Here is a 288358-nt window from a genome sequence, read left to right on the forward strand (position 1 = left end):
TATGAGGTTCACGGGTGTGCAACAGTGCACACATTTTTTTTTGATGTACTGATTGCTTTCACAACAGAGGAACCTCAGAGATCCTGTAGGGTTCAAGTATGTAGTATTGGGTAAGATGCACACAGCCCTATACATGCTCACTGGAGCTATCCATGACTATCAATAGGCAGCTGTCAGTGACTTTGGATTTCCAAGCTGAGAAGCCCTAGGGAGGCAATGGCCAATGTGTGTAATAGAGTGGAACCAGCCAGACATGGTAACAGTTAGGCTGTGCTACTTGGTAATCACTGCTCCATCCAGAAATTGACCTGTTCACTGAATGGGTGTTACCTAACTCTGAGTACATGAAAAGGCCTTAGCCTGAAAGGACCAGGGTCCCCCATTGCATCCTGGGCCATCTCCAGTCATCCTGGCGAATATCAGGCCACTGGACCCAGATGGCTCTGGAGGAGAAAGTGAGGCTGGTGACCTCCCTCACTCAAATCAAAGTCAACTGCAAGTCATGTCATCATTTCCCTGAGGTCATGGTCCTCTTCAGAAACTAGGGCAAACACAAAGCATTGGGAAGGGCCCAATGTTGGTGATCTGACTGATGCCACAATCACTCCATCGAGGTGCTCCATCTGCTCTCTACGCTTTTGCCCTCCTGTCCTATATGAGGAGAATGTCCTTTCTCCTTGCCGCCATCTCATAGAATCCATTTAGTTGGTGTAGCGGATAGAATGCTAGACTTGGAATCAGGAAGGCTTGAGTTCAAGTCTGGCCTCAGACACCTTCCTGGTTTGTGACCCTACGCAAGCTGCCTCAGTTTCCTCAACTGTAAAATAGGGATAATTATAGCACCTACTTCCCAGGGTTGTTGTGAGGATCAAATTAGATAATTTTTGTAAAGTGGTTGGCACATTGTTGTTGTTCAGGTGTTCAACCCTGTCTGACTCTTTATGACGCTGTGGATCATAGCACACCAATTCTGTCCGTGGGGTTTTCTTTGCAAAGATATTGCAGTGGTTTGCCATTTCCTTCTCCAATGAAGGAGGCACATAGTAGTTAGGCACCTAATAAACGCTTATTTCCTTCCCCTTTCCCCTTGCCTCTTCCTTTAAGACACACTCAACCACCTCCTTCTGCATGAAATCTTTCCTGATCCCCTGAATGCTTAGTGGCCTCCCTCTTTTCCAACTACCTCTGTATAGCTATCCTGTATCTATCACTTGCTATTTATTCTGCATAGACTTACATGGCTACTTGCGTCTCCCATTAGAATGCAAGCTCATTGTGAGTAGGAATTGGGTAATTTTTTTCATTTGTGTCCCCAACACCTAGCACAAAGTCGGCTCCTAATAAATGCTTTTTGTTTAATTGGTTGCTGGATGGAAGGCCAGTACAAGGCCCAGCTCCACACATCTCAATCTTCATCTCACCTCATGTTGACTGTCCCCTTCCTTCACAGGGTCTCTTCCATATTCTCCCTGGCTCCACGTGATACCCTGAGCAAAGAGAGGGTACTAGCTGCTGGTGTGTAAGCCCACGTTTTATGTAAGCCTTCTTTCTCTCTTTTAGCAAGAGAATAGGGCCCAGTGATAGACTTTTCCTTCTACGAAACAATAATCATACTGTACTGTTATTTTAGCGTCATAGGCTTGCTCCAACTCTCCTTTGTCTTTTCACCATAAATCAATTGCCACTGAGCAGAGAGTGGGAACAACTGTTTGTGGTTAGAGGAAAAGCTTATATTTCTATAATGAAAGTGTTCTCTCCCTCTGCAAATTTGCTGAGAGCTCCTGGATCTTTCTTTGCCCGCATTCTTCCATATCTTATATTATACTTATATATGTCACATTCCCCTCTAACAATAGCTGACGAATAATAGTTCAAGGATTAAGAGATCCTTTGCATACTTTCTCTCATTTGATTCCCAAAACAACTTTGTCTCCAAGTCAAAAAGCATTTATTGTTTACTACATGCCAAGCACTGTGCTAGGCCAAACACAAGCAAAAAGGTAGACAAGCCCTGCTCTCAAGGACCTTCTATCCTAACTGGGGAAAGACAACACATAAAAGTGGTTCTTCTCTTTTCTTCATTCAGTTGTCTTGACTTTTGTCCTACCACTGGCCTTCAGCGGTGAACCACCGCAATATCTTTGCAAAGAAAACCCCATGGACAGAACTGATGTGCTATGATCCAGGGAGTCATGAAGAGTCAGACAGGATTGAACACCTGAACAACAACACCGTTGTTCATCCTTCCTTTTTGAAGAGGACCAATGACATCACGGGGGTTGTCCTGACTTGATGGTAAATTGGATTTAAGTGAGGCAGAGTGGCGGAAAGTCATCAGCTTCACTCTCTTCCTGAGTCACTGAAGCCCAGAGGCAGGACAAAAGTCAAGACAACTGGAGGTGGCCCAGGATGCGGTGAATGACCTTGGCTCTTCAATGACTGGCCAAGCTCTAAGTCCTCCCCGGGGGAAGATGGGGGAGGAGTGCGAGATAGGAAGAAAAGGTACCTGGTTAAGAGCACGATGGAGAAAGAATTTCAGAGAGTCAGGAGCAGAGCCCTAAGAGGAATAAAAGAGCGAATATGGCCAGCCCACGAACGTTCCTTAAAATGGAGGTTCCAGGGCAGAACTGACTGATACTCCAGCTATCCTGTGGTTCTTGCTATCCCTATTGTACAGATGATATAATTGAGGCTCAGAGAGGCTCTTTGTCTAAGGTTCCACAGCAAGTATGAGAAGGTGGATTCAAAACTTCTCACTCAGAGTTCAGTGCCTTTCTGAATAGGCCAAGCTTCACTCTACTACACCAGAAGCTTCCGGGTTGTGTTGTTTTTCATTTTTGTATCTTTTGTGTCCAACATGGTGCCCTAAATCTAGTGGGAGCCTAATAAACCTTGGTTGAATTGTATATAATGCTTTAAACATAGCGCTTTTAATTTTCGTTTATAAAAGTTATAGATTTTTACCCCTCCCTAACCCCCAAATTCATCCCCAATAGCAAAGTATAAAAAAGAGTGGAAAAAAAAGCTGTGGGATAGCATCTGGGAGTTTCAAAGATCTGGAACTATGATTCTCCCTTATTGCACGAACTGGAATCTTAGGACCAAAGCTCTAGAAATAGAAGGGATCTTTGGCACTCTTTTATCCAAAGTCTTCATTTTACAGATAATGACGATGAAGTCCAGAACACTTTGTAACCTCAATTGGTTAGGGAGATTAATATGGTGGTGACTTCCTGGTTTGGGAAGGGAAAGGGAAAGGATAAGGATTTACAAAGCACCTATTATGTGCCTGACACTAAGCTAAGCACTCTGTGGAATATTATTTCATTTGATTCTCACAACTCTTCTAGGTAGGTTCTGATATTGTCCCCATTTTATAGTTGAGAAAATTGAGGCAAACTGCATTTAGTGACTTGTCCAGGGTCACACAGGTAGTAAGTGTCTGAGACCTGATTTGAACTCAGGTCTTACTGACTCCAGTCCTGGTGCCCTATCCCCTCAGCCACCTATCTGCTTCCAAGAGAAGTTAAAACTTTCTTTGTGTTTTTGTTTTCTAAATTCATCAGTGACTTCTCTATCCTAGCCTTAGGTACAAAGACTTTCATTTTTTTTTTTTTTGGTTTACTGGATACAAGTAAATCTTTACTTGTGAAAATTTAAAAATTTTTCATTTCTTCTTAAATAATGACTCCATAGTAGATTTCACATAGTAGATGTTTAATACATGTTTATTGATTGACTGACATAGAGGGAAATGCCTTTTGAAGCAAAATGAAGGGAAAGGAAGAAATGGAAAAGAAGGAAAAAAAAGAATGCTTAGGGCCATAGCTAGAACCCTCAGACATGTAAAAGGAAGATTCTAATGTATTGATCTGTGAAATTTACTTTTATGTTAGAAATTCACGTCAGTAATTGAAACTGAGAACTCCTGCAAGCCTAAGCAAGCAGATGTGCCTTTAAATTAGATTTTCATGTTAGAAACCAATGGATGTCTCAAGTTCAATCCAATTCAATTGTTTCTTGGTTCTCTGTCCGTCTGTAGTAGTTTTGTGTAGAATATGTTATGAAATATGTATAATTAAGATTGATTTTTATGGGACTAAATATTTCATAACTTCTTATATTCGATTTATAGGTTTTAATTTTACTGATAAAATGGTTATTTGCGAAAGCAAATTAAATGAGATAGTTTCTATAGCCAGGTGAATTATTAAAGTATTTATAAATAATAGAAGAAAATCTAAGTACTACAGTGTGCATCACGGGAGGCAGTATAGGAGTCAACGAGGCCACAGATCCATTTGAGTATTTATAAATAATGGAAGGAAAGGAGGAAAGTACTTGGCAGACTAGAAAGTGCTATGTACATATGAGAGTTAGCATTTATACAGAGCTTGCAGATTTGCAAAGCACATTGCAGATATCATCTCGTTTGATCCTCAACAACCCTGGGAGATGTTCTGTTATCGTACCCACTTTCATTGCTGTTGTTTGGTAATTTTTCAGTTGTGTCTGATTCTTTGTGGCCCCATTTGGGGTTTTCCTTCTGCAGCTCATTTTACAGATGGAGAAACTGAGGCAAACAGGGCTAAGTGACTTACTCATAATTACATAGCTTCTAAGTGTCTGAGGCTGGGTTTGAATTCAATAAGCTGAGTCTTCCCTACTCCAGGTCCAGCACTCTATGCACTGTGGCGCCACCTAGCGCCATCCCCATTTTATGGATTAAGGAAACAGTCTGAGAGATTGTGACTTGCCTAGGATTACACAGATAGTTAATTTCTGAGTCATGATCTATATTCAGGTTTTCCTGACTACTCTAAGCCTGTATCACCTAACTGCTGCATAAGCTATTATTATTCCATACATACGTATATGCGTAGGTCCGTACATACATATATGTGTGTGTTCACATATACATATATGTATATATGTGCGTGCAGTGTTTAAATATACACACAAACATGTTTAAGTATCCATATATACGTTCTGAGAGGTAGTATCGGCATAAAGGGTCAGTTTTAGAATTAGGAAGAACTGAGTTCATATACTAGAAATCCACAGTTAAGGAGACAAGCGGAGAGACTAATAATCAAAACCAGCATTTCTTCTTTAAAAAAACCCAACTATTATCTATTGATATGACAATATCAATCCTTTTTTTAAAAAAACCCAACTATTACCTATTGATATGACAATATCAATCCTTTTTTTAAAAAAAACCCAACTATTACCTATTGATATGACAACATCAAGCCTTTTTTTTCAAAAAAAAAACAACTATTACCTATTGATATGACAATATCAATCCTTTTTTTTAAAAAAACCCAACTATTACCTATTGATATGACAATATCAATCCTTTTTTTTTAAAAAAAACCCAACTATTACCTATTGATATGACAATATCAATCCTTTTTTTAAAAACCCAACTATTACCTATTGATATGACAATATCAATCCTTTTTTTAAAAAAACCCAACTATTACCTATTGATATGATAATATCAATCCTTTTTTAAAAAAAAACCCAACTATTACCTATTGATATGACAATATCAATCCTTTTTTTTAAAAAAAAAACCCAACTATTACCTATTGATATGACAATATCAATCCTTTTTTTAAAAAAAACAACTATTACCTATTGATATGACAATATCAATCCTTTTTTTTAAAAAACCCAACTATTACCTATTGATATGACAATATCAATCCTTTTTTTAAAAAAAAACCCAACTATTATCTATTGATATCACAATATCAATCCTTTTCTTAAAAAAATAACCAACTATTACCTATTGATATGACAATATCAATCCTTTTTTTTTAAAAAACCAACTATTACCTATTGATATGACAATATCAATCCTTTTTTTTAAAAAACCCAACTATTACCTATTGATATGAAAATATCAATCCTTTTTTTTAAAAAAACCAACTATTACCTATTGATATGATAATATCAATCCTTTTTTTTAAAAAAAACCCAACTATTACCTATTGATATGACAATATCAATCCTTTTTTTTAAAAAAAACCAACTATTACCTATTGATATGACAATATCAATCCTTTTTTTTTAAAAAAAAACCAACTATTACCTATTGATATGACAATATCAATCCTTTTTTTTTAAAAAAAAACCAACTATTACCTATTGATATGACAATATCAATCCTTTTTTTTAAAAAAAAAACCCAACTATTACCTATTGATATGACAATATCAATCCTTTTTTTAAAAACCCAACTATTACCTATTGATATGACAATATCAATCCTTTTTTTAAAAAAACCCAACTATTACCTATTGATATGATAATATCAATCCTTTTTTAAAAAAAAACCCAACTATTACCTATTGATATGACAATATCAATCCTTTTTTTTTAAAAAAAAACCCAACTATTACCTATTGATATGACAACATCAAGCCTTTTTTTTCAAAAAAAAAAAACAACTATTACCTATTGATATGACAATATCAATCCTTTTTTTTTAAAAAAAAACCAACTATTACCTATTGATATGACAATATCAATCCTTTTTTTTAAAAAAAAAACCCAACTATTACCTATTGATATGACAATATCAATCCTTTTTTTAAAAACCCAACTATTACCTATTGATATGACAATATCAATCCTTTTTTTAAAAAAACCCAACTATTACCTATTGATATGATAATATCAATCCTTTTTTAAAAAAAAACCCAACTATTACCTATTGATATGACAATATCAATCCTTTTTTTTTAAAAAAAAACCCAACTATTACCTATTGATATGACAATATCAATCCTTTTTTTAAAAAAAACAACTATTACCTATTGATATGACAATATCAATCCTTTTTTTTAAAAAACCCAACTATTACCTATTGATATGACAATATCAATCCTTTTTTTAAAAAAAAAACCCAACTATTATCTATTGATATCACAATATCAATCCTTTTCTTAAAAAAATAACCAACTATTACCTATTGATATGACAATATCAATCCTTTTTTTTAAAAAACCAACTATTACCTATTGATATGACAATATCAATCCTTTTTTTTAAAAAACCCAACTATTACCTATTGATATGACAATATCAATCCTTTTTTTTAAAAAAAACCAACTATTACCTATTGATATGACAATATCAATCCTTTTTTTAAAAAAAGGAAATGCTGGTTTTAATTATTAGTCTCTCTGCTTGTCTCCTTAACTGTGGATTTCTAGTATATGAACTCAGTTCTTCCTAATTCTAAAACTGACCCTTTATGCTGATACTATCTCTCAGAATGTATATATGGATACTTATACATGTTTGTGTGTATATTTAAACACTGCACGCACATATATACATATATGTATCGCGTTAAGCATTTCAAAATTACATTTTAAAATTTTAAAATTTAATTTTTATTTTCAATTCCAAATTCTCTCCATCCCTTCAACCTCTCTCTCATACATTGAGAAGGCAAGAAATATGATACCCATATGATATCCATACATGTGAAGTCATACAAAATATATTTCTGCATTAACTATGTTAGAAATATGCTTGACAAAGCTATTGATTCTTCCTCATTCTGGCCAAGAATTGAGCAACTTGTCCAAAAGTGGGGAAGTAGGCACAGGCCTTGACTCTGTTTATGAAGCTTCTCTCATTAAATCCCTTTCAGGGCTGGAAGAAGCTGAAAAGATTCCCAGAGCCAAGGCCTTGGCATTGCTAAATTTATGTAATCTTTGGCTATCAATTCCTGGTGATGTAATCAATAAAAAAGGCTCATTTCTCAGTATGTTTGAATTCTATTCTTTCAGCATGGCCCTGGCACTGAAAAGTATACACCTGAAACAACAATAAAATTGTGGAAGTTAAAAAAAAAAAAAAAAGAAATATGCTTGACACCGAAATTCAGATATCAAGGGCAATTTATTATTACTGAGGAAGTCAAAGGAATTGGTAGACATTCCTGACCAGGAGTGGACTCCACTCTTCTTTAGGAAGAGGGAGTGGGGAGTACAGGAGTGAGACCAACTTTATCCTGTTAGACATAGATTGATGCACCATCAGCTCAGTACCTCCCCTCAGAGAACGGATTGGTCCGCTCCCTTCTAGGTCACAATCTTCCCTACACACCCCCAACATGCAACTCCTTGGCATGTTCCCTCCTCCTGAACATACGTCCCATGTTAAAAAATGGCAGAAAACTCCTCCCTGTGGGTGTATGTTTCCACAATCCGGCTAGCAGCTGTTGTGGGGGTGTAAGATCCACCTACAACCAGCACCCAGAAAGCTGCCGGCATGCTGTGAAAGCACAGGTTCTTTTGATCTGCTTAACTAAGGAAAGCAACGTTAAAGGGGTTGACAAGCTTACTTTAATTCAGCATAAAAATATCATTCACTTAGTTCAGGGGAAAAATCCAGCACCCTGAACTTCAGAACAAAATACAAACAAATTACAAACATCAACAGACAGACCAAATACAGATTCATAGTTACCAACATCTAGGTTCAGCCTGGGAGCTCGGAACAAGGGCTGGCCCAGAGTCAAGCTGCCACCACCACTGCAGGTAAAGCTCCAAAGAAGAGAAGGCCAACCCCTGGTTTTATATCTTTTTCAGGGTCAGGGGTGAGTCACACATGGGACTCACCCACGTGACTTAGAATCCTCACAAACAGGCGACTTAAACCCATGTGGTCTAAAAGCGTCTGCTGTCCCAGACATGTAAACTAGGCCCTCCCTGGAGTTAGCCCCACCTTGGGCCCCACCTTAGTTGCCAATCCATATCCACATAGGTTTTACACCTAATAGGGGTTTGGGCCCGGGGCTTAGCACTTAGTAAGACTCAATGAAATACACTGAATTATTCAAAGCAAACAAAAGCCAAACTCTTCAAGGGCACTTGGTTGAACTAAGTGCTAAGGAGCCTATTTAGCTTACCAACACAGTGCGTGACGTAATATTCAATTAGCCAATTAAGCATGCGTGGTAGCCATTTGACCCAATTTTCTCTTCAACCGTGACCGTTATCTGGACAGTTTGGACCAGTTTTGCCTATATCCTGAAACTGAGGTTTCTACAAAACCACAAACTCTATTCCCATTGGCTGAGGGCTCTCATCCTGGTTAATCTTTACTCCTTCTTTGTTCAAGCTAACACTTAATTATTCTGTGGAACTTAATTAACTCTTCTGTGGAAACCTAACTTTCCCTAACTTTTACCCATCTCTTACAACTATGTTTAAAAGAAAAATAAAGAAAAAACTATGCTTCAATCTGCACTCAGTCCATTTGTTGTCTGTCTGGAGATGGGTAGCATGTTTCATCAGGAGTCCTTTGAAATTGTGGTGGGCTTGAACAGGTGTGTTGAACAGAGTTACTGATACTTTCAAATTTCATTTTTACAACATTGCTGTTATTATGTAGACTGTTCTCCTGGTTCTGCTCACTTTGCTTTGCATCAGTTCCTATAAGACTTCCCAGGTTTTTCTAAAACCATTCCTTTCATCATTACTTAGAGCACAATAGCATTCTAGCACATTCATATACCATAATTTATTCCACCATTTCCCAAATGATGGGAATCTTCTCGGTTTCCAATTCTTCGCTACCACAAAAAGATCTGCTATAAATGTTTCTGTACATATGGGACCTTTTCCTTTGTCTTTGATCTAGTAGTGGTATTGCTGGGTTAAAGGGTACACACAGCAGAACTAGCATATCCTAATCAAGCAGCATTATTCAAATCTTAGAATGTCCCCAGCAGGCAGAAGGGTCAGAAGAGTCTCAGGGTGAAGAAAATCACCCAAACCTGGAGATGAAAATAGGGGCCATAGAACGTAGGAAACCTGTGCTCTAATTCTAGCTCCGTAACCAATTCATGCTGGACATGCAGGACAAATGATTTTCCTTCAATTCTCTCTAGATCTCATTTTCTTTATCCATAGATTAATGACTTCTTAGGTCCCCTCCAGCTTCTATAATCTGTGGATGCCTGACATGGTACATTTATGGAAATCAGCAGGGTAGGGAACCCTGTTTGGAGGGTATACATTAAGGAAGAACAGTAGGGAAGCACATGCTGTTGGTGTTCACCCTAGTCCACTGGTTCTGACAGTTTCCAATCTAAATGTAGGGGTGGACTTCCATCCCCACCCTGATCAATCAATCAATCAACAGAATAAGCTTAGTATTAAGGACTTTTTGCATAACTTTATCACAATGTGAGAACAAGCCCTCAAAAGACTTTTGGCCATTGGGTGAGAGGCAGATGATGCCACAAAGGGAGGATCCTGTGATTGGTTGAGAAGATCAAGTCGTGAGCTTGTACAAAAAAAAAAAGAACATTTAGTTCTGCAGTGAGCTTTGAAAAAGAGGTGGAACAATTTAGTGGTAAAGGACTCAGCTTTAGATGAAGTCTCTCTTAGATGGTAGAGGTGGGGTGGGGAAGAAGGAAGTTAGGATTGAATTCTTTCCATACTACTCATTAATACTTTGTTATTGGAAAGAATGAACCAGTAGGAGAGATGGCATCCAGATTGGGGGCAGAGACACCAACCAAAGGCAACTTCTTTAGAAAAGGAGAGACTATATCTCTCTCCTGTCTTCTGTCTTGCAGCTGATACGTGTTAGGGTAGAACTGAAGGGGGAATGGCAGATACTTTGTCTCCCACCTAGCCATGGAGGGTCTCAAGCACATGGCCACATTGTGTTTATTATTTCCTGATCATAAGCAACCTTACAACATCCAGACACAAAATTAACCAGCTTATGATCTTGGGAATTACAAAAGGTTGGAAGTTGTAGAGGTCTATCCACCTTGGTAACAGTATCCAAGGGAGCCACAGTAGCTGATGGCTTCATCTGAATCGGGAGTTAAGAGACATATTGGAGGCAAATTTGAGACACCAACGAAAAGTAGCTTCAGGGAGCGTGAGCAATTGGAGCAAAGAGAATGGGCATCTACGGGCTTTAACAATGTCATTCAGAACCCAGAAGAGAGCTGCAGCTAAGGGGAACTTCATGCAGACTTTACAAAAGTGGGAAAGAGCTTCCACTAACTGAGAGCTGGGAGGTAAGTCTGCCACTCACTACCACTGTATTTAGTTTGAACCTACTCTCCCTAGGGACTGGTCTGTGCCTGTTTGGGGGAAATTTTTTTTGTAACTACTGTCCTCACTACTGCTTCTTAGTGAGATACCTTTCATATAAGTTAATAAGTCTGACTGATTGTCAATGGGATGCATACCCGTGGAAATTCCTGAGCAATGGTACTAGAAGCCTGAATCCTTCAGAACCCTGAATGGAGAAGTTACACTCATCATCTGACACAGTGCTCTTTGAAGGGCTTCATCTGGGATAATTTGGGGTTCCTTTGGATTTGCAAAGACTCATTGGAGAAAAGATTCTTGTTCTTGGATACCCTAATTTGCAGGAATCTGCTAGAGAAAAATTAGCATTTTTTTACTCTTTTGTTTTGGACTATAATTAGTCTGTTTAGTGGTGTATTTCCTTATAAATCAGACCAGTTCCCTTGAGATAACTATGTACTAATATCCATTTCATTAGTATGCCTTTATGAAAAAGTTATGTTACACTTTATGAAAAGTTAATGTGAATATTGTGGATTGTGAATCCTTAAGATGATGGTGCCTAGTAGTTTGCTTGGGGTCACTATGATAGATCATAAAAGTTTTTTTTTCTTTTTCTTTTAAGCAAAGCTATACTGCTTTTCCTATTCGTGATAGAAATCCTGATCACTTGTCTGAAATTCACATGGAATACAGGTCCATAAGATAAAGTTTGCTGGCTGTCCTACATACATTAAGTCATTAAACCCAACTGCATAATACCCTTTGAGATGCCCAATAGCTTTTTGGGTCTTTTTTGAATTTGCTTTCCTCTTACCTTGAGAAGGAATTATAAACTCCATTTGAATTGCCCTAATGCGTTGACAGGGATCCTTTGGGAGATTGGAGGTGTCTTATGGTACAGGGACTCAGAGGAAATTTAAGTCTGGACCTGTCATGGGATAGCCTTATTTGTGAAATGGATGGTGGCATTTCGTATGCCCTACATGTGAATGGATCTAGGATCTCCATTTGGATTGCCCTATAGTAAAGCAAATCATGGAAGAGTCCAGTCAAACCTAAGTCTAATCCATGTGATGGGAGTCCCACAGGTTCCGGAAGCTCAGAGGGACTAGACTTTCCCTTTGATAGGGGAAGCCTCATTTCCTTTCCTTTTTCTTGTCTTTATTGCTTTTAGGTTGGGAAGGTGTTTGAAAACAAGACGGGGTGATCTATGAGAATTTCACAAAATTATATATCTTGTTAAGTTGTATAACTTTATACTTGGAAGTTTAGAAGAATGCTAATTTCAAGATTGTTTGTGAAGTGTGCCCCATAGACTTTTTCTGAGACCTTGGCAAAAGTACAAGGTATAGGAAGAGAACAATGCTTGAAACCTCCTTCCTAAATCACAAGAGACCTACAAATTGCAGCAGAAAACTACTTCCCAGTATTTCTAGATGCCACTGGCTTCAGGTGAATGATTGTTCCTTCAGGGTATGACTGATCCTTGAGCTAAAAATTTCACAAACAAGGTAGGGGTGGTGGAAAGAGTGTTTTCATTTTTTTCCCCTATTGTCAGAAATAGAATGGAAAACAGGGAAGCTGGAAGAGTATAGGGTAGATTATTAAAAAATAAGGCCACCTCAGCAAAAATTAGGGAAGTGGCCCAACCTAGGTGGTTGTGACCTCATGTCCATTTGTTAGTATATGGTAGAGCTACCATGAAGGGACAAAGGCATGGAAGGTCAGCTGCCTCTGACATATGCTGCCCAGATGACTATGGTTCAATCACTTAACTTCTCAGTGTCTCAGACGAAGTTACAGAGGAGTTGCTGAATTGCAACGGTGGATGCAGCTTTCATATTGGAAGTTTCCCATACCACACTAATACAACAACCACATGATAGAGCTATGGAAACCATTTTTGAAAGGTAAAAATCATTTAAAAAGATATTTACCTAGGTAGAAGAATCCTAGAATCAGAACTAAAAGGGAGTTCTGAGATCATCTCCTGGGGTGGGGAGTCTGAGGCCTTGAGGCCACGTGTTGTCCTCTAGGTCCTTTGACTGAATCCAAATTTCACAGAACAAATTCCCTTAATGAAAGGATTTGTTCTGCAAAACTTGGACTCAGTCAAGAGACCATACCCAAGGACCTAGAAGGCCACATGTGGCCTTGAGGCCTCAGATTCCCTACCCCTGATAGCCCCAGGGATTCTCTTAACCTGGAATCTACAAACCACTCCCTTTAACGGGGTCTTGGGATAAATTTCAGGGGTTTTATGAACTTGAATGAGGAAAAGAAATTAACTTCTCTATTTTCACTAACTCCTACCTGAAACCTAATATTTCCTCTATTATTTAAAAATATTATTCTGAGAAAGGGTCCATAGGCTTCACCAGCTTTCAGGGAGAGGGGTGGATGGGTTCATGACACAAAGTTAAGAAGCCCTAATCTAGTCTAACTCCTCCATTTTACAGATGAGGATATTGAGGCCCAGAGAGGTTAGGACCTTGTTCAAGGCCATACGGCTAGTAAGTGATGGAGCTGAAACTAGAACTCAGGTCTTCTGACTCCAAGTCCCACATTTGTTCTATCAGGCTACTCTTTGTCTCCTTCAGACCTGATTATATCCACAAAAAAAGGGCCATAGGTTCTGGAGAAGGGCTACAGTAATGACATCACAATACCAAACCAATCCGGATATACAGCTTTTTGCTTTGGGAAGAAAGGATGACTTTGATGAGAGGCCAGGTTTCTGGGTCATAACCTCATGCAGTGAGTGGGACACATGTAAACAGAATTTAGTAGCCGTTGTTTTCAGGCTTGGGAAAAATGCATCGGAATTTGAGTATTTGAGGGTTAGCAGAAAATGAAGAGGCCGCTAGGTGGCGTGGTGAATGAAGTATGAGCCTGGAGCCAGGAAGACTCATCTTCCTGAGTTCAAATCTGGCCTCAGACACTTACCAGCTGTGTGACCCTGGGCAGATCACTTAACCCTGTTTGTCTCAGTTTCCTCATCTGTAAAATAAGCTGGAAAAGGAAATGGCAAACCACTTCAGTATATTTGATAGAAAACCCCAAACTGGGGTCAGAAAGAGTCAGGCGTGACTGAAAATGACTTGAACAAAGAAAACAAATGTTATGTTTGCTTTTATGTGTGAAGTTTCATTTTTGTGGCTGTTTGTTATTCTCTGTTTATGTAACTTGTTTTAGGGTGTGTTATGATAAAAAAAAATTTCCCTTTGTCATTGTTTTTTCTTATACTACGTATCACATCACCACTGTCATGTATGTGTGTATATGTGTGTGTGTGTATACATATGCATGTATGAAGATGACACTGTAGGTTAGCAACTTCTCTGCAACTATAAACTCAGAGCATTGCCTAGGACAGTGAGAGGTTAAATAAGACTTTCCCAGGGTCACACAGCTAGGATAGGTCATTGGAAGGGACCATAGAGGTCGCCTAATTCAACCCTGTCATTTTATAAGTAAGACCAAGGGAGGTTAAGTGACTTGCCTAAGGTCAAAGAGGTATTAAGTATCAGAAGCAGGATTTGAATCCAGGTCCTCTGTCTTCAGAGCCAAGTATTAGTGTGTTCACGGTTGAACTGTCTCTGCCTCAGTGGTGATGGAATTATACAAATCTGTCCATACCCTTTTTTAGCCTGAGCTCTCTTACGATTAATGAAATGGAATTCTGGTGGGGCAGCTAGGTGGCACAGTAAGTAGAGCACTGGCCTTGGAGTCAGGAGGACCTGAGTTCAAATCTGGCCTCAGGCACTTGACACACTTACTATCGGTGTGACCTTGGACAAGTCACTTAACCCCAATTGCCCTGCCTTCTCCCCTCAAAAAAAATTAAAAAAAAAAGAGATGGAATTCTGACTGGCCAGTATTAGGATGCTGTGTAGAACAAGGTGAAGTTCACTGATCAGAAAATCAGGCCGTTGTTAATTACCTCTGATCACCTTTGGGTTGGGCCACTCCAGTGTAACTGGATAAAAAAAAAATCAACTAACAATTATTTACGCACTTACTATGTGCAAGGCACTGTGTTAAGCACTGAAAATACAAAGAAAAGCAAAAACATGGTCTCTTTTCTCTAGGAGCTCACACGTTAGGGAGAAGAACCAGCCAGGCCTCAAGGACTGGGGCTAGATCTAATAAATGGAGGTACAGAACCTTCCAACTCAAGATACTCTCTATGCATGGCAACTGAATAACTGAATAAAAAATATTGACTTTAAAACATACAATTTTGCCTACTGACTTCTTAAAGACACTTTGTTCAGTGATCTTAATATTCTTTGTTCACATAGCTCCCCTTAGTGGAAGACACATGCTTTTACAACTTTTGTTATGCTAACTCTAAGATTGAATTCAATTCAAAACATTTCCTACACTGTGCTAGAGGTTGGGTATACAAAGATTAAAAAAAATATAAAGTCTATGCTCTCAAGGAGATTATATTCTATTCATGTAATTATCTCCACAAAACACAAATCTTCTCCGACATACAAAATTGTGAAGTTACCCAATGAGGGCTAACTTTGGATTCTTGTGATCAGCCCTGGTTCATCAGTGTTAAGCAAGAAAGTTTCTCTGAGTCTGAGTGGTTCTTCTTAACAGTGGGGGCAGCCCCAAATTTGAAGAGTTGGTGATTTCTGAAACAGTTTGGTAAAATGTAGTCATGAGCAGTGGATATGCCAGTGCATGTTTGATTTGTATGTATATATGATCCGTCTTAAGGTACTCAGTGCCCTTCTGATGAATCCCAACCCCAACTTTATCCAAATCTGCCACCAAGAAAGATTCTGATACAAGTATTTTTACCACAGTGCGAATTTAGGTTAATATCTTCTCTCAGCTATGATGCCTTTTAAACTTTGTCACTAATTGTAGTATTGTTTGAGTCTCTCTGTTACACAAATTTCAGGCACTTCGAGATGATATATTTAGATCTCTGGGGCTAGCTAGTTCAACCATCTCACCTACTGAACAAGGAAATGAAGGCCCAGAGATTTGAGTAGGGTCACACAGGTACTAAGTGTCAAAGCTGGGATTTGACCTTGGGTCCTGTGACTCCAAATTCTGTACTTTTTCCGTTGTACTATGCTGCCTAGCTGGTTGCAATGTATTTGGGGCATGGCCCCTGTTAGAAGCATACTTACATGGTCTAGGAATAAACAAGACTCGCTGGGAAGCCAGGAACGTTTTAATTATAATTTACATTTATTCCCCCTGAATAAATGGGTACCTCCCCTGAACAGAGTACAGGAGAAAGTACAAAGGACTCAGATGCACACCAGTCCTTTAATAGACCCTCACCTTGAATTTCCCACCAGGCTCTTCATTGGCCAGATACAACCCCCTGACTGCCTATGTCATACCCTCCTCAATTGGCTCCTTTAAGCATGATTACAAGCCTCTGACCTTCACCTGACTGAGGCCTGGTCTCTGCTAAAGCTGGGGTGGGGGAGGGGAGATGGACGCCTTCAATTCTGTGGAAACAAAACCCCTTCCCCCGTTTCTTACAGCCCCTAAAATAACTTCATTTTGGCTGCTCCTTTATAAGGCTGGGCCTGGTTCTAAGCTTGAAATAAAAACAAACAAAAAAATCAACTTTTGTGTAGAAGTACAGCTATTTAGAGGTAGAAGTCAGGTGTTTTTTTTTTAATGTTCTTTTATCTCTTCTCCCAAAGAACTTGATTAAAAAAAAGGGGGGGGCGACTTTTAATATTGTGAAGAGTATGCCAGACCTATTTTTTCTTAGGTATCACTTGTATCACCATCTATCTGCCTAGGAAACCATGGCCGAAATTCTATGTTGGCATTTAAAGTTCTCTGTAACTCGGCTAAGCCTTCTTTATTCAGTTTTATTTATCTTCCCATTCTCACTGCTCCAAATCACATTTCTTTACAGTTTCTACTGCCTTTGCTGTCCCCCAAATAAACAATGCTCATTCATACCTCTGATCATGTTGTTCTTCTCATCTACAGTGGTCTTGACACCCAACTGAACATATCCTTTAAGAAAAATGAATTCAATCTTATTTTATTTTCATGTTGGAACACATCCTTTAAGGTCTCAGTTTAAGCTCTACGTGGTCCATAAGACCTTACCCAGAAATTCCACCCCAATCTGATATCTGCCCTTGCTGATTTCCCATAGTATTCAACAACTGCATCATGTATTTTGAACCTTGGTATTTCTGTGGTCTTCTAACTGGTTTTTGTACATATGTGTCATGTCTTTCCATTGATTGTAAGCTCAAGATCTGGGACAAAGTAATACAGTTTTGTTATCAATAACAGGAACAAGAACAAAACAAATGCTTAATAAATAATAATTGAATAGGACTATACTCTTTTGGTGGTCTCACAAAGGGCCTATGTGACCATGGGCAAGTCATTTAACCTTAGTGCTGTAAGTTAGAGATGAGTTACTGATCTGTACCAGTGGATGGAATTCTCACACCAGAGTTCCCCACATTGATGAAATCTCAGGCCCAGAACTGCCCTCTCCCCCTCCAAATAAAAGCCACAGGCAGATTTTGGAAAAATGGTCCATCACTCTAGTCACATTTGAGTCTGCCCTTCTCCAAAAGGACCCATATGTATAAAAATATTCATAGCAGCTCTTTTTGTAGGGGCCCCAAATTGGAAACTATAGGGATGCTCTTCAATAGACGAATAAATGAAAAAAAAACTGTGGTGTATTAAGTAAGGAATTATGGCATATTAATATAAGAAATGATAAAAGTGATGGCTGGAGAAAAACCTAGGAAGGCTTGGAAGAACTGATGCTGAGTGAAGTAAGCAGAGCCAGAAGAACAATTTATATTATAACAACAACACTAACAATGAAAGACTTAAGAAGTCTCATCAGTGCAATGACCAGCATGATTCCAGGGGCTGATGATGACGCATCCACCACTCCTGACTCTGTGAAGCCCCTTATTTGTCATAGCTTGAAAATAGACTTTGCAGATGGCATTGCTCTATCTCTGCATTCTGGGTGATTATTCTGTTTCACTATCTTCATTGTGGGTCACCGTTTTGAGATATCAATCACAGTGGATGCAAATATTTTTGCCTTGATGCCAGGGTCATGTTGGAGCTGGCTCAAGCCAGAGCCATTTGTTAAATTTTCAGTGTAAGATGTGTATCAGGGCTCGATTTATTGTTTTGTTGATTATGTAGTCTTAAGAAAGTGATGAGGGAAAATGGTAAACATTTACCAACAGACCCCAGCTTGATACACATTTGTATGTGTTTGTATGCTTATATTTAATTCAGGGAAGATGTTGCCAGCTTTAAAGTCAGGAAGACTTGAGGTCAAATCCTATCTTAGCCACTTACTAGTGGTGTGACCCTGGGCTGGTCTCTTGACCTCTTTCAGCCTCAGTTTCTTCATCTGTAAAGTGGGGATAATCGGAGGTGGAGCCAAGATGGCCACATGAAAACAGCGTTTTACCAGAGCTCTCTCACAAGGTCTGTCAGATTCCTATAAAAAAGGGAATTTGAGCAGATTTGGGAGAGTTAGAAACCGCGAGCAGTCTGAGTGGGGCAAATTTCCAAGCCAGGAGAGTCTGAAAGGCCGAAGGAACAAATCTGTAGGCTTGGAGAGCACTCGGCGTGGGGAGCTGCTCCAGACAGCACCAAAGCAGAAGCCACCAGCCGGGAAACCCACGTGGGAGACAGGCTGGGAGAAAGCTGGGTGCCTGAAACTGGCGGAGATCCCCAGGCCTCCCAACACAGGATGGCAGTCTGTGGAAGGGTGAGAGGCAGCGCAACACCACCGGCAGTGAGACATGAACTCCTGACGCTTGCAGACCAAAGGTATGAAATGCGGCTTCTTGAACTTCCAAGAGACATAATGGCCAGGTAAATGGCTCTAATCCCTGCCCCCTCCCCACCCAGTGAATTCCTTGGAAAAAAACACTGGAATAGAGGACACAGAAGTGGGGCTTCAGTGGCCGAGTACAGGGAGTTCCTGAGTCCCAGAGGGGCAGAGCCAGCAGGGGTCAACACCAGGAGCCCAGACATACTCTTGCTCCCCCAGGGGAAGTGCCAGACACCAGCTCAAACAACAAAGAGCCGAGACCATTGCTGAAGAGCAACAGTGCTGGAGAGCAACCATAGGGAAAGAGACATCAGGGAGCCAGACCCCTCCTCCACACCTCAGGAAACTGAAGGCTATAATTCACAAAGGCAACAACTAGACTCACAATCCCCAGAATAAGTAAGCTGGGTCAGAAAGCCCTGAGCCCCAAAAGCAGAAATTTATTGTAAAGCCAGGAAAAGGCTTACCGACATGAAGAAGAACACAAAAAAACTGAGGACCATCAATTCTTTTTATGGAGACAGGCATGATCAAAATACCAATTTGGAAGAGGATAGCAATGACACTATAGCCACATCTGATACCTCAAAAGGTAATGTGAACTGGTCTCCAACCCAAAAAGCATTACTGGAAGAGCTAAAGGAGGATTTAAAAAACCAAATTAGGGAGGTAAAAGAAAAAATGGAAAAAATGAAAAAAAAATCCACTGATGAAATCAAGTCCTTAAAAAATAAGATTGGCAAAATGGCTATAGAGATTCAGAATCTAAATGGAGAAAATGACACCCTGAGAGGTAAAATCAACCAATCGGAAAAGGAGACTCAAAAACAAAATGAAGACACTAACTCATTAAAAATTAGAGTTGAGCAAGTAGAAGCTAATGAATCTATGAGGCATCAAGAAGTAGTAAAACAAAATGTAAAGAATGAAAAAATAGAAAAAAAAATGTGAACTATCTGATTGGGAAAACCACTGACCTGGAAAACAGATCCAAGAGAGAAAATTTAAGAGTTATTGGTCTACCAGAAATCCACAATGAAAAAAAGAGCCTTGACAGTAAATTCGAAGAAATTATCAAAGACAACTGCCCAGAGGTCCTAGAACCAGAGGGCAAAATAGTCATTGAAAGAATTCACCGATCACCCCCTGAAAGAGATTCCAAACTGAAAACACCAAGAAATATTATAGCCAAATTTCAGAATTACAAAGTCAAGGAGAAAATACTGCAAGCAGCCAAAAAAGAAACAATTCAAATATCATGGAACTACAGTCAGGATCACGCAGGATCTCTCAGCTTCTACATTAAAAGACAGGAGAAATCGGAATATGATATTTCGAAGGGCAAAGGAGCTGGGACTACAACCAAGGATCAACTACCCAGCAAAACTAAGCATAATTTTTCAGGCAAGGAGATGGACATTCAATGAAATAAGGGAATTCCAGATCTTCCTGATGAAAAGGCCAGAACTCAATGGAAAATTTGATCTCCAAATACAAAACTTAAGAGAGACATAAAAAGGTAAATGGGGGAAAACCCCCCACAAACCTTATTAATCAATAAGGGCAAATTATTTGCATCTTTATATAGGATTATATCATCTTATGTATGTTTTATATGTATACATATATATGTCAATCTTGAGAATAGTACAGCTATTATGACAATTGAAAGGGATACACATGGATTGTGAATGCCTGTATAAAATAACTGATATAAGGATAAAAAACATAATTAAGAGATGTAGAGGGAGGGCTATGACAGAAGAGGTAAGGAGGTAGTAGAAAAGGGTAAATTACACCAAATGAAGAGGCACAAAAACACATTTCAGTAGAGGGAAAGAAGGGAGGGAGAAGAGCAATATTTGAGCTTTACTGTCATCTGATCTGGCTCAAGAAGGGAATAACATACCCTGATAAGTATAGAAATCTAACTTGTCCTACAGGAAGTAGGAGGGGAAAGGGGGAAAAAAGGGAGGGGCTGGTCAGAAGGGAGGGGAGAAGTAGCAAGTGGGAAAAGGTAAGATAAGGGAGCGGAATAAAGAGGGAGAGTAAACTGAGGAAGGCAGCGGTCAAAAGCAAAACTTTGTTGAGGAGGGGAAGGGGAAAGGGAGAAATAAAAGCATAAACAGGGGGAAATAGGATGGAGAAAAAGACACAGATAGAAATCATAACTCTGAACGTGAAGGGGATGAACTCTCTCATAAAACAGAAGCGGACAGCAGAATGGATTAAAAACCATAACCCTACAATATGCTGTTTACAAGAAACACATTTGAAACAGGGAAATACACACAGGGTAAAGGTAAAAGTCTGGAGTACAATATATTGCACCTCAGCTAAAGTAAAAAAAACAGGTGTAGCAATCATAATCTCAGACAAAGCAAAAGTAAAGATAGATTTAATTAAAAGAGATAAGGAAGGACATTATATCCTGCTAAAAGGCACCATAAACAATGAAGCAATATCATTGTTTGACACATATGCACCAAGTGGTATGGCATACAAATTCTTAGAGGAGAGGTTAAGGGAGTTACAGGAAGAAATAGACAGCAAAACTATAATATTGGGAGACCTCAACCTCGCACAGTCTGAACTTGATAAATCTAACCTCAAAATAAATAAGAAAGAAGTTAAGGAGGTAAATAGAATCTTAGAGAAGGCAGATATGATAGACCTCTGGAGAAAACTGAATGGGGATAAAAAGGAATATACTTTCGCCTCAGCAGTACATGGCACATACTCAAAAACTGACCATGTACTAGGGCATAAAAACCTCACAATCCAGTGCAGAAAGGCAGAAGTAGTCAAAGCATACTTTTCAGATCATGATGCAATAAGAATTATTTGTAACAAAGAACCATGGAAAAATAAGCTAAAAATTAATTGGAAACTAAATAATCTAATTCTAAAGAATGAGTGGGCCAAAGAACAAATCAGAGAAACAATTAATAACTTCATTCAAGAGAATGACAATAATGAGACAACATACAAAAAGTTATGGGATGCAGCAAAAGCAGTTCTTAGGGGAAGTTTTATATCTCTAAATGCTTACATGAATAAAATAGGGGAAAAGGAGATCAATGATGTGGGCACACAGCTGAAAAAGCTAGAAAAAGAGCAAATTGAAAATCCCCAATTAAATACCAAATTAGAAATACTGAAAATCAAAGGAGAGATTAATAAAATTGAAACCAAGAAAACTATTGAATTAATAAATAAAACAAAGAGCTGGTTTTATGAAAAACTCAATAAAATCGATAAACCTTTGGTCAATTTGATTAAAAAAAAAAGAAAGAAGAAAATCAAATTACCAGTATCAAAAATGAAAAGGGTGAATTCACCTCCAATGAAGAGGAAATCAAAACAATAATTAGGAATTATTTTGCCCAATTGTATGCCCACAAATTTGACAACCTTAGAGATATGGATGAATATCTACAAAAACATAAATTGCCCAGGTTAAGAGAAAAGGAAGTAAAATTTCTAAATAACCCCATCTCAGAAAAAGAAACTGAGCAAGCCATCTATGAACTCCCTAGGAAAAAATCTCCAGGGCCAAATGGCTTTACATGTGAATTCTATCAAACATTTAAAGAACAATTAATTCCTATACTTTATAGACTATTTGGGAAAATAGGTGAAGAAGGAGTCCTACCAAATTCTTTTTATGACACAAATATGGTACTAATGCCCAAATCAGGTAGAGTCAAAACAGAGAAAGAAAATTATAGACCAATTTCCCTATTGAATATTGATGCAAAAATTAAATAAAATATTAGCAAAAAGATTGCAGCAACTTATCACAAGAATAATACACTATGACCAGGTAGGATTTACTCCAGGAATGCAAGGCTGGTTCAATATTAGGAGAACTATTAGCATACTTGACCATATCAACAACAAAACTAGCAGAAACCATATGATCATCTCAATAGACGCAGAAAAAACCTTTGACAAAATGCAACACCCATTCCTATTAAAAACACTAGAAAGCATAGGAATAAATGGAGCCTTCCTTAAAATTATAAATAGCATCTACTTAAAACCATCAACAAGCATTATTTGTAATGGGGATAAGCTAGATGCATTCCCAGTAAGATCAGGGGTGAAACAAGGATGTCCCTTATCACCCCTACTATTTGATTTGGTACTAGAAACGTTAGCTGTAGCAATAAGAGAAGAAAAAGAAATTGAAGGAATTAGAATAGGCAAAGAAGAAGCTAAATTATCACTTTTTGCAGATGATATGATGATTTACTTAGAGAATCCTAGAGAATCAAGTAAAAAACTACTTGAAATAATAAACAACTTTAGCAAAGTTGCAGGATATAAAATAAACCCACATAAATCTTCAGCATTCCTATACATTACTAACAAAGCCCAACAGCAAGAGATAGAAAGAGAAATTCCATTCCAAGTTACCGTAGACACTATAAAATATTTAGGAGTCTATCTGCCAAGACAAACCCAGGGCCTATATGAACTTAATTATGAAACACTTTTCACGCGAATAAAGTCAGATCTAAATAAATGGAAAAATATCAGTTGCTCATGGTTAGGCCAAGCTAATATAATAAAAATGACAATTTTACCTAAATCAATCTATCTATTCAGTGCCGTACCAATTGAACTACCAAAAAATTATTTTACAGAGCTGGATAAAATAATAACAAAATTCACCTGGAAGAACAAGAGGTCTAGAATATCTAGGGTATTAATGACAAGAAATGCTAGAGAAGGTGGCCTAGCCATACCAGATATTAAACTGTACTATAGAGCAGCAGTCATCAAAACTACCTGGTACTGGCTAAGAAACAGAGTTGTGGATCAGTGGAGTAGGATGGGTACACATGATGGAGAAGTCAATGACTATAGCAACCTACTCTTTGATAAACCCAAAGCTTCTGGGCTAAGAATTCACTATTTCACAAAAACTGCTGGGAAAATTGGAAAATGGTGGGGCAGAAACTGGGCATAGACCAATATATCTTACACCATATACCAAAATAAAGTCAAAATGGGTTCATGATTTAGGAATAAAGGCTGATACTATAAGTAATTTGGGAGAGCAAGGAATAGTTTACCTATCAGATTTATGGAAAAGAAAAGAATTCATGACCCAACAAGAGATAGAGAGCATTACAAAATGCAAAATGGATAATCTTGATTATGTTAAATTGAAATGTTTTTGTACAAAAAAAGCCAATGCAACAAAAATTAGGAGGGAAGTAGAAAATTGGGAGAAAATCTTTACAACTAGTGTCACTGATAAAGGCCTCATTTCTAAAATATACAGGGAACTGAGCCAAATATATAGGAATACAAGTCATTGCCCAATTGAGAAATGGTCAAAGGATACGAACAGGCAGTTTTCAGAGGAAGAAATTAAAGATATCTATAGGCATATGAAAAAATGCTCGAAATCACTACTGATTAGAGAAATGCAAATCAAAACAACTCTTAGATACCACATCTCTCCTATCAGATTGGCTAAAATAACAAAACAGGAAAATGATAAATGCTGGAGAGGAGGTGGGAAAATTGGAACATTGTCACATTGCTGGTGGAGTTGTGAACCGATCCAGCCATTTTGGAGAGCAATTTGGAACTATGCCCAAAGGGCTATAAAAATGTTCATACCCTTTGACCCAGCAATACCACTTCTAGGGTTGTATCCCAAAGAGATCACGCAAGTAGGAAAAGGACCCATATGTACAAAAACATATCTTTTTGTGGTAGCTAAGAATTGGAAATCAAAGGGATGCCCATCAATTGGGGAATGGCTGAACAAGCTGTGGTATATGAAGGTAATGGAATACTATTGTGCTACAAGAAATGGGGAAGATATGGACTTCATAACAACCTGGAAAAACCTACTAGACATAATGCTGAGTGAGCAGAGCAGAGCCAGGAGAACATTATACACAACCACAGATATATGGATTCTGTGAGGACTAACCCTGACAGACTTTGCTTGTCTCAGCAACACAAGGTGCAAAGACAACTCCAAAGGACTCACGATGGAGAATCTATCTACATCCAGAGAAAGTACTATGAAGTATGAATGCAGATTGAGGTACACTTCATGCTAGCATTTTCCCCCAGCTTTTTTTTTCTTTTTCTCTCTTTTGTTTTTGTTTTTGGGTTGGGTTTTTTTTTTTTGGTCCTGTTTCTTCTTTCTCATGATTCATTCCATTGGTCATAATTCTTCTCCATAACTTGACTAGTATGTAAATTAATTCAGTGCGAAGTTATACGTGGAAGTCATATGGGATTCCATGCCGTCTTGGGGAGGGAGGGGGGAGGGAGGGAAGAAAATCTGGAACTCAAAATTATGTAGAACCGAGTGTTGTAAACTAAAAATAAAAAAAAATATTAAATTAAAAAAAAGAATGCATTGTTTAAAAAATCCCCAATAAAAGTGCTTTTAAATTAAAAAAAAAAGTGGGGATAATCATAGCATCTCCCTTCCTGGTTGTTGTGAGGATCAAGTGAAATAATCTATGTAAAGTTTTTTACAGCTAGGTGGAGAAGTTGATGGAGCACTGGGCTGGGAATCAGGAACATCATCTTCTTGAGTTCAATTCTGGCCTCAGCCACTTACTAGCTGTGTGACCCTGGGCAAATCATTTAACCCTGTTTGCTTGCTTCAGTTCCTCATTTGTAAAATGAGCTGGGGAAAGAAATGGCAAACCACTCCAGTGTCTTTGCCATGTAATTAGAAAATGTCTTCACCATAGATAGTTGGTCTCTTAGTCTATTGTCAAATTTCCTGGTCATCTAGTAGCCTATGTGCCTACTAATGGACTCCTTTCAATATTATTTTTTTCCCCTCAGATTGCAACCTCCTGCAGAATCGTCTGAAGTCTTTTCCCCAGTTGGACTGCATGAGACATATAAACGTGGCCTTCTACCATATCTTTCCTTGGTAAGGATAAGAACTTCCCAAATTCCTAAGAGCTTCTGTGCATGCCACTGTTAGCAACTGGTCAGGTTCCTGATGTTGTTAGCTTTTTATTAGCCCCTGATGGCATAAAACCTGAGTTTTCATTTGTAAGAGTTTCTCTTTCCGGAACTTCCTGTCTGAATTGCTTTTTCCCTCAGAATGTTCTCTGTCACTGTCAAGGTGCTATGTCTAGTTTAGATGATAAGATCATCCCACTAAAGTGGGAAGGGACCTTTTAAAGTCATCTAATCCAATCTCTCGTTTTATGGAATGTTCAAGGTCATATGGGTAGTAAGTGTCAGAAGGTTGATTAAAAAAAGATAGTTTTTTTTTTTCTTATAACAACTCTCTCCAAAAAAAAAGAAGAAATAAATCCATCCTTGAGTTGAAATGTCCATGCATGGCCACTAGAGATCTTCATCGTATGTAACAGGTTTATTCTCAAAAAAATTTAGTATAACATTAAAAGAAACCCAAAATTGCACTTTAAATGCACCAAGGGATCTTACTATTTAAAGGTATTCTAATAATAATCTCCTAATTTATCTGTTTCATAAATTTGGATTTTTATCTATCAGGTTTTCTTTAACTGAGGCATATCTGTATTACAGTCAGTAGTATTATGGCCATGTAATTGGGTAGATTAAGTCCACATGCTTGTGGATACATAAAAGACATAGTGTGATTTAATTCAGCTTTGCAAATAGTTTTCAAAAATTACAAAGCCCACAAAAATTCTATAGGTTCCAAAGTGTGCATTCATCTAAAGTACTGTTACTGTCTCATTGGATCTCTTTCCCTGTATACTGTAATCTATCTTGTCACAAGGATCTGAGTACAGTATATAAGCTGTTTCTATTGACTACATTGGTCTAAGTTATACTAGTTTTATATGTGAAATTAAAATTTCACTACTCTGTGTCTGCCTGATTCCCCTAAAATCCTAACACTTACTAAACAGCCTCCTCATTCTCATTTAACTCCTTCACTGGCTTTAAGAATTCACTAATTCAACCAGGATTTCAGAGATTCCACTGAGGTAGTGTGGTGACTAGGCCTAGGAGGCTGGGAGACCAGAATGCAGTCCCACCTCTGGCTATGTGACCTGGGGCAAGTCATTTAACTTCTCACTGCTCTAGGCAACTCTCTAAGAGTGAAATTCTATAAACTGCAGAGAAGCCTCCGACTCACCAGGAGATGAAACTTTCTTCACCTGGGAGTTCCTTGAAGTAATGAAATTATAGGTCTAATCTCTATCCTATGTGTTCAGCACTGCATAAGAGACACTCTCATCTTCAGTGGAGAGGCAATGGGAATTCCTCAGGACCTTCTGCCTATTTTTGTTTGTTTTTGGAGGGGGGAAGGCAAGACAATCGGGGTTAAGTGACTTGTCCAAGGTCACATAGGTAGTAAGTGTGTCAAATGTCTGAGGTGGGATTTGAACTTAGGTCCTCCTGACTCCAGGTCGGTGCTCTACTCACTGCGCCACCTAGCTGTCCCTCCCTATTTTTTTCAGTAGCATCATCTACCAAGTTTGCCATACTTCGAGTACCTTCCCCTTTTCACCTATTGAATTTTATCCTATTCTTTGAAGCCCAGCTCAGTCTCCTTGGTTGTCTCTCCACTTCATAGGTACTTTATCTTGTACCTTTCAAAGGCGAGGATCATGCATTATGTTATAGTTACCCAGTTTTGTATCTTTTCTTACAAAGACAGGAATCCTATCTTGTATCACCTTTTTAATTCCCTCCAGTGTCTTGTACAGCGTTCTATATACGGGAAGCACTTATTAAATCTTTATTGAATAGTTCATGTGGGGAACACCAATTCATATAGGGAAAAAAAGACCAAGATGTTATGGTAGATTATAAGCTCAATATGAGCCAGCAGTGTTAGAAGCTTTGCTTAAGTAAAGGGAGGGCTAGATTTGGAATTGGAGAACCTGGGTTCAAATCATGGCTATCACGTGCTGCACATAAGCAAATCTAAATTTAACCTCACGGAGCCTTGTTATCTCTTATGTAACTGGAAGACCTCGGAGGTCATCTGAGATCCTAATGAAATGACCTGGCATCATTCACTTTGTGTAGATGCCCCTCCAGTCTGGCTTTTACACTCCAACTTGCCCTTAACTTGGATATCTTGGATAGATCACTATTACAAAGTCACAATCAAACTCTCTCAAGGTCCTAGTTGATGAGGTTTAAGAAAAATGAAGATGGTAGGGAATCATAGGTTTCTAGGGGTGCTCGAGACCCCAAAATACTGACACGCCGGGTCCTGGTGAAAGAATTCAACTCAAGCCTTCTCAGTCAAGGAAAAAGACAAAGTTTATTGTTTGCCATAATGGGTTGTCTTAAGAAATCCCACCCTTTGTGACTCTTGTTTTCACAAGCAGGCCAGATTCAATCTACTGAGCTAGATTGAATCTGAGCGCCTTCATGGAGGCAAGATGAGACTTATATACACAAAGATTGTGGGAGGGAGGGTGGTCTGGGGTGACTAGAGGAGGGGTTTAGGGAGGGTCTTGAGGAGGAGTCTAAGGAAGAGCTTGATGGGACTGGGATGAGGTCAGACTCCAGGTTGGGAAACAGCTGAAGGCTACCTGGAGATGAAAGACAACAGAAGGCTAGGGTAACAGGGCCAGGGTATAGGTATTTTGTTCAGGATTAAGGGTGGGAAGTAGCTCGACAATAAAGGGCAAAGCTAGGTAGAGATTTGAGCCTAATGATAAGGTAAGGTTGTAGCCTCTGGCCAAGACCAGATCAAGTGGGAAGATTCAAGGAGAGTTCAAGGGGGCTCCCAGAGACTGTATCCCAGATTCAAGGGGGTTCCCAGAGACTGTACCCTCATCACTAGTGTTGAGGTCTAGCGGTGCTGGGAGGACCCTGAAATAGCAACATGTGGATCCTGCCCGAATGAATTCTACCCAAGCCTTCTTTCAGCCAAAGAAAAACAAGGCTTATTAAAAATCTGCCATATTGGCCAGATGCTTAAAGAATCTGAACATTTATATCTCTAATGTAATCAGGTCAGATTGAATCTGAGTCCTTTTATGGAAACGATAGATCTTATATACAGAAAGACTGTGGGAGGGAGAAGTTCATCAGCATTGTACTTCAATTTCACGATGGCATGCTTGTCCAGGTTCCAGATAATGGACAATGCTCTCCTGCCTTCCCAGTGTTGATCTGAGAGTTTGGTTAAAGGAGGGAAACAGAGCTAGGTGATAGAAAAATCCATATTGTTTATTCCCTCAAAGCTTGCAGAGCTAGCTTACGTGTACAGACAAGGAGCCAGAGCATAAGTTCTGACTGTCTGAACAAAGGAATGAGAAAGCTTATATACATTATTTTTAGCAGGCTCAGCAAGCCTGTGTTACTTCACTTTTATGATCCCCATGTATGTTTAACCATGATACAAGAAGAGGATTTTCCTTAATGGAATAGATTGTAAATACAATAAGTCAGTATAGTTAACAAAATGTCAATTGAAATTACAACCTAGGACCTCTGTGTTTAATTTACCATTAACATTCCATAACATAGTATATGCCCATAAAATATTAAGATAAGAAAAAGTCACATAATTCAAGATAGTGTCTGGGGTCAAGGTTCTCACCCTTAATGGCCATGGACAGAGGAAAGAATGCTCCATCTGGGGTTATTGACATAAGATAGAGGTATTCTGAGTTTACTCAGAGAACAAAGAGACTGTTAGGATCAGGCTTTTCTTCTGGTTAATCAGTTCAGACTCTGAGTCTTATTGAAATTACAAAAGTGATATAAAATGGTATAAAATGTTCCACACCAGTCACCAGTGGAGAGAAACAAGGCTGTGTGCTTGCTCCCATGATTTTTAGCATGCTGTTTTCAGCCATGTTGTCAAATGCTTTCAATGAGGATGAACACAGCATCAGGGTCAGCTACCGCACTGATGGTAAATTCTTCAACTTGAAAAGTCTACAAGCCAAGACCAAAGTGGAGGGAGTGTTGGTGTATGATTTTCTGTTTGCAGATGATTGTGCCCTCAATGCAGCCTCTGAAACTGGGATGCAACAAAGTCTGGCTCCATTGTCTGCTGCCTGTGTTAATTTTGGCCAGTAGGCTGGAGTGACTAGAGGTGGGAAGCCAGGAACCCCGAGAATAGGGTTTTGGTGAGATTAAGGGTAGGAAGCAGCCTAAGGGGATCCAGAGATAATAGACAAAGAAAGGCTAGGGTAGGTTAAGGGTAACAGAGAATTGAGAATTGAGCATAGTAATAGTGAAAGGCTTATAGTCTCAGGGGAATGCCTGATGTAGTGGGGAAATTGAAGGAGAATTCAAGGTGGGGTTTTCCAGAGCCCAAATTCTTCTTGGGTAAGGGGTTGGGTCCTTATGGTCATGAGGAATAATCCTGTTCAGGGGAAATACACTCCCCCTACTCTAGCTCTTGAGTTCTCACAGATACATTTCCCATTGACACAATCAACTGTTCATAATGTAAAGTAACACAACTAGCCACTTGAAATAATGACACTTTTACATCTTAAGAAATATAACAGTATAAGATAGTCATATACCAAAGTGAGTGCATAAGTAATGAAGGACATCAAAATTCATAGGTCAAACTTGGGTTACACTCTCCCACGAATAAACTCGGTATTTGTAGGAGAGTGAGCACACACAAGAACCTGACAAGGAAACCTATGAGGAAGGAAAACTCAAGCGCTTTGGGGGGCGGTGTAATTCACAATTCTAGTCTGCAGGCTTTGAAGTCATTGGTCTGTTCTGGAATGTCTGTAGCACTCGGTTTATAGCTTGTAGGTTAATCCTCACATTTTTCTTTTCTTTTTTTTTTTTAGAAGAATACCCCTTTTTATTGCACTTGCTTTATTTGTCTTTTTTTTTTTTTCAGATTGAGACAGAAATATGACTGTCATATGTTTGGAGGCCATTTATTTATATAACAAAATCCCTTAAACCTTCTGAGATTCAATTCCTCAACAAAACAGAAATTTTTTTTTTATTTTCTCTTTAATCTTTTTAATCATTATTTATTTGTTTAATATTTTGAGTTTTCTTTTTTTTTGTTTCATTGATTTTAATTAGTTTTTGCCAATTTGATGGGTACAAAGTGCTACCTCAAAGAAATTTTAGTTATAAATGACTTGAATGAAAGCTTTGATAAACTTTTCACAAGTTTGAATTACAAATTTTCTCCCCATTTCTACCTTCCACCCCACTCCAAGATGGCGTATATTCTGGTTGCCCTGTTCCCCAGTCAGCCCTCCCTTCTGTCACCCCACTCCCCTCCCATCCCCCTTTCCCTTCTTCTCTTGTAGGGCAAGATAAATTTCTATGCCCCATTGCCTGTGTATCTTATTTCCTAGTTGCATGCAAAAAGTTTTTTTTGGTGTTGTTTTTGAACATCTGTTTTTAAAACTTTGAGTTCCAAATTCTCTCCCCTCTTCCCTCCTCGCCCACCCTCCCTAAGAAGGCAAGCAATTCAACATAGGCCACATGTGTATCATTATGTAAAATCCTTCCACAATACTCATGTTGTGAAAGTTTAACTGTGTTTTGCTCCTTCCTAACCTATCCCCCTTTATTGAATTTTCTCCCTTGACCCTGTCCCTTTTTAAAAGTGTTTGTTTTTGATTACCTCCTCCCCCTGTTTGCCCTCCCTTCTATCGTCCCCTCTTTTTTATTTTCTTCCTCCTTCTTTCCTGTGGGGTAAGATACCCAATTGAGTGTGTATGGTATTCCCTCCTCAGGTCAAATCCAATGAGAGCAAGATTTACTCATTCTTTCTCACCTGCCCCCTCTTCCCTTCCTACAGAATTGCTTTATCTTGCAACTTTTATGTGAGATAATTTACCCCATTCTATCTCTCCCTTTCTCCCTCTCTCAATATATTCCTCTCTTATCCCTTAATTTGATTTTTTTTTTAGATATCATCCCTTCATATTCAACTCGCCCTGTGCCCTCTGTGTGTATATATATATATATACACACATACACATATGTATATATATATGTATACACACACACACACACACACACACACACATATATATATATATATATATATATATATGTATATGCATATTCCTTTCAGCTACCATGATATTGAGGTCTCATGAATCATACACATCATCTTTCCATGTAGGAATGTAAACAAAACAGTTCAACTTTAGTAAGTCCCTTATGATTTCTCTTTCTTGTTTACCTTTTCATGCTTCTTTTGATTCTTGTGTTTGAAAGTCAAATTTTCTATTCAGCTCTGGTCTTTTCACTGAGAAAGCTTGAAAGTCCTCTATTTTATTGATAATCCATATTTTGCCTTGGAGCATGATACTCAGTTTTGCTGGGTAGGTGATTCCTGGTTTTAATCCTAGCTCCACTGACCTCTGGAATATTGTATTCCAAGCCCTTCGGTCCCTTAATGTGGAAGCTGCCAGATGCTGTGTTATCCTGATTGTTTTTCCACAATACTCAAATTGTTTCTTTCTGGCTGCTTGCAGTATTTTCTCCTTGATCTGGGAGCTCTGGAATTTGGCAACAATGTTCCTAGGAGTTTTCTTTTTGGGATCTATTTGAGGAGGCAATCTGTGGATTCTTTCAATTTCTATTTTACCCTCTGGCTCTAGAATATCAGGGCAGTTCTCCTTGATAATTTCTTGAAAGATAATATCTAGGCTCTTTTTTTGATCATGGCTTTCAGGTAGTCCAATAATTTTCAAATTATCTCTCCTGGATCTATTTTCTAGGTCAGTGGTTTTTCCAATGAGATATTTCACATTGTCTTCCACTTTTTCAGTCCTTTGGTTCTGTTTTATAATATCTTGATTTCTCATAAAGTCACTAGCTTCCACTTGCTCCAGTCTCATTTTTAAGGTAGTATTTTCTTCAGTAGTCTTTTGGATCTCCTTTTCCATTTGGGTAATTCTGCCTTTCAAGGCATTCTTCTCCTCATTGGCTTTTTGGAGCTCTTTTGCCATTTGAGCTAGTCTATTTTTTAAAGTGTTGTTTTCTTCAGTGTATTTTTCAGCATTTTTTTTGGGTCTTCTTTAGCAAGTCATTGACTTGTTTTTCATGATTTTCTTGCATCCTTCTCATTTCTCATCCCAATTTTTCCTCTACTTCTCTAACTTGCTTTTCCAAATCCTTTTTGAGCTCTTCCATGGCCTGAGACCAGTTCATGTTTTTCTTGGAGGCTTTTGGTGTAGGCTCTGACTTTGTTGACTTCTTCTGGCTGTATGTTTTGGTCTTCTTTGTCACCAAAGAAAGATTCCAAAGTCTGAGACTGAATGTGAGTGTGTTTTCGCTGCCTGGCCATGTTCCCAGCCAACTTACTTGACCCTTGAGTTTTTCTTCGGGGTATGACTGCTTGTAGAGCAAAGAGTACTTTGTTCCAAGCTTGAGGGGATGCGCTGTTGATTTCAGAGCTATTTCCATACAGCCAGCTCTGCCACACCAGCACTCTTCCTTCCTCAAGAACCACCAACCAGGACCTGACGCAAATCTTAAGCAGGCTCTGTACTCCTGCTCTGATCCGCCACTTAATTCCTCCCACCAAGTGGGCCTGGGGCCGGAAGTAACTGCAGCTGTAGTTCTGTAGCTGCACCTCCCCCGCTGCCCCTGGGGCGGTGGCCGAACATGAACTCTGTTCCCCACAGCTTTTCCCACTAATCTTCTCTGTTGTCTTTGGTGTTTGTGGGTTGAGAAGTCTGGTAACTGCCACAGCTCACTGATTCAGGGTGCTAGGGCCTGTTCCACCTGGCTCCCTGTCTGGTTGGTCCTGCTGCTCCCACGCTGCGCTCTGCTCCCCTCCACTCCGTGTGCGACAGACCTCATCCAGCAACCATCCAGGCTGTCCTGGGCTGGATCCCTGATTCCCTCTGCTATTTTGTGGGTTCTGCAGTTCTAGAATTTGCTCAGAGCCATTTTTTATAGGTTTTTGGAGGGACGTGGTGGTGAGCTCACGCAAGTCCCTGCTTTCCAGACACCATCTTAATCCTCACATTTTTCAAGCAGGCAAATCCTCTTCTAGACTATACTATAACCTAGTATCTACAGGCTCTTTCAACTTACAATCACCCTTAAAAGGGCCTTTAGGAGGCCCAGCCAATTATTATTCACACTCCTCTCATCTGAACAGAACTCACATCAACATAGCTTAGGTTGATTTTTTAAGCCAGGCAAGCAAGCTTAAACAGGTCACCAGAATACAAAGCAGCTGAAAGACCTGTCCTTTGCTCTTCTTTTCCTTCTCTTAAAGGAGATGGCAGAAAGGAGCCATAGGCACTTTTGAAAAGCTTTACCTGTCTCCAGTCTAGATGGTGCCTGCCAAAGGGCAGTAGCAACTACTAAGGCTCTTGGCCAGTGAAATAAATTCTCTCTGACCAATCTCAAATCACTTAGCTGCAGCCTTCAGTCTCCTGTCAGCTCTGAATATAAATGACCCAGTCACAGAGGTTTTGCAACCACTGTTAACTCTAAAAATACCAAGGGGCTCACAGAGGTTATCACAACCACAGTTAACGCTGAAAAATACCAAAGAGCTCATACATGTTAACACAACCACAGTTAACTCTAAGAAATAAAATAAAAACAAAATAAAAAATAGTGAAGAGGTTTTAGGTTGAGGGGTGCTCGACACCCCGAAATATTGACGCACCGGGTCCTGCCGAAAGAATTCGACTCAAGCCTTCTCAGCCAAGGGAAAAGACAAAGTTTATTAGGGATTCACCATAATGGGCTGTCTTAAGAAATCCCCCCACCTTGTGACGCCTGTTTCCACAAGCGGGCCAGATTCAACCTACTGAATTAGATTGAATCTGAGCACCTTCATGGAGGCAAGATGGAGATTATATACACAAAGATTGTAGGAGGGATTGAGGGGTGGTCTGGGGTGACTAGAGGAGGGGTTTAGGGTGGGTCTTGAGGGGAAGTCTAAGGAAGATAAGGTGGGGTCAGAGTCCAGGAACCTAGAGAATGGAATTAAGGATGGGAAATAGCTGAAGGCATGGATACTGATATATCAAGGGTGGGGAAGTGGCTGCACAACAAAGGGCGAGGCTAGGTAGAGATTTGGGCCTAATGATAATGCGAGGCTTGTGGCCTTAGGGGAAGGCCAGATCCAGTTGGAAGATTCAAGGACAGTTCAAGGGGGCTCCCAGAGACTGTATTCCAGATTCAAGGGGGTTCCCAGAGACTGGGCCCTCATCATTCCCCCCTCAAACAAATAGGACCCAAATTCTTTTGGGGTCAGGGACGAAGATCTCAGCTTCTGAAACTGCTTCCTGCTGGCAAGGGACGTAGAGCTGACTTGATAGGTCCAGTTCAAGGGGTCTCGATGAGTCCAGTTCAAGGGGTACACAGTCATCTGGAAGTTGATGGCTTGGAGTCTGGAGGAGACAAACTTGGCAAAGAGGTTAAGCAAACAAGCAGCAAACAGACAGTACAGGAGTACAGAGAAAGGACAATATCCCTGGTGGGAATTAAAGATGACTATTTCATACCTAGCTCCCCTAATCACTTGTTCTGTGTACCACACTGCTTCGGGGTTCATGAGTGTGTAGCACATCCAAATTAGGTTGGGGGTATCTAAGAGCAAGGTTTGATATGTGGTGAGCCTGTGGTTAGCCAGCCACTGCTGGCCATCTGCTGCTAGGATGCTCTGAACTTGATGGGGAGTCAGAGCTCCTAAGGGCTGGTCTGCTAGAGGTTTAGAGGCTTCCTCAATTGGAGTGGCTGTAGCAGCCAGAGAATCTAATTGTTTTGAAAAACAGGCAGCTGGCTTGGGGTCAGAGGACTGGGTTAGGACTCCCAAAGCCTGTCCTCTCCTTTCATCAACATACCGAGTGAAAGGTTTTTCTAGATTAGGTAAAGCTAATGCTGGAGTGGTGGTCAGTTTAGTTTTCAAAGTCCCAGAAGCTTGTGCTGGGTAGGGGCCCCACTCTAGAGGGAGTGAGTCAGGGCCTTGAGTGCCAATTAATGGTTGCAGTCCCTCCCAAGCCTTGGGCTTAATTGGATATTGAAGGCTATGGAGGGGAACTATGGCTGGGGTGGCAGAAGTAGCTTGCCCAGGAATTCCCTGATCCCAAACAATTGGCTCAACCTTCTCCCATGCCTCTGGGGGAACATGGGGAGGTCTGGGAAACAGAGGGAAAAGGGAGTTATGAGGTTTAACTATAGAAAATTGGCTTCCCAATTTCACCATCAGGTCCCTTCCCAAGGGGGCAGGGCCAGAGGAGTGTTCAGACAACAGATCCTTGATGCCCATGACCTGATGGGTCGAGGGGCATGTGGGGACAGAGCAATTAGTTAAAACAAGAGAACATAGCCGTGATAAAGTGGGTAACCTTACCTTCTGCCTCGATTTTGCCCAGGGCTCCTCGAGAGAGGTGGAGAAAGTGGGAGCACAGCCAAGCCCCAGGCTTTCCCCTCCTTCCAAGTCTTGAGAAGACTGGAGGACAGGGTACTGGGAGGAGACTCTACCACTTTTCCAGCCTCGGGGACATGCTGGGCATGGTCCTGGAGGTGTGGATCCTAGAGGCTTCTTCCAGGGGGGCGCCCTAGAGGGGCACTCCTTAGACCAGTGACCCTCCTTGTGGCATCGAAAGCAGGTTTCCCCACTGCCCAAGCCAATGGGCTTCCAAGGGGGCTCCCTGGAGGGGCACTCCTTGGGTCTCTTCCTGGCCATGGCAGCAGCCAAGAATTGAGCGTGTTCTCTGTCTCTAGCTCTTTCCCTGCGTTTTCTTTCCTCTGCTGCAACCAGGTCTCTATCATTGAAGACTCCAAAGGCCGTCTCCAGCAACTGGACCTGAGGTGTTTGGGGTCCCATTACCAATTTCTGCAGTTTCCTCCTAATATCTGGGGCAGACTGATTAATGAAATACATGTTAAGTATTGCCGCCCCTTCAACAGAATCAGGATCCAAATTTGTATACTTCTTAATAGCTTCTACTAGCCGGGCCTGGAAAAGAGCAGGGTTTTCCTTTTCTCCCTGAGTAACTTCCCTGATTTTTTGAAAATTTATTTGCTTTTGAAATGCAGTTCTTAGGCCTTCTAACAGGCAAATTACCATATGGTCTCTCTTTTCTTTATCCTCACTCCTTTGATAATTCCATCCTGGGTCACTAGTTGGAACAGCAGCTGTTCCTGGGGGATATTTTATGGGGTTATTGCTAGCCAAACGATCCCCAAATTTTTGGGCATGTTCCCAGATTCTCCTCTTCTCCTCAGTGGTACAACAGGTAGAGAAGAGGATATGCAAATCACACCAAGAAAGTTCAAATTGCAGGGACAGATCCCTAAAACCCTCAGTAAACTTAGTGGGATCTTCTGAGTATCTCCCCAGTTTTTCTTTAATTTGGATGAGATCTGAAATGGAGAATGGAACATGCACTCTCTTTGTCCCAGCAGGGGAGGCAGGCATTTCCCTCAAGGGAAAAAGCCTTGAAGGGGCTGTGGGACCTGGAGCTAGGGGAGAGATATAAGAAGTCCCGCTTCTGGTGAGGGAGGGGCTGGGAGCTGCCGACTGAGGTAGATTAGACTGCAAGGCCAGGGCATCTGCCTGGCAAGGCAGATCAGCTAGTACCTGAGGAGGGGTAGGGGTCAGAGAGGGAGATACCAAAGAGACCTGAGTGGGAGCCACCTCAGAGAGAGGGGCCAGGGGAGGAGGTACTGCCTTGGGGGCAGGGCCCGAGACTGGAACCTGAGTAGGGGTTGCCTCAGGGGTAGGGCCCATGGTGGTAGATACTGCAGGGCCTGAAATAGGGGCAGGCCGTGAAGCCAGAACCTGAGTAGGGGTCCCTTCAGGGGAAGGGGCCACAGAGGGAGACACCTCAACAACACCCTTGGCTGGGACCTGAGCAGGGGTCACCAAGGCGGGAGGGGCCAAGGGAGGAGAGGCAGGGTAGGAGACTTGGACCGTGAAGGAGGCAGGATAAGAGGGTTGCGCTACAGGAAACCAAGGGAAAGAGGGGATGGCCACGGAAGGGGGAGCACAGGAAACATAGGTGCTCCGAGGAGGTTGGGGAACAGGAGGAGGGGCTGGGGCTGAAGCCCTGGGGGCCATAAGGAACGGGTTATCCAAAATGTCCTGTTGACACCCATTGCCCCTTTGTGGGGGTGCTCTAGCTATGAGCATCTTACAATCTTTTCTGAGAACGGGGTTCCGAGAGAGCTCCACGAAGGTCATTATGTAAGGAATTTCTGTCCATTTTCCTTCCCGCTGACAATATAAATTTAACTGTAAAAGAGTATTATATTGTAAAGTCCCAAAATAAGGCCACTCTTCATGGTCTTCTAGGCGATATTGTGGCCAAGCGGTATTGCAAAGGTATATTAGCTTTTTCTTTTTAAGTTTTTTTGAGAACTTAAACTTTTTCCAATTTTGTAAAAGACAGCCTAAGGGCGAATTTTTGGGAATCGAGGAAGTTTGACCCATTGTGAGCCCAGGGGGCTGGAAGTCCCTTCCTCTGCAAGGAGGATCTGGGAGTAAGCCTCAAAAAGGAACAAAGCAAGACAGAAAAAACAAACACAAAAAGGTACCTGAGATTTTCCCATTCCCTAGCGCTGAGAGAATTGGGAAAATTGGGGGCGCACGTCCGGATAGGGCGTCCATCCTTGTCCTCTATGCTTCAGAAGGTGTGCCCAGGTCCATGGCCTTGAACATAAACCACTGGACCGAGAACCTGAGAGTGTCGGGCTGAGTCCAAGACAGCGGGCAGCTGTCTGACCTACTGGGGACCTGGGGAGTCAGGCCCGAAAAGCACTTCCAAAATGCTTGGAGAGCGAGAAAGGGTTTGGGTTAGGGAGAGGCTTACCTTCCAGTCCTGCCTGGAGAAGAACTTGAGATTAGCAGTCGTTCCCGGCCAACGCACCATATAAATGAAGAGGTTTTAGGTTGAGGGGTGCTCGACACCCCGAAATATTGACGCACCGGGTCCTGCCGAAAGAATTCGACTCAAGCCTTCTCAGCCAAGGGAAAAGACAAAGTTTATTAGGGATTCACCATAATGGGCTGTCTTAAGAAATCCCCCCACCTTGTGACGCCTGTTTCCACAAGCGGGCCAGATTCAACCTACTGAATTAGATTGAATCTGAGCACCTTCATGGAGGCAAGATGGAGATTATATACACAAAGATTGTAGGAGGGATTGAGGGGTGGTCTGGGGTGACTAGAGGAGGGGTTTAGGGTGGGTCTTGAGGGGAAGTCTAAGGAAGATAAGGTGGGGTCAGAGTCCAGGAACCTAGAGAATGGAATTAAGGATGGGAAATAGCTGAAGGCATGGATACTGATATATCAAGGGTGGGGAAGTGGCTGCACAACAAAGGGCGAGGCTAGGTAGAGATTTGGGCCTAATGATAATGCGAGGCTTGTGGCCTTAGGGGAAGGCCAGATCCAGTTGGAAGATTCAAGGACAGTTCAAGGGGGCTCCCAGAGACTGTATTCCAGATTCAAGGGGGTTCCCAGAGACTGGGCCCTCATCAATAGGACCAACGGTAATGATAAGCAAAAGGCTTTCTTTATTCCATTGGAGGATTGAAACTAGACACACTTTCCCGGGTCTTCTCTAAGAGGAGATCCATGTTAGTGTGGGCAAATTTCAATGCATATAGCAGGGGTTATGCAGTGAGCTGTAGCCCTGACAATGAGGGGTAACAGCAACAGTGAGACAAGTTTGATTCATAGTAGGGCTTTATGACTGGAACATGGGTCCTGCAGGTGCTTTTCTGAACTCAGGGACTACCTTAGGTGTTGGTGTAAAACAATTCTGGGATTTTGCTGCAGCTGAGTTCACCAGACGGTGAGCACAAAGGCTTGTTGTTACGCCAAGCCCAGGGTACAGTTTGCTTGCTGGGCCTTAGCTTTAGAAAACAGGGTGTCTCCTAATAGTAAAAAGAGAGGGGTGGTCTTGGCATGGGGATCCTGACGTACCTAATTGTTTCTAGTTGCCACCACTCAAAACCACCACAGCACAGGTTTCCCACCCATCTGCTATATCTTTAATCTTTACCACAAATTCTTCATATCAGTAACCTGTTATATCACACTCCTTTGCCATATTCTTAAATATCCATTGGCTTAAATGGAGATTTTCCTGATATTCAATGACTCACCTTTCACTTTATAGCAAGCTATTCCACAAATTTCCCCCATTAAATTAATAGCCCTTTTAAAATCATACCTCAGTCTCTAAAGGTTAATATGATTCCCCTTTTTTAGTTACCCTATTTGTTGATAAGAAATATATGTAAATAACCCAAGACCATAATGCTTTCAATTCTAAAGTCACCAATGTGGTCTTTCAATCCATTTGGTGTCCTTGAATATAAATACTTATATTTCCTCAATTTTTTAAATAAATAAGAGTTCTTTATGTGTGCCTATACAGGATGTCATTCTACATTGTTCACAAGGTGATTTGAGTCTATATGGTACAGTTAATTTTCTATCTAAAGTTGCTTAAGTCCCATCTGAAAGCTATGTTTTTAATAATTTAGAATTTTAAAAATATATACTAAATTTCTCTTCCTACTACTTTCAGATATCAGAATGCTAATCTATAATTGCCTCATCTTACAGTCTTTAACAATTGATAGAGCTCTTTTTCTTTAGGTAAAATGTTTTCTGTCCCTTTCAGCATTAGCAAGCTCCATAGGAATGGAGCAGTATCTTAAAGGCACAGTACATTTTATACTTTGAACTTGACTGAAACTGCATTTTACCTGCCTGAAACGCTCTATGTCCTCTCGACTTTTATAAAACTCTTAGACATACTAGGAAAGATTTTTTTTCAGTCTTTAATTTAATAATAAGAAACAAGAAACGAATTAAGTATAGAAAAGAGATGTAAAAGGGGAAATTTGTTGTTGTTGTTCAGTTGTGTCGGACTTTTTGTGACCCCCTTTGGGGTTTTCTTGGCAAGGATCCCGGAGAGGTTTGCCATTTGGAAACTGAGGCAAGCAGGGTTTGCTCAGGGTCACATAGCTGATAAGTATCTGAGGCCAATTTTGAACTCAGGAAGATGAGTCTTCCTGACTCTAGGCCCAGCACTCTATACAAATGTGTCACCTCGCTGTCCCAAGGGGGAAATACAGCCTGTCTTTTACTTTCCTGCTTCCTTTACCAGCAGCAACCAGAACTCCTATTTCCCTTGCTTCCACTTCAGGTTTTCCATACCTTCCTTTTCAACATGGGGATGCTTCCAGTGCCTTAGACCTGTCCCTGCCCTAACTTTATTCACTATTTACGAACAGACTTTGTGAAGCACAAGGGAGGGAGGAGAGAAAATTTATCAGGATGTCTTAACAGCTCACTTACTCCCTATTCCTTTCCACAAACACCCTTAGCCACATTCTTCACTGACCCCTAGGATCTCATCTGCGCTTACTCCTGTATTCATCCCACAGGACTCCTATTAGTAAATTAGACCTGGATGAGTTTCCCCCGGTGCTGTAGCAGTGGACAATGGGTTCAATGCATGAATTCTAGTTTACAGAAACACTGTCCTAGATTAAGTTTTATTGTATAGTACTTTGAGGAAATTATGGTTTAAATAGCCTTTAAATAAGCCTGTCCTGGTGTAATGGTAACCACACTGGCATACCCAGGATGACTGCTGGTGCAGGTTCTTTTATCTGCTTTACTAGGACAGATAGCTGTTTCAGGGGTCAACAATCTTCTTTAATTAAACTGAAGAAATACAGAGAAGAGAAATAAAGACCAACAGACAGGGCTCTACTGCCTGAATCAAAACAATACTGCTATGTATACTTTACATTCACCACTGGATTGAGAGAGCCTTTAACTCTGAGTAGTAGGGGAGCTCTGAACATATGGCTATTCAGGGTCTCAACCAGGGAATCACAAAATCCTTCCTGTAAGCAGGCCCCCAAATCAAAAGCTCACCTCTCGGAATATATACTCTTTCAGCTAATAGGCTCAGAGCCAGGACCCTCCTGACTTAGTGTCTAATTAGAAATTATCAAAAGGTGTGTAAGCCTTCCTACAAGCAAGCAAGCTTCCCTTAATTGGCTCCACATGAGAAATATTGATGCACAGGGAAGATCTTATTCCCCATTGACCTTATACCTGGTAATGCCATTACCTTGAATAGCATTGTTTTTGTGGGAAAAGGTAGAGTTCAAGTAAGTTGGGTACTGCCTATACTGTTGAGAGGGAAAATTTTAGAAATAATGTGGAAAATATAATCCCAGGTTGGCATTCTACAAAACCTAGAAAAATGAACATGCTATAAAATTATAAGGGAGGACCAGAAGCAAGAAAGCAAGCTTGGGCCTTAAAAACAAAATCAAATAGAGTTCAAATGGTACACTTGATTAAATGACCCCTACAGTAAAGGTAATATGTTCAAGATGAAAACAATTACTATATTTGTTTGGAATGGACTACGACCCCCAAATAAAGACTAAAAAGGGAAAAAAAATGACAAAGTGATATGATAAGTGCTTCTGGAATGCATGAGGAGAATAAGGACAGATTTAAGGTGAGGGTGTAGAAGCTAGATGGCAGAGTGAGAGGAAGCATAAAAGCCTAGTGTTAAGGCAATCAGACTTTTCCCAGCTCTTCCCTTTTGGGATGCTAAGACTATCAAGTCTCCCTTTTGTTTGAAAGGGTGGGAAACCTTTTTGCTGTCTTTATCTTGGAAAATTTCTCAGCTATTTCAAAACAGGAGTTATAGACTTGTATATGATGTGATACTGGGGATGGGGAACCGCACCCAGCCTGGGTGAGGTGAGAGACCTCAGGGCTCTGAACAGGATAAAATTAAGGGGAGCTTGGCCTTTGACTTTTGGGACACACTCTTGGAAGGAGTGTTGAGACTCTTGGGCAAGCCCTAACTGCCCCCTGGCTTTGCTAACCCAGACTCATTGGTTCTTCTCTGGTAACGATGTATTGAGATTTGATCAGACAAGGTCTGTCTGTTGATGTTTGTAATTTCTGTTTGTATTTGCCTTGAAGTTCAGAGGGCTGATCTTTCACCCCTGAATGAAGTGATTGATACATGTATGTTTAATTAAACTGAGATTGTTAACCCCTTAACGTTGCTTTCCTTAGAAAAGCAGATCAAAGAACCTGTGTTGGCAGCTTTCTGTGAGCTGGTTGTTGGTGGGTCTTACACCCTTACAGCAGCTGCTAGCAGATTGTTGCTACACCTAGCTGTGCTCTGAACAAAGGTCTAGAGAATGTGTGAGACTGAGTTCTTACTGGAAAACCTGAGAAGTCATAGTCACTTTTCCAGCCCAGGGTGGCTTAGGGAGACAGATAAAGAGGTCAGTGGACTTTGGGGGAGGGAGTTTGGTCTGGAGTTCAGGGCTGCCATGGTGTGCAGCATTCCAGCACTGGGGGACTGAGAGAGGACTAAGACAGGCCACCATGAAAAGAAACCAGAGCATGCTTGAGCAAGTGCTGAGTGCAGAAACAGGTACCATCTGGCTACTCTGACACCCAGTACATGGTCACTGATTCAGGGCAAAGAGGAGCTGCTGAAGGGATTGGTACAAGCTTTAACTGAGCATGGAAAACATTCTAGGAAGCAAATGTGGCTCTGATCCCAACAGGGGAGCTGGCCGCTCAATATCTTTGAATGTATAGAGCCTCCAAGTGGGTCAATACAGACTAAATCAAGCAGAAGTTTGCTGAAACTCCCAACCAGAAACAAGAAACAAGCTGATAGACCCAACCTGGGCCAGGAACTTGCAGAACTCAGGCCAGTGAACAGAGCTCTCCCTAGATCTCCCCACTTTGGGAGCACCAAAATCTTGTAGGCCCATAGCCAGAGCTGTGACATAAGATATATAAGCTCAGGCCAGACATCACTCCATCCCCAGAAGTATTCAGAATCCAGTATAAAATGTAAACAAAATTCCAAAGTTAAGAAGTAGGCTGGAAAATGAGCAAACTAAAACAGAAGCCTTATATTAAAGAGCTATTATGTTGACAGGGACGCTCAAGACACAAACAGAGAAGATAATAATATAAAAACATCTACAAGCAAAGCCTCAAAGAAAAATGCAGCTTGGACACAAGTTCAACAAGAATAGTAAAAGAGCTAAAGAAAGAGATAAGAAAAAAGAGCAAAAAATGATTTTAAAAACCAAATGAGAGCAGTAAAGAATGGGATAAGAGGCAAAAGCTATGAAAAGAGAATTAAATGCTTAATATTCACTGGAGAAAACTCCTTGAAAATTAGAATTGGCAATTTTCAGAGGAAGAAACTCAAGCTATCATTAGCCACATGAAAAAATGCTCTAAATCATTAATACAGAAATGTAAATTAAAATAACCCTGAAGGACCCACCTGGTACCTAACAGATTGGCTAAGTTAACAAAAAAAGGAAAATAACAGACGCTGGAAGGGTTGTGGAAAAATAGGTACATTAATGCATTGGTTGTGGAGCTGTGAACTGGTCCAGCTATTCTGGAGAACAATTTGGAACTATTCCCAAAAGGCTATAAAAGTGTGCATATCCTTTGATCCAACAATGCTGCTACTAGGGCTATACCTCAGAGAGATCAAAGAAAGATGGTTAAAGACTCATATGTACAAAAATACTGGTGGTAGCTCTTTTTGTGGTTGCAAAGAATTGGAAACTTGAGGAGATGCCTATCATTTGGAGAATGGCTAAAGAAGTTATGGTATACAATTGTGATGGAAGAAATGATGAAGGGGATGGTTTTAGAAAAACCTGAGAAAGACTTATATGAACTTAGGCAAAGTTAAGTGAGAAGAATTAGAACATTTATACAATAAAGGCGATATTGATAATTAAATTTGAAAAACTTAATAAATTGGATCAACACAATGAAATACCCCAATTCCAAAAGACTCATGCTGAAACATGCTACCCACTTTCAGAGAGGGGGGGGGAGAGAGAGAGAGAGAGAGATATGATAGACTCAGATTTCAAACTGAAGTCTATTTTCTTTTTCCTTCCTTCCTTCCTTCCTTCCTTCCTTCCTTCCTTCCTTCCTTCCTTCCTTCCTTCCTTCCTTCCACATGACTAATGGTGGTATTTGTTTTGCAAGGTTATATATGTATATATATGTATACAGGCATACATATATGCATACACATATACGTGTGTACATACATATGTGTGTATATGGTTACCTATGTGTGTATATTTGCTTTTCTTTCCTTCTCAGTAGGTAGGGAAGGGGAAATGGGGAAGAATTTGGAATTGAAAATAAAATAAAATTGAATTAAAGAAATGCCTGGGGAAAAGCTAAATTCTTGGCAAGTGGATTGATTAGCCTAGCTAGTTCTTGTTTGTTTTGGGGAATAAGGTAGATCTGAATGTCTTGCCCTATGGAAAATAAACAATTATATCAAGGGATGACAGTAAAGATGAGATGATGTAAATATAGAAGGGTTTTTTGTTTTTTTTTTTTTTACCTAAGAGAGATCTTGATATTTTTGGAGGATAGAAGGCTTGGAGGAGGGGGAGGGTACCTGTACTGAACCTGGTGAATTAAAAAAAAAATTGCAGACTTCATAAAATCATAGACTTGAAGGTAGTCGAGATCTTTGAGGTCATTTAGTCCAACCTCCTCATCTTACAGTTGAGGACACTCAGGCAGACAGGTGAAGAGATATGCCCAAGGTAGAACCAAGTCATGTAGGTGGTAAGATAGATACAGCTTTGGAGTTGAAGACAGAAAGACTGGAGTTCAAATCCTATCTTAGGAACTTATTAGCAGTATAACTCTGGACAAGTTACATTCTCTGAGTCTCAGTCTCCCCTCCTGGAAAATGGGGATAATAATAGCCTCCATACTCCCAATCACCCAGGGGTCAGCACTTAGGTGTCATCAGAGACTCCACACTCTTCCCTCTCCCTCCATATCCAAAGCCTGTCCATTTCACCTTTGCAATAACCTCTCCAATGTATCCCCCACTCTCCACTGATAACTGCCATCTTGGTGCAGGGCCTCATCACTTCATGCCTGAAATATTTCAGAAGTTGGCTTGTTGGTCTCTCTACCACCCTCCACTCAGCCGCCATGCACTCTGTGATCCAGTGACATTGGCCTCCTCCATGTTTCTCCAACAAGAAGCTCCGTCTGTGGACTCAAGGCATTTTCACAGACTTCCCCAATCCTTCTTTGGCTTCCTTCAAATCCCACCTAAAATCTCACCTTCTAGAGGAAGCCTTTCCTGGGAAAGGAAAGAATTTCCCTTAATTCTGGCGCCTTTCCCTTTGAGATACCTCCATTGGTGTATATGTGTGTATACATATATACACACCCACACATATGTGTGCGCATGTATAGGTATGTATGTACACATATACATACACATTTATATACATATATGTATCTATACATACATATACATATATACATACCCCTACATATATGTGTATAAATACACGTGTACTGAAACTAGAGAATGAAAAATGGATATACATATATATATACATATGTACATACATATATATATACATATATATATACACATACATACATAGATATGTGTGTGTATATATATATATATACACACAGTTATTTGCATATTGTTTTCCTCTAAGACATTCAGCTCCTAGAGGCAGGGACCATCTCTTCCCTATATTCCCAGCTCCAAGCCTAGCACATAGTAGGCACTCAAATGTTTATTCATGACCCCTCCAAATTTTTTTTTTTAAAATCTACACTAGATAGCAGTAGGAGGGACAAGATTAACCTTAAAGATAAAAAAAAAAAAAAGACAAAATCGTGCCCGAGTAGGGCCACGATTAAAAAAAAGGTCCACATCAGATGGAGGGGGGAGGGGCTAGGCTAGGCTTAGAGTTAAAGCCACGCCCAAACGGGACCAGGATCTAGGGTGTCCCCGGGCAGCAACAACTCCCCAAATCCTGTGCATGCGCAGCCTCTCCAGCGCTCTCCTAGCTCCGAAGGAGCCTGAGGCTGCGGAAGGTGGGAGAGAGAGACTGAGGGAAGCGCTCCTACGTCACGACACAAGCTAGGATTCGGATCGCGTCCGGTCTCCAGCCTCCCCCCAAGATCCCGGTCTCCTCCGCGTGCTCGCCACTTCTCCTTTCCCCGCGCGCGCTCTGAAGGTCTGGACGCGCCTCTTCAGTCGCCCCGCCCCCTCCGGGCTCCGCCCTTTCCGCGGGCTCGCGCCGACTCAAGCTGTCTCTGCCACTGACTCTCTTTCCCCGCCCCCGCCCCCTCCACCCCTTTCCCCATTGGTTTCCTCCATCGGCGCACGCACGCGCCCTCGCTCCTCCCCACGCATCCTGCTCGCTCCAGGACGATCGTCTCCGCGGGCTCGCGCCGACGCGAGCCGTCTTCCCCTCCGTTTGGTTTCTGCGCACGCGCGCGCTTGCCCCTCCTACGCACCCCGCCTCCTCAGTGCCCTGCCCCTCCAGACCCCGCCCCCGCCCCCGTCCCCGCCCCGCACGCGCCTTCCTTACTTTCCACCCCCGGCCGGTGGCATCCTCCAGTCTGAGTGTGAGCCTTGGCGGCCATGGAGCTTCCCGGTAGCTTGTGCAAGAAAGTCAAGCTGAGCAACCAAGGGCAGAACTGGGTGAGCGCCCGAGGCCGGGCACGAGGAGGCGGGAACCTCCTCTTCCCCGCCGGCCGGGAGGGAGGAGGGCGGGCGGCCTGGGTCCCCTGGAACCAGTGCCGGGGGCGGGGCGGGGGGCTATGCTGATGTGGCAGGGTCGGCTCGTCCTCGGGTCTGGAGACCCGCGGGGTACCGCCCCCCGCCCGCTCTGCGAGACCAAGTCTCCTCCTTCCCCCGCCCCATAGCAGCTGGAGGAGCCTTCGCTTCTTCCCTGGACTTCCAGAGCTAGCGCCTCTGTAACGGAGACTTGCCAGCATCCGCAGCCTGGACTATTCAGGGTGTCCACTGAAAAGCAGCCTTTAAAAATGTTGCACCCCTCCCCCATCCTTCATGCCCCTCCTTTCTACTCCCACGGGGGGGAGCTTTGGAGAGCATCCCTGCGCTGGTGCCAGGTGGGCACCTTCCCTGGCCTTCCGCGGACTCCGCTTGGCTCAAACGTGTTGCAGCCTCGGGGTGCTGGGTTCCGTCTTCCCCCCTCCCCCCAAGTCTGTGGGTTGAACGGTATAAAAGCTTGCAACAATGTAGCCATTCACGGGCCCGGGGCAGACCCGAACTGAGCAGCTTTTGTGGCTGAGCGGTTAATTGGGGACACAGTGCAAACCCTTGTGGCTACCCCTGGAGGCTGGGTTTCTTGGAATGTGTGCGGGAAGATGTGGGGTTTCTACCGTTTGCATCTTCCCTGCCAGTTAAGTTCTGGTGGTGAAGCCACTTATGTCCTGAGGGTACCCTGTTCTTCCTCATTTGCTGTAAGACAAGTTTATAAGGGCATCGATGGGCCCCATGGAACAAGTTGAGGAATCCTTGTCACATCAACAAGCGCTTATTATTTGTGCCAAGTACTGGGGAGCCTATCAAATAGTCAGCCTGGGGAAATTAAAAAAAGACACCCACTTCAGGGAAGCTGTGTGTTTTGTTTATCGTATGACTAGTATTTCTTGGTTGCTCTGGAGTTGATAGATTGGCCAGGTGTCCTCTTACCTTCGCTCTCTTCACTGATCCCCATACAGTGCCAGCAGAAAAGAAAGGTGAAAGGTATCTTTCCACTAGTGGAAAGAGAGAGCCGACAGACCATCTGAAACTCTACCCAGAGCAGGTTAAGTAATCCTTCACAGAAGACAGCCTTATACTGGTGACTCAGAGGTGTGCTACAAATATGGACCACCCAAAAGATTAAGGAATCAGGTCCAAACACCCAGTCCTGCAAATTCTACTTCACTATTGTAAAAGCCAATGCAGAAGGATAGAGGTTTAACAACATTACTAGACCTGGGTTCAAGTAACAATATCTAGTAGCATTTTTACAGAGCTTTAAGGTTTGCAAAGCACTTCACAGATACTATCTTATTTGATCCCCACAAAAACCCTGAGATGTAGGTCTTATTTTTATATCTTTTACAGAGGAAACTGAGAAAGAATGAAGCTTAAGTGACTTGCCGAGGTCACATAGGTTGAACTCGGGTCTTCTTGGGCTCCAAGTCTTGTTGCTCTAACATAGTCCTGGTTACCATTTACTGTACGTAGATGATGTCACCTTAGGGAAATCATTTAACACTAAAAGGATCAGGTGTGTCAACTGAATCAAAATGTTTATTACTTTTATTTTGAAATAAAAGTTTTCATCCTATCTCTATTTTCTTTGCCATATTAAGGATAAAAATAGCACTTGCAACAATTGGCTGCATCTTGGGTCCTTTGAAGTAGTCTTAAATTGTTACTAGGTTAACTTCCTTGGGTTGCTATTTTCTCAGCTGTAGAAGGGCTGTGTTCCCCATATTATTACAGTAATTAAATGAGATAATGTATTTAAAAGTGCTTTTTCAAACTATACAATACCCATTTACTTAATCTCTAGGATTTTAGATCTGGAGTTGTAAAACAATCAGGCAGCAAATGTTGATTAAGGGTTTACTTTGCAGCAAGTGCTGGAGATACAAATAGAAGGAAAAAGACCAGTCCCTGTCCTGAAGGGGCTTACATTTTTTCCCCCAATATATTTTTATTTCATTAAATATTTCTCAATTACATGTAAACTAAAAATATTTTTTTTAAATTTTGAGTTCCAAATTCTCTCCCTCCATCCCAAAGAGGGAGCTAAGTTTTGGTGGTAAAGCCAACTTCTGCCTTGGGGACATCCTGTTCCTTTTTCACTTGCTGTAAGACTAAAGTTTATAATAGCCTCGATAGGCCTCAGGTGGAACAAGTTAATGGCTCCAGGTCAAACCAACAAGTGTTTTTATTAACCTTTTACTGTGTACCAAGCACTGAGGGAGCCTGTTGAATCGATGGTTGCCCTAGTTGGATTAAAAAAATTATATACACGAACACACAGACTCTCCCTTTTCCCCCTTTCTCTCCCCCTCCCCTCTCTCCCCCTTTCCTCCAGGCAAGCAGTACATGTTTGTTTAACTTATTTTATGACCAATATTTCTTGGTTGCTTAGGGATGATTGGTTAGCCAGGTGTCCTCTTAATTTTACTCGTTTTTGCTGCTCCCCATTCGGTATGAGTAGAGGAGAAAGGTGAAAGAGCACAGACCATCAAGGAGAAGGCGAAGTGGGAAAGAACTAGGTAACTAGGTTGACTCCCCTCCCCCTTCCTTGAGAAGGCAAGCAATTTGATATACATTATACATGTGAAGTACATTTCCATGTTAGCTATGTGGCAAATGAAAACACAGACCAAAAAGAAGGCCCAAGGAAAATAAAGTTAAAAAAGTATGCTTCTATCTGCACTCAAACTCCATCAGTTCTTTCTCTCCAGGTAGACAGGATTTTTCATCATAAGCCCTTTGGAATGGTCTTGCATCACTGTATTGATCATCTGAGTTCACAGTGGATCATCAGCCGATATTGCTGTTGTTGCGTACAGTGTTCAGGTTCTGCTTACTTCGTTTCATATGAATTTTCATGTAGGTCTTCCCAGGTTTTTCTCAAAACCATCCTGCCTGTCATCTCTTATAGCACAGTAGTATTCCATCACAGGCATTTACATTCTAATGGGGGAAGACAACTCATAAAAGGGAAGCTGAATTGAGGTTGGGGAGAAGAAAGTACCTGGGAAGGTCGGAAGCCTTGTGGGGAGGAGAAGGAAGCCTGGACAGATGAGGTTATCAGAGGATCAGCCACTAGCATTTATTCCGAAATTTGCTATGGTACCAGTACTCTGCTAGGTCCTGAGGATAGAGAATGAGACAAGGAGCTTACAATCTGAGGACACGCACAAACAGCAGCAATATAAAGCAGATAAATACAAATATATACGAAACAAATACAAGGTAGTTTGGGAAGGAGGATGGGCGTTAGCAATCGGAAGAATCAGGAAAGGCTTTGTGCAGAAGATGGTGTCTTAGCTGTTTCTTAGAGAGACTATGAGACTGTTAACTTTCACTACCTCTTGCGAAAGGTTTAGTGGGAAATAAGGTTTAAACTAAAGGCCTAATTAATTTTTGTGATTATCTTAGAAGGTTAGTTATCCAAGCCTCTGCTGTTCCTTCTGTAGATACGTTATGTAGATACGTTATCAAGAGCCTGTTGATATAAGTAACCCTGTGCTAGACTGTGAGGAGGTTACAGAAGAAATAGAAGAAAATTAAGTTGGCTTGGAAGAAAAATGAATAGATTACAGGCTTGGCACCTGGAACGCCTGAATTCAAATCTTGCCTCAAGCACTATGCATCCTGCACAAATCCCTTAATCTCTGACTCACTTTCCTCATCTGTAAAAGTAGTGACTTGGACTGCATGGCCTGAGGCCTCTTCCAGTTCTAAACCTCTGATCTTATTGGATTTTTTTTTTGTCTTGTCCTAGCTTTGTGACCCTGTTTAGGGTTTTCTTGGCAAAGATGTTGGAGTGGGTTACCATTTCCTTCTCTAGCTTATTTTTGCAGATGACGAACTAAGGCAAACGGGGATAAGTGACTTGCCCAGGGTTACGCAGCTAGGAAGTGTCTGAGGCTAGGAAGCGTCCAGATTTTCAATCCACTTTGCCACTTAGCTGAGTATAGACTGTAACTGGAGGAGATAGGGGGCCCAGTGGATGGAGTGCTGGACCTGGAGTCAGGAAATCCTGAGATCAAATACTGCCTCAGATACTTCCTAGCTGTGTGACCTGGGTAAATTGCTTAACCTCTGCCCATCTCAGTGTGAAATGGGGATTATGGTAGCACCTACCTCCCAGCCGTGTTGTGAGGATCAAATGAAGGTTGTGAAGCCATTAGCCCAGTGCCTGGTATGTAGCAGGTGCTGAATAAATGTGTGTTCCTTTTCTCTTCCCTCCTTCCTCTTCCTCTAATTAGCAGTTTAGCAAAGAGGAAATGTGGAGGGATCGCCTGTGGAAGAAGTAGGGCTTGGTCTTGACCTCTCCTTGTGGTAAGATCTGGATGTGGTGGAGAGGGGAAAAAGCATGATCAAAGAATTCAGAATGACCTTGACGATTACGGGGAACAGACATCTTCTACACCTCCTTAAAAATCCTTCCCTTAACCCCTTGCTCAAGTGTGACCTGGGCTAGAAATCCTTCTTTGCCTCTCAAAGTGGATCTTTTTCTACTCACATTTTTTGATACTGCTGTGCCTGAACCTTTCCTTTGAATGGCTCACCTTTTTTTTAGAATCATACTTAAGCATGTCGGTTAACCTGCTCCCTTTATCTTTTATCAGATTAGGCTCCTCTTGAGGACAAGCATTACTTTTAAAAATATTTTTATATCCCCAGTGCTTTACCTATAGCAAAAGTTCAATATATGTTTATGGTATTTCATTGAATAGTGAGGAAACCTCTGTAGGTGGAATTTAATTTAGTAATGGGAGATAGCTGGGGTGACAAGGGCCACAGGGTCTGATAGAAGACTTAGACGATGTGAAGCTATTGGAGATATCTGAGCAATGTGTGGTCTTATTAAATTTCTGCTCACCGAAGGTTCTCTGTGGTTGGTATGTGGGATCTAGCTGAGTGAAAGAAGACAGGTAGCAGAAAGGCTATTTAGAGAAGAGTATGGCTTGCATTAAGGTCATAGTCAAGGGTCTGCAGGCAGAGGAAGATGGAAAGATGGAAAGGTATCTGAGGGCCATGTCACAGGAAGAGTAGGTAGAGCTTGGTGGCTAACTGGATGGAGAGTCTGAAGCAGAGAAGGAGCAGTTAAAAGATACATTTGTGGTTTGGGGCCCAAATAACTGGGCATGTAGTGGTGTCAGGCATGAAAATAGGGAAGTTGGGGAGGAACAGGTGGTTTTTGGGGCAACGGAAGCTAAGTTCAGTTATAGATATGTTAAGTTCAGTTTATAAACGTTTACCAAATGCCTCCTGTGTGCGAGACACAATATTAGAATTTGGGGATACAAAGACAAAAATGGAAACTCCTTGGCCCTCAAGGGGCTTCTATTCTACGAGTCCTAATATTCGTGCCTCTTCTTGCCATCTTGAACCATTGGTGAACCAGTTCAATCCTACACTGTCCTCCTCTCATCAAGTGGATACTTCTGTACCAAGTCTCAGCCTTAGATCACTCCAGCCACTCACTCCCATTCACGTGCACGCAAGGTGGAGAAAATGGCACTGTTCGGACTGGGTCCGCTGCATATTTATGTTACGCACCCTCAGCTGGGCCCTCACTTTGGCAAAGCAGTTTTTCTACACTTCTTTTATCAACTCACTATCCCACTCTCCCCATTCCAAACTTTTTTAACCTTTCTCATACTTCCCGTAGATTCCCCTCCCTGTACCTCCTCAGCTAAGAACCTTGCCTTATATTTTACAGACGATATTGAGATGACAGTTCTCACTTTTAAGTGTGACTTTATATAAATAATTCTGAAAGCAATCTGCATTCTAAAAAAAAACCCATGTAAACTTTATTGTATAATACTGTGCTTTTTCTCTCTGCTTTCTGCCCTTGGTGCTCTGTGGCCCCCTTCCCCTCCAAAAAAGAAAAAAGCCCTAAAAGAACCCCTCCAAGTGAATGCAAAAGAACCGAGGCAAGAGAGACCACCACCACGGCCAGAATGGGGGCTTGGCTTGAGACCTTTGTACTGAGAAAGGAGACTGTTGCCACGCTCTATCTACCTGCCCTGGTTTCTGGTCCCCTCATCTGTCTTCTGTCTCTCCAACCTTGGGTATTGTATGTCTGTCCTCAGCCTCTGCATGTCACCTGTCCTCTCCTGTCTGTGTTTGTGTCGAGCCCCCACATGTCTGTCCCCTGCATGTTCTTCCTTTTAGTGCCTGCCAGGCCCCCACATGGCTGGCCCTGGCCCCTTGCATGTTCCTTCTCCTGCTCTTGTTTCTTTGTGCCTGGCACCCATGTGTCCTTGAACCATGTGCTGGCCCCCCTCCCTTCCCCACATCTTTGGGCAAATTTGCATTATGTAAAAATTGCTTTGTGTAGAGGTCTGTGGTAGGTATATCCATTTACACAGAGTAAGAGCTGTCTGTATTAACTGTGAGCCTCCTCTTTTCTGCTGTTCCTCATCTCATCCCTCAGATAACTTCTGGTACCTTCTCCTTCACCCCTGTCTCATGTGGTGAAGGGAGTCTCAACTCCTTAACAAAGCTAACCTTCTGCCTGCACAAGTGGTCCCGTTCCATTGAATTTGAACAGATCACCCTCCCTGTCATCCCTATTCTATGGCTTACCTTCAACCTCTCATTCCCTATTGTCTGCTAACATGCCTGTATCTCTCCCATCCTTAAAACACTCTCTCGGTCACTTCATCTTTTTGAACTATCGTCCTAGATCTCTTCTCCCCTTTGTGACCAAACTCCTCGTTAAAGGCCATCTACACCAAATGCTTCCACTGTCTCTCCTCTCACTCTTACTTCATTAACCCCCTGAAACTGCTCCCTCAGAAGTTACCAGTAATCTTTTATTGTTATTTGTCCTTCATTCTCCAAGAGGACCATGACATCAGGGAGGTGATGCCATGACTTGCAAGTGAATTGGATTTAAGGGAGGGAGGGCTGTGCAAAGGCATCAGCCTCTCTTTCTCCTCTGGAGTCATCTGGGTCCAGGGGTAAGATATAGATCAGGATGACTGGCCAGTGATCTTTTCATTGCCAAATCCAGTGGCCTTTTCTCCATCTTCACTCTTCTTGCCCTCTATGCAGCCTTTGACCTTGTTGGTCATCCTCTTCTTCCTGCTTCTCCTACCAGTCAAACTGCTCCTTCTCAGTATCCTTTGCTGAATCCTCATCCAGGACACTATCTGTTAGGTGTCCAATAGAGCTCTGTCCTGGACCCTCATGTCCCTCTATACTATTTCACTTGATGCCTTTGATTATCATCTTTGCCCTAACCTCTCTGCTGAACCCCAAACTTTCATCTTCCCTTGCCTTTCTGACATCTCAAACTGGATGTCTAATAGATATCTTGAACTTAATGTGTCCAAAATTGAACTTATTATCTTTCCCGCTAAATCTTCCCCCTCGCCACCCCAATTTCCTGAGTACTAGCATCCTGCCAGTCCTTCAGACTCACAACCTAGGAGTCATCCTTAATTCCTCACTATCTCTTGCCTCCCACCCCCTTTTTTTGTGTGTTTGGGGTTTTTTTGTAATAATATTTTTTTTCAAGAGAAAGTTTTCAACATTAATTTTTTATAGGATTTTGAGTTCCAATTTTTTTCCTTCCCATCGCCCCCCCCCCAAGACAGCCAGCTATCCAATATAGGTTGTACAAGTGCAGTCATGTAAACATATTTCCACTTTAGTCATGTGAAAGAAGAAACAGAACAAAAAGGAAAAGCCACAGAAAACAACAAAAAAGTGAAAATTGCTGTTACTATTTAAAATGTTCTCCTGATTCTGATCACTTCACTCAGCATCAGTTCGTATAAGTCTTTCCAGGTTTTTCTGAAATCTTCCTGCTCATTATTTCTTACAGTACAATATTATTCCATTACATTCACATACCACAACTTGTTCAGCCATTCTCCAGTTGATGAGCATTTCCTGCATTTCCAATTCTTTGCCCCCACAAAAAGAGCTGCTATAAATGTTTTTGTCCGTGTAGGTCCTTTCTCCTTTTTTATGATCTCCTTGGGATACAGTTTGATTGCCCTATGGGCATGGTCTAAATCTCTCTTCAGAATGGTTGGGTCGGTTCACAACTCCACCAATAATGTATTAGTATCCCAATTTTCCCACATCTCCAACATTTATCATTTCTCTTTTCTGTCAGACTTGCTAAGTCTGATAGGTGTGAGGTGGTACCTCAAAGTTGTTTTAGTTGGCATTTCTCTAATCAATAGTGATTTAGAGCAGTTTTTCCATATGATTATCGTTTTAATTTCTTCTGAAAACTACCTGTTCACACCCTTTGACCATTTATCAATTGGGGAATAACTTGTGTTCTTCTAAGTTTGACTTAGTTCTCTGTATATTTTAGAAATAAGATCTTTATCAGAGATGCTGGCTGTTAAAGTTAAAATTGTTTCCCACCTTTCTGCTCTCCTTCTAACCTTGGTTGCATTGGCTTTGTGCAAAACCTTTTTAATTTGGTGTAATCAGAATTATCCCTTTCGCATTTCATAATGTTCTCTGTCTTCCATTTGGTCATAAATTCTTTTCTTCTCCGTAGATCTGAAGGTAAACTATTCCTTTCTCTCCTGATTTGCTTATGGTATTACCCTTTATGTCTAAATCATGTATCCATTTTGATCTTATCTTGCTATGTGTGCCCCCCCCCCCTTCTTTTTCCAAGCTGTTGCCAAGACCTGTTGATTTCACCTTTTACACATCTCTTGAATATTCTCCCTTCTCTCCTCTGACACTGCCAATATTCTAGTACAGGTTCCCATCACCTCATACCTTGATGACTGAAACAGCCTGCTGGTGGGTCTGCCTGCCTCAAGGCTCTCCCCATTCCAGTCCATTCACCAATCAGCCACTAAGGTGGTTTTCCTAATGTACACATCACCCCGTTACTCAATAAACTCCACTGGCTCCCTGTCGTCTCCAGGAGCAGATATAAAACACTCTGGCATTCAAAGCCTTTCATAACCTAGCCACCTCCTATCTTCCCAGTCTTCTTATACCTTACTCCTGACATATGCTCTTCCATCCAATGACACCCACCTCCTGGCTGTTCCATGCACAAGACACTCCATCTCTCCACTCTGGTCATTTTTTTCTGGCTGTCCCCCCATACCTGGAATGTTCTTCCTCCTCTGCTCTGACTGCTAACTTTTCTGGCTATAAGTCCCATCTAAAATCCCACCTTCTACAGGAAGCCTTCCCTTACTTCCTCTTCTTCATATACTTGAACCAAAACAACATATTTGCTACATATTGAATACAGAAGTAGATAAGAGAATCTGTCTGGTTGTCTTCTATTAAGCCAGTCATTAAAGAGATTTTAAAAAATATATAAAACACTGGTTCTCTTCTCACTAATTTTTTTTTGATTATTGAATAAAATGTCATTTATGTTGCTATGGAATGGGCTTATTTTAAATAAATTAATATGTAAACATTAAAAAAATTTACCATTTTAATTTTATACATGGTAAGTATTAAATAAAATCCACATAAATGAAGACTCTTAGGGGTTCTTAATTTTTAAGAGGGTAAAGGGGTCCTGAGACCAAAAATTTGGAGAAGTGCTATGTGAGATCATTTGTTGACTGAAGAATGGCTCTTATTCTTATAAGATTGTATTTTTCCTTATTTAGTTTGGAATTGAGACCTTTATTAGAAAAACTTTCTGTAAAAATTTGCCCCCAGTTGCTTCCCTTTTAATCTTAACTTTATTGGATTTGTATAAAAGCTTTTCATTTTTATCTAAGAAAAATTATTCATTTTATCTTCTGTGATCCTTTCTGTCCTTTGGTCATGAACTTCTCTCTCCATAGATTTGGATAATTCTTTTGGTCTTTTTCTAATTTATCTATGATATAATATTTTATATCTAGGTCACATATACCTTTGGAACTTATCTTGGCATGAGGTCTAAATTAATTTCTTTTGTACTGCTGTCTAGTATTCCTGGAGGGTTTTTTTTTTTTTAATCAAATGGTGAATCCTTATTCCAGTAGCTGAGCTCTCTCTGTATACCAAACACTAAGTGACAAGGTTTTTTGTGTGCCTATACTGTTCTAATGACCGATCTATTTTTTGGCCAGTACCAAACCTATATCTATAGCCATATGTAAAAATGCTTTAAATCGCTAAAAAGAAAAATGCAAATTAAAGCATTTCTAAAGTTCTGCCTCACACCCGTCAGATTGACAGAGATGACAAAAAAAGAGATAGGTATTAGAGGGTCTCTGGAAAAATGTTCAGTCAGTCAGTAAACATTTATTAATCACCTACTATATACCAGACACTATGCTAAGCACTGGGGATACAAGAAGAAAGTCCCTGCCCTCATGGAACTCATAGTCTAACAAGAGAAGGCAACACATAAAAAGAAGCTGAAAGGGGTGAGGGGAAGGGAAGAGAAGAATACCTGGGCATGGGACATGATGAAGATCTGCATCATGGGGTGCAGGCACTGGGAGGTGCCAGCTCTTGGGTCCTCTCAAATGGAAGATCTCTCTGCTGTCTGCCCTCTTCAAATAGAGGAAGGGAAGAGTCCTGGAGCCAGCTAGTCCTGAGGAGGAGTGAGTTTCAGAGTTGATTTAATCTTGTTGGAAGGCTAGTTACTGGAGAGAGTGGTGAGGTCCAGGAGATAAGTCAGGCGGGAGATGAAACAGGCACATTGATGCCTGTTGTTTGTCCTTTTGAAGAGAACCAATAACATCACAAGTGGATTGTATAGAAGTGAGGCATGGTTGTACAAAGTCTTCAGCCTCACTCTTCCTGAGCCATCATCACAGAGGCAGGACAAAAGTCAAGACAACTGGTGATGGCCCAGGGTTGGCATCTTCAATGCCTGACTAAACTCTCAGCGCCCCGTGGCACCCACTTGAGCCACCTTCTGTTGGAAAAAAATTGTTCTTGTGCATCCATTCCACCACAGAAAGTCTTCTCATGATTGAGGTTGACATGCCCTTTGTGAATATGTAAAGTTGTTTTGGAAAGTGTTTTGGAATTATGTACAGAAAGTTATTAAATGGTGTGTGCCCTTTGACCCACCCATAACACTGTTAGGTCTATACCCAAAAAAAATAAAGGAAAAAAGCCCTATATGTACAATTGTCATGGCAGCTCTTTTTTTGGTGTCAAAAACAAACAAAAAAACTCTCCAAAAATCCAGAAAACTAGGGGATGCCCATCATTTTGGGAATGGCTGGACAAATGGCTGGTATATGAATGTAGTACCATAAGAAATAAGGAAATAGGTGATTTCAAATGGGCATAGAAAGATGTCTTTGAGTGAATTAGAGTGAAGTGAGCAGAACCAGAGGAAGAATTTATACTCTAAAACTTAGATTGTAAAAATGATCAATTTTGGGGACTTTTATAAAATGATGAAAATGCAATGGACAGAACAAAAAGTGCAATTTTATAAAATAACAACACTTTAAAGGCAAACAACTTTGAAAGCTCTAAGAACTTTGATCAATAGGATTATCATCTACTATTCCAAAGGACTTATGAAACATATTATTTACCTGACTTACCACCTCCTGACCGAAAGGCGGTAGATTTAGGGTGCAGAATGAGACATAAATTTTATTAACTTGGCCAGTAAGGGAATTTGTTTGCTTGATTATGCCTATTTGTTACAATAAATTTGTTGTTTTTAAAATTTTTTTTCAATGAGGTATGGGTTGCAAGGGAGAGACAGTACGTTTCCTGTTAATTAAAAAAGACAAATTAAGGTATCCTACCTTCTGTTGTAGTTTCACAGTTTGAAACATGAAAGCTGTCTGAAAATCCACTTGGCCTAACATTAAATTTATTTATTACCAATTTGCCAGTCATGAACAAATATGAACATTTTCACATACAAAGGACTGCCGAAGAGTTTTGCATATGACACAGTGAATCTATACATATAATTTTTGTTCCGAAGTATACATCAGCTTTAACATAGACCTAATATTACCTTTCTTGGCTATGTTCCTTTCTGGATAAACTGTTTTCTTTTGTGTGTTATTAAAATCTTTAATTGACGATACTTTTTTTTTTTAACCACTTCTTTATCCCCACAGCAGTCTACTCCCCATTAAAGCTCCTCCTTTCAACGCATAAGTATAATTAAGCAAACAAATGTGTTTTGTATAATGGTTGTATCTGAAAAATGTATATCTCATTTTATACTTAAAAGTTTTAACCTCTTGACCTCTGCCAAGAAGTGAGAAACATACTTCATCATCAATCTTTTCAAGTAATGATTGATTGTTCATTGTATTGATTAAATTCTTAAATCTTGAAAAATTGTTGACTTTTACAGTGTTGTAAGCAGTGTAAAAATTGTTTTTCTGGTTCAGCTCACTTTGGTCTGCATTAATTTGTACAAGCCTGTTTTTTTCCTAATCCAACCCCAATTTGTCGTTTCTTATGGTATGGTTAATTTTCCATTATAGTCATATGTCAATATTTCTTTTTTTTCTTTTTTTCTTTTTTCTTTTTTTTTATTTAGTTTTCAGCATTGATTTTCACAACAGTTTGAATTACAAATTTTCTCCCCATTTCTACCTTCCCCCCCCCATCCCCTTTTCCCTTCCTTTCTTGTAGGGCAACATAAATTTCTACACCCCATTGCCTGTGTATCTTATTTTCTAGCTGCATGCAAAAACTTTTTTTTGTTGTTTTTGAACATCTGTTTTTAAAACTGAGTTCCAAATTCTCTCCCGTCTTCCCTTCCCACCCACTCTCCCTAAGAAGTCAAGCACTTCAACATAGGCCACATGCGTATCATTATGTATAACTCTTCCACAATACTTGTGTTGTGAAAGACTCACTATATTTTCCTCCTTCCTAACCTGTCCCCCTTTATTGAATTTTCTCCCTTGGCCCTGTTCCATTTCGAAAGTGTTTGTTTTTGATTACCTCCACCCCCACCTGCCCTCCCTTCTATCATCCCCTCTCTCTCTTTTTTTTTTATCTTCCTCCTTTTTTCCTGTGGGGTAAGATACCCAATTGAGTATGTATGGTATTCCCTCCTCAGGTAAAATCTGATAGAGCAAGATTCACTCATTCCCCCTCACCTGACTTCTCTTCCCTTCCTACAGAATTGCTTTTTCTTGCCACTTTTATGCGAGATAATTTACCCCATTCTATCTCTCCCTATCTCCCTCTCTCAATTTATTCCTCTCTCATCCCTTAATTTGATTTTATTTCTTTTAGGTATCTTCCCTTCATCTTCAACTCACCCTGTGCCCTCTCTCTCTCTCTTCCTCTCTCCATACATATATACATACATACACACTCACATATATATACACATACATATATACATACATACACACTCACATATACATATATATACATAAAGATATATATGTATGTATGTGTATATATATATATATATGTGTGTGTGTGTGTGTGTGTATATGCATATTCCCTTCAGCTACCCTAATACTGAGGTCTCATGAATCATACACATCATCTTTCCATGTAGGAATGTAAACAAAACAGTTCAACTTTAGTAAGTCCCTTGCAATTTCTTTTTCTTGTTCTTTTTCTTGATTACCTTTTCATGCTTCTCTTGATTCTTGTGTCTAAAAGTCAAATTTTCTATTCAGTTCTGGTCTTTTCACTGAGAAAGCTTGAAAATCCTCTATTTTATTGAAAGTCCAAATTTTGCCTTGGAGCATGATACTTAGTTTTGCTGGGTAGGTGATTCTTGGTTTTAATCCTTCGATCTCTTAATGTGGAAGCTGCTAGATCTTAGGTTATTCTGATTGTGTTTCCACAATACTCAAATTGTTTCTTTCTGGCTGCTTGCAGTATTTTCTCCTTGATCTGGGAGCTCCGAAATTTGGCGACAATATTCCTAGGAGATTTCTTTTTGGGATCTATTTGAGGAGGCGATCGGTAGATTCTTTCAATTTCTATTTTACCCTCTGGCTCTAGAATATCAGGGCAGTTCTCCTTGATAATTTCTTGAAAGATGATATCTAGGCTCTTTTTTTGATCATGGCTTTCAGGTGGTCCAATAATTTTTAAATTATCTCTCCTGGATCTATTTTCCAGGTTAGTGGTTTTTCCAGTGAGATATTTCACATTGTCTTTCATTTTTTCATTCCTTTGGTTCTGTTTTATAATATCTTGATTTCTCATCAAGTCACTAGCTTCTACTTGCTCCAGTCTAATTTTTAAGGTAGTATTTTCTTCAGTGGTCTTTTGGACCTCTTTTTCCATTTGGTTAATTCTGCCTTTCAAGGCATTCTTCTCCTCATTGGCTTTTTGGAGCTCTTTTGCCATTTGAGTTAGTCTATTTTTTAAAGTGTTGTTTTCTTCAGTGTATTTTTCAGTGTTTTTTGGGATCTTCTTTAGCAAGTCATTGACTTGTTTTTCATGGTTTTCTCTCATCCTTCTCATTTCTCTTCCCAATTTTTCCTCTACTTCTCTAACTTGCTTTTCCAAATCCTTTTTGAGCTCTTCCATGGCCTGAGACCAGTTCATGTTTTTCTTGGAGGCTTTTGTTGTAGGCTCTTTGACTTTGTTGACTTCTTCAGGCTGTATGTTTTGGTCTTCTTTGTCACCAAAGAAAGATTCCAGAGTCTGAGACTGAATCTGGGTGCGTTTTTGCTGCCTGGCTATATTCCCAGCCAACTAACTTGACCCTTGAGTTTTTCAGCGGGATATGACTGCTTGTAGAGTTAAGAAAACTATGTTCCAAGCCTGGGGGGATGCTCCAGCTCTGCCACCCCAGCACTCCTCCTTCCCCAAGAACCCCCAACCTGCACTGACTTAGATCTTCAGCAAGCTCTTCACTCCTGCTCTGAACCGCCTCTTAATTCCTCCCATCAGGTGGGCCTGGGGCCGGAAGCAACTGCAGCTGTAGTTCTGTAGCTGCCCCACCTCCTCTGACCTCGGGGCGGTGGCCGAACCCCGAACTCCTTTATAACTCTGTCCCCAGCAGCTTTTCCCACTAACCTTCTCTGTTGTCTTTGGTGTTTGTGGGTTGAGAAGTCTGGTAACTGCTGCAGCTCTCTGATTCAGGGCGCTAGGGCATGCTCCACCGGGCTCCTGGTCTGGTTAGTCCGCGCTACCCACGCTGGGCTCTGCTCCGCTCCCAGCTCCCTCTGGGATAGACCTCACCCAGAGACTATCCAGGCTGTCCTGGGCTGGAGTCATGCTTCCTTTTGCTGTTTTGTGGGTTCTGCATTTCTAGAATTGGTTCAGAGCCATTTTTCATAGGTTTTTGGAGGGACTTGGCGGGGAGCTCACACTAGTCCCTGCTTTCCAGCTGCCATCTTGGCTCTGCCCCCTATTTCCATATGTCATTATTTCTTCAGCCATTCTCCAATTGATGGCCACTCTCTTTATATCAAGTTCTTTGCTATAACAAAAGTGCTGCTCTAAAGTATTTTTTGTTCACATTGTCCTTTCCCTCTTTTTTTGGTATCTTTGGGTCATAGGACTAGGAGTGGGTATTACTGGGTCAAAGGGTATATGCATAGTTAGTAACTTTTGGGATATAATTCCAAGTTACTGTACAGAATGGTTGGACTGGTCTTTCACCTTTTTAATGAACATTGGGTAAGAAGGGAGGAGACAGTGGTTTAGGTATGCTAGTTTGGATGAGTGCATCCTGTGGTATGGCTACAGAGAATCCATATTCTCTTCGTTATAAAATAGCCTGGTTTGGGATTTCTTCCCTTCTCCTCTAAATTATTTAAATAACCTCCTAGTTGGTCTTCTTGCCTCTAGTCTATCACGATCTCATCCATCTCATCCATGTTACTTCCCAAGAAATCTTGCTAATGTCCCACTAATGTTACTTCCATGTAATTGCAATAAAAACATTAGAACAACACAAGGGAAGGTTGATGAAAGAATATTAGACTTTAAAGAAAGAGGATGCTGGTCTAAAATTGGCCATTGATAAATGCCATTTTTGTAGAGCCTCTGTTAAGTATGTCGGTCACATAGGATCTTAGCAAAGGAGTGACCACTGATCCAGAAAATGTAGAAGCATTCCTCAGCTGGCCATGATCAAAGAGTCTATGTGAACTAATGTCTTTTCTAGGATTCAGTGGCTACTATCATAAATGTGTGAAGAATTATGTTGCTAATGTCAAACCTTGTTATTCAAGGATATATGTGTGTGTGTGTGTGTGTATATATGTCTACATGTGTATATATATATATCTATATGTGTATATATGTATATGATTGCAAAGAATAAAAAGCATAACAAATCAAATTAGCTTAAACCATGAGATGTCTTTTGGAGACCATTGGGATGAAGAATGTGAACAAACTTAAAGATTTGGTCAAATGCCTCACAAATGCACCAGTTTTAACCCATGCTGACTCAAACAAACCCTTTGTAATGCCTCGTATTGTAGTGGAAGGCTATTTGCTTTTTAAATTTTGTGTAGATATCAGTTTTTTTTTGTTAACTTTGAGCTTTCAACTTGGTGTGTCTGTTACCTTATTTTTTTAATTATGGTTTTGAATTATGGAATTTATTTATTTCCTGTTCCACTGTTGTTCTTTCATTTAGCTATAGAAATCCCCCCTCTGCCTCATATGTAAATTACCTTATCTTTTAAATGAATTCCAAAACCTTATTTTTGACATCCTGAAATAAGGAAATCTGTATTTTTTTTTTGTTAACAATTTAATATTTTTTAGTATACTAGATTGTGTATAGAAGTTTGATGTTAGGTTAGATTGTGGAAGAAAATAGTCTACACTCAGTATATTTCAGGAGAAATTCCTTTAGCTAAATAAATGCAGCTTAATTGTAGAAGTAGCAGATTGTTGAATCTTCAGAAATGAGAACATTAAAATTTGTTTATAAACATGATTCCTGCCTGAGGTCCATGTGGATTATGATCCAGTTTACAAGTGGGAAAAGGTTGAATTTCTCTCTGTTTTTGTTTTCCATCTTGCTACCTGATCATCTTATGTGCTTTTAGTATATATGCAGACATCATCAAATGTATGTTGGAAACATTTGAAGCCTTTTCTCAGTTTAAAATTAAGCTTTTATTTTGAGCTAAAGTAAAAGTATGTATTTCAGTTCTCAAATGTTTTTTTCCCCTGTCCATTTTCGTTATCCACTTATGTTAATTTTTAAAAAATGTGTTTGTTGGATGTGTTTTTGGAGATTGGTAGGAAATCAAAGACCACTTTGTCTTACGAAATCAAGTTAGTAATTTTAATAAAATTAAATGAGTGACACCAATACCTTATATTTTATTTTAAATAGGAACAAGTTGGGCTACTTTATCTTTCTGTTCTAAGAGCTGTTTGGTCATAGGACAGAAAGTGTTCATGAATTTCTTTCTTCTCCATGCTGAGCAGAGATTACATTTCCTACCAAATGAGGACCTTTTATCTCATGTATCCATACTCTTGAACTTCTGAACATTAGTGACACTTATGGCTTATAAAATTTTGTTAAGCATTAATTTATCAACACTTTATTGGGTGCCTACTGTGTGAATAAGGGACTTTGCTTGACATAATATAGCTTATAGTTGCACAGGGGAGGTGAGACATAAATATAGAAAATAATAACTTTGTTGTCTTTGTGCCTAGCAAAGTTCTGGGCACATAGTTCTTTGTTCTTTGTTTTTCTTTTGTTCTTGAAGAAACCCATGACATCAGGAAGGTGATGCCATGACTTGCAAGTGAATTGGATTTAAGTGAGGTAGGAGTGTGTAAAGTCACCAGCCTTGCTTTCTCCTCCAGAGCCATCTGGATCCAATGGAGAGATATAGATCAGGATGACTGGAGATGGCTCAGGACGCAGTGGGAGACCTTGGTTGGCCTTTTTAAACTAAGGCCTGTCATTTTGACTTAGATGTAATGCTCATTCAGTGATGAAGGCTAGGTAAGAAATGAGGCAAAGAAACTATGCTTTTACCTAGTTAAAAAGCAACAAAAATAACAAAAAATTGGGGTACATAGTAGGTGCTTATTAAATGATGATTGGTTGCTTGATTGGTTTCAGTATACAATTATCTAATGAGTTTTAACTATTTAAACAGACTATTATTTCTGTACTAGTTCTTTTTTGTTGTGATGATTTGTGTTTATATTGGTAGAGAGCCAGACTGAGTTAGGGGAAGATTTAGGTTTCAGTCCTGTCTCTGACACATGTTGGCTGTGTTACCTTGGGCAAATCATTTAACATCTTTGTGCTCCAAGCACCTAACATCTTAAGTTGGAGAACAGTTGGGCCTGCATTGGTAGAGGGAGTTTCCTCATGGGTAGTTCCCTACAGTGAAATCACAGGTCTGGACCAAAACGAAGTCTTAATGTGTTCCCAAAAAAGTGCCAGCAGTTTGGTTCAGCTTCAAAAATTACTAATACCAGAGCAGAGGTAGAAGAAAGGCTCTCCTCACCTCTCTATTAGATGGTCCCAACAGCCTCCTTGGTCTCCTTTCCAACAGTTTTTCCCTCCGCCATCCAGTTCAGCCTGCACACTGCTGCCAAAGGGATTTTCCTCAGTCATAGGGCTCACCAAATGATTCCTATAGTCTGTAAACTCTTAATTTATTGCCTCTTAGACAGGAGGACTTAACTTTTTTTTGAGCGGCCCCCTTTGGCAGTTTGGTGAAGCCTATGGACCCTTTCTCAGAAAAATGTTTTTAAATACATAAAATAAAAAAGAGGATTACAAAGGAAGCCTATTGTATTGAAATACAGTTATCAAAATACAGATTAAAAAAAAACCAAACAAGTTTTTGGCCCCTTGGTTAAGAATCTTTTGTTATGAGTGTAAGAGGAAACCTTTGTTTAGCTTTTGAAAACTCTTCACAATCTGATTCTAGTTTTTCATTCTAGTGTTAGTGGCTATTACATTGCACACTCTGACCTAGCACAGGTGGCCTGCTCTCTACTCCTCACATACACACGAGATCGCCCTTCTCTGAGGTTTTGCCTGGACTGTACTCTATAACCCCCGCCTTGCTGACTCTCTTTTCCTTTAAGATGTAGGTCAGCCATCATCTTTTGCCTGAAGCCTTTCCTCATCTTCTCAACTGCTACTGCCCTCCCTCCCAAACTACCTTGTATATAACTATTATCTTGCATATGTTTGCATTCACTTTATCTTTATGCTGCGCATTATCTATGCACTTGCTTTCTCCCCCATTTGGGAAAAGCTTCCTATTTATTTTCACCTTATATTGTATCTTGTTCTTTTTTTCTTCCCCCTCTGGACCAAAAATCACACAGATGCCTCATTGCTATTTTTTTCCTTCTAAATTTCTAAAACGAGAAAATAATTTAGCTTTATAAAACATGATCTTTACATCATTACTTTTGGTAAGTTTCGTCTCTCCCTGTGTCAGTATTTAAGACGTTGCCTCTGATTCCTTCCTTCTCTTTCTTGATTCCTGTTTAACCTTTTTCAAGGTCTAGTTACACATTCAACAGAACCTGCCTGGCTTGTTTTTTGTTTTGAGAAAAAAAATATCCATTGAAAATTCAACCTAGTTAGCTTTGGACAAGAAGGGACTTGAATTCTGAAAGTGCTGTGTGTTTTTTTTAAACCAGTGAAATGACTTTTTTTTAAATTTAATACGCTATAAATTTGATTGTGGGGAAAGTAGCAGATAGAAATTTGTTACAACAAAGGTTTGCTTTAGTGTTTTGCTGGCCATTGGCTTTTGAAAAAAGTTTCTGGTTTCCTTGAAAAGACCTTAAAATTGGAGGGGGTGGGGGTATTTGAGCTGTTTGACTCATTCAGTGTCAACCAACATTTATCAGGTGTTTACTAAGTGCCAGATGTTATGCAAAGGACAAGGGATGCCAAGAAAGGCAAAAACCACCTCTGTAAGTTTACAGTCTAATAGTAGCCCATTCCATATTTGGGCTGCTCTAATTAAAAGAAAGATACTTCTTTTATTGAGCTGAAATTTACCTCCATTAATTAATAGCCTCTCTATCTCTGGCTTACTCTTCCCCTCGGGAATCATAAAGTGCAAATCTAATGCTCCTTCCAGGTATTTGAAGCTTGGTGATTGTGTCTCTTCCTTCTTCTTTACCCTCAAGTGTTTTCTTTTCCAGCCTAAATATCCTTAGTTCCTTCCGTTCTTCCAGGTATGATACATGGTATCGAGTCTTCTCACCGTCTTGGTTCCTGTTGTAGTCCTGAGATGTGATGTGAGACATGTCTCTAGTGTAGTCCAGGGTAGTGGTTCTCAAACTTTTTTGGTCTCAGTCCCCCCGTTTCACTCTTAAAAATGATTGAGAACTAACCGCCTCCTCCTTAAGAGCTTTTGTTTTTGTGAATTACGACTATCAACATTTACTGTATTAGAAGTGAAAACATCTTAGTATTATTGTGAAAATAATTTTGATCTGTCCTCTTTCTGTTTTTTTATAGGGGATGCAGAGGGCCACCAATGTCACTTACCAAGCACATCATGTCAGCAGGAATAAACGAGGTCAAGTGGTGGGGACCAGAGGTGGATTTCGTGGTTGTACAGTTTGGTTAACAGGTACAGTCAACCAAAGCAAATTAATTTTTATACCAAGCACAGACGCTGTAAGTAGTCTGCTCCACAGACCTCTATGTAAAGCAATTTTTATGTAATGTGAATTTGCCTGTGGAGGGAGGGGGCAGCATATGGTTCAAGGGTGTGTGGGGGCCTGGGACAGAGTAGCGAGTGCAGGAGGAGGAAGACGTGATGGCTAGTCATAGTAGGGGTGAGGGGGGGCAGAGATGTGAGGGCTGGATGCTGATTCAGACATGAGAGGATGGATGACAGGGGGGCCGGGGAGAGACATGCAGTCCTCAAGTGAAGACTGGCAGAAATCAGATGTGGGGAGAAAAGGTCTGTCTGTCTCTCTTGGCACTGGAGGTCTTGAGCCAATCCCAGATCTAGCAGTGGTGGCCATCTCTCCTCATACCTTCTTCTGCTTTCACTTGGAGGGTTTTTTTGGTGGTGCTGATGGGGTGGGTGGCAGGAGGTTTTGAAGCAAGGGGCAAGAGCGGAGAGAGAGAGAAAGAGAGTACAGTACTGTGTGGTAAAGTTAACATGGGGTTTTTTTTTTTTTTTGGTATATGGATTTCTTTCGGAATTCTTTATAGAAAGTGCAATTTATGTAATTTGAATTTCTATAAAATGAGAACTGTCTATAGGATAATCTAGAGAAATGATTCTCTTAAGTGTGGTCTTCAGACCCCCTTCTCAAGGGGTCTACAAGGCTCAGACTATTTAAACATATTTACATTTAAAACAATTTAAACATATAAACTATTTAATATACTAGGATATTATTTGTCTATTAAAATCTCTCTTTTCCAACTGCATATTTGTGGGGACAATTTTCTTCATATATCAACCAAAAAAGCATATCAGACAGATTTACTGTGAAAGCAGATATGAGACTCCCGCTACTGTCTATTAAATTAGACTTTACGGATATTTGCAAAAATATGTACCTGCCACTCACTAATTTTGTTTTTTGCTTTGGAAAATAGTTACTTTTCTTAAAAATATGTTAACATGTAATGGAAGGGGTTTACTATTCTTATTTTTAAAGGAATAAATATTTTAAAAAATTATCAGTTTTAATTTCTAAAATGGTGAATGTTGATAGCTATGAAATACATAAATAAAAGCTTTTTTAAGAGTATAAAGAGGTCCTGAGGTCAAAAAGTCAAGAGAACCACTGCTTTAGAGAACATAGAATTATTCTAGAAACTCAGGTTTGGAATTTAGTTCGTGGTTTCTGCCTTTGGGTCTCTGTGAGACTTTACACAAATTACATAAAAGTTTAATACCTAAAAGTTGCATGTGGGCAGCAGGGTGGTGCAGTGGATACAGTGCTGAGCCAAGAGTAAGGAAGACCTGAGTTCAGATCTGGCGTTGGACACTTGCTAGATGTGTGACCCTGGGCAAGCCACTTAACCCCATTTGCCTCAGTTTCCTTAATGTAAAATGCACTTGCCTCCTAGGGTGGTTGTAAGAAACAAATGAGTTAATATTTGTAAAGCACTTAACATGGTACCTGGCCCATGTGCTCTGTAAATGTGATCATTATCATGACTACTTGTTGAGTCATTTCAGTCATGTCTGACTCATCATGATGTCATTTGGTGGTAAGCATAGTTGTATCTTTCCTTCTCTAGGATACTGTGAGAATAAAGGTCATCTGTGAAGTAGGAAGGGGAAAGGAGTAAGCCCATCCACCCCAGAATTTTTTCTGAGGAGATCTCCTAAATGAAGCTTAGGTGTGAGTTGTGGTTAGGTTTTGGCAAATGTGGGTAGTAGGGTCCCCAACTCCCACACGGATGGGAGTCAGTTTATAATATTGGTATCAGTTAAGGGACAGACTTAATTTCACCCACCACAGAAAATATATATAATGGGAAGGATTCACAGGAGCCTATGGATATATACATAAGCATAAAATACTTAAATAATAGCCCATGGTGCTTACTAGGAGGGCATGGGTGGATTCCATGATATAAAAATAAGTTAGGGACAGTATCTTAAAAAATCCCCAGCTACTGGAAACTATTAGAATGTGTCTGTCTCCACCTCTTCCCATTCCTCTCTCAGACTGTGAGTAAGCTTCACTATGATTTAGGGTGAATTTAAAGAGCATGTGGAAAAGGGAATGAAGGTTAGCTGGGTAATAAATTGGGTGACCACATCACTTCAGTGGAAGCAAAACCTTCCTGCTAATAGTTTATGGACATTGTGGGAACTGGTCTTTGGTTCACTTTTGTCACTCTCTTTCCCATCCTAGAGTAATACGATTTAAAAGAACATACATTTTTCTTTTCGAATGATGAAACTTCAGTAAGATACAACAGAGTCCAAAGGGAATGTTTGAAATTTAACTAAGTACCACCCAGATGTGAAAATTAGTTAAGTTCTCTTGTAGATTTTCAGTGACTTCCAGATTATGTTCAATTACATATACCAGGGTTATTGCAGATACACGTTTTCATCATTTCAGAATTACATATGCTCTCCTTTTAGAGATGGCTGTTGAGGTAATAAAATCTCTCCTTTGTTAGATTTTGTTTTTGGTGGTGTTGTCAGTAAACAGTGGAAGTAAATGGTGTCATATTCCTTCTTAGACATTTTGGTGCTGCAGCTCATAGAGTGCTGGATTTGGAGGAAAGAAGATCTGAGTTTAAATCCTGCCTCAAATATTTACTAGCTGTGTGACTCTGGACAAGTCACTTAATTGCTTATCAGCCTCAGTTTACTCACCTATAAGATGGGGATATTAACATCTTGAGGTGGTTGTGTGAGGATCAAATGAGATAAGATGTGTAAAGTGCTTTGCAAATACTAAGTATTATATATAAATTCTAGTTACTGTCATGTGAAGATATTATGACCCTTCTTCTTTGGTAGTAGTTCTCACAAACCCATATTACAGAGAGTCTTGACCTTTCTTGTGTCCTGGCCTACTTTGGCTACCATCTAGTGAAGCCTGTGTAACATAAAATGTGTAAGACTCCAAAGGAAACAAATTATCGAAGTAGCAAAATATTTGAAAACAAAAAAATCAAGTTCAGAGATCCCAGGTGAGGAATCCCTGGTTCTAAACTGCCCTTGGTGATTTTCAACTCCCAGGTTTATCCGGAGCAGGGAAGACCACAGTGAGCATGGCCTTGGAGGAATACTTGGTCTGCCACGGTATTCCGTGCTATACTCTCGATGGTGACAACATACGTCAAGGTCTCAATAAAAATCTGGGCTTCACGCCAGAAGACAGGGAAGAAAACGTCCGTCGCATTGCAGAGGTTGCGAAGCTCTTTGCAGATGCTGGCCTGGTGTGTATCACCAGTTTTATATCTCCTTATACCCAGGTAGGTGTCTTGGCTTGTATGGTCTGTGTGTGTGTGTGTGTGTGTGTGTGTGTGTGTGTGTGTGTGAGTGAGAGAGAGAGAGAGGAAGAGAGAGAGGTAGAGATACTTTTGAACTCTAAAGGAAGCAAAGAAAAAAGGCAAATTATAAAGGAAGCAACAGATTTATACTTTGATGCACTTTGAAAATTAAAAATTAAAAGGCTTACTGTAGTGATGGTGAGCAGCTAGGTGGCCTAGTGGATGGAGCACTGGTCTTAAAATAGGGAAGATTTATCTTCATGAGCTAAATGTGGCCTCAGCTACTTGCTAGCTGTGTGACCCTGAGCAAGTCACTTACCCCTGTTTGCCTCAGTTTCCTCATCTGTAAAATCATCTGGAGAAGGAAATGGCAAACCACTCCAGCATTTCTGCCAAAGAAAACCCACAAAGACCGAACTGACCAAACAACAGTGGTAATGACTGGTTCAGTGTATGACCTCAATTCCAGTTCAGTAAATCTTGTGTTGCAACATTCCAAGTTTAAGTATTCTTAGGTAGGATAGAATTTGGGAGTCATATGACCAAAGAATTCATTAAAGACACTGTTTCAAAGATTGCTTTTGATGAAAGCCTCTTGCCTTGGGAAAGTGATGAATCGGGCTCTTCCAGATAGTTTTATAATTATTGGTGCAATGGGCTCATTCTCCCTATGGCTCCTGGCTGTTTAGTCTTTGGTTCATCATTGTGCCTCTCCTTTGTCATCCCAGACATAAATCTAATTTAAAAGAACCCAAGCTGCTGTTTTTAAATACTGGACATAATTTGAGGTTGAATACATTTCACATATTGCTTGGAATTGATGTATTTGTTTACATGACTGACGTGATCTTCATAAATGGGCTCCTCAGTCTTTGTGTGTGGAGGACTCAACCTTTCTTGCCTTCGGTTCCCCCATCACCTTTAGATTTCTTTGGACAAGATGAGGGTTATTGCAGGCGAGTTGACTTTGGTATGGTGTACTTTTCCCAGACCATTACCTTTCCTCTAGCTATGCTCTCTTTCCTTCCCAGGTTCAACTCTGCACTGAGCTCTCTTCTCAAATCCATTGCCTTCTTGTCCTGTCCCCTTTCATGACTTGATAAACCCCAAGTTGGATTATTCCCATCATCTACCTAAGCTGTTCTTTTTTTTTTTTTTTTTTTGAGAGGGAAAGGCAAGAAGGCATTTGAGGTTAAGTGACTTGCCCAGCTAGTAAGTGTAAAGTGTCTGAAGCTGGATTTGAACTCAAGTCCTCCTGACTCCAGGGCCAGTGCTCTATTCACTACGCCACCTAGCTACGCCCCTAATCTGTTCTTACAGAAGTTTAGTCAGAGGAAGGTATTGTAGAATTTAGTCAGATACAGATTTGTGTTATCTAATATCGACCGAGCCCTCATGGCACCAAGGCAGTCCTTTTGCTCCTCTCTTCCAGTTCTCTTCTCCACACTCCTGCAGCATCCCCTGCTTTACGTTCTCTTGCCTCTTGCTTTTTTAGAGAAAATCAAGACCATTTGCTCTAAGCCTGTTTTTCTCTTCTTATCTTGCAGTCCCTTGACTTCATCTCTTAGAATCTTATAGCTGATGTGTAGTTAGCATTCATATAGCAGTGGCTGTCTGCCAGGTATTGTGTTAATTGCTTTACAGTTATTATCTCATTTGATCCACATAGCAGCCTTGGCAGGTTCCCACTTTACAGTCGGAAACTGAAATAGAAAGGTTGTGATTTGCCCAGGATCACAGAGCTAGTGAATTGTCTGAGGCCAGATTCAAACTCGGGGCTTCTTGACTCCAGGCCTGGTGCTCTAGCTACGACTCCACCCCACTGCCCCTTCACTCCTTGTTCATTCCAATCTATAATGAAGAGGTAGTCCTTCTTACCAAAGCCACTGTGTACATGAACCTTTGATCCTGCCTCACCTCCCATTCTCCCACAGATCGCCCCCATCATGCCTATGTCATCTTCAAGCTCTCTCTGTCTGCTGGTGCACTGCCTGCAAACGTGCTCCAGTCTCTTCCATCCTTAAAAAACAGAACAACGCACTAGAACACTCTCAACTAGATCCTACTGACCTTGACCTAGGACCTGTCTTGTCATTCTAAGCCAAATTTGTTGAAAAAGCTGTCTGTGATTATCCTACTTCCTCTCTGCCCAGTCTTCTCTAAAACCCTTGAAATCTGATTTATCAATCAACTGAAACCTTTCTCTTCACAATTACTGCTCTCCTCTTAATGGCCCAATCTGAGGGCCTTTTCTTATTTCTCATCCTTCTTGACTCTGCAGCATTTAATATCATTGACCATCCTCTCTGTGGGTGTACTTTCTCCTCACTTGGTTTGTTTTTAAATTTGATTTTAATTTCTTTTTTTTCTTTTCTTTCAATTTCTTTTTTTAATTGTACTTTCTTCTTTCCCCAGTTACATGTAAAGATAGTCAACATTTATTTTTTACAAGATTTTGAGTTCCAAATTTTTTTCTCTTTCCTCCCACCTCTCCCAAGACAGCAAGCAATCTGATAGAGGTTATACATGTGCTCACTGGGTTTTCCTGACACTGCTCTGCTTGCCTCCTTCTCAGTGTCTGTTGCTGGATCATATCCATGTCGTGCCCCGTAAGCGTAGGTGGTCCTCCAGGGCTCTGTCTGGCGCTCTCTTCCTTTTATCCCCTACTCTCTCTGACTTGGTGAGACCTCCTTTTGGTCCTGCTGTTTCTGTGCAGATGACTCTGGCCTTGTGGCTGTTCACTCCATCTCTCAGCTCCAGGTATTTTCTCAGGCTGTCCCCCGTTCCTGTGATGCACTCCCTCCTCCATTGATCTCCCTGGTGTCCTTTAAATCCAGACCAAAACCTCACCTTTTACAGGAAGCCTTCTATAACTCCTCTCTATTCCAGTGCCTTCCCACTCTTAATTGCTTTCTGTTTATTTGTACATATAGCTTGCTTTGCATATGTTTGTTTGCATGTTGTCTCCCCATTAAGATGGTAGGGCCTGCCTTTTGCCTCTGTTTTTATCCCTGTTGCTTAGCACAATGCCTGGCACATAGTAGGCTCTTGATAAGTGTTTGATTAGCTGCTATGTCCAGCCCTAGTCTCTCGATCTACAGTCCTGTGTCATGAACTGCCCATTTCAGCTGAATGTTCTACAGTAGCTCAGATGTGTCCACAACAGGATTCTTTTTCTTTCTCCCCAACCCACACTTCTTCCAGACGTCCCTGTTTTTTTATATGTACCACTCTCCCAGCCTTCCAGTCATTTAGGTTTGCAACCTCAGGGTCACATCCTTGACTCTTCACTCTCAGTTACCTGACGTCTAGGTACACTCAGTTTCCAAATCTTGTTTTTTCCATCTCCACCACATGTCTCATCTAATCTCCTCCTCTCCACATAGCCAGCACCCTAGTCATTATTATAGCAGCCTTTGAATTGGCCTCCGTGCCTCACATTTCTCCCTGTTGCAGTCTGGTCTCCACACAGCCACCGACATGATTTTCTTAAAGGACATATCTAATTAAGTCACACCTCTGCTCAGTAAACTCCAGGGGCTGTTACTTCCACAATTAAATATGAGCCCTTCTGTTTGGTAAGGCCTTTGTAAAGCCTTTTACAACTAGGCCCTTTTCCATCTTTTCCACCCTCCCCACTCCCCCCATGCACTCCAGGCATGCTGCCTTCTTGAACTGGCTGTTCCCCATGCTGGGGATGTACTCTCGTCTTAGAATCCCTGGGTTGCTTTCAAGAACACAGTTCAAGTGCCATCTTGCTTATGAAGCCTTCCCTGATCTCATAGCTGCCAGTGTTTGCCCCTGCTTTGTGTGGGTTTAGTATATGCCTGTATGTTCCCATGTCATCTCTTCTGCCTGAATGCCAACTCCTTGAGCACAGGTGCTGGTGCCTGACACACAGCATTTGCTTCATGATTCTCATTTTTTGAGCCATTCCCTTTAAAGAAGATGCAATTCAGTTTTTGGTCATTCAGACCTTACTTGGTCTTTTTGTCTGTGTAACATGCCAGTGATGCCACGTAAGTACATAAATGTACTTGAAGAAACCTACCGAGATGGGTTCCATAAATCTGAATTACATTTCCTGTTTGTTCAGAAATGTTTAATATTCCATCGGAAACCACCCTTCTTTATTTAAGATTAGTGAATAGCTAATCATGATATTTTATGGTTTTCACATACGTCATCTCACTTGCTCTTTACAATAAACTGTTGTGGGAGTGGAAGTGAAATTCTGGGTTTGGAAAAGATGGAAGCCCTGGCTTCCAGAGGCACAGTACTGTGTCTTCTGTGCTTGCTCTAAGGCCTTGGAATGCAAATGCTTCTTTACAGGTTTGTTTTTGACCTTATCTTTGTTGTCTTTTAGATTTTTAGCTCCAAGGCCTGAGTTTTGCTTTGGGGAACATCTAGTCCCAGCCCATGTTGAGATAAGGCATTTATATGTCTCCTAAAAATTCCACCCCTTGGGTGAAGGGAAGTTCTGAGGTTTGTGACCTTGGGCAAATCCCTTAGGCACTTCTTTCTTAGGAAAACTAGATAAAGAAGCCAACAAGCTTACTTCCTTGAGGTAACTAATAATGGAGACTAAGTAGCATTTATGGAGTGCTTTAAGCCTTACAAATATAATCCGATCCTCACAACAACCTTGGGAAGGGGAGAGGCTGTTATTATCTCCATTTTAGGGATAAGAAAACGGAGGCTGACTTTGAATGACTTTTGCCCAATGACTTGCCTTTATTTACCCAGTTGTTCCCTCTGACCTTAGCTCAACCTTTGGGATTCCAACTGGGCTTGTTAATGGCTCATCCATAATATTAATTGCTAGCATTCATATAGTGCTTTGTAGAATGCTTTACAATCAATATCTTATTTGACCCTCATAGCAATCCTGAGAGGTAGGTGCCTGGCCCATCTTACAGTTGGAGAAACAGAGGTATACAGAGAGGTAGACAGAAGTGGAGTAAATTGCCCAGGGTCATGTAGCTACTAAATATCTGAGGCAGGATTAGAACTCAGGCCCCGAACTCAGTGTCCTCTATTTCAGTGCACCAAATGCATGAAGATAACACATACCCATTGACTGCTCCTGTTCTGTGGGCTTGTCACTGACGAGTGCTGAGGTTAGCCGGAAGGTGTTTTCTACTATCTGCAGGCTCACCAGCGACAGAGGGGCCCTGAGGGCTTCATATATTCATCTGTTATGGTGACAACCACCTTCTTTGGTTAATTCAGATAGGTTTCTTTATGCAAAGATACTTTTCTGCCTGTATTCGTCTTTACGTCTTCATTGCTGTGAATGCTTTCTGGCTGCTCACTTCCAAACCACTAAGCCCAGTGCCCAAGGCTTTGGAGGCCACTCTCACTGCATACACTTGGTCTCTAACCCGCTCCCTCCCTCCCTCCCCCTTCCTTCATCTACCTCCCTGTCTCTTTCTCATTTTCCCTTCCCCTCTGCCCCCTCTTTTATTCCCTTCTGTTCCCTCCCTCCTGTTCTTTTGTCCTCTCTCTTTCCTGTATGTCTTTCACTTTTTTTTCTCTCCCCCCTCTCTCTCTCTCTCTCTCTCTCTCTCTCTCTCTCTCTCTCTCTCTCTCTCCCCCTCTCTTTCTCTCTCTCTCTCCCCCTCTCCCTCTCCCTCTCCCTCCCTCTCTCTCTCTCTCTTTCCAGCTCTCCCTCTCTGTTTCTGTCTTTCTTTCTTGCTCTGTCAGTCTGTCTCTATGTTTCTGTCTTTGTCTCTTTTCTGTCTTTGCCTGTCACACTCTCTTGCTTTTTTTCTTTCTGTCTCTTTCTGTATCACTTTTTCTGCCTCATTCTCACTCCTTTTTTCAGCCTGTATCATAGTTGTCTGAATTATCTCCACCATTCTACTGTAGGCAGGAGCTGTATCGTGTGTGTGTGTGTGTGTCTCTGTGTCTCTGTGTCTCTGTGTGCATGTGTGTGTGTGTGTGTCTGTGTGTCTTTGTGTCCTTTCTCAGTACCCTGCACAAAGGTTTCCTCATAATAAATGCCCAAATAAATGTTTTTTGAATTGACTTTTATTTTCCTTCCATGAAAGTTTTTCCATGGAAGAGATACCGCCCCCTTCCCCGCCCAAGTATTTGGGTAAACAAATCTGTTCCTGAACTTTTAGTGTCAAAGCCTTGATGGATTTTACGGTTTGGATGATTCTGCTAATAGACACAGTGGCTTGGTTTCTGTAGAGCCAAGCAAGGACCATCTTCGGTGATAGTGCCCTTCAATGTCAGAGACTGGTCGGTCATAGGCATCTTGAAAAGACTATAAGGGATCTTGGCCAAGCCAATAGCAGAAGAATGTGCTTGTTAGTTTTTTTTTTTTAATTTTAAACTCCTAAAATGTTGTTTTTCCCCCTAAGGATCGTAATAATGCAAGGCAGATTCATGAAGGAGCAAGTTTACCCTTTTTTGAAGTATTTGTCGATGCTCCTCTACATGTATGTGAAGAAAGAGATGTCAAAGGACTCTACAAAAAGGCCCGAGCTGGAGAAATTAAAGGTAAACAAGGATGGTATTTCCTTTTCCGTGTTATCATTAGGGATCTATCTTATGAACCACAGCTGAAGTTGGCATTTAGGGAAATGGGCAGGACTCACGTCACTCCCCAGCTCAATAAACCCCAGTGACTCCCTGTTGTCTCTAGAAGCAAATAGCTGGGGCCATCTCCAGCCATCTTTTTAAAAATTTATTTATTTATTTTTAGTTTAGAACATTCAGTTCCGCAAGCTTTTGAGTTTTAAATTTTCTACCTTTCCCTCCCTGCCCCCCTCCCCAGGATGGTGTGCAATCTGATATGGGCTCTACATATACATTCACATTAAACATATTTTCATATTAGTCACGTCACAAAAAAGAATCACCAATGGGATGAAACTCGCATCTCTAGTCATCTTGAGCTGTATCTGTCCATTGGACCCAGATGGCTCTGGAGGAGAGAGTGAAGGCTGCTGCCTCACCTAAATCCAATTCACTCCTAAGTCATGGTATCACCTCCCTTATGATCCTCTTTGAAAATGAAGGATAGACAAAAAGGAGCAAATACAAATGCCCTTTGGGGATTTTTCAGGCTCTGCACAACTCTGCCTCAGCCTTCCTTCCCTCTGTACCTCTGCCTCTTAGAATCTCCAATTTCCCTTTGAGACTCAGCTCAGGCCCCACTTACCATGTATGAGACCTTTCCTGAACCTCTCTTTGACCCCCACCCGTTCCCTGCCTCTAGTGCTCCTCCCTGCTCATTTTCCGCTGGATTTGTATGTGTTGTAGCTCTGTGAGACTGCAAGCTTCTTGAGGAAAGGCTGGTTCCATTTTTGTCTTTTGTCTCCGGTGTCTGGCATAGTGTTTGGTGCATAGCTGGGGTTTAATAAATACTTGTTGAGTAACCAGATGGTGGGAGATATACTCGCCTGAAATCAGGACACTAGAGGGGTGGAATTGGTAGAGATAGGGACAGCCCACCTGATGGTCTTAGAGGCTCGGGATGGAGATAAAGTGGCAAGCCGGTGTTACTTTCTGTTCCAGGGAAGGGAGTTGGAGCTCACGTAATATTGAGGAAAATTCCCAATTTTGAAATCTGAAAATTCTTTGGGGTTGGATCTGGACCGTGTTTGTCTTTGTACGTAGATTCGTGTATAAAATTTGTGTACAAAATTCACAGATCACTGGACGGAATCTCAAAGGCCAGTTATTTAAACCCATACTTCTCCTCTCCAGCATTTCTGACAAGTGGGTCATTCGGTCTTTTCTTGAAAATCTCTGCTGATGAGGTGACTCCTTCACCATCCCAGAAAGCTCTCTGCTTTGGGGGAGCTGTACTCTTTAGGAAGTTTTTCATCATATCTAACCAAAATTTTCCCCTCTGCAACTTCACATTATGTGTAGTTCTGCCTTCTGGAGTTAACGGGATAAGAAAGGATTATCTTCAGATATTTGACAGCAGCTATTGTGTTTCACCCTGGCCTTTCAGTTCCCCTTCTCCCCCCTCCCCCCAACTAGCTTTTTAATTATCTCTGGCTCCTTCTTTCCTTGTGGTTAATCTTCGATCCCCTAGCCTTCCTGGTGTTGCCTTTCCCTAGATGTGTTCCAGCTTGTCATTGTATCAGGGGCAGAGACTGGGAGCATTTTAAGAATTATGAGCTCTCGCCCAGGGTACACTTGGCCTACTTTTTTTTAGAGCCTGTTTCCCTCTGCCAGGACGGATTTCTGTTGCCTTGCCCAAGGACGCCTGGAAACTCTTTTCCTTGTGCTATAGTGAATTCCCGTCAGAGAACTTGGGTTAATATCTGACATTTACTACCTGTGTAATAGTGACCTGCGATGAGTCACTTAATGCCTCCGGGACACATGAGGGTAGGGCACTAGATAACGTCTCACGACCTTCCCAGTTCTAGATCCATGATCCTACGAACCTAAAATTCCTTGGGCCAACAGTTACTGAGAATCCCTGTCCAGCGAACCCCTATTCCTCCTTAAACTGGTATTTACAAATATCCTTCTGCCTGAACCTCCTGGCCTGAGGAAATAAATGGTAATACCAGGAGGAAAGCAGCTAAAATCCCTAGTCAGCACAAATGCTTTTGAATAATAATAATAATAACCGTAATAATAATAATAATGAGACATAGTTTTTTAAGGTTATCTCTTTTGATCCACGACAACTCTGTGAAATAGATATTCCAGGTAGTACTCCAGTTTTACAGGTGAAGAACAGGTTCAGCAGAGTGAAATTGCCCATCGGGTCGAGTGGAATTTGAACCTGTCTCCTTGACTCTGGGTTTAGCACTCTCTCCATGTAGGCACTGCTTCCTCTTTGACGCCTGCTCGAAGTTTATTTTTGTTAATATCGAGCTATCTCGTCTCTCCTTGATTTCTAAGTGGTTTAGTGTCTACGGAATTAGAGGAAGACCCGAAGGGAAGCGGCTGCTCTTGACTCAGAATTGGCTGGTGATGCGGGAGGGACAAGGACATGAGGAGAGAATGACTAACTCCGCTTAAGAAGCGCTGATTCAGTGCTCCCTGGGGGCCAGGGGGAGTGGATAGAGAGCTGGTCCTAAAAGTCAGGAAACCCCTTGCCAGGTGCAGGATGGATGTGGCGGCACATTGGCTGCTCAGTGGCACCCAGGCAACTCTGTTTATGATTACAAGTTGCCGGACATTTGTTTGCTGATCTGCATGGGCAGAGGGAGTTACTTACTTGGGGATTTCCTGTGCCGATGAAAAAGCTTAACTGAACCAGAAGTGTGCAGTGGGGACGGAAGGACAAAGGGGAAAATGGGGCCTACTCTCAAGGTTGAGAAGTGACTAGAATGTTTGGCCTGGAGTCAGGAAGATCTGAATTCAAATCCAGACCTTGGGTAAGTCGCTAAATTTCTGTCTGCCTCAGTTTCTTCAAGTGAAAAATGGTGATCATAATCACACCTCCCCCTCAGGGTTGTTGTGAGGATCAAATGAGATGATATTTGTAAAGCACTGAGCATAATGTCTTGAATTTAAGGCTCTGTACCTGCTCTTGCCTTCCTTTTCAGCTTTAATTTCTCTTATTTTTGCCACTTTTTAAACGTTCTAGCTAAGCTGGACTATTTGCCGTTTCTTAGATTTGACCTGTTGTCCCATGCCTTCATGCACTTGTACAGGCTGCTCCCTCTTCCTGGACGTCCCTACCTCTTATCTCTGCCCATTGGTGTCCTTTTGTCCCTTCAAGGCTTAGTTTAAGTGTTTTCCCCTCCACGAATGCATTCTCCTTTCTTCTGTCTTGTCCTGGTCGCAGTCCATCTTCTGTTATAATTCTTTGAAATACAGTTTGTATTCCCCCTCTAGTAGATTTTAAAGACTTTGGGGAAAGGAATTTACTTACGTCTTTGCATCCTGAGAATCTAGCGTCGTATCTCCTACAAAATTAGTCTTAATAAATATTATGTAGAGCTACTATGACCCTAATTAGTACGTGTTGAGAAATCGGGAGAGCGAAAGGTGCCGGGAGATCTGAGATGTGCCCGTGTAGCCTGGCATTTAACAAAAGGCGAAGGAAGTGGATTCTAGAGGCTGATGACCAGCACCTGAGTGTAAACTCCTGGCAGAATTCTAGAACGCATCATCCTATATAGCGGCCAGTGAATGTTTAGAAAAGAAAGTGATAATTAGCCGCGTCCTTTTCAAGAGTTCGTGTTCTTCTTTGGTAAGGTTACTCAGCTGACATTTATATAACTCTAAGGTTTGCAAACCACTCTACAACGATCATTTTATCCTCACAATAACCCTGAGAGGTAGGTGCTTTTATAATGCTGTTTTACAGGAGAGGAAAAGAGGCAGGCAGGTTAGAGCCTGAACTGCCCACGGTGCTGGATTGGAGCTCTCAGCTCCCTGACTCCCAAGTCCAGTGCGCCACCTAGTGCCTCCAGCTGACCAGTCCCTTAGACTTCAGTCTGAAGTATGGCCAAGTTTTGCAGAGCTCCTTAAGTAGAGCATCTCATTCGTTCCTGGCAGCAACTCTCTGATACATCTGCTAGAGGCGTCATCGCCGTTCTTCTGATGAGGAAACTCAGAGTGAAGAAATTAGTGACTAGTAGGTGATTATACAGTGTCTCAGTCAGGATTCAAACTCGGGCTTCTTAGCTCTGACTTTAGCACGCTGTGTACTCTTTACTCAGTGCTTCTCATTCTGTGATCTTAGTATCCTAGGTTTAGAACTGGATGTGAAAAGTGGTAATTTTGTTAAAAAATTTGACTGGACCCCTTAATATTTTTGTTGCTACGATGGTAAAATCATAGAATCATAGTATTTCTTGGGCAGATTTTGCAGCTGGTTGAGCTACCTTACCCAAAGAGCGCTGATTGCGATGCCCTTTTGTTCACCTCTGAGGAGGTTTCTAGTGGAGGTCCATCGGGCACTGCCCTTGGCTCTGTTTACTGTTTTTTTTACAAATGACTTGAATGACGTTAGGAATAACTGATACGATGACAGAATCAAGATTTAGAGTGAATATCACAGGCTTGAATTCCAGACCAAAAATCACAAGTTAACTACATTATTTAAAAAAAATCCCTTGTATGAGTACAGTTTTGGGGGGAGATCGACTGTCTTGGCTGCAGTTTTTATGAGAAAGATCCATAGGGCAGAGCAATGTGTTTGGTGAGGGGCAAGGTTAATACTAATGAAATTTACCTGTATAAAGTTCGTACTCATTTAATCTAGCAGGCATGAGACGAAGGCGTTATTATTATCCTTATTTTACAAATGAGATTTGTAACAGGCTAGGTGCCACAGAGAGCTTAGGTAACTTGCCTGAGGCCGCACAGCTAGTCAGTGTCTGAGGCCGGATTTTAACTCGGGTCTGCTGATTCCAAGACCAGCACTCTATTCGCTGTGCCGTGTTGGTGCCTGTCTGGCTTGATAGCAAACTTAGTATACGTTGCTTGAAGAGCTAAGTGGTAGACTTCATTAGCAAGCTACTAATTAAAGTCTCCCGATGATGAGAATTTATAGCCATCCTACAGTGTACTAAACTGGTCAAGGCCACATCTGGAGTTTTGAATTCTGAGTGCCACATCTTAAGTGGCACTTAACAAGCCAGAGCATATCCAGAGGGTGTCAGCTAATAGGAGGAAGGATCTGCACACCACCTCAGACGATGCTTAGTTGAAGGAATTGAGGATGCTTAACTGGTGGCTCGGGACCGAGAACTTTCTTAGGCTATTTAAGGGCAGACCATGTTGAAGAGAATGTAGACTTAGTCTGTTTTGATCCTAGGACTTTAGGACAGTGACGGCTGGAGGTTATAGGAAGGTCACTTTTATCCTTCTCAAAATATTCTTTTGAAACCTCATCATAGCTTGGAGGTGAACTTCAGTTGTTGAAGGACTATGCCAGAGGATTACTGACTTGCATGTCTTATAAAGCTGGAAGGATGGAAAGTCCAGCCCCATAGACCGATTGTGTGTGGGTTATCTGTAGACTAGTCTAAGTCAAGAAGAGTTCATCACCAGGCTTGCCACTGTGAGATGAATTTTTTTACTACCAGGAACTTCTGGACTGAAGTCAGGAAGATCTGAATTCAGACACTTAATAGCCATGCGACCTCAGGCAAGTCACTTGAAGTCAAGGCAAGTCACTTGTCCTCAGATTCTGTTCTGTAAAATGAGATGGTTGCATTCAGTAATTTCTGTGGTTCAGCTCTAATTCTGTGATCCTCTGGTCTACTGTCACTGAGTAGTTATGATCTGTGCCTACAGTAGCAAAATCAGAGATCCTTGAAGTTTTCTTTAGAATTTAGTTTAATTTTTTGGATTAACAAAATCTGTTCTCCCCACCCCCCAATCTCCTTGTGGGGGGAAACCCTTGTAACAGTTGTTCATGGTCGAGCAAAAATGTTTGTGAAATAACGAGCTAGATCAGTCCAATAATGTGGTCAAAGTGGTGCACCTGCTGTCCCTGGAGATTTTCAAGCAGGGGGACAGGTAACCATGGGTCATAGGTGTTATAAGAGGGGACCATCGCAATGACAGTTTGTACTGCGTGAGTGCAGTGTTCCTTCCAGGCCTGTCTCTGTTACAGACTCTTGACCAAAGCTTCTCCCATAGTGCTTGTCATTAGCATTTGGGAGATGAATGTTATCACCCCTTATAGAGTTACTGACTGTATTTAAATATGGGTTGAGTCAGTGTGATTCTCTTGTTCTTGCAGAGGAGCCCGAGACACAGTCACTTTATTGAGGTCACTTAAGGAGTATATTAATTGCGGAAAGTCCTCCTAACTTTTTGTTGAATAAATGTTATAACCACAGTCAGTTTCTCCCCTCATTCTCTCTATTGTATTCATCACCAGAAGTCTGACCATGCAGTGATACATTTCTTTTGACCCTTGCATCTTTTGAAACCATTTTAGGCAGGGTGTCTTAACCTCCTGTGTCACAGACCCTTCTGGCAGTCTGGTGAAGTCTGTGGACCCCTTCTCAGAATTATGCTTTTAAATGCATAAAGTAAAATTTTTTAAAATAGAGATTTATAAAAGAAACCTGTTATATTGATATGTAGTTACCAAAATCCCACTCCAAAACATCCCCCTGCAAAAAAAGCTTTTTCCTAGACCCTGGGTTAAGAACCCTTGATCTAAGGCATTGAATTGTGACCTTTTTGGGGCAGGTCTTGTTATGTCCATACTAATGATATCATGGATCTTTTGAAACAGGTTTATGTCACGATCTGAAAATAAATCCATATGGAGAGGATTGTAAGCCCTCCTTCCAGCAGTTTTTCTTTGGTATTTGAGCTTGTTTTGAGCATAGGCTGAAATTAAATTATAAGCTTTTGAGGGATAGAACCTTGTTTTATTTATCTTTGTCTCTCCTTCACTCCCTAGTGTATTGTGTCCCACAAAATGGGTACTCTAATTGTGCATATCATAAAGACTTGTTTGACTGGAGAATTTTAATGAATACTTTCAGCTATGCTTTGCCTTAATGACAGTGAATTTAAATAGCTTACTTACAATCGCTTAGAATTCCTGCTATCTGCATCCCAAAGTGGCTAGGTATGGAGATGCTACCCTGGTGTTTGTGGCCCAACTTAGCATTCTGCTGAGTTGCCTGGGGCATGAAGAGATTGAGTTACTTTGCCGTGATCCTGTAGCTAGTGCGTAAGGCATCTTGTAAGTTAGCAGAAAGAGGTCAGCTGCTTCCCTTCTTGGAAACAGAGTTCATTCTCACTTATTTCTGCTATTGATCATTATCACTATGTGTCTAGTAATCATAAATAACATTCAGATATGCTAACGGTCTCTGATATTTAGCAGTGTGGAGGATTTCCTGGTGTGAGAACTGACTTCTTGCAGATTCCAACCTGGCTGTGATTTACTTGATAAGGAATTACTGGAGATACAGAGTTTAAGTGATTTGCTTGGAGTCATATAGCTAGCTCCTTTCAGAGTCGGGATTTGATCCTGTTTTTCCTTATTCTAATCCAAGGACTCTACTATGGCATGCTGCCTCTTTAACCATAGATATTACTAGTAGTTAACAAATCATTTATATTTGACTACAGTATGTTTTATGAGAGCAGATGGCAAATTTACCTTATGTTTAATTTATGTTTTTGATTTCTGCTTCTTTAACATGTACTAATTGGTTAGAAAGAGATGTAGAAATTAGTGTGCTGGCTGGCAGAAGGGAGCTAGGATAGACTTAAAATGGTCTGTGGATAATCTACATGCAGATTTAATAGAGAGTTGATACTGTTGTATTAGCTTCCACTTAAAATCCTTGGCTTTCTTTGGGCTCAGAAAAGAAAGGTTAAATTCTGTGCTTTCCTTGGCCCTGTCTAAGGATCTGGCCAGACTGGTGTTTCCTCTCTTCCTCTCCCACACACACAACATTGTCTGCTATCTCTGCCTTTGTACTAGCTATTCCCCATGCCTGCAACACACCCCCTCTATATTTCTGCTTCATGGAGCCTTTCTTCAAGATGCAGCTGATGTGCAATCTTCTGCATGAAGTCTTTCCTAATGGCTGTAACTTTGAGTGCTGTCCTTTTCAAATTGCCTTGTACCTAACTGCTTGGCACTTATTTGTATTTTTACTTTTATATTTATTCTGTATGTTTATATACATTCTTCTTGTTTCTCTTGTTGGAGTGTAAGTAGGGATTGTATCATTGACTGCATCCCCGGTGCCTAGCACAGTGCCTGGCATGTAGTCAATGATTCTTATAAACAAACTCACCTCACCAATTATATTGAACCCACCACCCATTCCCTCTCAGACTGTCAAGGAAGTTACATAAAATTGTATTTTGATGCATATGTTTAATACAGAAATAAAGCAAAACAGCCCCCCTCTACTCAAAAAACCCACCCAGAGGAAAAACCAACCAACCCCTGCCCTACTTCATCAGAAATGCTATGTAAGGGAACCAGGGCTTCATTTTATTGTGTACTTAGTTACGGCCATGTCAATACTGGATCAGTTAGCAGTGATTCTGAGCTGGAGAACCTGTGTGTGTGTATTTAAACCCCTTTCTCTCCACTTTTATTAATAGGCTTCACTGGGATTGATTCTGAATATGAAAAGCCAGAGGCCCCTGAATTGGTGCTGAAAACCGATTCTTGTGATGTGAATGATTGTATCCAGCAAGTTGTAGAACTGCTACAAGAACGGGTAAGGAGAGGTCAAGGAGGGGAACGCCAGGGGTCAGATGTGCCTATTCTGTACCCACTCTGTCTCCTCCTCCCATTTAAGTGAAAGTGAACAGTCAGAGTCTGAGTGAAAACAAGGTCCTATGTACAAGGTCATGAATTGTTATTTTTAAAAATTGGGTGAAATGATACTGAAGGTGGGTTATAAGGACAAAACTTAAGTCCAAGAGGGATTCTTTTAAAAAAATTTTTTGTCTATTTTATTTTTTGATTTTTTTTCCAATGAAACAGTCAAAAGGTGTCTATTTGTCAAAATTCTCTTTTGATTTTAATGATGGAGTTGATGTTTTAGGATTTTTGATCCAAGGTAAATATTATTTTTTAATGTTTATTTTTAAATTCGTTTTTAAAATTTTGAGTTCAAAATTCTTTCCCTCTAGCCCCTCCTACATTGATAAAGGCAAGCAATATGATGCCCATAATACATGTGAAGTCATGTAAAACATATTTCCATAGTAGCCATGTTGTTAAAAAAAAACCAAGAAAAACAAAGGGAAAAATGTGTTTCATTCTGCACTCAGTTCATCAGTTCTCTCTCGAGGTGGATCGCATTTTTCATCGTGAGTCCTTTGGATTACATGCATTCTGGATATATACAGTATAAATGGGAGATAGTCTAAGGTCATTGACTCTTAACCTTTTTGTGTGTGTCCTGGACCCTTTTGACAGTCTGGTAAAGCCTACAGACCCCTTCTCAGAATAATGTTTTAAAAGCATAAAATAAAACACGTAAGATTTCAAAGGAAGCCAATTCTATCAGTTAACCAGTAAACATTTATTAAGTGCCCACTATGTTCCAGGCATTGAGCTAAGTTGAAATACAGTTGTCAAAATATTAAAAAATAATTCACTGTCTCTGGTTGAAGGATCCTTATTTTAAGGGAGGAGACTAGGAGCAGAGGGGATGGGGGAGGGGGGGGAGGGGTGCCATGGTGGGGGTGGCTCACCCTCCTGCAGCAATTCTTTGCCAGACCTGTACTTGGACTCGATGTAGGATGCCCTACCACTGTGCTTTGTTGCCCCAGGGTCACTGCTGGGCCATGATGAAGTGCTAAAGTAGGACTACATAGGAAGCTCCTTAAGAAGAGAGATTTTTTTTTTCATTCTTTACCTTTGCACTCCCCATGTCTGACTCATAGCCTGGTACACAGCACTTAATGAGTGCTTATTGATTGAAATAGTCCTATTCTGCCTGGAGGAAATTAACTTCTCTAATAGTTGTATGGGATCCTGAGATACTATGGGTGAATCTGCATGGACGGTATATCTAATAAGAACCATAACACATTATTAATAAAAGAAAACCCCTGTTGGAAGACACTTGTATGTGTCTACATCTGTGCCACCTCCTACCCAGAGAAATTGCACACTAGATGTTTTAGAAGGGAAACTTTGAGAGAAACCCTGTTGCTTCTCATCATTAGGAATCACATATTCCTGCCTAAAAAAGCTTTGGGAGCTCCCTAATACCCCCTCATTAAAATCTGTAGCCTGACATTTAAAGTCCACCATAATATGGCTTCAGGCTACCTTCTCAGACTTGTTTCTTATCATTCTCCTTCAGGGACTTTACAATCCAGCTAAAATGGCCTGTGGGCTATTCCCTAAACTGGGGAAGAGCTGCCCTCTTCTGGCCTGGATTCACTCCATCCTTCCCTTTACTTCTTAGGATCATTTGTTATTTAGTCATTTCAGTCATGTCTGACTCTTCATGACCCCATTTGGAATTTTCTTGGCAGGTACTGGAGTATTTTGCTATTTCTTTCTCCATCTTATTTTACAGATGAGGAAACTGAGGCACACTGGGTTGTGACTTTCCCAGAGTCGCACAGTTAGTAAGTGTCTGAGGCCAGATTTGAATTCAGGAAGATGAATCTTCCCAGCTCCAAGCCCAGTACTCTGTCCATTGTGCCACCTAGCTGCCCCGCTTAGTATCCTTAGCAGCCTAGTAATTCACAGCTCAACTCAGGCTGTACTGTCTACACAGACCCTTTGCTGATCTTCCCATTTATTGGTGCTTTTACTTTCAATTCATTTGTATCTACTTATCCATGTATGTGTTGTATCTTCCTAGAGAGCGTAAACTCCTTGAAGACAAGGACCGCTTAGTTTTTGTCTTTGAATCTCCAGTGCCTGATGCAGTACTTTGTGTATAGTAGGGAGTAATAAACGCTTGTTGAATTGGTTTCTTTGACTAACACTATTTCTACTTTAGAAATTTCACAGTTTTAAACATTATAAACAGTCTCTTAATATTTCCTCCTTTGCACAGAATGTATGGTATTCTTGGCAAAGTAATTTCTAAAACTTGTGAGGCTGATTCTGTTAAGCTCTTGAAGTCTGTGAGAGATCATATAACAGCCCTCATAGCTAATTTTAAGTGTATGTATTCTCTAGACATGGTTACAGCTAAAATGATTAATGGCAAAGACATTCAGAATTCCTTTCTCCTTTATAGGCTCTGTATCTTTTTCTATACACACTTCTCTCTGTCTCTCCCTCTCCCTCTCTCACCCCCTCCCTCCCTCCCTCCCTCCCTCTCCCCCTCTCTCTGTCCCCCTGTGTCTCTCCTCCCCCTCCCTTCTCTCCCCTTTCCTCTCTCCCTCAAAGTTCAAATCCTATCTTTTAATCATACTAGCTCTGTGACCCTGTTCATTGCACATTGGAAGTTCCTCATACTAGTGAAATTACATATCTGGTAACTATCTATTTACAGTCTTTTAAAATCTTGGGGGAAAAAAAACCACCTACAATTTCACAATGCTTAATATATGGATTGACACCAGCACCCTTGCTTAGTCTGTATGTCAGATGTGATGTATTTAAGGTGTTCTGAGGGAAGAGGGTTGACAGAGGTGCCCTCGTTCTTTATTTCCCTGTCGCTGTAATATGACCCGTTATTTACCAGTGCCCAGTTAAGTATATTTTTAGGTTAGATTATCTAGTTTTAACTAACCCTCAAAAATTGACAAGCAGCTTAAAAAGATTCTTTCCCAGAAACTCATTGTTGAAGATAATACTAATAACGTGGATAAGAAGAACATGGCAGAGCTCACCCTTCTATTCTGAGTAGTACATCTTTATTAGCTTAAGAGGTAAAAACTAATTGTGTAGTCAAATAGGACAAGAAGTCAGAAAATAACCATGAAAATCTTTTGTACCACACAGAACCTCATTGGCTATCTGGGGCCAAAGTCTGGCATTGTCCTACTTATTTATAGTTTAGTGAAGCCTACTGTTTCTGTAATGGTAAGTGGGTCCATCAGAAGTATGTGGCCTAGTAGATGGTTTGGAAAAAAAAAACACATAATCAGTTCCTTTAAGGTAAAAGTAACCATTTAACAATGGGAAAGTAACTGCCTTTTGAAATGAATGAAAAAGATTCAGGCTGAGGAGAGAGCATTTTGAAAAGAGCTGTTTGAAAATAATAAATAATAATAGCATTTCTATAAGCGCTTTAAAGTTTTATGAGCACTTCATATGTTACCTCAGATCATCCTTATTTGAAATGTGTCAGTCCTTATATAATTTAGTTGCCAAACAATGTAAGTTTGTTACCTATAAAAATTCTCTTATCTGCATACTTGGAAACAGAATTTGAAATGTTTCCATTTTATGAGATTTTGTTGCCAAATGATCTAAGTGTGTTGTTAACCTATAAAAACCTGTATCCGCATATTTTAAAAACTTGGCAACAGAATTTCCTAACCTATGGTTTAAAAAATCTTCCAAATGAAGAATTTCAGTCAGTTTTGAACTGACATGTTAAAAATATGATAATGCAATTCTGTTAAATTAGTGTTCAAGAACAACTGATTGACATCTGTGAGGATGGAAATTTAGGCACTGAATTTCAGCAAAAACCTTTGCAGAATTGGTGACTGGACCTGAAAGGTGAATATTGTGATTTATTTAATTGTGTGTAACCAAAGTTGTACTTATTCCATGTAGATTTATAGTCTTTGCGAGGTGTCTGTTCTAGCCATGACCAAGTTTTGAAATAAGGTCATCTTAGAACCAGACCTTTGAGTCACTGCATCAAAAGAATTAAAACAAATAATGAAGCAAACTCCATCGCATTGCTATTAATACCAAGAATTATTAAAAAGGAAGAGATCTAAAGGAAATAAACTTACTGTGTTGTTTTTCAACAATACAGAAAACCTTTTTGTTCTCTATATTCTTTTTTACTTTTTTACATTTTGTGATGCAAAATAGCATAATAATACGTGCATATAATTTCTAAATAAATATACAAAATGGGAATACATGCTTAAAAAATTTTTTACTGTTGGAGTATGTAATAAAAAAAAAAGGTTTGGTGAACATTTTTAGAACAATTAGAGGAAGATTCGACTTTATATTTTAAGTTGGGGATTCCTAGCATGTGGAGAAATACACCAGGCCCTGGATATTATTCGAGACAGTGAAATAGTCAATTACAAAGCATATTGTGCCAGTCACTGTGTGAGGCACTGAGGATACAGGTAAAAAGAATGAAGTATTCTTTGCTGTAAAGTTTTACCTCTTAATGGGGGTGAGAGGAAAACAATAAGGACATACTTAATCAGAATATTAATTAGTATCAATGATTTATTATAATTAATTATAATTGATGTTATAACATAATATTAATACAGAATTAATATAAGGAGGAAAAATATAAAGTTAAATTCAAGTTAGGGAAGGAGGGCATTGACATTTTGGGGATCAGAAAAGATTTCAAGTTCAAGGTGGAGCTTCAGGTGGGTCTTGAAGGACGAGAGGAATTCTGCGGGGCAGAGGTGAGGCTAGCATGCGTTCTCGGCCACGGCAGAGACCCTGGGGTGAGAGATGGAATACCATGTGAATGACGTTTTGACTGGGCCCCAGAGTTTGGGAGGATGAGTAATAGACAGTGAAGTTGGAAAAAAATAGGTTGTGGCAGGTTGTGAAGGATTTTGAAAGCCAAGTGGAGGAATTTTTAAGTTTAACTTCGAAGCAATAGAGTGTTTAAAATGGGGAGAGACAAGGCAAGGAGACAAGTTGTTATTAAGTCATTTTTCAGTCGTGCCTGACTTTTCATGACCCCATTTGGGGTTTTTCTCAGCAAAGATACCAGAGTGGTTTGCCATTTCTTTCTCCAGCTCATTTTACAGCTGAGGAAACTGAGGCAAACAAGATTAAGCGACTCTCCCAGGTCACATGGCTCTTAAGTATTTGAGGCCAGAGATGTCACCTAGTTGTTCCTAGGGAGACCAATTAAGAGGGTGTTTTTAATAATCTAGGCAAAAGAGGATAAGGAAATGAGCCGAATTTGTTAGTGTCTGATAAAGCGGAGAGGATAAAACTGGATATGATTGCCCAGGAAAAATTTTGCAGTGCTTCCTTGAAAACCCAATTTTTCGACTAACAATAACCTTTCCCCTGTATTTTGCCTTCTCTGTACTCAGCAAAAAATTAAACCTTTTGTTTTTGTTTGTTTTGTTTGGGGAGGAAATGATGATAGATGGGCAAACCATTAGGTCCCCAGAGACCTTCAGTAAACAAACCTTTTACTATCAAGCACCAACTACATGCAAAGGGACAGTGGATATTGTTGCTCATGAGAGCAAATCCCAAATATGAAATAGTTTTAGAAAGAAATTTATTAGGTCATTTGGTAGAGGAGAGTGAGCTCGAAAGGAGGTCTGGCTCCCTTGGTCCAGGCTCTGGAAGGTTTACATTATATAATATTTAGACAAAAGAATGTGAACCACCTGTATGCAATTAAGTAATTTTGCCAAGAGGGAAGCTTGAGAGTAAGGTAAATTGAGATGAATATTAGTAAATGTAAACAAGAAAAGTAAAGTTTGGTCCAAAGCAGAAACAAGCTTGGATGGGCCCAAAATAAGACCTGGGTGTGGGGACCCAGAATGAGACTATTTTGGGTGGATCTGGGCCCTGGAGGAATCCAAATTCCTTGTAACCATCTCTAGCATTCCTGGGGAGTTACTGAGGTCAGGGCAGCATCCTGGGTTCAGTCTCTAATCACATTAAAGTTGGATTTAAACAGTATAATAATTAATAAGGTATCCTGAACAATATAATAAATGATAAAGAAACCCACATTTTGGTGTAGCGAATAGCAGACAGGCTTTGGAATCAGAAAGACCTGAGTTCAAGACTTTCTTTTAACACATACTCGTCCTGTGACTCTGGGCAGGTCCACTTCCATCACCCAGGGAAACCTCAGAGACCGTCTTACAGAAAAGTTGCTAATCTGCGGACACCCACAGGGTCAGAGACACTGAGAGAAATGGAAAAGGAGACTTTCGGTGGGAAACAAAGGGAAAGTGAAGGAGAGAAGGGGTAGAGTGCCATGAGCTAGGTGCGAGGAACACAGAAAAACTGAGTCAGACCTTGCCTGCCCCATAGAAGCTTATGTTCCAATAGAAAGAGATTTGATCACCATTTTTGTAACATATACCCCAGGTAATGGGAATGCCAGCTTTTCCTTCTGGATACTTTAGTACTCCGAATAGACTACATTTTGGAGGGATTTCTGTGCAGAATACCCCTTTTAGTGCAGTTCCATTAGAGAAGGTTTGTTTTGTTTTGTCTGAGGAGATGCAGGTATGTATTCCTCACACAACCATCAATAGTGAACCAGCCTCAGGATGTCGCTATCAGCAGGTAGCTTCTTAGTGACATGGGTCCCTCACCTGCTCACAGTCTCAGACTCTGCAGCACCTGCTGTCCTTGATCCCTGTGTGTGTGTGAGAGAGATTCTCTGAGTCACGATTAAGTGGTTATATAGTGAATATGAGGATCTGGGATTTGGGACAAAAGTTCTTTCTAACCTTGAAACGGTCACTAGATGGCCTGCTAGCATTGCCTTTTAACCAGCCTTCTTGTGGTTGAAGGAAGTAAGACTTTCTGCTGCTGTTTTTAATCTGAAGTGATGTTTTAAATGCTGTTTTTAAATCTAGATTTTACTGGTGCTATAAATTGTTTAAAGGTTTGTCTTTCTACAAAATGGTGGTTTAATGCCCTAAAATGTCTTTTACTCTGCACATAAAAACCAGCCTTCGCAGTTTGGTTCTCAAGTGTTGCCAGAATGTTCTGTGTTGGTCTGCATGCTTGGGATGGGTGCTGTTCAGATAATAATTTAATAGGTACATTAAAAATAGGAACGTCTTAATGTTCAAAGGCGTACTTGGCTTGAGAAAAAAGTGCAGAAAACTAAGGGGGAAGCTTTTAAAATGTGGGATCAATGTGCTCATTAACTCGTTAGTGGCTTATTTATGGAGAATGAAATGAAAAGCCAAAGGCTACTATTTCTAGGGGGCGTCTGTTGTATGACCTGCACACCTTCTCCCTAAGAAAAACAATGGCGAGTGATCATTGCATGATAAAGCTATAGAGCCAGCGTGTATCCTTTATTTAATCACTTCTGTGGTAAATGCGTATGAAATGGCTTCTGTGTACAAGTCTCATTGAGCTTATTTAAGGTGTTTCTAGTAGAAGGTTTTTAGTTTTAGAAGCTTTAGTTATTGGGGTTCATAAACATACTCGAAGGGCAGGATGGTGTAGTGGATGATAGAGACCTGACCTCAGAGTCAGGGAGACCTGAATTCATGTTCAGCTCTGTGTGGACAAATACCCTAGCCTTTCAGCATTACCATGTAACTGCACAACACGTGTTGATTTGCCTAGGAAAGGGAGTTTCCTGAATGAGAATTACCTCCGTCAGCATTATCATCCGAAACAGGCCCCTAAAACCGCACTGATTCAGTTTTGGTTTTTGTAAAGTTTTTTATTTTAAACTTAAATACAAAATGAGAAGAAAAAAACATTGCCATGTACACAGCAGACCATAAGAGAGGATTCGATGTCAAACAATAAATTTCCATTTCAAGAAAACCTATGTAATACTTCACATTGTTTTCAAAGCTGCCCAGCTTTTCTTTGCTTCCTTGTTGGTTTGTTTTTCTCCCTCCCTCCCTCACCACTCCAGAGAAGGCATGGATATATATACGTATACCAAGATATCTGTAATGCACATATGCACTCATACACATATGTAAGACCATACTATGCTTATTTCTTCCTATCATCCATTTCTCTGAAGGTAGATGGTATCTTCCTTTATAAATCCAAGTCTTTCCATGTTTTTATAAATCGACCAACTCATCATTTATTACACCACAGCAATATTCTAACCCAATCACATCCTACCAGAGATTGTCTATGAAAGTCCCCACCCCAATTTTATGCATTCCTTCTATTTTTGGCTACATAGGTTTTATTCATATAAGAAAATGTTAATTTAAAGTAATCAAATTATCCTTTTTATACTTCAACAATGCTCTCACCTTATGATGTAGTTTGAGGGCTAATACTGCTGAATCTATTTCCTTTACATCTTTTTCCCCTGGCTTCTTCGAAGTTCCTGACCTTTTGTTCTTCCAAATGGACTTTATTATTTTTTTCTAATTCAGTAAAATAGGGTTTTTTTTTTAGTAATTTAATTGGGATGATATTGAATAAATAGGTTAGGTAAAATTGTCATTTAAAAAATCATATTGGCTCTACCTACTCATGGACAATAAATATTACTTCATTATTTAGATCTGAGTTTATTTGTACAAAAAGTGTTTTATGCTTATGTTCATATAGTTCCTGTGTCTGTTTTGCTCAGATATTTTATACTGTCTAGGTATTTTAAATAGTCTAAAATAATATTGAATAATATTGATGACAAAGTTTCTGTTTTTCACTTTTGATTAAATCTATTTTAACTTTAACTTTGAGATCATGATTACTATCCCTGCTTTTTTTTTTTGCATACTAAATTCTATTCCTACCCTTTATCTTTGTGTGTATCTGTCATTTTTGTGATATTTCTTGAATGCAACATATTGTTGAATTCCAATTTTTAATCTGTTATCTGTTTCCATTTTATGGGTAAATTTGTCCCATTCACATTCTAAGCTACAGTTATTTGTGTGTTTTCCTCCCTATTTTTCCTCACTATTCTTCTCATCCTGTTTACTCTATCCCTCCTCACTCCTCTGCTTTATTTCTACCCGCTACCTTGCCCTCCTGTTCCATAACCTACCTACCCTCCTAGGTGTCCCTTCCTTACTCTCTCCCCCCACCCTATCCCCTTGCCCTCTTGTTTCTTTCTGGATTTAGAAGACTTTTCTACATACATTTATGTATGTATATATATGTGTGTGTGTGTGTGTGTGTGTGTGTGTGTCTATGTACACATATATACAGACATATAATATATATGTATATATGTGTATATATATATACACATATACATGTATATGAGAGTGAGAGTATGTTCCCTTTTTACCCCATTCTCATTAGAGCAAGGTTGCAGCAGTATCCTCCCCACCCCCCATTAACTTCTATATCAGTTTTCCCTTTTATTCCTCATTTGTATGAGATAATCACTCCTTTTTATCTTTTCCTACAGTTTTATTTTTTTAGAATCATCCCATCATACTCAGCTCAGCCCAGGTCTTTCTTTTAAACTACCCAAATAATGCTCACACTCATAAGAGCACTGCTAATATTTTCACATATACGAAGTAAACAATATGACTTTATTGAATCCCTTGTAATTGGTCTTTAATGTTTACCTTATATTTCTCCAGGATATGTTATATGTCAAATTTTCCTTTAAGTTCTGTGGGTTTTGTCACAAATACCTGAAAGTGTTTGAGTTCATTAAATGTGCACTTTGTTTTTCATTCAGGATTATACTTCACTTTGCTGAGTAAGTTACCCATGGTTTTAATCCCAGCTCTTTTGTTCTGCAGAACATTCTGCAGAATATAGTATTCTAAGACCTATGGTTGGTCCTCCAGCATAGTAGCTTCTAGATCTTGTGTAATCTTTATTATAGCTCCGTGATATAAATTTTTTTTTCTTGTTGCTTCCAGTATTTTCTCCTTAACCTGAGAGCTTTGTAATGGCAAACAAAGTGGGACTTTTTGCTGTTTTTTCTTTTGGAGTGCTTCTCGGCACTAAGGCAATAAAGTGCCTTTGATTGAGTCTTGGCTTTTATTGAATTAAGAGTCTTTGATGACCTGCTTAAGTCACAAGAAAGCCTAGGTCACATGAGTTTGAGTCACATGGTTGTGGTGCCCTCTGACCCTGAAGGAGAGAGAGAGAGAGAGAGAGAGAGAGAGAGAGAGAGAGAGAGTGTGTGTGTGTGTGTGTGACTCAATGGAAGAGTGTTTGTGTGATTTGGCCAGATGAGATTCTGGGTAGCTGTTAAGTTGCCCCTTCACTTTGAAAACCCAGATGTTGGTACTTCTCTCTCCCTGATAACTATGTATGTATTGCTATGGACAGACAGAAGCCCTATGTGCTGATTTGTGTTATTTGCTCTGTTTATATAATTTCTGCTTGTAATTTCTGTTTGTGTTTTCTCTGAAGCTGTTTTCCCCTGAACTAAATGAATGATAGATATATGTTTAATTAAAGTGACATTGTAAACTCCTTTAAGTTGCTTTCCTTCAGAAAAGCAGATCAAAGAACTTGTGCTAGCAGCCCTCCTGTGTGTTGGTCTTAACACCTCCATAGCAGCTGCTAGTAACATTGGTGTTACAAGTTTTTAAACTTAGCTATGATATTCCTGTAAGTTTTCCTCCTGGGATCTCCAATGAAGATCAGTGGATTTTTTTCTATTTTGAATTTGCTTTCTTGTTCTAGAACTTCAGGGCAATTTTCCTTGATAATCTCTTGTGATATTGTATCAAGATTCTTTTTTTATCATAATTTTTAGGTAGTCTGACTATTCTTGTATTATTTCTCCTTGATCTGTTCTCCAAATTAGTTGTTTTTCTGATGAGATTTTCACTTTCTCTTCTATTTTTTCACTTTTTAAATTTTGTTTTATAATTTCTTGGTGTCTTACAACATCATTAGCTTCTCCTTGCCTGACTCTGGTTTTCAAGGAATTATTTTCTTCCTTAAGTTTTTGATTCTCTATTTACAGTAGGTTGACTTTCTTTTCACGATTTTCTTGGATTGCTCTTTCTTTAATGATTTTTCCTCAATCTCTCTTATTTGATTTTTAAAGCCCTTTTTAAGTTCTTCCCAAGAACTCTTTTTGTGCTTAAGACCATTTGACATTTCTCATTTAAAAGGGAGTGACTTTTTTGGCTCTGTTGTCTTCCTCTCAATGTGAACCCTGATCTTGTCTATCCCCATAGTAACTATCTATATTTGGGATTTTTCTCCTTTGCTTACTCACTTTTATTTATTTATTTATTTTTAAAATGTTATTTTTAGCAGCTGTGTAATCAAGTTGTAGTCCTGAGGTATGGGGAACAATATCCCAAGCCTCAGGTCCTCCTTACAGTTATTTTCTGAAGTCTGTCTTAGGGCCCAAAGTTGGGCTCTCCACTCCTAAGCCACAGGTAAGGCCCCCAGCCACACCGTCCTGCAAATGATCTTGCTCCCTGCAGTCCCTCCAGTGGCTGCAAACTCCAAGTGTCCTCTCTACCTTGGAACTGAAACCAGGGTCTCTGCTGTCCTGCAGGTGCCTACAGCCAGCAGAGTCCCTGTCCCTCATTACTACACTCAGCACAGTTGTGCTTGGCATCTCTCTGCAATGACAGATCCTTCAGTCTTCTCCTACTTAGTCGTCAGACCCTCTCTGCCTCTCAACTCCAGCCTGCCCCCAGACCTTATTGTTTGTTGGTTCTGCAGAGTTGGCCTGGAGGTGTTTGCACTTCACCTTTGCCCCTGGAGATGGGGTTTTTCCTGGGGTCAAATTATCTTAGTAACACAACTGTTTTACCCCATGTTTATTTCTGCTGCTCTGAGTCCATGTTCGGTCTTTTTTCCGGAGGAGATTTGGAGAGCTGAAAGTTTTCTGATCTTCTCTACCATCTTCCCAGAGTCCCCTTGAGTCAGTCTTCATCTGGGTCTCTAACTTTTTAAATATCCCTACTGACAGATAGCAACTGGACTATAAATGCTCATCTGAGGAAGACCTCTAGAAATTCCCCTTGTTGCTTTCTTACTAAGTACCCACTGTTCTGCTGTTGGGGTTAGGGGGGAGGCATTTAGGCCTATAATTCATTGCTACTTGGTTGGCCTGTGATCTGTTATTTTTGTTTTAAGGGAAATTGCCTGAAATAAATTATTTTATGTGCAAGTTGCAAGGAACACACACTGCTTCCAAAAGCAGATTGGGTGTCTGATGAGCCTAAGGAATCTCAAGTCAAATGGACAGCTTGTGTGTGTCAGGAAAGTCATTTCAGTTTCTGTTGTCCAGATACTCTGGCATTCTCTTTGAGGTGGTTTTATCCCTCTTAGAGGTTGGTTAGTGGTTTTGTGACAACTCATGACTTGTCACTAGAATGTGCTAGAAATGGTTTGAAGCTAGAATTTTTTGTCCTCCTTTGCCCTTCTTTGAATTCCTGCTTGACTGATTGTCTCTGTCCTTGTCTCTGCCTCTAATGTGGCAGCAATGAAGTACAGCTTGGAGGTTCTCTCCTCGCCCTGCCCCCCCCCATTCCTCTTATGCTGTGTCTTTGAGTGTTAATTCCAGAAGTATAATTTAGATGCCTTTTTGAAAAAGAAAAAAAAACCACGATTTTGATCGCTTAGCTTTAATTTTGATGTTTAGGCAACAAAAGCGTTTGGTGCCTGAATTCTGAGACTATAAATTAATGTGAAAATATAGTTGAGTAGGGTAGGGTTTAAAAAAATATATGCTGTAGTATTTTTTAATCAAGAATTTTGTATAAAATACATGTGACCAAGGACTTATCCCAGGAACAGACTAAGAAACACTTAAAGAAAAAGAGAAGGAAGCCTTTTTACCTCTTACTTGACTGCTTTTAGTGTTCATATTCCTGGAAGAATGATTTTCTCTTAAGCATGTTTTCTTAATTAGTAGGATCTTAGCTCTAGAGCTACAAGGGACCTCAGAAACTGTCTAGTATGACTTCCATGTTTTACAGATGAAGAAACTGACACGTAGGAAAGTTTGAGTGACTGATGCAAGTAAGTGACTGATTCGTAGTAAGTGTCAGGCAAGATTTGAATCCAGCTCCTCAAAGTCCTTTCCATTGCCCTACTGCCTCCCCAGAAAGGACTTATCATAACGTCACAGTTTGAGATGACCATTAAGCACTATTCTCTCTCTTCGTCCAAAGTAATATTCTTGGAAAACAGCGAATTGCAAATTCACGAAGTTAATGTGCTTATTTTCTACAGCAGAGCATGTCTGAAATGAAAACATTGGCTTCAACCTGCTTAGCAAGTGTTGTTGGTGCTTAAATTTTATTTTTAAACACAACTCTTCTTTGCAAAGGCAGATGCAATTAGGTGTATTTTGAGACTTTTAATATTAGAATACAGCCAGGCAAAAGTTTTAAAAAGTCATCCCTAGTAGTATTGGAGCATGTGTAGCACTCTGGAATTGAAGCATTATTTATTTTTTAAAATTTAGTTTTTCAGTTAACAAGCATTCATTTTCTTTCTCTTATCTCTACCTCCTGTCCTGAATTGAAAAGAGGAAAAAACCAAAACAAAAGAAAAAAACCCAGCCTTGTAATAAATAAGCATAGTCAAGCAAAACAAATTCCCACATTGTCTGTTTAAAATATGTATTTCTTTCTGCTTCTGAGACCTCAGGTTTTTATCAGGAGGTTGTCTGCATAGTTCATCACTGGTCCTTTGGCATCATGAGTGATCCTTGCATTGATCAGAATCAAGTCTTTCAAAGTTGTTTGTTTTCACATTGTCGTTATAAAATACTCTGTATCAATTCATACAAGTCCTCCCTGGCATCCCTTACTGTGTATTCAACAGAAAGAAATTAACCTCTTATATGTTAGTACGCTTAGATGGAGAAATAATAGCATAGGAATGAAACATTTTCTGATTTTCTATTAGTCATTTATGATGTTTCTCATGTCATTCGTTGAAATAACAAAAACTTGGCAGGAGTAAGATCCTACTTACTTCTCCAGCCCTTATGAGTTTTTGGTCAATCTTTTCAAGGCCTCCTCATCCTCTGGACTCCAAACCTTAATAGGCAGCTTGGGAGGGTAGCTCTCTTCATGGCTCTCTTTTACATAGGCTTTTCCAGATTGGATTTGTATTCTTGCCCTTGTACTCCCCTCCCCCCCCCCCCCCCGCCCACCCCCCACATAGCCTAGCTATCCATTATGCCCCATGAGTGAGTGGGGCAAAATAAGGCTCATCTAGAGAGTTTAACAACTTGTGCTAAGAGAACCTACCCTGGAATTGGCTGTTGGCTGTCATGTGAAACGTAAAAAACCCCAAACCAACCAATGAAGAAAAAAAGCCCCCAACCGTTTGGGCGTTATTACATAGTGAACCTCGGAATGTTTAATCCAGATGAGATATATGTATTATTCAGTAGCAGTGAGAATGCCTTTTAGATAAATCTTAACCATCTGAAAAAATATTTTAGCATTGCTGTTGTTTTTTCTTTATATAGGATATTGTGCCTGTAGATGCTTCTTATGAAGTAAAGGAGTTGTATGTTCCAGAAAATAAGCTTCAGCTGGCAAAGACAGATGCAGAAACTTTACCAGCATTGAAAATAAACAAGGTAAGGGTCAGAGGACATTTATTTGCTGTGGCTAGCCATACTATTGAAATTAAATAAGTTTATAGTACTGAGGTATCCAGAGTTACTAAACTAATATTTTTTTAAACAGTAATGATAGCTGACATCGATATAGTATATTAAGATTGGCAATTTAACAAAATAATAATCATAGCTAACTGGTATATTGTGTTAAGATTTGCAAAACATTTTACATTTGTTATTTGATGTATGTAAAAGTCCTTTTTCCAAATGAGACAACTGAGGCTTTGAGAGGTTGACTTGTGGGGCAGTTAGGTGGCGCAGCGAGTAGAGCTCTGGCCTTGGAGTCAGGAGGACCTGAGTTCAAATGTGGCCGTAGACGCTTGACACGCTTACCAGCTGTGTGACCTTGGGCAAGTCACTTAACCCCAATTGCCCTGCCTTCCCCCCTCCAAAAAAAGAAAAAAAGAGATTGCCTTGTCCAGGATTGCCTAGCTAGTTATAAGTGTCTGAGGCAGGATTCAAACCCAGGACTTCCTAACCCTCAAATCCAGTGCTCTCTCAGTTATACCCTATCAGCCATACTGAAAAGTATGTTTAAAAAACAACACCTACATACACACACACACACCCCTTAGCTTCCCTTTTCTTTCAAATTTTTTTAAAGGTTTTCATTAATCCATTACTTCTGACCTTAACAACAGGCATATTTCTCATTGAATACTGTTATTTACTGCCACTTCCTAATCGATGGACCTGACTTGGTGATTGCTGGTGTAATTTCTTGTTTTGATGTGGACAGTTTTACTGAAATGAATCTGTGATTTTATGTACATGTTCCATACCGTGATGAAGATTAGTAACCCGTGTCTAGCCTGTGCATCTATTGTCCATGTCCTCCCGTAAATTTGCTTCAGTAGGTCTATCCAACATGTCTGGGAACCTTACATGACTTATTTTGAAATCTTGAGGTTGCCACTGGAACATTGGGGTGTCCATCAGCCTTTTCTCACTCTTGCTATGTGACTAGCCTGTCCTCCTCTCTTGAGCCTACATTTCTTTTGGGGCATCTTTTTCTCTGGTGCTCCTTTGTAGCTTCCTGGTCATTATGCGATAGTTTGCTTACCCTCACCACGTGCCTCTTTATTGCCTTCTCTGTGTGAGACTCATTTTTAATTCTTTGGAGATTAGAGTTCCATGACTAGAGAAAGCTAGGGTGCTAGACTTAGAGTTAGGAAGACCTGAATTCCAGGCCTGCCTCAGACACTTACTCATTGTGAGATAATGGGCAAGTCATTTAACCTCTGTGTAATAATATTAGCACCTATTTCACGGTATCGTTGTGAGATCCAAATGAGATGCCATTACAGTCTTAAAGCACTGTATGAATGCTAGCTTTTATGAGCCAAGAATTTATTCAGCACCTACTATGTGCTAGGACCTGGCTAGGTACTGTAGTAAACACTTTTGGCAAACACATCTTCTGGTTCTATGCCTCTTTTGATATGACTGTCACAGGGTCACTAAACATGCACATTTCAGTTGTTACTTCCCTCAAGGAACTTTTCATAATTTTTATTTATTCATGGCAGATAGCTTGTTGGAGGAGAGCATTAAAGGTAGTGCCTTACTCTGCCAAATCAAATTTTTTTATAGTCAGTGAAGAATATCACGGTGAGATCTTGTATTCTTTCTCATCCTTTGGTCATTTATGTTATGGTAAAGATGTGGCCTCCTGTAGAATAACCCTTGCCTATTCTCTTCTAATCCCGAAAGCAATGTCAGATAAAAATATCTCTACTAAACTATACTCATTTTAGACACTGGTCTTCCTGAATGTTTTATTTAGTATTCCAAGCCATGGTAGCCAAATTCTTCCAGCCATGATGGGAATGAAGCATTGCTGACATGAGGCCATCATCTCCAAGTGGAGATGCCAACGGGAGGCTCAAGGGGGCTAGTGTGGTGGAAGGATACAGCAGGGTGAGAAGGCCCAGGTGCTGAAGGAAGTCCTGTCGGATGTGAACTCATGTCTCCTCGACTCCCAAACCACTCCTCCATTTATCCACTGTGCTAGCTAGCTGTGTAAGCAGAAACTCTTCTCCAGCAGTCCTACTCTCACCCTTGCTTTCTGAATGATGACTTCTTCTAACATGTCTGTTGCTGCTTGGGATCTAGCTTCTTGTTGTTGTCCTTCCTGCCACTTGTGCTATTTTAGAAATATTAGGAAATGGCACCCGCTATTTCCTCTCCTCTGACTTCCTCCTCTCTCTACTTTTCTTTGTTCTTCTGTATTCTTTCCACTACAACTTTCTTTCCTCCTCTTCCTCCTTTTTTCAATGTTGCAAAGTACAAATATTATTGTATTTGATTCCCCCAACAACCCTTTGAGATAAATGCTGTTACTATCCCTGTTTGACATTTGAGGAGACTAAGGCAGACAAGTGACTCACCCGGGATCACATGGCTAGTAAGCATCTGAGGCTGGATTTGAACTCAGGTCTCCCTGACTCCCACATGTAGCACTCTGCACCATGCTGCCTACCTTCCTATTGCACCATACTTCTCAAAGAAGCCTGCTCTGCAGTCTGTGGCTAATTTAGCCAACTATAATTTAGTAGCTCCCTAGTCTCTAATTGGAGATTTTTGTTCTTAGTGGGGCTTGTTAGATTATGGAAAAATTTGTGTTCTTCCTTGAAAACTTGGTCTCTACTTATTTCAAAATAAAGTTTTTAAAGTTCATCGGTTTGCTTAAAACTGTGCTCAGCACAGTGTCTGGCACATAGTAGGTACTTAATAAATGTTGGTCTATGGATGGATGGATTTGATGCTCTTTTGTAACACAGCATTTGGTTATTTTTTGGCAAATAATGGATATGTGTGACTTTGCTTTTCTTTGTCATCTCTTAGTTGGACATGCAGTGGGTGCAGGTTTTGGCAGAAGGCTGGGCGACTCCACTAAATGGTTTTATGAGAGAGAGGGAATACCTGCAGTGCCTTCATTTTGATTGTCTGCTGGATGGTGAGACATTTTACATTAAATATTGCATTGATTTAGAGAAATTATGCTGTCTGGGATCACTATAGTTTTCTTAATGTTTTCTGTCTCCAAGTTTTTCCTAAGAGTATACAGATATTTCAATACTGAAAATTCCTATGAGGCCATATCTTTTTATTTTTTAATTGATTTTCCATTTTTCTTAATTTAGATTTTTCTCAAAAAAAATTTTTTTTAGAAAAAATAAATGGGGTGGAAGAAGTTAAACATGGACCCAAGAAACAGAATCCTTTTCTTTTGCCTGCCTGTTCTTTGATGAATGAATGTTACGAATTTTCAACTCAAACGGTTGTATCTTTCTATTAATAAACAGAATGACCCAGTGCAGAAAGATCCACATGTATAAAACTTTCCTTATGAAAAGATTTGTAGGCTTTAGACTCAGAAGGGACTTAAAACTCATATGTTCTACCCTTTCATTTTACAGATGAGTAAATTGAATTTTCAGGGCAACTTTGAACTGGAATGGGGAAAAAAAAATACATCTTTATTTATACTAATCTTTGGCTTCCTTTGTAATCCTTTGTATTTTAGTTTATGCATTTTAAAAAATGGTCCTCAGAGGGATTCCCAGGTTTTACCAGACTGCTTCAGTGACATTCCTGATAGAGCTGGGATATGAACTGGGGTGGGTCCTATGAGTGTAGGACTAGTTGGTGCGGGTCCAAAATAGTTACCCTTGTTTTTCAATTCAAAAGTGATGAAAAATAGTTTATCCTTCTTCTAATTATCTTTATTTCACCAAACTAAAACAAAAAGGATGGGTAATGGAAAGTTTAAAATTCTTTTCAAGAGCTGTTTTGATATTGTGATGGAAATACCTATGCAGAAATTCTTTCAACCTTTTCTAAACATTATTTTCTAAGAATTTAAAGACTCATTTTTGATGGGATCATGATTTTGATTTACTGACAAATATACAGAATCATGAAAGTTACTAAGGATCATGGTAGTCATTCTTAGTTCATAACAGTTAAAACCCAGACTTAACCTTTAACTTTGCAAACTAATTTTTGTTGAAAAGTATAACTTCCTGCGTTGAGTAGACTATTATTTACTATGGTGGTAGCCTATTAAACTACTGCTAATCTCAGTCTGAGTGCTGGGGAGTAAAACAGATTTACAAGGCAGTTTTTCTGAGATTTGCTTTTGGACCTTGGTATTTTAGCCATTCTTTCCTAGAGATCATATTGCAAACATGTAGATGAAATATCACCTTTTGGGTCTCTCCCTCAGCACTCAATAGAAAGAGCCAGTTGTCATTTCTTCTGTAGCAGGGTCTTAACCTGAGTTCCATGGGCCTATATTTTTCAGGGCGTCTGTGAACTTGAATGGGGAAAAAAATCCACCTTTATTTTTTTACTAATCTTTCGTTTCCTTTGTAATCCTTTGTATATTACTTTATGCATTTTAAAAAATGATTCTCACAGGGATACCCAGGTTTCACCAGACTGCTAAAGGGGAGGGGGTCCTTGACACACTGAAAAGGTTAAGAATTCCTATTCTATAGGAATGACTGTCTATATATGATGCAAATGGACCCTTTTATCCTTTGCTTTATCTAAAAGGAATGTTAGTAATTTTAAGGCAGTAAAACAAACCTTTTTTTAATTTTGTTCTTGCCTCTTTTGTCTAAAGAGGTTTCTGCTGATACTTTGATTTCTGAAACAAGTGTAGTATATGTCATTTCAGCCTGGGTGACTTCACTTAAATAAATCCACATGGATTTGTTGGACATTCATCCAAGAAAATCTTGTATTTTCTTACCGTGTGAGCAAGAAGCAAACACAGACCAATGGGTCAGGTTGGAACCTGACCAGAGTGGGGAGAGGGGAAGGGTCCTCATATTGAGCCAGCCAGCCTATTAATCCTCCTGATACTTTTTGTCCAGTGATAGTAGGTTAGTTAGGATCTGGCTAGGTTATAAGGCATTTCTGCCTTCCTACTCTGTGTAAGAACTGGACTTTCTGCCACAGTGCACGGCTTATGTCTGTCTGCTGTCTCCAGCAGGGAGATTCTCTTATCTTTGGATGGAGGGTTTGTAGTGCATTCCTCTCATGCTCAGGGGGTTGGGGGCACTGCTTCTCTTGGGATATGTAGTACCTAACACGTGGGCTAGGTGGTGCAGTGAGTAGAGCCCTGGGCCTGAAGATCTGAGTTCAAATGTGGCCTTGGACACTTACTAGTTGTGTGACCCTGAGCAAGGCACTTAACCCTCTTTGCCTCAGTTTCCTCATCTGTAAAATGAGCTGGAGAAGGAAATGACAAGCCACTCCAGTGTCTTTGCCAAGAAAATCCCAAATGGACTCACAAAGGGTTGGACATGACTGAATGGACTGAACACCACCACTACTATGTAGAGCATACCAGTTAGAAAGCTGCAGAGTCAGGAAAGGGCCAGGTATGTTTGAGGAATAATCCATTTAATATAGAACATAGGGGTTGTATAGAACCAGGGTTCTTAATCTGGGGTTTGTGGATAGATTTTTGAGAGTCTGGGGACTTAGATGGGGAAAAATATTACAAACTTATCTTCATCAACCTCAAATGGAAATTTAGCATTTCTCCAAATACTAAGAAACATGATTTCAAAAAGGGGACTGTAGGCCTTTTCAGACTGCCAGAGGAGGCCAGACCCCCAGTGTAGAGGCCTAATCGGATATGAAGTGTGCAGTGACTATTCAATGAAGATGACCATGGCAAGCCAGGCATTGCAAACTGCTTTCTCAGCACACTCTCCCCTCAATGCTTTGGTTATGTTTTCTCACACTTCTGTGGTCCACAGCATGAGCCAGTGTGGTTCATGGGTTGATACAGAATCATTGTCTCAATTACATTTCATTTGCCCTTTTTTCTAAAAGAGAGGTGCTGGTTTGTGGTAGGTCTGTCTTCCTTGAATGGGTGCCACTTGTCCATCTGTACCTATTTTCCATATACCAGTGGAGCAGGGTTATAGGCTTGAACCCTAAATGTCTTAGCACTAAGAATACCCCATAAACTTTCAAGTGAGCATCTGATATCCTGGACCTTACGTTTGTGTGCTTTTTTTCCTTGTCCCATAGGAGGAGTAATTAACTTGTCAGTGCCTATAGTACTGTCAGCTACCCAAGAGGACAGAGAGAGACTGGATGGCTGTACAGCATTTGCCCTGATGTATGAGGGTCGTCGAGTAGCCATTCTGCGAAATCCAGAATTCTTTGAACACAGAAAAGAGGAACGCTGTGCTAGACAATGGGGTACAACCTGCAAGGAGCACCCGTACATTAAGGTTCTATTAACCCCCTCCCCCTAAGTATTTGCATTTATACTGATCTGTGTTAGCTTATGTTTTATCATGACCATTGTAATCTCCCTATTGGCTGCTTGATTGAGATAGTGAATGTTTTGTACATTTAAGATAACTCTTGCCCAGGTGGAGATTGAAACCCTTTGTTCCTGACCTTGTCTCTTGGTGAGCATCAGGTGAGATGAGCGGTTACAGGATACATCATGGGTTCATCAGGAAAAATTCATATTAGAATACCCTGATCCCTTTATTTTTTCACAATTGCTGGGCTAGGGAAATAATATACTTGGATTTCAGTAAGAAATTTGGCAAAGACTCACAATATCATTGTGAATTGGATGGGGAGATGTGGAGTAGATACTTTACAAGCTAGGTATATTCATAATTGATTTAGGGCAGATGTTCTTAATCTTTTTTTTTTTTGTGAATCATGAACCCCTTTGTCAGTCTAGTGAAGCCTCTTAACCCATTCCCAGAAAAATGATTATAAATGCATAAAATAAAATACATAGGGTTACAAAGGAAAACAGTCTTGAAAGACTTAGTATATTTTCAAAGTACTTTTAAAAAATATCAAATAAATCACCTCACCATGGTAATATTTTTAGATGTTTCAGTTCCAAAACTCAAGGATATTCATAGATTGGAGAGACTTGATAGAGACCTTGGGGCCATTTAGTCCAGCTCCCTGACCCATGGAAGAATTCCTCCTCCAACCTCAGTGGCTGCACTTCCAGGGCCAGGGAGCTCCCCATTTCATTTGTAAGCCACTTTAAAATACATTAAGACTTTGGGGACCCCCCATATTGAAATATAGTTATAAAAATGATTTTTGAAAGAAGTCATGGTTTTGGGTCTAAGAACTCCTGATTTTATGATCCATGTGAAAACTAGAAGGAGAAGGGATGCTGCAGTATTCTAACCTCAACCGTATTATGTCCAGACATTTCCTTAGCACAGATAAAGCTGTAGTTGGCACCAGCATCAAAATTGCAGGTGGCTTGCGGCTAGTAGAAATAGAATACATTGTGTAGAGGTCCTACGTGCAGATTCAGAAAATCAGCTGAGCTAATGCAAGATAGAAAAGACATGGCTAGATAACAGTTTGTGTGGAAAAGACCTGAGGGTTTTAGTTGCCTGTTGTTTTTGGTGATCCTTCGTTTTCAAAGAGGACCAGGTGATGTCTTGACTGGAACTCGATTTAAGTGAGGAAGATAAACAAACGTTGTCAATCACACTCTCTCTTCCTGAGTCATTGAAGTCCAGCGGCAGAACAAAAGAAAAGATGACCGGAGATGGCCTGGGATGCAGTGGATGATCTTGGTATCTTTGATATCTGACCAGACTCTAAGTTAAGGCCCCACAGCACCTGCTTTAGCTGTGTTCATGGCCGTTGGAACAGTCTCATCCATCCATTCCTTCAGGGGAAGTCTTCACAAGCTTAATGTTGACATCCCCCAACTCACCAGAAGGTTTGAAGCCTGTTAGTTACCCTTAACCTGGTTTATCCCGTCTGCTGAAATGCTTTTACTAGAATGTGGCCTCTGCATGTGCTACAGCCTGTTGGAGCCACAGGTGAGAGTTGGGTGACAGGTGGATGAGCAGCTCTGAAAAAATGGCTTGGCAGGCTCTCACACCAGAGCTAGTAGTCCTCCCTGAATACCCCACACACTCCTAGTTGCCTATAAGCACAAAACAAGTCAGGTTTGCTGTGGCTTCCAAAAAATCTAACTCAGGGTCAGACTGCTTTCATAGAAGCATCATGTATAGAAAGAGAAGGAAGATAGTATGATGTGCTCCATGCTGGTCAGACCACTTTGTGAGTATTGTGTTCAAATGTGACACCATATTTGAAGATGGGCATTGTCGAACAATTAGAGGGTGTCTGAAGGAAGGTGACCAAGGAGATGAAGGAACTGGAGAGCATGCAATTTGAAGATCCTTTTAAGGAAATGGAGGTCTTTAGCCTGGGGAAGAAAAGGTGTGGAGGTATATGATAGCTGACTTGAAATATTTGAAGACCTCTCTGTTGTGTGAAAGAAGAATTAAACTTAGTCTGCTTGGCTTTGGAAAAAAGACCTAGAACCAGTTGGGCTCTTTTGGGCACCTTACATGTCACATAATTTACCCCAGGATGCCTCTCCCTTTCTCCTTCTCCAAGTGCATTCCTCTTTCTCACCCCTTAGTTTTATCTTTTTAGGTAATTATCCCATCATATTCAGCTCACACCTATGCCATCTGTTTATGTTTATTTCTTCTAACTGCCTTAATAATGAGAAAGTTTTTAGGAGTTACAAGTATCATTGCTCCAGAGGCTGTGCTCTGGTCTGTGAGATACCACAAATACTGTTTTCTGCCCTGGAACTGTGAGGAGGGTCCCTGCTCCACTGTGGCTGCAAGCTCTAGTGTGCTAATGCAGACAGTTTAACCTTATTGAATCCCTTATGATTTCTTTTTCTCATTTACCTTTTTATGCTTCTCTCGAGTCTTGTATTTGAAAGTCAGAATTTCTATTCAGCTCTGACCTTTTCATCAAGAATGCTTGGAAGTTCTCTATTTCATTGAATGTGATTTTCCCACTGAAGGGTTATACTCAGTTTTGCTGGGTAGGTGATTCTTGGTTGTTACCCTCCAGAAAGTTATATTCCAAGCCCTCCTATCCTTTAATGTAGAAGCTGCTAAATCTTGTGTTACCCCACCTATGGCAAAGGTTTCTCCTTCTGACCCCCTTATCATGTGTTGGCTGCGAGGTCCAGGAACTGCCACTTCTGCTGCTGCCACTGAGTCAGTCACCCCCAAGGCCTACTGTGGTTTGCTGGGGTGTGGCCTGTGCTGGATTGTATTCCACTCTCACCCTGGTATAACAGACCTTTGCTGCCAAACTTCTAAGTTGTCTTGGGCTGGAAAATTGTTTCATTCTGTTCTTTTGTGGGTTCTGCGGCTCCAGAATTTGTTTTGAGGCATTATTTAAAGTTATTTGGAGGGGTTTCGTGGAGACCTCAGAAGAGCCCCTACCTTTTCTTTCCCATCTTGTCCCTGCCTCCCTCTTTAATGTTATTGAAATGACTTTTATTTGGTTAATTAGATAAATTTTTTTTTTTGCCATCTTTTACTACAACTTAAACTACTAGTTTTTACTATTTTTTTTTAGGTAAACTTCATTTGAACACTCTCTGAATTATCACAAATTATTTGGAGTCCAAATTAATGAAGTCTTTTTTTTTCTTTTTGGAAAGCTTGCTGGATTTATTTTTTTTTTCCTTTTTTTTTCCACATTAACACATACTTACGGAATAAAAAAAAATTTTTCATAATATAGTACAATTAAACAGATGATTGGACATGAAACTGCGAATCTGCCAAGCACAGCCTGCTATTCCTTTCAAACATACAACAAAATTTATCTTGTAAATTTTTTTTTCTACCCTCTCCCCACCCTGCCCTAGAGATGGCTACCATTAGACATAAATAAGCATATATATTTTGTGTGCGTGTGTATGTGTAAAATTACTTCATACATACTTATCAGTTCTTTCTCTGGATGCAGATAGTGTCTTTCTTCATATGTCCTTTACAGTTCATTTGGATTTTTATAACACTCAAAATAACTTATTCACTCAAAGTTGTTCTTGAAACAGTATTGCTGTTACGGTGTACAGTGTTCTCTTGGTTCTGCTCATTTTGCTCTTCATTATTTCATACAAGTCTTTCCATTTTTTTCTAAGATCATTGTGCTCATCGTTAATGAGGATATTAATGTTAATGAAATCTTAAAATTATATTGGATCAGAGGACTGTCATGGAATCAAATAACAGTCATAATAGCTAACACATAGTGCTTTGAAGTTTACAAAGTGCCTTATAAATACTATCTCATTTTATCATCACAACAGCCCTGGGAGGCGGGGGCTATTATTATCCTTACTTTATAGATGAAGAAACTGAGGCAGGCAGTAGTGAAATGACATAGGGTCACATAGCTAGTAAGTGTTTGGGGCTAGATGTGAACTCAGGTCTTCCAGACCCCAGGTCCAACACTTCCTCCTCTATGCTACCCAGCTGCCTCTGGGAGAGTATTGTAATTACATAATTATTGGAAATGACTGGTAGTTAATTGAAAGTGTCATTCAGGTCACTAAACTATAAGCGTGTAAGGGTTAGTCACCGAATGAGATTAGGATGCACATTTCAGTTGCCCCATTAAAATAAAGGATTTAAAAAGATGGAATTGAAATGTTTCCTGAATCCTTCCTTCTCTGGAAATTGAATCCTGCTTTACTAGCTTAAGGCCTTCTACCATTTCCTTTTCGGAAGCTTTGTCTGCCGAGATGGCACCATCCTGCTGTCCACTTTGGCTTGTCTACAGTCTGCTGTAAATTTGGATGGAAAATTTAATTGTTTGTTTCCTGGCTTCACAGGAACACCCTATTTTCCTACTCCTGTCACAGCAGATTAAGCAGTCTTTGTAATTGTTCTTCAGGGCAGTGAAGCCATTGCTAGAGGTTACAGGGGGCACGTTTCATTCCATACACTGGACACACATCACTTTTTAATTGTTCATCTTCTGAGAACAACACATCATTGTATCCAGGACTAGCTAAATCATATTAGACGTAGTTCAGTGTAAGCTCTGATTTCTGTTTGTTCTGACTTTACCAGGTTCTCATTAGCAAGCATCAAAGCAGTGTTGTACTCTTTTCTGCAATAAAAGCTTGTTGATTTTGGCTAGATTTCTGTGGGTGTGAGGCACTTAGACCTTTCGTATTTGCTGCTCCTAGCCATAGGTATTTGAAAATGATCATTCTGACTTTTCAGTCCTTCTCCTTCGATCCTTAACTGTTGTGAATATTCTTGCCTTAGAAGTGCCCTGTCATACACATATGGTGGCTCACAATGATATTGACCTCTCCAAGTTGGACTTTCCTGGCTGTTCTCCAGCTCTGGCAATTAAGAAAGCTGGGTTGTTTCAGCTGGTCAGAAACTGCTTTATAATCGTCTCCCCTGTTGGCCGTTATTGATGAGGGAGCCTATCCTTCATGACATTTATATGATGTGTTATATACTAACATGCTTCTAGGCATCTTAGGTATTTGTGTGTTATGGATTTTATTTGAGAAGGAAAGAACAGTTTAGGTGTGATAGATGTGAATGTTAAATGTAATACGATTTTCAAAGAAGCCCATATAATGTCCCAAAGTTTGCCAAAATTAAGTCACATCTTTGCTTTGTTGGCAGATGTTTGCTTATATACACAGAATCCTCTCAGTAATGCAGTGCTGTGGAACACACTTTTCACATGTAAAAGTCTGTTTCTTGTCATATTTTGGGATGATGATCGTAGCTGGAGCTTACCCTGCTTTCAGAAAACCCTGTACTCGGGCCAATTCTGTGGCCCAAGTAGGATTTATACACTTGACATTTATGCTTTGGGTTAGGTGATCAAACACTGGGCATTTTTTTCATGTATTTTGAGGCTGTATTATTGTAAGCAGGATAGCTAGTTTTTAAATCTTAAATTTATAATAACCTATATTTTGATTTAGAGGATGATGGCTTTCAAATTTGGTCATTTATTTTATTATCCATATATTATTCAGCAGTCAAAACTTGTGATTGTTTTCTACGAGATTGAATAAGGTAGAAAATATGACTAAAAAGCAAGTGATTTTGTTAAACAAGAAAGTGGGGAATTGCTCCAAGGTTTTTTGTTTTTGTTTTTGTTTACGTATGTTACTGTGTGGTGAAGTAGAAAGTATATTGGACTGGAAGTCAAGCGATCTGGATTCTAGTCCTGTTTTTTTGTTACTGACTTTCTATGAGCAAATCACTTTAATTCTCTGTGACTTGGTTTTCTCTTCTGTAAATAGTTTGAACTGTATGATTTTTAAGTTCTCTTCTAGCTCTAAAGTTCTCTTGGTCTGTCTATCTAGCAAATATTTATTGAGCATTCTATGGACAGAACTTTGTAAGGTGTGATAGGGGATACAAAGGTGTACCACATAGGCAGCTCCATGGTATAGTAGATAGAGTGCTGGCCCTGGAGTCAGGATGACCTGAATTCACATCCGGCCTCAGACACTACTAGGTGGCTCTGAGCAAGTCGCTTCACTATACCACTGTACCCCTGGCACATAGTAGGTGCTTAAAAAAATACTGATTTCCTTCTCCCTCCCTATAATTTTTTATTTCAATTTGACACCACTGCTGTAGAGGAGGCAGGAGTGGGGTGGTTTCAGCACAGCTGGAAGGCTTAGCCTTAAGGACAAGGGACATCTCAGTCCCTGAGGGAAGAAGGGAGAGATGGGTAAAGAAAGATACAGAGAATTCTCAAGATAGAGAAGACGAAAGTTGCAGTAGTTCCACCTGTATGACTTGGAGCTCTGACCTTATCTGAGAGATAAGGAGGCATGGGCCAAAATTGGGGGCCTCAGGGCCATGGGGGAAGGATTCCCCCAACAGCTGCTGTGGCTAAATCAGGGTCATTAAAGGAATTTTGAAAGGTCGTTTTTAAGAAGAGGAAGATTACTAAACAGCAGTAAGAGCCCAGTTGATGCTAAAAGCACTGATCTCTGATGAAGCTCTCCCTCCATCCCTTTTTATGGCTGTCTGATTTCCCTGTGCAGCCCAGGAAAGGGGCTGAAGAAAGAAGGCGGCTTGGGGGAGGGTCACCCAGAGCCTGTTGCCATGTATTTCTTAACAAGAGCACCTTCTACATACAGTATCTGTAGAATCAAAGGAGTTTAGTCCTGGAAGGGACCCAGCACCCAGCTGGTCTGCCACCCTGTCTCATGGGTGGATCAGTTACATCATCAGTTACACCACTCACATTTAGGGTTCTTTCAGTCTCTGCTTGAATGTGCCAGGGACATACCTTGAGTTCACAGCTGATGAGGCAAGCACTTCCATTTCAGACAGCTCTGAGAGCCCAAACCCGCCTCCCTTTAACTCCTACCTGTTGTTCCTAGTTTAATAATGATGATGATGATGATAACTAGTATTTATATAGCGCTTTACAGTTTGCAAGTTGCTCTACATATGTTATCTCATCTGATCTTTACAACAACCCTGCGAAAGAGGTGCTGTTCTTGTCACTGTTTTACAGACGAGGGAACTAGGGATCAAATAAATTAAATGATTTGCCCATTGTCACAACTAGCAAGGGTCTGAAGTGGCATTTGAACCCAGGACTTCCTGACTCTTAAGTCCAGCACTCTACCTCACTCAGAGTGAGAACCTGAAAAGACTTTAGCATAAAAGGGCCAGGGTCACCCAGTGCATCCTGGGCCATCTGCAGTCTTCCTGGTGAATATCAGGCCACTGGACCCAGTTGGCTCTGGAGGAGAAAGTGAGGCTGGTGACTTTGCACAGCCCTCCCTCACTCAAATCAAATCAACTGCAAGTCATGTCATCATTTCCCTGATGTCATGGTCCTCCTCGAGAATAAAGGACAAACACAACAATCTGCTGTATTACCTAGCTGACCTCTAGGACAACACAGTAAATATAATCTCTCTTCCACATGAAAATTCTTTAACTGTGTGAATATTTGTGATCACATCCCTCCCTAAGTTACTTCCACTCCTCTGGGATGAATGGCCTCCATTTTATTCCATTTCTGAAATTATTTTCTACTCACTTTCTCACTTTTATTTCTAAGAGCACATTTGTTTAATTAATTTAAATTATTTTTTCTTCTTTAAAAATTTTTATTCATTTATTTTTAATTTTTAACATTCACTTATGTAAGATTTTGAATTCTAAATTTTCTTCCCCTCCCCAAGATGGTATGCAATCTGATATAGGCTATACATGTACAATCATATTAAACATATTTCCACATTAGTCATGTTGTAAAGAAGAATCAAACCAAAATTAAATTATAAATTGTTGTTATGTGTAGGGCATTGTATTTGTATCTTTCGCCCCTAGCTGTGCCTGGTACGTTGTAGGAGGTTAATAAATACTTGTTTGATTAAAGAAGTTATCACGTCTTTACATTATACAACTTAAAGCATTCAAGGCTAATGTAAATGGGAAGCCTTTGTATCAGCTTTTCATACCTTGTAAGAGGCAGCTAAGTGGCCCAGTGGGAAGACCAGTGGGCTTGGCATCAGGAAGACCTGAGTTCAAACTTGGCCTTGGACATTTATTTCCGTGTGACCGTGGACAAGTCATTTTACCTTTGCTTCTGTTTTCTGCACTGTGAAGTGGGGGTAATAACAGCATTCTTCTGGAAGAATTGTTGTGAGGAGCAAATGAGATAATATTTGTAAAGCGTTTAGCTCGGCGCCTCTCACATAAAAGGTGTGTCACTATCCCAGCAAATTATATTTGCTTAGTGGACTTTGTACTTCTGCTTTTTTAAAATTTTTTAAAAAATTTTTTTTTTCATTTCTAGTTTACAGCATTCAGTTCCATATTTCTGCTTTTAAAGGGAATGCTTCCTCATTTTTTTTTTCAATTTTTCCCTTTTCCTTTCTGACAGATGGTGATGGAGCAGGGGGATTGGCTGGTTGGGGGTGACCTTCAAGTCCTGGACCGAATTTATTGGAGTGACGGCCTTGACCAGTACCGCCTCACCCCTGCTGAGCTGAAACAGAAATTTAAAGAGATGAACGCCGGTGAGTCATTCACCTTCATTTCTAATCTGGTATTGTTATCCCCTCACTTGGATGCTTCCGTATTACCGGCTCATGATGGGACTCGTTGGAATTCTTGCTTGGGAAGAAGTGATGACTGCTAAAGTTCAGATTAGACCTGGCCAAAAAAACCCCCAAAAACCCAAAAACCAAAAAATGGCGCAGTGGGTCCCTATTAAAAGCCTCTAGAATAAAATGTAACCTCCCCTCTTTGGCTCTTACTGTCCCATCATGATCGGACTCGCATAAGTTTTCCAAGCTTTTTACACCCTCTACTTCTGGGCCAGACTAACTCTCCTGCTGATCCCAGTGTGTGACTCTGCCTTTTGCAAAGGCTGGATCCTCCCCTCTTCTACCCTTCCCAACTGCCTGAAAGGTCCTCCCATTTCCACTCTCTCGCTTCCTTCAAGGCTCACCTCCTGACTCTTATAAACTGATTATTTAGAACAGCTTCTGTGCTGGAAATGGCTTTTCTGGCCTCATGATTGGATATTGGATGAGAGCTGCTTGAGGATCACCCTTAAAAGCAACCTGAATATCATCAGTAGTTCAAAATTTACTGAAATGCTCTTTGAGCTTTGTAATATTGACTTCTTATTTGGTGTTTGTATATTGGTTCTTTCTGGTGAATCCTTGTTTAGTAGGGTTGTTCTTCCCTTGCTTTCTCGGATTCTAGTGCCCTCCATTCTAGAAATTATTTTGTATATCTTTTTTATTTTTTTACATTTATGCATTTGCTTTTCCGCTGATAGAATGTCAACTCCTTGAGGTCAGAGGCAGCTTCATCTAACTATCTGTTTATCTATCTATCTATCTATTTATTTATTTTGTGTCACCAGTTCACAGCACAGTGCCTGAAACATAGTAGACACTTAATAAATTCTTGCTAGTTTACTTTTTTTCTTACTTCCATCTAAAAAGGACAGTTTAAATAAGAATGGAGGGAGAGATGACTATAGGAAAGGGATTTATACTGGGAAGAAAGGTAGTGCACAACAGAGGCATTTTCATATCTTCGTATTTTGTTTTAGAATATGGTTTGGTGTACTGTGTGTGAAAGAAATATTCTGAAAGCTGATCAACAAGTTGTACATTACCAAATTTGCACGTGAAAAGTAGCAGTTTTAAGGCAAAATGAAAATTTTTATTTTTAAATAGTCTGTGTACAAAATAGGCAGCTGGTGGCTCAGTGGATAGAGCACTGGACCTAGAGTCAAGAGGACCTGAGTTTTAATCCTGCCTTAAACATTTACTAACTGTTTGACTCTGAGCAAGTCCATTATCCTGTTTGCCTCAGTTTCCTCATCTGTAAAATGAGGTGGAGAAGGAAATGACAAACCACTCCTGTATCTTTGCCAAGAAAACCCCAAATGGGGTAACAGAGTAGGATATGACTGAAAAATGTGTTTAACAACTAATTTTACATCTGAGGGTCTTCTCGCTAATGGGTCGAGTAGTAAAAGCTTAGACTGAGTTCATAGAAAGCACAGCTGAGGGCACTTTTATTTACAGATGAAGAAACAGAAGCCTACAGAAATTAAATCCCTCATTTGATGTCATGTCTGGTGGCAGATGCAAGCAGAGCTGGAATTTGAACCCAGGTCCTTTGACTCCAAATCTAGGCTCTTTGTTATTCTACCTCCTTTGCCTTATAAAGAATAAAACAGGATTTTAGCTTTTCTTCTTTACCTGCCCTGAGTGCTGTGCATGGAAACTTTGCAAATTTATTACTTGTTGAAATGTATTTTCTAATGAGCAGAACATAGTCTGCTGGAGGCCTTGTTGAAGTTCTTATACATTAAAAAAAAATCACGAATATCTTTTTAGAAAATATCACCAGAAATCCGCCCTCTTCTCCATCTCTCCCTCTTGGCCCTCACAGAAAGCCAACCTATATGACAAATTTTTTTAAAGAAAAAAGAAAAAGTAATCAGCAAAAACAAATCAATACATTGAGAAAATCTGGAAATATATGCAGTGATTCAATGCCGATGAACCAGCTGTCTCTGAAAAGGAGTGGAAGGCTTGACTTAAGTTTTGAAATTTGTATTTGAATTCCTATTAGGATTGTGTGTGATAATTGTTGGTAACCGAGAGCCTTAAACTTTGATTGTTTATACATAAATACACACACATGTACATACACATGTGGAGGTACACACAACATGCATATTATATGTTAAAAGAAAAGTAACTGTTACAGAGAAGCAAGTATCATTTTAATAGAGAGGTACTTTGCTTAAAGTAATTAGAGCCTAATGTCATTAGCCTGACAGAGAACAAAGAGCCACAGTGTGTTGTTTTATTTGTTTTTATATTTCAGACCCTCTTTGCTATTAGACAAATAAGTAACAGACCCAAGGGTTATGCTCTGGCATGGGCATCACGGTTTGTTTGTTTGCTCTGCTGGTAGGGCTGCAACAAACCACTGCAGAAATCCAAGATGTACTACAGAGGGGAAGAGAGCAGTGGATGGCTTCTAGCTAAGGTCTTTTTTATCTTTTTCCTCCTCTTTATCCTAGAAGTAGTTGATCGTCCTTGCTGTGAATGGTATAATACTGTTTTCAGACTGTTAAATCACTTTCTGACTTCATCACCCTTGATGGCCCATGGAATGTTCTGCCTCTGGGAAGATTAAGAGGTCTTTTTTTAGTGTCCCCACTAGGTTATGTGAGAAGTGGTCTACTTGAAGAGGCCTGGGTAATTGAATTGATCCATTGGTGGACCAATATGCTGGAACAGGAGGAGAAGGTTCAAATGAGTCAAGTAAAATCCATTCAGTCCATGGTTATTGTACATTAAACACCTTATGATTAGAACAGTGCCTGGTACATATTAAAAGCTTAGTAGGTGTGTATTGACTGACTGATTAAAAGGTTGGAAAATAATCATTGACATAGCTCCTACCATTAAGAAACTCATCTAATAGGGAAGTCTCGGAAGGATTCTTGAAAGAAATGAGTTGCAAGGAGTGTTTTAAATAATAGTAGCTTGTATTTATAGAGTGTTGCAAGATTTATAAAGCTCTTTGCTAGCAGCTACTCCGTGAAATAGATAGGCAAGCGTTATTTATCCATTGTACAGATGAGAAAACTGAAACTTAGAGAGTCTAAGTGATTGAACCAAGTCATGCAGTTGTTAGGTGTCTGAGCCAGATTTCAGATCCAAGTTTCTCTAGCATTACAAGCCAGAATTCTTTCCAGTGCCCTGTGGTACTCCTTTCCATTTTGTTCTTTATAGTCAGGGTTCTTAACCTAGGATCCGTGAACTTGGCGCGGTTTTTTGTTTTTAATCTCATGATAACTGTATTTCAGTATAATTTTTTCCTATTATAAGTCCATTTATTTTATTTTATGCACTTAAAAGCAGGATTCTGAGAATCAAAAGGTCCATTGTCTTTTGCCAGGCTGTAGCCAAAGGAGCCCATGACACAAAACAGATTAAGAATCCCTGCTTAGTTGAAGGAATAGCCCTAGACACTGGATGAGTATTCCAAACAGTGGGAACAGATGGTATGTGTGAAGGCTTAACTTTGTGAGAGGCATAGCTTTCACTATATATTATACTATATAGTCTATATTACCTTATATGCATTACATAGTATACAGATAAGTTCTCATATCTGTATACATACACATATATGCCGGCTGGGAAGGAGGCTTAAAACACAGAAACATTAGGATCTGGAAATTCATTTGTTAAGTATGTACTATGTGGAAAGCGCTTATATTAGTTCTGAATTCAGGATGATTAAGATGGAAGGAATGGAAAGAGAAAAATAAAGCCTAGGAAATGTGGATGAAAAATGTGGAAAATTTAACGATGGCCTGGGTCAGGAATCAGCAACCCATGGTAGTGTGTCTCAGAATTGTGCCATGGTTCATTGCCATCATCATACTTCATGGTCTGTGCTTAGTAAGAGAGCATATTTTGGGCCACTTCACTGGAAGAGTTGGTGACAAGTACTTAACTACTTCTCTTTGTTTGTTTCTAAAGAAAGCATCACAAGTCATTTCTCTCTGTCTCCTCTGTCTCTCTCTGTCTGTCTGTTTCTCTCTCACACACACACATACACACAACCACACACACACACACAACCACACACACACACCCAGTAGCTAGAAGATGGATCATAAACATGGCACCATAACCTTTCAAAGGTTTCAGATTCCTGGATTAGATGCTAAGGTAGAGGAGGGGGGTCTGAGGAAAATGCAATGGAGGTGAGTCTGGGAGAGTAGGAGAAGATTGATATTAGAGACAATGAGAAGGGAATTAGAAAGGGGTTGAGCATTTAGAGGGAAAGTTAAGGAGCATAGTTTGAAGCCAGTTTATTTTTAGATTTTGGGATAAATAAATTGACATTTTATAGGCAGCAATAAACACAAAACTTGGAGGCATGAGAAATCAAGACATGAACTATGGATGTGGAAATTGTCTCTGTGACTTCTGTGACAGTGCAGTCTTGTGGCTTTCTTTCTTCCTCTCTGACTGTTCCTTCTGTTTCTCTTGTTGGCTCTCCAGCTTCCTGCCGGCTTGAGTGGGTCCCATAGTTCTGTCTTTGACTCTCATCCCTGCACATGCATCCACTCCAGAGGCTTCAGTTATTACCTTTAAATGGATGACTTCCACTTTGTTGTCTTTACCTTTACCCTCTCACCTGCTATTTCCATTTTCCTGTTGGATAACTCTCCCTAGATGTTTGCTAGTCCTTAAAACTCACCATCCCTCCTCTCCTCAAATTGAACTCATTAAACTCTTCCCATGTGCCACCTCTCTTTCCTAGTATGTCTCTGAATTTTCTACTCTTTTTTGATAGAGCCAAGTCACCAATACTTGAAATCAAGGTTTCAGATTACCTTTTATGTTTCCTACAACTCACCTAGCCTCAAAATCTCACGATTAGAAAGGGCTTAGAGGCTGTTTCAGCTAATTTATGCACACAGTGGAATTCTTTCTACAGCAATCCCCCAGAATGGTCATCATTTGCTCAAAGATCTGTGTTGTGGTGATATTTGGTCAGTGGCTAAACAAACTATGCTATGTGAAGGTAACGGTGAGCTCCAAGAGAGTAAGAGCTGTTTTTTTTTTTCCTTTCTTTGGATCCCCAGTGCTTACTATAGTGCTTGGCATATAGTTTAAATACTTTATAAATGATAGCTATTATTATTATTATTAAGTAAAAGCAGTTTATTCCTCTTCCACCTGAGAGCTCATCAGTACTTAAAGGAAGAAATCATATTCCCTGCCTTCTCTTTTCCAGGCTAAATATTCTCCATTTCTGTTAACCAGTTTTTCTATGGCATCAACTCCAGTCCTCCCTTCAGCCTGATTCTGCTATAAATATACTGCAGCTTCTCAGTTTCCTTCCTAAACCATGGCATTCAGAACTGAACTCCCGACTCTGGTTTCACCAGAGCAGAGTACCATAGTATCTTCATCACTGGGCACTATGTCTCTTTTAATAATAATAATAATAACAATAATAATAACAAAGATTGCATTAGCTTTTTCGGTTGCTGTTGCCACTATTCACTTATATTGAGCTTCAAGTCCACTAAAATTCCTAGATCTTTTTTCATAAGAATTGCTACCTGACCATACCTTTCCCATCTCATAATTATGAAATTGATTTTTTTGAAACCAGGTATGAGATCGTAGTTATCTTTGTTAAATTTCATTTTTGTTTCCACCTCTCAAGATTTTTAGATCTTGAATCTTTTATTCAGTTACATTGGCTATCCTTTCAGTGCCATCTATATATTTGATAAGCAGACTGTTGAAAAAATGTTGATTCACACAGGACCATGGATAGAGTCCAGGGGACTGTACTAAAAATCATCCTCCAAAATGACAGCGAGCCACTAATTACTACTTTTTGCACCCAGTTATTCACTCGACATGTTAATATTGTTTGGCTAGTCTGGCATGATTTCTCCTTCATCAAGCCATGTTCATTCTAGTGATTCCTTTTTCCTTTTCCAAACATTTACAAGCCCTCCCTTTAATTATACATTTAGAATTTTACCAGGAATTGAGGTGAAACTCACTAGATTAAAGTGTGCAAATTCTTTTCTCAAATGTGTTTTCTCCCTCCTCCCTTTTCTGGGGGCAGTGGGGTAACGTAAAAACTTTTATTCAAGATGGTTAAAATTCTCTTTCCTAGTTCTGACCTAAGCTTTCTGTCCCTGATGATGTTAAGTGGCTATTTGTCTGTTTGCAGTTCTGTGGCTCCTGGCCTGTTAATTCTGACCTTTCAGTGGTCATTGACAGTGGTTTAGTGACCACACCCACCACATGTAAGACAGTACACTAAGCTGTGGTTCGGCTGGTCCTTTCTCTTGACTTATCTTTAGTTTCAGAGCCCTGTTGTTGCTCCCCAGGGTCCAGTCCACTGAAAATGCTCGTGCCAAGATTAGCAGTTCTGGTCCCATTTTTGCCGCTAACTGGGCTTTGTATGGTTTCAAGCACTTTCCTCACAACAGCCTGGGAGTGGAGGAGGGGGCGAGTGGCACAATCATTTCCCTAATTTTACAGGGGCAGAAGAAGCACTAGCTTACGGAGATGGAGCATCTTTGCCCCCAGACACATAATAGGTGTGACTAGGGACAGTTAGGTGATGTAGAGGGTAGAGTGCTGGGCCAGGAGTTAGTTCAGTCCAGCCTCAGATACTTGCTAGCTGTATGACCCTGGGCAAGTTACTCTACCACTGTCTGACTCGGCCTCCTCATCTGTTCAAAGGAGATAATGGCACCTACCTCCTGGGGTTGTTTTGAGGATTGAATCAGGTAATTTTATAACATTTGTAAAGCTCTTTGCAAACCTTAAAGCACCATATAAATGCTACCTTAAAAAGCAGTATTTGTTGGACCCACGAAACTGGCACAGCAATATTTCATTACGTTCATGTACCACGCTTTGTTTAGACATGATTCTTTCCTCACCCCCTTTGCAGAGTGAAAATGTGACAAGACGTGCAAATACGATGATTAATTTGCTCTGCGTTTTTATTATTGCCTTGCCGCAGTTGGGGTAATAGTTTTGGAGTGTGAGTTCATGGACTATGTCTGTCCCGTCCATGGAATTCCTCTCCCTCTGTGCTCAGCTCCATGGGTACGAGAATGGAGGAAGTCACACGAGCGCCACATATGGAAGTCTATACCACAGAGAGACAAGGCTGTTTTTTTCATCCCTCTTCTAAAGGATGATAGGGGGTGGGGGTGAGGATGATTAGAAAGCTAATGAGTGAGTTGAAATGCTCCAGGGATTCTTGAGTTCAGATGATATTGCAGCAAGCAAATATTTCTATTTGAAAGACTTTTGGCAGTAAAGTCTCATATGTACTGCTAGTATGGACTTTTTATGGATGATCAATCTTAAACGTTTGCATTAACTATCTAATACGGAACTAAATTAGGCCTTTTTGGGAAGGAAGCCTAGGTAGATAAACCTATGGAATCATTTATATATACAATATATTCTGGTTTCTTTTTATGTTTCCTGTTGGAAATGGGTGCCTGTAAATAATGTTACTAAATGGCTATATTTTAAAATCATCTTTGACCTGCTAGCGATTCAGGGATTTGCTCATTGTTCTCTCGAGACATGTTAGCAAAATAAATGCCCCATTCTAGGGTTAGGAATCTGTCGCTTATTAACTGGGAAGGAGAAGGACCATTTATCAGAGCTGCAGAGCAAAAACACCCTGTGCCCTGGCAAGTCGAGCCAGAGGTTAATGCTCTAGTGAGCCTTGGGTAGCCAGTGAAAGGGTCTGGCCAAGTTTAAAGCTAAGAGTGGAGAAGATATGGAGCCTGGTAAATTTTAGAAGGTAAAAGTAAGAGACTAGAGAGGCATCCTCAGAATCAGAAAGACTGGGGCTCAGGTCCCATATACTGACATATACTAGTCAAATGAGATAATATATGCATACCACTTCCTAGACCTCAAAGCCCTACATAAAGGCTAGTTATTGTTATGCCGGCTATGTGACCCTGGGTAAGTTGCTTAACAATGAGAATTGGTCTAGATGGCTCTCTGAGACTCTTAAGTTAGAGAGAGTTTTCCTAGCGAAGACAAAGGTCCAGGTCCCCTGCCCAGACCAAAAACTCTGCTATTAGAGTTGGGGATACCAACACAATGTAGTGGTCTAATTTAGCATACAAAGCCATAGCGCTTGAAGTCCCTGTCATATGCTCTATCACAGGTTTCATTTTGTTCATATTGATGTCCGTTTGTATTCCCTCCACCCCCACTCTAATCACAGTGGTTCAGGCTACTTCGCTCCTTTGTTTACTTCTAAAATAAAATTCTGTGATTTGCAGTCCGGATCATAGGTTAGAAAGCAACTTGCCACAGAAAGACATCAATCATGGCTTCCATTTAGGATTCTTTTTTGGTTTTGTTAGGTTAAAAAATCAAGTATTTCCTTGGGTTGACATCTTTTTGTACTACTGATATAAATAAAAAGTCCTTGAGCTCATACTTTGTGTGAATTTTAGATAACATGTCTTTCAAATAAAGGCTGCCTTTGTTTGTAATTTGACAGATAGCTGCACTGTAAAATAGACAGGACTTCCTCATAACTCTTGGGCAAACATCTAGAGGGAGCTGTTGCTGGCTAGGCAGCTAGCTGGTACAGTGGTTAGAGCTTTGGACTAGGCGGTTCTGAGTTGAAAAAGTCCAGCCTCAGACACTCAGTGGCCAGAGACACTTGTAGCAAGGATTCTAGTCTAAGCCTTCTAGGCACAAGTAGGAATTCAGTTAAGGCTGCCAGGGAGATTTAGGGCTGGAAGTGACCTTTGAGAGCATGTTGTCAGGCTTTTTTTTTTTTTCTCCAGATGAGAAATAAAAGGATTGAGGGTGCTAAGAGAAGTTAAGGAATTTGCCTAAGGTCACACAGGTAGTATTTAGCAGAGCTCGGGTAGGAACCCAGGTCCTCTGATTCCAAATCCAGTGTTCTTAGTGGACCAGACTGCCCATCTTGAGAAAAACAAGTGACGGCTCACATCAGGGCTGTGCAGCCCTGCTCAGAACCAGGAGACGTGGAGTTAACCACCTTGAATTGGTGCATTTTGAGCACAGGGGTAGGGTAGTGTAGGATCATTACGAGGAGACGCACTTAGTCAAATTAGACTCCAAAATTTGAAGCTGGTGTTGAGATTGAGTATAAGCCAAGCCAAGCAAGCAGAAGAAATGGAGATAAACATATGTAAGTCATTTGTTGAACGAACAATTCAAGTTCTCTGGTTCCTGTAAGGTCAGTGCCAGGGGTTCCTGGATGGATTCATCTTGGAGGGTAGGTATTAGGGTAGGCTAAGGTTTTAGACTGATTTAGAATCTAGAAATATAATTTTTAGAGAGTCACGGCCAAAGATGAAAACTAAGCACAAAGTCAGAAGGAAGGTGGTTAGCTAAATCTTGATAATTATTCAAGTGGCCCCCTTGACTATGGAATGTACCCATATACTATATAAGTGCCTGACCATTGACAATATTTACATAATGAAAATACATTTTAATATAAATAAGTATAGTACATTATTACATAATAATATTCACAAAAATTTACTGCATATCTTTTTGACCTAAGACAAAGTCAGTTCCCTTCCTCTCTCCTACCCTCCCAAGCTGGTTTATGTTTGTTATGCTGGACTTCTAAGCATGCATCGTGTTTGGCTAATCCTTAGTACATCTGCTAAACCGAATCTAGATAGAGTTAAGGTGTATTGTTTTTCCTTCAGGTTGTAATCCACGATTGAGCTATACCTGTTTTAATGCTGGAAATTATCTTCCCAGATGCTGTCTTTGCATTTCAATTACGCAACCCAGTGCACAACGGACATGCTCTGCTAATGCAGGATACTCATAAACAGCTTTTGGAAAGGGGATACCGGCGCCCAGTCCTCCTCCTGCATCCTCTTGGTGGCTGGACAAAGGATGATGACGTTCCTTTGATGTGGCGAATGAAGCAGCACGCTGCGGTGTTGGAAGAGGGAATCCTGAATCCTGAAAACACGGTGGTGGCCATCTTTCCATCACCCATGATGTATGCTGGGCCAACTGAGGTAGATTTGCTTTCAAGAATTTGGAATAAGCAACTTAAAAGCTAGTCCTTGTAGCATCTTGTTTTCATCTATGAGCACACCTCCTGTTTATTGTCTAGTAGTCTCAGGACTACTAAAGGGGGCAAGGCACATAAGCAGTAATGAGAGTGTCTTCTTTTCCTTCTCCTGTTCTTTGTGTCTGTTATTCCTTTGAAAAATCAGCTCCTTCAGAAGAAGAATGGGGGAGACTGGCCTATGGCTGCTGGGTTGTCAACAGCCCTTGTAGGGAGTTTGAGAATGAGAAGCCTTTGCCACTGACAAGCAAAAAATAAGGAAGTTGGAGACAGGTTTTGGAGATTTAAAAAAAAAAAAAAGGAAAAAGGCATTTGTAGTGGCTCTGGTCTGCTATGGAGACTTGTTATTTTCTGCTTTTGTGTTCATTGACTTTTGAATAGGCCCAGCTCTTGATGCCTTTGTGGGCTCTTTGGGTAAGAAGTATATGAGGACTACTCTCTGGGTTGATCCTGAGGTTCTTGTGACCCTAGGACTCTCTTTTAGGGCTTTTTTTACCTTGTAGGTCTTTAAAAACAATCTCCTTATGGGCTGCTTTTACCTTGGGAGGGTCACCAAGTACATGTTTAGTAAATAAACTATTTATCTTCAGTTAGCTGCCAGTGATTTGTTGTAGAGTTGGAAACCCTCCCAAGAAAGTTGCATTTCTTGATTTTTTTGGTTTTGGAGGGGGGAAGGCAGAGCCATTGGGGTTAAGTGACTTGCCCAAGGTCACCCAGCTACTAAGTGTGTCAAGTGTCTGAGGCTGGATTTGAATTCAGGTCCTCTCGACTCCAGGGCTGGTGCTCTATTCACTGTGCCACCCAGTTGCCCCTCTTGCTTTTTTTTGAGCAGTTTTCAGGACTGTGCTTTCTTGGCACAGTATTCTCTATAGCAGGCTACATCTTTGCAGTCACAGTTGACTGATAGCTGCAGAAAATATAAGTCCCTTGGTATTTATTGTAATCAGTCATCAGTACAGTGAAACGTAGATGTAGAGGCTTTCCTCTGTCTAGGAATCTCTCATGTATCTGCTAAGTCTATATAGGTTTCCTTTTTAATTTGGAGGATAGGATGGTTACCATCAAATGAAGCATGAAACAGGGAGATGGAGGCTGGCCAAAAGTGTTTGCCACTGTTGTGAAGAAATCTTGCTTGAGATTGGACTGACAATGCACACAGGAAAATCTAAGTGAATGAAAATGCTTGTTGTCCATACTCTGATGTAGTGAATGGCCAGATCATTGAATGAGCACATCATGACATATATGTAGGACATACAATGCAGATAGATAGTGAAAAGAGAGTGGACTAAGCGGCACTTGAGAAATTGCTTAATGGGGCAGCTAGGTGGCACAGTGAGTAGAGCACCGGCCTTGGAATCAGGGGGACCTGAGTTCAAATCCAGTCTCCAACACTTGACACACTTACTAGCTGTGTGACTTTGGGCGAGTCACTTAACCCCAATTGCCTTGCCTTCTCCCCTTCCAAAAAAAAAGTGAAAAAGAGAAATTGCTTAGTGTTTTTAACAATCCTAAGCTGCTTCCAAGTGATCTCATGTGCTTGTGAACCTTGAAACAGCACAGTTCTCTAAAGCAGTAATGTCAAACTGAAATAGAAATGGGGGCCACAAAACTGTGTGTAAGGATCCCTGTGGCCTGCATATTGGCTTAGTTTTAAAATGTAATGTTATCTATATTTTGTTGTATTTTTATTTATTTTGTTAAATCTTTCCCAGTTAACATTTGGGCAGCACTCAGAAATATTGCTGGCCACATGCTTGACATCTCTGCTCTGAAGAATCAAATTTGGAAATGGCCTAAAGGGAAATGCATGATGGGTGAGAGTAATTTGCATCATATTTCCTCTGGTGACCTATCTACCTATACCCCAGAAGTGGCAGAAATGACATTCTTGAAGAAGTAAATGAATAGAAAGGGGGCTTGGCCAATGGTGTAGCAGAGCTAGGGAGAGCAGATAGACAGTTGAGTGACGCCCTGGTTCCTGCCATACGAAAAGGCCTAGAGGAAATCTGAGGATCTGTGGCATAGGGCATGGTTGAGAAACTGTTGGGATGAGAAGGTGTGGGTGGATTGCAGTCTGCAGTCGTGAATGGAGTATCCAAATGGATGAGATTAATGATCAGTTGAAGTAGGAAAATAAAGCATTTGCTTTTCATTATTACCTTTTAACTATGTTAACACCATTCAGTGAGGCCCCAAGGCCTTTGAATGATACACGTATGTGTGTGCATGTATGTGTGCATGTATGTGTATGGATGTATGTGTTTGTATGCATATATATATAAAGGCTGGGGATAAGGGAATCTTAGAATCCTATAAAGAATAGAGGGGGAGGAGAAGGAGGTGCGAGAATAACCTAAGGAAGAAGGATGATAATAGTAGTCTGTCCTACACACATCTTCCCTTCCTTTTTCTCACTTCCCCTTCCTTTGTCTTCTTTATTCTACTTCTGCCTTTGTAACACCCAGCAAAAAAGCCAGAAATCTTCACTTATTTCTTACTTGTTGAGGCTTCTCTCAAGTAGGTGTGTTGAGGTGATGAAAACGATTCGCTCAAGGTTTCTACCCTTCCTGAGATGTAATTGCATCTTCAAAAAGGGTTTGGTAATCAACCTCGTCAAGGCTGGTGCTGATTCGGCGATCTTCACAAAAAGAGTTATTTCTGGCGTCATTCTTGGAGTTTTAAGCCTTTCTGTAAATGTCATTGAGTAATGGTATTAGTTTTGTCCCAAGCAGTTCAGACCCCTTTAAGGGGTAAACTAGCCTAGTGACAGGCCAGAATAGATGTTCTGGGCCATTCTTCCTTGGGCTCTTTGTCCTCCTGGAGCTGTCTCAGGTATCTCACAAACCTTTCCCTAGGAGCAGCCCACTTGCGGTTTTTTCCCCTTGGTTTCTTCTCCATTATAGAAAGGGGATTGAGAAGTAGCATGAAGCCAGAGGGATGCACAGGGCACCTAGATACAAAGGAGTACCTTCATCAGATCATACACGTGGAGCTGGGAGAGATCCTAAAGTCTATTCTTATTATCCAGAGGGAGAAGCTGAGACCTGGTGAGATTCCTGAGTGACTTTCCTAAGTACAGAGCAGATTAAATGGCAAAGGAGAATCTAGCTGCTAGAACTTCAGCTTTGGACTCTTTCCATTTTGCCTCCCTGTTAGCTTTTTCCCCATTAGAGCACCTATTGGAGATCAGGAGAGAGGAGGTATGTTTTCTTTTAAAGGATGCTGACTCTAGTGTCCGTTTTTGAAAGCTTCTCCTAACTCCTGAACTTAGGGGTTTAGATTTATGCAAAAAAAACCCAACAACCCAAAGAACCCTGTTAAATCAAATTCTAATAGAATGACATAAAATTTTTTTGAAAAAACATGAAAGTGTTTAAGAAAAAAAGTACTGATGCCAAACTACTTAATGGTAGCAATTGTGTCTGTTTTTTAGTGGGAAAATGGGGCTGGTGACTAAATGAATTCTGTTCTTGCTTTGAAGTTTGGCACCAATTTTCTAGCCACCTGTTTATATTCAAGTATAGTTTAAGAAGCATGTACCACTAAATGGAATGGCTTGTAAATGATAGCCATTGCTTTTCTGCAAGGGTGTCTCCTTTATGTGTGTGTTTCAAGTCCATTTTATCCACAGCCTTAAGTGAAGGGTTTGTTTTGTAAAATAAAAACAACTATTTAATTTATGCAGCTTTTCCAGTGACATCAGGAAAAAGGCTGCCAATAATTTTTTTTGCCAGCTAATAAAAAACCCCCAACAAGGACTCTTCCTTTAATCATTTTCTGTAGGTCATTTAGAAGACATTGGTACCAGATTTATTTCTGTAGCACAAATGATTTACAGAATAGCAAACAGCTGTTAAGCCTGTTTAGTTATCAACAGGATGTCCATGGTTTTCCAGTCTGTAAAGATTTAATGGGCATGTTTCTTAAGTTCTTGTTTAGGTCTCTCTCCTCCTGCCCAGCCTTTTTGTACTTTTCTAACAGTAAAGAGGTGACTGTACATGCATTTTTGTGGATGGATTTTTTTTAATGGAGCATTACCAACTATGCTAGAAATGCCATCTGCTATCTCTGCAAATAGCTCTAGAAAAACTAGCTCATTTCTCAATAAGGTATATAGTGCTTGGGTATATTCTTGGGAATATGAATACATGTAGGTTTGAAATGTTCCATTATATTCCCTAGTTACCAGTTTCAAATTAGGCTTGATATCATAAAGGCAAGCATGACTCTTCAAGACTCAAGAAGATCCAGATACAAGGCCTGGTTCCTGGCTGAGTCATTTAATGTACCCCCTGGCAACAACCCTCTGAGAGAAAATGCCCAAGAATTGTTGCTGTTGGTAGAAGTAATTTCCTCATTGGTGGTCCCTTACACACCAATGAAGTTACACATTCAGACCAAAAAAAGAGAGCCTAAACAAAATGATACTTTAATGATGAGTCAATTAAATTTTGAATTTTAGCAAGCTTAATTGTTGGAGATTAGGTTAGGGTGGGGATGTTCTTCCTGATCAGAACTAGCAGTGTTTCTGAAAGTTCATTAATCCAAACAGGTTATTAGTTATCTTTGAGATGAGGCCCATGCTTTTGTAGCATTGGTGTATAAATAGACTTTTCCCTGTTCTTCCCTTTTGGGGTGCTGAGACTATCAAGTCTCCCCTTTGTTTGAATTGGTGGAAAACCTTTTGCTGTCTTTGTCTTGGAGTGTTTCTCAGCTATTTCTCAGCACTGAGGCAATCAGGAGTCATTGACTTGTATATGTATGATGTGATACTGGGGATGGGGAACTCTCACACACCCACCCTCAGGGCTCTGAACAGGATACAGTTGAGGGGAGCTTGTTGTTTGACTTTTGGGACACACTCATGCAAGGAGTGTTGAGATTCTGGGCAAGCCATAACTGCCCCGCCTTGCCCCCCAGCTTTGTAACCCAGATAAATGTTGGTAATTCTCTGGTAACTATGAATTGTGATTTGAATCAGACAAGGTCTTTCTGTTGATGTTTGTAATTTGTTTGTAGTTCTGAAGTTCAGGGGGCTGATCTTTTCCCCCAGAACTAAGTGAATGATACACATATGTTTGATTAAACTGAGATTGTTAACCCCTTAAAGTTGCTTTCCTTAGAAAAGCAGATCAAAGAACCTGTGTTAGCAGCCCTTCTGTATGCTGGTGTTAGCAGTGTTACACAGCCACAGTAGCTGCTAGCCAGATTGTTGCTACAGCTAGTTTAACAGGTGTATTGGATATAACCACCATCAGTTATATTTGACAAATGGAATTAACTGTGTAGTTGGTGCATACCCTATTAGAAAAATCAAGTGTGGAAAACAATTGCTGACATTTACGTAAAGTTTTTATTTGCAAAGTACCTAACAAATATTCAGTCACTGGATCCTCATAACGAAGCTGGGAGATAGGTGCTATTGTCTTCATTTTGCAGATGAGGAAACTGAGGCAGGCAGGGTTAAATGACTTGTCCAGGGTTACATAGCTAGTAAATTCTGAGATCAGATTTGAACTCAGACCTTCCAGACTCCATCCTAGTACTGTGCCACCTAGCTGCCTCGAAATGGTCGTGCGATGCATAGTTTAAGTTTAAAAGAGTACAAAAAGTGGGAAGGGGAAGTTCATAGGATCAAACATTTAGAGCTGTAAGGGACCTTGGAGGTGATGTGATCTTCCTGCCTCATTATACTGATAAGGAGGATGAAGCCCAGAGAGTTTATGTGATTTGGCAAATGTCATCCAAGGTGATACGTGGCAGAACTATGATGTGCACTTGATGACCTCTGATCCTGAATCCAGTCCTCTTTCCATTCATTGCTAAAAGATCATCATAGGATGTGTGTACACGCTGTTGTTATAGTTCATTTAGAACCTACTCAATGCAATTCAGCAGGGACCTCTTAGTCTCAACTACTTAGGGTGATGGCTCCAGAGAAATTCTTTTAATATCTCCAGAAGTCTGATCTGAACTGAATTCTTTGAGTCGCAGAATATTGAATCTTAAGTCTTGTCGTAGATTCTCTTTGGAGAGCTGGATAAAAATATTTTTTATTTCCTTTGCCTTAGGGATTTTCTTAGGTAGCTCAAAACTGCAACCGTTCAGAGTCTCATTGAGTTTGTAGTAAGGGGACAAACCAAAATGTCCCCAAGACCACGTACCACATTTTTAACTTAGATCGGTTGTTAGCACTAAAAATCAATAGTGTGGATTCAGAAACATCAAGGTATTTTTGAATTTCTTTAAGAAGTTGGTAAGATGTTTAAGCTATATATGTTTGTCATTTTAACAGATTCTTTTAAAATATTCTTTATATGTGACTGTTAAAGCTAAGAGGTTAACTGGAAATGCCCTGGGACAGATTGTAAGGAGCTGAGGACAGGCTCTTGAGGAACACACATTAAGGGGTCAGGAAAAGGATGAGCAGATAGGGAAGCAACTGCTGGGGGACAGCAAAGAGAGTTTAAAGAATGGCGTCATTGCAGCCAAGGAGGAAGAAAGTATCTACCTAGTCACAGGGCTTCCTAACCTAGGGACCATGAACTCATTTTTAAAAATACCCTGATAACTGTATTTCATTATTGATTGTGTGCTTTATTTTACATAGAACATTATTCTAAATGGGCTTCACCAGGAGGCCACAACACACAGAAAGGTGGAGAACTTTCAATCTGGTGGGTGAATTTTAATCCGTAATCTCAAAAGAGATCAAGGAGGATGAAGTCTGAACAAAAAGTTATTGGGTTGGCACTTAGGTGGTTCTTGGTGCCCTTTGGGAGAGCATATTCACTAGAGTAGTTGAGAAAAGATCATGGACCTCAGCTATAGTTTTTTTCTATGAAATTGAGCATTGAAGGGAAGGAGACCCATTAATTAATGGGATAGAAGGGTAATGGAAAAGTTTTGTTTGTTTTTAGACTTTGGGAGACCAGAGCATGTATGTAGTTGGAGAGTCCAGAGGAGTCTTTGCTCTCTATATACTGTTTTTCTTTTTCTATTAAGAGTGAGTTTCCCTGTCTTGCTCAGGCTAGAAATGCAGGTCTGACCTCATTATGGGAACTTTAACCTGTTCCATTTTGTCAAACCTGGTTGATTTCCCCCTCCTTAGGTAGCCTGGTAGCCTTTGCTTCTAGGTGGCTGTAATGACAAGCAGGGTGGCACTTTTTTGTTGTCTTTTGTTTTGGAGTGTTTCTCAGCACTAAGGCAATCAAGTGCCATTGATTGGAAACTATATATGTGATGTGGCGCTGGTCAATTAGAGATCTTTCCCACACCCTTTTGCTAAGAAGATGCTAAGCCTCAGGCCTACGCCCTTTTGCTAAGTAGGCACTAAGTCCCATGGCCCTGAACAGGGTATATATGCTCATTGTGTTTTGGGGCTCACTCACTGGAAGAGTGTCATGTGATTTGACCAGATGAGACTCTGGGTAGCCATTGTTAAGGAGCTCCCACCCCACCCCTCCAGCCTGTAGCCAGAATGGCCTTTGTTTTCTTTGGATGACTCAGCTTACCTCATTGAGCCTCTGGACACTGTGGCTTGCTCTTCCGGGGCAGGAAGCCCAAAGGGCATTCCAGGAAGCAGACAACTTCCTGTGTGATGAGTCATGGGGCTGGCTGAGGGGAGGTGTTAACGGCTACGCTAGGGGGAGGGGCCAAGTCAAGAACCAATCGGCCCTGGTCGTTCAGGCGGTGCTTGATGATGTCAAAAACTCTATAAGAGGGGAGAGGACAGCTTGAAGATCCTCTTTTCCTTTTCCGGTTGGAGCCAGAGACAGTTACAGCGACAGTTACAGCGACAGTTACAGCGACAGTTACAGCGACAGTTACAGCTACAGTTACAGACACAGCCACAGCTGAAGCAGGAGCTGCCAGTAGCAGAGCTGACCTACGGGAGAAAGCTGAACAAAGACTTCAGGCCAGTGGGTAATCTTATTACCATAGAGGGGGAAACATGATTTTGCTTTACGCAATCATGCTTCTCTGTAGCCTCCTGGTTACTCTTTCAAGGCGTACTTATTGGGCCTGGAAGCTTTTGATCAATATATCAAAATGGGGTTGCTGGTTCATGGGTTGGTTACTGTGGAGCCTAAATAAATGTTTTGATTCTTCTGCCTTCTACTTTGAGAGTTTCTTATATCCGGCGGTTCCGAACGTTTCAGACATGTTTATGATCCTCTTTGAGATTATAAACTCTGCCCTCCTAATACACAGCCCCACTTTGAAAAACTCAGGTGTTGGTGCTTTTCTCTTTGGTAACTATGTATGTATAGCATTGGTCAGATGGCTAGAAACCTTCCCTGTTTATATAATTTCTTTTTATATTTTCTCTGAAGTTCAGGGTGCTGGCTTTTCCCCCTGAACTAAGTGAATGATATATGTATGTTTAATTAAAGTAAGATTGTTAGCCCCTTAGAGTTATTTTCCTTAGAAAAGCAGATCAAAGAACCTATGCTGGTAGCCCCTCCTGTGTGCTGGTGTTATTGGCCTTACACAGCCACAGTAGTGGCAAGTAGCATTGTAGTTACAGTAACTCACCAGATTGGCAATTGCTTTTAGTGAAGGCACTTGATCAGCTTAGCTTGGTTGCATCTCAGAACTCCTGAGCTCAAATGATACCAGCCTCATCCTCCTCAGTAGCAGGGACCACAGGAATGCTCCATTATGCTTGGTTGTCTACATACTGTTAAGTGCTCTCATCAATTTCCGTTGGTTCAGCGATCATCTGTATGCAGATGATTCTTAAATTTGCATACAGGGATCTCTGGGCTTATGAGTATGTGATAGCAGGTATGTCTAATACCTCTCATTATATTATTATATATTATTCTACATTAATATATATTATATAATACTATATTACTAATATATTATATCAATATTACAACCTCCTACCCCTCACCCTACACTGGTTTGTTTCCTGATAAATTTTCTTTAACAAGATTCAAATGTGGTCTGCCAGTTTCTATGTTCTAGATGGTGAGAAGAAATTAGTAACATTACAAAACCATGCCTAATTAACCCTTGCCCTAGAGTACACTGGAGTAATCTCTTTCCCCATAGGCTATCTGTTTCAAACTCTGAACTTAAAGACGTAAGCATGTATCGCCGTTACTGGCCATATGACTTGTTAACAGAGTCGCGTAATAAAGAAACATAGATCTATATTTAGACAGCGTATTGGCTGTCACAGGGCTGAAGTCATCTCTTTCTTGGGGAAAGAAGAAGCTGCTTAACTGGAAATCCTCTCAGCAATTCATGTCAAGTATCACTTGCTATTCAAGACTGACTTCAACTTCATTAATCATATGCTCTTCAGCCTAGGGGCTAATCTTCTTGTGTCAAATGTTTGTTGAATTGGGAAGGTGCCATTGATACGGGAGCTATAGAAGATGTGCAGGATTATAGTGTCATGGATTTGAGCTGGAAGGGGACTCAGAGGCCATCTGGTGCAGCAGCAGGGTCCTGAAGATGGAAGAGTGTGGGATTTAAGGAAGGATGTTAGGTGGACCGTCTGGTTTTTTTTTTTTTTTAAACATATTTGAAAGTGTCCTGCATCAAATTAGCCATGCCATATTTTTGGACAATGTTGATTTTACTCCGAAAATAAGAGCATTTTAATTACAATTATGAAATTGAAAAATTTATATATCCTTTTGCCTTCAGTGTTCAGGTTATTTTTTTTTCCCCATTATCTCTAGTATTCAGTAGTAGATGGCTAGGAGAAGACAGTCTGGGCTGAAAATTTGGGCATAGATAATCCACATATTTCGGTTTAGGGCAATAGTAATTTGTCATAAGACCTTCACTGTTTTAAACTGCTTCAATAATAGAGCTTGGCTATTTCTCAGTTATCGTAGGAATTCTGCTATAGGTAAATGAGGAAGTCAGGGTTGGGGAAGCATGTGCAGGGAGAAATCCATTGGATTTTACATTCTTATTGGCCAAAAATCTGTCGTGTTCTTGAATTCTTTAAAGGGCATATTGTAGACCTTCCTAATAGTATACGTCTTAATTTTCTTAAAAGCAAAGGTGAGGTTACTGGGGTCTTACAAGATAAAGTGAGTAGCCATTGCCATCTGTGACTCTTATTCAGATGTCTGTTTATTAATCTTTCTTGTCCTTGTGAAGTCACTGTCCTTCGTTTTCCATGGGCGGGGGGAAGCAAACTGGAACGTCATTGTTGTCTAGTGAATTGGTTGTAGGGCTTATAGCTATAGAATAAAGGACAACTCCCCTCCTTCTGCTTTTGCTTAGACTCTTCACCTTTTTTGATCATTTTAAACCATTTAAAGATATAAGAGATAACTAGAAACTGTCTGTAGTCAGTTAACTTGTAGCATCTGATATGTTCCAGGCATTGTGCTAAGTGATGGGGATACAAAAAAAGGCAAAAGAGAGGAAAAAGATAGTCCCCGTTTTCAGAGAGCACAATCTAGTGAAGGAGACAGTATGTGGACAGCTGTGTGCAAATAAAATGTATACAGGATAAAGTGGGGATAGTGTCAGAGGGAGAGCACTAAGATTAATGAGGACATGGGAGAGGCTTCTTGTAGATGGTGTTGTACCTAAAGCTTGAGATGCTGATGCTAACTCTTGGGGGAGGGAAGAATGAGTGAACAAGAGAGAGAGAGAGAGTGCAAATTCATTAACAAAAAAGCTAGATAGTGAAATTAGCATGTTTCTACATAACCCTTGTTTTGCATGAATTATTACTTCCCTGTGAAAAAGTCCACTTTAGTGGTTTAAATTTTTGTGTCTTATATTCATGAATAATAAAACATTTTTTTATAGGTATGGCTGTGAAGTCCCTTGGTTTGTGGGTATTTCAGATATCTAAGGAACTACTTTTTAAAGGAGTCTTTGGAATGGCTTAGAGATTTTCATTGCAGTCATTATTGAACACAGATTTAAGAAGTAAAAGCAAATTCTGAGTCAGTAGGAAAGACATGAAAGGACAAGAAATAGGTTGAATGCTTCACTCTGCGGAGTGATTAGCTCTCCTTTCTGGAGTCCGGTCTGGGGTCCGGAGGAAAAATACATATTCGGGCAGAGCGGTGTGTTTCCCTTCTATTTACATGGCAACTTTAGTCACTGAAAAACCTTTATGTAAATTTTCTGTCTTCACAACATGGAAAACACATAAAAATCCAGATTCTCCCAGTGTCTGTATTCAATCCTAGAAATAAGTATCTGTGTCCCAGGATAGCAAGGCAAGGATTTCAGCTAGTAGATCCCCCCCCTCTCTCCTTTAATTTTCTCTTTTGGCTCACTTAAAGCTATAACCAAATGGGTAAATGTTTTACATAGGTCATCTAATCTGTACTGTATTAATACTTAGGATTAAAACATGTTGTTTACATGGGTTTTTTTTATTGCTTTTATTGGTTTTTGGCAGCCACCTCACTGGGCAGCATGTCATTTTTTTTTTTTCCCCAGAGAATGAATGTTTTCCTTTAGACTGGGAACCTGGAATGTGATTGCAAAAGCCTCTCCTTCCGGCAACGAAATGTATTCCTGTTTCATTGTAGGCTAATAAAATACAAAAGAGAAGAGGAAAAATAAAACTCTTTCAGAGAAACTTTCAAGTTATGTCAGAGTATCGTGGAAAGCTTGTTCAAAGTTTAGACATTCCTCAATTTCTCTACCATCTTATAAACTCAGATACATTGTCAGGATCCAGGCATCTTGGCATACCCTTCAGTGTCTTCGACCCAGTCTAGACTTGAGGCACAGCTTAAGAAGTTCATTTTAGTCTTATTAGGTTTATTTAATGTGCCCTCTCTCTCTCTCTCTTTCTTTCTGTCTCTGTATATGTATAACTGTATGTATGTATAACTGTGTGTGTATATATGTATATGTGTATATATATATTTGCACATACCTGATTTAATGGGATGCTTGGCCCTATAAAATACGTAACCAGGCAAGAAATGAACCATAGAGCAACAGAGGATGATTTTACTTTGGCCGCTCTGGTTAGAAAACCTGTGTATTAGGACATATGACACAGAGCTATGGATTCCCATCTAGTGGTTCATGATGATCAACCATTAGGTCTGCATTTAAGTTTTTAATAGCACTTTAAGCAGTAAATAATTCTAAGGAGTATTATTAATAGTATATTAAATTTCTCTGGGGTTCACAACACTTTTTTTTTTTATGAAAGGGGATCATAGAATTAAAAAAACACCAAGAGTCACTGGTGTAGAGGATGAAGCCAATCTTGAAGCCAGTAAGAGCTGGGCTCAAATCATACCTCTGACACTGTGTGATCCTGGTCAAGTCCCATAACCTCTCAGTGCCTCAGGCAACCCTGGAAGACTATACATTGCAGAGAAGGTGCCAGCTTTCATTGGGAGAGGGATTTTCCTCACTCAGCAGCTCCATGTACCAGTGATATTGCAAGTCTAATCCCTGTTTCTATGAGAAAGCGTTGGGGCCCAGTGGAAAATGATGATTAAAAAAACCACACAATCAAATTAAATGTATACCCAGAGAGGTGAGAGAAGAACCTTCTCTCTGAAATCTTTTTCCTGCATCACAGTTGATTGGACAGATAGAGGTATAGAATTTTAGAGTACGAAACAACCTTTCAAAATTACCTAGTCCAGTGTGCTCACTACGGGTGAAGAATTAAGGCCTGTATTCTATGCCTCTATATGTCCAATCACCTTTAATCTGATTACCCTATAAAAGGATGTTGAATGAATTAATTTGAACTGAATCTTGCACATATAAATAAATAAAGGTATGTACATCTCATCCCCTCTCCCCACCGCTAATAAATTCCTTGAGTACAGGGATTTTCACTTTTTTTGTGTCTCCAATTTCAGGCATATAGTAGGTACTTAATAAATGCTTGTTGATTGAATGATTTATTCATGATTTTAAAAAAATTATCATTGGTTTTGGCTTCATAAGGTGATACTCATATTAAATAAAAGCTTAATTTAATGTGACTGTCTTCTATTAAAGTTTTATTCTTGTGTTTCATCTTCATGAGGAGAGGCACTCTTATAGGTCCCATGACTCTGAGACAATTTTGTGAGGTCCACACAGCGCCCTACTGTATGTCTGCTTGTCACTGGAGGGCTAGCCTGGCTAAGTCCTGAGAGGCTTGTTACAAAGTAGATTGCTTTGTTACGCTTACATGCAGGACCTTAAAATTCATGTGTGTGTGGCTGACTAATGTGTTAGAAATGTCCTTGATAACTTTCATGTTTACCAGATACTCAATCAGAGATGAGCTGTCCACATCAGTGGGGTCAGACACAAACGGACATGGGAGTCTCATCTCTACATAAGGATATCTGCAGCTATATATTGACTTGGTTTTTAAACATAATCTTTTATTGTATTTTTATTTATTTTGGTAAATACTTCCTAATGGCATTTAATTGTGATTTGAGTAGCACTCAGAAGCATCGCGGTTCCCAAGGTTGCATGGGCTGTGTGTTTCCCTTTGCTCTATACTAATGGAGGGAGTACCCATCCTGAAGAAATCACAGGTTTTCAAAGTGTTGAAGGATAATCTTGCTGGATTGTTGGTTGGTTAGGAGGATTCATCTAGGTTTATTTCCCATTGGTCTATGAATATTCATAAAATAGAAATAGGATTTTCTAACTTGCTTATCTCTTTTTCTCTAGGTCCAGTGGCATTGCAGGTCACGAATGGTTGCAGGAGCTAACTTTTACATTGTTGGAAGAGATCCTGCTGGCATGCCTCACCCAGAGACTGGGAAGGATCTTTATGAGCCAACCCATGGGGCCAAAGTGTTGACGATGGCCCCTGGCTTAATAACCTTGGAAATCGTTCCCTTTCGTGTAGCGGCTTACAATAAGAAAAAGAAGCGCATGGACTATTATGACTCTCAGCAGTAAGTTTTAAAATCAGCATATTCTACCTCCTCTTTCTTTTCTGTAGGGCCTTGATTGTGATGGTCTTATGATGCTTTTGACACATTTTCTCAGTAGCCCAGCTGGTCATGATTTTTGTGGACCCATTTCTCAGAGGAAACTGGACCACCTAATTTTATTTGTCATCACTTTAAAGTCAGCATAGAGCCCAACACTGAATCCGCTATCATAACTTTAAGCCTTTATTGAATTTCACACAAACGCTAGGGTTCGCTGGCTTCTTTACTAGCTGTTTTGTGGATTACTTGAACCTTAGAAAGATCTATTTACCCTTTTTTCTAAGGCATGTGGCAGTTTTTGCCTAGAAAGTAGGAAAGGTTAGAAATTTTTAAGATTTATTTTCTGTGTGGCTGACTTTTATTATAGAAGTTCTGGCCTTAGAACTAGAAAAATCTAGGTTCAAGTCATGACACTTAACTAGCTGTGTGACCTTGGATCAATCACATAACCTTAGAATAATCATAGACTAGTTGGGTCTATACTAGATTGTAAGTTCCTTGAGGGCAGGGGCTGTCTTTTGCCTCCTTTTGTATTCCCACTTTTAGCACAGTGCTTGGCACATAGTAAGTGCTCAATAAAGATTGATTGATATTGATTGGTATAGAGAGAATACCCCTGCTGAGAAGTCACAGTTTCTTGGAGTATTCCAGTGGTTTCTGTTGGAATGAGTCTATTGTAGGTGGTTTAAGTAGACTGGGAAATTCTTAGTCTTTATTTATGTTTGAGACTAGGTTTCACCTGACTTAGGGCATGAGGAACAAAAGGGTAGATAGACATCATCTGGTGCCGGTGGACATCAGGAACTCTTCAGGGTGACACTGAAAACTACATAATCTCTTCCTCTCTAGACCCTTCTTTCCTCATCTGTGCTTGTGATTGTAGAATAAATAGTAGTTAATGATTTAGGGGAAAAAAAACCAACCAGATTGTTTAAAACATTTTTTTTCTCACAGCCTTAAATGCTTTGTAACAAATATTTGTTGACTGTTAATCTTAGTAAAAGCCATAACTTTTGTTCAGTTGGAGAAAAAAAAAGAAATAGGAATTTTTTTTTTTTATCATTTTTCCCAGCACAGGATACTGCCCTTTCCCTCCCTTCTTTCTAAACAATAAGTGCCTGCTATATAAGCCAAGGTCTGGGCTAGATACTAAGGATACAGACAAGAAAGAAAGATAGTCGTTGCCCTTGCGGAGATGAGGGAAGGTTGGCTTAATGACAAATACTTTTTAAGTAATAATAATAGCTAGCGTTTATATGTTATTTTAAAATTTACAAAGTAGATGCTAATATAATCCCCACTTTACATATGAGAAAGCAGGCTGAGCTAGGTCAAATGACTTAAAAGCAAACTTTATGTAACCAAAGTTCACTGTTTCCTTTTTTGAGTCAGGGGCAAAAAATCCTAAAGAACCCTGGCTTTTGTTTTGCAAATTGTATTGTATTCATGGTGCTTTGTTACGCTCACATGCAGGACCTTAGAATTCCTGTGTGTGTGGCTGACTAATGTGTTAGAAATGTCCTTGATAACTTTCATGTTTCCCTAAATCTGTCGAATATTGCTTTAAAACAGTCTGTCTTTTAATCATTCAAAAGATAAATAATTACGTCAGCTCTCATAAGATTTCCAAAGATGAATTCTATGTTAGTTACATGAGTGGCTCATTTTCTTGGAAATTTTTTTTTTATGTTACCAAATCTTAGTAAGTTTTGACTTGGGAAGCTTTAAACCCTTCTTAGTTGCCTAACTTTTTATATTTATGTATTCAAATAGAATTAAGTTGATGGGACTGTGTTGGAAAATGATTAAAATTTTGTGGTAAAGAGATAGCCTTTGAAGTATTAGAGAAACACAGTTATTAATTATGCACATATGAGGTTGTCTAATATTTGATTAATGGAAGTCATACCATGCCAGCTTTTTAGTAATTAATGATTTTGCACTTTCTTATTTGGCCAGTTTATTATAGTGTGGGATGATATTAAAAAAAAGTCTACATGCATTTATGCATTCAGACATAGTATTTGTCAATAGGGAATATCTGGAAAAAAAAGATAGGTTTAAATTATAGGACCACAAGGTGTTTCTTTTATTGTCAAGAAATCTTATGTTAGGAAGAAAAAGAAATCCCTCTTTTCAGATGTTAGGATTAAGCTTTTAGTGGTCATTTTTTCCTAATTGTAGCCCCATTTGTTTTATGCATTGTGGTGAGCATAGGACTTTAACAAAATTTACAATTCTTTAATTCTAATTAGTGAAATCTCAGCAAGGCCCAACAGTCTATAATGCCACAGCATCTCTTCCCCTCTTGTGGGGGAGCAGAGGGTTTGAGTCATGCTTTCCCAGGTGCTTTTGTAATAGATTGTCATTTTACTGCTCTTCACTTTGTTATTGCTAGTTGTCATTAAGTTAGCCTTAAACCAAGACTTTTAAGAAGTTACTTATTTCAATACATAGATACATCTCATTGATTTTGGTATTCCCTGCAATGATGTAAATCCCCCTTGTCTGTGCCTTTTCATATCCTGTGTGAATCTTGTCTATGTCTACCATTAATCTTCTGCAAGGGGTTCATTCACTCCATAGCTGTTGGGATGATTTATTTTATTGCCTCCATGTCATGGGTATGGAGGTGAATTCTGGAATCTCCAGTCCTGTGCCTTAGAAGTCCAAATTCTGACAGGTTCCACTGTTCTGGAAAGACTTCGTATACACTCCTGGCAAGAGGTTATCTTTGCTTTCCAAGGATAGACCCAGCTAAGTACAGAGAGGCTCATGTCCACTAGCTGGCCACTTGACGAGTTCTTTGGCTGTGGAAACCCATGAAATAAAAAGATGTCTCCATCTGATCTCCTTTTGGTGTGAAGCCAAGTCAGCTCTGCCACAAAAACAGAACAGAGCATCCTAGGACTGGGGCTAGTTCTCTGTTATGCTTTCAGATGGTGTTCTTTTCCAACATCAAGTGTACTTTCACAATGGTGAGTAAGAGAGGGGACCAGTGAAAATGTTGATGATTTAGTTCTAATTTTTCTAAGCCAATAGCATTTTTCCCCTGATTTTTGTCACGCAAGGCCACAAAATCCTCCCCTTGAAAGCCATGAAGATATGCAAGAATAGTCTTTTAAAATGTCCAAGTGTGAGCTTTCCCCAGTGATTAGCCTCTTGTCCTCTTGCATTCATCTGTTATTCATCTTGGGAGAGCTCATCTTTTCTCATATTTTAATCTCTTCCCTCTATGTGATTCACTCTGAAAACTATGAAAATATCAAAATTAGTATTACCTCTAGTCTCTTCTGCATTGATTGTACAATGAATTGATTTTATGCTGTAATAATTTTGTCATTGAGTCAGCTTTTCCTTTGAGTTACTCTGAAGTTGCAAGTTAGCTTATCATCCCAAAAGGTATATTATTCATCCTTGCCTGTCCTTGTACAGTTAAGGAGAATCTTATCTCCCTAACAAACCGTTCTAGGCACCTGGGGGTCTGCTAACTCAGGTCTCCGAACTAGGTCTGCAAGATGTGGATGGGTCACATAAAAGTTACTTTCTTTAATTGTCAGAGAGACGTGGCTACTGCTAGCCACATGTGGGTGACAGTCCACTTTCTTTAAAATAGCCAGTCATGTTGGCCCTACCCCCATGACACCATCTCTACTCTGTAACCAACCATATTGTCTCCCCACCTACTTGACTCTCTACTCCCCAAAAATATATTAAGGCTTGTGAGCTCTCCCTCGAGGCCTTCATTTGATCATCAAGAGAGGCCATTGACCCAATTTATTGGTTATTGCTAGCCTAACTAATAAATTGATTTTGCTCAGACCATTGTCTCTCATTTATCTTAATTTTCCAAAGTAACAACTATTACTCCTATTCTGGCCTCTTATCCAGGCTCTAGCTGGGCTTTCCAAGCGCCAGTTGGACATTTCTGTTCAGATCTTTTGTTTGTTTTTGTAATTGTTTTTTTTTGTTTGTTTTTGGAGGGGGGAAGGCAGGGCAATTGGGGTTAAGTGACTTGCCTAAGGTCACACAGCTAGTAAGTGTGTCAAGTGTCTGAGGCCAGATTTGAACTCAGGTCCTCCTGACTCCAGTGCTGGTGCTGTACTCACTGCGCCACCTAGCTGCCCTTAGATCTTTTACTGTCACCTAAAATCCAACATGTCCAAAATGGAACTCATCTTTCTCCTTCAAACCATGCCATCGATTTTCTCACTCATGATACTTTATTTCCTATCTCTGTGCTTCTACAAGCTGGCCCTTATGCCTGAAATGTACGCTCCCAACCTCTACGCTTTCTCTCTGTTGTATAGAGTCTCTCTCTTCCTTTAAGCTCTAGCTTGGATACCATCTTCTGCATGAAGCCTTTGCTGATCCCAATAACTGTTGGTACTCTCTCTCTCTCATGGTACCTTGCATTTAACTACTCTTTCTCCTTCCGTGTGTATGTGTATGTGTATTTTTATTGACTTTGTATTCATATTGCATAGTCTTTATATCCCCAGCACTCAGCACAGCACCTGGCCCAAGGTAGGCACAACATAAATGCTTGTTGGCTTGGTTTGTATGTAGTTTCATGTATACTTGTCTCCACAATTAGAATGTAAGTTGATTTTGAGTGGGGATTGTTTCTCCATGTAACCAATCTCTAGCACAATGCCTGGTACATAGGAACTTGATAGATACCTGCTGACTGCTTAATGGTTGAAACCGTTCCCATTCCCCTGTAACGACCAGTTACATCACCATTATTTTCAGTCCTTGAGTCTTAAAGCTCCTTTGACTTGTCTTTTATATCTAGTCACCAAGTCTTATCATCTCTTGTATATGTTTTTTTTTTTCTTTTTCTCAGTACCACTGTTAGCGCTTTGTCTAAGTCTGGCTCTTTGACAGCTCATGTGTTGACTTCTCTAGCAGGCCCCCTAATGTCTCCTTGTCTCCAGTCTTTCATACCTCGTGCCTTCCAGACTGTCCCACATGCCTCGTCAGATCAGTATTCATGAATATCTAAGGCGCTGAAACATTGTTTTCATCCTTATTCTCAATTCAAAGCCGTGTCTGTCTTAAGACCAATGAGCTTCTGAGGTTCCTTCCCACCCTGTCATTTAAAATTCTCATTGTTATTAAAAGCCTACTCTGAGCAGAAGAGAATGTGCAAGGCAGGACCTGGAAATGAATGAAAGGATCACGGAGCTGCCAGTGCCAAGGGCTCACTTAGGACAGACTCCATGAGTGGCTCTTAGGTCGACATCAAGGCTTTGGTGTGTTCCCCTAACAGCTGAGTGTGGGCAGAGGGAGAGTAGAAACAGAAGAACTGGGACAAGGATTGGTATAAAAGGCAAGCTGAAAAGTCAGAGAGACTGTGACGATAGCTGCCTGCCTGTGGGAACAAGGGGAGTATTGCTTCAGCTGACTGGAATCTCCATTAGGGAGACAGCCTAGTTAGTGCAGCCATCTTTGCAGGGCAGGGGGGAGGAGAAATGGGAGGCCTTAATGGATCTGATAAAAGGAGTTGTTTGTGGTTAGTTGGCAGAGAGCAGGTTCTATGGGGGTGAGGCAAGGAGGAGAGGTTGAAAAATAGGCTTGGAAAAGTAGGATTTGTTTGGAGGGGAGTACTAGTTTTGACCTCTTAGCCAGAGACCATGGCCTTATGATGGTGAGTTTATAGGATGTAGTTGTAACATAAGAGTGTGAAAGGACAGTAAGGAAGCCTGATTCCAAGAGATCCTGCCTCAGTATTTTCAATGTGCTCCTCATGCCCTCCTGTATAAAGTCCTTCCCTTTCACCTGGCCAAACCTTGTCCATTCTTCAAAGTCTGGCCTACATTTCCTATTATAAAGCATTTTACCCTTTTTTTACCTTGGATTCCTTTGGCTGGTGCTAACTGGTGAAGCCTATGTATCCTTCCTCAAAGTAATGTTTTTAAATGCATAAAATAAAATATAGAGGATTATAAAGGAAACCAATTACTATGAAGTACAGTTATCTAATTTTTTTTTTTAAGTTCAGGGACTTCCAGATCTGTGCTATTCATTTTGGTGCTTAATCTTAGGCTGCCTTCTATTTATATCGATGTCTTCTTTGAACAGCTGCACTATTGGGAAGTTGCTAAGAGCAGGGACATTGTCTTAAACTTGCATTTTCCTGTAGCATCCAGCACAGTTTCCACGTTGTGGGCCTTCGGATTGGATTGAGTTAAAAAGAGGAGTTATGATGCTAACAACATTAATTAATAAATATTACATTATTATTATTATAGCCATGAGCATTTAAGCTTAGCATTTAGAGTTTGCAAAGCACTTAAATCCTTTATTATAGGGCAGACTTTTATTTATTTCTTCACAGTATCCTCTCCATGCAATGGCCTCTCTAAATCCTGCTCAGTCCAGTTAGTCAAGTGTTTTGCTTTTTGAGAGTCCCATGTGTTTCCGTTTTTCAGGTCGATGGAGATAGAGTTTGTCCTGTGACTGGACCCTTTCCTTTTGGGCTCATGATCCCTTTTCCCCATCTTTTAGACCAGAGGCTTTTAACCTTTTTTGTGTTATAGACGACCCCTTTGGCAGTCTGGCGAAACCTATGGATGCTTTCTTAGAATCGTTTTTAAATGCATAAAATAAAATATATAGGATTACAAAGGAAACAGATTATTTTGAAATAGTTATCAAAATACGTTTTGTTTTTAAATTCACAGACTCCAGTTGAAGGATGACCCTTGCTTTAGAAAATAATGGAAGTATTACAGAAATAATAGAAAAAATAGAAAATGTAGATTGCTGTTGTTGTTGTTGGGACACAGCAAAATTACCACTTTCCCTCATAAGGTTTATAGGAAACCATTGACAATAATATGTTGAATTTTGAAACCAGCCTCAGCTTGTGTGCATGTTTTTCACTTGTTCAGTGGGATGTATTCAGAGTTGAAAGATGCTGATACCTAATTGAAAATTTATGCTTTGCTTCATTTCAGAGACAGTATATAAAATGCCTTATTGTACATTTGGATTATAGTATTAGTATTCTTATCAACATATATGTTTATGCAAATTAGAAAGTGGAATGATTAATGCAGGACAATTTTCATTTATCTTGAGATGAATTAGAAATTATTTTCAGTTTAGATATACTTCATTTGACTGGGAAAGAAGACTAGAGAAAATGAAAGCTGACTGTCCCTTACAAAATCATCCTTGTATAACTGACAGAAGAGTTTTTAATTAAGTAAATTAATGATTTTTTTTAAGGAAGAGATAAAAACATTACAGAAATATTTCTCACAAATGTAGTATTATACACTTAACAGTACAGGAGTACTGATTGTACTATATAATAGTACAGAAGTGCTATTCTATACCAAGGCAAGCTCGTAGGATTTTATATTTTCACTAGACTGCCCACAAGGAGATTTTTTTTGTATTTTCCTGTCTTTGAGGTCTGCCATCTATCTACCCCCAAGATTTGCATGTTTACTTCTCTAGATTGGCATATTTACTTCATCCTTTAAAAAAACAAAAACATCTATAATTTTCCTGGCTGTCAAATGATGTTGGCCTTCATCAGCTTTGCAAAACTTTGAGGTCTTGTTTATTTTTTGTTCTGACTTTCACATGATCTGGAATGAAACAGAAGTAGACATATGTACTATACTAAACATGGAATCCTGGAATTGTAGAGTAGAAAAGACTCTAGAAGCCATTTAGTCTCATCTCATTTTTGATGTATGAATTCCCCAAGCAATGAGCATCCAACCTCCAAATGAAGATGTCCAAAGGAGGCAACCTCACTCCATCCCAAGGCAGCTGATATTCTTGGGGTACCTGTAATTATTAGGAAATTTTTCCTATTCCCTTAGCTTTTCTTTTTGGTTCTAGTTCCACCTTCTTGAGCCAAGAAGAACGAGTCTAATCCCTCTTTCATAATTCTGTGTATGACAGTTTCTCTTCCCCTCTAAAAAAAAAAACCCAACAAATGTAAACAACAACAAAATTCTCTTTAGTTCTTTGCTTGACACTGCTTTGAGACAGTTTTTTTGTCCACTTTGCATCCTGGTTGCCATTTTCTGGGCATGGTCCAATTTGTCCTTCTTAAAATGTGGCACCCCAACGTGGATATTACCCTATATGTCTGACCAAGATGCTAACTGCATTGGCACGATATCGCTACCTTTGCTTTGGACATCACTTTTATTAATGTTTGCAGCCTAATAGCCTTTCAGCTTTTTTCAGTCTACCACAACACATTGCTGGATGAATCCCTAAGTTTGGAGTCCATTAAAATCCACAAGACTTTCCATTTATCCCCCAGTATTTCACAAAGCCCATGATTTCATTGGTGTGATGACAATGACCAGTGCAGATTGCAGCCATTCCACAACATCGTAGATGGTCCTTAGGGATTATTGTGGCCCTCAAAATTATCAGTCATCATCAGTCAACTTTTTAGTGATAGCCCATCCTCTGTACCCTCTAGGCTGGTTCTCCAGTGACAGAACATTCAGTGTATTTGCCCACTTCAAAACACCACATTTCAGAATGTGGCATCACTGTTCACCTTCACTGATCGTTCCAACTGAAATGGTTTCCTTTCTCCCCAAATGTTTCTGGAGCCTTTTTCTGGATCTGTCCTACTCCTGCTTTCCAACTTACTTCACCTTGTATTATCCTTACTGTGTGTGTATGCTTCTTTAAAAAAAAATGATACAGTTGTTTTGACACAGTAGACCCTTCTTAGCAAACATCCAAATAATCCAAAGTACATTCTTGGGGGGAAGGGCAATTATTACTTGCTAACATATAGGAGGGATGTGTCTTCCAACTCTGGAAGTATGCTAATATTAATGTATGTAGTAAGGAATATAATTTCTTTTAAACGTTTCATATTCCCAGTGCCTTAGGTACTTAATTAATCTTTGCTAAATTGAATTGTATTCAGTGGCTGCCAGACCTTGTCTTGAAACTTTTTCAGCTTGATAAGACCAATCAGAGCTCCCATTCCACTGGCTTGGCTTTTGTAAAACTCTAATCATTTCTAACCTGTAATAAGAATAAGAATAAGAATAACTTGCATGTAAATTTTAAATTTTAAAATTGTAAATTGTAAACTTTAAATTTTGCAAAGCACTTTATCTCACTGAATACAGGAACCTTATGAAGGAGGTTCTACAAATCTTTGAAGATTTCAGAGAGATTAAGGGACCTTCCCGTGATCACAACTCCTGAATATCAGGGGCAGTATTTGAACCCAGGTCTCCCTTAATTTTAGCTAAGGCCGGTGATCTCAGCACCATAGCACCATTCTAACAACAATAATTGATGACACTTCTATAGCACTTTGAGGTTTACCGAGCATTTTATGGATGTTGTCTTGTGATCTTTAGAACAACACTGGGAGGCAAGTGAGGTTTGCAGATGAGGAAACTGAGGTTGAAAGGTGAGTGACTTGCCCAGGGCCACACAGCTAAGGCAGGATTCAAACCTGACTACCAAGTGCCCACAGAATAGAACTTGAGTAAAGGCTTACCCTCATCCCTATTAAAGCAGTCGGTCACCGAGCATTTATGAAGCACCTACTGTGTTTCAGATCTTGTTGCTAAGCGATGGGGTAACAAAAAGTAAAAATTGGCCCTGTCCTCAGGGTACTTGTATTCTACTAGCATTGGATATTATCGTATTAAATTGGGTTTTATTTGTCCCAGTCCCTGATTCCAGCTTCTGAAGGTAATCCTAGATCTCCTTTGGCCATCTAGGATATTAACTAAGGGAATGGAATGGAAAGAATATTGGATCTAGAGACGGAGGACCTGAGTTCAAATCCCTGCTCTGCCGCTTGTCAGCTCTGGGCCTCAGACATCAGTGATCTGGAAGGTTCCTTCTGGCTCCAGATCCTATGATTGGTGGGCTCTCCTTCCGGCTCTGCTCCACACACAGATTTGATAAGCGTTCCATTCTCATTCATCGGTGGTGAAGATGGTGACACGAAGAGGACCAGGGCCTTCGGGTCTTGGTTCTCGCGGAAGAGCCCGTCCTCTTGGAGAAGCGTCCGACTTCTCAGCAGTTTTTTGATCATCGGCGCTAGGTGTTACAGCTACTCAGTGATGAACCTTGAGTTAGAAACGTGGACTCTGACCACCAGGCTAGGGTTTCTTCCGTTATACCTGACGTGGTACATTTAGGGAAAAGGGAAATCATGTTAATTTAATTTTCTAGTCAACTCAGAATTAGCTGTGAAACTTTGTGTAAGTCAGCCTTTGTGTTGATGAACTCCTGTCTGATAATTCTACGAGTAGAACCATAAGAGCCTTTTCTGGATCCGTTGCTCAGCCGGTGCCTTCAGTAACGGTGGAGCTTAAATCACTGTGTGCCAAATTAGAATTGAGGTGTTGGCGGATCTTGGAAGAGCTTCCTGCTGTCAGAGGATCACAGATTTGAGGCTATGAGGGACCTCGAGATTATCCAGTACGGCTCTCATTTTAAAAATAGGCAAAGAGAGGTGAAGAATGCCTTAAGGTTATCCAAGGGGCAGAATGAGTATTTGTGTCGTGGTCCTCTGTTTCCAAATCCAGATGTTTAGTTTGGAGGATCCTGTCAAGTTCTCCATGAGTTTTTCTCTGTTTGTTCATATTCTGCAGCAGATGTTGGTCCATGAGCTGCAGTTATTATCATGGTGGTCTGTTTGCTTACGTTCATCGTGAGCACTGCAGGGCAGGATGACCGAATGCCTCATAAAATGGCATTCTTGTTGCTTTTAGGCCCACAACAAAACGGATTCCTTTATTTGCTTCCAAGGAGAAGTCTGTGAACCAACTTTCCATTCAGGAGCAGTTTCTTTGTGTCCTCTGGTTCTGCTTATGGTGGGAATGTCAGTATGGTTGTAGCTCAGTTCCTTCACAAGGGTGTCAGTTGCTTAACCTTTGGTAAAAAGTTGTATGTTGAGTATCAGTCCTTACCTGAATGCTTGTAAACTGAGATAAAGTAATTGGTATGGAGTCAAGAAGACCCAAGTTCAAATCCTGCCTCAGACACTACATGAGCAATCCAGGGGACATTGTTTAACCTCTCTCAAGCTATTTTCTTATCTGTAAAATGCGGATAATAATAGTATCTACATCACAGATTAGTTGTGAGTATCAGATGATGAGCTGATACTTAATAAAACTCTTTGCAGAACTTAAATCTCTAGTGCTTTTCCTTATGTGTGAAAAGGCTTTGCTGATACGAGACTAATCATTAGAGAATTTAACTTCCAAAATATCAAGAATTAATAAAACTACATAAATGTCAGCCGTAACCACTCACATTTTCTCTATGTTGTTCTGAGTATCAGTTTGCTTTTCCTGGTTCAAGATGATTCTGCTGTGAATGTACAGCATAACTACCAAGTTTTTGGTTTGTTTTTACTGAATCTCAGAAGGGCATTTTCTTTTATCTGTTATGATGAAACTGGAATTGAGTGGTAGTGGACAGGGCAGAGAGCAGATGCTGTTGGTTGAGGATTCTGATTAATTAGGTTCTAGTTAATTGAAATTTTCATGTGACAGCTGAATTTTAATTCTTTGGAAGTCAATGAGTCAACATTTATTAAGAACCTACTCTATTCCAGTCACTGTGCTAAATGCTAGGGATACATAAAGAGGCAAAAAGTACAGTCTTTTCTTAAAGTGTTCACAACCTAATGGCAGAGACAACAGGCAAACAAATAATTACAGATAAGCTTGTCAACAGGACAATAGGAATGTCAATAGGAAATAATTAAAAAAGAAAGATGGCAGTAGATTTAAGAGGGATAAAATTCTGTAATGATTAGCTCCTGTTGGCAAAACCTTTGCATACATGAAGATAAGTAGCCTATAGGAAAAGGCCGTGATAATAGTATTTCACCAGATTTTGAAGGACCCCGCTTTTAAGCAGAAGTCTTAAAGAGTGTTTAGTATAGATTATATAGAGAGCAGATGGTACAGGGAGAGGGCTGGTCTTGGAGTCTTTGAAGACCCAGATACAAGTTCTGTCCTTGACACATCTACCCATGTGGTTATGGACGAGTGACTTAGCTCTCTATCGGTGCAGACAGGGCTCTAAGTCTGTAAGTTAATAAAGGAGTTGCCAGTCTGCACAGGTGGAAGGAACTTCCACTCAAGAGCCTTCATATGCAGATGAAATCGTGGCCGTTACTCCAAAAAGGCACTCTCTCTTGTGTAGAAGAAATACTTTGGTGACTGTGTCTAGCATGGATTAAAAGTTAATTGAAACCCCATCACAGGGTGATACTTTATTAAATTACAAAATGCTTTGTTGCGTTCTCCCTATTAGAAGAAATTTCCAGTGGTTTCTGTGAAGGTCTCAGTGCATAGCTTGTTCTTGTGAGCTGGCCTCTTTGAAGGTAGTGACAGGCCATCTGCTGCCCTGTTCACTCACTAGGACCAGTTTCTGCTGATGTCAGTTGAGTACTGCACATGTGGGTAGAAGGGCAGCAGATGGCTGTGGGATGAGAAAAGCTTCACAAGTGGCCAGGGCGCACTGTCCTCTGTGGAGTCAGTCAAGACTCAGGCCCCATATGGTTAGTGGATAAGTGCAGGACAGCACTGGGAACTTGTGGAGCCGCCCATTGATGTTGTTCCTAAGTCCTGGAACACTTTTTCACTGAATACAGGAGTCACTAAGCCAAGTTTTTTTTTTTAATTAATTTTTAATGTTCTTAACATTTTTTGAGTTCCAAATTCTCTCCCTCCCACCCCTCCTTCACTCATTTGAGCAGGCAAGCAATATGATATCAATTATACTTGTGAAGTCATGCAAAATAGATTTCCATATTAGCCATGTTGCAACAAAAAAACAAAATAAGCAAACAATAAAAAGCAAGATACATTTAAAAAAAAGTATAACTTCAGTCTGCATTCAGAGGTCATCAGTTTTCTCTCTGGAGTCAAGTAGTATTTTTCATCATGAGTCCTTTGGAATTGTTTTGGATCATTGTATTGGCTAGAGTAGCTAAATCTTTCTCCGTTGATCATCCTTACAATATTGTGCGTGCCGTGTTCCCCTGGTTCTGTTTACTTCCCTTTATCAGTTCATATAAGTCTTCCCGGATTTTTCTGAAGCCATCCTGCTCATCATTTCTTATAGCACAATCTTACTTCATCACAGTACCACAACTAGTTCATCCATTCCCCAACTGATTTCGTTGCCACGACAGAAACAAAGCTGCTATAAATATTTTTGTATAAATAGGTCCTTTTCCTTTGATCTCTTTGAGATACAGACCTAGTAGTGGTATTGCTGTGTATGTACAGTTCTGTAGTCCTTTGGGCTTAGTTCCAAAGTGTTCTCCAGAATGGTTAGACCAGTTCACAATTAGTGCATTAGCGTCCCTATTTTTCCATGTTCCGTCTAATGCTTGTCATTTTCCTTTTCTGTCATTTGCCAATCTGATACATGTGAGGTAGTACCTCAAAGTTGTTTTCATTTGCATTTCTCTAACCACTAGTAATTTCAGATATTTTTGTGACTGTTGATAGCTTTGATTTCTTCTTCTGAAAACTGCCAATTCATATCCTTTGACTATGTATCAACCAGAGCAGGCCTGCTGTAATGGCAAGCAGCGTGGGACTTTTTGCTGTTTTTTCTTTTGGAGTGCTTCTCAGCACTGTGGTAATCAAGTGCCTTTGATTGAGCTTTGCCTTTGTTTCAATCAAGAGTCTTTGATGACCTGCTTAAGTCACAAGAAAGCCTAAGTCACATGAGTTTGAGTCACATGATTGTGATGCCCTCTGACTCTGAAGAAGTGTGTATATACTCTGAGGTTAGCATTTTGCTTTGAGGGCTCATTCATTGGAAGACTGTTCCTGTGATTTGGCCAGATGAGACTGTGGGTAGCTAGCTGTTAAGGAGCCTCTCCGCTGTGAAAACCCAAGATGTTGGTGCTTCCCTCTCTCTCTGGTAACTATGTATGTATTGCTATGGACATACAGAAGCCCTGTCTGCTGATTTGTGTTATTTGCTCAGTTTATATAATTTCTGCTTGTAATTTTTTTCAGGGTACTAACTTTTCCCCCTGAACTAAGTGAATAATATGTGTAAGTTTAATTAAAGTGATATTGTAAACCCTTTAAATTTTTTTTCCTTAGAAAAGCACATCAAAGAATCTGTGCTAGCAGCTATCCTGTGTGCTGGTGTTGTTGGTCTTATACCTCCACTAGCAATGCTGCTAGCAGCATTGTTTGTTACACCTGCACAACCTGCAGCCTGCAGGCCACTTATGGCCCTGCCAAAGGATTTCTGGCTGCCCATGAAAAACGTAGAGGAAAATATCCTCTGTATCTAGAGGAAATCCTTTGGTGTACTGTAAGCAGCCCATGGGCTATACACGGCCCATGGGCCACAGGTTGTGCAGGCCTGGACTAGAGAATGGATGATTATTTTTTTTTTTTTATAAATTTGGCTCAATTCCCTATATATTTGAGAAATGAAACTTTTATTAGAGAAATTTGCTTTAACTGCCCTTCCCCCTAGTTTCCTGCTTTCCTTCTAGTTTTGGCTGCATTGGTTTTGTTTGTGGAAAACCTTGTTAGTTTCATGTAATCAAAATTATCCATTACTTGCTGTGATCCTCTTGTCTCTTGTTTGATCGTAAACTCCTCCCTTATCTCTGTTGATCTGATCAGTATTTTTCTGCATATTCTTCACTTTAAATTTTTTTTTTTGCTCTCATCAGTTTAAGTGAAAAATGAAACTGCCAAATGGGCTTAGATTGAAGATAGTATTGTCTCCATTTTGAGGCCACCAGATAATAATGGAGATCTGAACTTGGAGTCAAAAGACCTGGGTTCACATCCCAACCATAACATTAACTGATGACTTCGGGCAAGGTACGTAACTTATCCAGTCTCAGGTTCTTTTCTGTAATATGAGGTGGTTTGATTAGATGATTTGTGTGTAAGGCTCTTTTCCAGCCATAAATCTTCGATCCTCTGGTCCTATTTTCTTATGCCACAACCGAATAACTAAATGACTAAATAAAGTCCAAATGACTAAAATTAAAATCCTTATGTGACAGAGACAGAACTGAAAATATGGCAGCAGCAGGAAGACCTCTTTTCCTTTACCAGGATAGAGTGAAATCAGCAACATGTGGAAGCAGAAACCCTTTTTGCTTGATGAAGAAACATTTGTGGCATGCAGGCCAGATGGAGTGTGAAATAGCCCGAGGGGGGAAAAGAGTTACCTAGGGACTTGGGTTTTAAACTGTATTTTTAGGAGGAATGCAAGCAAACTCCTGGATTTCAGACAGTTTGGCTTTCTGGGAGAAGAGTGGCCTGTAATTGGTCTGGCTTTTTTTCCCCCTTTAATCAGAGTCAACACAGAAGTCATCCAGCAGGCCCATTTTCCTACTCCTTTTGAATTTCCATCAAGCTTGAATACATTCTGTTTGTATACAAAGGGTCCTCCTCCTCCTTCGAGATCTGGATTTTAGTGGTTAGCAGACTGGAATCAGAATTGTCCTAAGTGACTGAATGATGCGTGGATAGATGACCATTTTAGTAGTCAGCAGACTCTGAAGTCAGAATTCTCCTAAGTGAATGAATGATGGATGAATAGATGATCTGTAAAGTAGCATTGTCCCTTTGTATATTCAGAAGGAATCATTTTAAAGCATTCTCCCCATACATCTCATGCTTTCCTGAAGGACTCTGTCTACGTTTCTCTTTTGTACCTATCACTTCTTTTCTTGTATTATACTTAATTGTCCAGGTCATCTGGACATCCCCACCTCAGTAGAATGTTAGTTTCTCAAGGGCAGAGACTATCGTTTGTGAATCTTCGTATCTTTTCTGCCTGCACATAGTAGGGGCTTAATTGAATTCGTCATTTAATTTTCAGTGGAAACAAAACCATAGAATTTAAGAGTTTGAAAGGAGATGTCTAGTCAGCCCCCCTCATTTTATACACAAGGAAGCCAAGACCCAGTAAAACTAAGTGGCTTGGGCTAATGAGTGGGAAAGCCAAGGTGTCCTAACCATTGGTTCTGTTAGCAATGCTTGATTAGCTAACAAAGTATGCGGTCTGTGCATGGAAATCAGATAGAGACAGGGTGGTACATTGGAGGATTTACTCTGGATTGGACTCGGAGTGACCTCTGAAGGTCTCTTTTAGCCTTGTTTCTCATTATCTTTTCCAAGCCCTCCCTTCTTCCTAACTTTCCTATTACCATCAAGGGCAACAGCATTTCCTCTAGGCCCCCAGCCTTGGCATTATCCACTAGTCATGTCCAATCTGTCGCCAAGTCCTGTTAATTCTGTCTTTTCAACATCTCTCCTGCATGCCCCCCTCTACCTCAGTGCGGGCCTTCACCAACTTGTGCCAGGACAATGTAATAACCTTTTGGTTGGTCTCCTTGCTGTGGCTCTCTCTCTGCTCAGCTGTAAAACTAAAGTGCAAGTCTAGCCACATCTACCTTTCCTTCTCCTCTCCAGTTCAGTAAACTTCTGTGGCATCCTGTTTTCTCCTCCAGTACTGCCATTCAAAGCCCTTCATAACCTGGTTCCATCCTACCTTTCCAGGCTTCTTACACCTTACTGGCAAATTCCCTTCAGTGACATCTACCTCCTTGTTGCTCACACAATAAAATCAACCAGCTCTGGGGCATTTTCAGGGGCTGTCCCCGAGCCTGGAATTCTTTCCTTTGCCACCTCTGCCTCCTGACTTCTCTGGCTTTTTTTCAGGTCCCCACTCTACAAGAAGCTTTCCCAGATGATCCTTAATGTCAGTGACCCTGTTGATGATCTCTAGTTTTTCCCATATGTATCTTGTTTGTACATAGTCATTTGCATGCTGTCTCCCTTATTTGGCTGTGAGCTCCCTTTTTTTTTTAAACCTTTTTTTGTCTTCTCATTGCTTAGCATAGTAGCTGGCACATTGTAGGCACTTAATAAGTGCTTATTGAATGACTGATTCTAGAGCTATGATGTTATGATCTAGTTTAGAACAAGCTAGAAACAATTGAGTGACACTTCATCTGTTTATAGAGGATTTCTCATCTAATATACTGCAGTACCAGAAGGGCCCAGTGCCCTCTAGAATGGCAAATAAACTTGGAGCTGAAAGTTTGGGGTTTTTTTTGGGCATCTTGATAACTAATGGGTTGTGTTAGACTAGAGGTCAGATCTTAGAAGATGGCAGGGTTGAAGTTGGAGATTATTCTACAATCACTGGAATTAATTATTGGGTGGGGGTGGGGTGTCTGTGATGACCATTATCGGGATCAGAACTAACCAGGTGTGGTCTTCATCTGGCATCTGTAAAACAAGTTGGTGTAGTGAGAGACTCCCCCAGACTAAACTCTTTGATAGGAAGCTTTTCTAAATGTTTGTTCATCTAACACATGTTTATTGAACACCTACCAAGTGTGCCTTATAGTGTGGTGAGTCACTTTGCTCTTTCAGTCCATGCAGTGAAGCCCAAGAGTTGTGAACAGAAGTTAATCCTGATATCCTGTCCAGTAAACATTTATTAAGTGCCTCCCCAGTGTGAGAACAGCACCAGGGGATGGGGAGAGTAAATACTGAGTTTTGTCTTTCTGAGCTTATTTTTATTGAAATCGATTGTGTGAGAAATGACCACCCTTTGTTCATTTTTATGCCACAGTGACCACAGTGCTTAGCACGGTACTTTGCAGAGTATATGTGGCTTCATATGCAAATGAATGAGATTTTAGGATATGCTCAGTTGTTTTAGCCAAAGCGATGATTTATGCACAAGTGTAGGTCACCTTCCCCTATTGCCCTCGGGCAGAATCTGCACCTGCTTGGTTTTCTACTAACTCTTGTTATTTAGTAATCCAGGGTGTCCTGAAAGTCTTGGGGGATAATTGCTCTGAGACTTTGGGAAATCTCGTGTGTGGGGGGGTGGGGAGGTGGGGGTAGGATGTGCATACACACATACCTGCTGTATATTGTCTTAATGTATAAATATGTGATATCCATATGTACACATAATATGCTTGTGCTCTCAGGTGTCCAGTTTTCTCTTGTTATGTCAACATATGCCACTAAATAATTATTCACACTTGTGTAATGCTTTAGGGTTTGCAAAGCAGTTTCCTCACAAGTACCCTTCAAGGTAGGTAGCTCAAGAAGTATTGCCACATTTTATAGACGTAGACACTTGAGGGGTTGTGATGTGTTATTGTCCACATAATAATGTCCTTGCGGTAGGATTCAAATGTGGCTTTCTTGGCCCTACTAGGTTCTGCACGATATTTCCCTTGGGTCAAGCTTATCTCCTTAAGCTTAAATCTTGCTTCATTTTTTTTGTCCATTATAATTTTCATTTTTACCATGTTCTCTTTTTAGTTTTTGTGGGTGGATTAGCAGGTGCAATAATAATGTACATGGGTAATATAAGGATAATTAATGTTATTAGGGTAATTAATATCATGTGAAATATTTTTTGATCTTATTGAAAAATGTAACTTTGGAACCTAAAGGTCTTATATTTAAAATGTTTTGCCTTTTTCTTGGTCCTTAGTAGCTTGATAGTTGGGATCAACTGCCTCGCATGCTATCCCCTCACAGAACTAAAACTCAGCAATTTTTGTTGTTGTTTAACAATGGACTGGCTGCATTTATTTATTTTTCTTATTTAGTACTTTTTCCCAATTACATGTTAAAAACAATTTTAACATTACTTTTTTGGTCAAATTTTGAGTTTCAAATTTCTCCTCCCCCCACTGAGAAGGCAAGCAATTTGACATAGATTAATTGACATGCATACTCATGCAAAACACATTTCTATTTAAATCATGCTGTGAAAGAAAACACAGACTGAAAAAACCACCAAGAAAAATAAAGAAAAAGTATCTTTGATCTGCATTCAGGCTCTGCCAGTTCTTTCTCTGTAGATGGACAGCACCTTTCATCATAAATCCTACAGAATTGTCTTGGATCGAGGTATCGCTGAGAATAGCTAAGTTATTCGTAGTTGATCATCATACTGTTGTTGTTGTTGTCATCATGTTTGTCCTTCACTCTCAAAGAGGACTGTGACATCAAGGAAATGATGATGTGACTTGCATTTGACTTTGATTTGAGCGAGGAAGGGCTGTGCAAGGTCATCAGGCTCACTTTCTAGGCCAGAGCCATCTGGGTCCAGTGGCCTGATGTCCTGATGTTCCCTGGGACGACTGGAGATAGTGCAGGATGCATTGGGAGACCCTGATCCTTTTAGGCTAAGGTGTTTTCAGGTTCTCACTTTGAGTGAGGTCACGCCCATTCAGTGAATTGGCCTCTTTAAGAAGTTAATCAAGGGATGGCCCCTTTAATCAAAACTCAAAAAAAAAAATCAAACTGGGAGCGGAAGACCCTCAGGGTTCCTGGCCAAAAGAGAAACAGTTATATTGCTGTTACTGTATACAGTGTTCTCCTGGTTCTGCTCATTTCACTTTGCATCAGTTTGTGTAAGTCATTTCAGGTTTCTCTGAGAGCACCTTGCTTGTCATTTCTTATAGGACAATAGTAGTTCATCACAATCATATAAAACAACTTGTTCAGCCATTCCCCAGTTGACAGACATACGCTCAATTTCCAGTTCTTTGCCACGAATAAAAGAGTTGCTATAAATATTTTTGTACATGTAGGTCCTTTTCCTTTTTGTTTTTTTTTTAATCTCTTTGGTATACTGACCCAGTAGTGGTATTGCTTAATCAAAGTGCATGCATTATTTTATAGCCCTTTGGGCATAGTTCCAAATTGCTCTTCAGAATAGTTGAATAAGTATACAACTCAGTGGTTGTACATTAGTGTTTTAATTTTCCCACATCCCTTCCGACATTTATCATTTTTCTTTTCTGTCATATTAGCCAAATTGATGGATGTGGGGTGGGTAGCTCAAGGTTGCTTTAATTTGCATTTCTTATCAATAATGATTTAGAGCATTTTTTTTTCCATATGACTATAGATAGCTTTGATTACTTTGACTTTGTTTGAAAACTGCCTGTTCATATCCTTTGACCATTTATTAGGTGAGGAATGGCTCTTATTTCTATAAATCTGACTCAGTTTTCTGTATATTTGGGAAATGGAATCTTTATTAGAGAAACTCATTGTAAAACTTTTTACAGTAATGATTATGTATTTCCCTTCATCCTATTTTCCTTGTTTATCCTACTCTCTCTTTCCTTTTACCCTGTCCATTCTCAAAAGTGTTTTGTTTCTGACTTTTACGTCTCCCAAACTTCCCCTCCTATCAGCTCCCTCCCCTTCCCCTTCTCTTATCCACCTCCCTTCCCACTTTCCTGTATGGTAAGAGATTTCTATACCCAACTGAGTATGTATATTATTCCCTCTTTGAGCCAGTTCCGATGAAAGTAAGGTTCACATGTTCCCCTCCCTGCTTCTCCTATTTTCTCCTCCACTGTAAAAATCTTTCATGCTTCTTTTATGTCAGATAATTTATCCCATTTTATCTCTCCCTTTCCCCTTCTCCCAGTGCAGTCTTCTTTCTCATCTCTTAATTATAGGTTTTTTTAGATAATCATGCCATCACATTCAACTCACACCTGCTTTCTATCTATGTATTCTCCTTCCAACTGCCCTAATAATGACAAAGTTTTTGGAGTTATAAATATCATTTTCCCCATGTAGAAATATAAACAGTTTAGTCTTATTGAATCCCTTATGATGTCTCTTTCCTGTTTACCTTTTTATAGTTTTTTTTGCATCTTGTATTTGAAAGTCATATTTTCTATTCAGCTTTGTTCTTTTCTTCAGGAATGCTTGAAAATCCTCTTTTTCATTGAACGTTCATCCTGCTCTGCTAAATCTCTTGTTATCCTGACTGTGGCTCCACAGTATTTGAATTGTTTTCTTTTTGGCTGCTTGCAGTATTTTCTCCTTGATCTGGGAGCTCTAGAATTTAGCTACAATATTCCTGGGAATTTTCATTTTGGGATTTCTTTCAGGAGATGATTGGTAGAGATTCTAGAACCCTCTGGTTCTAGAATATCAGGACAGTTTTCCTTGATAATTTCTTGAAAGATGATGTCTGGGTCTTTTTTTTTTTTTTAAATCATGGCTTTCATGTAGTCCGATAATTCTTAAATTATCTCTCTAGATATATTTTCTAGGTCACTAGTTTTTCCAGTGAGATTTGACATTGTCTCCTATATTTTCAGTCTTTTGATTTTGTTTGTTTTTTGGTGTTTCACAAAGTCATTAGCTTCAACTTGCCCAATGCTAACTTTTAAGGAATTATTTTTTTTTCAGTGAGCTTTTGTACCTCCTTTTCTATTTAGCCAATTCTACTTTTTAAGGACTTCTTTCCTTCAGTGAATTTTTTTGTACCTCTTTTTCCATTTGGCCAATTCTTCTTTTCAGGGCATTTGTCTCTTTGTTGGATTTTTGTGCCTCTTTTGCCATGTAGCCTAGTCTGTTTTTTAAGGTGTTACTCTCTTTTTTTCCCCTAAATTTATTTATTTTCAGTTTTCAACATTCACTTCCATAAGTTTTAAATTTTCTCCCCCTCCCTCCCCAAGATAGCATGCAATCTGATATGGGCTCTACACATGTGTATTCCTATTAAACAAATTTTTACATTAGTCATGTTGTATAGAAGAATTATAACAAATGGGAGAAACCATGAGAAACAAAACAAAAGAGAAAATAGTCTGCTTCACTCTGCATTCCCAACTCCATTAAGGTGTTATTTTCTTTAGTATTTTTTTGTACCTCCTTTACCAAGCTGTTCACTCGTTTTTCATGATTTTCTCGTGTCACTCTCATTTCTCTTCCCAATTTTTTCCCTACCTCTCTTACTTGATTTTTAAAATACTTTTTGAGCTCTTCCATGGCCTGAGACCAGTTCATATTTTTCTATGAGACTTTGGCTGCAGGAATTTTGAATTTTTGTCTTCTTCTTAGTATGTGTTGGTCTTCCTTGTCACCATAGTAACTTTCTATGGTCAGAATTTTTTTCTGTTTGCTGATTTTTAGCCTGTTTCTTGACTTTTAACTCTATGCAAAAGTGGGTCTCTGCTTCCCAGGTGGAGGGCGGACTTTCCCAAGCTTTAGGTTATTTGTGCAGCTGATAATTCTGGGGACTGGTAAGTTCTTTGGCTCTTCCAAGGAGTTATGATCTAAGGAGGGGTGTGCTTATTCCGCTCCTGTACTGTGCACCATACACTCGTGAAGGACCATGAGCACTCTTTTCTGCCCTGGGACTGTGGCCAGAGTCCCTGTTCCCCTGGGGCTCCAAATTCTGCTGTGCTAGCGCTCCTCCTTGCACTGGGACCATGACCTAGGACTGTGACCCAGATCCAAATATAGGCAATGCAAGAGTTCTGCCTCTGGTGCCAGTAAAAGGACGACCCCTGTAAATCTCCTTCTGACCCGTTGTCTGATCCTCTTACCTTCTGCGGGCTGAGAGGACTGGAAACCACCACTACTGCTACTCCTTCAGTCACCCTAAGGCCTGTTCCTGATTTGCTGGGTCCAGGTCTGCACTGGATCTGGGCTCCTCTCTCACTTTGGTGCAACAGACCCTTCCTGCTGACCTTCCAGATTGTCTAGGCCTGGAAAATTGTGGGTCTTTTTGTGGGTTTTGATGCTCTAGAATTTTAGTCATTATTTAAAGGTATTTGGAGGTTGTTTGGGGAAGAGCTCAGAGGAGTCCCTGCTTTTACTCCGCCTTCTTGGATCCGCCCTGCATTTATTTTTAACAGTAATTTCTACTGGAATTAACATCTGCTGTCAATTGTGGTAAGGTTTGTGTCATGTCAAAAAGAAAAGGAAGGGAAAAAACCCCAACTAGTCTTAATTTGAACCCAGATTTCCTCTGATGTCTCATACAGCCAGCCAGCTGGTAGGAGTTTTGTTGATATTTATATCCTCTACTCCTTACAGTCCCTTGCACCCTGTAATAGTTTTAACATTGTCACATTACCAGTAAGTAAATATTTTGGCCTTAGCGTGTCTTTTAATACATTGGTTCTCACAGATCAATCTCATTTCACAGAGGATGACTAGGGGACAGTCAGAAGTGCCTGACCACGTAGTCATTTATTATGATTTCATTTGTCACTAAATACAAGAGAAGAGAGAAACTTAAGAGGTTGATCAAAAAGTATACAACTCTCTTATTTGGTCCTGGAGCTTAAGAGTGGTTGAAAACCTAGGGTGTGCCAGAGTCAACCCAAATTGGTTCTTGAGACCTGGCTATTAAATTTTCAGTGAGTATTTATACCTGGGAAATTAGCAAATGCCATAAATCAGGACTTAATTTACTGTTTTTTTTTTAATTGTGTAGATTTAAGAAAGATGAAGTAAATGTTCGTAATGCACATTCAACTTAAAATTCTGTTGTGCGTTTTCCATTCCTCTCCCCCCTAGCCAGTTGTTGAATATTTACCAGCACACACCTGATGGAAACTGTACAGTTCAGAAACTTGGTCCAAAACTATGAAGACCAATGATTATTTAAATCTCGATTGACATTGTTATGAAGATATGTGTCAGTTTTTAGCATAGGGACAGAACAGTGGTATTAGTGCTTTTTAAGACTAAAATTTATCTTAGTCTATGCTTTGTGATCTTGCTGTTAAGATACAATACAGAGCTCTATCTTTGGTTGACATTACCTTTATGGTAAAAAAGAGATTTTGCTACTTAAGTGCTATTAAGAAATTTTGATTTCCTCCGCCCTTTGTTCAGTTCTGACACACCAGTTGCATTTTGAGTTTCAGGGTAGCAACTTTCTGGAGATATTTTCAATCTGTGTTGGCCAAATTGGACTTAAAGGAGAGAAAAACATTTCTTGACTCTAAAACTGTGTCATGCTGAATGTTACAATGATATCTGCATCCCTTTCTGCAATCACGCTTGCATCCACAAGTTAATCAGGTGGATTTTTTGCTAAGCTGCTGTCATGAGTAAGTGGATGAGCACTTATTAAGCTCAGTGCCAAGAACTGGACTGAGGGTAAAAGAAAGGCAAAACTGATCCAAAGGCAGCAGGGATGAAGATTAGGACCTCTGATTTCATTGATCGAGGGAGCTCCTGGAACAGGAAGTCTGCTAGTTTTTGGCAACTTATCCTCTTAGAGAGCTGCCTGGTGCACTGAGAGGTACCCGAACCCAGCACTGACTGTGTGGCCATCATCCACTGTGCCATAGTGCCTCTTGAAAAGGCAGAAATGCTCTTTATTTCACTACTTTTTTTTTCTCTCTTTCAGCCATGAAGACTTTGAATTTATTTCAGGAACCCGAATGCGGAAACTTGCCCGAGAAGGACAGAAACCACCTGAAGGTTTCATGGCCCCCAAAGCGTGGACTGTGCTGACTGAGTACTACAAGTCTTTGGAGAATGCCTAACCATCATTAACAACCCATCGACCTTTGATGCTTGATTTATTAACAGAAAGGGGACCACACAGTTACCGCTTACACTGCTTTGTTGTGGTGTCTGGGAGGACATTTATTCCTTAAAAACAAACCTTTTCCCTTTAACTTAGAATCATTTTTTTTTGCCTGCCTTGTGGCTTCTATTATGTACTGCTGGTTTTAATGTATCTTTTCATTTTATTATGGTTAATAATCCTGCATTAGGATTTTAAAGTCTTGCCTTTTTCTATCATATTTATGTTTCTTTCCCATGTTGTTTGCAGCTTTTATGTTGATATCATCCTTTAGAAGGGAAACATTTCACCTCCCTTTAAAAACAAAACACCTTCTGTCCCATACACTCCCTGTCAAAATAATATAGAGATGGCTTGATCTTGCTTTTGTACTGTAATTGACCTGCAAGACATTTGTAGCAGTTATAGATTTAATACTCTGAAATATAATCAGACTTTTTATTTCCAGTCATTTATTGAGCCCCAAACCATTGTGATCTAAAGCTTTCTTATTACGTATGTAAATCCAGAATCAACTGACTTTATGCAGCAGAATTAAACTTTTGGCTTCTTATTTATGATATTGCCCAGTTTGGTTCAATTTGCTTCATTGTTTGAGCTGTCTAGTTCGGTTATCTTTTGATGTGCCTCCTGGATCTTTTATCTTCATGGATGGTTGGAAAAATGAGGTTTCTCTGCTCTTTTTCTCTTCATTTCTTTGAGTTCCTTTTACAAATACAGACTACTTCAGATGGTGCAGATCAATCTGGCAAAAACCAGAAGGTCTCTTCCCTCCCTGCTTAGAGGAAAGTTGAGTGTGGTATAATCTTAAGCTTCATTTCTGGACCAAATATCTGAAGAGGTTGGTCAGTCAACTAGCATTTATTAAGTGCCTACTATGTATGGGGCACCGTACTAAGTTCTGAGGATACAAAGAAAAGCAAAAAGAAAAAAGAAACAGTCCCTGCTCTCAAGGGACTCATAGTCTAATGCGAACAACTATGTACAAACAAGATATATACAGGATAAATTGGAGTTAGTCTCAAGGAAGACACTAAGTTAAGGAGGCTGGAAAGGCTTCTTCTCAAAGGTGGGATTTTAACTGAGACTTGAAGGAAGCCAAGAGGCAGAAATGAGAGAGATCATTCCAATCATGGGGGACAGCCAGTAGTGAAAATAGGAGTCTGGAGATGGAACGTCATGTGTGGGGAACAGCCGGGAAGTCAGCATTAGTTTCAGAGGGAAGGCACTAAGATTAAGGAGGTTTCTTATACAGAAGGTGGGATGTTAGCTGAGACTTGAAGGAAGCCAGAAGGCAGAGATGAGGAGGAGAGAGTCCCAGGCAAGGGGAAGGCAGGCAGGGGAACTCAGTCCAGATATGGGGTGTTGTGTGCAAGGAGCAGCAAGAAGGCTGGTGTCCTCTTTGTTTTATCTGACCAAATTTGAAAATGCTTTCCAGCTCCAAGTCCTTCATGTGACCTTTGGTTTGTTTTTTTGTCAAATGCAGCAACGGTGCTATCCTCACGTTTTAAACTGACGTTTTCTCTAAACAGAATACGCCTGTAATGGGGGCAGATTTTGTATAGGTCTTTTAGTAAGGAGTATCGGAGAAGAGTGGTACTTAGTCTGATTAATTACTGGAGGTAACTTTACACAAAAATATTGCTATTGCATAGTATTTAAGCATCTTTTTTTTAACATTTTGGGAAGTAAAGGTTGAGTAGTTGTATATGAACAACTGGTCTTAAAACATAGATTTTCCATTTTTTTTTCCAGCAGATACAAGGAAGATGAGAGATTACTCCCCACCTTTGTATCTTCACCAATACACACAAATACATTTATTTGTTTATAGTAATAGATAATCACAGTGTTTTAATACTTGTAGGAAAAACCATGGTCCTTTCATATTTAAGCCTCTATACTATTCTGTTTGAAGCTGTTTTTTTTTTTTTTAACATTTTCTGAGGAAAAAAAAAGTACCTTTTGGCTACTTTAGAAAGAACCACTTTAGGCCAAAAGAGCATTTGACAGGTAAATCTATAAAACTCTGTTGTAAGCCTTCAGAGGTTAATAAAGAAGGCAATTGTATAGTGATTTTAGCTTCCTCTTGGAATATTGAAGCAAGCTGGTATAGTGGCCTGGGAGAAAAGTGCTTCACAATGCAAATAGGACTACTTAGGTATTTATTTACACTTTGCTCACAATTACTTTTCACTTTTTACAATTAGTAATTTGCTGGTAGTTATGCTTTATTTTTAACAAGTTAGATTTGTAGAGGAATCACAGATTTTCAGAGCTGGAAGTCAGTGACCATATAGTCAAACCCATGCCCCAACCCCCCAGTCTCCTCCTACTACATACCCAGCTAGTGGTCACATATCCTTTACTTGAAGACGTCCATTGAGGGGAACCCACCGCCTCTCTGGATAACCCTTTCCCTTTTTTTGTAGTTCTAATTGTTTAGGATACGATACTTTGTAAGAGTATTCAAATAAGGAAAAACTCCAGTAGGTATCTAATGCTAGCAATGTGGGCATTCCTTCTAACATGAAGCCTATATTTACCTCTGCAGCTTTCATCTGTGGTGCCTAAATCTGCCCTTTAAAACCAAGGAGAACAGGTGCAAAACCTCTTCCTTATGATAACCATTCAAATGCATGAAGACAGCTCATGTCACGCCTGAGTGTGGTCTTCTCCAGGCTAAAATCAGATCTAGTTCCTTCAGCTGATTAGTATACAGTGTGAACTTGAGACTTTCTCAGCATGATCCTGGTGAATGACCAGTGATCATGATCAATGTCCTAAAACATGGTGCCCAAAGGAAATGCAGTACTACAGATAGAGTCTAACCAGGGCAGAGTACAGTGAAGACTCTCACCTTGTCGCTCCTGGAGATAATGCCTCTCAGGGCAGTCCAAGACTGCATTAACTTTTTGGACTGCCCTGCCACATTATCGACTCATTGAACTCAGAGTCTTTTAAAACCTGCAGATCTTTTTCAGACATTTTTAGCTCCGTGAGGGCAAAGAACACGGAGAGTTTCTCGTTATTAATGCTCATAATGACAAAAAAAGAAAGGGTACAATTTTTTTTTTAAATCAGGTAAACATGAGAAGACAAGACTTGGGAAGAAAAAAAGGCTTGTTAAGTTCCTTGAATGACTGAGGATATAATGAACTGGTATTATTTTTGCTAATAGGTGGAAAATTGGGATAAATGGATATATAAATGGGAGAAGATGGATGGGATGAGAGAATAGGTATTTCATTGTAATGAGAATATAATTATGATAAATTTGAAAATCTCTAGTTAAAGGCATTTTAATAGAAATGAGAATGAAAATACTCATTTGGTTATGGATCGTTAGACAATTTAGTATCTTCATAAAGTGCCAAGGGTCATCTCATAAAATCAAGGTAGTGAAATTCCTAATAAAAACACTTCATTTGGGGAATAAATTCAGAAGGTATGAATGGTATGCATGAAGATGATTGGGAAACATTATGGAAATACCAGGTCGGGCTACATTTGGAGAACTCTCATCAATCAGAAGCCAGAACCCTAGGGATTGAGTACTGGATAGGAAAATGAATGAGGATTGAAAGGCCTTGGAATTTGGTGATTCATGAATAGATGGTGCCCTTAGAGAAGTTTCCGTAGATGTGGGTTTGGAAGTTCAGGAAGAGGAGTGAGTGTGGAGTGAGGAAGTGACCGCACTTTTCTTTGGGGACAGCTTAGTAACGAAGAAGAAGAAAAATAGGGGGATCACAGCTGAATGGAATAGAAGTCAAGGGAGGCTTGATTAAGGTTATAGGTGGATAGGAAGGAGCTAGCTAAAAGCAAGGGAGAAACTGAAGGTGCATGATAGAGTTGAGAATGAGAAAGGAGGAGGTATTGGGGTCAAGAGTACAGGTAAGATAGATTTACCTTGGTGACTGTATCTCTTCTGTGTATGGACTTTTCTGCAAATCAGGACCCAGCTATACCCTTTGCTGTTAAAAGAAAAAGAATTATAGGTGCATGGTTCTTTGTATCTGATCCTTTGGGCTTTATACCTGTAGCCAGAATGGCCTTTGTTTTCTTTGAATGACTCAGTTTACCTCATTGAGCTTCCCTGGACGCTGGGGCTTGCTCTTCCGGGGCAGGACCAGAACTTCCTGTGTGATGAGTCATGGGGCTGGCTGAGGGGAGGTGTTAGCTCCAGAACCTGGTCTACCCTAGGGGGAGGAGCCAACTCAGGAACCAATCGGCCCTGGTCATTCGGGCGGAGCTTGATGATGTCAAAAACTCTATAAGAGGGGAGAGGACAGCTTGAAGATCCTCTCTCTTCCTTTTCCGGTTGGAGCCAGCGACAGTTACAACGACAGTTACAGAGGCAGTTACGACAGTTACGTCAGTTACAGCGACCGTTACATCGTCAGTTTCAGTTGCAGCTTCAGTTACAGACAGACAGACACAGCTGAGGCAGGAGCTGCCAGCAGCAGAGCTGACCTACGGGAGGAAGCTGAACAAAGACTTCAGTCCAGTGGGTAATCTTATTACCATAAAAGGGGGAAACATGATTTTGCTTTACGCAATCATGTTTCTCTGTAGCCTCCTGGTTACTCTTTCAAGGCGTACTTATTGGGCCTGGAAGATTATGATCAACATATCAAAATGGGGCTTCTGGTTCATGGGTTGGTTACTGTGGAGCCTAAATAAATGTTTTGATTCTTCTGCCTTCTACTTTGAGAGTTTCTTCTATCCGGCGATTCCGAACCTTTCAGACATGTTTATGATCCTCTTTGAGATTATAAACTCTGCCCTCCTGATACATTTGGCGTCACGAACAGGATCGCTAGGTATAAGATCTCTATTTAGAAGCAGAACAATTTCAGAGGAAGAGATGAATATCCCAGGATGGGAGGATCCATTTTATTCCTCCCTAGCAAAAGAATTGGCTAAAAAAGCTGGACCCTGTGAAAACTGGGAACCAAGGCTACGGAGAGGAGATCCTAGGGATTTGGAAAAGTGTTTACGAGAAGTTGGGATTCAGTCAGGGGCATCACTATCTAGGCAAAGCTGGATAGTGTTATCAGCCTACCGGCTAGTATACGAAAGATTGAGATTAAGTGAAAGACATGGGGGCACTCCTACCCCACAGGAAGAAGAGGAATCTCAGATAGCAGGAGACCAAACTGACTCAAATGAGAACTTTTCTATTAATGTGGCTAAGAGCAACAGGAGACCAAAAAAGCCCAGAGTGCATTTCAACCCAGCCCAGAAAGAGCCTGACTGCCTGCTTCGTCCTAGCCATGGTGGCAGAGGAAGTGAGTGGGGAGAGAATGAAACAATGTTAGGGGCTGAGGCACAAAACACTACTGGGGTTCAGGATGTGCCTCACACAGAGAATAGGAGATGGTTAAATGATCAGACAAGGGCTCGACCCATACAAAGGAGGAAGACAGAAACCCGAGGTGAAGATTCAGTTACAAGGGAAATTCAGGAAGATTTCTCACCGCAAGAGGTCACAGATATTTTGAGTAGATTCAGCCAAAGAATAGGAGAACCATTGATATCTTGGATGGTAAGACTCAGTGATCAAGGGGCCGGTGGAATATCAGTAGATGGGACAGACTGCATGAGATTCATAGGTATCAGCCATGATCCTCTAGTTCAACAAGCTTTTAGGGAACATCATCAGCAAGGAGATGGTGATAGCAGGACTACTCTGTTGGCATTAGCCGCTGTGGGATGCAATAAGAGATATGCTACTGATTCTATGTGGCCCACTGAGCACAGACCCTGGTATTCACTTAGAGATTGTATCATGAGACTAAAGGAGGAGGTAATGAAGACTGCCATTATGACAGGAACTGCAGACAAATATTACAATGATTCAATGGAACTGCCTCATAGGAATTTAATAATTAGGACAGCTCCCCCTGCTTATAAACAACTAATTTTGAATTTATTACTTGGAGAAGTAGGGAGCCGTCTTACAACAGTGATAAATAAGATTTTACAGTTACATGACTTAGGTGACTGGGGAGGGGATAGATCTCCTCGAGAGAGAAGGGTGAATAACCAGCAAACTTGGCGCCAAAGGAGAGTAACAAGGAAAGAAATGTTTACTGCTTTATTGAGAGCAGGGGTAGGTTTTGAAATGATAGATGGAATTCCAACCAATGAATTATACAGAATGTATAGAGGACTTGATAACACGAGAAATAGGGAAATAAGAACTGCTCCTGCAAGCCCACAAGCCACTCAGAGTGAAGGTGACCTTGTGTGATCAACGGATGAAAACTTGTACATTTGGGGAAAGGCTGGGAGGACAATCTTAGTCTATATCTAGGGTGGGATCCTCTTGGCTTCCTCATTATGTTCCTTTTGAAAAGAAACATTTCCCACCTGAGTTTGGCTCTGATGTTGGATCTTTGCATAACTGAAATCTCAACCAAACTTGAGATGATTTTATTTGAAGAATTATAGTCCATACTTGTCTATTCTTTTTGTCCTTTGTTTTGGCTAACCTTGTTGCTAGTTTTGTTTCCTTCAGGCTTAAGCACCCTGCACTTTCCGGTGACTGCCTAAGCATGTAGCATTCTTGGAATTCCTGCCAGCTCGTTAGAGAAATGACCTCTGGAATGGGACTTTTTGGGGGCAGGGCCATCTCTACATCCAATTTCAGCATGAAGAAGCTATGGAAAATGAGACCTTCACCCCTCACCCCAAGATTTTGAGCCCCAATCGTTCAAGGGGGGTGGAAATGATGATAGTGTTCTGTTTACTTATTTTGTGTTATCCTTGCTGTGTTGTTTTATTGTTATGATATTATTGATCCTATGTAATGGATACAAGGATTTAGGGGTGGACATTTGAATTATTAATAATTATTTTGGGGATGATTGATTGAAGAGATTATCTTGCTGGGATCTAGGGGTGGATCGCATTTGAATCGTTAACCAATGTTTGGGAATGTCACTGAATGATATGTTTTGCTTTATAATGAATGATATGTTTTAGTTTCCTTTGTAATTGGATCACAATGTATGTTCTAGGATACATGGCTGATTAGATTATGTATCCTATAACAAGGGGTGGAGTGTAGCCAGAATGGCCTTTGTTTTCTTTGAATGACTCAGTTTACCTCATTGAGCTTCCCTGGACGCTGGGGCTTGCTCTTCCGGGGCAGGACCAGAACTTCCTGTGTGATGAGTCATGGGGCTGGCTGAGGGGAGGTGTTAGCTCCAGAACCTGGTCTACCCTAGGGGGAGGAGCCAACTCAGGAACCAATCGGCCCTGGTCATTCGGGCGGAGCTTGATGATGTCAAAAACTCTATAAGAGGGGAGAGGACAGCTTGAAGATCCTCTCTCTTCCTTTTCCGGTTGGAGCCAGCGACAGTTACAACGACAGTTACAGAGGCAGTTACGACAGTTACGTCAGTTACAGCGACCGTTACATCGTCAGTTTCAGTTGCAGCTTCAGTTACAGACAGACAGACACAGCTGAGGCAGGAGCTGCCAGCAGCAGAGCTGACCTACGGGAGGAAGCTGAACAAAGACTTCAGTCCAGTGGGTAATCTTATTACCATAAAAGGGGGAAACATGATTTTGCTTTACGCAATCATGTTTCTCTGTAGCCTCCTGGTTACTCTTTCAAGGCGTACTTATTGGGCCTGGAAGATTATGATCAACATATCAAAATGGGGCTTCTGGTTCATGGGTTGGTTACTGTGGAGCCTAAATAAATGTTTTGATTCTTCTGCCTTCTACTTTGAGAGTTTCTTCTATCCGGCGATTCCGAACCTTTCAGACATGTTTATGATCCTCTTTGAGATTATAAACTCTGCCCTCCTGATACAATACCCTATCATTTTTCAGGAAGGGTGGAGCAGAAGAAAAGCAGACAAGCAAGGAATTATACATGTATTTAATCTAGCAGCCTGATGTAGCCAAAAATTCTATTTTCCCTCTTCCTAGTCCATAAAAATGGGTCCAAACTAATCCCCCCAAAAGCTCACCCTCCAAGCCTCTTTTGCCAAATAGTTTTGGAAAACTCAGCCCAATTTTTATCAACTCATCAGCTGGAAAATTGAATGGAAAAAGCATTTTAAAAAAGGAAAAGAACATACAATTGTCCTGGGTAAGGATGTTATGTTTTAAATCTGGCAATTCCTTACTCCACGGTGATAATCGGGACCACATATTTGAGTTTCATTTTTAGCCAAGAAGGGCCCAATTATACATGAGTACCTATTTGGAAGTCATTGCTCAAATATTTAACCTATCAGGAAAAATTCGGAAGTTATGCTTCCTACATATGGTATCTTTTTATTGGCATATTTAGAGTTGGATTGACTCAGGGAGGTATTTGCCCAGTGGGCCTTTACTTTGTGGGTGGAGGGAGTGGTCTATTTTAGAAGACTAGTGAGTCCCTCTGGCACTATTTCTGTTGGATTCCTTTCTCTGCCATACCCAGAATCCCACCATTTATACAATTGCACGTTAGGCAAATAAAAGCCTGTCCACTTAACTCCTAGGTTTTCAAGCCTTTAAAGATTTGAAAATTTTTAGCCTTGAACCAATGCCAACTCTGAGTTTCACTGATACACTCTACCATTCTTTGGATGGAGTAAGAAAAAACCATGGATCATGGCTAATAAAGAGAATTGGAAGTAGATTTCAAAGGCGGTTGAGATGATGCAGAAGCCAAAGCTGCCCTTTTGGGCCTAGGTTCTTCATCTCTAATCATAGAGTCTTTCAGTCAACTAATTCACTGCCATGGCTTCAACTAGCATCTAGGGGTGACTCCCAGGTCTTTATCTTCTTCTTCCCTGAGCTTTTAGACTTTGATTTCCAACTATGTGGAGGCACTTCAGCCTGGACATTCCACGGACACCTCAAAGTCAACATGTCCTTCCAGAAGCTTCTTCTCTTGACCACCCTGTTTTTGGTCATTGTTCCACAATCCTTGTTGCTCTGGTTCTATAGCGATATCTTCCCTGACTTCTCCCTCTCCCAGGCTTCCTATAGCCTATCAGTCACTAAGTCTCTTCCATCCTCCCTATGCAACATCTCTCTCCTCTTTCAAGGCCCAATTCATACATCCTACATTTGCAATCTGGGGTTTCATTTCCACAACCTGTTACTGTTATTGTTGTTGCCATGGAGGCTGGGATGGAAGCAAGACGTGCGGTCTGGGTGCCTTGGCTCTTCCCAGAGTTACCTGCCTGTCGGTAGCAGTTGGTATTGGCAGTGGCAGGGAGAAGGGTTGCTCCCTTTAGTGATAGATGCAGGAGATAGTCCTTAAGTAGGGCTGGTGGCCTAGGTACCAGCTATCTCCAAGGTCTTGGATTCTCTTCAGTGGAGTCCTATGTATTGGAACAAAGTCAATGTGATATAGCATGTAGAGTGCTGGACTTGGATTCGGGAAGACCTAGGTTAAATCTTGCCCTGGGTACTTGTAATTATCTGCGTGGCCCTGGCCAAGTCACTTAATCACTACGGCCTCAAGCTTTCTCATCTGTGAAAAGAGGAGGTTGAACTCAATTTCCTCTAAGGTCCCTTCTGGCTCTAAATTTATGATCCTATAAGTGCTAATAAACAGCTTGTTTTGCAAGTGGTCCAAGAGGTCCCAATTAGACATGGACTTGAACCTATAGTCTCAGCAGGCATGGAGCTAAGATTCCTCATCAGTGGAGCACACAGCAGGCCCCATCAATCTGAGCTGCATTTGGGACCATTACTATAGAGCTATCCCTTTAGGAGAGGGGTAGAAAAGTACTGACTAATCTGTTTTTTTTTTGTTGTTGTTACTACCACTGAGTCTGGTTCCTGCTGGGTAGAAGAATACAGTTGGACTTCTCACCATGGGCTGGAAGCATGATCACCATAATATGATACTTTGGCCTTGCATAAGGAATCTATAAAAAGGGGAATGCAGAAACTAAGGGGAATCTGATTCCTGGGAAACAAGCACAAAAGCCAAGCTTAAGACATGAAGTACACATCTGTCACATAGAAAGTAAATAGAGTTCTAGGTGACATGACCATCAAGATAGAGAGCTAGGATTTTCTCCATTCCCCAATAACTTAAAAAAAAATCCCAGAAAGGAATTTTGCACAAGAGGTAAAGAAATTATAAGAATTTCCAAAGGACATGAAAGCAAGAAACCCAAAGAAATAACAGCCTTATGAATTAGCAGTGGAGAATACTCATCCCCAAGGCTCATTCAGCATGCCTCCCTGACCAGCCTTCCTATTTCAGAAGAATGAATCATAAGAACTACAAAGCTGGCTCTGGGACCCATTCAGTGATTTTCCTGGTCCTACAGTTACTGCTTACACATGCTACTCCTGTCTTTACCTCAGCATTCTTTCCAACAAGCAGGAGACCTCAACTCTGCCCATTCATGTGTGAAGGACAGGGTAGTATAGGATAACAAGACATGCTTTACCTGGGACAACAAGGCTCAGTTTAAGTGGCTGCAAGGTTAGGGAACCCCAACGTGGCAGGAACTCTGACCGGAACACCCACTCCACCCTCCCCCCACCCCCCACTCAAGCCTGCAAGAAGTGGCAGACATTGACTCCACCCAAACCTATCAGAAAGCAAAGAATGTGGCCAAGGGGACAGTGTATGGGGCTATACTATGTCTGAAGGAAAGAGAACTAGCATCTAGCTGAGGTCAGTCCTGTTTACCCAGAAGTTACTGGAGTAGGGAACTGAGGCTAGTGAAAAGTAAATTCTCTAAAACAGGAGGAAGCTGAAATAGTTTTGAGGTCCAACTCTAGCCAGGGGCAAATGTACCATAAAAGGGGAAGGAATCAAAAAGTGAATAATGAGGGAATATAAGGGATAAATATAAAGGAAAAATACTTATGTAGATTCAGTTACAAAAATGCTCTTTAAAGAAATAAAGAACAACTTAAACTGTTGGAGGAATATTCAGTGCTTGTAGCTGGGCTATGCCAATATAATGAATATCACAACACTTAGCAAAGTTAATTTTTATAATGCTATCCCAAAATAACAAAGTGATACTTTTTGATTACAAAATTTACTTGGAGAAGGAAAAGACCTAGAATACAAAGGGAAATAAAAAGAAAAAAAAAGAAAAGACAGACATGAAAGGGAAATAACATTTCCAGACCTCGAATTATTATAAAACAGCAGTTATGAAAACCATTAGTTAAAAAAATAGAGAAAGAGATCAATGGAAGAGAATAAACATAGGATAAACAGAAATAATGCAACTCAGTAATCCAGTGTTTACTAAACCCCGAAACAAATTACTTAGGAAAGAATTCCCTCTTTTGATAAAAACTGGGGAAAACCGGAAAGCAGTCTGGTAGGAGTTAGGCTTTGACCAATTCCTGGCCCCACATTCTACAATACTTTCAAAATAAATATGCAACCTTCATATTAAAAATCATATCACAAAAATGAGGAAGATAATAGAATAACAGCTATGGATAGGAGATATATTCTTAATTTAAAAAAAGAGAAAATAGGTAATTTTCATTACATAAAATTGAAAAGCTACACAAACAAATTTAATGTGCTTTGGAAAGGAAGGAAAATAGTTAAATGGGGGAAAATCTTTGTAACAAATTTTTCAGATAAGGGTTTAGTATCCAATCTATATATTTATACATTTATGTATATATATATATATATATATATATATATATATATATATATATATATATATATATATATATGCCAAAAGCTATTAGCGAAAAGATAAGTGGCCCAACAATGTGAATAAACAGTTCTTGAAAGAATTGCCAATTAGTAAACATATAAATGGATGTTCCAAATCACTAATAAGAAGAGAAATGCAAATCAGAACAACCAGGAGGTGTCATATCACACCCAGGAAATTGGCAAAGATGATAGGCAAAATTTGGGAAGAATCAATGTTGGATGGGTTGTGGAAATGCATTGTTAGTGTGGCATGGAATTATTATAACCATTTGTAAAGAGATTTGGAATTATGCAAATAAATGTTTATACCCTGTCACTCAGAAATTCTGTTGTACCCTAGGCTAAACATGTACCCTAAGGTGATCACTGAAACAAAATGTAAATATACACTAACATATTTATAGCAACACTTTTTTTTTATAGTAGCAAAGAACTGGAAACAAAGTAGATGCCCATTAATTGGGCAATGGCTAAACAAACTGGCACATTAATGTAATGTAATGTTATTATACTGTAAGAATGATGTGTGTGATGAATACAAAGAAATATGGAAAGACAAACTAGTGCTGAGTACTCAGCCAAGAAAATTATATATGCCTACAATATAAACAGAAAGAACAACCACAAAATCATGAAAAGAGAATGTTGCAAAATTATAAAAAACAAACCACCTGAAAAAAGAAATGTGGGAAAATACCTCCCCCTACTCTTTTGCAGAAATGGGCAGGGTGGGGGAGGAGGAAATAGGTCCACACATATAGAACATTCCACATATTTTCAGATTTTTTTCACTGCATGATTTAAATTTTTTTCTCATCTTTTTCTTAAAAAAATCTTTGTTATATGTGATGCTTCTCTGGGAGGGGTGAGGACAAAGGCTACAGGGAGAAATTTAGATGATGTAAAAACAAAAACTGTTAAGTAGAGTCAATACAGGAGTTGCAGATAGACCTTTCAAACTAATCTGTACAACTTCTGTCCTCCATAGAGGGGTCAAAGGTGAAAGACCTCAAATTCATGCTAACCATATATCTTCCACCAGAAAGATGACTGCATAGAAATGTTGTGTGTTTCCATGAAGGTCTTGAGATGGTCTTTTTTTGCTACCATATGCACAATGCCCTCTTGTCATGGGGCTCTGGGATAGGGGTTCATTTCATATCATTTTAGTCCCTCTTATTTCCAAATTATGGGAACCTGTTGAATTCTGACTTCTCAAAGGGATACTCAAATCAATTTTCTATCAGACTATCAGTATTCCCTTGTAGCTCATTAACACATTCTTGATTTTTCAAAGCACCTCCTGAGAGACCACTCTCTAGTAGCGGTTTCATAAATAATTATAATGACAGTAATCACTTTGTAGTTTTCACTATGGTTTCTGATGGATTGCTTTCTTGGAATATTGAAGCTAACTATCAACGAAGCATGTGATGTTTCTATTATGCAGAGGGGGAGCCTGAGACTCAGGGAGCTTATAAACATAAGGAGAAGAGTTGGGAGTGGCCTATATCATACCATGGGGACTCACATACTCTAAAATGACAAGATGTCTCCTCAATGCTTCACAGGCAGAGAAAGGTTAAATAATTCTTGAACATCAATGTGTGGGATAATTCTAAGTATAGATGGGAAGTCTTAGATGTTCTCAATTGCAACACTGTTTTTGGATAGGTCATGATAAGCACGGATATGTCAATATATCCAGTTTCAGAATAAGTGAAGTGTGCTGTAGTTTGTAAATGAAATAGTTATTACTAAGTCAATATCAACCTGGAAAGAAGTTCCTAGTGGAGGATGACAGAGATCTGTCCTTGGTCCTGTACTGTTGAATAGTTTTATCAATTATTTGGATGATAGCTGAGCTAGTCTGGTTATATAATTTGCAAATAAAATAGAACTGGGAGTGATTGCTAACATATTAGATAGCTGAATCAGAATCCAGAAAGCTTTTTAAATGCTATAGCTGTCAGAGGTTGAATGTAATAAGGTGAAATTTTAAAAGATGGGTTTCATCTAATAAGATGAAGTTTAATGGGAATTCAAATCAAAGTCCTTTACTTGAATTAAAAGTAATCAACTTCACTAGTATAAGATGGAGGGGGCAGGGCAATAGTTAATGTGGAAAAAGAAAAGCAAACTTAATATGAGTCAATGGCAGCTGAAAAAAGCTAATGTTAGCTTACAGTGCAGTGAGAGAAAGTCCGTTCTGATACATGATAGCTCTGCTGTATTTGGTCCTGGTTAGAATACACTTGTAGTTATGTGTTTGATTCTGGCCACCTCATTTGAGGAAAGATTATCACCGGCTGAGGGGCACATCCAGGGGAAGCCAACCAAGAGAATGGGAGGATTAGAAACTATGCCATATAAGGATCAGTTGAAGGAACTGGTGATATGTAGGGCAAAGGAGAGAAGACATGATGGTCAAGATGGTTGTCTTCAGGTATCTGAAGGTCTGTCATGTGGAGGAGGGATTAAACTTCTTTTTCTTTGTCTTAAAGGACAGAACTGGAAGCAATGAGCGGGAGTGGCAGACAAGTAGTTTTCAGCTTGATAGAAGGAGACACTTCCTAACGAATCTAGTAGAATTGTTTGTTTATTCATTCAGAAGATAGTTATTCAGTGCTGACTGTTCCAGACACTCTGCTAGGCACTCAGGATACAGAGACAAAGATAAAACACTACAGTATCCCAAAACAGAATGGGCTGCCTCACAAAGTAGTGAGTTCCCCATTACTAATGGCCTTTAAGAAGAAAGTAGGCACTGGTTATTGTAGAAGTGATTCTAGGCCAGGTATGGCTTGAATTAGATGATTTTTTTTTAGTTCCCTTATAACTCTTGAGATGCTACAATCTGTGATTCTGGATCCTTCTTTCTAGATCCTGTTGTTATTGTCGAATCATTTCAGTCATTTTCTGACTCTATTTGGGGTTTTCTTGGCAAAGATACTGGAGTAGTTTGCATTTCTTTCTCCAGCTTACTTTACAGATGAGGAAACTGAGGGAAACAGAGTTAAGTGACTTGTCAAGGGTCACACAGCTATTACATGTCTGAGGCCAGATTTGAACTCAGGGAAATGAGTCTCATTGACTCCACACCCAGAACTCTATCCACTGTGTCACCTTTTTGTGGCAAAAATATGAATATGTAGTATGGCTATCTGTGACAGCTTGTGGCCATGGAATACAGTGAAGCTGACTGATCCTCAAGGCAGTTAGGTTAGTGATTTAGGTCTCATTCCTATTTTGCCTTTATCTTCTGAACTAATTGGATATCTTAAACGTCCAGCAATCTAGACAATAATTCTATAATTAATATATTATAATTAATTTTATAATTTGCAGAAAAGATGCTGACCTTCATTGGTGGAGATTTCCTCATCAGAGTTCCTTACATCTCTGAAATCACTATTTCAGTACCCCGTCTCCTGGAGATAGGTAAAAAACAATCTAGACATCTGTCAAAAATATCCCCTGCTTTGGTCTCATCAGTACTTACCTCCCTCTCTTAGGTCTGTACCTTTTCCATCACTTGAGGAAAGGAAAAGACTAAGGTGTATGTCTGCAGGGAAATTGAGTGTTAGATACTGTTAACTAAATCAAATACACAATTGCAAATGTTTATGAAAATTTAACAAAAATACAAGTTAATTAAAAATTAGACATGAATGAGAAGATTATGTCAAAATAAGAACAGGTAAATAAATCATCTAGTATTTATTAAATGCCCACTGTTTGTGTCACCTTTGGTGTTCACCTGCCACCTAGATCTCACCTGTGGCTCCAAGAAGCTCTAGCATGTGCAGTGGCCAAACACTGGCAAAACTGCCTCGGCAGATGTTAGGCTGAACCAGGTTGAGGGTAACCAACAAGCTTCAAACCCATGACTGAGTTGGGGGGGTGTCTACCCCAAGCATCTGAAGATTTCCCTCTGCAGAATGAGCAGATGAGAACAGTTTGTTCCCAAGGCCATGAAAGCAGCTGAAGCAGGCACTGTGGAGCATGTAGAGCTTGGTTAGGCATTGAAGATGCTAAGGTCACCCACTGCATCCTGGGCCATCACCAATCATCCTGACTTTATCTTGCCACTGGACTTCAGTGACTTTGGAAGAAAGAGTGAGGCTGATGACTTTGTGCAATTCTGCCTCGCTTAAATCCATTTCACTCACAAGTCAAGACACCATCCCATGATGTCATTGGTCCTCTTCAAAAACGAAGAATGAACAACAACAATGTGTGAAACACTGTGCTAGATTTTAGGGACTTTTTTATTTTGACCGGAAGTATGATTTCATTAGTAGAAGAAGCTCCTAATGGCGAACTTTCTCTAGCAAAGTAAATTGGCACTATTTTTAGTAATTTATAGTCTTAGTCTAAGGCAGAGTGAAGTCAAATAATTTGCCCAGGGTCATACAACCCATATGTTTTGTGTCACGGGTGGGACTGGAACTTAGATCCTTCTGACTGTAAGGCCAGCTCTCTAGCCACTCCACTCCACTGCCTCTTGCTTGTGTGGGGGGCTACAAAGAAAAATGAAGCAGTCTTTGCCTTCAAGTAGCTTATAATCTATCAGATATGGGAAAGAAGAATGGGTTGAAGAGGCAGTTTATTTAAATTGTTTGCTTCATTTCAAGCATTTGTTACATGCCAATTTCCATTGTCATATGTGTGTGTGTGTGTGTGTGTGTTTGTATAATATGTAGATAACACAAGTATAAAACAAGACCTGACCAACACCCACAATATGTAATTCAGTTACATTATTCCAGAGTTGGAAGGGACCTAGAAATCACCCAGTCCTACTATCTCATTTATAAGGAGGAAAAAAGAGGCACCATCTTCTGAATGAGACCTTTGGTCACTCTCCCCACCCCCAAATTTCCTCCAAAAAATTACCTTGGATATACTTGTGTGCCATCTTCTCCAACAGAGTGTAAGCTTCTCAAGGACAGGGACTTTTCCCACTTTTATCTTTGTTTCTCCAGCACATACCACAATACCTAAGACACAGTAGGGGCTTAATAAGTACTTGTTAACTTGTTAACATCAGTTCTTCTTCCTCCTCCTTTTGCTGTTTGCTGTTTTTGAGAGGGCTATTGAGGAGTTCCATTTCCTATGATCCCTCCTCCATCTTCCCAGGATTCCCTAAGCAACCTTCATTTCTTTACTTGGCCAAGTCTTACCAAAAAGAACTTATCCGGCTTGAACTCTGGTTCTGTCTGGCTCTTATTGTCCTGGGCTTATGTGCTTGGGAAAGAGCATGTGAAAAATGTCTGATCTTTTTTCCACATGAGAGACTTTCAGATATTGGAAGATATTGATCGTGATTCCTGAGTCTTCTTTTTCCAAGCTAAATTCTAGTTTTTCCGTTTTAAAATTGCCAAGTGAAGAATAAGATACAAGACATCAAAGGTGAACTAATTGAAACTCTATACCCAGAGTATCTGGCAATCAACTTATTTTTTGGCCCACCCTTGCTACAACTCTCCAGGTAAGCTGGTAGGTGGTGACTAGGATGGTGTGCAGGTGTAATAAAAGGAAATACAAGTCTGCAGAAATAAACGTTTAAATATGTAACAGGAGTGCCAAAAGACCATTGTACACATATGTAGTATAGGTGACTTAATGGTCCTAAGAGAACATTCATTTTTTGTATTTCCTGACTTCCATGTTTAAATTTTCATTCCACGGGCTGCAAGAATCATTCCCTTTCCCTTTCATTTCCTTTTTACAAAAGAGAAAGAAAGAGATAAAAGCATTATACTACTGTGTCTCGGAGTAGATGCTGTAGATAATTCGGATCTGCAAGGGATCTCTAGGAAATGCTTTTAAAATGGTTTTTGGAACAAGAGGGAAAGGATTTGGTTTTGTATTCTCCTATCTCTAGTGGGGTCATAAGTGTTATTTGGCAAGTTTGTGTCAACCACTAACCCCTCACCCCCAGGGAAGGGAAAAAAATGCTGCAACCAAACCAAAAAGATGTAACCTGTCTTGCTACCAATGTGGAAAATTTCAGCTCAAATGAAAACTCTCTTCCAAAACTTTTGAGTGTGTTGTATTGGCTTTAGAATGAAAACATTAGGGCAGTGATTCAACCAGAATGTTTAGGAGTTACCCCCTCCTGACTGATAAAATTTGATCCCATAGTGTGGCATACTATGAAACATTTTAAAACAGATTTAGAAGAAACTCTGCTGCCTCAGTGAGTCCTTATATTTTATTTAGCACAGTACTTGGCACACAGTAGGCACTTATTAAATGTTTATTGATTGACTATAACACCCGATTTATTCATAGTCGGGCATGGGCGGGGCATCTCTAGTTGTCCAAATCTATATCTTGCCACTGAACCCAGATGGCTCCACAGGAGAAAGCAAGGCTGGTGACTGCACAGCCCTCCTTCATTTAAATCCACTTCACTTGCAAGTCATGGCATCACCTTCCTGGTGTTATGGTCCTCTTTGAGAACAGAGGACAAACAAGTCAGCTATGACTCCCTTCTCCCACATATTCCTTTCCACATCTTCTTTCTTGACCACTCTGGCAACACTTAGCTCACCATCACTAAGACAGGTCCTCTGCAAAAGAGAATTTTAAGACTGGAAGCCACGTGTCCCAGCAATTTCTTCAGGCCATGTGTTCTGCTCTGGAGCCCCAGCTGACAAGTGAACAGCTGTAAAGGAACTGGTGATTGAGAGACAATATTTAAGGGTTTCTATGCAGCTGTGTTATTTCTCCTTGAGGAAGGTCCAAAAGCTGACAGCAGAGTTTCTTCTAAATCTGTTTTTAAAATTTTACATAGTGTATTTTGCTTTGAAAGTTAAATCCATTTTGATTTTTATAGGACTTTCAACTCTTCAACTTGACTATTATTAATTACTGCAGTGTTTTGGCAAAGCTGAGGTTCACGATGGCAGAGTTTGTGCTATTGTTCATATATGACATTCTATTTCCCATCACCATGCATTTCTAATGACAGTACTCCATGCCTGGAATTAGTTTCTTTTCACCTCTGCCTCTTAGAACTCCACATTTCCTTCAGGACTGAGCTCTTAAGTACCACCTTCCGCACAAAGCCTTTCCTGATCCTCTCTCCCTCCCTGGAATACCTTGTATCTATTTTGTATATACTTGTGTGTGTATGAGAGAGGCAGGGTGGTATAAGGGATTGTGTTTGTCCTTTGTTCTCAAAGAGGGCCATGACATGAGGAAAATGATGATATGACTTGAGGTTGATTTTGACTTGAATGAGGGAGGGCTGTGCAAAGTCACCACCCTCACTTTCTCCTCTAGAGCCATCTGGGTCCAGTGGCCAGATAATCATCAGGACGACTGGAGATGGCTCAGGGGTAAGAAAACCTTGGTACAAGTTCTACGTCCAAGACATATGCCCTTGGGCAAATCATGTAACCTCCCAGTATAGTAAGCCAGCGGCATCAAATTAAAATAGAAATGTCATCTGTGGGTAGCGTTTTGACTTAGAAAACCATAAATTAACATTATCTGTTTTATTGTATATTTATTTATTTTGTTAAATGTTTCCAGTCATGGTTTCCAGTTATCTGGTTGGGGCAGCTGTCTTCATGGTGCTGGTGGATCAGGAGTTTGACATCTCTGCTCCAGGCAACTCGCTAAGACTCTAAGGTTCAGTGCAGGTGTCTCCCTGCATTGATAGAAGGAGTTTCCATGCCTGAGAGTTCCCTATACAAGTGGAATGACAGGTCTAGTCCCTAACCTTATTTGTATATGTACTTGTATCTTGCAATAGACTGTAAGCCCAGTGAGGGCAGGAACTTTTCCACTTATGTCTTTGTATCTCCTGCATATCTAGCACAAAGCAGGCGATTGATTATATTTGGGGCATTTTGAGAAGAGATGAAATCTTCTTCATCTTCATTCTTAACTTGGGTCTTGCTCCTCACCTGGAGCTGTAGCATTTGATGAGTCTCTTCAATCCTGCTTAAGGAACTCTTCAATGTTCTCTTTGGTTTCTGAAAAACAGGATAGCCATCTCAGAGTCACCCTGAGTCAATCTGTATTCTCGGTTCTAGGAAGGGCACATATACAGAGGCTCACATGTGGAGAGCATGTATGTAAGGAACACATGTAGCTAGAGAGCATATATGACATATCATGGAACAGGAACCCAGATGGCCAGTGCGCATATATGGAGGGCACACACAGAGATCTCTTGTGGCTAGTGGCCACGTATGGCTGGAACAACTTGGACTTTCGATCCTGGGCTGCCCACGTCCTTAGGTGCAATACTTTTCCTTTTGTTGTTGTTCAGTCCTGTCTGACTTCTTGACCCCATTTCGGGTTTTCTTGGCAAAGATACTGGAGTGGTTTGTCATATCCATCTCCAGCTCATTTTACAGATGAGGAAACTGAGGCAGAGTTAAGTGACTTGCCCAGGGTCACACAGCTGATAATTGTCTGAGGCCAGATTTGAACTAAGGAAAAGTCTTCCTGACCCCAGGCCCAGCACTCTATTCACTGTGCCACCTAGCTGCCAATACTTTCGCTACTCTCTACATTCTCTGCTAACCACTGGGTCTCTATTCACAGCTGGGCACATACCTGCTGTCCAAGGAGTCAGTTCTCTTGTCTGGTGGTCACTTCACTGCTATCTGCTACCTTCTGCTGGGCTTCAGCTCCTCAGCTCCATATGGTGCTCTTTGCTGCCACCTACTGGGAAAGAGCCTATGCAAGACATTCTCCTATTTCTTTACAAGACCACCATCTTTTCTGTCATTCAAGCTCAAAACTTTGGAGTCACATTCCTGACCTATTCCATATTCTCTCCTGCCCCCAAGTCAGTGTGGTACTAGAGAAAGATCACTCAATTTGGGCCCTGTGAAAACCTGAATTTGAGTTTGAGTTACAGCATTTTTATTTGATATCTGTTTGTCTTTGGGTCAGACTTCACTGGTCTAGGTCTAAGTCTCTTCATTTATGTAGTTATCACTAAGGTCTCTTCTAGTTGTAATATTTTGTGATTCTGAATTCTATAAATCTGACGTCAAATAATGTTAATTCTATCTTCAAAATATCTTTTCTTATCCCTGTTGCTTCTACTCTTGTTCATTTTCAGTTGTGTCTGACTCTTTGCAACCCCATTTGGGGTTTTCTTGGCAAAGATGCTGGAGTAGTTGCTGTTTCTTCTCCAGTTCATTTTACAAATGAGAAAAGTGAGGCAAACAGGGTTAAGTGACTTGTCCAGGGTCGCACAGCTAGTAAGTATCTAAAGGTGGATTTGAACTCAGAGAGAGGAGTCTTTCTGACTCCCAGCCTGGCACTCTATCCACTGCACCACCCAGCTGTCCCCTACTCCAGGCTCTCATTACCTCTTGCTTTGTCAATATTCCAGCTATTCCAAAAGCCTCAAAACTGGTGTCCCTACCTTCAGTTTCTGGTCCTTCTAACTCATTTTTAATAACCGTATTCTCTAATAACATTTATATAGATCATTCAGGTTCGCAAAGCATTATACAAACATTATCTCATTTTATCCTCACAACAACTCTTGTAGGTAGGCGCAAGTATTGTCCAAATTTAACACATGAGGAAACTGAGGATAGGGGATGGAGTACCTGCATTTATTAAATGCCTTCTATGTGCCAGGCACTGTATTAAACATTTGACAAATTTTATCTCATTTGTTCTTAGCACAGTGTGTGACATACAGTAAGCACCATGTAAATGCTAGCTAGTATTCTGGCCCTCATTTTACAATGGAGGAGACCGAGATAGGCAGAGGTTATGTGACTTGGCCAAGGAACAAAGCTAGTAAGTGACTGAGGCCACATCTGAGCCCAGACTCCAAGCCCAGATCTCTACTTACTGTGCCAGTTAGCTGTATATAGAAGATAAATGCCTTGTCCAGGGTCACATAGGGACAGAGGCTAAGGCACAATGCTGATCATACTACTCCTTTGCTCCAAAATCTTCAATGGCTGCCCATTATTTGGAGAAGTCCAAAGTTCAAGCTCTTTAGCCTGGCATTCAAGGACTTCCTTTCTCTGGCCCGAGCCTACCTTTTCAGCCTTGAGTCTCGTTACTCTCCCAGGCTCCAGAGAAACCAGGCCGACTCACCACCCCCTGAATACTCCTTCCCATTTCTCTGACCTTGCTTTTGCTGTTCTCTTTACTTGGAATGTTGTACTTCTCCCTTTCCTTTCCTTACTTCTTGGAATCCTATCCATCTTTCAAGGTCCAAATCCAATGGTGGTGACTTCTCTCTGAAGCATTATCTGTTCACTTAAGTGGGAATTCATTTCTCCCTCTTCTGTGCCCTCATTTGCCTCCTATAACACTTATCTGTACAGCACCTGTGTAGTAGTTCTTTTATAATAATTTATATACATATTTTGTCTCCTTTATACAATCCAATTCAATAAACATTTATTAGATTTAAAAGTTTATTATTATTTATTAAATACTGTAGTGTCAATGGGTTAGGAAGATCTTCCCTACCCATTAATAGGCCTATGTGACCTGCTTTGAGCTCTCGCCCAGCTCACACCTGCAATACATCCTGAGTCACAGAGCCCATGGGGGAGGAGCTTGCTTAGGGAAGGCTTGCTTGTAGAAAGGCTTTCATACCTTTTGATAATTTCTGATTAGGTACAGAGTCATGAGGGTTGTGATGCCTTCTGGCTCTGAGTTGATATTTTGCTTTGGGGATTCACTTATGAGAAGGACCTTGTGATTTCCTGGTCAAAATTCTGAGTAGCCGTATGTTTAAGGTCCCCCGCACCCGCCCCGCTTCCCAACTGCTCAGATGTAAAGACTCTCTCGATCCAGTGGTATACGTAAAGTGTATAGCAATATTGCTTTGGTTCTGGCAGCTAAGAGCCCTGTCCATCGATCTTTATGCTAATTTCTCTGCTTGTATTTTCTCTGCTTGTACTTTCTCTGACATTCAGAGCACTGACCCTTCCCTTGAACTAGTGAATGTAATAAAAAGATTATTGACTCCTTTAAAGCTATCTTTCCTAGTAAAGCAGATAAAAGAACCTTTGCTAGCAGGCCATCTTGGGTGTGCCAGGGTGCTTGCTGTTACAAATACCTGCAATGTATAGGGCATTGTGCTAAGCACTGGGATACAAAGACAAAAGACCCCATCCCTACCCTCAAGAAATTCACACTCTACTTATTGGCATTTCATTATTAGATCATAAGCTCTTGTAGGTAGAGATATATTTCCCTACTTGTAAAACAGTTTAATGTTATGTTGCTTCTATTTGTTTTTCTTCTCTGTATTCTGGGGAGAATAGGACCAGAAAAATTCCTACTTTTTTATAATCTGGACCCAGAATTAAAAATTAAAAAATTAAAAAATATAAATTAAAAATTAAAAAATAAAATTCATACTCATTGATGATCCTAAAGTATTTTCACTCTAGAAAGTGAAATCCTCCTTTCTTCTTCTTGGTCAATGGTCCAGTTGGCCCCATTGGACAGTGAGGAGAAGAAGTGGCTGGTGAGGTTGGATCATGCCATCCCCTGTGTCTGTATCCCAAAGAGATAAAAAAATCAAAAGGAAAAGGACCTATATGTACAAAAAATATTTATAGCAGCTCTTTTAGTGTGGCAAAGAATTGGAAAGTGGGTATGTCCATCAATTGAGGAATGGCTGAACAAGGTATTGTATAATATTGTGATGGAATCCTATTATGCTATAAGAAATGATGAGCAGGATGCTCTCAGAAAAACCTGGGAAGACTTACATGAACTGATGCAAAATGAGATGAGCAGAACCAAGAGAACATTGTATACAGTAACAGCAATATTGCACTATCATCAACTGTGAATGACCTAGTTATTTTCAGCAGGACTTAACGATGAAAAATTCTCTCCATCTCCAGAGAAAGAACTGATAGAACCCGAATGCAGACAGAAACATGCTTTTTATTTGATTCCTTTCTTTTTTTTTTGCTCTGTGTTTTCTTTACAACATGACTAATATGGAAATATGTTTTGTATGACTGCACATGTATAACCTATATCGAATTGCCTATCTTCTCAAGGAGGGTAGGAAGGGAAGAAGGGAAGGAAAGAATTTAGAACTGAAAATTTTAAAACAAATGTTTAAAATGTTTTTACATGTAATTTGGGGAAAATAAAATATTAAATTTTTAAAATCTCCATAAAAATAAATAAAAAAGAACCATCTTGGGAGCCCATCTATTGGGGAAAAGCTAAACCAATTATGGCCTATGAATATAATAGGATATTATTGTACCATAAGAAATGAGGAAAGGTATTGTTTCAAAGAAACCTGGGAAGACTTGTGTAAATTGATATAGAGAGCAGAACCAGGAGAATAATGTATATAACAACAACATTATGAAGGCAAACAATTTCGAAGGACTTCAGAACTCTGACTAAGGCAACAACCAATGTCAATTCTAGAGGACTGATGATAAAGTATGTTATCCACTTCCTGATAGAAAAGGAATGGGCTCAAAATGCAGAATGAGATGTATTTTTGGGCAGGGCCAATGAAGGAATTTACTTCAATTGACTATGTATTTTGATTTTAAGGGGTTTTTTTTTGTTACTTTGGGGAAGGAGAGAAAATAGATGTTCGTTGATAGAAAAAAAAATCGAGTTTTTTTTAAAACCCTTGTCCATATTCGTGTGTGTGTGTGTGTGTGTGTGTGTGTATACACACATATATCTATCTGTATCTGTACCTATATATACCTACATATATATTTTTTAAACTTCCCAGTTCCTCAATCTGCTCATCTCTCGTCTCGGTACACCATGACCAACAGATAGCATAATTGCATCAAAGAACAGCAAGGCTACAGCCAAATTGATTTCATCCTACCTGTTGGCCTTTCAGCTGCGTAGTAACTACCAGAGCTCGAGTTTTGCTAGCAGACTTCAAGAACCCAGGGTCGCTTCTGCCGCATGATTAAGCCACAAGGACAGGATTCACAGAGGGTGGGAGCGAAGGAGGGGAACTCATAGACTATATGGTAAGTCACTGCCAACTGCCTCTCATTAACTAGTAGAATCATGCAACTCACCAGATGTTCCAATAATAAATGGGGTAGTTGCTGCATCTTGGCATGCCTGAAGTATAGTCAGTCAAGCATATGGAAGTCAATAAGAATTTATGAAGCACCCACTATGTGCCAAACATGGTGTTAAGTGCTAAGAATATAAAGAAAGACCAAAAATAGTCACTTCCCTTAAGGATCTGGCAATCTAATGGGGGAAGACAATATGGAAACAATTGTGTACAAACATGATACAAGATGTACACAGAATGTGTGGGATAAATTGAAAATTATATCAAATGGAAGGCACCAGCACTAAGAGGGATAGGAAAAGGATTCTTGCAAAAGGTGGGACTTCAGCTGAGCGTTGAAGGATATCAGGAAATGGAGCTGAGAAGGGAGAGAATTCCATGTGTGGGGGACAGCCAATGAAAGGAGAGTAAGGAGATAGAGTATTTTGTGTGAGGAACAGCAAGGTGGCCAGTGCAGTTGGTGCACTTGGATGGGGAGTAAGGTGTCAGAAGACTGGAAGGGTAGGAAGGGACCAGGTTAGAGAGGTTGTTAAAAGCCAAACAGGATTTTATACTGTCACAGGTAATGCTTCCAGATCAGATCTTGACCAAAAACTAGAAAGAGAACTCATCAGGTTCTTCCATGGCCCTGCCTATAACTTGGTAAACAGCAAATAATTTAAAAAGGACAAAGTATTATATAAATGCAGGCAGTAGTGGTAACGTAACAGGGTTATTTAGACCCACAGGTCTATTTTTGGTTGTTTATTTGGAGAGAAACATGGGCATGGGGAACAAGTGAAATTTCAGACACTCAGCAGGTGAAAACAGCATCTGTTCGTCAGGGTACTGATGAATATACGACGATAATAGATGAGTAGGTGCAGCTGCTGTGGCATTTGCTATTATTTCATGTCTTCAGTTTTGCAGATTCTGTCTTCAAAAGGGCATTTTCATCTTTGAAAAAGTTATCCTTACACTTAAGGTGCATGGGCACCACCAGAGAGTAGTTTGTGGCCTTGGGTTAAACTATTGTATATTGTACCTGTGGTTCCAGAGGATATTTCTCTACTCAAGTCCACCAAATTTAACAATGGATTTCCATTCTTATTTTATTATTAGTTAGTCCCACTTTGGGGCAGTTAGGTGGTGAAGCAGATAGAGCATCCAGCCTGGCACCAGGAAGACCTGAGTTCAAGTCCAGCCTCAGACACTTATTAGCTGTGTGACCCTGGGTATCTCACTTAACCCTGTTTGCCTCAGTTTCCTCATCTGTAAAATGATCTGGAGAAGGAAATGGCAAACTGCTCCAATATCTTGGCCGAGAAAACCCCAAACAGGGTCACAAAGAGTCAAACACAATTGAACTACTGAACGATAACAATCCTACTTTTGAGTACTTTGGTTGTGAGATCTTTGTCTAATGACCAATAAGTCAACATGCTATTAAAGCAGCTAAATTTTATCAAGGTTGATATCTTGCTAGAAAGAAAATTAGAAGATATGAAGGAGGCACCAATGAAACAGTGTCTCAGGGTCTTCTTGGAGAGGCAGATAGAGGAGTTGGTAGAGTAGGATGGATACAAAAATAAAGTAGAATATAATTTCATGGAATATGTGGTAAGAGAAATATCAAAATTACTTCCTCTATGGAAATTAGCATAACTTCTTTGAAGAATTTGATGAGACCCAGCAAATTAAATAAATGTATACTTTAATTTTGATGAATTCAGTGAAAAGATAGACATAGGGAAGGTTGGTAAAAATTTTCAGAATATATATCTCAGGATCAACACACCTCTACACAGAATCCTTACTCCTATATATCATGAATATGTTCTTCAAAAAGAATGGCAGGAATCACTGAACATAGTGAGTATTGATTGTATCTTATTGGAACCAGAAATGACTAAGTGCCGTCATTTAAAGTGCAGTCATTTCTAAAACTTTTGCTACATACAATCACTCCATTGAATCAAATGTATGATTCAATCCATATTTTGGTGAAATGATATACTAACTCCTCAGAACATTCGCCCTTCTCAATAAGTTCAGAATCTGGCTCACAGTCCCTCCACTTCAACTCCTGAGCTCACGTACACACATGTTGAACAGCTAGGTGTTACAGGGCATGGAAGGCTATGCCTGGAGTCAGGAAGACCTGATGCGACCCTGGGCAAATCACTGAACCTCTGTTTGCCTCAGTTTCCTCATCTGTAACATGGGAATAATAATAGAACCTACCTCCCAAGGTCGTTGTGAGGATCTAATGAAATAATAATTATAAAGCAAGAAATTCATTCATATGTCCTCATGTAGTAAATGGCAGTTCTGGGATTTGAACTTATGTCTTCAGACTTCAAATTGAGCACTCTTGATGCCGCTCATGAAGCCAATGTCCTTGTGCCCGCATCAATGTATCAGAGGTGAAGGCCTATCTGATTTAAGCTTCATGTATAAACATCATTCATTATCTTGCCGAATAGAGAGAAGGCTCACATTGCTGGTTTATTTTCATGGAGTTGAAGTATCAAACACTTAAGCATACACATAGTCAAAGGAGTTGCTAGAATGATTTAATTAATTAATGAATGATTTAAGACACATGAAAGGAAGATGTGACCATCTGGAACCAGATGAAATACTAGAACTGTTATCTTTGCCACTCACTCCTGCTCTAGAATATGAAACAATTAGGTGCTTTGGGGATATGTGTTCATCTTAGTTATTTGTTGGATTAAAAAAAGTTTAAATAGATTTTTTACTCTTTGTTTAAACACTAGCAAAAACATGGGGTAATAGAAAGAAGCATATAATCACAATATAATTAGTACGTTCTTGAGTAAGGAGTGAGGGAGGAGGAAATGGCAAACATTTCACGAATACTGTTTTGGCCCAGGGTGGTTTGCTAAGAGTTGTCTGGCTAGTTAGCTGACAGCCAGCCTGTCTCTGTGGGTGTTCTTTGTTCTCGCCTTCAAGAATCTCAAACCCAGTTGCCAGGGAAGATCTAAGGAGGCAAGGTTGATCTCCTGCCTAGAACTGTCTTGTCAACTCTTTGGTGCTATATTTCTAGCATCGCTTAGATCTTGGAGCCATGCCTAGGCTCAGGGAAGATACCTTTTAAAGAGGACTTTGCTTTTTATCCCTGTCTTTTGCCATGATGTGACCTAATTGCATAGATACATAAATACTTTGAAGGGCAATTGGACATCTATTCATTGGCTTATGGAATGGTCTCTACTATGAAATAATCTGATTAATTCTGTGTCATTTTAAAATTGATCCATTTGCAAATGATTGATTTTGTCCTGTAACTGCCTAAGACATGATTCTTTGACTCCGAACTTAGTTTGGAAATTCAGCTGTCCTGTAATGAGTTTAGAAATCCAGTTCTCTTGTTAATCACTGTTCTATTCTTGTGTCTGGTTGTCTGGTTTGTCATCCAAAGAATTCCAGTTTGCTATATCTGTCCTTGCAGATGGAGGTGGACTCAAACAATGAACATTTCTTGGTCACAAGAGGGAAGGAAGGGTTTGTTGCTAGCCCTCATCCCCAATTTCCATCCAGTCGTATTTTCTTCCATCAATGATGCTAGCCTTCCTATTTTCTGAGCTCCCAAAACCCTAAAAGGGAGCTGTCCCTCTCATTTTGGTTCTTACCTTTGCAGGGGAAGCTGAAATCCTATTTATTGTTAAATTCACACTTTTCTGATAAATTGATCGTGCTCAGAACTTGGTGCCTTAGGCCACCTTAATTTTAATTGTTACGGCTACTTAATTTTTCCATGTAGGAGGAGGAACTTCTAACATCCTGCTCTTCCTGAAAACATTGTCTTGTTTGTGCAAGACAATTTACTGAACTTTCTTTGCTGAGCTAGCCCAAACCTAACTCGTGGGGGTCGGGGCAGCTATCTTTCCCTAAGCCTGATATTTACCAGGTATAATGAAAGGATGATAGATCTAGACCTGGAAAGGACCTCAGAGGTAAGCTAGCTTAATCTACTTCATTTTGCTGAAAATAGAGACCCACAGGCATTAAGTGATTTGTCTCAGGTCCCAGAAGTTGTAGAACCAGGATTCAATTTTGGGTCTTATGACTCAGTACTCTTTCCACTCCACCTTGCTGTCTCCAAGGTAACCTTTATATAGTGCTTTAATGATTGAAAAGTACTTTACACATATTATCTTACTTAATCCTTACAGCAACCCCGAGGTGGGGGCTATTATTATCCCCATTTTATAGACGAGGAAACTAAATTGCTCAGGGTCACACAGCTACTACTTAGTGTCAGACCAGATTTGAAGTTGTTTTCCTGACTCCAACTCTAATGCTTTATCCACTATGCCAAACAGCTCCCCTCCAGTCCCCCCATCAATTAGTGATATACCAACAATTCAAAAGCCTTCAGACATGAATAGTGCTTAGTATTCAGGTAGGATGTACAATTTCCAATTTGTAAGGTAAGGTAAAATTAAACCTGTCAAAGTGGGTACTCATAGCTCCACCAAGTTTCCTGGAGAAAGAGAGACTGTATTTTTTGCTGTTAAGTCATTTTTCAGTCATGCCCAATTCTCTGTGATCTCATCCAGAGTTTTCTTGGGAAAGGCACTGGAGTGGTTTGTCATTTCCTTCTCCAGCTCGTTTTATAGGTGAGGAAGTGAAGGAAATGGGTTAAATGACTTGCCCAGGGTCACACAATTAGTAGACTTCAGACCCAGCACTCTATCCACTGTGCCACCTAGCTGCCCAGAGGCTGTATTACTAAGCGATAAATTGCATGGTGGAAGAGATGTTCAGAGATTACAGAGATTAGCATATACTAAAATATTCTTACTGTATCTGTACAATTCCATAGCAATGTGTGCTATTTTTTTTTGTTAAGCTTTCTATTCAATGATACAAAAATATTTAGCCAAACACACCAAAGCCCATGTAATCATCAAACTCTTCTGATTCTACTCTTTTTTCATCTTTCTTCTCCTTGGCAGAAGTAACACCTCCAGCAGGGGCAGCACCACCAGCTTCTGGGCCAGGTCCACCAACTCCTACATTGCAAATAAGACTTCCAATGTTCACTTTGGATAAGGCCTTTGCAAATAATCCAGGTCAGAATGGCTCAACATTTACACCTGCTGCTTTATGAGGGCATTCATTTTATCGTTAGGTACATTTAATTATCTTTAAGATGTATCTCATATACCATCTTCTGCATGAAGACTTTCCCAATTTCCTCCCCACTACCAACTACTAGTACCCTCCCTCCCAAACTATTTTTAACTTTATATTTATGCTATACACATATATTTTATATATACTTCTCTCCCCATTAGAATGTAAGCTCATTGTGAATAGGGATTGTTTAATTCTTTGTTTTTGTATCCCTAATGCTAGCAGAGTTCCTGGTATATACTAGGTGTTTTAAAATGATTTTTAAGATGTATTAATATTGTTTTCTTTTGTTTTCATATCTCAGTATCTCTCCCCTTTCCCTTCATAGGGAGCCACTCTTTATGACAAAGAATATTTTTAAAGAAAAAAACAGAAAGAAGAGAAAATACAATCTGCAAAGCCAATTAATACAGCAAAAAAAAAAGAGTTGAGAATATATACAACATTCCATACTCAACAACTTCCCACTTCTGCAAGAGAATCAAGATGTGTCTTCTCCTATAATTTCTTTGGGGTCATGCTTGTTCTTTCTAATTTTTCAATATTCATTGTGATTTAAAAAAAAACTAAATTTTTATTGCTATCTTTTGTTTTTTTTATATCACCGGAATTTCCCCAACCTCCCTTTTTCCCTTTCCTAGAGAGCCATACCATAAAACAAATCGTATTTTTTAAAGAAAAGAGAACAAAAAAAATTCCCCCAAACCAGTTAATACATTGATAAAAGTCTAAAAATATTGCAATATACAATATCTATGGACCATCCATTTCTGCAAAGGAGTGTGTGTACGTGTGTGTGTGTGTGTGTGTGGTCTTTTAATTTCTCCTGTTTAGGGTCATGCTTGTACTCTGTAATTTTAAATCATTCACTTTCATTTTGTGTTTTCTCTTTCCACTTACATTCTGTAGTCATTATGTATATCATTTTCTTGGTTCTGTGATGTTAATTTCATTAAAGTTCTTCCCCCACCCATTCAATAGGCCTCAGGTAGAGTTAGTTAAGGGAAGCTTCTCAGGTGGAGCCAGTTGAGGAAAATTTGATTAGGAGAGGCTTGATTGTAGGCAGGCCTATGCCCTTTACTTACTAGGTGTGAAGCCCCAGGCCCACGGCATTTCACTAATTATGTGTGAGGCCCCAGATGAAGCCCTCAGGCCCTAAAAAGATAGCCATCGAGGAGCGAGAATTCAGGAGTTGGAAGAGAAGCTAGAATTCAGAATTCAGCCCAAGGAGAAGCAATAAGAACTCCAAGTCAACAGAGCTGCAGAGAGACTGTAGAGCAGAGAGTGGAAACCAGGGAGCTGTGGAGACCTGAGAGAAAGCAGGCAAGCAGACAGTCAGGATTCGTGAGTATTTACAGGGAGGCCCAGCAGAGGGAAAGTTACAGGATGACTTGGATCACTGCTATGATATTGTGCTTTAAGTTCTTTGCTATTTTGATGAAGTGGACTTACTGGTTTTGGGATATAATTGCTATGTTGAACTGGAGTCATAGTTTTGGGATTTGATCCTTTGGTGTTTGAGTAAATGTTTTACTTCTGCCTTCTTTGTGGAGAGTCTCTTATATCCTTCGATACAGAATTATACAGGCATAATCACAAATATCATAGATGTTGTGTTTATTGCCTTAATGATACAGGTTCCTCATACTCCACTCTGCATCATTAGTATTTCCGGGTTTTTCTGTATTTGTCATCATCATAATTTCTTACAACACAAAATAATCCATTATATTCATTTTGTCGTATGTAGATTTTGTGTTGTCATTCTGCAATTGATGGACATCTATTTTTTTCTCCTTTGCTACCATGAAAAGTGCTACTATGAATGTTTTAGTATAAACATAGGGACCTTCTTCTTACCGTTGCCCTTCTTGATGTAGAAGACTACTAGTGGAAGTTCTGAGTGTAAAAGTATGGACATTTCAGCCATTGTGTATGAATAATTCCAATTGTTTTTTGCTCTTACTGATTCACAGTTAAGTCAACAATACAGCAATATATCTATCTTCCTACAACCTCTCCAACATGGACAGTTCCCATTTTTTGTCTACATTGTCAATTTTCCATGTGTGAAATGAAATCTCAAGGCTGTATTGATTTGCATTTATCTTATTAGTCCTTTGGAGAATTCTTTCTATGACTGTTAATGGTTTGCAATTCTTTTGAGAATTGTTTGTTCAAAATCTTTAGCCACTTATCTATTGGAGAATGGCTTTTGATTTCTCTCTCTCTCTCTTTCTCTCTCTCTCTCTGTGTGTGTGTGTGTATAGACAGATAGACACACACACATATAATATAAACATTTTTATCTATCTGTCTGTCTATCATTCTGTAAGTTATTTATATGTCTTGGATACCAAGCCTTTATCTGAGAAATCTGATACAATTTTTTTCCTGGCCATTAAATAGCTTCCTTTCTCATCCTAGATGCATTAATTTTCATTATACAGAGTCTTTTCAGTTTTGTATAGTCAAAGTTATCTTCTTTTGTAATTGTCTCTATTATTTGTTTGGGTAAATATATATATGTATATATGTATAATTTAAAAGGTATATGACATGTTACTATTCTAATTTTTATGCTATGGATTTTTAATATTAAGGCTATATATTCATTTGGAATTTATTATGAAACCTAATATTAGATGTTGGCTTAAGCCTAATTTCTTCCAGACTGCCTTTTAATTTTCTCAGAAGTTTTTTTTCAACCAAATAGGGAGTTCTTTCCTAAGTAACTTATGTTTTCTGATTTATCCAATTCTAGGTAGCTGAGTCCCACAGTTTCAGATTTGTTCCATTGATTCATGTCTCTATTTTTAACCAATTCCACATAGGTTGAAAGACTGCTGTTTTATAATAGAACGTAATGTCTGGCAGTATTATTTCTCCCATCACTTCTCCCTTTTTCCATTATTTTCCTTGATATATTCTAGATCTTTTTCATACTCCAAATGAACTTGATACTATTTTATTGAGTTTTATAAAATACCCCTTTGATAGTGTGATTGCAATACTTCAAAAGTATAAATTTTCTTTAGTTGCATTGTCATTTTTATCATATTGGCATGGCCCATCCATGAGCACTGAATAGTCCTCCAGCTATTTAAGTTATTCTTTATTTCTTTAAGGAACAATTTGTAATGGAATCTGTGCTAATATTTTGTGTGCTCTTGTAGATTGACCCCTCAATATTTTACGCATTTTGTAGTTATTCTGAATGGTATTTCCCTACTATTGCCTCTTGGATTTTGTTTTCTACATTATGTTATAATGTAGAAAGGCCATTGATTTCTGTTTATGTTGTGGCCTGCAACTTTGCTCAGGCTATTAATTGTCTCAATTAGTACCTTAGCTGATTCCCTAGGATTTTTTAAGTAAACTGTCATGTTGTTGGCAAATGGAGACAGCTTTATCTCCTCTTTGCTTAATTTTATACAATTTTAGTTTCTTTCTTTTCTAATACTGCTATTGCTAGCATTTCTAGAACCATAACAAATAGTAATAGGGAAGGCGGGCATCCTTGTTTCACTCTCATTTATTGAAAAATCATTACATATGATGCTTGCTTTTGATTTTAGATAGATACTTCTTATATTAAAAGTTCCTCTATGCCTATATGTTGTAAAGTTCTTTTCTTAAGCATAAATGAGTATTGTACTTTGTCAAAGGTTTTTCTTCATCTATTGAGATAATTGCATGATCTTAGTTGTTTTTATTTTTAATATGATTATGTTGATTGTTTTCCTAATGTTGAACCTCTTTGAGAAGTGAAGGACAAACAACCACAATAAAAGCAACAACCACAACAAAGTTGAACCATTCCTACATCCCTGGTTATAAATTCAGCTTGGCCAGAATGAATTATTTCTTGGATGAATTGCTATACTGTCGCACAGTATAGTATCCCTTTTGTTTGTAGGAATAAGTTACCTATCCTATACTTGATTTATATTGTACATTGAGGGTCTTTTGAACTCTTCATTTTTGTAGAAAACCTAAATGTGAATTCTATTCAGCAGGACTTTAAAAAATTGAATCAATATTGATGAATGATATTGGTTCATAGTTCTCATTTACTTTAGGAGGTGTTAGCACTATATTTGTCTCAAAGGAGTCTCATTGAGTGCTTTCTTTCTCAACTTTTAAGAATAATTTGTGTAGTTCTGGTACTGATTGTTTTTAAAAGTTCATAGTGGGTAGTTAATAGACACTTATTAATTGTCTCCTCATAACTGTGCTAAATCCTTGGTCTTGAATTCTAAAATTCTACTTTATTATCACAATCTCCTGTCATATCTTTCCATCTGCTTCTTTTAAAACTATTCTTCTTCACCATGATCTCCATTCTCTTCATGAATCTCTTTCCCCCAGTACATCATTTTTACTTTAATTTCATTTTCTTCTCTATACAGTCTTTATCCTTTAGACTATCACTCCAACAATATATTGTCCTCCACTTGATACTCCCTTGCCTTTTGTCCAAGACATTAGGGATTTACCCATCCTGAACCCTAGACCAACTCCATCCTATTCCTTCTCTGCTCATACTCCTAAGCTATTCAACAGTACCAGAGGAAGTCACATCACTTCCAGACTTAGTCTGCTATAAATTCATGTCGTCTTATTTCATCTTATTTCAATAGAGCCTTTACTGTTACAAGGCAACCTTTTATTTTTCCTTTACTTATCCTTTATCTACTTATCCTCTGTCCTCTATCCCCCTCTTCAAACCTTCTCTTTTGTTGTCAGGCCAATGCCTCTGGTAACATTAACTCTCCGCAGATCTATGTGTCTTCTACTCTATTCTGGAGGCATTGCTGCCAGGTCATCACAGTGGTTGAGGAAAATGCTCCCCTCCCTGTTCTGTACCCAGGTATGAAGTCTGGACCAGATTCAGTTCTGGAGGAGCCTGCCTCTGTTAAGAAGGGTTAAGTTTCCAATTTTCACACTCTTTGGTTCATTAAGTCCCCCTCTCCAGGGACACAATTACAACAAATTAGATTATTAATCACATTTAGGTTCTCCCCAAGGAAGAGTAACAAAGATGATCAATGTACAATATGAATCAATATGCAATAAGTAATTTATTCCAACAAGCAAAAGGAATAGCACAGTACATTCACAAGCATGCATTTTTCTAGTATAAACTTAAATTAGGTAACTTGATTTTATAACTACTATTACAACTAGATGAGAGGCTGATATGTAAATTTCATCAGAACATAAAGCATTTTTTAGGACTTTTCAGCATTTTACATTTCATCTGGGCTTGGCACTGTTCAAAGAACTCCTGATACGTATATGTTGGAAAAATAGCCAGGCGTGCCAATTTTCCTTCTAGTTGCCATCATCTCCAATTCTATTCAGAAAAGGAAACACAAAAGAGCAGCCAGGGCCCCTAGGTGCAAGTTTACTGAGGTAAGTTCCCCAGCACCAACATGGTTACCATGATGTACCCTTTGCTGGATGCCAACTGAAGAGTCACAGGCAAAGACTTAGAAGCTGTGTCTTCCTTCATCTGATGCAGAGCCCTCTCCTCCTGCAGCTCTCATAGGGCAAGTAGAATGAATGAATGAAGGAAGGAGATGAGCCTTTATTAAGTTCTTATTATAAGCCAGGCATTGTGTTAAATGCTTTATAAATATTATCTCATTTGATCCTCACAACAGCTCTGGGAGGTAGGTATTATTATCTGTATTTTACAGATGAGGCAGTGGAGACAAAAGATGAAGTGAATTGCTTAGGATTACATAGCTAGTAAGTGTCAGAGGCCAGATTTGAATTCAGATCTTCCTCACTCCAAGCCCAACACTCTAGGACTACGCTACTTAGCTGCCTATCTATAACATATCTTAGGACGGCATTTATTGTTAGCAATAATAATGGCTAGCATTTATATAGCATTTTAAGGTTTCAAAGAGCTTTATAAATATCTCATTTGATTTTCATAACAGCCCTGAGATGAAGGTGCTCCTATTATCCTTCTTTTATAGAAGAGAAAACTGAAGCAGACAAAGATGAAGTGACTTATCCAGGGTCACACAGCTAGGAAACATCTGAGGATGGATTTGAACTCAGGTTTTCCTGTCTCCAGACCTGGTGTTCTATCCATTGCACCACCTAGTTACCTATCCACAATAGCAATAGTGGGTACAAATCCATCTTTTCAATGACCTTGATAATTTCATATGTGAGGGGCTGTCCTTTGCAGGTCTCATTGGATTGTGATTGCCTTTCCTTCATGATGTGGTCATTGAAGACATAATATTAGAGGTATAATCATCAGCTCAGCCATTTTCTTCTAGATTTCTCGTGTTTACATTTTAATAATTTAAATTTATTATTATAAATAATATCACAAAGTATTATTTTAATATAAATTGTATATATTTGTGTGTTATGAATTATATATAAACATATTTAATATAAATTATAAATTTATCATGATGATATAATTATAAATAATAAATTTAAGTTTAAATAAATTTAAGATTCAGAAATTTTTCATCTTCAATCCATGACATCTTTCCAGGAATTTTAAAAAACAACTTGTCCATTTGTATAGGGTTAGTTTAGCTAAGACTAGTTAGTATATGCTATAAATCCACTTAACTGGGCACACAAACTGCAGTATTTCTCAGTATTCTGAAAGTGAATGAACAAATGCGGGTACCACTGTCTATTCTTCCTTTACTCCTCCAATCACTCCTCCTCATTGTGGAACTTTTGCTCTTGTGATACTTAATGTCCTTTAGGGAACATCAGCATTGAATGAATGATTCAAGCTCTGGGACCAATGTCAATCTGTATATTAAATACTAGTAAAGGCTAATTTCCTCTTTCTTTGGATAAAAATAGACATAAATAGAAATTACTACCTATTCCTTAATTGATTTCCTCATTCTCTCCTGATGTATCTGCATCCCACTTTGGAGAACCAGCACTCTCAAAGTTCATTTCTGGAGATGACAGGAGTCAGGAATCATCTCTCAAAGACATCTTCTCCAGGAACTCATCTTCAGACTTTCTCTTTCTGTTGGCTCTTTCCCTGTTCCCAATAAGCTACTCAGATCAACCTTTCCTTAAAACACCTTCACTGACTCTAAAGCTATTGTCTTGTATCTTTCCTGTCTTTCACTATCAAGATCCCAGAAAGCATTGCTCATATTTGCCTCCTCTGCTTCTCAATCACATGCTCAGTTAACTATTTGTGATCTGACTTCATTCCCATAACTGGACTAAAATGCCGAAGTTACCAAGAATCTCTTTACTGATAAATTAAATAGGTTTTCTCATCCTCATCTGCTTGACCTCTCTGTAGTCTTTGATATTGGTGACCACCTCCTCCTTCTGGAGACGCACTTGCACTTGGCTTTCATGACCCTGTCCTCTTCTGGTTTTTCTCCTAGTTTGACAACACCTTCTTAGTTTGCTTTGCAGGATGATCATCTATCTCTAGGCTACTTATCATGGGAGTTGCCCAGGATGTTTTCCTGGGCCCCCTTCACTTCTCTATCCACAATGTACCATAAGCTTTCATGAGTTCAACTGCCATCTTTCCACAGATAACTCCTACATATACATGGTGTCCTGAAGACCCAAGTGCAGTTTTAAGCTTTGACAGCTACTCTTGCCACGTCATCAATTACATGCTTATTATTATATCTTGGATGTCCTATGGTCATCCCAATCTCAATGTATACAAAATAGAACTTATTATCTTTTCCCCAAACCATTCCTTCCTCTAAACTTCCCAGTTTTTGTTGAAGGCACTACCACTGGTCCAGTGTGACCAGCTGTGTGCCCGTAGGTAATTCACTTCTATTTGCCTTAATTTTCTCAGCTAAAAATGGGGATAGTAATAGCATCTACCTCACAGAGTTGTTGTGAAGATCAAGTGAGATAATATTTGTTAACAAAAAAGGACCTAGCACAGTGCCTGGTACATAATAGACATTATATGAATGCGTATTCTCCCTTTCCCTCCCTCCCTTCTTCCAGGGTTGTAGCCTTGGAATAATCCTTGATTTTTCCCTCTCTTTCATACCCCATATCCATTCTGTTGCCAAACATTATCACTTCTGGCTCTACAACATTTCTCATACCCAACCCCTTCTGTCCACTCACATAACTACTACCCTGGTCCAGGTTCTGGCCACCCTTCATCATTTCTTCAAACTGGGCTCTTTTCTCCAAGTGTTTGGTTCATCTTATATATAGCTGCCAAAATATCTTCCCAAGGTACATCTCCTTTTCTCTCTTCAGTCCATCCCTCATATAGCTATGTATATATGAGCAAGCTGCTTAACTTCTCTGAGCCTCATTGTCTTCATCTATAAAATGAGTCTGCAGTTTCATTTGATCCTCACAATTACATTGGGAGGGAGGTATGTTGGATTCATATTAGGATTCCCTTTTTAAAGTGGGGAAACTGAAGATACATCAGACTTAGTCTTTTACCCAATAGCTCATGAGGGTTGAAGCTGAGACTTGGACCTATGACTTTGAATTTCAAGGACAGTGCCATTTATTTCTATTCCATCATCTCATTGATGATAGAATATTTAAATAAACAGATGCCCCAGTACCACTAGTCTCTTTCCACTCATGGAGACTTTAGGGTCCTGGGGTCACCATGGCCCATCTTGGCCCATTTGTACATCTTAGGCAACGAGTAACTCTGAAGCCAATTCTACAGAGCCAATGTCATAGTGATATCTTTTTTTGTTGTTGTTTAGATTGGGAATATGAATTTGGGCAAGTCACTTAATAAGTAAGTCTCTGGGCACCAGTTTGTCATCTATAAAATTCAAGGAGTTGGACTGGATGTCTTCTATGGGTTCTTATTCCGAGAAAACATGCAAATTACTTTGCGAACTCTGAAGCACTTTATAAATGCTAATTCTTCTCCTCCTCTTCTTCCTCCTCCTCCTTTGTTATTATTGCTTAATATTATTATTATTTTTCTAGTTGACCAAAAATATCATATTAAGTATACAGCTGTTACTTATGTCCATCTGTGAATGGACTTTCCCTAGGGAAAGGGAACAGGTCTCCGTGTTCTATGTTGCCTAATATTGGGCCAAACACACAGTGGACACTCAGATACTGTTTGGAAATCCTGCTGCCGATAGCCCTTTCTATGGTGCTGGGCTGTGTTTTTGTCCTTCACCACTGAGTTCCAGGAGCCAGCACATCTGTTAGCTGCTACAAGCAGCCTTTGTTAGCAATAGTCATAAAATCTGCCAAATACTTTGGGGACTTTATGAAAGACCAAAGTAGAGACAGGGGTGGCCTTTCTGCCATGCTGACTGCTTGAGTGTAGAGGGGCCAAAGAGGGCTGAGCAATCTATGTTAAGCCTTTGAAAGATGATTGACCATTAGCTAACTCAAAGCTAATGGGAGCTGAACTCCAGCAGGCGACTTATAAGATGTGGGAGAACAGTGTGGATGCCTGCAGATACGTAAGAAACCAAGAAATACTTACAATGATGTTGGCTAATTTCCAGCGTTTCCCAGAGGCTGTTGATGGGATAAATACCTCCCTTTCCAAGTTATTTGAATATAAATATTATAAATCTATTTTTCTTATTTTTTTCAGGCAGTCTGTTAAAATAGCTTTGTCCCTATAAGATATATTAAAATACATATTTAAACTTCTCCAGATTGTGTAGGAAGTAGTCAGTTTACATTGCACTGTATGTGAAGGTGGGTAAAGACTCTGGTAGTGTAGTTTAGAGGAAAGGGTATGTATGGATTTAGAGTCAAGAGTCTTGGATATGAATCCTATTTACTTTTTGACTGAATGATCTGGGGACAAGTAACTCGATCTCTCTTTGTCTTTGATGGATTGCAGAGGGGAGAGCCTGGAATCAGGAAGATCAATTATAAGGCTATTGGAATAGTTGAGGTGATGAGGGCCTGAAGGAAGGTGGGTGCCGTATCCATGGAGAAAAAGGAGTGGATGTGAGAGATGCAAAGTAAAAAAGATTTTCCTGTAATATATTTTAAAGGTAGATGACTTTGCAAATAGATGTGCCAAAAGTCTTAGTGTTACAGTTTTAAGTGTTAATAACTTCAGAAGTATAAATGTTACAACTTAATAAAAAGCAACATTTGAAGGGTTAATTATTTAAAATATTTATACATATCTTATTGGAATCTAGCATAATCACCCTCTTGTGCTATGTATCATTCTAGCCGACCTTTGAACTTTAAAAAACTTTCATTAGTATCTGCTCGATGACCGAAAGGATAGCATTGTAATCATATCCTTAGGATGATCCAAAGAAGGAAGTTTTGATGGATACATGACAGTTTCAGATGACCAAAGTGAACAATCAAGAGGATCTCCTCCACCAACCATCCACAATTTGTTGCATATACAAAATATAATGACAGGGCACTCAATCTTACTAAAATTAATCTTAAATTTTATTATTCAAAACTCCCAAAACAAAATAAATAGACAGTAAATTTAGATAATTGTATTTTAAAACAATGGAGCATTTATACTTCTAAAGTTATTGAGACTCAAAACTGCACTAAGACTTTTGGGACATGATGTATTAAGTGATCTCTATAGACACTGTGCATATATCTTGCTGAGGTAACACATTTGGATTATGAAGTGTGCATAGTTTGTGTAAGATAGTATTATCCATATTAACCTATATGTATTCTCTTCAATATGGTTCTCATTATAACCTCTACTTTTCAGCTCCTAGTCATTTTCTCCAAATTCTACTTTAGGGTTGAAATTTTCCATTATTTATTTAAGCTCAAAGGTAATTTAAAAATCTAAAACAAAAGTTGGAGGGAAATTCCTTTGGACAGATCTGTAAAACACTCAGGAACATGCTCATTTTATAGTTGAGTGAACAGGCTCCAAGTGGTAAAGAGCCTTGCCTGGGGTGACATGGCTAGTAAGAGGCAGGGCTGGGACTTGAACCCGGGACTCAGGATTCCACTGCATCAACTAGCTTGCTTTGGACAGAAGTGGGGTTCATTGTGCCCATAGAAGCCAGTTATGATGTGAACCAAGGAGAAGGATAGAAAGGGAGTGATGTGAACTTGAAACTCTTCCTGCCTAAATTATTTCCTCACACATATGTTTATCACTTCTTAGTTCCTCCTTCAAATAGGCATCTAAAACAGTATGTACTATCTACAACTATAAGCTGGGGCATGAAGGCAAAAATTGCACTTTTTCTAAAATTCATACCTTCCCCAGGGCCTTTCATAGTACTCTGTACACAGTATGTACTCAATGAATATCGGTGGAATTCAATTGAATTTCATAGTCCTTGAAAGGCTGGTCTGTTTTGTCTTTTTCCCTGAAAAATTCTTGTGAGACTCGAGCAAGATATTGTAGGTTAAAGTATTTAGGAAACTTTAACACATTATATAAGTGTCAGAATTTTGATGAGGAGGATGATAGAGTTGGAATGGACAATCTTTAAGATCCTGTGTCCTTATGTTCCTTGTGGCCGTGGAACTTACATGAACAACTAATATGACCTGGACTTCCCCAAGGGAGTGTAGGACTGCCAAGGTCCACGTCGGACATTTTTTTGCTCTAGTCAGGGGAACTCAGTGCTGTGTATAGTGACATGAAGTCATAGCACCATGTCTTAAAGCAATCCACTTTCTTCCCACTACATAAGTTGTAATAGAAACCTACCTTTTTCAATGGTCAATGGCATGGATGAAGAGCCTATGAGGAAGAAATACGAGTCTAACAGTATTTCTATTTTCAATTCAGATGGTAAAAAGACATGTATAAGTCTGCTTCTTCAATCTTTCCATCCTTTTCATTTGCTACAATGACTGGGTCATGACAAAACTATCTGGTATGACATTGGCCTTTATGGAGACTGTTCATCTGCAGAGAAACAGAAGGTAAGCATAGGAAAAACAAAAGATTAGAAAATGATTAGATTTTGGTGGTCTTTAAAGATTTATTTTCCATTACTTGCTGAATTTAGTTTTTTTCTGTATGTATACAGCATCAGTGAGGTACCATTACATCTAGATTTCCCTACAATCATAGTAGTTTTGGAGTTGGAGACGATAGCATTAACATGGCACAGTAGAAAGCATGATAGATTTGGAATCAGAGAACCTGGGTTTGAATTGTAGCTCTGCCACTTTTCATCTGCGTGGCCTTGGTCAAGTCACAACCTCCCTGGGCCTTAATTTCCTCACCTGTCAAATGAAGGAATTAGACCAGATGACCTCTGAAGCCCCTTTCAGTTCCTAACCAAATATCCAAAGATCCCCTGGTGACCAAAGTGGCAGATGTTGATGTGCTAGTTGGTCATGAAGTCTTGCTTGGTTGGTCAATTGCTAGTAGCCATTGTATTCCCATATCTGTGACTTTCAGAGGTGGGAGTTCAGCTAGCAGTTGTTGATCCTTTCAGAAACCTGCCACAGGTAAGTGCTTTACTCTATCATAATTATCTCCTTTTCTCGTTGGCCATTGTAAGCAAACAAACAAAGCTCCTCATCAGAAAAAGGCTATGGACTCTTGTAATATGTTACTTTTGCTGTTATTTGTTCTTTGTTTTTGAAGAGGACCAATGGCTTCACACATGGTGTCTTCACTTGCAGGTGAATTGGATTTAAGTGAGGAAGGATGGCTCAAAAGTCAGTCTCACTCATTCTTCCAGAGTCATTGAAATCCAGTGGCAAGACAAAGGCAAGACAGCTGGTGATGGCCCAGGATGCAGCAGATGACTTGGCATCTTCAATGTCTGATCAAGCTCTAAGTGCCCCATGATGCCTACTTAAGCTGCCTACATGGCTATTGAAACAAATTGTACTCTCTACCCATTCTGCCGGGGGAAATCATTCCACTAATTTACTGACAGTTCTGTGGTTACCCTCAGCATGGTTTAGCCTATCTACCAAGATGGTTTTACTGGAGTGTAGACTCTATGCATGCTGGTTGGGTGGGAAGTGGACACCAAAGGTGGATGAGCAGCCTGGGAAGAGCTTGGCAAATCCTTGCACCAGAGGTGCTTGTTCTCCCTGAACACTCCCTATGCTGTATACTAGAATAAACAATATAGAGGGGGTATGTCTGGATTTCACCTATGTTCTCCTTTGCCTTAGAAACTGGCTCAGCAAAGACATATGAGGCCACTAAAGTTTCTGTGAATAGTTTATTACCCACTCTGGGCTCCTTCTCACAACTCCCACAATCATTGGCCAGTCATGCCTCAAAGGGCAGCTGAATACTTCTCCCCTAAATATTCTATGGATAACCCCAACAAGTTGTGACTTTCAATATTATGTCTCATGAACTTCCATCTAGTATGTTCTCTCTAATAGGAATCAACCAGTTTTCATCAGTGATGTTTTACAAAGGCATGTTAACTGGGAATTGCAAGAAGTGGTTACAAAATAGTCCCACCAAACTGGGAAGTGCATTCATCTCCTTACGACCCCCCAAGATTCCCTAGGAGAGTGGGCTCAAATTTTAAGTACAAAGGCATCTTACGCAGGGGATGTGAGGCTGAAGGGACCCTCAGGACTCCTCATCCTGGCAGTCCTTTTCTTCCTTCACAAAATCCCTATCAAGTTTAATTCAAGGGATTGTATTGGCAATGGACAAGCCAGACCAGCAAGTAGGCAACAGACTTGAGCTAGCCCAGTAGTGAGTTGACCCATAAGCTGAGACACCATTTGGTGCAAAGAACCAGCCCAGCTAGTAAGACTACTAGCTAACATTTATGTAGAGTTTTAAGGTTAGCAAAGCACTTTATAAATATTATCTCACTTGATCCTCACAACCCTGGGAGAGACTGCTGCTCTGATGGTCTTTGCCACAGACTACAGTTGCTGAGGGTCTTTGGGTTGCTCTTCCATAATTTCAAAGTCCTTGGCATTGTAATATTGTTACTTCCATCCTCAGAAACAAACACTCACCTATGATTAGGGAAGGGCAACTAGGTGCCCAGTGCATAGAGTATTGAGCCTGGAGTCAGGAAAATGAGTCTTCCTGAGTTCAAATCTGGCTTCAGACACTTACTAGCTGTGTGACCCTGGGCAAGTCACTTAACCATATTTGTCTCAGTTTCCTCATCTATAAAATGAGCTAGAGAAGGAAAAGTCAAACTACTCCAGTATCTTTGCCAAGAAAACTCCAGAAGGGGTCACAAAGAATTGGACACGACTGAAAAATAACCAAACAACCTCTATTAATCCACCTTCTCTGCAATTTATCGGCAGTCAACAAGCATTAATTAACCATGATGTGGCAGACATTTCTAAGCACTGGAGATACCAAAAAAAGGCAAAAATAGAGTTCCTGCTCTCAAAGAGCGCAAATTCTAATGGGAAACACAGCATGCAAATAAGTAGGTTTGTATAAGATATAGATGGAAGGCAATCCCAGAGGTAAAGGAATAGTGCGGGGTGGGGGACTGGGAAAAGTCTCAGAACTTCAAGTCTTAGTTGACTGTGACCCTGAGCAGTTAAATTACTTACCTAGGATCATACAGCCATATAAAGCTATTAAGCATTTATCATGTTCCAGGCACTATGCTGTATTGGGGATAGAAAGGCAAAAAGCACAGTCTCTGCCCTCAGGAAGCTCCTATTCCAATGTGACATTAAAGGAGCAGTCAATAGACAGATACAATATAAATGGAAGTTACTTGAACTCACATCTTCCTCTCTTCTTGGCCAGCTCTCTCTATCCACTGTGCCAAATTGCCTTTTTTTTGTGTGGAAAATAGAAATTAAGTCACATTCCAATTAGTGATTCCTAAGCCTCCTCAAGCTTTCTGTGGGAAGAGCACAGCTGGATGATGGGCTTGAATAAATCTCTTACCTTGTGTTGAAAAAGATTTCTTCTAACCAGTTTGGGTTCAGTTCTGATAGACTGACCAAAGCGTATCTTTGTGTCTTTTCTCATCTATAAAATAAAAGGCTTAGACCCAATGATCTCTAAGGTCCCTTCTGCCTCTAAATTGATTATCGTTTTTTTTAAAATTTGCTTATTTTCAGTTTTCAACATTCACTTCCATGAGTTTTAAAATTTCTCCCCCTTCTGCCCCCTCTCTCCCCAAGATGGCATACAATCTGATATGGGCTCTACAAATACATTCCTATTAAACACATTTTCATGTTAGTCATGTTGCATAGGAGAATTATAACAAATGGGAGAAACCATGAGAAACAAAACAAAAAGAAAATAGTCTGCTTCGCTCTGCATTCTGACTCCATAGTTCTTTCTCTGGGCGTGGATGGCATTTTCCATCATGAGTCCTTTGGAAAAGTTTTAGGTCCCTGCATTGCTGAGAAGGGCTAAGTCTTTCCAAATCAGTCCTTGTACATTGTGTCTGTTACTGTGTACAATGTTCTCCTAGTTCTGCTCACTTTACTCAGCATCAGTTCATATACATCTTTCTAGGTTTTTCTGAAGTCTGCCTGTTCATCATTTCTCATAGCACAATAGCATTCTATTACATTCATATACCACAACTTGTTCAGCCATTCCCCAATTGATGGGCATCCCCTCGATTTCCAGTTCCTGGACACCACAAAAAGAGCTGCTATAAATATTTTTGTACACGTGGGTCCTTTTCTCACAAATCTATTATCTTTTCAATGCCTTATGGATTCCATCCTTTCCCCCAAGCTTCCCAGGAGAGTAGAGTGCATTGACCTACTTTCACCCAAATGAAAAAAGAATGATGCTTTCACCATAGTACCTGATGTTCAATGAAAGGTCAACACAAGTAGTCTTCCTGATAGCAAAATAAAGGTCAACTTTTTTGGGGGGAGGGAGAGGGGAGGAAGGAAGAGGTGGTGAGTGAGGAAAAGGGAAAGAGAACAAAGCCCTCTCACTTATTTATTTGTGTGTCATGACTCCATTTCTTCCCTTTGGGTGATATTTAGATCTCAGCTAAATAGCCCTTGGAAATCATCACTTTTGAAAAGATAACATTTGATATCAGCTGAAGTCCTACTTTCTATGAGAAACCTTTCCCAGTCCCATTTAATCTTAGTGCCTTCCCTCTGAAACTATTCCCGATTTATCCTGTATATGTATCTTGTTTGTTTATAGTAGTCCCCATGTTGTATCCCCTATTATACTGTGAACCCTTGGGAACTGGGACTATTTTTTTCATTTTTCTTTGACTCCTCAACCCTTTGCATGATGCCTGGCCCATAGCAGGCACTTAATAAATGCTAGATTGTCTGACTGACTGACTGAAAGTATGACCCTCTAAACACTTGAAATGATGTGATCCCAATTAATTCAGGCATATGATATATACCTGCATACCTGACACAGGCTTGTTCTACATGCATTTGGTTAGGGTCCTTACCATGTATTCCCTAGACGAAGCTCTCCCATGTAGCAATACATATAACTTCCATGTACATCCTGACTTCTATAAGGAACAAAGGGGAACCCATAATGAAAAGCAACCTTTCTTTATGGATCCAAGCCAACAGACCGGATCCTTATTCTCTTCCACTTGATTTATCTTAATGATACTCTGTCAGGCAAGTCTTTCAGAATTCTGCATAATGTCCTTTCCAATCAGAGCAGCATGCTTGCCTGGGCCTCACAAAGCCCAACTGGAGATTACTGGTCCTTCCTTTGCACAAGCCTCCCTACATCATCACTGGAGACCTGAGACCAGTTACCACTGGAGGAATGTGATTGACAAAAAAGCTTTTCCTTTTAGGACCCATGGTTAGAGAAATTAATTTTTATGACTGTTTAAGCTTTTCCAAAGCCTGTTTTGAATTTGAGCCCCACTTTTCATTCCTTTTCCTCAGTTAGACGTTGGCCTGTGAAATCATGGTTCAAATTAGTTTTATGTTTAGGCAGAATCCAGTGTTAGTGCATTCACTGGTCAACCCCTCCCTTCTAGAAGAAGAGCAGAGGCAGAGCCCTGAGCTAGACAATATAAAATAGAATTTAGCTCCTGACAAATCAACAGATGCTTCTGGAGAAGGCTAACTTGTAGAGTGAACAAGCCTCTTAAGCTGAGCCAGTGGAAAATGTGAAAGCAGATTCTTCCCTTCCCTGGCCTCTGCTTTGCCCATAAAGAACTTTGAATTTACTACCTTGGTGATCAAGAGTTATCCAAGGGAAACATTCTCAGATGAGTCTCAACTGAGTGAAGAAATTCAGGGAGACTTGGTGATCATTAGTCAATCAAAAAACCTTGGTGGCTTTTGCACTAGAATTCAAGTTAGTTCAATCTAGCAAGCACATATACCATATGTAAGGCACCAGTTCTGGTACTGGGATAAAAAGACAAACCCCGTCCCCCCAAAACAAAACCCAACTTCATCCCTGACCTCAAGGGACCTACATTCTACTTATAAAAAGAAGTGGCTTTTTGAGGGGGAGCGATTTTTCTCCTGGTTTAGTAGAATGAGTGCTAGCTCTGGAAGTTACCAGCTCTGCCCTGTGAGTGAGCCATTTGTTTCTTTCTGGGTCTTAGTTTCCTTAACTTGAGGAGGTTGGCTCCTGTCAAGACCTGATGGACTTAAAATGCAGAATGAGACATGTTTTTGGACATGGTCAATGTGGGAGTTTGTTTTGCTAATAGGCATATTGTTAGGAGAGTTTTTTTTTGTTTCTTTAAATTGTTCGGTGAGGAGGGGACAGTGGGAAAGAGAGATGAATACTTGTAGAAATAAATTCATCAATTTAAATAATAAAAACAATTGATGGCATTGGTCTAGATGACTTCTGAGGTTCCTTCCATGTTGATTCTTTGATCCCAAATGTGTTTGCCTCTGCGTGATTGAGGAAGCCAATGTGCACCCAATGATCTTTTCTACACAGGAGGACACATCATAAAACAAGGCTTATCTTTGGATTTCTAACTGCACCTGTACCTTCTCCCCCATTCCACTTAAGATTAATTTTTTTCCTTTGAGATTCAGACTCAGATTCTTGCACATTTTAAAAACTTATCAATCAACAAAGGATTTCTATGTGCTTAGAAAGTTACCCATTTACTTTTTGAGCGAACATGATGAGAACCTTTCTTTCTTTGGTGTTTGCCTAGCTATTAGTAAAGGTGCATAATTTGATCTTTTACTCCATTGTATCTCTGATTAATTTATTTGGCTTGATATCTACTCATCTCAGCTGACACCAGTTGCTTAAGCTTCTAGTTGCCAGTCATTCTGCAAATACCTTGGCCAGCAGACTTATGGAAGGTGAACATAGCATCTCTGCTGTCAGAGGAAATACATTCCAGGTCTTCTTTGTAAGTGATCCTGCTTTGTTGTAAAGGTTGCTAACGAATTTGCTAGAGCTAAATGGCATTTAAATTCAGGCTCCAGAAGCAAATACGTTTATCATTTCCACTTAATTCATTAATAATTTGATTTTCATTGACTATTATGTGGTATCTGTGCTGCTAAGTGCTTGGGGAGATAATAAATTTAGATAAAATAGGTTCTTGCTTTTTTGAAGCTTACAACTTAGTAATGTGACACACTCAAACAACTATAATAAGATAGGCACAAGAGTTCCAGGTCATGTTCTAGGTAATGTGAGATCCAGTGCAATGCTAGAGGTCATTGTAACTGTGAGATGGGGGTTCAGAGCAATGTTCCTGGAGGAAATAACATTTGAATTGAGTTTTAAGGGTAAGGAGGGCATTCTAAGTATAAAAAACAGGTCAAGCAAAACCATGGAAACAGGAAAGCATGAGATATTATTAGCAGAGAGGATTCTGGGAAGATGGCAGAGTAGGTCAGAAAATTCTAAGCTCTCAAGATTTTCCCCCACAAAAGAGTTAAAATAGCACCTTAAGATGAACAAAATATGGATGGAGACAAAGAAGAATAGCGGCCCAACTGGGGTTTTCCTGGGACAATTTGAGAAGATCTGAAGAAAAATCCCAGGTCGAGGTTTGGTCCCTTGGAGGAGTAAACACCTCCAGGCTAGGGTCGTGCTTTAACAATTAGTGGCAAGTCCTGGGGTTAGTTGGGTTGAGAGGCTGCCTCTGCCCCAGCCACAGGAAATTTTCACCCCAGGATAGTGAGGGGAGTTAGGTGTTTGAGGCCAGGAAGATTGAGGGAACCTCTGCTGATGAGGAATGCCAGACCCAGCTGCGCTGCAAAGAGCAGTTGGGTGTGGGGCGGGGGGTGCGGCGCAGAGGAGGAACCAGCACAGCCCCGATGAGTGCAGAAGCAGTGAGGCAGAAAGCCCCTGGCTGTAGGCACTTACTGGAGGTTGGAACTTTGGCTTTGTTCTAGGTTAGAGGGGAGAACTGAAGATCTGGGGCAAGAGGCACCATTCCCCATACCCCAGGACTAGAGGTGATTACAAAAATCAAGTTATTACCACAAAAAATGCACGGGCAAAGGAGAGAGAATCCAACCATAAAAAGGTATTATGGGAATAGAGATGGAAAGGGTTCATCTTCAGAGGAAGATATTGAAGTAAATAAACCCCCACAGAGTAGCATCAAATGGTCACCTGCCCAAAAAGAATTTATAGAAGATCTTTAAAAAGACTTTAAAAATCAAATGACAGAGATGGAGGAAAACTAAGAAAAAAAAAGAATAATCCAAGAAAAATAAGACCGTTATGAAAGGGAAGTCAACCAATTAGAAAAAGATCCAGAATCTCAAGGAGGAAAATGACACCTTGAAAATTAGAACTAGGCAAAGTGAAGCCAGTGAAATTATAAGAGATCAAGAAATAATTAAACAAACTATGAATAATGAAAAAATAGAACTAGCTGGAGTATAGAGTATGTTAAAAGGGAATAGTATGAGGAAAAACCTATGAATAAGAGCCCAGATGATAGGAGACCTAGAGTTTAATTCAACAATCATTTATAAAGCATTTATTAGGTACCGGGCCTATGTACCATTATGCCCTAGGGATACAAAACCAAAAAGAAACAGCCATTGCCTTCAGGGAGCTTATGCTCTAATGGGAGGAAACAATATGAATAAAGATAAAAAATATAAAGTAAACACAAAACAATTTGGGGGAGGGGTAAGAGGAAGACACTAACAGAGAGTGTGGGGGGGGCGGGGCGGGGCGCGGGAGGGATCAGGAAGAGCCTTTATTTAAGAAGCGGCACCTGAGCCAATCCCTGAAGGGAGCTAGAGGTTCCAAGAGATGAGGGAAGAAATGGGAAGGTATGGGGGAGAACATTTTTACTGGGGAAGAACCTATATAAAACCCAGCATCAGGAGATGGAATATTGTTTAGGGGGAACAGCAAGCAGGCCAGTTTGACTGGGGTGTTGAATGTGAAGAGGAGTAAGGAATTAAAGATGCCAGTCTGGAGATTATGAGAGAGGTCAGGGCTGGAGATACGGATGGAGTAGTTGTCTGTGTAGAGAAGATAGAGGAAGCTATGGGAGTAAATTCTTTTCACTTTGTTAGCCCTTTACTTGTCTTTGTATACCCAGAGCACCTAATGGATGCTTGTGGTATTGAATTGGATAATCATCTGTTACTCTGTTTAGCCAGAGTATTCCCAAAGGACACACTGGTCTTAAAAAAACTAAACAATTTCATTAACTAGATCCGAAATGGATGGTTTAATGACTAGGAAACTGAATTTAATGACAGATTCTGGCTTCGTATGGTCAATGACAGTCTTCAGCTGTGACTAGAGTTTCCTTGGTTCCAGGTGTTTGTGGTTGTGTCTTCTCACTGCTACTCATGGGCTCAAAGAAGAAAATGCCTGTTATCCTGGAAATATGATCTATCTCTGCTTGTGCACTCTGCTTCACTCACTCTGTACCGCCACGCCTATGAACCTGGACCAATGGTCCAAGCATGTGCAGACACCCCTTCTCAGGAATGAGCAGGGATGCGCCGGAACCAGATTAAAGAGGATTGGGAGAGCCAGTTAAAATCCTTAGCAGGAGCATTTTCATGGCAGAAATTGGCAAGTTACGAATCACAGCTTGATTTTCTGTTTTGTTAATAGCCTAGATTTAAGAAAGAGATGGAGAGAAATTTAATAATGCACATTAAACTTAAAAATGAGTCACAGGGGTGCTTCCTCCCCCCCCACCCCGAAAGTCAATTATTATGCTTTATTGGCACACCAAAGCATGGGCTCCAGGTCCTTCTCTTGGGAAGCAGAGGCTGCTGGTTTTCTTTGTTATTATGATGATGACTTCTATCATGGGGGTGAAGGGAGAGAGTTTTGTAAAGTTTTGTGAAGTACCATCCTGAGCTATTCCCACTAGGTGTTTGGTCGTTGAAACCCCACTTACCACTTCCACTACTTGACATCAAGTTGTTCTTGTTATTAAGTCTTTTTTTCAGTTGTGTCCAACTCTTTGTGATCCCATTTGGGGTTTTCTTGGCACAAAAATACTGCAGTGTTTGGCATTTCCTTTTCCAGCTCATTTTACAGCTGAGAATACTGAGGCACACAGGGTGAAGTGACTTGCCCAGGGTCACACAGCTAATAAATGTCTGAGACTAGATTTGAACTCAGGTCCATCTGACCTGCAGGGCTTGCACTCTATCTGCTAAGTCACCTAGCTGCCCTACTTGACCTCAGAACAAGATAATCTTAGAGAGGAGAAAGGACCAGATCAACCAGTTGGTCTGAATTCTCCCACACCTGAATAGAAATTCCAAATGACACGTATTGCATTGTTTGAAAAGCGCCTGGGCTGTGTTTGTGTGTGTGTGTGTGTGTGTGTGTGTGTGTGTGTGGGAACAACTATAAATAAATGCAAGTGATCTCTTACCAACTTAATATCACTTTCATAGGATCCTAGATCCAGAACTAGAATGAAGTTTATAGAGGTTCTAGTCTTTCTTCTCTCCCTCCCCCTCATTTTACTGGTGGGGAAAAGGAGGCTCATAGAGATTAAGTGACACATCCAAATGTCATAGTAAATATCAGAGATGGAATTTGTAATTTATATAATAATTTAAAAGTAAATATCAGAGATGGAATTCGAACCCAAGTGCTACCACTGCAGAGTCTAGGCTCTTTTCCCCTGCATCATAGGTGGCTTAGTAGATAGAGTGCTGTGCCTGGAGTTAGAAAGATCTGAATTTACATATAGCCTCAAACACTTACTAGCTGCATTACCCTGGGCAAGTCACTTAATTTCTGTTTGCCTCGGTTTCTTTATCTGTTAAATGGAGATCATAATAAAATGCTCCTCCCAGGGTTGTCGTGAGAATCAAATGAGATAATAATTGTACAGTGCTGAGCACGATGCCTGGCACACAGTGAACACTAAAGAACTGTTAGCTATTATTTTTATCCTTGTTTCAAGGAATTTCATATGAGCAAAAAATTCTCCTTTTTTTTTTAAAGTTCAATGGCTATAATTAGGAGTGATTTTTGGAACATAGCTTATAGCTTTGTGGTGGCAACCCTGGGATTTTTCAGGAACTCTCACTACTCTGGTACAAAGAAGATCATAATTCAAAGGTAATAGGGGAAAAAAAAGACCTCTTGCTCTGCAATATGCCTTGATCCCTGGATGTCTGCCTCGTACTTGGACAGCCCTAACCTTACATGAAAGGATTCCATCAGCTTTTAACAAACCATATGGCAGAAACATCTATGCATATTTCTTCTGATACCTTGAGGCTCTGCTCAACAGCTGGTATTAATGAATCAGAATAGCCCTTGAAATCATGGTATGCACTTACTAGGAAGGAACAACTTATAGCCAGGAGTATTATAGATTATGAGGAGAAAACCTGCAGGCTTGGAAGGCCTGGGTGATTTCTGAATTTCATCTACATCTGGGCACCTGTAGTGCTTAAGGCAATGCAATGTTGGACTGATTAGCAAGTATTAATTTTATTCCTATTGATGGTGACTATGGGAAGTGGGACCCCCAAATTCTACCTCTGATTCTTGCTGTTTTCGTAAAGCTTCTTTGCTTTATCCTGCCCTTTTACGGTGACAATACCCTATGATATCATTCCCATGGAGCCCAAGAAACTTCAGAAAGGAAGGCAGCTTTCCATTCCACTTTGGTACCTATCAAAAGGGTTTCATGACCAATAACCTTAACACAGAAGGGGAATGTGAAAGGTGTCACTGATCTAGGAGACTGCCTATTGCAAAAGCAGTGAAATTTATGACTGGTTTGGTTCTCAGCCTGCCTAGATTTTTGCACCTTCATTCACTTTCAGGTTTTGTAGGGCTCCCTGACCTTTCGCTTCTTCTAGAAAAGCAATGATTTTTGAAGAGTTGAATGGGATGACGGAATTGCTCTCACCTGCCTGAAAGCCTGAATCTCACTAAAGTTTCTATGTTTAAAGAAACCAGGCTGGCTTTGGTTCTTTTTTTTTTTTTTACCATGAGTACTGTCTTTCCAAATGCTATGCAAAGGAGATAAACAAAACATGAAAAGCTTTATCCTCATAGCCTTTGAAATGACCTTGATGTGTTGAAAGTCAGGTCAAGATTGAAGTGAGGCAAGCTTTGTAAGTTATTTTTATGGCAGTCCTGTAGTTCTGAACCTCCTCAGTTACATCATTGTAATATGCTTTATTGCAATTTATATCCTTTTCCCCTCTCCACTTCCTCCCCCACGTCTGTGTGGTCCTTACTTGGACATTCCTGGTAAGGAGCCCTGTTTGCTATGAAGCAACCCAAGGACAGGGATTCCTATGCAACCCGTACTTATCTCCTTTTTAGGGATAAACAACTTCTCACAGCAAGTCTATGGAAAAGGGGTTCCTATTCCAGATACTCTTAAGGGCTTAAAAGTTTCAGAGGATACCCGAGATAGATGGCTAGTGTAAGAATACTGAACTTAGAGTCATAACAACCTGGGTTCAAATCCTGCCCCAGATACTAACTAGCTATGTGATCTTGAGCAAAGTTATTTGACTTTTCTTGGCCTCATTTTCCTTATCTGCAAAAGGGGGAAAATAGTGCTTACTTCCTGGAGTAGTTGAGAAAATGAAATGAGATGGTGTTATGAAACCTTCAAGCGCTGTGTAAATGCTTTGTTGCTGTTCAGTCTTTTCAGTTGTATAGAACTCTTTGTGGCTCCATTTGGGGTTTTCTTGGCAAAGATACTGGAGTGGTTTGCCATTTCCTTCTCCAGCTTGTCTTACAGATGACGAAACCAGGCATATGGGAGTCAGTGACTTGCCCAGGGTCATATAGCTAATAAGTCTTTGAGGTCAAATTTGAACTCAGGTCTTTCTGACTCCAGGCCTGGTGCTCTACTGAGCCTTCTAGCTGCCCCAAATAAATCTTATTAAGATACCTTTGAGGGAAAGACCTATAATCACTTACCCCATATAGAAACCCTGACCATAATCACTCCTTTATTAAGCTACTGAAGCATGTTTCATTTTTAATGTTGGTAGTTAAATAGAGTCACGTGTTTCCTTATCAAAATTTCCCTAAACTTACTTTCTCCCTATCCTCAAATTCCAAGAAAGTATAATGGAGGAGCTTCTTCAATAAATATACTTGGATGCTTTGTTTATAAGAAACCAAGTTGTTGGCTTCAAAGGTTCATAGACTTAGGTTCTGAGGTCTTCCATTCCAAGCCCTTTATTTTACAGAGATGAAGGCCACATGGGGAGTGACAGAGTCAGGGCAGAACTTCTATTTCTTGACTCCAAATACAGTGTTTTTTTTCCACCATGCTATACCCTGTTGATATAGTAATTTAGAAAGGAGCAGGAGAAAATGTTGAGTCTCTTTGGAAAGTGTGCATCAATCAGGTATTTAGGGAGATGTCACAGGTAATTTCAACAGTCTGGAATCCCTTTTCTATCAGAATGGGACTCATCTATCATTTGTTACCTTCATTTCTTTCTCTCTTTTCCTCCCGCCAATAATCTCCTATGGGGTCTGAATCTGGTTAGAAGGATTGCAATTGTGATGTATTCAGCTCTGGTGCTTTGTTGCCAGTCTTCTGAAAAAAATAAAAACATAATCCCTCAAGGGAAAATGAGAGTGGGTATGTTGTACTCTTCATGCACCACTAGTCCTGCCCAGGAGGATCAAAATTTAACATCAAAACCACCATGACCTCGGGTCCCTTGTATGTATCAAATTAATTCATTGATGATATAGTCCATGAAGAACAATCGTGGTAAATTAATCTCACATCATGAAGAAGAAATACAGTATTTATTTTTTTCTCCCTAAGTAAAAGCCCTGTCCAGCCCTCAAGAAATGCTCCCAGATCCCATTGCTCGGCATGGAATTACTTTCCCAGAATTGTGCCATATGTGTGAATAGCTCAAACCAGAAGTCTATAAAAGTGAAATAAATGAGACTCTTACTTTTCGTGGAGATAAACATTCCCTTGGTGTGATGGCGAGAGGAGGTCTAGGATGGCAAATTTTCCATTTTGCTCACTTCAAGCCATGCAGAATCATGGCCTTCCCTCCACTGATGTTTCAGCTAGAAGTGGGTAAATTCAGCTGTGGTACAGCCTGTTTTGTATCTCTCTTTCAAACATTTTGAATTTGGGAAAAGTCTAAATGTGTCTTGTCAGACACTTTTTGCCTGTAATTCTTTAAAACCATGTGTGACTTAATCCATATGCTTTCCATTCATTTATACTCAAATCATCCAAATACCACTTTTAAAGAGCTATTTGATTTCAAAGAGACCTTTTAAAACAAGCATTTAAAACCTTTTGAGGGGGAAAAAGATGTGACGCCACATTTTTTTAAGTCACATTTTTTTCAAGGGTAAACAAAACAGTTAAGGACACACATGCCCTGAGAAGTCTAAGCATCTTAATTTTGGTTGGGTTCTATACTTAAATTCAACAACCATCTATTCAACAAATATTAAATAGCCTACTATGTCAATAGCATGGCATCAGTGTCGAGGGAGTGTGACAGTCTAGATGATCACAGAATCACACAATCTTAACATTGATAAATCAGTGAGCATTTATTATGCATTTACTATGTTTTAGGTGCTGTGCTGAGCACTAGAGGTACAGTGAAAGGCAAAAACCAGCCCCTGTTCTCAAGGAGCTCACAGTCTAATGAGGGAGACAATTATGGACAAACAACATGTGTACAGCCAAAATTGGAATTAATCTCAGAATGAAGGCATTATAATAGGACCAGTGAGAGTGATTGATCTCAATGGTGGTGGGGGGGGACACCAGGGATGGCTTCTTGCAGAAGAATTTGTATAGTCCAATCCACATCCCAAATGGAATCACCTCTACAGCATTGTTGACAAGAGGTCATTCTCTTGAAATCCTTCAATAATGGTGTTCCTACTATTTCTTGAATCAGTTGATTTCATTTTTGAATCGTTCTAATTACCAGTTTTCCATCTTACATAAAACAAATCAAAGCCTGTCTCTTGGTGACTTATAACCCACCATTGTTTCGCCATTTTCCTTGGGGACCCAGTCAGAACAAGTCTGTTCTTCAAATACTTGAAGGCAATTGTGAACACCTACTTACACCTCCTCTTCTTCAGGCCTAATGTCCCTCATTTCTTCAACAGGTTATTGTCATTAGTCTCTTATTTGTTGGTTGCTCTATAGTGAACTTGTTTCAGCTTCACTATCTTTTCTAAAATGTGGCACCCAGAACTGAACAAAATAGTCCAGATCCAAAATAGTCATCAAAATCACCAAAGCAAGGGCACACTGGGATTATGACCTTCCTTGTTCAGAACACCGTTTCTCTCAAAAATGACTGCATTAGTTTTTGGTTGCCTTATCATTATTAACTCACGTTGAGGTCCTAGTGCATTAAATTATCCTCAGATGCTTTTCATAGGAAATCTCTAGACGTACCTTCCCCCATACCTTCTGTACTTGTGAAATTTGTTTTTTGAACTCAAATGTAGTTTTTCACGTTTCCCCATTAAATTTAATCTTATTGGATTTTGCCCAAAGTTCTAGCCTATTGAGATCTTTTGTGCTTGTGACTTGGTGGTTATCTATGCTAACTATTCTTCCCTAGTCTGTATCATTTATAAGCTTGGTATAAACACCCTCTATGCCTTTAGCCAAAAAATTTATAAAAATGCAGAAAATGACACATTTCTGGAATGCTCTGCCAAATACTTTCTGCTAGGCTGATATTGTCCCATTGATTCTTTGGATCTGATCATCCAAAGAATTCCCAATCTACCTAATTATTATCATCCATCACATAGCATTCCATCTTGTCAGCAAGGTTAGCATGAGAGATTGTTGAATGAATTGATTTGTTGAAGTCTTGGCAAGCCATATCTTTTTCCACTATCCTGATTTACCTATCTAGTAACCTTGTCACAGAAAAAGGAATTGAAATTACTCTATTCTTATGCAACCTTGCTTTTGATGATTGCTATTTTACTTTTTAAATGCTAACAAACTATACCTTTAATAATATATTCCAGAATTTTAACAGGAATTTAGATCAAGATAGTTTAAAGATTTTGTCCTATTCCTATTTTGCAAAATTAGGAGACTCTTGCGGTGTCTCATCCATTCTCACTTACTTTCCCTTGCTGCTTTCATTGATTTTTAAAAAATTAATTATTTTATTGATGTTTTGTTTTTTATATCATCATCATTTCCAAATATATCCCATGCTTTTCAATGAGGTATATCTTCTAGCAAAGAAAAACAGTTAAGTAAAACCAACTTGTGCAATGATACCTAATGTCATATGTAATGTTCTGCCTTCCACACATAATAGTTCCCCACTTCTCCAAGGAAGAAAAGAAAAGTTCATTCATTTTCTAATCTTGCTTCCATATTCCACAAAAGTCTTCTTAAAATCTAAGTTAGATGATGAGGACCCTAGGCATTCATACTAATGTCCTTAGAAAGGTCCCCCCTTCCCTTTGTTCCTCACCAAATCGTTTGTGTTTATGTCTTCTGAATTTGTTAGAAACTTCATATACCTCTTTTGCTAACTTCCCCATCAAATTTCAGACCATGAGAACCTGCCTATTTTTTTGTCTGAACTCTGTGAAATCTGCCTTCCCCAAATCTGGGGTGTATGTCTGGTTATGTCTAGATTCCCTCTACTTCTTTTCGTTGCAAATTCTAAGGCAAGGCAGACCTTTTCCCCGTCAAGGTTTCCATAATTTTATTTTACCAGCCAGTTCATCCTTGCTCAATCAGGGCCAGAGTGGCATTTTCCCTTATTGCTTCCACCTAATTTTAATGAAGAAAATCATCATTAAACAAGTCAAGAGTTGACTAGTTGCATTGCCTTTGGCAAAGAATCTGGTGGGTGGCAGATGCCTGGACAGGCGAAGTCTTCTCTCCCATGCCTAGCCCCTTGATAAGTGTGATGTCAAATGACATATTTATAGTGTGCTTCTTGAACTCCTTAAGTATTTTCTTCTTCTATGCAGAAGATTTATAGTATATCCCTACCATGGTATTGCTTCTGTTTCTTCCTCCTTTGATTCAATTCCAAATGCATTACACCATACTTCTACACATGAGTATGCGTATTTTCCTTATATATAATTCTACATGTGAGTTATCCCTGTTATCTATTTTTCCTTTGGAATATATTGTGCTCTTTAAACCCTATTAAGTCAAGAATTCCATCCCATTTCTCAGTGATTATTATAATATTTAATTTGATCCCCTGAATTAAGATTTCAAGTTTATCTTTTTATTACCCAAACTTTGTACATTTCTTTTTTCTATTAAATTTTATTTAATATTTTATTTTCTCCCAATTAAATGTAAAAACAATTTTAAATATTTGTTCTTAAAACTTTGAGCTTCAAATTCTCTCTTTTTGTCCTTCCCCACCCTCCTCATTGAAAGGCAAACAATTCGATATAGGTTACTTCCATGTTGTGAAAGAAAACATAGACCAGAAAAAAATCTCAAGAAAAATGAAGTAAAAAATGTATGTTCCAATCTGTATTAAGGAAACATCATTTCTTTTTCCAGGGATGGATGGTATTTTTCATCATAAGTCCTTCAGAGTTGTCTTGGATCACTGTTTTGCTGAGAATAGCTAAGTCATTCACAGCTGATCATCTTACAATATTGCTGTTACTTTTTCTACACAGTACAATTGACTTTGCATCAGATCATGTAAGTCTTTCCAGGTTTTTCTGAGAGCATTCTGCTCATCATTTCTTATAGCACCATAGTATCAGGGCCAGAGTGGCATTTTCCTTCATTGCTTCCACCTAATTTTAATGAACAAAATCATCACTAAAGCAAGTCAAGAGTTGATTAGTTGCTCTACCTTCCATCATAATCACATAGCACAATTTATTTAACCATTCCCCAACTGATGGGCATCCTCCCAATTTCCAACTCCCTGCCATCAGAAAAGAGATGCTATAAATATTCCCATACATGTACATATTCCCATACACTTCCCTTTTGTTTTTCTTTTAATCTGTTTTTTGAATGTAGACCTAGTAGTGGCACTGCTAGGTCAAAGAGTATGCATGATTTTTTAGAATTTTGGGCATTGCTCCAAATTGCTCTACAGAACAGTCGAATCAGTTCACAACTTCACCAACAGTGTATTAATGTCTCATTTCCCCCACATAACCCTCTAACATTTGTCATCCTCCTTTTCTGTCCTATTAGCCAATCTAATAGGTATGAAGTAGTACCTCAGAATTGTTTGAATTTGCATTCCTCCAATCTATAGCTATTTAGAGAACTTTTTCATATGGCTATGGATAGCTTTGATTACTTCATCTGAAAACTGTTTATATCTCTTGATCATTCATCAATTGGGGCATGGCTCCTATTTTTATAAATTCAACTCAGTTTTCTGTATATTTGAGACATGAGGCCTTTATCAGAGAAACTTGCTTCAAATTTTTTCATGGTTATGATTGCTAAATGCATTTCCCTCCATACTATTCTGTCCCCCCTTTTATTCTATTCTCTCTCTCCTCAAAAGTGTTTTAGTTCTGACTACCATCTCCCTCAATCTGCCCTGTCTTCTATTACTCACCCCTCTCTTTTATCTCCTTCCCCTCCTACTTACCTATACCCAATTGAGTGTGTATGTTATCCCCTCTTTGAGCCAATTCTGATGAGAGTAAGGTTCACTCACTCCCCCCACCTCCCTCATCTTTCCCTCCATTGTAAAAGGTTTTTCTTGCAAGATAATTTACCCCATTCTACCCTTCCCTTTCCCTTTCTCCAAGTGCATTTTTTCTCACCCCTTAATTTTATATATTTTTTAGATATTATTCTTTCATATTCAACTTACAACTATGTCCTCTATCAATATATACTCCTAACTGCCTTAATAGTGACAAAGTGTTTATGAGTTACGAGTATCATTTTCCCATATAGGAATGTAAACAGTTTAACCTTATTAAGTCCCTTATGATTTCCCTTTCCTGTTTTCCTTTTTATGCTTCTCTTGAGTCTTGTATTTGAAAGTCAGATTTTCTATTCGGTTCTGGTCTTTTCATCAAGAATGCTTGAAAGTCCTCCACTTCATTGAATATCCATTTTTTCCCTAGAAAGATTATACGCAGTTTTGTTGGGTAGGTGATTCTTGATTATAATCCTAACTCCTCTGTCCTCTGGAATATCATGTTCTAAGCCCTCTGAGCCTTTAATGCAGAAGCTGATAAATCTTGTGCTATCCTGACCATGGCTCCACAATACTTGAATTGCTTTTCTCTGGCTGCTTACAATATTTACTCCTTGACCTGGGAGCTCTGGAATTTGGCTATAATACTCCTGGGAGTTTCCATTTTGGGATCTCTTTTAAGAGGTGATTGGTGAATTCTTTCAATTTCTGTTTTACCCTTTGGTTCTAGAATATCAGTGCAGTTTTCCTTGATGATTTCTTGAAAGATGATGTCTAGGTTCTTTTTTTGATCATGGTTTTCAGGTAGTCCAGTAATTTTTAAATTAGCTCTCCTGGATCTTTTTTTCCAGGTCAGTTGTTTTTCCAGTGAGATATTTTGTGTTGTCTTCTATTTTTTCATTCTTTTCAGTTTTGTTTTATTATTTCTTGATTTCTCATAAAGTCATTAGCTTCCATTTACTCAATTTTAATTTTTAAGGAATTATTTTTTTCAGTTAGCTTTCATACCCCTTTTTCTGTTTGGCCAATTCTACTTTTTTAAGGAGTTTTTTTTTCTTCAGTGAATTTTTGTGCCTCCTTTTCCATTTGGCTAATTCTGCTTTTTAAGGCATTCTTCTCTTCATTGGCTTTTTGCACCTCTTTTACCATTTGACCTGTTCGGTTTTTTATGGTGTTACTTTCTTTGTATTTTTTTTTTTTGTGTCTTCTTTATCAAGCTGTTGACAACTTTTTTCATGATTTTCTTGCATCACTCTCATTTCTCTACCCATTTTTCTTCTACCTCTCTTTCTCAATTTTCAAAATGCCTTTTGAGCTCTTCTATGGCCTAAGGCCAATTCATATTTTCCTTGGAGGCTTTGTATGTTAGAACTTTGACTTTGTCATCTTCTGAGTATGTATTTTGATCTTCCTTGTCAGCATAGTAACTTTCTATGGTCAGAATTTTTTTCTGTTGTTTGTTCATTTTTCCAACTTATTTCTTAACTCTGAACTCTTTGTTAAAGTGGGGCTCTGCTTCCAGGATTGAGGGTGCACTGTTCCAAGCTTCAGGGGGTTTGTGCATCTGTTTTCAGAGATACTTCTAGGCACCTGTAAATTTTCAGTTCTTCCAAGGTGGTATGAACTAAGAAGAGGTGTGTTTACTACTCACCTGGCCTTTGTTTTAGTCTGTGCGCAAGCACTCTTTTTTTTTGTCCTGGAACTGTAATAAGGGTCTCTTCTCCACTGTTATCCCAAGCTCTGGTGTGCTAGTGCTCTTCCTTTCCTTGGAACTGCCACCCAGAACTGTGATCTGTATCCATGTATGGGCAAAGCAACAGAGTCCTGTCTCAGCACTAGCAAAGAGAACTCTGTGATCTCTTTCTGATCATTTGTCCAACCCTTACTGTTTGTGGGTGGAAAGCTCTGGAAGCAGCCACTGCCATTGCTGATTCAGTGGCTCCCAAGGCCTGCTCCTGGTTTTCTGGGGCATGGTCTGAGCTGGTACAGCCTGTGTTGGATTGTGCTCCACTCTCCCCCAGGTGTGACGAACCTTTTCTGCTGACCTTCTAAGTTGTCTTTGGCTGGGAAATTGTTTCACTCCATTCTTTTGTGGGCTCTGCTGCTTCAGCATTTGTTTTACAATATTATTTAAAGGTGTTTTGAGGGGTTTTGGGAAGAGCTCAGGAGAGTCACTGCCTTTTCTCTGCCATCTTGGCTCCATCTCTGTGTACATTTGGTTTTAAACATCTTAGGTCATAGATTGCATTAATGGATTATTTTCTTGGACCTGTGAAATATTAATCTTTGAGTCAGGCATGGTGGCTTATACCTGTAACTCCCACTACTGGGGAGGCTGAGGCCAGCGGTTCACTAAAGCTCATTGGGCTAAGCTAATTGGGTATCCTCATTGAGTTTTGCATTAATATGGTGAAATCCCCATGACAGGGCACCACTGGGTTGCCTAAGGAGGGGTATACCAGTACACATTAGAGAATGGAGCAGGTCAAAGCTCTTATATTAATCAGTGGTGCTAGACTCACAAATAACTCCTACACTTTCAACCTAGGTTAGAGATGCCTAGTGTTTTAGCTTTTTCTTTTTTTAAAGAAAGATGTATTTTTCTTACTGCACTGTGTCTGATGTTCTTTGTGGTATCTTTCTTGGAAGAAAACTGTGGGAAGGTTTCTTTCTCCTCCTCCACACTCCCCTATTTTCAGTTTGGACTCAGGTATTAAAGAAGTGCCCTGAAACCATCTTGATCAAAATTGTAGGACTCAGGCAAATATCTTTTATTTTTAACTAATCCTTGTTAGATACACATTATCCATATTTAAAGGCTAATTATAAGGTACTCATCTTATCTGAGACTTCTTGGTTTCTTGCAATGCTTTCTAAGTTATTTCCTGTAATATTTGTCCTTATGTGAATGTGGGTACTGGTTGTCACATCTGATACTTTTAGGAAGCCCCTTTGTCATGTCCTGAGGATATGCTCTGAGAGAGAAAGTATATATTGAAATTGTTCATATCAGGTTGTACTTCTCTGTGGAACTTCACTATTTACTTGTGCCCATCTCTCCTTTCTCTGACCAATTTTGGGCAATTTCTCTTGTATTGGCACCTGTGGTCTTATCACCATTCCTTATTGTAGAAGAAATTGCTTTCTACTCAGACAATTCAATTCTATCATCCACAGCTGAGGTTCTGAACCTGCATTCACATACCCTTCAAAGGGGCTGGGGATAGATCTAGAGCCCATGAGCATTGATGGGAACAATATAAATCTTTGTTTCTATAGAATTAATTTTCTTTATCATCTTGTGTATTTTATTTTAGGCATTTAAAATTATTGTTCTGAAAAGGGTTCCATAGGCTTTTCCATGAGCCAAAAAAAGGTTAAGAACTTCTGACAGGAGAAGACTTACATCTATTACTTAGCTCCAAATGTTTAATGATTCTTTTTTTCTTTCTTCTCTGTGTTACATGCTTGCTTCTGCCAGGCTCCCGACACAGCTAACAATTCCCTTGTTCTTTTTCACATTAAAAAACAAAAACTAAATACTTTCTATGTTTTCCAACTTTGAAAGACTTAGGAACTTTGAGCAGCCCAATGGCCAACCAATTCCAGAGGACTTGTGATGAAACATGTTGCCCTCCACCTGATAGAGAGGTGATGGTCTCAGCATACAGATTGAGACATACTTACTTTGGCCATGACTGATATAGGAATGCGTTTTGCTTGACCACACATGTTTGTAACAATGATTTTGTTTTTTCTTTGCTTCTCAATGGGGGTAGGGTAAAGAAGTAGGAGGGGGAGAAGGCACATCTTCATTTGAAAAAAAATTGAAAAAAGCAAACTATGTTTTCTCTTGGAAGCACTCTATCTAATATAATCTAGAAGGCGAGAGATGCTCTTCCAGCTTTCTCTGGTTGGAATATCAATTTGTATTTTGTACTTCCATAGCTGTTCCCTGGCCCTGGAAGAATAATAACACTATGCTTGCTGAAAGTCCCTGTGAAATTTCATTTTTTCCTTTACCCTAGCTGGAAATGAGCCCACCCCTGCCCTTGAGTAGCTTAAATTCTGATGGGGGGTGGTGAGCTAAGATTCAACCTAAGGCATAATACTAAATAACTCGAGGAGTAAGGGAACACTAATTACTGATCTGGGGAAGGGAGGGAATGGACCTAGGAAGACTTTACGAAGGAGGAGAAACATGATCTGGGCCCCAAAGGAAGATAAGGAATCTGAGTGTCTGAAAAAGGAAGAAAGTGCACTCTTCAAATTGTGAGGCAGAATGTTCACTTTGGCTAGAACACACAGTAGAGTAGTAGGAGGAGTGGTGTAAAATTAGACTACGGTGGGAGAAAGCCAGACTGTGGAGGCTTTGGGACCTTGGTTCTCCTTTCTGCCCATCCCATCTCTTACTTGCTTCCTATTTCTCACTCGGCCTCCCCTTGGCAGGCCCACTTACATGAGGAATTCTTCCAGGTTCCTAGAAAGTTGCAAATTTCTGCCATGTTCCTCTGACTCCTAGTTCTTGTGATGCAGAGGGTCTGTGTTTGGACTCTTCCTAACCATGTCCCATAGACTTTCTGTGGTAAGTCCTGCCTCTTCTGGTGCTCCTTTTAGAACAGAACATGGGCATGGTAAATAAAGAACAACTGGTGTTCTGTTTCCCTGACCTTGAAGGCTGCAGGCCATAAAAGGAAAAATAGCCTACCAAGGAGGGGAATAACCAAGGCTTTCTTCAACTTTGGGGTCCCTTAGGGCCTAGAAGCCCCAAAACCAGAGGTGGAGAGTTGGGGAGTAGATAGATTTATTATTGTTCGTATTCCTAATCCCATTTTGCTCCCAACTTCTAGCTGGCAAATGATAGCACATAAACAAAGCCCAGGGAGTTTAATTTCTGTCTAGCAGTGGGATAACTAATAGCCCAAAAGGATGGACCCAAAGCATGGTGGGGGACTGGGCAGAGAACAAAGGGATTGGCCTGCTTAGTTTGTTAGAATTGCTCATGCTAATCACTTCTGGCTGCAAGGCCAGGAAATAGCTTTTATTTTATTTTATTTTATTTTGTTTTAGTTTTATTTTTCTTCCTGCTTAGACACTGGAGAAAGTACAGTTGACCCAATATTTTCCTCAGAAGCTAGGAGTCACGGGTAATGTCTCTGGATAGGTATCCTCTCAAACCAGAGCCTTTCAGCCCAAAGGAGATCATCCTCCTAGCCTAAAGGACAAGTCAGGAAAGGGGGAGAGAGAAAACAAAACAAAAACATTCCCTTTGGCTAATTTGTGCTTTTCAAATGCAACCGGTGGTTGGCTCCTTTGATCAATGGTCTTTTTTTTTTTCTTTTGTCACATGGTTAAACAGACCAGAACCAGTAACACAATGTTCATTCATGCTCCAGATCTGCAATCAGGGTCCTTCCATTGCATATCCTTAGAAGCAGGCCCCATGCCCATACTCTGAGGATGGAGCTCCATTGACCAGGCCCCTTCGCACTCATAAAGAAAGCTGCCAGGAAACCATATTCCTCACAGGGATAAACACCTCCTCTTTCTAAGGACTAAATGTGGTATACTGGGATAGAGAAGAACACAGACTTGGAGGCCTGAGATCTGAGATGTTTACTCTCGAGCTCACGGACAAGACCCTTCATCTCTTAAATCCTTTTTATTATCTTTAAAATTGGGAGGACAAGAATTCTTGCACAATGCCCCTCACAAGTTATTATTGGGAAAGTGCTTTGTAACCCTTCATGGGCTCTACAAATGTAGCCTTATGATGCCTGAGCCCAGGCATGCATTCTACAGCCCTGACTGCTTCACTGATCAGTGAGTTTCTGGGGACTTCAGAGAACTGTATGATCAGACAATTTACAGGAAATCTTCTGCAATCCCTCTTACTTCCAGTGCCTTCCCTCTGTTAATTATTTCCTATTGTGAAAAATATGATACTATTTTATATCATTTTTAATTTCAACTACACCCAGAGCCTGAATTAATGAGTAGCTGGATGAAGATCCAGGATCTGGGCTTCTTTGTTCTCTAAAAGTTTGCTCAGAAAATACCCTTACCACTGTCAACAAGGCCAGATTAGACTGACCTAAGGACATTCTCACCCCTGTTAGCCATTAAAGGATGAGACCCTAACCCCAAGAAAGACTACCTCGCTTAATATTAACTGACCTTTGTCAACATTCTTTACAAATCCTATTCCATTAAGGAAAATCCTCTTCTTGTATCATGGTTAAACATACATGGGGGTCATAAACATGAGGTAATACAGGCTTGCTAGGTCTGCTAAAATAACGTATATAAGTTTTCTCATTTCTTTGTTCAGACAGCCAGAGCTTATGCTCTGACTCCTTGTACGTACAAGTAAGCTAGCTTAGCTATGCTTTAAGGGAAAATAATAAACAACATGGATTTTTCTATCACCTAGCTTGTTTTCTTTCTTCAACCAAATTTTCAGGTTTAACACTATTTATCCTATACACACACACACATATACGTATATACATACATATGGGACTCAGTTTCTGTCTCTGTAAAATGAAGGATTGTATTCTTTGACTTTTGTTGTGCTTTCCACCTCTAAACCTTTTTTTAATGTTCTTTTTTTTAGTTCCAAATTCTCTCCTTTCCTCCATCCCCTTCCCCACCCATTGAGAAGGCAAGCAATATGATATCCATTATACATGTGAAGTCACGCAAAACATTTCCATATTAACCACGTTGCAAAAAAAATTAAGCAAGAAAAATGAAAAAAGTGAAAAACTCTATACTTCATGTGCTCAGAGTTCAGCAGTTCTCTCTCAGGATGTGGCTCTAAATCTATGATCCTATTGCCCTTCAAAATCAAAAAAGCCCAGTTTCTTCACCAAAGGGAGGAAATCAACTCTGTTTATGATGCCCTCTGTGTTTGTGACTGCTCATGCTGCTAGCCTCGCCTCACGTTAGGACTGTGGGAACGTGATGAAGCTGTCTGGGCCCAGTACTCCCTGAGAAAAGAGCCTCAACAACAAGCCGACATATCCAGCTCTTCCTGTGGGCCTGCCTGTGGGGTAGCAAGCACCCTGTCATTAGTCCTGAGAAGGCCCAGTTCTGAGCTTGCCTCCAGGATATAGTAGAGGGAGTTAATCAAGGGAAAATTCTTCAGAGACATGAAAAGCGAGGGCAGCATAACAGGGTTGCTACCCTGAGACTATTTTTGGCAAAGAGACCAGCCCGATGAGGACCCTGGTTATAGGCCCCACATTTAAACTTATTTTGTCTTTCAATTCATTTCAATGGGCACTGCCAATTTTTTTTTTTTATACAGTATTAAAAAAACCCCAACATTGTTTGTAATGACCTTTCAAAAGCTTGGAAATGTCTTTTCGGACCAATTTTGTCCTTTCCAACTTAGCAAACATGTGGCTTTGTGTGAGTTTTCCAATGGAATTTCTAATTATTATGGCTTTTAAGAAAGTGCATATCCTGATGATCTCAGTTACAAGGCAGGTCTGGCTTTCTGGCTAACATTTATTTGTTCCTAACTAAGGCAAAACTATCAGAGAGCTGGGGCCTTGATTCTACTCCTGTTTACCTGGAGATTCAGTCGAACAGTGGAAAAGGCCTCTCAAACTAAAATAAATTTGTAAATTTGGTTAAAAACTATGGGCTGTTAGACCACAGGGGGAAAATTGCTCCAAGGGTGGGGGATCTTTAGGGAGAATGCGTAACCCTTAGGTCAAGCCCAAAGTTTGAATCTGGGAACCATTAGGAGCAGGAGCTTTTCAGAACTTAACTGCTGGGAGGATTCAGAGACAGTCAGTTTTGAAGGCAGCTGGGCCTTTATAGATCAAAGTTAGTGCTTTGAATTGCCCCCACGTGCAAAGAGGTCATTGCTATGAGGGGCGCCATTGTGTTTGCTTTCTGCTTGGCCTGCTGCATTCCATGCTTTAAACTTCCAGGGGGCCTGCAAGGTCAAGTCCAAATACGAGAGACAGAGAAGGGCCCCTTGGAGTGGATTGAATAGAAGGATGACACCATTCCCTTAGTCCTCCCTGAGAGCTGGAAACCTGCCAGCCAAGCTGTAACCTAATCATCTTTCTTCCCCACCCATTCCAAATTGGAATATTTTAAGAGAAATGACAACCCTTTGACCTGCCTATTGAATGAAGGATTAAAAAAAAAGTGTGTGTGGGGGGGTGGGTTTTGGAAAGGGAAGTATTGCTGAGCACGGTACTCATGGATACGCACCATAAATACCTTATTTCAGCTTTAATGGGAGGAAAAAAAAAACCACCCCTTGAGCTGGGTGCGAACTGTGTGATGGTCATTAAAGTCAATGGGAATCATGCGGCCCTCACCCCTGGCAAGCACGTGAAAGCTTCTCTCCAAAGGCCTGGAGAATTATAAGTAAGCGGAGGAAGGACGTTTTGTGTTAGTTTTCCAGCCCAGTAGTACATGGGAAGATATCATAGAGGAAATAAATCTCTAAAAGGCAGCAGGGTCCAAAAAGGAGAGCCAAGCAAATTCTTATCTGAGCCCCTAAGGACAACGGAGTTCATGAAGCATCCATTTCAGACCCGAATCATTCTGGCCTGTGTGCTGTCGCCTTCACGTCAGACCTAACACCTTTCTGGGACCGTGTACTTGTGTTCGTACGTTTCTTTACTTTGTCTCTCTTTTTGGTTCAGTGTTCCTTGAGAGCAGGAAATGTTTTATCTTTTTATGAAAATACCCTCAGCTCTTAGCACAGAGATTGACACAATAGGTAATTAATTAATAAGATTATGGCTTTAGAGATAGGAGACAGTCTAATTTACTTATTATACAGATGAGGAAACTGAGGCCAAGTGACCTGCTTAGAATCACACAGCAAATAAGTGTTGGAGCTGGGATTTGAACCCAACTCTTTCTGATGTTTAAGTCCAGCATTCTATCCATTACGCTGTACTGTCCCTCATGCTACCCTTATGGATAAATGCTAACTGACTGAATGACATTTTTAACTAAAACCCCTTTCACATGTGTTTTTTAATAACAGGGTAAACTTCATATGTTGTCATTTCCTGTGCAATTTAAAACATACCGAAAAAAAATCAGGCTTTCATTGAAGGCTTAACGGACTTTGAGGGCGGTCCTTTTCCTACCTACCTTTGTCTGAATTAAAACATTCAGGGTTAATAAAATTAATGTTAATTAAATTAATCAATTAAATGTTTTAGTTAACAGAAGAGAAATTATCTTTCTCATACGTATCAGCATTAATCAGATACTGCAAGATAATTGCTGCACTGATGGACTCATATAGCCTTAATGCCTGTGACTATGTTACTAATTAGAGAAAGCACAGGAGACAGGGTTGGGAGATGTATGGTAGAATCTATTTAAGCTCAAGGTCTCTTTTATGCAGATTACTATCAATAAAAGCTTGGTATAGCATGGATACTCCATGAATGTCCTTTTCTGTTGAGTTATGATGGCTCGGAGGGGACCCTTGGTCCCCAAAGTTTATGTTTGTCTTCTTATACTTAGGCTAGGGAGGTGATTATCAGGTGTTGAAGTTTTAGGACAAATCCATCAAGTCATCCATCAAGACCATCCACTAAGGTGTCATAGCATCAAGATCTTCATGGCTGGAGGTAGGACACAGAAAATCAAAGATCTTTGAAGTGCCAATGCAATGCTATGGCTAACTAGCATAAGCTGTGATGCCTGCCCTTGAATGTCAGGATTAAAAAAGAGCTTTAACTGTATCCAGTTTTGGTGGAAGTCTTGGTATTTTGTTCTTCTAACGACCTCTAGAGTCAGAGGACCTGGGTTCAAATCTCACTTCTAATTATTAGCACCTGTGTGACTTTGGCCAAGTCATTTTCTCTTCCTGGATCTCAGTTTCTTCTGTGAAATGAAGAGGTTGGACTAGATAAGGTCCCTTTTAGATCTATAGCTATGATCCTATGACTTCCGGGAAGTCCATTGTATTTGAAATTTTTAAAGCAATCTGAAATTATTTACTTATTAATATATTGCTGGAGGCATGCCTTCATCCAAGGGTACAGAGTTCCTAGAGTGAAACAAAGCATCCTTGGAGAAATTGGGATTGAGTCAGTATTTTAGTTTTTGTGTCTTACCATGTCACTAACATTCCTTCATGCAATCTCAAATATCTTGTGAGGTTGTGTCTCCCTCCCCCAACCTCTTTTTCTCAATTGTTTATTTAAGACAGCATTGCGTAGTGGATAGAGAACTAGCCTTGGAGTCTCAGAGACCCAGGTTCAAGTTCTACTTCTGACGGGTACTTTCTGGGTGGCCCTGGGCAATCTCAGTGCTCCCAGTAACTCTGTGATCTGGTAAACAACAGAACTGTTGCTGATTTGCATTGTTAGAAGAGATACCTTACTGGGGAATTCTCTACCCCAATAAAATCACCCATTCTACCAAAGAAAAATATGCCGTCCAATTGACCATACACACTAATTTATGGAACTTTGAAGATAAACCCTTATCTGCTAGTCTTGTAATGAAAGGACAATCTGTCTTAAACTCTTTAATTTTCTTTGCTTTGAGGTTATTTGTCAGGCCTTTGATTCTATTCTAACTTAGTTTTACTTTTAAGATAACATGCATGTATTTAAGATAATATGCATATATACATATCTAAGTATGCATGTCTGTTGGCATTTGCATACATATAAAGGTATATGGCTATACACACACACGTACTTCAGTATTTCAGGATCTGTGATTTCAGCTATGGGTACTCCTTCTATTGGGCCAGATCCCACCCCTCTATAACTTAGTAAAAGGTCTCTATGAATTGCCATGGCTAAAAAATTAATTGTCTAGTGGTCTACCTAGTGATGAGTCAACAAGCATTCATTAAGTGTTCACTATGTTTTAAGCTCTAAGGATACAAAGAAAAACAAAACCACAGTCCCTGCCCTAATGGAGCTCATATTCCAAGGGAGGAGAGACCATATGCATTCAACTTCATGCAGCTATAATCAAGATATACTCAGAATAGACCGGATATAATTTTTGTTGTATAGTCTATTGTCAAAAGCATTTCAAGTATTATAGATCCATCAGAGAAGGACCTCCTTTCTCCTCCTTTCCACTCTCACCAATTTTCAGATAAAGTCAAGTTAGACACTATGGGAAAATCAGCACAAAACCCTTGCTACCACTAAGAAAAGAGTATCTCTGTGGCCGGGGGGTCACTAATGTCACCTTGATAAATGACATTTATGTAATGTTATATTTTGTATTTTATGTATCATATATCCTCTCTATATAATATATAATCACCATATATTATGCCTATTAGGTATTCATGACTAGAGAACTATTAAAAAATAGCCAACATATTTTTATGTCAAAGGATCAATGTCCTCATTGATAAGACTACTCCCTCCAGAGGTGCATATTGCTACTAGAATAGCCTAAGAGAATCTAGGACCACCTCTATGCCATCAAGAAGCATCCTGGTAAGACACACACACACACACACATCTGTAAGTATATGCACACATGCACCCAAGCATTATATGCCCATACATACATACACACACACACATACTGGGCATAGGGCCCATAAAGAAATTGAAACCAGAGAGAGAGAGAGAATGGGATGTTGTCTAGGGCATTGAGTATGATCATTAACAAAGAACTTTCAGCATGTTCGGCACTCAAATCCTTCCTTTTCTAGAATTAATTTCCACACATTGAACAAATGATATGCACATTAGCATCTACAGCAGCTGGAGGGTAGATTTCACTATGGTAGATGATGGCTAAGCAATCAGCAGCAGCATTTCTAATGAGGCGCAGAACTAAAGTGTCACTAGGGGTTTTCTTTGGTACTGATGCTCACCACCATGAAGAAACATAATCCTTGAAATTCCGGAGGCATCTAAGAAATTGGTCATCAAGGCAAGTTCAGTTCCGCTGTTGGAGAATTTTCAGCACCTGAGGCAAGCCATGCAGGAACAGGCAGAGGAAGGGAGCAAGTATTTATGAATCACCTGATAAACTCTAGGCACTGTGTTAAGTGCTTTATTGGATCCTCACAACAATCCTGGGATGGAAATGCTATTATTATCCCCATTTTACAATTAGGGAAACTGAGGCAAACAGAAGTTAAGTGACTTGCTATGCATAGCTAGAAATTTTCTGAAGCTGGATTTGAACTTTGGTCTTCCTGACTCCAGCCCCAGTATTCTTTCTGAGAATATAATCATAATCGTGTTTTAGCCTGATTTTTTTTTTGAGTGGGACAGCACCCACATGATCTGCTGCTCTTCCTCCCTAGCTTGGTGTCATTTGGCTAGTAAGCTGCACTGTATACATGCTTCCCATAAACCAGCCCATGAGGTAAAAGGATAGAAATCAGATGCACGCTTGGTCCATTACCATTCAAATCAAATCCACCTCTCTCACATTATCACTTGCTGGGGCTCTTTCTACCTGGAGTAGCCCTGGATACAGGCCCTGTATCCTGGCCTGTGGGACTTGGATGGTTAGAATAGTAAATAACAAGGCTGAAACATCTTAGCTTTCACATACACTTTCTATTAGTTTAGTTGGTCAGAGAGCAAGTGTATGACTTTGGAGCAAAATTAAGGGTTTTTAGAAACTGTTTTGTAACAGAACAATAAATTTAAAGATCTCTTCTACTGTTTGAAATCCTGTATGATGATTCTTGAAGTTCCTCATGCTTTATTTTAATGCTTTATATTTTCTAAAGGGAAATGAATACTCTGGAGCTGTTTTCTCCTTACCAAGGGTGTTTATTTTTAAGTCTATGTTAAATAATGTATAACTTTCAAGTTGGGGTCAATTTTAAGTTGGCCACCACATACGACAATAGCCACAACCATCGCAACAACCACAACAACAATAATAATGATGATTGATATTTACATAGTGCTTTACCATTTATAAATCACTATGCTTACACAATCTCAACTGAGCCTCGTAATAACCCTATGAGGTAGGTGCTAGAGGGATGTTTTGTTTTGTCTGGATTTGTGATTTTGTATGGACTTGTGAACTCTTGGTGAGGAAACTACCTCTGCCAATGTACAGGGTGTTCCTAAAGTCTGGACACACAGGCAAAATGCATATTTTCAAGAAATGAAATGAATAAAATTTTTATTCAATTGGAATATTAACAAATAACATCTTCAATAGGATTTCCATCATTTGCGATGCAAAGGTTGATGCTTTGCAAGATTCATGTGAACGTGATGCAATAACTCCACATTGCCATCAATTGCCTACGTGTCCAGACTTTAGGAACACCCTGATCTATAACTCATGGTGTTCCTTCTTTTATGGGTACTCATGTCCCTGATATCTTTATACCAATCTTTTCATGCAAGTCATTATTTGATAAAGAGTTACTTTTTACTTATATTCACCACGTGTTTCTCTATTGTCCTTTGGGTCACTTACAAATTTGATTCTTCTGAGATCTTGGTTCTCTGTAGCTTACAATCACATAATGCATTCATGACCGAATGAACTAACATTTATTAAATGTTTACTGTGTGCCTTGAGGGCCCTCTAAGCTCTGTACTGGGCTGTCTCCTCTTCTCTATACTATTTTTCTTGGTGAGCTCATCATCTTCCATGGATCCAGTTATGATCCCTATGCTGGTGATTCTCAGATCTACTTATCTATCCCCAGCTTCTCTTCTGATCTCCAGTTTCACATCTCTACTGTGAAATGCCTCAAACTGGAAGTCCCATAGATGCTTTCCAAAACTGGGCTCATTCTCTTTCCCTTATAAGTGCTCCTTCTTCCTAATTTCCCTATTACTCTTGAGGATGTCACCATCCTTCCAGTTTTAAAGGTTCAAAATCTTGGTGTCACTGTTGACTCCTCACCCTCACCCTTTCCCCAGCTGCTTCATCCAATCTGTTGCCAAGGATTATTGATTTTTACCTTCGTGACATCTCTTGGAAACATTCCCTTCCCTCCTCTGACACTGCCACCATTTTGGTGCAGGCCTCTATTACCTTAAGCTTGGACTATTACAGTAGCTTGCTGTTGGATCTGCCTGCTTCAATTGTCTCCCCGCTCTAGATCAACCTCCATTAAGCAATCAAAGTGATCTTCTTAAGGTGCCATCTGATTATATCACTTCTCTATTTAATAAGCTCTACTGGCTCCCTATTATTCAAGGATCAAAAGACACCAGCCTCCTTGGCCTTCCTTGAACAGGACACTCTGTCTCCTATCTCTGGGCATTTTTGCTGGCATTACCTATACTCAGAATGTCTTCTGTGACTTCCCTTCCCAACTAATATGCCATTTTCTTTGAGAAGCTTTTCCATATCCTCCTTTATGCTAATGCTTTATCTCTGAGATGATCTCCAGTTTATCCTGCCTGTATATTGTTTGTGGGAAGCTAGGTGGTATGGTGGATAGAGTGCTGGGCCTCAGACTCTCACTAGCTGTGTGACCCTAGGCAAGTCGTTTATCCCTGTTTACCTCAGTTTTCTCTTCTGTAAAATGAGCTGGAGAAGGAAATGGCAAACCACTCTCGTATCTTGGCCAAAAAAAACCCCTAAAAGAGTTCATGAAGAGTTGGACATGACCGAAAATATGTCTTGTTTGTACATAGTTTTTTTTTTGCATGTTTTCTATCTCATTAAAATGTGAGTTACATTTCAACATCATGACATAAATTCTTGTAGTGAAACTTTCTTTAAAGTAGGCACTATATATAATAGGAGTATTGTAGGCATGATAGTAATAACAGCACTGTCTGGTCAAAAAAGTATTGAATATGGTATCAAGAAACTTGGGAAAATTACTTAACATATTTGAGCCTCATCCATAAAATAAGGGGGTTGGGCTAGAGGACATATTTGGTCCCTTAGAGCTTAAGATCTGTGACCTTATGATCAGATGTTGTAAGAAACTCATCTCAGAGGAAATCCTGGTAGTTTTGCCCATCTGTCAATTTGAAAGTTCTTTGGTGTCCTATTTTCAGCACAGTTAAAGGTTTTGAGATGGCTTTAATTTAGAAAGGCACAATAGTGCATTATCTGCCCAGCTACCCAGTGTGTGCTAAGTCTGTGTTTCTCTTTCAGTGTCTTCTTTTGCTGTTCCATCCTTTATCCTGAGTGATGGAGATAGAGAAAAAACAACCATACCTTTTAGCTCTTCCTCCAGTCCCTTGCCTTTAGCCCTGGAAACCTTTTGTTAATAAAGTCATACCTTGACGTATATCCTTCCCTCTATGGGATTATCTGGGGATACAGTAAGTGACTATCACAAGGAAGACCAACTAGCATTCTTTGCAGGCAGCGAAAAGAAAATGAAAAGTTATTTAAGCTACCTTGAATGAGCCACCTTGCACATTTTATGCTATACTTCCATTTGTACACGTAGAGAACGAAATGTCTTTTAAGGGGCTGTTCGTTTTCATAAAGTTTCAACTGTATCTTCATCAACCAGGCTGTGAACCCAGTCAGAATTTCCTATTGAATCCTGGCTATGTTTGTTACTGCCAGTGGAAATAAGCAGATGTGGTTTTTAGGTTCATTAGATTAGCCAAATCCCATAGATTAAAAAAATTGAATATAGGGTTGCATTGACTTGTTGCGATTCCCCACAGAATGGAATAAGAGCGTTCATTGATTGATCATTAGAACACTGTCAGCTGACTGAACCATTTGTATTCGAATCTATTGGGGCTTCCAAACAACACCAGATGGACATACTGAAATTGGTTTTCTTTCCATAAATAGCAAATCAATTTACATTTTAGAGACTTCTAGGGTGTGTGTGTGTGTATGTGTGTGTGTGTGTATGTGTGTGTGTGTGTGTGTGTGTGTTTTAAGTGGTGTCAAAAACTTTCTTCTGTTCCAAGGGAGCATAGCAATCATTAACAAGAAACCACAATGATCTTAAATGCCTGAGCCAAATGGTATCACAGTATTATTGTACACATTTTCCTCAAGTACACAGGTTGCATGTAATTAACATCATCATCCTGAATAAAAGGCTATTAACCAACATCTAATCTCAGATCTTCTAATGAATACTGATGACTTTACTTTTTTTTTTAACAATTTAATCAGTTCCCCCAAAGCCTGTTTTTCTAAAGAGTTTCTTCCTAAAATCATCTTGACTCTCTGTATTATAAAAGTTAATGAGTCCCTGGGATGTAATAAATATGGGGCAGATGACATTTTTAAACAACATTTAAAATAGTTTGGTCTTAACCCAGAGATATATTTGTAAATCAAACAAATGCTAGTATATTGCTTTATTTTATTACTCATGTTGAATCAGTTCATTCTCCCATAAAATTTGGAGGACTGGGACCTGACATCACACTCTAAATGAAATGGACATTATTTGTTATATAACACACCAGGTTTCTTTAGGCAAAGAATTATTTGTAAAGTGTGGATCAGTGGAGAACCAGCCAAAAGCAGGATTATCCTATTTTATGCAAAATATCTCTAAAACACACTCCAAGAGTTGTTTTGACTTAGAAGGGGCATGGAAATGAGTGTTACATGTTAATTTGCATAATTAACTTCCTTGGTGTGTAGTGTCATTCAGATTGTACTCAGAGTCTTGTTCCCAATACTTCTTCAGGCCTTACTCTTGAGATTCATCTTGTGGCTACCAGACAGTTTAGCAGCCCAGCTGGTGACTTCATGCTGAAAGCCCATGGAATATAATCTCTTCAATTCATAGTGGTAGAACAGATTTAGTGGTGAGATTCCTTTTAGATAACAGTACTTGTTTGGGCTAATATTTTCAATATTTCCTTAGCCTTCCTCCCCTAAGTCAGTAGTACTAACCTCCTCATGTCCCTTTGGCAGTCTGATGAAGCCTATGAATGCCTTCACAGAACAATATTTTTAAATGATTGAAGAAAATGCCAAATTCTGGCTTAGGGGTTAGCAATTATGAAGGTACAATTTTTTCCCATCCAAGTTCACGGACTCTCTGAAATCTGGGGAGGGGGTGGGTCTGTGGACTCCAGGTTAAAGGGTTTTTGCCCTAAGCCTTTAAGGACCCAGATGAATATCTGCTGATTGTTTAGTGACTTAGAGGGAACGTAGATGGGCAATGTGTATGAGGTGATTATGAAAGAGGAAAGGAAATCAGCTGAAGTAAGATACCCCAAGGAATATGCATCCTGTCTTCTAGGATCTGGTTAGTTATTTTCCTATTAGGGATAGGAACTGAACCTGTGATTAGATTAGTAGGGAACATCGAGGTGAGCAAACTCCTTCTACCTTCTTGGTGATTTATGGTTTTAGAGAATTGACTAGAGCCTTGAGAGGTTAAGTGACTTGACTAGGGTTACAAAGCCAGCTTATGCCTGATATGATAAGCATAAGAGTCTTGGTAGTAGAAGCATCCTTCAGACCAGCAGTCCTGTTTCCAATCCAGTCCTCATAGCTATCACCCAGGGAAGCAAATCATATGAATGGGGATCAGTCCTTTCCATCGATCTACTGACTCCCACAGAGAAAGCAAGTCAGCCCCATCATTTCTGCTTTCCTCCTAACCATCTCTGAGGGAATCAGTTCCTATAGAGAAAAGTTCATCCATCTCCACCAACTGCCAACCATCTGCCACATAGAGGGCAGGTAAGCCAACGTATGTGAAGCAGTCAGCCTGAGAGAGAAACAGAAGGTGGCATGTTCATGGCAAATTGAACGCCCCCCCCCACCTTGATCACCTTGACTGCCATCTTCCCTTAGACCATGATAAAGAAAGCCCAGGACCCTGAACTCAATAGCCTTGGGAATAACAACATTTCTAGCCCAGTGCCCCTTCCCCCCCACCCAATTGTCTTGGGAAGCAACCTTTATGGAGATGCAACCTGTGGTATAGCCATAGCTAGTGAAGATCCAGAAAAAGAAAGTTCTTGCCATCAAAGTCCTTGACACTGCCAAATTGTTCATCCTCTGAAACTGATATGATTTTATTAGGGAAATGACATTAAAGAAGAGGCATTGCCATCTGCTTTGCCTCCATACCCTAAAAATCACTGGACCTGTCCATTCGACCTGTAGCTGAAGTCTCCCATATATGTTGTCTCCCCAGTTAGAACACAGTATCTTTCAAAGCAGGCGCTTTCTTACTTTTCTATTTACATTCCCAATACTTAGCACAGTGCTTTGTACTTACTAAGTGCTTAATAAATGCCCTTTTCATTCATTCCTTCATTGATTGATGTAGGACTTGAAGTTGGGGTCTTCTGGATTTGAGGCTGACTTTATATAGCATTCCACATTGCCACTATTTTTCCTTCAAAAGGCTGCAGTTGAGTTGATTGGAAATCTATTCATTTGCATTAGAGTTTACATTTGGAGTTACTGTGGCGTTTTTTAAAATAGAAAATGGAATTCAGAGTGAACTGCGGACTTTTGTAGCAGTGTATGTGTGTGTGTGTATGTATGTGTGTGTGTGTATGTGTGTGTGTGTGTGTGCATAAGAAGACTATGAAACTGTATTGAATTTTGGAAAATTGCAATGTGTTCAGTAATTCTGTTTGCTCTCTCAGAGGCCAGTCTCTTTAAGACCCACATTCTCTTGGTGACATGATAAAATTGGGGATCATGGAAGGCCATGGTCTTGGAATAATGAAAATGACAACTTCTTTTCAAACCCCAAAGGGCAATTGAAAGATACATGATAGACACAAGTCCTCTGCAGAATACTATCGACAGTTCAGTTAAAAGAATTTGTGGGGCAGGGTCAAAACCCTGTACTTGGAGCCAGAAACTCTGGGCATGAATCCTATAGCTCTGCCACTGATTTCCTGTGTGGCCTTAGTGAAGCCATTTGTTTTGAGAATTTTGAGTTTCCTTACCTATGCCATCCCAAATATATTAGGTAATCTCTAAGGGTCTGTCTAGCTCTAAATTCTAAACTTTGGAGTGGCATTATAGACATTACTGAAGAAACATGAAAGAATGGAAGATGATGCAACTGGTCCTTTATTGAAAAAAGACAGCAGCAGATGGATAGCCTGGTATACTTGTTCCTCCTGGAGCAAGGGGAAGACCTCCAGAAGTTGCATAATTCCTGTTTAGGGGATTGATGGGGAAATATGGATCTAAACTTCCTGGGATGAGAGGGTATAGAGTGGATATGATCTATGTAAGTGGAGAAAAATCAAAGTGAAAACACTGATCTTTGAAAATGAAGTCCAAGTACATCTGGAAATTTACTATAATCTGGATGGTAACTTCTCTGATATGCTTGAAGTGGAGAGAATTCCTATCTAGTGCTACTTTTCAGAAATTCTAAAATGGAAATATCAGGAGACATTAAGACCAAGAGAGTATCAATTAATTTCATTGTTATCATTTATTTTGTAGTTTTGCACTTCATGGGTGCTTAAACTGTCTAGAAAAGAGAGTGATAATCACTAAGAGCCAGCAGGGCGTCATTAAGAACTACTGATGCCAGACTAACTTTGTTTCCTTTTTTGGTAGAAAGCTATCTAATGTAAAGTGATCAGGGAACTGTTGGAGATACGGTTTAATTGATTTTATTAAAATGTTTGATAATTTCTCATCCAATTCTTACAGAAAATATGGATAGATGTGGACTAGATAAGAATAAAATTAAGATGGGTTAGAAACTGATTAAATACCTGGATCCTGAATGTAGTCGTTAATGGTTTGATGACGATCTGGAAGGAGGTCTCTAACAGAGTGCTCTAAGGATCTGTATTAGCCCTTTGCTGATATTTTTATCAATGACTTGGAAAAGGGAAAATATGATATTCTTAAAAAATTTGTGGATGATAAAAAGCTGGGAGTGATAGGTGACATGTTGGATGACAGAAAACAAAAGATCTTTGCCGGCTAGAACCTTGTATTGAATCCCATAAGATGAAACTTAATTGGGACAAATCATCCTAAATTTTGGGAAAAGCAGATTTAAAAAAGACTCAGAGGAAATATAGGTAAGATCCCATGGAAAAAATGTTTCACAGGAAGTCAGCACAGGAGGGATGGGAGATGTTCAAGAAGGAAATTATGAAGGCACAAAGGTAAACAATTTCAGACAAATTCCCTCTTTCCTCCACATTGAAGTAGGAAGGATTGTGAAAACTAAACAGAAGATTTTATATTTGATCTGGAAGATAATAGGGAGCCACTGGAGTTGATTCAATAGGGAGGTGACAAGGTCATACCTGTGCTTTAGGAAGATCACTTTGATAGAGTGAAGAATGTTCTGCAATGTGAAGACACTTGAGGTAGGGAGATCAGGCAGCAGGCTATTACAATAGTCCAGGCATGAGGTGACGAGGGTGGGCACCAGGGTCAGAGGAGAGAAGGGGGCATATTGGAAAGATGTTACTAAGGGAGAATTGACAGGACTTGACAACAGATCAGATATGGGGAGGTGAGAGATAGGAGTTGAGGATAGCACCAAGGTTGTGTGTGCCTGGGTGATTGGGAGGATGTTATTTCCCTTGATAGTAAGAAGTGCTTACAATGCCTTCTTGCTCATTGATTTAGGAATTTAAAGTTCCTCTAGTTTGCCAAGAAAGACCAAGTAGAAAACTTTCTTATTGTTTTTTGGTTCTCATTTCCTTTCATATAGACAACATATTTCCCTCTTTTAGCCTATGTTTGTGATTATAGAACTTTTAGGCCCATTTGCTCCAGTGAATCCCCAGGCTCTTCTCTCCCCTTTCTCTTTCCCCTACTCTTTTCCCCATTCCTCTATCACAAGTGGGTCTTGTGACCTCTGCTCTCAAACAAATGTCAGGCACAGGATCATTTTTATTAATATTTTTGGTATTTATTGTAATAACACTGGCTCGGTAATGAAGAAATCATGTGCTCTTTGTATGGATGGCATGTGGACTTTCATTGCCCATCATTAAAAATAAAATGTTACTCAAGCCTGTGTGTGTGTGAGAGAGCTCAGTAAATAAACCAACTTGACCCTTGGGGAAAATAGAAATAAGGATCCAGCAAAGAGTCAATACTGTGGGTTATGCTTCCTCTCCCACTAAGAAGCAGTAAAAGCATCTAACAAGGACCGTATGTATGCATGGACTGGCATATAAAGGATATATGTGCATATATTGCCTCAGCTAGGTACTGAAGGTCAAGGTCATAGAAAAGAAAATAACGTCATAGACATCAAGGAAATAACAAATATTTACAGACATCCAGGCGTTTCAAATAATACAATTAATCCCAGGAACACTTCAAAGGAGACCACTCAGGAAATGGACAAATAATGAATTTGAATACCTCAGAGAGGCTGGAAATCCAGAAGCCAGCCTTTGGAGAGACCAGTCAAGTCTCCACATGAATGATTATTTCATCTCCAGAAACTGCTTAAAGCTTTTCATAGAGATGATAAGAATAACGCACTATTTGGATGATTACTGGATGCTTTTTAGAAAGGGAACAAGATAAAAAGAAATGAATCTCTTCCCCTCTCATCTTATTTTGTGACCCAAGTATCAGATTAAGTTAAAAAACCCACCAAACCCAAACACCACAACACTACCATTCCATTCATTTACTATATATGTGAAAAAGTGGTTTTTTAAAAAAAATTGTCTCCCAGTTTAATTGGGGCAATTTGATTTCTGTGATGGAGATAGCTTTTCCATATAGATCTTTTATCTTTTTGGATATACCATTATCTCAAGTTTCTAATCTAAAACTCCCAAGGTATTTTAAGTACAACATGTAGGAAATGAACAATTCCAGGTAAACATGATGCAATGACTACACTTTTGTGGTCTCATTCAAATGGGTACTTCCTCCACTCATACAAATTGCAACCAATAGGTGCCTTCTCATTCTATTTGACTCAATCATGTCTTCCCAGAAATCCTCCAAGGCTGGTATGTGAAATGCATTGTGAGGACCTTTCTCTAAATTAACACTTTTTGGACTTTTTGGTTTCCGGACTTCTTGATGCTATAAAAATTATTAAGGACCTTGAAGAATGGTGGTTGTTGTTGAGTTTCAGTCAGTTAGCAGAGAGGGACTCAGAAAGTGAGCAGCAAGTGAAAGAAGGGGGAAAAGGGCTGAAATTACCAAAGATTTCAGGAATAGGAAAACTCAAAGATCTTCAACATAAGCAGATAAATCAGCAGTGAAAAAAGTAATAAAAAAACAACAGAAGGAAATGCAACTTCCAGATCTAGTAAATGAATTCAAGAATCTATTAATAAATACTGAAAAACAAAGGAGAATGATCCAAAATTGTTACTGCTGGCTTCTGACTTGTTCTCTTGTTCTTTCCTCTCTATATGTCTGTACTCAGGAACACTACTGCTATGTGCAGCTCCCTTCTCACTCTGCCCTGGATCTAGGAGTAGTCTCTGAGTTAAGTGACAAAACTACCATTTGTCCATGTACCACCTGTCCATGCTGTAGTGCTCCAGTGTAGGTCTGAGGATGCCTGGGTTTGGGTCCAAGACTGCCTCTCTCTGGGCACTAGAGTGCTCTGTTCACAGTACACTCCTGGCCTGATCCTGTCTCCTGTGTTTAAAGACCTTCCTCTCTGTCTCCCTATTCCAAAGTGGGTTGGACAAAGGACTCACTGTGACCTTTCCTGGATTTCTCCATCAGAATTCAGCCTGCTGGTACATTTTCTAGATCTGTTAAGAAGAGTTTGTGGAGAAGGGCTCATTTTATTTCTACCTATCACTCTGCCATCTTGACTCCACCTTGAAGTCTGGGTTGATTAAGGATATGGTGTGGTATTTTAAGTGTAACCCAGTCCTTTTCATTCCTTCTCCTCTAGTCTGGGCTAAGATGATTGTCTAGATATGCCTGACAAAGATATAAGTACTCCTACACCAATTTTATGGATTTCTTATAGTTACATATCATAATTTGTACAGTACATATTCTTTAGCCATTAGGTTTTCCCCACATGGATAGTTAGGCTGCACTCCTCTGAGTGCATATGAATTGATTAGTTCATTCAACAAGCATGTATTAAGTACCCAGTATGTGCCAAAGTATTGTGATTCCCTGGGGATATTGACTAAAAAATGAGACCGTCTCTGCCCTCAAGATGCTTACATTTTATTAGGAGACACAGTGAGTACACACATAAATGATGTGAGAAAGCATAGGGAGGGAATCAGGAAAGATTTCATGTAGATGTTATCACTTGAGCAAGGCAGAGAGGAAGAAAGGAAGGAAATGAGCATGTACTAAGCACTTAGTATATGCCAGGCACTATATGAAATACTGGAGAAACAAATACAGGCAAAAAGAAAGAGTCCCTGCCCTTAAGAAGAGAATATTCTAATGGGAGCTGAAGGGAGGGGAGAGAAGGATACCTGTGTGGAATGAAGGTAACTGAGGAGGGGGTGGTGCCTTCCAGAAGCCAGGAACAATACCAGAAAGCCAGCTTGGCGCCTTCTGCAAAATGGAGACCCAGGAGAGAAATTCACCAATGGGAGAAGGGGATGGTTCTTACAGAAGGATAATGCAGAGAGAGAAGTTAAACTGAAATTTGAAGGCAGCTTGGGATTCTGAGAGTTGGAGTTGAGGAAAGAGTGCATTCAAGGCATGAAGGACAAACTTTGTGAAGGCATGGAGACAAGAATGTTATAGATGCTGTGCAATAGCAAGTAAATCAGTTTGTCTGGATTGTAGACTACATGAAAGGAATAATGTATAATGAAGTTGGAGCCAGATTGTGAAGGGCTTGAAGTTACAAAAAGAGGAGTTTATATTTTATCCTAGAAGCAATAGGAAGCCCCTGGAGGTTTTTGAACAAGAGGATCTCATTTAGGAGTTTCCATAATATTCAGAAGCTTGATGCAATCAGCACCATGTCACCTGCAAACAGAAGTATCAAGTACCTCCTGAAGAAATCCATGCTGAAGAAGATTTAATTGTGAGAATATTGAGAAAACATTCTCAAGATATTTGAAAGCAGCATGCCAAAGAATGGGAAAAAAATCACAGATCTTAAAGAAAAGCCAATTAAAAATCATCCTTACTGATCCTATACCTACATTTCCAATTCTCCAAAATTTTGTGAAAAAAATCTATATTTACATTCATAGTATTCTTGTTGAAAGTACAAGAAGGGAACGGGGGATTTAAAAAGGTGTATGAATTATCTTATTATTGATTCTTTAAAAATTCCATTTGCAGGGATGTGCTGGAGCCAGCTCTGATCAGATCATGAACCAATTATTAATTTTTCAGTGTGAAAATTTATGCCTTGGAAATTGGTTACAAAACAGGACTTGATTTATTGTTTTGCTGATTGTATATAGAAAAGAGAAAGAAAATTAGTATTTACTTCATTTAATAAGCTGAATGTAAGTAGAGTGTACTTTATTTTTTTGAGTTTAAATCATTATTTAATATCTTAGTTTTCAGCATTAATTTTCACAAGAGTTTGAATTACAAATTTTCTCCCCACTTTTACCGCCCCTCCCCCACGCTCCAAGATGGCATATATTCTGATTGCCCCATTCCCCACTCAGCCGTCCCTTCTGTCACCCCACTCCCCACCATCCCCTTTTCCCTTACTTTCTTGTAGGGCAAGGTAGATATTTATGCCCCATTGGCTGCATATCTTATTTCCTAGTTGCATGCAAAAACTTTTTTTTTGAACATCTTCTTTTAAAACTTTGAGTTCCAAATTCTCTCTCCTTTTCCTTCCCCACCCATCCTCCCTAAGAAGGCAAGCAATTCAACATAGGCCACATGTGTATCATTACACAACACCCTTCCACAATACTCATGTTGTGAAAGACTAACTATATTTTGCTCCTTCCCATCCTATCCCCTTTTATCCAATTTTCTCCCTTGACCCCATCCCTTTTCAAAAGTGTTTGCTTTTGATTACCTCCTCCCCCATCTGCCCTCCCTTCTATCATCCTCCCCCTTTTATCTCCTTCCTCCTTCTTTCCTGTGGGGTAAGATACCCAATTGAGTGTGTATGTTATTCCCTTCTCAGGTCAAATCTGATGAGAGCAAGTTTCACTCATTCCCCTCACTTTCCCCCTCTTCCCTCCCAACAGAACTGCTTTTTCTTGCCACTTTTATGTGAGATAATTTACCCCATTCTATCTCTCCCTTTCTCCCTCTCTCAATACAAACATACACACACACACACACACACACACACACACACCCACACACCCACATATATATACATATATTCCCTTAGGCTACCCTAATCCTGAGGTCTCATGAATTATACAGATCATCTTTCCATGTAGGAATGTAAACAAAACAGTTCAACTTTAGTAAGTCCCTTGTGATTTCTCTTTCTTTTTACCTTTTCATGCTTCTCTTGATTCTTGTGTTTGAAAGTCAGATTTTCTGTTCAGCTCTGGTCTTTTCACTGAGAAAGCTTGAGAGTCCTCTATTTTATTGAAAATCCATATTTGCCTCCGAATATGATACTCAGTTTTGCTGGGCAGGTGATTCTTGGTTTTAATCCTAGCTCCACTGACCTCTGGAATATCATATTCCAAGCCCTTCGATCCCTTAATGTAGAAGCTGCTAGATCTTGGATTATTCTGGTGTGTTTCCGCAATACTCAAATTGTTTCTTTTTGGCTGCTTGCAGTATTTTCTCCTTGATCTGGGAGCTCTGGAATTTGGTGACAATATTCCTAGGAGTTTTCTTTTTGGGATCTATTTGAGGAGGCAATAGGTGGATTCTATCAATTTCTATTTTGCTCTGTGGCTCTCGAATATCAGGGCAGTTCTCCTTGATAATTTCTTGAAAGATGATATCTAGGCTCTTTTTTTGATCATGTCTTTCAGGTAGTCCAATAATTTTTAAATTATCTCTCCTGGATCTATTTTCCAGATCAGTGGTTTTTCCAGTGAGATATTTCACATTGTCTTCCACTTTTTCATTCCTTTGGTTCTGTTTTATAATATCTTGATTTCTCATAAAGTCACTAGCTTCCACTTGCTCCAATCTCATTTTTAAGGTAGTATTTTCTTCAGTGGTCTTTTGGACCTCCTTTTCCATTTGGGCAATTCTGCTTTTCAAGGCATTCTTCTCCTCATTGGCTTTTTGGAGCTCTTTTGCCTTTTGAGTTAGTCTATTTTTTCAGGTGTTGTTTTCTTCAGTATTTTTTTGGGTCTGTTTTAGCAAGTCATCGACTTGTTTTTCATGGTTTTCTTGCATCCTTTTCATTTCTCTTCCCAATTTTTCCTCTACTTCTCTAACTTGCTTTTCCAAATCGTTTTTAAGCTCTTCCATGGCCTGAGACCAGTTCATGTTTTTCATGGATGCTTTTGATGTAGGCTCTTTGACTTTGTTGACTTCTGGCTGTATGTAAGGAAGATTCCAAAGTCTGAGTCTGAATCTGAGTCTGTTCTTGCTGCCTGGCCATGTTCCCAGCCAACTAACTTGACCCTTGAGTTTTTCATCGGGGTATGACTACTTGTAGAGTAGAGAGTACTTTGTTCCAAGCTTGAGGGGCTGCACTGTTGTTTTCAGAGGTATTTCTCACAGCAAGCTCTACCACAGCAGCACTCATCCTCCCCCAAGAACTGCCAACCAAGACAGGACTCAGTTCTTAAGCAGGCTCTGCACTCAGGCTCTGATCTGCCACTTAATTCCTCCCAACAGTTGGGCCTGGGGCCATAAGCAACTGCAGCTGTAGTTCTGTAGATGCACCACCTCTGCTTCCCCGGGGACAGTGGCTGAACCATGAACTCCTTTCACTGTGTCCCCACAGTTTTCCCCACTAACCTCTTCCGTTGTCTTTGGTGTTTGTGGGTTGAGAAGTCTGGTAACTGCCACAGCTTACTGATTCAGGGTACTAGGGCCTGTTCCGCCTGGCTCCTGGTCTGGTTGGTCTAGGTGCAGCCAATGCTGGGCTCTGCTCTGCTCCGCTCTCATCTCTGTGCACGATAGACCTTACCCAGTGACCATCCAGGCTGTCCTGGGCTGGAGCCCTGCTTCCCTCTGCTATTCTGTGGGTTCGGCAGTTCTAGAATTTGTTCAAAGCCATTTTTTATTGGTGTTTGGAGGGACCTGGGGGAGAGCCCTAGGCAAGTCCCTGCTTTCCAGCCTCCATCTTGGCTCTGCCCCCCATGCATTGTACTTTAAGAAAATTGTTTTTGCTTAAATACTATTTTATTTACCCCCAGTTACATGTAAAGATAATTTTTAATATTCATTTAAAAAATTTGAGTTAAAAGTTTTCTTTCTTCTTTTTTCACCTCCACCTTCCCTGAGACAGTAAGCAATTTGATATAGGTTATACATGTTTAACCATGTGATACATATTACTTTATTGTCTTGTTGTAAAAGACACAGACTCAAAGGAAAAACACACAAATACAGAAAGTGAAAAATAGTATGCTTCAATCTACATTCAGACTCCATCAGTTCTTTCTCTGGAGGTTGATAGCACTTTTCATTATGAGCCCTTTTGAATTATCTTGGATCATTTTATTGCTGTGAATAACTAAGTAATTTACAATTATCATTGTATAGTACTGCTGTTACTAAATACAATATTTTCTTGGTTCCTCTCACTTCACTTTGCATCAGTTCATATAAGTCTTTCCAGGTTTTTCTCTGAAATCTACCTGCTTGGGGGGGCAGAGCCAAGATGGCGGCTGAAAAGCAGGGACTAGCATGAACTCCCCGCCGAGTCCCTCCAAAAACCTATAAAAATGGCTCTGAACCAATTCTAGAACTGCAGAACCCACAAAATAGCAGAGGGAAGCAGGGCTCCAGCCCAGGACAGCCTGGATGGTCTCTGGGTGAGGTCTATCCTGCACGGAGCTGGAAACAGAGCAGAGTAGAGCCCAGCATGGGCGTCGCAGACCAACCAGACCAGGAGCTGGGCGGAGCATGCCCTAGCACCCTGAATCAGTGAGCTGCAGCAGTTACCAGACTTCTCAACCCACAAACATCAAAGACAACAGAGAAGGTTAGTGGGAAAAGCTGTGGGAGTGGAAGGAGTTCATGGTTGGGCTACCGCCCCGAGGGCAGAGGAGGTGGGGCAGCTACAGAACTACAGCTGCAGTTGCTTCTGGCCCCAGGCCCATCTGGTGGGAGGAATTAAGTGGCGGATCAGAGCAGGAGTACAGAGCCCGCTGAAGATCTAAGTCCAGTCCGGGTCGGGGGTTATTGGGGAAGGAGGAGTGCTGGTGTGGCAGAGCTGGTGCATCCCCCCAAGCTTGGAACATAGAACTATTTAGTCTACAAGCAGTCATACCCCGCTGAAAAACTCAAGGGTCAAGTTAGTTGGTTGGGAATACGGCCAGGCAGTGAAAACGCGCCCAGATTCAGTCTCAGACTTTGGAATCTTACTTTGCTGACAAAGAAGACCAAAACACACAGCCAGAAGAAGTCAACAAAGTCAAAGAGCCTACAACAAAAGCCCCCAAGAAAAACATGAACTAGTCTCAGGCCATGGAAGAGCTCAAAAAGTATTGGGAAAAGCAAGTTAGAGAAGTAGAGGAAAAATTGGGAAGAGAAATGAGAAGGATGCGAGAAAACCATGAAAAACAAGTCAATGACTTGCTAAAGGAGACCCAAAAAATGCTGAAAAATACACTGAAGAAAATATATTAATATATTTAGTTTTCAGCATTGATTTTCACAAGAGTTTGAATTACAAATTTTCTCCCCATTTCTACCCTCCCCTCCACTCCAAGATGGTGTATATTCTGGTTGCCCTGTTCCCCAGTCATCCCTCCCTTCTGTCACCCCACTCTCCTCCTATCCCCTTTTCCCTTTCTTTCTTGTAGGGCTCGATAGATTTGTATGCCCCATTGCCTGTATGTCTTATTTCCCAGTTGCATGCAAAAACAACTTTTTTTTTGAACATCTGCTTTTTTATGCCCTCATACAATTTTCTCCAGAGGTCTACCATCTCCAACCTTTCTACAATCCTATTCACCTCCTTAACTTCTTTGTTGTTTATTTTATGGTTAGATTTATCTAGTTCTGAGAGGAAAAAGTTGAGGTACCCCACTAGTATAATTTTACTTTCTATTCCCTTCTGAAACTCATTTAACTTCTCCATTGGAAATTTGTACCATTTGGTGTGTACACACACACACACACACACACACACATATATATATATATATATATATATATATATATATATATATATATATATATATATATATTTAGTATTGGTATTATGTCATTGTTTATGGTAACTTTTAGCAAGATGTAGTTTCCTTCCTTGCCTCTTTTAATTAGATCTGTTGTTGCTTTTGCTTTGTCTGAGATCATGATTGCTACCCCTGCTTTTTTTTTTTACTTCACCTGAACCATATTATATTCTTCTCCAGTCTTTTACCTTCTCTCTCTCTCTCTCTCTCTCTCTCTCTCTCTCTCTCTCTCTCTCTGTCTGTCTGTCTCTCCCCCCTCTGTCTCTCCCTCTCTCCCCCCTCTGTCTCTCCCTCTCTCTCTCTCTGTCTCTCCCTCTGTCTCTCTCTCCTCCCCCCCGTCTCTCTCCCTTTCTCTCCCTCCTTTCACCCTGTCCCTCCTTGCCAGTGTTTTGTTTCTGACCATTGTCTCCCTCAGGCTGCCCTCCCTTCTATCAGCCACCTCTTTTGTTGTTCCCTTCCCCTCCCATTTCTTTATAGGGTGAGATAGATTTCTATACTCAACTGAGTGTGTATGTTATTCCCTCTCAGAGTCAAATCTCATGACAGTAAGGTTCAAGCGATACTCCCCTCTCTTCTTTCCCTCCACCGTAATAAGTCTTTTGTACTTCTTCATGTGAGATAATTTACTCAATTCTACATCTCTCTTCCTTCTTTTCCCAGAGCAATCCTCTTTCTTACTCCTTAATTTTTTTATATCATCCCATCAAAGACACCCACTTTCTATGTATACTTTCAAACTCCCCAAATAATGATAGTTTTCTTAAGAGTTACAAGTGTCATCTTCCTATGCAGGGATGTAAAAAGTTTAACTTTATTGAATAACTTATGCTTTTTCCTTTTATGTTTACTTTTTTTTGCTTCTCTTGAGTCTTGTATTGGAAAATCTAATTTTCAGTCTTTTCATCAGGAATATTTGAAAGTCCTCTATTTTATTGAATATTCATCTTTCCCCCTGAAGTATTATGCCCAGTTTTGCTGGGTAGGTGATTCTTGTAATCCAAGCTACTTTGCCTTCTAGAATATCATATTCCAAGCCCTCTGATCCTTTAATGCAGATGCTCCTAAATCATTTGCAATCCTGATTGTGGCACCTTGATATTTGAATTGTTTCTTTCTGGCTACTTGTAGTATTTTCTCCTTGACCTGAGAGTTCTGGAATTTGGCTATAACATTCCCGGGAGTTTTTGTTTTGGGATCTCTTTGAGGAAGTGATCAGTGGATTCTTTCAATTACTATTTTGCTCTTTGGGTCTAGGATAGCAGGGCAGTTTTCCTTGATAATTTCTTGAAAAATGCTGTGCAGTCTCTTTTTTTGATCATGGCTTTTAGGTAGCCCAATAATTTCTAAATTATCTCTTTTGGATCTATTTTCTAGGTCAGTTGTTTTTCTCACAATATATTTCACATTTTCTTCTATTTTTCATTAAAAAATTTTGTTGATTGATTCTTGATATCTCATGGAGTCATAAGCTTTTACTTGCCGAATTTTAATTTTTAAAGAATTATTTTCTTCAGTTAGCTTTCACACCTTCTCCTTCATTTGGCAAATACTCCTTGTCAACAAATTTTTTCTTCAGTGAATTTTTGTACATCTTCCATTTTTTTGTGCTTCCTTTACCAAGCCATTGACTCTCTTTTCATGATTCTCTTGCATAACTCTCATTTGTTTCCTCAAATTTTCTTCTACCTCTTTGTTTTTTAAAAATCATTTTTGAGCTCTGACATGAGTTCTTTTGGGGGCTGAGACCAATTCATATTTCTCTTTGAGGCTTTACATATAGGTGTTTTGACATTGTTGTCCTCTTTTGAGTTTGTGTTTTTATCTTCCTTTGTCACCATAGTAACATTGTGTGGGCAGGTTTTTTTTTGCTCATTTCCAGGCTATTTTGTGACTTTTAAAGTTGAGCTCTGTTCCTGGGGTACAAGGGATGCTGTCTCAAGCTTCTTGTGCCAGGGGCCAGGAGCCTGCCCGTTGGCCTGCTACTGGGGCATCTGGGTTCGGTTTGCTCTCCTGCTGTGCCAGGATAGTTGGGCCTGCTGGGTTTGGCTACTTGTCTGCTGCTACCGGGACTGGAAGTCTCACAGCTGCCCAATGTGCCACTGGCCTGCTGCACAGGGGCCATGGGGCCTTGGTTGCTAATCTGTGCAGGCTTCCTCTGGCTTTCCCAGACATGGCTGGGTGAGACAGACCTTTCCTGTAGTCCTTCTAAGTTATCTTAGGCTGGAAAATTGTTTCACTCCATCCTTTTGTGGGTTCTTCCCCTCCAAAATTTATTATGAGGTATGATTTAAAGTTGTTTGGAGGGAAATTTGGGACTTCTGCATCAGTCATTAAGGTGGGACTTTTTTTTACTGCTTTCTCTTTTGGAGCACTTATTTAATCAAGTGCCCTTGATGAGTCCAGCCTTTGTTTCTTCAATTAAATCAGGAGTCTTTGATGACCTCCTTACATCAAGGGAAAGCCTAGTTTACATGAGTTTGAGTCATATGTTTGTGATGCCAGAAGCTTTTAGGCCACGTGGGTTTGAGTCCCATGTTTGTGACACTTTTAGGTCACATGGGTGAGTTGCATGCTGTGATGCCCTTTGACCCTGAACAGGGTATATAAACTCAGAGGCTGGAGTTTTTCCTTTGGGGCTCTCACTCACTGGAAGAGTGGCGTGTGACTCTGGGCAAGCTGTTGTAACTGGCCCCTGGCTTTACTAACCTAGACTCATTGGTTCTTTCATAACTATGAATTGCGATTTGGTCTGTTTATATTTTCTCTGTTTGTAATTTGTTTGTATTTCCTCTGAAGTTTAGGGTGCTGGTTTTTCCTCCTGAACTAAGTGAATGATATTTCTATGTTGGATTAAAGTAAGATTGTTAACCCCTTCAAGTTACTTTCCTTAGTAAAGCAGATCAAAGAACTTGTGCTGGCAGCTCTTGTTGGTCTTGTTGGGTCTTACACCCCTACAGCAGCTGCTAGCCAAATTGTTGTTACAATAAGTCAGGCAAGTTCCTTCCTTTTCTCTGCCGTCTTGGCTCTACCAAGTGCATTCTACTTAGTAGTAGTATCAATTCACAACTCTATCACGACTGCACTAATGTATCTGTCTTCCTATAAACCCAGTAACATTCGCTGTTTCTTTGGATCATCTTTAGTAAGCTATTGGGTATGAGGTGAAACCTAGGATTTTTTTTTTTAACATGCACTTCTCTTAGACTATTAAGTTGGAGCATTCTGTCATACGGATTTTGACAGCTTACATTTCTTCCTTTGACACTGAACAGGCAGGACTTTACAAATGGTGTTCTGCAGCAGACCACATCTTCACAATTACACAATTGATGAAAGGTGCAGGGTGTTTAAGCTCCCACTGGGCTTATTGTCTATTGTCAGAAAAAAAGTTGGATTGAGTGGTGTACGATGTTATCCTAGAGGCTGTATTCCAAAAATATGCCTCCATTTGTATGGCAAAATTGTACAAAGTGACTTGCAAGATCTAAAAACAGCTTTATTTAACCTGTTTCTGAATAGTGGCATCCACGTGAAGAATAAAACAGGAAAACATAGAATCTCAAGAGACATTTGCCATGGGCATGGAAGATGTCTAGTACAGAGTCCAAATGGAAAGACAAGTACCCTATAGATGGAGTGATGATAGAGAAAGCAAGAAAAAAAAGTCATTATCCATTTGGAACGCAGCAAATGGAAAAATCTCTCTTATAAAATTAAGAGTTTTCAGTGGGGCAATTTATACAATAACAACAATACTGTGAAAACAAGTAGCTTTGAAAATTGTAAGAACTTTGATCAATGTAATGACCATCTACGATTCCAGAGGAACCACGATGAAGCATGCCTTCCTGGTAGAAAGGCAATGGATTCAAGATGCAGAATGAGATTTTGAACATGGCCAAAGGGGGGATTTGTTTTTCTTGATTATGCACATTTTTTTCTTTTTTTTTCCAGTGGCTTAGAGGGCATGAAGAAGAGGAGAGGAAATAGATTTCTATAAAATAAAAAAATTAATAAAAATGTCATAGAAATCTGTTAAAACTATATTTTTTTCCTAAATACAAAGTGAGTGATCAGAGATATATAATGATAATTTTCTTATCTTAAAATAACAAAACCCAGGATGACTTTGAGAGTGGATGAAACTCTGATCTTGAAGTTAGGAAGATATGGGTTCAAGTCCTGCTTCTGACACACACTAGCTATGTGAACTTGGTCAAATCACTTAATCTTTCAGTGCCCCAGGCAATTGGCTGAGACTGTAAATTACAGAGAAGGTGCTGACCTGCATCAATAGAAAGAGTTTCTTCACCTGGAAAGTCCTTATAACAATGAACTCACGAGTCCATTCTCTATCACTAAAACAACAAACATTAGTGGTGGATATTTTACTTGTTCAATCTTTGCCTTTTAAAGTCAGAAGGATTTCTAAGTCTCTATTTCTGGATTATTTTACTAGTTTCTACTTCCAATCCAGTTATAACAGATCAAAACAAGAAGAAAAACAGGAAGCACAATTTTAAACAGTAAATTCCACAACTGGTCTCATTCATAACCAGGTTTTTAGCAAGAGAGATCTTGTATAAACTCACAGTTAAGTGTAGCTAAACAGCATTTGAAATGTAACATACAATAGATGTTTTTTACTGAGAAAAACTCCCACAGGGAGGCAGTATGGTCTAGAGAATGAAGCATTAGACTTAACATCATCAGCTCACTTAGTCCCAAACAGACACTGATTTCTAGATGACTGTTCAATTGTTTTGATCTTTGTCTTCTTCACCACATAATGAAGGATGGGGAGGAAGATAATACTTCCTGTTATTAAAATGGTCAGCCTATACATTGGTTTTAACTAGTCTTTGTCAGTCTTTCTTATTACTAATTGTTTTTTGACAGCAGACAAGAGAATGTGTTATTCTTGGAGAGCTTTCCTAAGCGAATGATAGAACCTACGTAACAATTTTGTTGTTGTTCAGTCATCTCAGTCATGTCTGACTCTGTGACCCCATTTGGTGTTTTCTTGGAAAGTATTCTGGAGTGGTTTGCCATTTCCTTATCCAGTTCATTTTATAGATGAGGAACTGAGGCAAACAAGGTTAAGTAACTTGCCCAGGGTTATGCATCTAACAAGTATTTGAAATCAGATTTGAACTCGGGAAGATGAGTCTTCCTGACTTCAACCCTGGTGCTCCATCCACTTAACCATCTATCTGCCTACCTAAGAATATCCAGTTCTAAAATAGCAGTCTATTTTTTTGCCTCTTAATCCTCAATACTCAATAATTGTCTACATTGTAGATGATGAAGATGGACAGCAGATCCTTTGGGCAGAGGTTTAAGGAGGTCAAAACATCATAGGATCACAAATTAGAATTGGAAAGGACCTTAGAGGCCATTGAGTCTGACCCCTTCATTTTGTAGTTGAGTCAATTGAGACCCAGAAAGTTACTTGGCCAGGGTCATACAACTATTAAATATCTGAGGTACAATTTGAATTAAAATATTCCTGATTCCAGGTCCAACACTCTATTCACTACTTCACTGTTAATTTGTGCTTTGGAAGTAAAGAAGGAAAGAAAGAAGGAAAGAAGCATTTATTAAGTGCCTATTATATGCCAAGCATTGTACTAAGTGATTTACAAATATCTCATTTACTCCTCAGAACAACTCTGTGAGGTAGGTGTTATTATAATCCCTATATTACAGATTGGGGTATATGGGGTGTTCAGGTACGACTAGTACCGCTGGTGTGAGGGCTTGTGTAATGGCAAGTAAAGTGGGACTTTTTGCTGTTTCTTCTTTTGGAATGCTTCTCAGCACTAAGGTAATCAAGCGCCTTTGATTGATTCTTGCCTTTGTTTGAATCAAGAGTCCTTGATTAGAAACAGTATGTATATATATGTGTGTACACACACACACACACACACACACACACACACACATATATACTCTGAGGTTAGCATTTTGCTTTGGGGCTCACTCATTGGAAGAGTGTTCATGTGATTTGGCCAGATGAGACTCTGGGTAACCATTAAAGAGCTCCTGGCTTTGTGCAATTCTGCCCCACTTAAATTTAATTCATACACAAGTCAAGATGTTGGTGCTTCTCTCTCTGGTAACTATGTTTGTATTGCTATGGACAGACAGAAGCCCTGTCTGCTGATTTGTGTTATTTTCTCTGTTTATATAATTTCTGCTTCTAATTTCTGTTTGTGTTTTCTCTGATGTTCAGGGTGCTGACTTTTCCCCTGAACTAAGTGAATGATATATGTATGTTTAATTAAAGTGAGATTGTAAAACCCTTTAAGTTGCTTTCCTTAAAAAAGCAGATCAAAGAATCTGTGCTAGCAGCCCTCCTATGAGCTGGTGTTGGTCTTACACCTCCACAGCAGCTGCTAGTAACATTGGTGTTATAGCTTGCCATACTCTTTCAGGGCTGCTCATCCACCCAACTTTCACCTGTAGCTTTAAGAAGCTGCAGCATGTGCATTGGCCATACCCTGGTAAACTATCTTGGCAGCTGGGCTAAAACAGGTCGAGGGCAACCAATGGGCATCCAACCTGCCAGTGAGTTATAGGGGAACTCTACCAGAACCACATGAAGACTTTCCCCCATGGAATGGGTGGATCAGAACAGTTTATTCAATGGCCATGAAGATGGACACTATGAAGAACTTAGAGCTTGATCAGATATTGGAGATGCCAAGGTCATTCATTGTGTCCTGGGCCCTTTTCAGTCATCTTAACTTTTGTCTTGCCAATGGACTTTTATGACTGTGGAGGAAAGAGTGAGGCTGATGACTTTGTGCAATTCTGCCACCACTTAAATCTAATTCATGTGCAAGTCAAGACATCACCCTGTGATGTCATTGTTCCTCTTTGAAAATGAAGGACAAACAACATGCAACATTTTACAGTTGAAGAAACTGAGGCAGACAGCTATTAAGTGACTTGCTCAAGTTCATGTAACTAGTATGTGTCTGAGGCAGGATTTGGTCTAGCACTCTATTCACTATACCATCTAGTTTTCCCAAATGCTCAAAACACAGAAACAAAAATGTGACAGAAAATAAATCACAATTTTTTTGCTAGCCAGTTAGGTGGCTAAGTGGTGGCCTCATTTCCTCATTTGTAAAAATGACAGGGTAGGACTAGATAATCACTCAGCTTGCTTCCATTTCTAAATCCTATGATCTTATCTATGATCCTAGATGTTTAAAACATGTTGCCTTGAGAAATAGCCAAGAAGTTTGAAGGAACTGTGTAATTGGATGGACTTTTGAGGGAATTATTTTTGGAGCAATTTAAAGCCCTACAAAGTGCATTTGAAGTACTGAGTATCATTATTTTGGCTTTCAGATCATGCCAACAGGCAAAGGATCCAGGTACCGAAGTGATGCAAATCCCAGAAAATGCCTCTGAGTTCCTTGGAGAAAGAAGCTAGGTATGTCTAGTGTATATATTACAAAGTCTTAGTTCTCTGTGCTCCACCCTGTAGCCTCTTAAGAAATACTTGCTAATTTGCCATTTTTGTCAGCATGGGACTCTTCAAAAATATATGGAAATATCTGATCTGGGGACTATGTTTTTTATGTCCATATTATCGGGTCAAAGAGGTTTCTTTTTTCCCAACTCAGGAATGTGAATAGACACTTTTCCCTCTTTATCACAAGCACCCCTCCCTTGTTTATTTGATTCGCTGCCAAACTGAACAACTCTGAAAGAAGCTTTGTATTTTTACTGGGTTCCATAGGGTTTCCTAGGCAGGGGGTGGGCTAGACAATATAGAATAGCAGAAGTCTGGATTTAAATCCTCATGAACCAAAGGGGATGAGGAAAAGGGAGCTGTAATAAGAATGACCTTTATTGACTTCAGAGAGAAAAGAGTATGATTTTAAATAGAGGCACTGAAGTTTGTTTATTGGGCAGACTCAAAGTCCAGTCCTATGCAAAATTGCGAAGCAGACTGTTTCAGGATTACTTCTCTGGCTTGCCGTCCCTCCCCTCCCTCCTTACCACATACACACTTTTTATTTCTTATTCTTTCACCTATCGTGTGCCCTGTCATTTGGGGTTCTGTCTTCTTCACCCTCACAGTTCGTAAGATTTAAAACCAGAAGGGACCTTAGAAATAATTTAATCCAGGGGCTTTTAAACCTGGGGGTCCATGAACTTAAAAAAATTTGGATAACATTAACTCTGTGTGTGTGTGTGTGTGTGTGTGTGTGTGTGTGTGTGTGTGTGTAGGTTTCTTTTGCAATTCTATAAAATAATTACTCTGAGTAGGGGGCCATAGGTTTTTATCAAATTGCCAAAGAAATCTTGGACTAGTCCAACCCTCTACCACCTACCTACTTTTTTTTTTAATCAAAGGGCCCTTAGAAACATCTTAGAAGATGAAATTCCCTTGGTAACATCCCTGGGGAAGTAATCATAGTTGTATTTTGTATAGCCTCTTTCTACCCCAGGTAAGCATCATCATCAAGGTTTATGGACCTTAACCAAACAATGTTTTCCCTCCAGTCTACCAGACTTTCTCCCTAATGCTTCCAAAGGGAAGTAGTTAGAGGATGAAGACAGGGATTGCTGTACCCATTCTAGAGGTATTGTTGCCAGATCTTTGCCAAGTATGTGGCATCTGTGTGATGAACTGTATTTCATGTGTCTTGGTCCTGGCATGACTACTTTACAAAATGCTGCATTTATTTTCTGAGTAAAACCAGGATGTCTTGAGAAAATGGGAAGGAAGCTTTATGTACAGGCAAATTAGATAACTACCTCCATGGCCCTCACAGAGTAAAAAAAAAAATCCTACTGCCCACCCACTCTGCAATTCAATTCAACAAACATATATTAAGCACCTACTCTTTGCAAAGAATAGTGCAAGATACTAGGGATACCAAGACAAAAAGAAGGTGGACCTTTCCTTCAATGACCTTACATTCTACTAGGTAGGGGGAGGGAGGGAAATATAACATAGACATGTGAAGGTAAATACAAAGTAAAACAAAATCATTTCAAGAGTGAGAGAGCTTGCTAATGACCATGGGGAGCTGGAAAGGCCTTATATAGGAGATACTTCTTCTGCCATGTTTGAAGGAAACTAGAAATTCCATGAGGCAGAGGTTAGGATTTGATTCCAAGCACATGGGACATATAGAAAGGCACGGAGATTGGATATGGAATCCTCAGACAAGGTACAGCTAGAAGTGGGCCAGGTGTGAAGAGGAGTGATATGAAATAAGACTCTAAAGGTAGGTGAAGTCAGATCAGGAAGTTCTTCAAATGGCAAACTGAAGATTTGGGATTTGATCCTAAGAGCAATAGCCATTGCTATTTTTGAGTTAGGAAGGTGACACAGAAGGGAGGAAAGAGCAGTGATGTCTCTGGAAAGTCAGAAATCCTGCATCTCACACTACCTGTGTGATACAGAGCAAGTCACTTCACACACACACACATACACACACACACACACACCCCAAGCCTCAGTTTCCTTGTGTGGCAGAGGGCACTCATTTTACAGGTGAAGAAAATAAGCACCCCCCCATTAAATAACTTGTCCAAGGCCTCAGGGCTAGTAATTAGCGGAGTAGGTACTCAAACTCAAATCTGGTATAAATTTTAATGCTCTCTCCATTGCATATGGTCTCTCAGATAGTTTGGTTTTATTTCTTGGTGTTCTAGGTATAGAGTGTTGGGGGATATTCCCAGGCAGTGCCATTATCCAAATTCTCATTCTCTTCTCTGTTCCTGGGGGACTACTCCTTAGCTCAAGTCTAAGAACATTGTCATTCTTAATTTTATATCAAAACCCACAGGGTTGCTTCTGTTCTGGGCCCTACATTGAGTGGTTCAGAAGATTTATATACGACCTTGGCTAGAAGTGTGGGTATGTATAGGAAGAAAGGGAGACTGAATGAAGGTGTGGATGAATATTTACACATATGCATGAAGGCATCATAACATGAAGTGTAACTTAGGTTCTGGGACTAATTCCCCTGTCATTCACTTTGGTGGTCCAGGACCCACCAGTCAGAAGTAGCTGACCACTTCTCGCTTCAGAGTCCCAAAGGGATAATTCTGTGTGGTTGGGAGGTGGTTTGCTATTGCTGATCATGAGACCTTAATGTAAATTTTTACCAGGTAACATCTCCTCAGATTCAAATAATGAATGAAAATCAGTTAGTTTTTCCAAGTAATATTGACTAAGACATTATTAACATACCTAAGGTTTTGTTTCTTTAAGAGAAGTATTCCAAATCCCTACCCCAATCGTTACAGAGGTCTCAGACTTCTCAATCAATCAATCGAAGGCATAAATGGGTTATGAACAACAAACCAAAGTTCATAGTCGTCCCTCTAGTCCAAACTGGAGGTGTGTAGCGGGGGTGACTCTCTTTTCTACCACACCCCTTCCCAGTCAAATCTCTTTCAAGGGCTTGTTTAGAATAGCCCCACTACTAGACTGACCTTCCACTAGAATATTAGATTACAAAATGGTTTGTTTTTACTTAACCCCTATAGTGTATGACTGACTCTCTTCAATGAACCACATGATCTTTCTGGTGTGACATCATTTGCTTTCATACAATAGCTCAAAAACACTTCCCTCCTCCTTTGATTTGTTGTTCATAACTGGTTTATGCCTTTGACTGATTGGTTCAGGGGTGGGGAAGCTGTGGCCTTGAGGTCACATGTGGCCCTCTAGGTCCTCAAGTGTGGCCCTTTGACTGAATCCAAACTTCATAAAACAAATCTCCTTAATAAAAGGATTTGTTCTATAAAACTTGGATTCAGTTAAAAGACCTCACCCAAAGATCTAGAAGGCCACATGTGACCTTGAGGCTGCAGGCTCCCCACCTCTGGTTTGGTTGATTCAATAGAGAAGTATGAGACCTCTGTGATGATTGTGGTAGGGATTTGAAATACTTCTCTTAAAAAAAGAAACCCCTAGGTATGTTAATAATGTCTACTTTGTACAGAAGTGCTAATTCTATTTGTTGAGGAGGATGTTACTTATGGTAAAAAGTTTGATTGGGGGGTTAAATTAAACACCTGTTGTGTATAGAGCACTCTGCCTGGGGAAGATAGGCTCTCTAGATCAAAAGGACAGTCTCTGTCTTTCTGGGCCTTATAATCATAAGGAGTTAAAATATATGCATAGACAATGACATATGCATGCATATGTTTTATCTCTGATTTCACAGAGAATTCCCCGTGAGGTAACTGTTTACCAGTGCAGATTGGCAACTTCTTTGCAGGACTGAGATGTTAAGTCACTTCTTCATGGCCACACAGTTAGTATGTTTCAGAGGTGGGACTTCAAATCAGGTCTTGTTGACTCCAAAGTTAGTTCTTTAGATGTGGAAAGCCAACCACTAAGTGAGGTTCCAAAGAGAAGAATGCTATTGACTCTAGGGATCTGGGAAGGCTTCAGGGAGGAGGCAGTATTTGAGCTGGTTTATAATGCACTAAGTAGGCAAAGAGGAAGAATGAGGATCTTCTAGGCAATGGGAATAATATGAAAAAGGCAGAGAGAATTTTTAAAAAGCAGAATATTTTTTGGAGAGCAAAGAGTGGTCAATTTTGTAAAGACTCTAGAATTCAGGGAGAGATAATTAAGAAATAAAACTGGAAACATGGAGTGCTGATTGATTGTGGGAAATCTAGAATAATTTAATTCAAGGCAATGGGCACTGAAGATTTTTGGAGCAGAACATCGCCAGATCTATCTACAGATCTACCTGTCAGGACAATTATTTTGACAGTAGTATGAAAGATGGATGGGATGAGGTAGAGAGTGGAGGCAGAAACAATTGTTATGAGGTTATTGCAACAATTCAGATAGATAGTTGTAAAGTGATGAAAAACAGTTTGGTATGGCCCAATCCTTTTCCTTACCCCTATGTGCATATCACCCAGAGACCAGGCTTTCCCTTCCTCCTGCCTCCCAGCTCCTTTCTGGATGGCACTGTTACAGTTCAGCTTTCTACACTCCTGCCCCTCATTCCTCTCTCCTTATTTGGCAATTTAGAAAATACCCTCACTTCACTGCTTCTATAGACAACAGAGTAAGCTGCTATTGGTGACATACTGGCTCTTTGTTTAAAATTCTATATGAATGTGGGCATATCTATCTATCTATCTATCTATCTATCTATCTGTCTATGTGTCTGTCTATCTATCTACCCATCTATGTGTCTGTCTGTCTATCTATCTATCTGTCTCTCCACATAATACATATAAGTATATATGGTACTCTGAGGTTTTTTTTAAATAAGAATGATCTTATGTGAATAAAAGATGGCATAATTATTTGATTCCTCTCCTCCTTATCAGTGACCAAATTCCCTCAGCACATCCACTTATTTTCCCAAAGTCTAGGACTCAGCAATACCCAAAATGTGTTTAGCCAAATGCTTTTCCTGTTAATTTTTAAACTCATGTGTTTATAAGGAAACATATCCCACATGTTACTAATTATTTCACACATAATTAATCAAAATGCTCAAGGATTTTTGGACCCTTCAATGTATGTTAGAACTCTTTCTCCTTCTTTACAAATTGAAGTTGCCTTTGGCTTGAGTTTGGATGGAAACACCAAACCAATCTATGTTTTGTAAGCTTAGTGCAATGTGTTCTCCTAACTTAATATTCTTGCCTGGATCAGGGAGCCCTGACTTGAATTCTTCTTCCTTTAAATAACTCTGTTCATTTCTAATGTAGTAATGGAGGCATTCATCTTTCAAGGTAGCCTTCTTCTAGATGAGCCAAAACCCAGTAGAGTTGAGTGTCCACAGATGTTTGGGAGTTTCCATGACTGTGAACGGAGTTCACTTTCAGGTTTAATATCAGATGGAAAAGGGGAAACACTAAATTGACATTTGACTTAGAGTTGGGAAACAAAAAGTGCGTGATGAGCAACCTTCATGAGTGGAGAGAGAAAGAAAAAGTGAGTGTTCAAGATGTAATATTAGACCCAACTCAATAGTATGCATGGTGAACTAGAGATGGGTAATCAGTATGTAGTGACTTGGGTGATGACAAATGCAAGGGGATAGTGGATACAATAGGAGAAGGGAAACCACTTTCTAATGATCTCAATGCATCACATTTGGGGATGGAAAGGGAGTTTGTGGAGAGCTTTGATAAGTCATAAGGACAGGGGCCAGAAACCTCTTGGGAAGAACAGTCTGAAAAGAGGGCTCCATGCAGAATACTGATCAGGAAAGAGACCCGGGGTGGATTGTAGCTCCTACATTGAAACCATCTGCACAAGATTTGGCAGTAGTGAAATGCAAGGTCTAAGAGTGTATAAATATGGAGAGCATAGTATATCAACAGTAAGTTATTCTGGCATTAAATAGGGAGCCAGTGAGAACACATTTGGAATACTGTTGTAATTCTGGTCAGCATTTTATTGAGAGGAAATTGCAAAGATTGAACACGTTTAGCAGGTGGCAACTGAAGGGCCTTTTTCTTTTGGACTAGGTGGGGATGGGAATGGGTGAAAAAACATTGCCAACATTGTGTATATGGAAGGAAAATTGGAAAAAAGGGAGCAGTTAAAGGAGTAAATGCTATTCTGAAAGGTAAGGAACAGATGGATATCAGTAAGTTTCCTGATCTTAAGAAAAGAAATAATTCAAACTAAAGCAGTTAGGAATTGTAATGAAGCATTAAGAAGAGAGTCTGGTAAATAGAAACAATCAATGGACTCAGGGATGAACTCCAGTAGAAATAGGAACATATTCCCTTTTGTCCCAAGTGCTGATTGTTTAATAGTTGAAATGAGATTGTTATTGGATGCTTCTTTATGAAATATGGAATAATAGAAACCTATTGACACTAGACAGTGGTACACCAATCTCATAATAATATTAATATTATTTAAAATTGAAAGCATATGTATCTTTGGGGGGGTAAAAATATCCCAAATTAGATTTGGGATCTCCTTAGCGAAGGGATGTAATACTAACTCTTTTCTCCTAATTACTTTCCTGTCACTGAAAGTTTCTTTTGGTGAGCCCTTAGGCAATCACAGGCAGGTGGGGTGGTGGGGTGGGAAGGGAACAAATAGTCAGAAGTTGAAGTTAATGAGGTTTGTGTGGATGAAATGGAAGTGCAAGCTCACCATGTGAATATTTTTGCTTATTCCTAAACACTGTGGCTTGACTGGTCCCATTTATTACATTAATCACTTCCAAAATTGCTGAAATAATGAGTCTATCATTAAAGTCTAATGCAACTTGCTGGTCCTCATACACAACATTACATCTCTTGTGCATTTGCACTGGCCATTCTCCATTTGGAAGGCACACCTTCAGTTCTGCCCCTTACAATCCCTTATCTTTATCAAAGTTTAGTTTAAACGCCACTTACTTTTTGAGGCCTTTCTGATCTCCCTAACTGTTAATGCCTCTCCACAACAAAAAGTACTTTGAATTTGTTTTGTGTATATTTTACGTAAGCATTATGAGGTAGGTAAGTAATGTACAGGGTGTTCCCGAAGTCTGGACACATAAGTAAAAGTGCATATTTTCAAGAAATGAAATGAATGAAGTTTTTATTTAATTGGAATATTAACAAGTAACATCTTCAATATGATTTCCATCATCTGTGATGCAAAGGTTGATGCACTTTGCAAGATTCATGTGAACTCGATGCAATAACTCCACATTGGCATCAATTGCCTATGTGTCCAGACTTTAGGAATGCCCTGTAAATTGAGGGATTAATCATTTCCTGAGCTAGAGGACTTATTTGAGCGTGCTCAGACAACTTGCTTCCCCCCACTTCCATCCTGTAAGGGGAGGAGTTTAAAAATTTTTTGACCTCCCTTCAGGGTCATTTCTTTCCCTTTTGAAGCAACCCACACCCTTTCCCTTCCTGGAGGTGTGCCTTTTTTTTCAAATTTGGGGGTGCCAAAGAGCTACCACCAAGAAAAAAAAAGGAATTGAAAATGCTCACATTTCACTTTCTCATAGACAGGGACTCGCAGTTGCTTATGTTTCATTTCTAGCAGTATCTTGATCTCAGGTTCTTGCCAGGTGTACTAAGTATAACATTAACCTCCCCAGGTTGCTAAATGGTTATAAATTAGCTCTGAGCCCCGAGGTGAACTGATGAGATATTCTCCTGTCTCCAAATAAAGAATTTTGCCTCTCTCTTTCCTTTACTTATACACATAAAAAATAAGTGAAGAATTACAAACTGTTTGGGCTTATGTTGGCCACATTTTAAAAATCTCAAGTTAGAAGCTTAGAAACCAAAGTTTTCATTTAAAACTAAAATTAAGACATACCAACCTCTGAGGGAAATAAGGAAGTTAAAGTGATCAAGTCATCCCATAGGAACATTTAGCTTCCCCTCTGGAGATATCACAGTCTAGAAATAGTACAGACTCTGACAGATCTTCTGACATTCTCATGGCTTATCACTAACTTCTCATTTCCATGTCTCCTTACCACACCTCTCACCTGTGATTATGCTCACCTCTTTGGCCTACATATCTTCTTCCGACTTCCTTGGCTTTTATTTCTGGCTCCTACCCACAAATCCCTTTTTGAAAGTTGAAAGGGAGGTGAATTTGGGATTCAAAGTCAGTCCACACCACCTGCAGCGATGGATACATCTTTTTTCCACACTTGTAGTTGTGGTGGCTAAGCTGTGGCTCTGTATTATTTCTCCAATAGAATGCAAACTCCTTAAGGATGGGAACTGTTGCATTTTTAAAGTTTGTATCCCTGCATTTAGCACATTGCCTGGCACACAGAACTTAATAAAGAATTGATTGAATCTGATAATACTGGCCAAAGCTGTCACTTCAAAGATTGTGTTTTTCCAGTGGCATATCACGGAATAATTTGGACGAAGGAATGATATCTTTTTTGGTTATTTTATGCAGTCTGGCACAATATGGCTAAAATTAACTCACAAATGCCAGTTGAAGAAATCTGCCCATAATCACAAAAAAAATCAGAGGAACAACAATTCTTGGTCACTAAATTTTGTCTAGTTTTAGTATCATGGCAATAAGTGTTTTGTTTCTCTCTATAATGAGCACAAAGAACTCTTTAAAATATCCTTCTGTCCCAGAAAAGCAAGTGACCATTGGCACGTATTTTCTGTTGTAGCTTATGACAAAAACAGACAACAAAAACAAAAAATCCCTCATTGACTGGCCTTGAATCAACTATAGAAATACAACTATTTTGAGCTTTGTGTTTTCTTCATCAACATTGTTTTTAGCAAGAAATTACTGATATTTCAATACATCCTTAAAAAATATCAGAACTCATTCAAAGAACTTACAACTAGTTCATCTTTTACCTCCATCAATTTGCACACCTCCTCATAACTCTCTCTTAGAATCCTTAGCTTCCTTCATGGTTCATTTCATGGTCCACCTACTACATTAGGCTTCTTCTTATCTCTGTAGTTGCTATTCTTTCTCTCCTTGAATTATCAGGAATATACATAACCATTTACATATTATATCCCCTCATTAGGATGTAAGTTCACTGAGGGCAGGGACTATTTTTTATTTTGTCTTTGTAACCTTAAATGCTTATCACAGTGCCTTGTATGTAATAGGAGCTTAATAAATATTTGTTGTATTGGCTTGGACTGGATTGAGTAAAACACATGGAAGTCTCCAGGTTTGTTCACATGTGCTATTCACTGACTTTACTTACCTTTTGGGTCAGAGACTGAAGAGATGCACTGATTTTCTGGAGCTTTTTCTCTGAATTTCTCTTTGCTGAAATACCTAGGTGTTCGGCAGTGGCATTAAAATGGTAGCACTTACACAAAGACACCTGCACCATAGCTAGTTATTGAGATGCTGAAACAATGATTGGATTTCATTCCTACCATCTGTTTTGAAGATTAGGTCCATTATATTCCTCTTTCCTCTTTTATGATTTCCCTCCTGCTTTCTAATTACTGCATTTAAAAGAAAAACCTGAATTCATTGGAAACTTCCTCCATGAGAATAGTTGAAACCTACAACTGAATGGGTCCAACTTAGTGGAAACCCGGTAACTTGCCAAAATGTTAACAGCAGCAGCAGGTTCCAATTTTGTGTAGTTTTAGGGGCTTTTAGTGCCAAAGGAAGCTGTGTATGATTAGATTAAGTTCAAGATCTGCAAGGTCTCCACTCTTGTATTCTTACCGATGGCTCTGCTACCAAATGTTGCTTATTTGGAACTCTAGGAAGTCTGCACTTTTATTATTTTTTTAAAGCCTTTTCAAATAGAAAATTCATCAGTTATAGTAAACATTGTCTATGGAACTATTTGTAATATATCTGAATTCCTTTTTATCTTTTAATCCCCTACCTTCACATCATTTTAAGAAAATGAAACATTATTATCTGTTCTCAGGGAGATATATTTGACTTCTCTTTCTGTCCTCAAGGGTCTTATTTATGGAATAATGACAAGAACATAGTTCTAAAAATATGGTGACTTGGATTCTAGTCCTGGCTCTGCAATTCCTAGCAATGGGACTTTGGGTTGTCACTAGACTTCTTCAGACTTGTTTAATCATTTGTGAAATTTGAGGGTTTCACTAGATGACTTTCTCAGCCCAAAGGCTCAAATAGTAATTCCAATAACACATTTCCTGCTTGTGGGAGGAAAAGATGCTCTGTGGGTATATTGGGTGCCACCTTTTTCAAAGATTTTTGCTCTGTCATGATTAGTGTTCTCTCTTTCTCTTTCTTTCCCTCCCTCCCTCCCTCTCTACCTCCCCTTCTCCCTCTCCACCTCCCTCCCTCTCTCTCCCTCTCCTCTTACCCCTATTTTTTCTCTCTGTCTCCCTCTCTCTCTTTCTCTCTTTGTCTCTCTCTATTTCTGGGCCTATGACTCACTCTCTTGGACTGGACCTATAATTCTTATGTATAGGGAACTCCAAGTGAGGAAACTCCATTTATCAATGCAGATCAGCATTTTTTTCTGTAACTCTTACCCTTAGACATTTTCCTGGTAGTGCTTGTGACTTGCCCAGGGTCATATAGTATATGGTAGAAAATAGGAATCTTCTTGGATCTGAGTCCAACTCTCTATCTATTACATAGGTGCCTTTAATTCTATTCTACCTTTAAAAGGAAAAAAAGTTGTAAATACATACGATATTGATAATTGTCTTCAGTTGCCTAAAACAATAAATGAATGTCTGAAACCTAGACCTAAAATCGAGAGCCATTTTAAAAATCATTTCCCAGCCTTTTTCTGGAGCTTTCTTCCTTCTTTACTTCTTATTTTTGAGTGTGAAAGCTGCTGACCATGTGCATCAGTCTGTATAACCTTCAGATTACTCCTCATTCACAGTCTTCACTGTCCCAAACCACTTTTCTCAAGTGTCAAACACTGGCTAAAGTCCAGTGGTGAAAGGGATGTGATTTGTCTGAGAAAGTCCTGGGCAGGAGCCTACTTTTTTTAGTGAAACCAACAGAATGTGAGAACTTGATAGCTCTGTTGTAACTGCCTAATGCTGGCAATCGCACCTAATAACATCCGGTAAATATAACACACATGGTGACATACCATGTGTTGATCTTTCTGCAAGTACACGCCAGCTACCCTAGGTCATGGGTTTGGATGGTCTAAAAACTTTTACGCTTGAGCTCCTTCAAATCAGGTAAATTTCCCTGTTCCATTAAGTTGTCAATTTTAGAATCGTCTGTAGCCCAGTAATTCTTGTCTTGTTGTTTCTTTCAAATTGGTGCTTTGGGCATTAGCAAAAGAAAAGGGACAAATAGCCTTTTTCTTGACAGCCCTCCCCGTCTTTGTCATGTCTCTCTATCTATCTATTATCTATGTGTCTATCTATCATCTATCTATCTGTGTCTATCTACCTATCATCTATCTATCCATCATCTACCTATCCTCTATCTACCTATCATCTATCTATCATCTATCATCTATCTATGTGTCTATGTGTCTATCTATTTATCTATCATCTATCTACCTATCATCTGTCTACCCATCATCTATCTATCCCACCTACCTATCTATTATCTCTCTCTCCCCTTTCTACCTATGTATCTAAGTAGCTATTTATCAGTCATCTATCTGTCTCTCCAAATCCCCTCCACCCCAAGGTATTTAAAATATTCTTCAATGACATCTTTGGTCCTTACTATAATCCTCAACAACATACAGCTACAATTAACCACTTTGTAGAGCTTCCTTTCCCTGTTGGTTTTGCAAAGACCTGTCTCTTCATTACATTTTTAAATTGTTATTAGCCTTGATCCAGTTGATTTTGTACTTGCATGGGTCTGCAAACAACTTTATACACATAGATGTAATTCAGAATTAGAAGCAAGTACACAAATATGGGCTTGGTATTTATCTAAGACTTTGGCAGCTTTGGGAATTATACAAGCTACCATTGTGGCTGAAGTGGATTTCAGCACTTCTTGTAATGTTAATGTCCATTATAACTCTAGCAGCATTATCTTCATGGAGCATGGCATTGGTTCAGGAGTGAAGTTGTGTTGAATCTTGAATATAAATATCTTGATTCTTGAATATAGAGCCTCCACATCCCATTCAACTAGGTAGTGACGGGAAAAGATCATGACAGTGCTTTCCTTCAACAAAATCATTTTGGGTGAAATCCCATTCTAGATATCACTGATACATATAACTATAGGAATTCAACAATAACAACAACAATGAATTGGTAACAAGAACTCAAAGTAATACAAACACAAACATAATGCTCTATGACATAAAAACAGACCCACTATTTCTTCTTAACTGATAGAATGTGAGCTCCTTGAGAACAGAGACCATCTCATTTTTTTGTCTTGGGACATCCAGCTTCTAGCATGTTATCTGTTACATGGTAGGAACTTAATACATGCTTCTTGATTCATTATCTGATAATCTTTAAACTAGCATTGAGATACCCTTTTGAGTTGAATTGGAGAAATGTCATGTCACTACTTCAGCATTCAGAGTTATTGGGGAAAAATATTTTCTTTTAACTTGTGATTCTGCTAAGTTCAGAAGAATTGTAGCATAAAGGTCATGGCTTTAATGACTTTGCTGTTGTATGGTTCTAGCAGGAGGATGCTTTCTAGGTTGACCAGCTGAATTTATACATTAGACATTGTGTGGTATAAGCCCTGTAACCTTAGCAGGAGGACAACAAATAGATGTGAAATGGAAAAGATATGACATTACTATAGTTATCTATTCCCATTGATAATAATAGAAATTCTACATTTGGATTCTAATAATTCAGCATTGATAGACAACCTGTGAAAATAGCAGTGGTACTCAGGAAACAGATTTTGGAAGGAGTGGATGGACCTGATTAAATATATATGGAGCAAATTCTAGCTGGAAGGGGCACATTTTTAAAGACACTAAATGATTTTCAGAACATCTCGAAGAAGGAAATATTTCAAAAGAATAGAAAAGATCACAGATGGTATTATTACCAAAAAAGACTATGAAAAAGACACTAGAAGTCACTAATCCATACCTTTTTGATTATGAGGAAGCTTGGCATAATGTAGTCCCACTAAATCTGAGTTTGAATTCTGGCTTTGCCAATTCTACGTATATTACTGTGGGCAAATAACTTCATTACTTTGGACTAGATGATCTCAACATTTCCCCTCCACCTTGAAATTCTCTGATTCCATGAGAATGGTTCATATACATTGAAGGCATTCTTGATGAAAACATGGAAGGGGAACATAAAGATTTTCATAAATAACCTTCTATAGCAGCTTGTATCTTCATACTCAACACAATTGACTGAGAAATGTAGAGAATAATAATATCCTTCTGTGTTTGTTTATTGGTTGCAAGGAAGTATTTGATGTCATAAGACAAAATGTAGAAGTGAGGGTGTTCTTCCAATAAGGTATTTCCCATGCATATATTAAGATCATACAAGATTCCATGGTAGATAAAATCACATAAATAACATTGTTTAACAACTCTCTGGAAATCAACATCAAATGAAGAATGTAAAAGAAAAAGGTTATGCATGATTGTCAATGGGTTCCCCAGTGTCATGGAGCATGCCCTACCCAAAGTCTAAAGAGAGGTGAGAATTACTATAAATAGTGAGCAGATGTTCCTATTAGTAGATCACATTTTTCTCATTGCATGGAGCCTCAGAGCTTTAGCTTCCTAAATGAAATCCACAGTCATTCAAAGAAGACGTAATCCACACAGGAAGAATAAAAAGTGAAGAATGCATAATGTCCAAATTATGACAGATTATATGGTGATCTATTGAGTAAGTCTATTAGTTTATATATCTTGGATATGTGCAGATATTTACTGCAGTGGGACAATGAGCTTGGCCAAGAATTAGTTGAAAATAGATCACAATAAGAGATTCTCAGAGTTCAAGAGGACCTAAGAGGCCATATAGGTCAACCCAAACTTGAACAAGAATCACCCTTGCAACATACCCAATAGATGATCATTAAACTGAAGTGCCTCCAGAGGGGGAAAGTTGGGAGTGGAATTCACTGCCCTGCTCACTGAAACCATTTTACTTTGGGCTAGCATTAGTTGCAAGATAACTTTCCTTATTCAAATCTAAAACTGTCTCTGCAGCCTCTATTTGTTTCTTCTAATTTTGCCCTCTAGGGTCAAGCAGAACACTTCTATTCTCATGTCCAAATAATAGCCTTTCAAATATTTGAACAAAGCCATGATATGGCTCTTAAGTCTTCTCTTCTCCAGGCTACACATAAACAGTTTGTTAAACAATTCTGGCAAGACTTTTAGGCCCTTCATCATCCTGATTACTGTCCACTGGATGTATTCATAGGATCATAGATTAATAATTGGAAAGGACCTTGAAGACCCTCTAATCCAATCCCATCCTTTTATAGATGGGAAACTGAGGCCCAGAGAAATTGAGTTATTTGCCTAAGGTCATTTAGGTAGAAAGTGGTTTGAGCCACAGTCATCTGATGCCAAATCTGTTGCCCTTTCCACTGTATCATAATGTTTTCCCCTCCTTTATCAATGTCCTTCCTAAAATGTGGGACCCAGAATTGAACACAATACTCTGGATGATATCTCACCAAGGCAGCGTACAGCAGGACTATGCTCTGTACTCACCAGACCTGAGCTCTATGTCTCTTTTAATTCATCTCAAGGTCTCATGAAATTTCTTGACTGCCATGCCACACTGTTCACTCAAATCACACCTGAGTCATGATCAGTGAGTTTCCAAAGAAAATTGACAATGACTCAGGCATTGTCAGTTCTGTCAGTGCCCAAGGATATAGTTCTTCTGGGTCTGGTGACTTGGATTCATTAAGGGGAGCTGGGTACTCTCTTACTGTTCTTGGGTATCAGCTCTCTGTTAGCCACTTTTGGTCTGTCTTTTCTATTCTAAAGAGCACTCCTCTTGGATCATCCCTCAATTCTCTTCTAATATTTTACTTCAGAACTTCCTGCCTGCTTCAAGGTATTCTCTGGAATGCCAGTTACATGACAAACAAACTTGCTTTCTCCTTAAGTCTCTCCTTTGTCATTTCATCCATCTTTTGCCATTCACTGAACCCTAGCTGTCTTCTGAGTATACTGCTTCCTTTGCCACCTTTCCCAGGACTCGGTGCACATTCATTTCAACTGGTCTAAATGGTTAGATCTAAATGTTAGATCTTGATCTATGTCATGCTTGCTAACTGTGGGTATGACCCAAGGCTCTGTCCTGGACCCCCTTCTCTTTTCTCTCTACTCTTCCTCACTTGGTGATCTCATTTGCTCCTATGGATCCACTTATTTGATAATTGAGGTTCCCAAACTTATTTTGCCTACTGCCCCCTTTAAAAAATTACTCAGTACCCCACCTCAAAATCTTCTTTCTTTAACCCTTTATTTTTCCTGAAATTTATATCATTTAAAAATATTTTTAAAAAAACACTTCTTAAATGTAATAATTTTTGTAAATGTGGGTTTTTTCTTGCAATGAAATTTTGACGATGCAATGTTGTGTCATATAACCATATAGTATATTGTAAACAAGTCATTACATGCACATATTCCTGCTGATGCATGCTGGACTTCCTGACAATGCTTGACACACTTGCTTGTTAAGACCTGTCAGTGGACTTGACCACTGATCAGTTATAATTTGCATTTTGTGTGTTTATTTGGAAAATAATTTAATCACTATGATTTTAACTCTGTTACTCTGTTATACAACATAAAACATGTATGAATGTTTTTCAAAATTTTCTTCTCTTGGGGGGCGGAGCCAAGATGGCCGCATGAAGGCAGCCTCTTACCGGAGCTCTCTCACAAGGTCTGTCAGATTCCCATAAAAAAGTGAATTTGAGCAGATTTGAGAGAGTCAGAAACTGCGAGCAGTGTGCGTGGGGCAAATTTCCGAGCCGGGAGAGTCTGAAAGGCCAGAGGAACGAACCTGCAGGCGCGGAGAGTGCTAGGTGCGGAGCTGCTCCAGACCAAGGCGGAAGCGGCCGGCCGGGAAATCCACGTGGGAGACGAGCTGGGAGAAAGCTGGGCGCCCGAAACCGGCAGAGATCCCCAGGCCTCCCAACACAGGACGGCAGTCTCTGGGAGCGACGAGAGGCAGCGCAACGCCAACAGCCGCGAAAACACCCAGTTCTGACGCTTGCAAAACCCAGGATCTCGGCCTCTTGAACTTCCGGAAGACTCAATGGCTAGGTAAGCGGCTCTAACCCCTCCCCCCCTCACCCAGAGAATTCCTCGGGAAAAAAAAAAAAAAAACTGAAACAGAGGAGAGAGTAGCGGGGCTTCACAGGACAAATACTAGAAGCTCATTAGTCCCAGAGGGGAAGAGTCGGCAGGGGGCCAAGCCAGGAGCCCAGCGTAACCTTGCTCCCCCAGGGGAAGCGCCAGTCATCAGCTCAAACAACAAACAGCTGAGACCATTGCTGAAAAGCAAGTGCTGGAGAGCACCCATAGGGAGTGAGACGCCAGGGAGCCAGACCCCTCCCCCACACCTCAGGAAACTGAAGGTTATAATTTTAGACTCACAACCCCCAGAATAAGAAAGCTGGGACAGAAAGCCCTGAGACTCACAGATAGAAATTCGTTCTAACGCCAGCAAAAGGCAATCCAACATGAAGAAGAACACAAAAAAACCGAGGACAATAGATTCTTTTTATGGAGACAGGCAGGATCAAAATATCGACTTAGAAGAAGATAGCAATGACACGGTAGATACATCAGATACCTCAAAAGCTAATATGATCTGGTCTCCAGCCCAAAAAGCACTGCTGGAAGAGCTAAAAGAGGATTTTAAAAACCAAATTAGGGAGCTAAAAGAAAATATGGAAAAAATGGAAAAAAGGGAGAAAAAATCCACTGACGAAATCAAGTCCCTAAAGAATAAGATTGGCGAAATGGCTATGGAGATTCAGAATCTAGAGAGAGAAAAGGACACCCTGAGAGGTGAAATCAACCAATTGAAAATGGAGGCTCAAAAGCAAAATGTAAACACTAACTCATTTAAAATTAGACTTGAGCAAGTGGAAGCTAATGAATCTATGAGGCATCAAGAAGTAATAAAACAAAATGTAAAGAATGAAAAAATAGAAAAAAATGTGAAATATCTGATTGGCAAAACAACTGACCTGGAAAATAGATCCAGGAGAGACAATTTGAGAGTTATTGGTCTACCGGAAATCCACGATGAAAAAAGGAGCCTTGACAGTATCTTCGAAGAAATTATCAAAGACAACTGCCCAGAGGTCCTAGAACCAGAGGGCAAAATAGTCATTGAAAGAATTCACCGATCACCCCCTGAAAGAGATCCCAAACTGAAAACACCAAGAAATATTATAGCCAAATTTCAGAGCTATAAACTTAAGGAGAAAATACTGCAAGCAGCCAAAAAGAAGCAATTCAAATATCGTGGAACTACAGTCAGGATCACGCAGGATCTCTCAGCTTCCACATTAAAAGACAGGAGAAATTGGAATATGATATTCCGAAGGGCAAAGGAGTTGGGACTACAACCAAGGATCAACTACCCAGCAAAACTAAGCATAATTTTCCAGGCAAGGCGATGGACATTCAATGAAATAAGGGAATTCCAGACCTTCCTGATGAAAAGGCCAGAACTCAATGGAAAATTTGATCTCCAAATACAAACCTCAAGAGAGACATAAAAAGGTAACCGGGGGAAAAACCCCACAAACTTCATTAACCAATAAGCTTAGGTTGTTTACATCTTTATGTGGGATTATATCATCTTATGTATGTTTTTTATGTATATATATATATATACATATACATATATAAGTCATTCTTGTGAATGGTACAACTATTGTGACAAATGAAAGGGATATACATAGGTTGTGAATGCCTGTATAAATTAACTGATGTAAAGATATAAAATATAAATAAGAGATATAAAGGGAGGGCTATGAGGGAAGTGGTAAGAAGGTTGTAGAAAAGGGTAAATTACACCAAAGGAAGTGGCAAAAAAACATATTATAGTAGAAGGAAAGAAGGGAGGGAGAAGAGCAGTATTTGAGCTTTACTGTCATCTGATCTAGTTCAAGAAGGGAATAACATACTCTGATAAGTTTAGAAATCTAACTTGTCCTACGGGAAGTGGGAGGGAAAGGGGGGAAAAAGGGAGGGGGGAGGGCAGAAAGAAGAGGAGAAGTAGCAAGTGGGTAACGGTTAGATAAGGGAGGGGAATAAAGAGGGAGGGTTAACTGAGGAAAGCGGCGGTCAAAAGCAAAACTTTGTTGGGGAGGAGAAGGGGAAAGGGAGGAATAAAAGCATAAACAGGGGGAATTAGGATGGAGAAAAAGACACAGATAGAAATCATAACCCTGAACGTGCAGGGGATGAACATTCTCACAAAACAGAAGCAGATAGCAGAATGGATTAAAAACCATAATCCTACAATATGCTGTTTACAAGAAACACATCTGAAACAGGGGGATACACATAGGGTTAAGGTAAAAGGCTGGAGTAAAATATATTGTGCCTCAGCTAAAGTAAAAAAAGCAGGTGTAGCAATCCTAATCTCAGACAAAGCAAAAGTAAAGATAGATCTAATTAGAAGAGATAAGGAAGGACATTATATCCTGCTAAAAGGCACCATAAACAATGAAGCAATATCATTGCTTAACATATATGCACCAAGTGGTAAGGCATACAAATTCTTAGAGGAGAGGTTAAGGGAGTTACAAGAAGAAATAGACAGCAAAACTATAATATTGGGAGACCTCAACCTCCCCCTTTCTGAACTTGATAAATCTAACCTCAAAATAAATAAGAAAAAAGTTAAGGAGGTAAACAGAATTTTAGAAAAGGCACATATGATAGACCTCTGGAGAAAACTGAATGGGGATAAAAAGGAATATACTTTCTTCTCAAAAGTACATGGCACATACTCAAAAATTGACCATGTACTTGGGCATAAAACCTCACAATCCAGTGCAGAAAAGCAGAAGTAGTCAATGCATCCTTTTCAGATCATGATGCAATAAGAATCATTTTTAATAAAGCACCATGGAAAAATAAGCTAAAAACTAATTGGAAACTAAATAATTTAATTCTAAAGAGTGAGTGGGCCAAAGATCAAATCAGAGAAACAATCAATAATTTCATTCAAGAGAATGACAATAATGAAACAACATACCAAAACTTATGGGATGCAGCAAAAGCTGTTCTTAGGTGAAGTTTTATATCTCTAAATGCCTACATGAATAAAATAGGGAAAGAGGAGATCAATGATATGGGCATACAGCTGAAAAAGCTAGAAAAAGAGCAAATTGAAAACCCCCAATTAAATACCAAATTAGAAATACTGAAAATCAAAGGAGAGATTAATAAAATTGAAACCAAGAAAACTATTGAATTAATAAATAAAACAAAGAGCTGGTTTTATGAAAAAACCAATAAAATTGACAAACCTTTAGCCAATTTGATTAAAAAAAAGAAAGAAGAAAATCAAATTACCAGTATAAAAAATGAAAAGGGTGAGGTCACCTCTAATGAAGAGGAAATCAAAACAATAATTAGGAATTATTTTGCCCAACTGTATGCCCATAAATTTGACAACCTTAGAGATATGGATGAATATCTACAAAAACATAAACTGCCCAGACTAACAGAGAAGGAAGTGAAATTTCTTAATGACCCCATATCAGAAAAAGAAATTGAGCAGGCCATCAACGAACTCCCTAGGAAAAAATCTCCAGGGCCAGATGGTTTTACATGTGAATTCTATCAAACATTTAAAGAACAACTAATTCCAATACTTTGCAGACTATTTGGGAAAATAGGGGAAGAAGGAGTCCTACCAAATTCTTTTTATGACACAAATATGGTACTAATACCTAAACCAGGTAGAGTTAAAACAGAGAAAGAAAATTATAGACCAATTTCTCTAATGAATATTGATGCAAAAATTTTAAATAAAATATTAGCAAAAAGATTGCAGCAACTCATTACGAGAATAATACACCATGACCAGGTAGGATTTATTCCAGGAATGCAAGGCTGGTTCAATATTAGGAAAACTATTAGCATAATTGATCATATCAACAACAAAACTAGCAAAAACCATATGATCATCTCAATAGACGCAGAAAAAGCCTTTGACAAAGTACAACACCCATTCCTATTAAAAACACTAGAAAGCATAGGAATAAGGGGAACCTTCCTCAAAATTATAAATAGCATCTACCTAAAACCATCAACAAGCATTATTTGTAATGGGGATAAACTAGATGCATTCCCAATAAGATCAGGGGTGAAACAAGGATGTCCATTATCACCCCTATTATTCAATTTGGTTCTAGAAACATTAGCTGTAGCAATAAGAGAAGAAAAAGAAATTGAAGGAATTAGAATAGGAAAAGAAGAAACTAAATTATCACTTTTTGCAGATGATATGATGATTTATCTAGAGAATCCTAGAGAATCAAGTAAAAAACTACTTGAAATAATAAACAACTTTAGCAAAGTTGCAGGATATAAAATAAACCCACATAAATCCTCAGCATTCCTATACATTACTGACAAAGCCCAACAGCAAGAGATAGAAAGAGAAATTCCATTCAAAGTTACTGAAGGCACTATAAAATATTTGGGAGTCTATTTGCCAAGACAAACCCAGGGCCTATATGAACATAACTATGAAACACTCTTCACGCGAATAAAATCAGATCTAAATAAATGGAGAAATATCAGTTGCTCATGGTTAGGCCGAGCTAATATAATAAAAATGACAATTCTACCTAAATTAATCTATCTATTCAGTGCCATACCAATCGAACTACCAAAATTTTTTTTTACTGAGCTGGACAAAATAATAACAAAATTCATTTGGAAAAACAAGAGGTCTAGAGTATCTAGGATATTAATGAAAAGACATGCTAGAGATGGTGGTTTAGCCACACCAGATATTAAACTGTACTACACAGCAGCAGTCATCAAAACTGCCTGGTACTGGTTAAGAAACAGGGGTGTGGATCAGTGGTATAGGATAGGTACACAAGTAGGTGAAATCAACAAGTTTAGCAATCTACTCTTTGATAAACCCAAAGAAGCCAGTTTCTGGGCTAATAATTCACTATTTCACAAAAACTGTTGGGAAAATTGGAAAATGGTAGGGCAAAAACTGGGCATTGACCAATATCTTACACCATATACCAAAATAAAGTCAAAATGGGTTCATGATTTAGGAGTAAAAGTTGATACTCTAAGTAATTTGGGAAAGCAAGGAATAGTTTACTTATCAGATTTGTGGAAAAGTAAAGAATTCATGACCCAACAAGAGATAGAGAGCATTACAAAATGCAAAGTGGATAATTTTGATTATGTCAAATTGAAATGTTTTTGTACAAAAAAAGCCAATGCAACAAGAATTAGGAGGGAAGCAGAAAATTGGGAGAAAATCTTTGCAACTAGTATCTCTGATAAAGGCCTCATTTCTAAAATATACAGGGAGCTAAGCCAAATATATAGGAATACAAGCCATTCCCCAATTGAGAAATGGTCAAAGGATATGAACAGGCAGTTTTCAGAGGAAGAAATTAAAGCTATATACAGGCATATGGAAAAATGCTCTGGATCGCTGCTGATTAGAGAAATGCAAATCAAAACAACTCTTAGATACCACATCTCTCCTGTCAGATTGGCTAAAATAACAAATCAGGAGAATGATAAATGCTGGAAAGGATGTGGGGAAATTGGAACATTGTTGCATTGCTGGTGGAGTTGCGAGCTGATCCAGCCATTTTGGAGGGCGGTGTGGAACTATGCCCAAAGGGCTATAGAAATGTTCATACCCTTTGACCCAGTAATACCACTTCTAGGGTTGTATCCCAAAGAAATCACGCAAGCGGGAAAAGGACCCATATGTACAAGAATATTTATAGCAGCTCTCTTTGTGGTAGCCAAGAATTGGAAAGCAAAGGGATGCCCATCAATTGGGGAATGGCTGAACAAGCTGTGGTATATGAAGGTGATGGAATACTATTGTGCCATAAGAAATGGGGATGATGCAGACTTCATAACAACCTGGAAAAACCTACACGACATAATGCTGAGTGAGCGGAGCAGAGCCAGGAGAACGTTGTGCACAGCCACAGATATGTGGATTCCGTGAGGACCAACCCTGACATACTGCGCTTCTCTCAGCAACCTAAAGGGTCAAGGACAACTCCAGGGGACTCACGATGGAGAATGCTATCTTCATTCAGAGAAAGAACTGCGAAGTTTGAATACAGACTGAGGCACACTACTACATGCTCGCCTTTTCTGCTTCTCTTTTGTTTTTGGTTTTGGGTTTTTTTTTTTTGTTTTTTTTTTTTTGGTTCTGTTTCTTCTTTCTCATGATTCATTCCATTGGTCAAAATTCTTCTCCACGACTTGACTAGAGCATAAATTAATTCAATGCGAAGTTATACATGACAGTTATATGAGACTTCATGCCGTCTTGGGGAGGGAGGGGGGAGGGAGGGGAGAAAAACTGGAACTCAAAACTATGTAGAACCGTGTGTGGTAAACTAAAAATAAATAAAAAATTAAAAAAAAATTTTCTTCTCTTTTTCTTCTTGGTGGTATTGCCCACTTTGGGAACCTATGAATTATCAGCTTTATCAAAATGACTTCCAGATCTTTTGATCTTGTCTCTTTCTTGAACTCAATCCCAGTACCCAGGAATGTGAAATTAGGGTATTTGAGGGAACATCACCAATTGCCTATTGGACATTTTGAATTAGATATCTTGTGGGCATCTCAAATGTAACCTGTTCAAAACAGAATTCATCATCTTTCTAACAAACCATCTGTTTTTTTACCTTCCCTATTAATGGGGGGGCACCATAATCTTTCTAGTCACACAAGTTCAACACAGGATGTCATCCTCAACTTCTCTTTCTTCCTCAACAACATATACACCCAGTTGCCAAAATTTCCAATTTCTTTCTCTATATTTCTGATATGCAACCCTTTCTTTCTACTTACCCAGCCACCACCCTTGTTCAGTCCCTCACTTCTCACTTAAGCTATTTCAATAGCCTTCTGGTTAGTCTCTCTCTGCTTCAATCCATCCCATACTCAGCCACCAAAGTGATTTTCCTAAAGCACAGGTCTGGCCATGTCACTCCCTTCTCAATAAATTTCACTGGTTCTCTGTTACCATTTGGATAAAATACAAAATATTTTGTTTGGCCTTTAAAGCTCTTCACAACCTTGTTCATTCATATCTTTCCAGTTTTCTTATTGTGTCCTTCCCTCTACACATTCCATAATCCAGTCACACTATCCTATTTTCTGTTCCTCGTGCCACCTTTCATTTCTATACTTTCGTGCTGGCTGTTCTTTATGCCTGGAATGCTCTCCCTACTAACCGTTTACCCTAACTTTCTGGCTTCCTTTGACATGCAGCTCAATTGCTTTTTCCTCCAGTGCTTTTGCCTTTCCTGGTTCCCCTAGCTGCCATCCTCTTGGAGGCTATCTTCTCTTCACTCTGTAAATATCTAGTATATTCTGACTTATCTGATTTATTTCTGTCATTATCTAATATGTTTTCTTCCCCATTAGAATATAAGCTTATTAAGGGCAGGGACCATTTTAAAATTTGTATCCTGTTGGCAGTATGTAATCGGCATATCACAAGCACTTAATAAATACTTATCAATTGATTAAATAAAAACTTACAGATATATTTTTGCTATGACATAATAGATACTTTATAACAAGTAAGCAACTCCCCTTACAAAATTACATTTCCTGAAAAACAGTTTATTAATTTTTTAAGATTTTTTATTTTTAGTTTACAACACTCAGTTCTGCATGATTTTGAGTTCCAGATTTTCTTCCCCTCCTCCCCCACATCCTCTCCAGCATTTATCATTTTTCTGTTTTGTCATGTTAGCCAATCTGACAGGAGAGATGTGGTACCTAAGGATTGTTTTGATTTGCATTTCTCTAATCAGTAGTGATTTAAAGCATTTTTTTCATATGCCTATAGATATCTTTAATTTCTTCCTCTGAAAACTGCCTGTTCATATCCTTTGACCATTTCTCAATTTGGGAATGACTTGTATTCCTATAAATTTGGCTCAGTTCCCTGTATATTTTAGTGATGAGGCCTTTATCAGAGACATTAGTTGGAAAGATTTTCTCCCAACTTTCTGCTTCTCTCCTAATCTTTGTTGCATTGGCTTTGTTTATACAAAACTTTTCAATTTAACATAATCAAAATTATCCATTTTGCATTTTGTAATGCTCTCTATTTCTTGTTATGTCATGAGTTCTTTCCTTTCCCATAAATCTGATAGGTAAACTATTCTTTGCTCTCTGAAATTGCTTCTAGTATCAGCCTTTATTCCTAAATCATGAACCCATTTTGACTTTGTTTTGGTATGTAGTGTAAGATACTGGTCTATGCCCAGTTTCTGCCATATCATTTTCCAATTTTCCCAGCAGTTTTTGTGAAAATAGTGAATTCTTAGCACAGAAGCTGTATTCTTTGGGTTTATCAAAGAGTAGATTGCTATAGTAATTGACTACTGTGTCTTGTGTACCTAACCTATTCCACTGATCCACCACTCTGTTTCTTAGCCGGTACCAAGTAGTTTTGATGACTGCTTTATAGTGAAGTTTAATATCTGGTATGGCTAGGCTACCTTCCCTAGTATTTCTTTTCATTAATTCCCTAGATATTCTGGACCTCTTGTTCTTCCAGTTGAATTTTGTTATTATTTTATCTAGCTCTGTAAAATAATTTTTGGTAGTTCAATTAGTATGGCATTGAACAAGTAAATTAAGTTAGGTAAAATTGTCATTTTTATTATATTAGCTTGGCCTAACCACAAGCAACTGCTGTTTTTCCATTTATTTAGATCTGACTTTATTTGTGTGAAAAGTGTTTTGTAATTACGTTCACATAGGCCCTGGGTTTGTCTTGGCAGGTAGACTCCCAAATATTTTATGGTGTCTACACTAACTTTAAATGGAATTTCTCTTTCTATCTCTTGCTGTTGGACTTTGTTAGCAATGTATAGGAATGCCGAGGATTTATCAGGGTTTATTTTATATCCTGCAACTTTGCTAAAGTTGTTTATTATTTCAAGTAGTTTTTTACTTGATTCTCTAGGATTCTCTAAGTAAATCATCATATCGTCTGCAAAAAGTGATAATGTAGTTTCATCTTTGCCTATTCTAATTCCTTCCATTTCTTTTTTTCTCTTATTGCTACAGCTAACATTTCTAGTACCAAATTAAATAATAGGGGTGATAATGGACATCCTTGTTTCACCCCTGATCTTACTGAGAATGCATCTAGCTTATCCCCATTACAAATAATGCTTGTTGATGGTTTTAGGTAGATGCTATTTATAATTTTAAGGAAGGCTCCATTATTCCTATGCTTTCTAGTGTTTTTAATAGGAATGGGTGTTAAATTTTGTCAAAGGCTTTTTCTGCATCTGTTGAGATTATCATATCTGCTAGTTTTGTTGCTGATATGATCAACTATGCTAATAGTTTTCCTAATATTGAACCAGCCTTGCATTCCTGGAATAAATCTTACCTGGTTGTAGTGTATTATTCTTTTTGCTAATATTTTATTTAAAATTTTCCCATCAATATTCATTAGGGAAATTGGTCTATAATTTTCTTTCTCTGTTTTGACTCTTCCTGGTTTGGCTATTAGTACCATATTTGTGTCATAAAAAGAATTTGGTAGGACTCCTTCTTCACCTATTTTCCCAAATAGTCTATAAAATATAGGAATTAATTGTTCTTTAAATGTTTGATAGAATTCACATGTAAAACCATTTGGCTCTGGAGATTTTTTCCTAGGGAGTTCATTGATGGCTTGCTCAATTTCTTTTTCTGAGATGGGGTTATTTAGGTATTTTGCTTCCTCTTCTCTTAACCTGCCCCTCTCAGTTTACTAGTGCCTTCTAACTGTCTCAAATCTGCTCTGATTCACTTTTTTAAGATGCATCTGACAGACTTTGTGAGAGAGCTCCAGTAGTTCCTTTCACCCAGTTTATTTTTTCTTTTTTTATTAAGATTTAAAATTTTTAGTTTACATCACTCAATTCTGCATGATTTTGAGTTCCAGCTTTTCTTCCCCCCCAAGATGGCATGGAATCTGATGTACCTTCTATATATCCGATATAACTTCACATTAAACACAATAGTCAAGTTGTAAAGAAGAATTATGACCATTGGAATGAATCATGAGAAAGAAGAAACAAAACAAAAAAAAAGAAAAAAGAAAAAAAAAGGAGAGCAAATAGTTTGCCTCAATCTGCATTCACACTCCACAGTTCTTTCTCTGGATGTAGATAGCTCTCTTCATCATGAGTCCTTTGGAGTTGTCTTTGAACCTTGTATTGCTGAGAAGAGCCAAGTCTATCAAGGTTAGTCATCACAGAATCAATATAGCTATAGTTGTGTATAATGTTCTCCTGGTTCTGCTTTGCTCACTCAGAATTATATCATGTAGGTTTTTCTAGATTATTATTAAGTCTGTATCTTCCCCATTTCTTATAGCACAATAGTATTCCATTACATTCATATACCACAGCTTGTTCAGCCATTCCCCAATTGATGGGCATCCCCTTGATTTCCAATTCTTTGCTACTACAAAAAGAGCCGCTATAAATATTTTTGTACATACGGGTCCCTTTCTCACTTGTGTGATCTCTTTGGGATACAGCCCTAGAAGTGGTATTGCTGGGTCAAAGGGTATGCACATTTCTATAGCCCTTTGGGAATAGTTCCAAATTGTTCTCCAGAATGGCTGGATCAGTTCACAATTCCACCAGCAATGTAACAGTGTTCCAATTTTCCCATGTCCTCTCCAGCATTTACCATTTCCCTGTTTTGTCATGTTAGCTAATCTGATGGGAGAGATGTGGTACCTAAGAGCTGTTTTGATTTGAATCTCTCTAATCAGTACTGATTTAGAGCATTTTTTCATGTGCAATTTATTAATTATTAACAGAAAGAAAGGAGGCATGTGACCTTTAACTTTGACGGTAAGGTAATCATTCTGACTATTCTATTTGACTATAGTTTTATTATCTCTCAACTTTTACTTTACATTATTATTAATAAATTATGAATAACTTGCATTATTGTAGCCAATGCATACACTGTTCTTTTGGCTCTACTTTATTTTTTTGGAGGGGGGAAGGTAGGGCAATTGGGGTTAAGTGACTTGCCCAAGGTCACACAGCTAGTAAGTGTGTCAAGTGTCTGAGGCCGGATTTGAACTCAGATCCTCCTGAATCCAGGGCTGGTGCTCTAATCACTGTGCCACCTAGCTGCCCCATTGGCTCTACTTTCTTTACTCTTCATCACTTCATGGAAGTATTTCTTAGTTTCTCTGAGTTATGCCTTTCCACAATGTACTTGT

The 288358-nt window shown here is 39.7% G+C and overlaps 1 protein-coding gene across 1 annotated transcript; it reads left to right on the top strand.

The window, feature by feature from the left end:
* The first annotated feature begins 47291 nt into the window (after nt 1–47291).
* PAPSS1 (3'-phosphoadenosine 5'-phosphosulfate synthase 1) lies at nt 47292–165047 on the top strand. The gene is made up of 12 exons (XM_036764859.1): nt 47292–47417; nt 67852–67966; nt 71069–71304; nt 77694–77832; nt 86359–86477; nt 100983–101096; nt 103986–104097; nt 107196–107401; nt 115905–116040; nt 125854–126122; nt 139829–140058; nt 164308–165047. The coding sequence occupies exons 1-12, from the start codon at nt 47358–47360 to the stop codon at nt 164444–164446; spliced, it is 1875 nt and encodes a 624-aa protein (XP_036620754.1). The 5' UTR covers nt 47292–47357; the 3' UTR covers nt 164447–165047.
* Nucleotides 165048–288358: the final 123311 nt, after the last annotated feature.

The sequence above is a fragment of the Trichosurus vulpecula genome, chromosome 6, assembly GCF_011100635.1.
Source record: "Trichosurus vulpecula isolate mTriVul1 chromosome 6, mTriVul1.pri, whole genome shotgun sequence".
Taxonomy (NCBI): Eukaryota; Metazoa; Chordata; class Mammalia; order Diprotodontia; family Phalangeridae; genus Trichosurus; species Trichosurus vulpecula.

Coding starts and splice junctions, on each gene's coding strand:
- PAPSS1 (XM_036764859.1), top strand. CDS start 47,358: ATGGAGCTTCCCGGTAGCTTGTGCAAGAAAGTCAAGCTGAGCAACCAA. Junction 126,123..139,828: donor TGTATGCTGGGCCAACTGAG/GTAGATTTGCTT, acceptor CTTTTTCTCTAG/GTCCAGTGGCATTGCAGGTC. Junction 140,059..164,307: donor GACTATTATGACTCTCAGCA/GTAAGTTTTAAA, acceptor TCTCTCTTTCAG/CCATGAAGACTTTGAATTTA.